Source organism: Pleurodeles waltl, chromosome 3_1 (genome assembly GCF_031143425.1).
Source record: "Pleurodeles waltl isolate 20211129_DDA chromosome 3_1, aPleWal1.hap1.20221129, whole genome shotgun sequence".
NCBI classification, from domain to species: domain Eukaryota; kingdom Metazoa; phylum Chordata; class Amphibia; order Caudata; family Salamandridae; genus Pleurodeles; species Pleurodeles waltl.
Window position 1 is genome coordinate 652,051,987 of NC_090440.1, and position 288,358 is coordinate 652,340,344.

Here is a 288,358-nt window from a genome sequence, read left to right on the forward strand (position 1 = left end):
GAGGTTTCAGATGGAGAAGTATGCAAATTGGAAATCATATCCAGATGCATTTCAACACAGTTAGAAAGGATTAAGAGCTTATGCATTTCCACAGTTTGCCATGATACAGAGAATTTTGTTGAAGGTGTGCAAAGAGAAATCGTATCTGGTATTAGTGACTCCCTTTTGGATATCTCAGGTGTGGTTCCCAGTTCTGCTGGAGTTGGAATGCAGAGAGGGAAGAACATCCTTTGGTACATCGCAAAGTGTTGAACCTTCTTGTTTGGAAGCTATCAGGAGATCTGAATGTGTCAAAGGAGTACTGAACAAAGCTTCTGAGTTACTCATAGAATCTTGGGCACCAGGAACTATGCACTGGTACAGAGGAACTTGGAGGCTATGGGTACGTTGGTGCTTAGAAAGGGATTTGGATCTCGTGGAGGCTTCTGTAGTATATGTGGTGAACTTTTTGGTGGAGCAATTTGAGAAAGGTCTCAGTTACAGAACATTAAATAGTTATAGATCTGAAATTTCATCAGGACATTCACACATTAATGGGAAGCCAGTGGGTCAAGACATTATGGTCTGAGGAATTATGAATAGTATGAGCCTGATGAGACCATTTAGAGCAAAATAAGTGTTTATGGGATGTTAAAGTCATTTTAATTGTATTTGTATCATGGCCAGAAAATGCGTTTTTGGATTCACAAGGATATCTGTGAAATTATTCACTTTGTTATGCCTAATATCCTGCAGAAGGGTATCAGATCTTAAAGCATTAGAGGTAAACAGACTATATGGACCAGATATAGTATATTTTTAAGTTTGCAAAAGAACAAAAACTATCCTTGTTTTGAAGAGTGTAAAAAGTTATGTGTGGTGGATTGTTTGATAAATTATGAGAAAGATATTGGAACACAGAAGGGATGGAGAAAATCAATTATTTTGGTCTTATGTTAAGCCATTTGGAACAGTAAGTACAACATCTACTGCAAGATGGATTAAATGGGTCATGGGACAAGCAGGTATAGGTGTGGAAAGGTTTAAAGTACATTCTGTGAGGAGTGCTTTGGCAAGCAAAGTGTTTTTAACTGGTAGAAGGTTGGAAGAAATTTTAAAGCTTCCGATTGGTCTAATGAAAATACTTTTGCAAATGATTATTTCATTACAGCATATGTCAAATGTAGTGCTGACAAGCTTTCAACATGCATATTGGTAGCCTTCGGTCTTTGCAATTGTGATTCTCCAAATCAAATGAAACGAGAATTTAGATTTAATTTAAGACACAGAGGCTAACACTATCCCACCCTTCCACGCCCTAGACTAGTGAATTTTAAGAGTGGAAGGGAGGAATCGGTGGATTAATAAACACTAACATATTGTACATCTGGTAGTTGTTTTGAAAAATATTTGTTTGCTTGATGATACTTAATTGGTGTAACAAATGTTTTTTTCTGACTATTTTGTTTTTTAGATGTGAATTAGGAGTACTATGGAGAAGATGTTTTTTTGGGAGTTCCAGATATGACATGGTTAATTTGGACATATGGTAGTATGAAGTAGTGGATACACATTTAGTAGATCTATAACTTTTTTTTTTATTGTTTACTTGTGAATACCCTTCTCTTTGTAGCTCCACCAGAAAGTTCATCACTTATGAGTAAAGTTAAGAAAAGGAAAGGAAGTTGCCTTGCTAACGATATGTACCAAAAGGTAAGAATATGGTAGCAATGGTCCCCACGCTGTGTGGTTCTGCTACACTAGAATTTATGAAGGAATACCTATCATTGTGCCAACCAGAGGGTTGAGTCATAGATTCACCAAAACAGTCACAAGGACACTCCAGCTGTAAAGTGGTTCCATGTTGTTACCATCGGATCCGTGAAGAAACCTCTCCTGTTAATCTTCAACATCTCCCAAAACAAATTTGTATGGTTTGAAATCACAAAACGTGCTAATGGTCGTCAACCAACCCCTGATTCTCAAAGCACGTTTGATTCCTACCTCTTCTACATGTATGCACCCGATACACTTGACTGTCTACAGGTCATGTCTCTCAATGTTTCTCTGAGATCGTACAAATTCCACTCGTTGCATTTCATCATCATTGTTGCCGACCTCTCACCAAAGTACATGGCATGATCAGACTCCCTAACTATGTCTGATCTATAACGCTGAGATACTTTGGTTCAATGTTTAGGTTTGCTATGTGAGAAGGGAGTGTTTAACTCTGTGTGCATTTGTTTCATTTGTGGCATGAAATACTTGCCCCAAGCAACTCACTGCTTCGTGAAATACAGACTCTTTGACCGCTGAAAGTTCATGTCCCGGGAGAATGAAACGTGCAGGTTCTATTAACTTTTTCTCTGTGCAAATGAAGTGTTGTCACACCCCAGTATCCGTTGCTGTAAAAATGAGGCAAGCTGGATCCCTGCTGGTGACTTCTCCATGAGAAGGTAATGCTATGCTAAAACACCATCTTTTTCTCCAAAATGATTAGTTCCCTATGAGTGCCAAGTATCTTTGAGAATGAAGTTCATGGGTACACCGAATATATGTTTCTGCTATGGAAGATACTGTGTGTATGGCCTCCAAGTGTCAAAGGGGGGAAGTCACGTGTATCTTAAGAATTTTAGGCACTCGCTCTGTAAAAGTGTATGAGGCTGCCCTATCTCAACAAGGAATTCAGGATGTCTTTGTGAAGGACACTCAGGATTTCCTAGATACTTTGAGGAAATGCATCTAAAGGTCCAACAAAGGATGGGTTAGGTTTAACTCTTCCCAAATTATTAGGTTTATTATGTCTGCCCAGAAAAATCACACATCTAGTCGCTCTTCAGAAATTTTCTGAACACATAAAAACATAGCCGGTGGCCACGATAGTCCGAGGTTCACATACAACTTGAGCACTTATTTTTAGTTAGAAGTAGCGTTTTGATTAAGTGAACAAATGTGCAAAGAAAATATATTTTAATACAGTCTATCTTTATTGCCAGTCTTTCTTCTTCCATCGTTCCATGGTCCTGCTGGTCAAACCAGCCACCCACTCTGCTCACACTGTTCGAGAACTAGAAGAGTGCTAAGACCACAGCACACGTCAACCTGCTGTGAACATTGCTTCTGCTGCAAGAAAGGATATTTGGTGGATCACTCGTCGACTGGTAAATAGCAGTTACATTTTCTGGTCCCCATCTGAGTTTGCACCTCTCTCCGCTTAGTCCATTATGTAGAAATAATAAAAATCAAAACAACTGCAATAATAATAATAATATTACTAAGTACAGTCAAAGGCCTCATTTCTGCACAAGTTTAAAGATATCCTTGAACATGTATAACAAACACTAACCCTTTTGTACACAGGCCAAATGGAGCCACATCCGATACCTAAGCCAATACCGCACTCGGGCAGCAGAACTCACACTGCACACAAACCAAAAACTTCCAGACACCAACCTTCCCTGCTCTGCAAAAACAAACTTTTTTTCTGCTGGCACCAGACCTTAATCGATACATTGGTTCTAGCTCTGTTGGCTGAGATTGGCATACTTGAGACATGAATAATCCAAACGAAAAGGGTCCTCTATGCCATGACTAGCCTGATGGCCTCTCGAAAAAGAGCAGAACTACTTTCACCCTCAAAGAACTCTACTGTCACTCCCCCACCCCTTTCCTAACGCACCCTGTTCCAGCACCACTGTACTAATCATGGAAGAAAAGAACAACCACAGAAACATCACCAGCCTTAAAGCCAAGATGTCATGCATCGCACTTTAACTTGCAGTGATGCACGTGCATGTCTGTTGCCCCCTTAGCCCCCATCTATAGACTATCACAGCTTCCTAATCAGCATAAACCCTCTGCTGAAGAGGACTCGACTTCTTTGTGGTATAATTTTCTCTAGATCAGTTGCGTACATATAGTGTCACTGCTGTACCAGGGTATGTCTGCGCACCTGAAGAAGGGCTGGCCGCTTAAATGATGGTCAAAACGTAGCCAGGACTGAAATGTGGTACCCCTGCGTCACACCACGGATAGTTTTAATACTTGACATTTATTTCCATCTTTATCAGGGATAGCCTACACACAAGGCCTTAAGTGAGCTTATCGTGGACACAGACACAAGGGAAGAGTAGGCCTCATAGATTTTATTATAATTATTATTTGACAGATGAACTAAAGTAATCCAACAGTATTATGTTCAACCCAGTCATCTCTTCTAGTACATACAGGTGGCGAACCAGCGCTACAGCCCCTTCTCCTTTCCCAAATATCCATTTAGCTCCACAATATCACCCAACAAACCTTCAGTCGCAAGTGTCCCCGACATGAAGGAGTGAAGGGAGCAGAAACATGCTTTGTTTCATGGGAGGGTGCATTACATGTTCAGTGTTGACCATTTCAAGCACTAAAGTGCGAAGGATGGAAGAACAGTCACGATTCCACCTTTGCCGCCTACCACCTCAGCACTAAGCCATTGCACTTCATGGCAAACCAGTGTGGTTGGAAGAGAAGTGAAGCTGGGCAAAACCAAAAAACATGTGAAAAGAAAACTGGGGCGATAAATATAAGCTTTTCTCCCCCCACCCAACAAAAACAAAGAAAAATAAACCCTTTCTTTTTTTCCATTTCAGTCACTTCAAAGTAAAATAAAAGCCACTCTTTATGCCAAAATACATTAAAATACAAATAAAACCCGGCAGTAGGATGATGATGATGCACGTGAGAATGGTGAGGAGTGGGGCTGGGACGATTGCAGCCTTCCTGCTTGACAAGCAAATGCAAGAGAGGGGCTTGGGATCAAGCCACTGACACGCTCCTTCCATCTTTCTGTCCCATCGCAAAAAATCGCAATAATAAAAACCTCTAGGGAGATAGGAAGGGAAAACTGCTTCCACATAATCCAGTTGGCAGTAAAGCAACAGGGGGGAAAAAAAAACAGACGATAACAAAATAAAAAAGCCAGATGCACCATCGGCAGCTGTGGCCAAAAAGCCACATACCCCTGGTCCGCTGCCCCACCACCCCCCGAGAAAAGGGCTTCCTTCCGTCCTGCAGGAGCGGCGGCGACAGCATCCTCCCTGAATCGCTGGCCAGTGCGTGTGTCTGCGTATGTGGGCCGCACACAGACAGACACAGAGCCGGTGACATGGTTCTTAAAGATTTTACGCTTAGTGTTTGTCTGCTCCTGGCACGAGGAGGAGCTCATCTCTCCTTCACGTGGTTCTGTGCTGCGGCCCCGCCGCCATTCTCAGTCCCTCCGCTGCTGCCGCTGGCGCTGCTACTGTTGCCGGAGTTGGAGCACAGCACCTCCGTCAGGTCGTCCATAATGGCAGTCTCCTTAGGGTCTACCAGATTGAACTCCCGAATGAACAAGAGGAAATGAGTGTAGAGTGTGTTTAGGTGTCCATGAAGTTCGAGCGCCACAGTCTCCTTGAAGTGGGCTGAGTAGATATGGGCCAGCACGTGGAAGAGATACCGGAATATCTTCTTCACCAGAGACTCAAACGAGTTTGGAAATTCCTTGCCTGGAGAACAGACAAAGTAAACAGTCAGTCATGCTTTGTCACTTGTTTTACTTATATAACAAATGTAGAAATGAATACATCCTTCAGAGACCTGGTCTCTCAACTTGGTGCATCTGCAGTAGGGAAAGAGTATCACACAATTAGAACTTTTATGGTAACTTTGCAATAATAGATTCACTTTTTTTTTTTTTTTTTTTTAAACAAAACCCACCCACTATACAAAATCCATATCGTGAGTTTGTTTAAAGCTTGGCTTAAATTATTGACTGTGGACATCACATGTCAAATGTAGCCCCCAGACCTAGACCCAATGTTACTCTGCAAATCAAACGGGAAATTAAGTCAAGAGATCAATTAGTTTAGATTAAGGCCAAATAAGCATTATGACCAACAGACATTGCTCTGCTCTCTCCGTTCTGTCTCACCCAAAAGGTTTATTTCCCTGACCTAAAATACTAAGAAAATAGAAAGTGGCTGGCTCCGAAGAAGTTAAAGATTTTAAGTGACAGATATTACTTCTTAAAGGGGACATTTCTGAACTCATTTGCTTCCTTGGCAGGGAAGAATAAACAGAGCAAAATATTTCACAAGGGAGTAATGCAGATCTTTTGTATATCTCGCATACATCTTTCATTACATTTATCCTTGATGACCTCTCAACAGGCTCACAGACAGTGGACCACAAATTATTATTATTAAGACTAAAAATGACTAAAATGAGACAGAATTCATGGCATGTCCCTACAGTGAGTTTTCACACCTCAAAGAGATAGCACAAATTGTGATTTTGCATCACGTCAGCTAAGAACCAGAACCGTTCCCTCAGAAGGCAAATGTCTCCTTCCCAAACTCCGTAATCACGCAGTTTCTCTTCAACGTACTACCATCCACAATGCCAAAGTCAATTCTTTCAAGCTTCCTGCTACAACTAATTAGACGCTACCCATATTTAAAAACTCAGAGAGCCTTCAGGTGTAGAAACACACCTGGACTCTCTCAAATCCTACATGCAGTAGACAACTGGATGATACATAATAACATGAAACTCAATCCCTCAGAAAGAAGCTCTCCTTAGACAGCCCTGATGAAAGTAAAAAAATGTTGGTGTAATTATAGGCTCTTGCTTCAAAGTCAGGTTAACAATGTGATCAACAATGCTTTAGTTATGGGAATATTCTAGGGCGTTAATTTCCTTACCCGGGTGTCCCCCACAGAGGAGTGCTGTCATGCCTTAGCTACACCAATATATTCTAGACCTAGCTCATGAAATGCATAATCAACAGCATCCAATGAATAGTTAATGGCACTACAGGGCAGGTTTTAAGCTTGAACCAATGTGACCATACCACTCCTGCCCTTAAAGCACTGCACTGGCTAGCAGTCGCAAAAAGAACCCCCTTTAAAGTTCTCTGCATCACTCATTGGGCAATTGTAAAAAAGTTCATCTTTCGACATGGTCACCCCCTACAATTTCTGCCTGGTTTCTATTGCAATTTCGACTGGATCCCTGCTAAACAGGTCCCCAGTGCCAGAGCTCTTTCCCCCAAAACAGCACAGGTGTTTTTCCTTTAGTTACCCTTATAAATCCCTAGTAAATAGTACCCCTGGTACCTAGTGCATGGGGTACTAAAGGAAGGCCCCCAAGGGCTGCAGCATGAATTGAGCCATCCTCAGTGACCCTCTCACCAAGTGCACACAGTGCTGCTTTCGCAGGCTGCGTGTCTTGGTGCAAAACTAAAATGAAAACATGACATGGCACACAACCTGTATGCCCTGTCCCCTTTACACTGCATGCAATATATGCAAGTCACTTTTTCTAGCAGGCCTTCCAGTCCTAAAAGCAGGGTGCTTTATATTACATGTGAGGACATACCAGCATGAGCAGATATTCCCCTGCTACACCTTTGTCGATTATCAGACATAGTAAGTGAACAGGGAAGTCCACTTAAGTACATGTACCGGGCACTGGTCATTAGGAGTTCCCCAGCTACATGATGGCTTGAATGAACATGGGGATGTTTGGTATCAAAAATCTAATTTTAATAAACCCTCAATGAATACAGTGATGGATTTATTAATACATGCACTCAGAAGGCACCTTAGAGGTGCCCCCTGAAAACCTACCAACTCCTAGTGTGGACACTGGCTGGTCAAAACCAGTGCATCCACCTTAGAGATCTGGGCCCCTGAGGTGAGAGCCATTGCTCTCGAAGGCTGCTCTGGGTAGAGGTGAGACCTCCTCTCCCAGACAAGATGGACATTCCAGGGCAAGGATCTTCAAACACCTTGCCGCCTTTGTAATGCAACTGGTGGACTCCATACAATACTCTCCTTGGGTTGGGGTCACCCTTGCTCTTTGGTTGATTTTTTTTCACAATACCTCTAAGTGGTGAGGGTTTGTGTATCATTAAGAGGCAGAATTTATGTAGTGGAAGGCCTTTTGTTGGCTACTGGGTGGAATCCATATACTATATACCCGATGAGTAACACTGATGCTCACCAACAGCACTATATGTACGACTGATACAGTCCACCCTAAAAATAGCATGTACTTGGATGGACAAATGCACCATTTATTTTACACTGTCCTCAGCACCCACAATTGTGAGAAGTTAATTTGCTGCTCAATGCACATATCGCACATTCAAACCTCGCACCGCTCACTGAGCTATTCACACACAGGTCGCAGTACAACCAACACCATTTCAACCATGCACCAAAAGGGCAAACAGGAGACAGATGCACATTAGAGTGCTTTCCAGACTTTATTTTCATTATGAAACGCCATATAAATGTTAGTCTATGTACTCTTTATCTGAGCTAGGAAGACAAAGTACTTACATATCTCCGTTAAGCTCTCCCAAAAAAAAAAAAAAAAAAAAAAATTGCTGTGTTATGCTAGCAACACAACAATCCACATGGGTTTACTTCACTGAGATTAGCGACACCAATAAAAAAAAAAATTACAGTCGCAGCACTTTCTAATAAGTTTCTAAAAAGAGCGGGCAAAGCTTTACACTCCAAGAACTCGCCTGTGGGAGAAAATAAATAAATAAAAATAAAAATAAATCAATCACACTAAGCAGGTGTATTTCCGTTACAATAGATCTTCAAGATTTAGGTTGCAAGCCATCATAATTTTTTCTTAAAAAATAAAAACCTTGCGATTGGGAAAGTTACACTTGAGAATGAAATGTCGCCTATGTAAAGGTGACACAGTAACACGAAAGAAGCAGCGGGAACATGTTCATCCAATAATATTTCATAAAAATAGGCTGGTCTCCAGAAAGGACTCTGGAACTTTTGGACAGTTTGGGAAACGTTTGGGTTTCTGCAGAGATCATACTATGAGCTATTTGGGACCGCTCCAGGAAAAAGGGCTTGCTTTGCATCATTCACCGAGATAAAAAAGGGGACATAAAAAACGTAAATACGTAGCAAAGCCTTAAAAGCGGCCTCATTTTTAATTTTAAATAAAATGCAGACCGAAAAGGCGCTGAAGGGGAACTGCAGCTATGGTCTCTTGACAGTCAAGTAATTACGATTTATCAACAAGTCTCGCTATTTCATTTGTAGGTCGACAGAAAACCTTTGCATTTGCAAGTCCTCAAATTATAATCTTCCCTGGATTCATCTATTTTAAGCAGAGAAGATCTGTCATCATTTCAGGACGTTCAAGAGAAATGTGCTGCACCTATGGGAACACTAACTTTAAACAACTAAATAACTCTGAAGGGAGGGAGCTTTTGTCTACTTCACACTCTTAGGGCGGTGAATGCTCTAGTTATTTCCATATCCACTATGAGAAAACAGAAGATTGTGCCCAGGCTTTGGAAGAGGCAGCCAGGATGGCGAATTCTTCTCATATTTAAGCTTTCACTCTGTAATGTTTGGCTGCAGGCTCTGGTTTTATTTCAGATTACAGGCAGCTCTGAGGGCCGGGAAAGCGTTGGTCGTCTAGCACGTATCCACTCCTTCCATAAGAATAATATTCATGAAGGACAACTGCCCATCATATTGCTAACTTGAAGAATCTCCTCATCGCCTGAAGAAATATGAGACACTGGAGCTCTTGTTGTATCAATTCAATCTAAAATAGCGGGCAGTGATGGCAAATTGATGTGAAATTTGCTCGTGCTTATTTTTTTTGCTACTAAATGCTTTACTTTTTCCCCTTGCTTCGAGTTTAATACGCATACTTTGTCTAGAAAACCGCCGGATTCTGCTATGTCGGAGATGTGCATTCATGGGCCTGACAGAATTGGGCCTTCCTGCAGCAGTCTCACCTGCCTCACCGGCATGGCTTACCGTATTTTGTGGGAAAGATGTCTTCATCCGTCACCAGCTTCTGAACTGAGCTCATGACGAAGTCTACGTACTGGGGGGCCGTGCACTTGATCTTCTTCCCTCGCTCGTCATACCAGTAGTATTGTCTGTGGAAACAAGCAGCAACTGTCTATTCAGAAAGACAACACCAACAAAATATGGAGCAGCACCAGAAGCCTAAGGCAGAAACGCTCGCCTCGGCAATGTCGCCTGTTAGGGGTGTTCAATCATTGACAACTGTAGCCAAGACCTTTGCAAGTTATCATCCGCAGAAAAAAAGACAATAATTTCCTATGCTTCTGCAGGACCTCTCTAGGACACACAAAATCATATTAAATTCGAACCAAGGGCTGCGCAAAATCACCTATAGAGTGCATAAATCCTGTGGCAATACAATGTTGTACTGGGATAAGATCTCTCTAAGGAGCAAAAAAGCTACACTAAAATACCACTAGGCCAACATAAGCATCTACAGCCCTGATCTCCGCAAGTTACTTGTGGCAGACAAATAACCTATGCCAAGATACTCTTAGGCTTCTAATATATACCTGGGGGAACATAATCTAACCTGATAGAATACTAGGCTTTTGCAGGATAACTGTACGGTACATACAATATATCCCAACAAAGCCTCGTCTCTGTAAAACCCATGTAGGGGCTTACAGTCTGGAGCATTACAACCCAAGGCCACTACACGTTTCTTGTGGTAGACAATTTATGCCAAAACTCTTTTAGGCAACAGCTAAATCCCTAGAGGGTCATACTATTTATGCAGATCCAGCCCATGGTATCAAGAAAATCACCTGTAGGAGGGGCACAGAATATATGGCAATACTATTTAGTAGTCTGTGCAAAACCTTTAGAGGACATTCAAATCTAAGCCAAAACACCTTTATGCCCCTGCAAGGGGCCTATGTATATGGTTGTGTAAAGTCTATGCTAATCTGACCTTGGTCTCAGCAACTTAACTGCAGTATACACACAATCTAGGCCAATATAAACTGTAAAATTCCTGAATGGCATGGTTATGTAGGTGAATATTCTCTGCAGGAAACATTTATAAGAGTAGCATAAACCTGCAGCTCTACGGATCAGCAGATGTTGGAAACTGGGGCAAGATTGTACTTAATACCTATTCAGTTGCCGGCCTCTAAGTATCTGATCTAAGAGGCAAAACGGTCCCTATGCACCTTCCATCTTTTCTTTTGAGTGTTACAGCTCCCGGAAAAAACACACTGGTGCGGGGTGGACTAGTTTCCATTTCTTTTCTTGCAGGGAAGGGCATTCTCTCTAGATATAAGGAGTGGCGAGAGGTCTGCCTTCATGGCCTGAACCATTCTGTTCCCATGCAGTCGGTAGACTCCAGTGACTGGGAGATGCTTGAACAGACATTAAATGTTCCACAACCCATCTATATTTTGCACCCTGAACACTGCCTGTTTACCTTTTTTTGTGCAAAACTTGGTGTACGCTGCAGGCCTGCTTTCATGTATGCATTGGGGTGTATAAAAAGAGAACTTATACAGAAAGCAAGGGGTTACTATACAAAGGTTGTGGAGTACAGAAGACAACAGGCTTGTCTAACACCAGTACTGTAATTCGCAGCCATGAGCAGGACTGTAGGATGCAGACAGCCCTAGGGATACCCGTGCTCCCAGAATGGAAACCTTTGTTCAGCTGAATCTCTAGTTACAGTCAACGGAACAGAACCTGGCTAAAAATAGCGTGTTTGTCCCAACTCCTGCATCAGCCTTTCAGCTGATGTTTAACCACTTGCCTTTCCAGGATCTGACGAAGCGCATGGAATAACTGTGACGTCTTCTCCTTACCCTTGAGTAGTTGGTAGCCCACACAAGGGGGGGGGGGGCGGGTGGTCCGTGCAATGTATGTTGAGCATGGCTGCCAGAGTTCTGTGTTTAGCACAGCTAGCGATGCCTGTCAGCTTGTCGCCTGCTGTAGCACAGTATGCATGTGTTCAGCACAACTACGAATATCAGCCCTAGGCACAGGTCTGTGTACTGCTTGTCTGCTTATTACTGCTAGGGAAATCTATGTCCACTGCAGCGACTGCCCCATAAACTGCATTCAACAGAGCAGCTGTTATGTTCCTAGGGAACAGGTCTGAACCGAGCACAGATGCAGACATCTGCGTATCAGACTAGCCTCCGGTATCTGCATATGGAGCCAATCACTGTCCAGGGTAGATGACTATTTCTGCTTATGGCAATTCTGGGTTCAGCACTGCACCACAGTGTGTTTTCTGTAGGTCTAGATCATTCGCGGAACGAGGTCTGCATTTCTTCTTGCTTAGAGTGCCTGCTAAGATTTTTAGGTAAAATTCAACAGTACTGATTAACTTCAGTCGAGGCCTGCATCAACCAACCTCAGCTATCAGAAGCACTGATAGACCAGGCAGCTCCCAAGCGCCATTTAAAGTTTGGTCATACTCCTGGCTTTCCTGAACGTTTTTTTTCCCTCCTGGTACTTTTTCTACCCAAGCTGCTCTGCGCATTGCATTGTTCACCATCTATTCAGTCACATAATGGGCTAATTTCACATAATAAACAGAAGCATACATGCAGCGCAAAGACCTTACTTACGTGCTTCCTACGGCCATGGTCTGACAGGTGTCTGCTGTGCAGAATTCTGAGATTGTGCTGTACTGAAGGTTGATGTGGTTGAAAAAAGTAGTCGCTGAAGAAGGAAAAGGGGGACACAAAATTAACCTGTGTAGGTGTAATATGTTCTCTGTAATATTCACTCGCCAGAGAAAACACATAGCTGTGCCTACAAGAAGCGGCACTTCAAACAGACAAACAGCAAGTGAACCACTGATAACTTAGGACAACTCTCCCATAACCCTTCTTACACAGTTTATTTGTTTATGCCTGCCCAGAGCTACCGTGCAGTGCACCAGGGAGTGGGGCAGCCCAGCCTCAAAGGAGGCCCAGGCTATCGGTGCTGCACAAAAGATGTGCATGCACATGGAGAAAGTTGAAGTATTGTCTCATTTCAGATGAGGCCTATGTGGTTTTGGGACACCTGCCAAACCCTCCCAAAGGTTAGTCCCTATCTGATACTTGCTTGGTGTCTGTTTCTTATTTGCAGGACAAGTATTTTGAGCTGTCAGTCGTAGTGAATAGCTCTAACGGAATTACAGCGAACGATTACTTGATAATTATGTCAACCATAATGACTAGGTGAGCATATTTATAATACAAAGACTGTCTCCAAGTGCTCCTCTATGAAGATACATTTAAATTAAATCTTTCATGGAACACATGGGAAGCCTGCAAAGGAAGAAAAGGAGTAGTCTCCATGTACGAAAACACCAGATTCAAAATGAACCGCAAAATTAAAACGTACTTAACTATTTCCCTACAACGGGTTCATGTGTGTAGTTTAAAAGCAGCCCGATACCTTCGCAGGAGGACTGAACAGCAAAGAAAACTTGCAGAGGTCTGTTTAGCACAGGCACTTAAATGAATGGGAATTCTACGGAGTTGACCACTTTTGGGGTATACAGCACAGGCATCTCTTGATAGCCAACTAACCACCGGGTTTTCCAGCTCAAGATCACAATGCTCAATATCAGTCTCGTGGAAGGCTGAGAATTTAGCAGGATTTCAATGCCCTGTACAGCAGAATGAATCCAAGTAGGTCTCCTGAATAGAGACTTATACTTACTGTTGCTTGCTAACCACTCGTTGAGGTCGATTTCACGTGGAAGAGTCACTAGCTCCTTGAATTCGAAATCAGTGGCTCTGGACTTTGTGTACTCAGGCTCCAGATAAAGCTTCTTCTCCTCTGGCACCGGCTTCTTCCCGTTGGGCTTTGCTTTGGATTTCCTGAATAGACAAGGGAAAGCAGATAATGATATAGAGATCACACGCCTATTCATTCAATGTAGAGCTCTCTCAACGTATTTTAGACGCATTTCTCTAGATGTCACTTTTTTTTCAGCTTGCCAGCAATTTTAGGTACAGGTGTCACTGAATGTTGTATACCGGTATCTAAAGAGTGGGCCTTGTTGCTATCTGGTCAAGGGAACATCACAGATGCTTATCAAGTACCCTCTTCAGGTGGAGAAAGTCACAAAAGCCTTTTGAAGTTCCACTTAAAAAAGCCACTGCGCCATTAAATTACAACGAAGGACACTACTGCAACGAGGTGCATGGTGTAGCAGTTTAGAGTCTGGGGGTGGATGGGGATGGTGCAGGGTAAAGAAGTGAAAAACAGGGAGCAAAAAGAGGAAGGGAACTGGGGAAGGAACCAAGGGGGGGAGAAAGTAGGAATCTTGTGAAAAAACAGCGAATACACAGATGGGAAAGGTGACATTGGAGATAGGAGTGGTAAACTTGTGAGTAGTGAAGACAAAAGAGAAGGGGCTGCAGGGAGGAGTCTGTGAAAGACCATACAAGGCAAATCTGACAAGGAATAAGACGTGATTATGTGGAGGGATGAGGGAGGAAGGAAGGAAGGAAGCCTCATAAGCAGGACTGAGGAAATACTGAAAGAGTAAACAATTTTTGAAGAAGAAAGTGAAACACGAGGTGCAAGAGGACAACGTACGGAGATGAAGAATAAACGTGACTGAAAGGAAAAGGAGAAAGCACAGATCTTAAATCACTTCTAAACTAGACAAACTGATAGCTCGCCACTACTATTCATAAAAAGTGGTGTTGGAAACGCATTTCTACGAGTGAATAAAGAGAATTCACTTTTGCAACCACAATCACCCGAGAAGGCTCAGATAAGAGCATACCCTTTCGTTTTGTGAGGAGATATGCACTATCCATTCAGGAAAGGGACCATGGAGAGGGCACATGTTTATTAAAAGCTAGTGGAGTGGAATCACTGTGCTGAATCAAGCTTTTGTGGGGTGCCAAGCAACAGAGGAAAATGGGTGTTGCTCACGTTATCCAGGCTTTTGGGGGTAGGCTGGACAGCTCCACCATCTTACGGTCCCTAAAATAAGACAGAATGCGAGAACGTGAGTGCTTGGCCAAGGTGAGGTAGAACTAAGATGTGTCTTCGATCAGTGTCGGGAACGTGGCTCCGGTGTGGCGAACTAAACTCCAACTATGCAATCATTTTCAATTAAATGAATCATACTGGTGTGGGCATCAGATGCCCAGGTACAAGAATGCTGGCTTTCAACCTTCAGAAACGAACTAACCCTTACGTCTCCACTGCAGAGAAAAAACAGCGGACTTGAAGGAAGGCTTTGACATACATGAAAACCAGAGGCTCTTACAGCTGGCACGCTCTTGCGAAGGGCAGATTTGAGCTATGGGGGCACAGCCAATATAATGATCAGTGACAAGGGTAGACTTCGATCTCGAACCACTCCACATGGAGGAAAAGAGGTGCAGAGGCCATCTGCAAAGGGGAACGAGAAGGCCAGTCGGAAATACGGGCTAGAGGCTGGGCCACAGCTCTACTCCTAAATAGGCACTAATATAGGCACTAATATAGGCTGCAATTGATACAGGGAAATATATCATTGCAGCAAACGGGAACACACAGGCCATAGAGGTGAACTAGAACCCTCTGAAGAACGGCGAATGTTCTTGGCTCCATACCATGTAGTAGCAGTACCTGGGCGAAGATCCCAACTGCCTGATGACTACAGGTGTGTCATCACCCAAATGTTATCCTTAAGATCCCCTACACCTGACAATACTCCAGTCCATTCCTAACAGTGGAGACGTTTATATGCCTACTGAGACACTCCCCCGTTAGCCGCTTTACTGCAGACAACAGATCAGCCTAATTTTCAAGTCAAAAAGTACCCTAAGTCAAAGCTCCTTGAACATTTATGGTCATGGCCTCAGACAAACATAAAACCCAGAGAGCCACGAACTTCAAAGAGATGCTTTCTAGATGAGAGAAGAATCAGTCAGCCAAACACATCAGGATACAAAAGACGCTGCACCCAAAACGGACTTCCAGGCACCATCAACAAAGGGTGATATTCACCTTCTAATCTTAGCATTCAAAAATGGCATGGAAGCAACTAGACAGGATTTTGCTATAAATCTTGTGGCCCTTGACCATTCTCTTTAGAAAGTGGAAATCAGTTATTGGCCATGTAGCATCCATTGGTTGATCCTCCTGCCTCACAGGAGGGCCCTTACTGAAAGAAGTAAAACTTAGGAACACCACAAAAAAGTCTATTTAAACAGTTCGAGGACAGCGAAAATCCGATCTTTGCACACTGACATCAGAGATAAGTACGGAAGTCTCAGACTCTGCCTTGACAAAGAACTCAAGCTCTCTTTTTCATCAATACTGGAAAATATGTGAGGTCTATGAGTTGGTTGCACCCATGGAGTATTCTCAGTTTCAAATCAGTAAAAAATGAATTAGAGATATACTCACCGAAGTCCACTTCTTCCAAGACAATGAAAAAAATATGTCTGCAGCACATCTACATTTTTTACATTTCCTTCAGAGGGAGTCTCCTCTTTCAGAACATTGCAGCATCAAACTTTGTCAGATGGAGAAAGCTCATAGTTAACGCTAAAATCCACCAAAGGAAGACATCACTGACATCCTCCGAAGGGCGAGAGCCCACAAAGATGAGGTTGGGGAGGTCCTTCCCATCTCTTTTACCTATTACGAGAAACTGCAGTCACCTCTCGGGACAAAGCAGAGACGTATTCTTCAGAACTCAAATGCCAAGTCACAGGTTATAATGACACTAAACGAGGGGGAGGGAGGATGTCCTTATTAGAAGTGAAAACCGGACTAGGAGAGAATGGCGTGCACAAAGGAGACTGCATCAAAGACAGGAAAAATAACTAAGAAATGTTAAAATAGCAACAGATATGTGCTGACACTCATGACTATACCCTTAACCTAAAGGGATTCTCATGCTATCGATACATCTACCCAGGTTACTTCACTCTCCACAGAGATAGGTACATATTTTTCAACTATTTGCCTAGCTATGTTCCATTCACATTTACAGAATACCAAATCCGCTTTCACAGGTTTCGAGAAAGCAAATTGGGAAGCATCTCCCTTTACACTCTATGCAGGCTCACACTATACAGCTATCACCAAGAGGGAGCGCTGTGGTACGACTCACTCAGTGGTCAATATTAGTATATTAGTAAATGCACTCTACCAGTTAGCCAGGAGCATAGCGAGGATGGCATTAGCACTGGTGCCAGTAAGGAAATTAGCTTCTGACTGCTGTTAGGGCACTAAAAAACAACATTATCAGGGATCAGTGAACCCCCGGTGCCACTGGCCCTGCTGCACCAATGGTAACTACACCTCTGCCTTTAGGATTAACATCTTTTGAACGAGATCTATCTTGGTAAAATACTTAAACAGAATCTTAACAGAAAAGCATTACAGAACTGGATACACCGATAAAGTAAATAAACATAGCAATATTGCAAGGGACACATTTGAAGAGAGAATCCAGTGCAGTCCCACTCAAACAATATCATCAAAATGAGGCCATCATGAGGGGGTGGCCATCCTAATGAAACAAGGAATTCCATTCACACGGAAAGAGACATGTGATCTTGCCTTATTTTCTTGTTTTTATTATAAGTCAAGTCATTCTGGAAGACAGGCTCGTAACAGTTTTTTTCCCCAACCTACAACCTAACCCCAATAAGGAAAAAGAACAAAATGCAGAGCGTTTTGTTCTCATTGGTAGCTTCCTTTGCAGTAAGGGCGGTGGTATTGGTGTCGATTACCAATGATGGATGCTTAAGTCTATCAGTCATAAGACAATCTCAACACACCTACAATGAAGATTAGGTGTTTCAACGAAATGTTAATCAATCACACCCTTGAAATTAGAGCTTAGAACTGTCCTCTATTGCACGGTCACAAGTCCGATCAAACCCCTCAATAGTTATCATCACTATTGCATTAATGGTCTCCGCAGTTCCTTCTTGGCCGTCTTCAGAGATTTAACTCTGTGAGAGAGTGCAAGAATCACTTGAATGATTTTTCTAAGAAAAGGACACATAAGAAACAACGTGGGATGCTGCCAAAACAGTATTAAGCGGTGAACCGATTGTTCCACACAGCTACATTCCTAAATCCATCATATGACACGGAGGACAAAAAGCAGCATAATTAGATCAGCTTGTTGCATCAGCACAAATTGGATTGTTTGACGTTCACCTCTAAAGAGCTGTGCAAGGCGAGAGGAGAGCTTTATTGTTAAGGGACTCGGTGCACAAAACGTTATACACAGATCGACTTCATGTTAAAGGGAAAAAAAAGCTGACAGACGTTTTGCTTATAAAATAAAATTCAATCTCGTAATAACGGTAGAGAAGTAGTAGGCATTAAGAAGAAACAGCTAATGCTCTGAGCGATTTCCAGTGATATTACTCCACTCCGTAGGTACCCAAAGAGCCAGCAACAGAGAAATAGCATAATACTTCAAGGACTTCAGTTTTTCTAACATCAATATAGAGAACACCGACCACTTGATTAGAAGTAGAAAGGGAATTAAAGGCTTAGTTAAGAATAAATCTCCAGTATCACAACTTTACTGCTGCTTTTCAGAATGAAGACCTTTTGTTAGAACTATCAAAAGTCTTAAATTACTTCCTTATTTTTTTAAGTAGCGATTTTGTAACTAAAACCTTGAAAGCACCCCAAGGTATGTACATGTCGTATAGCCTTATTAAATAAAGATGCTGATTTCCTAAGGAAATCTTACACACGAATGTTAGCAGCTTGGCCACAATAAAAGGTCATTGGCTTTATAAAAGATCTCCACACACAGCATTATCAGCATGGCAGTCTACCTCTCTCACACAGCCAAACTCACAGAAGAATTACTTCTCTTGATGCCGAAAAAGCGTTGGATAAAATAAAATGGCATAGTTTAACACAAATTTCACAAAAAACATATTTAGGACCTACAGTAAATTTGAAATGATCTCCAATTTCGTAAGCGCTCAAGTGAAAAATAAAGTAAATGAAAGAAAACTGAGTACTTTCTGAACCAAGAATTTTGTCAAGAGGGACCCAGAAGTGAATACCGTTATCTGCCTCTGTGTTTGCACTCACCCTAGAACCATTAATTCGTAAAATTAATGTCAACCACGATATTGCGGCCATCTGGAAAGAAATACAATTCAACCTGGTCCTATACCTTGATGATATTTTGTGTTTCCTCACAGATCTCAAATGATCGGTCCCAGCTTTATTCTCAAAGCTCAGTATATTATCCAGGGTATGTGGGTTCAAAATTAACCTTAATGTATCAGTGGGTATGGCAATAGCTATCTCGACAACTGAAAAGTCAGGTTAAGCAATCGTGGCTTGAATTGCTCCCTCTGCCGTCTTAGATATTTAGGAGTCAACATCAGAAACAACACTAAAAATATCTATTCTGCTAATATTCCCTCTGCTGCATGTGTTGTAAAAAGGTTTATAAACTTGGCGTAGACAGCTATACCCTGGTAATGCAGACTAATTGTCTGTATCGAGATCATTTTCTTCTCCATATAGTTGTATGTAGCCCAATCCCTTCCAACCAACTTCCACAGATGAACATTTGAAAATAACCATAAACAAATATTAGTCTTCAGATGGAACAAGAGCAGCCCAAGATCAGCAAAAAAATCTATCATACAAACTAAGGTATGAGGGGGAATTAGGGTTTCCTAACATATGCAGAAACATCCAAGCAGAACAACTAGGTCAGGCTTGTGCCTGGTCTGTCGTTCCCTAAGCCAAGCCTTGATTGTTACCTGAACTAGCCAACTCTATTTTCTTAAGATGCTAACGAAGGAAAACACCACGAGGATAATCTGAGATGGCAGACTGCAGTGATTTTGAAACTGATCTGCTATAAGAGGTTAGTCTTTCTAGCCCATAATCTTTAGATTTTTTTATTCGTGTTGGTTGTTGCATAACACCAATGTGTCCTTGTCAGGATAATTTTTATATTGAGTAGAATATAATGGCAAACCAACGCTGCTTGTAAATAAATTAATAAATACGACACATATTTTGACAAATATTATGGAGTTGGGTGTATTATTATTGGCATAACAGGAAGCTTTTATTTCACTGGTTCACACTTTAAATAATAACGAAAAGTACACTGTTCCTAACTCTAGGGTGAACAATTAAAGTTTAGGAGCTAGAACCCTCACACACCCGAAAGGGTGTCATGCTTCATCATCGGGAAGCTCCTCGTCAGACCGGCTGGTGCAATGTCTGACGGGCTCCCCTTTCGGGGGCTCTTTGCCGGAGATCTTTTTGATATGAGGTGGCTGCCGTTAAATTATGAAGGTCAGACACTCTGAATGGCAGGAGAGTGATAAAATTAAGATTGATTAGAAACCCCTGATCAAGTTTTAATTTAATATCTATCCAGAGGGGTTACGATCAAGATTAAAAACATAATTAAGTGGGGAATGAGAATGATGCTCAACCACTTTAGAAAGCCTGGAGTACTGGGAAATTGTCACCTGCCCCCTAGGGTCTGGTCAACATGTTTCGCGTAATATTGGTCGTGAAAGATCCTCTAACGCTTCATCAGGACCTATAACTAACTAGACTTCTCCTGGCTGTATACACAAGAAAACACTATCTAATTACATGTATGAGAGGTAAATTGCAGTCACTTACAGCATTTACGTGAACTGTCTCGTCAATAGTCTGAAACAAAAAAAGGTCGCCCCGCCCTCTGCGTTTGGGGGGCCCCTTAGGGAGTAGCACGATCCAGCCTATAGCTTTTTTCTATAGGCGTCCTCAATTCGAGACACCTACCCACGGTCGTGCTCGCCCTGTGATGATCACACTTTAAATATTCAGGCAGCTGGGGGGGGGGGGGGGAAAAAAAAAAAAAAAAGAAGATTCAGGCAGCACACCAAGCCTAGAGCTCAAAGGCAAAAACCACAGGCTGTAAAAGTCCAGTCTGACCAACAAATAAACCAATATAAAATGGCCTGCACTACTGATGATGAAGAAAGTGCAAAACCGGGTCAATCTGCACTGTGCGAATGTCTGTGAATAAGTTAAAATTCAGTTTTTGATGTGGCGTTCCGATGTGTTCGATGGCGGACTGACCCCGCTAGTAAATAATGCACTCTATCTAAACTTCACAGGGTCGAAGAGATTGGACAGTCAAACTTGCTGTCTCCTTTTAAAGGGAACCCTCAGGGTCTCAAACGAGTCTCACTATTACTGTACTTCCAGCACACTTGGGACGTCAGGGTCTGAAACCATTCCCATGAACTGTAGTGCTCTCTAGCTAACTGGGAACTCTGAGGGCCTGACCCAGAGTCAGGATTCAATGTGCAACCTCCACATCTTGTAAATCAGAAGGCCGCAATATAGCGTCTGAATCTGCTCTACTGATGCCTGAATATGTTCCAAGTCTAGCCAGTGTCTTAGGTTTTAGTGTTCCTATAGTTTAGAGCGCCAAGTGTCTGAACTTAGGCTTATGTCTGCAGTAATAGCTCCACTTACAAAATGCAGAGCACATATAGTGGGAACAGATGTCCATCCCATATCTTACTTCTCAATAGCAATCTCAGGGGAACAAACCATTCCTCAACAACGTTTAGTAATACTGGAGAGTATTGGAAATAGGTCTTCTGTTAAATACTTCACCTTCTAGTCACTAACTAGAAGCTATCCAGGAGAAAAAAACGGGTTTCGACCCACTCATACATAATGCATCAATGCCACCGTTAGTTTCAAAGGCATGATACGTCTAGGAAGAGATGTAGCCACTGTGTGGCACTACTTGCCATGTTAAGAAAGCAGTCTTCACTCTCTCCACACATCTTGCATTGCTTAGCCCCGGCCCATGTCTGGACAAGTTTTTGAAACAGCACAGCTGCCAAACGTCTGTGCTTGGTTGGGGAAGGAACAATATTGTTTTTGAGAACAGAAGAATACAGAACTTCCTGAAGCACTGCCTGCCATAGATGTTGGGCAGCTTTCCAAGGTCATACATTGGCGCCATCGCGGCACAGCTCAGTCCGTAATCCATTGTGTATGGTCTACCCTGTCTGCGCTGCCCATCTCATTCACAGAAACAGGTGTGGCTCTAGGAAAAGCTACACGTCATGTGTTCTTACCTACTGGAAAGGACAGAGGGTGAAACCGGCATCTGGACATTCTGTGCCTTCTGCTAAAAGAGGTGCAAACCACACCACCCTAGCTACTCTACTGTGCAATGGATGAGCCAAAAAGGTCAGAGTCAGGCTCTTCCCCTGGGATTTTTTGGCAGGTGAAGAGCACCGGGGCAGTATCTGTATTTGTTTGTTTTTCTTCCTGAGAGTCCCAAACCACGGTTACCTTTTTACGCAATAGTTAGCAAGACTGTTCGTTTCCTAGATTTTCCAGTGGTAACTGTGGTCCAGCTTCAAAGGGGGTTGTGCACAAACGCAATATAACACAATAGCTGTAACAAATAACTATGAAGAGTGAATGACCAGACAAGTTTACTATTTTACTGGCGAATAAATCTTTAATATGACAGCGGAAAAGTAGATCAGATAAAGCAGAACACAAAACCCAGAAGGGGAACTAACATGAAATGGCTTCGTGTTAGAAGGTTACTCTAAGAGTTTAAAGTCAAATACAACTCCATCCAGGTCTAAGAGGATGGGCCTGGTCATCTGAATTACAACAGCATTCGCACTTTAGAGTGCTATACACAGATAGAAGGTAGCACTCCATGTATAGAACAACCATCCTGGGGTACTTTCGTTCAACGTAGCTCAGCCGATGTGGCTTCTATCACTCAGCAAGGAGAAAACATCAAGTAAGATCTATAGATAAAGGAAGGTGGTGGGAGGACTGAGCTATGGCACAGAGTTTCCAAGTAAATGTTTTCAGACTGCCTCTTGGTGTCAGAAAGCCTTTCACTGGTCTTATTAATGGTTGGTGGTACAAAGAACACAAAAAGGGAAGAATATATTGGAATTAGCCAATCGTGAATGGCTTTCTGGCACCAATAGAATTGAAAGGCCTTCTTTATAGAAATAGGCAGGTTACAGAAGAGACAGATTTGAGTTGGGGCTCCAGGACTTACTCTAAGGAAGAAAGGATGCTAAGGTCAACAAGGTCGATTCAAGGCCCAATATCTTGGTAATCAGCTGAAAAATCATTTTGCTGGTAGGTCCCTACAGACTTCAGTGGCTTTTTGGAATGCTATGAGCAGCACTGGGGTATAAGCATCTTAAAGTACAATAAGGTGCCCAGGAAACTAAAGTTTGGCCCAGTCGACAAGTAGAGTTCCCAGGGAGCAATGAATATCTAAGTAATAGGACTCTGGCAAGAACAGGTACAGGTAGGGAGGAAACAAAAGTCATTTTAGCAGAGCATGGAAGTAAGATTACCAGGCAATCACAGATCCTGTGCAAGTGAGTAGACCTGGAGCAATTTATGGACCATTTGTTTAGCTAGCCTTTCACTAAGGTGATGTACAAAGTCTGTGGAGGGTAAACAGGTGGTCCAATACTGATTAGCCTTTGGACAATAAGACAAGAAGGTGTGCAGACATAACAATCTCAGCAGGTTCCTAGCTGCAGGAAGAAATACTACACAAAGTTCCATGACTTGAGGAGAAGCCTGTGTCCTGAACGGCAAGTCTGAAGCCAAAAACATGCTGGTGTGTGCTAACCCTTGCATCCAGCATATGTCTGTTTTTCGGGAGCAACTCAACTGAGATGTAGCACCAACTAGGGCCTCTGCTTCCTCACGGGCAAGCCTGAATTGCAAGCTTTTATCAGAGTTGATCACACCAAAAACAGTTGGAACCGAAGCTAAACATTGATTTAAGCCGCAACTAAAACAGTTAAACAATGGCTTCAACAAGCGGAGGGTACTAGGGAACAGCACAAGGATCAAAATAGCCCCTTTTGGATGTGAAGAGGATGGGTTACACATACCACAGACAACACCACCAGGAGGGGAGCGGTGGTGTGACAGCACAGGAAACAGTGCATCTTAGGTCAACGTTGAGGTGAACACACTAAATTAACTAAGGAGTGGACATTTAAGTCATCACTATGGCACAGAATAAGATTGCACACCACTACGCCAATAACACTACCACTCATACCCCCTAGGGAGATTAACCATCTGCAGTATTTAAAAGAGGAGAATTGTGGGAGTGTGAACTCCCTCCTCCTTTTCATCCACCAGGAGGTAGAGTCCACCCTGGTGGCATTGTTCTACCAGGGTGGGGAAAGGTTGCCAAAGATGAAGCATGGCATGAGTAGTGCATGAGGCTTCTTCACCCAAAAGGAATGGCTTTCGCATGCAACCCGACAGGTTTACTAGGTTGCCCAGGTATTGCTAAGACTTATACCCTCCAAGTAGGGGGTAAAGTTGGAGTCCTGTATGCGACCTTAGCCTTTTGTGATCATGCAATTAGTCTAGGGAGGCCGTATGGTGGCATTTTACCCCCCCCCCCCTCAGTTTGAGTGATTCTAGAAGAGAATTCTGAGTGACCGCGGACAAGGTACAGTCTCTGTCGGACAGCACACTGACACTAGGTTGCACCTGGATCAGAGAAAACCTGGTAAAAACCACTACACACATGGTAACATCTAGAGGGAAAGGCAAAATGTCGCATGTAAGTAGATCTGTGACAAAGATACTGGCCTTTAGGGCCTAAATATGCAAAAGTTGTACACATAAGGGATCTATCTGCTGTGCGAGGCCAAAACCCTTAAAATCAGCATAACCTATGGCATCCATCTCCCCTGTGTAATCCCGAAACATGTTTGATCTATATAATGTATGCATCAGCTTTAATGTCTTATGCCAGAGCTTGTACAATCTGCTAACTTGATCCCTGCTTTTGGAGGTTAACCTTAAAATGTATTACCCAGGCAGCACACCCACGGTCTGAAATGGTTCGATCTGTGTAACTCTGAAGATGAGGTCTGATGTCAAAGCACACAGAACGTAGATGTGCATGAACAGGTGTTCAGATATACTGTCTCTACCTCTGTGTTAGGCTAGTTTTGCAAAGTAGGGACTGATCCTGCTATGTCCTGACCTACCGTGTTGCGATGCAGCCTAGTAACAAGTAGTGCAGAACCAGTTCTGGGGAAGTGAATAACAGTAAAGCAACTATGGGATGGCTACTTGAGGCACAATCAAGTTAATCATACCCAAAGTGTGAAATACGGAGTCTTCTGCAGATATGGCATCATAAGCACATTCTACAGTGAGGAAAAAAGAAAGATTCTCATCTATCTACACGGCGACACAAACCAGTGGGTTCAAGAAGCAGTCTGGCTGTTTGGAACCTGGATACGATCCCAGAAGAAACAGAACAGCTTAGGATATTTGGGCTCAGCAACAGGGAAACCGCTCCACTATTTTGGGCCTAACATCTGGAACAGTGTGGCGGACTTTTTTGGCGTTAACATCATGGAAAGTCGTTAGGGTTTCATTGCCAAGGAGCTGCTGCAAAGAAGAGTGGGAGCTGGGTCAAATGTGCAGATTAAGTACCAAGGGGAAAAAGCATTGAAGATTTAACACCAGTAACCAGGAATCGGGCCCACTGAAAAGAAACCACAGGATGTGGGTGTGAGACACTTCTGGTCATTGGTTAGTCATGTGTGCAGGGAAATTCTTAGATAAGCACTAAATCAAATTCCTTACCAAACTGGGCAGAGCCTGACACAAAAGTGGACAATGGGGGTCCTATTCTGTAGAAGTGGAGGATAACCCTTCACATCATAAAGGGTTGCAAGAATTGAGAACAAATGTGTTACTATCCAAAACAGAAATAAAATAACCACTCTTCCAACAGTTAAACTTCATATAAAGTATTCCGTAAAATAGCACAACCATATAACGTAAATAAATATAAATTACACAACCTGTGTCAAATGAAATAGGACGCCATCTAGAACAGTCCTCCTACACTAAAGAGAACTGGGTCATGCAAGTGCAGTGGTGAGTGAACCATTCAAGTGTACCATGGAAAATAAGTACTACAGAACGCAAGTGGCCAGTCCAGGCGCAAGAGGTACGGCCAGAAGTAAGAGGAAGTGTCCATCCAGAACAACAGAGTAGATGGAGCGGACTGGTGAGGGGTACAGAAATCTACCACACACTTGAGAGAAGAAATTTTATAGATTTGCTGACAAATGAAAAAATATTTTTCCAAGGAACTCTGTAGACTATGATTGCAGAGCTCTGCTATACAGCAGATATATTTAATTAACAGTGGGTAGTCTCCTGGGGCTTCCTTCCAGCATGGAGATGCAAAGAACAGGAGAGGGCAGAGTGGCTACTGCTAAAACAGACACCCACACTCCTGGAGGGGCTCTAAAAGGATGTAAGGCCCGGGACAGCAACATTAATTTTAAGTTTACCGGAAAGTTTTGGATTATGTTACATGGTTTTTATATAGAGCAGGATCGGGAATTCATTGGTTGGTTTGTTTCTACCCACTACGTCTCAAGGTCCGTGTTTCTTAAAGAGCTACAGACACTGGCAGGATGGCAAGGAAACACCCAAAGTGTCCCTTTATTTAAATTCAGAAATGCGCATCTGATCAAAGTTATGAGAAGACAGCCTGATTGGTAGCATTTGCAAGAGATGGGATACAGTCTCTTTTCTGTAATTCTGTGGACCGAGCAGGGAGTGGGGGTCTGTGTGCGGGCCCTTTTTTTATTAATGAATGCCATATTACAGGCATGTCCTACTGTAGCATGAGATTTCCCCAATAAAGTACCACCTCTGTGTTTGTACTCATTGTAGCCGTTCAGTGTGAGCAAACTAAGATGGTTTAAAATGGAGTGGATTAGGATCTTAAATGAACGTCAGTCCATAAAAAAGGTTCCTGTAAAGAAGCCCAAGAAAATAGCCTCCGAGTGACAGACTGCCTGAATAGCGGGGATGTACCCTCAGTAAGGGTAGAGAGGCCCCACCTTCCACCCCCAACCCTTTTGCAAAGCATTAAGTGTGTCTTTCAGGCTGAGCTAAGGTCAGCCTGACACACTCATGTTCTGGTCATGTAGCCAGGAGCTCGACATCTGCGAAAGGTACAGGTGCCAGTTAGCCTGGGCCAAACTTTGCTGGACCAAAGATTTCACAGCCCTGAAGGCCTGAGTTACTCAGTCTGGCAGAGCCCTGTGAGGTCCTCCCCCTGATAAGGGGGCACATCAATGATTAACTCTGACCTGAGCGCTGCAGTTTTAAGCCCTGAAATGCACTGGGCTGTCAATCAGTGACAACTCAACACAGAGTGGGGTGGAGGTCATCAACTCTCACTGACCCCACACCATTCAAATAAGTCTGGGACAGTCCTCCTATCATTGGTTGACCCATGATGTCAGCCAATGAGAGGAGGTGTTGGGATCATGTGGTTTTCCCTGACCAAAGTGTTCATCAGCTTCTGACGCTTCCTGCTTCCCGTCCTGCTGGAACTACCAGCACAGCTGCAGATCGTTAAGTACTTTTGTTTAATATTTGGGTGCTAGCACGCATGTATGAATGTAAGTGTATTTGTGAGAGTGTGCTGTAAATGCTGTGGATATGTGCTTGTGAATGGTGGATGAATGTATGGGTGTGGAAGTGAATGGATGGGTGTGAGTGAGTATGTGGATGGGTGAATGTAAGTAAGTGTACACGCATGGGGCCCGTCCCACTGCTCAGCCATACCACGAGCCACCACTGCTACACAGTGAAACAAACTCCCACCCAATTGGGATCAAGACCCCTTGTCCAGATTCCATGAACTGTACAAACAGTGGATACCTGCAGCAAGAACTTGCTAGACCAGTATGCTCATGGCCTGAAAAGGTTCCTCAAGTATAAAGCATTGTTCTGCCAATATTCCTGAACCTGTTACCAAGCAGGAAGACGTTGTGCCTGGAACCTAACTTGGGTATCAGCCTGCTAAAATATCAGAGGACCAAAACCCTTCACCAGCATGAGTAGACCTTTAGTCACCAGCTCAAGGCAGAGTTCTGATCTATAGAATGTCGTAAGAAGAACCAGTAAATCCACAGCGGAGGAGCCTATCCAGTGGGCAGGATGATGAGCAGCTTGGAGAAGGGAAAGCTTGGAGTGCATGATTTACAGCTCACTCAAGCAACCTTTCAGACTCCCCTGACCAGAAACCTGCAACCACCCAACTCTGCTGAGGGATGCAGGCAAAGGATGCGCAATGGATGCTCCAGTTGTGGTGCTGTCAGCAGGGGTGTCTTTGTGGGTGCTCCTTGGGCCACGGGTGAAGTGGGACGAACTTGGCCACAGAGATCGGGTCCTTCAAAGTTCTCTATATTTCAGCAGCAGGACAGCTGATGCTGGGTACTGGTCTGTCTGCACCGCAATTGGAGCGAAATCCTTAGGTGGGGACAAGTGTACCTTGGGTGTAACAAATCCAAACTTGGATAGCACTCCTTCTTAGGCAGACTCCGATGCAACTTTTGGCTATCTCGGATTTGTCCTCATGGGTGCCGGCAACAGGTAGCAGCAAAGCTTCTGCAGTGGCTACCAACTTATTGGTTTGGACTACTTCAGGTCTTTTGTCCCTGGAGCTGGTTCCAGGAGATCAGTCAACTAATCCTTGGATTCACTGCTGTAGGTTGGGGTGGGAATCAACTCTCCCCCTCTCCTCCAACAACCTCCACCACCCCCTTCCCCCGATACGGGCTAGCAAAGTTTGGGCTGTGCCTGCGGCTCCTAAGGGCAGATGGGCAGTCCTCCTGTGGTCTCCTCTCAGGTTCCAGCGTGATCAGAGGGTCAAGGTGCCAGGCAAGCCATATTTATCCCAGGAAAGTACCCTGAGGGGACCAGGCGGTCACCAGCCAAAGGGCTACTGAATCCCCTACTACTTGGTGAGGAGGTTCCTGTGATGTGAGACATCTGGCTATCCCAGAGTGTCACATTCTTGCACCTTTCAAGATGGCACAACCTTTCATCAGTCGTCAGAAGCTTGGTAGTCCACCCTGGAGGTGTGGCTACAAGAGGTCTACATGCCAACAGTAAAACCGGTCTAGGGGAGCATTTTCCATCCTTGACCCGGTCTCTATGTTGTCTGCAGGAACAAAAGTCATTTTGCTCAGGGAGGTTGGTACTACTTCCCTCACAAAGACAGCGTCATTGTTGAAGCTCGCCTTTTGGGCGAACACCAAAGTGGCCTTTCTGGGAGAGGAGGAGACACCTCACTCTGCGGCAACTGCCTTTGCTCATGGCTGGGGGAGTCATTCACACATCTCCCCAGACATTCAGAAAGCTGTGTGTGCAAGGGCCTTTGCGAGGCCGCTAGTCTAGCTGGAGTAGAGTGGCAACTTTTTAAAAGTTGCTAAACTTTAATTGTGGTATTACATTTTGACCTGGAGCATTAGGTCCAGTTTAATGCCACGATTAATTTGATCGTTTTTTTTTATTTTTTATTTTTAAACATCTTGAAGTCTGTTGGTGAGCTTGGTGGAGATGCCTATATACAAAGAGTTGCTGTAGTTTAGTCTGGTGGTGATGAATGCTCATCTAACTGTTCTACAAGGGTCCAGTGGGAGACATTTGAAAAGTTTTCCAAGCATCTTGAGGGTAGAGAAGCACCTTTCAGCTAAAGTGTTGACTTGGCTGACTATGGGGATTTGGCTGTCGATCAGGATACCCAGGCTCTGGTGGAGCTGGTGGGTATGGGTGTGAATTCTAGGGTATTAGGCACTCAGACGGGGGTTCACATAGATGTGTGCTTGCCAAATAATACAACTTCTGTTTTTGTTTCCAGTTGAGCTTGAGGTAGCACCTGTTCATCCAGTCTGATATGTCAGACATGGCCCTTAAGAGGATGGCTTGCGCAGTAGGAATTTTCTGAGAGGGGTAGTACGACTTTCATGCAGTGAACCCTGACCACATTAAGTGTGTGCCAGGAAGAGTTTCAACCTGATAGAGGCTTGCTGGGTTTTGGAGGTTCTTTCTACCCAGTGCTAGAGAGCCACAGTCCAAATGTATCATACACAACTGCATTCATATCGTCCAAACTGTGTCCTGTCTTACACCTAGAGAGTTGCTTGATGCAAAGCCCTGTACTCATTGCGTTAAGGAATTGTCAACAATCTTTATAAGTAAAAAAAAAGTGTCCGTTTGTGACCAATAAAGAAAGGCATAGCAGTTTTACTAAGCAGGAGGCACAGGGAGATGCAGACATGCATTAATTACAGGTTAAAATTGTGAACGCCAGCAAAGAAGCCTTGGCCTTCCATTCTTCTGGGATCTGTAAAGGGAGAACCAATTCATTGTGTAATTTCACCAGTAACAGGAGTGGTGCCCTGTGAAGCACTAAATAAGCATTGTTATTCTTACTATGTATACTAGACATTTTTTGTGGCAGAGCTCTTTAAAATAACGCAGATGGTTTAACTATTAGATAACCAAGAATTCCTACACCTACAGAGCCCCAGAAATTCCTAACCCGCGGTATTAATCGCACACCGCACTTAATCAGACACTTACGGACACACCCTCCTTTCTGGAAAGCGACAAAATGGGCAAGTGTACGAACAAATCAACTGCAATCTGTAGCTGCAGACACAGTGGTCAAATCTGCCGTTCGGGTAATGCCAAGTCTAACAATGTTCCAAGCAGAGGTCAGGTACACAGATTAATGTTTTCTAACTTAAAATAGTTTCCAAGAGCAGGTACTTTGACTCTGAAATACTGAAATCCAACGGCTTGTAGTCCAAGTTGGTGTTATACTGTGCAAGAAACTGTGTCACCTCTTGCTACTACTGTACTTCATCCCATGGAAACGCTGGTCCTTTGGTTACCATTAGCAAATAGCTGTAGTGATTTATTTTAAGGCTTCGAACGTCATAGACTTTTAGTGCCAGGGAGACTGTGTCTTTGTAAGTCCTGTACTATAGGTTAACTTACACCTTTAATATAATAGCAAATAGCCATCTTGGTAAGGTTACCTATTATTTATGTTAATTAGTACCTCTATAGCAAACAATCTGGCATTTCGTTTTGGGGCAGTACGCAGTCAGTATGGGAAGTATCAGAGATTTAAAGAGCTGCACTTTTTTTGATGGTTGAACCAAATTTCGTACTTAGTTCCTTCCTCAGTTTGCATGGAAGTCCACTGCCCAAATGTTGGTTAACACCGATTCCCCTGGCCAAGTACAGACCTCACCATTGTGGAGTTTCTCCTTTGTTCAGTGCGTAGTAAATTTCCGACAGTATCAAGTGTTTTTGGATGACTTAGCTAGTTAGCTGCATATTCGTACTGTTGTCACATTTTTTTAAATCTTTGTGTGCGCCATTGCACGGTTGTGTGGGGTAGGTTTTGCTAGGAAGTGCTTTTGTGAGCAAGTCAATATCCAACTATATTTTTAAGAATACCTATGGTTCTCAAACATCTCTCCAAACACAGGGACACACAACTTACGTAGGTTAATACGGCTGAAATTGGTACCACACAGTTCACTCCACAAGGCACGGTATTTTAAGAGTAAATTGGCAGAACAGTTTTATTAAACGGCATATGGAAAACAACACATTAAATAAACGCAAATGAAAAAATAATCATTTCATGCTGTGTTTGTCAGAATATCCCGAATTAAGAGTGGTTTTGTAGGAATAGAAAGGCTTTTTCAGAACAGTGCGTCTTGTGAGGGAGATACAAGCTGTGTGGACTCTCAGAGAGCTCAAAGAAGAACAGCTTGTGCACTTGATGACAGCACCTACAGACCCCGCAAGGTCAGTCCAGAAGAAGGAGTTGTGCATGGATGCTAGGCTACTGTGCCATCTCTTCAGAGATGAGCTTGGTATATTAAAAATAAATTACCCTCTTGATCCAGATACAAAGTGGTCAATTCACAGGAGGGGTAAGCTGTGGTCAAAGTCAAGGAAACAGAAGGCTAGCACCATTTTAAGGCACTGAGGGTAAGTACCTGATGAAAAAAATTACACTTCACTGTTGGCGCTAGGCAACCTGGGCTCCTACAGGAGGACCACATAGGAAGAGACCATCTCTGAATAAAGGCCTCTAAAAGAAACAAGGCCAAAGGGGGAAAAGCTCACAAGTTTTAAAACGTGTTTGTGTACCATAAGTCAACGCAAGAATCAAAGCTAATGCACTTAGTCTCTGGTGTGGAATGGGTGAATTTACAAATGTAAATAACCACTGTAGTATCTAACCCCTTTATGACTAGACTTATTGAGATAGAGAGAGACAGATTTCACCTTTTTCAGATTTTAGTTGAGGCACGATTTCAGGGCCCACACTGGTAAATGGGACAGTGACTGGTTGAATCTACTTGGCTCTGATCATTGAATAGCATCAAGGGGATTTGCTTTACAGTGAAAGACACCGCTGACCGTAACGTGGAACTGGCAGGAAATACGTAGATGTGTCCCTAGTGTGACATTAGGGATGCACCAGTAGACAGGCCAAGGAGGCTGCTTATATCACTTACACGTGCACAAGAAGGCTGTGCAGATCCCGTTGGTTGTGTCGCCTATGCACATGGGTGAAGCTCCCTTGGATCATAAGTAGACACAGCTTTATATCTGGGAGGTGCACTAGAACCAAAGGCGAGACGTCCCTAGGAATTACGGGGATGATACACAGGCACCAGAACAGGCTTTCTACAGAAATGTGGCATTTTCAAAGCATTCACGATATCTTGCAACTAAGGCAACTGGCAACTGTTGAAGTGTGACATCAACCCCTAGCTTTCATTCGAGAACATTACCAGGTTTGACTTTCTAAGATGTGAGCGTGCTTCAGACACTTGTTTTTAAAGCTTATTTCACTCTTAAGGTGTGCACCGGGTGCTCTCCCATGAGCTGATAACCTGCTCAGACACCAGGGACCGAGGGGATTGTGTGACAAGAAGCCAGCGCCTATAATGGAGCAAGAACTCTTCGACCGCAGTATAAAAAACCTCAGTTGGCAGCACCTGACCTCCATCTTTCCCTCCTTGAAGTGGCTTTGTGCGCACTGGTTGTACTGTAAACGCCGCCGTAATTTGCCACACTACCTGCCAGTGAGTGTACTTGAAACCGCACCTGTCCCGCTGTTCTTCACCCACTGGGTCGACTCTTGCTTCCCAACCGGAGGAGACGGGAGAGCTACTTTAAACTGTGTCCTTCGTGCGAAAATGGGGGAAGCCCGTATTTATTATCTCTCCACAGTGTGCTCACGGTTTAATTTTGGGGGTAAGGGTGACCCCCCCGCCACCTTGTCCCAGGGAACAAGGGGCGGATTCCACTCTCACGGAGCTGCTTTTCCTTAAAAGGAGATCTTCGGTTGGACGCGAGAAAGCCGTGCCAAGGCATGCCAAGTATGTCAGGGATGACGAGCTAAAGACCCGGAGCTGTCGAAACACTACCACGTGCAGCCAGAACCGAGGACGAGCCCTCGGCAGGAGCGGGTCTATGTGCGAGATGCGCTCCGGAGCTTGGGGCAGATGTGCAAGGGGGGGGGGGGAGAGAGGGGGGGGGCTCCACAGGTCTGACCGGACCACAGGTTTCTGCTGTGGGATGTGCTCCAGAGGCCCGACTAGAGCATGGGTACAGGTACAAAAGTGAGGTGCACAGGCATGACTGGAGCACGTTGTAAATGTGTGAGCGCATCATGTGCCCCATAGCACTGGCTGAGCACGGGTTGATGGTTTAAGCGAGAGCTCCAAGGTCTTAGGGGAAAGAGGTCCGAGGTACAGTGCTCAATGGCCTGGCCAGAGAGGCACGCGTCAGAGCCAGATGTGCTCCAGTGAACTGAGCAGAACATGGGGGGAAACAGGTAAAGGTGTCCGCTGCACAGGTCTGGCCGGTGCACAGGGTAGTGGTGCGAGATGTGATCCAGGGCCCGCAGTGGAGCACGGGGTTCAGGTGCGAGCTCCACAGGTCCAACCAGAGGATGGGGTGCAGATGTGCGCTTGACAGGTCTTACCAGTTCAAGGGCATAGGTACACAGGCGAGGTCTACGGGCCTGACAGGTGCAGCGGGCACTGTGTGAGATGAGCTCTGGGGCCGTGGCCCTAGCATGGGCTTTACTTACACGTGTGAGCTCCAAAGGCCTGACTGGAGCATAGAGTACTGTTGTGAGTTATGCTCCAGAGCCCTATAGGCCGTGTGGGGTACAGTGGGTAAAGGGTACAGGTGTGAGCTCCACTGTCCGATCAGGACCGCCGAGTACAGGAGTAATGTGTGCTCCAGAGGCCTGCACAGAGCATGGGGAAGGATACAGGCGTGATCTCCTCCGGCCTGACCAAAGCATGAGACAGGTGAGTGCATCAGAGGTCTGTCTGCCTGGGGCAAGTGTGATGCAAATCTGAGTTCCACTGCGCTAATCAAGCGCAATGTACAGTTGAGACTTTACAGACTGGTTTGCGAGCGGAACGGAACTGCTTACTGCTGGCTTAAATGGCTACTTTGAGAGTGAACGAATCAGGAGCTCTGCAGGCAAGATAGGAGAGCTTGGTAAGGGCGAGAGCACCGTTGTACCGACACAAGACTGCGAGTTGTGTCATCCTACCAGCATGAAAAGAAGAGCAGCCCGGACAGGAGTACGACTCATCAATGCGAGCTGTGCAGACCTCACCGTGGACACAATTGTGCGACAATGATCTGCTAGATATATCACTACAAGCAAAGAGCACGACCTCAAGACCAGCTTTCACTGAAGAACGGAGCACTAGTGTTCAATATTCTGGTGTCACACACTACAGAACCAAAGGGAACAAACACGACCAGAAAGCCTGGGATGTAAGTGGGGGCTACACTACTTGAAAGAGTTGTCTATCAAGACAGCTGGGGATACCACAAGTCAAAACTGAGGAGCACAGGCGGACCCATGTGTGGATATGGCAGTAATTGGAACTGGTGGTACTAAACGAGTCTGAGTTGCCTTGGCAGGGCTCACATCCGCGTCAGTACACGCCAGTCAATAATAACTCATGTAACTCCAATGTTCTACTTAGTTGAATTATGATAACACATACTGTCCGCCACGACTTGCATCAAATAGATCGGGGGCGTGTCTTCGGGGTGGGGTGAATGGGCGTAACACCAAGGACGTGTGTGTGATTGTGGGTCAATACACGCCAGCAACAGAAACTGGAGGTGGAAGCAAGGTGCACTGGCGACCCGCAGTCCTTTACAGCTGAGAGCACTGGCCAGAGGGGGGGCCTTCAGAATCCCAGCCGCAGCACCGGTCGCACTGCCAGCTCCGGCGATCTTCCGCCTCAAACACACAAAAAAAAAAAAAAAAAAAAAAAAAAAAAAACCACGGAATCCCCAGCACCTCTAATGCATAGGCCGCCCCGCAGGGGGCATTGAGGGCCGGCGCCTTAACGGTCGCCTTGGCCCGGAAGGGACCGGTTAAACCGGTTTGGGGGGGCGGGCACCAAATAGGTCTCGGGGGGGGGGGGGGGGGGGGGGGGGTTTGGCCATCCTGTGGCCACCAATTGGGGGGGTTTGCTATTTACAAACCCCCCAATAGAATCAAAGTAGAGGGGGGGACAGGGGACAGGTAAAGGGATTTAAGCAGCGCTGCCGGCATGAAGGTCTAATCAAGACCAGGACAACGCACCCCGGCAGCGTCTGCAGAAGAGAAGCAGCGACGGAGAAGCTACGGAGACCAGCGACTACAGAAACCAGCGAGTATCCACCGCTTGCACCAACGCTCGACCAAGAGACCTAACCCCCCCCCCCACCCCCCCCCAACGAGGCGCACACTACTACACTCTGTGGGCACATCGAAGCAGGCCAGCCTTACCTCAAGAAACATCGAAGACGGGGTGACCTCTCTCTTCCAACGACGCATCCTCACCGAGGGCGAGCCAGCTCGAGCGTCAGGTCCGTTGGTCAGCTGCGGCGTCGAACCGCACACACTCCGCCCGGCCCGAAAAAAACAGATCCCAGCTGCTGTGGGGAACCACCTGCAGGCGACGCGATCCCGCAGCACAACAAGGCCCACGATCATCAGCTACCCTTCGGCAGTCCGGTAGGGGGAATCACTGCCCGCTGGGGGACCGCCAGGCAGGCGACGCGACCCCGCAGTGATCCAGCGGGAAACGAGTTCCGCACTGCCGTGAAGGCACTGCCGCTGCGGGGGACCGCCAAACAAGTAACGCGACTCCGCAGCAAGCACCGTGTGGCTGAGAGCCCCACGCCGAAGAAGCCCAGATCTGGGGACCCCAGCCACTTCGGGGGACCGCCAAACAGGCGACGCGACCCCGCGGTGAGCCCAACCAGCGGCTGGGAATTCCAGCGCCAAAGCGCTGCCGCTACGGGGGACCGCCTCACAGGCGACGCGACCCCGCGTCAAGCACCATGTGGTTAGGACCGTTGCGCTAGTGCGAGCGCAAAGCAGAGGCACAATCAACAAGCGCCTTGACTGCGGGGGACCGCTCTCACAAGCGACGCGACCCCGCAGGCGCCCCAGTGAGACAACGCCTGCACGCACGTCTCCGCGGCAACCCACACGCCGCTCCAAACGTCCTTTCCTCTAAAAGGAAAGCAACAACGTCCGAGGCAACGGGCGAGCACAATCAGCAGGAGATACCGAATAGCCGGATTTCCAGGAGCAATTTGAGCAGAGTTGGCCTGCGATCCCTGCTTCAGGCAAATCACAGCCGGGACAAGACTAGCAGGATATCAAACACCTGCATTTAAAGGAACCCTCCTCACCCGCAACAGGCCGGAGCACCCCCACCAGCAACATCCCAAAGGGGTACGGCAGGCATGGAGGAAGATCAAGTGGTCGAACAGCAGGATGACTTGGAGAGAATGATCGCGCACATGAGGGCAGAGGCGCTAAAACGCGGCAAGGATTGGCTGCGGGCTAAGATAGAGGACAAGGGGGGAGAAGCACAGGAACGCGTGTCTGATCAACCAGCCCCCCAGAACGAGTCAAACACCCCAACGGCAACGGAGGACACTTCTCCCACAAGGCAGAAGGCAGTCAAAAGACAGAGGGCGGAGAAGAAACCAACAGGGAAACCGTCCAGGAGAGCCAAAGCCATGGCACAGGACACCGACGACGGCGCACCAGCGATGCCGGAGAGCAGCAGACCACAAATACTAGCAGAGGGTGAGCATATAAGCACAATAATTAAAGAATGCTTTAAATTGCTTGCGCCGCTACTGCTGAGAGGCGAGGGGGCTGGGCCAGTACCAGAGGGGAGCTGTAATTCCAACAAACAAACAGTCCTAGCAGCAGGGCACAGAGACCGCCTTTCCCCGGGGGACCCATTACCTGCTTGGGGCGCGACCTCCAAGCCAACCGACACAGGCACAGGCACAGGGAACCCCCTCCCCCCCCGAGTCTTACACTCGACCGTCCCTAGGCCCCCCCTCCATGACCACCAGGGCCGCAGGCCTAGCAACAAACATCCCATTGACAGTAAAAGAAAGAATTTGGAGAAAGGAGTTTATAGACATTTTCACACTGTTAGAAATCCAACTGGAGGGCCTGGACCTCACCGTGTGTGATAAAAAAGATGAAGATAGAAGGGAGAGGAAGAGAGCGAGGAAAGAGAGGAACTTTGAAAATTGGTTAGATGCATTTAGAATCCTGGCCTGTGTTATAGTGGAGAAATTTCCCCACTGCGCCGCCGACCTCTGGCTGTACGAGGCCAAAATACACGAAGCGCATCGCCAATTCCCAGGGGATGCATGGTTAGAATATGACAAAAGCTTTAGGCTAAAAATGCAAGGTCATCCAGAGATGGAATGGAACCAATAGGATGTGTCTAATTACATTCATAAAATTATGGTAGCGAAAGAATTTGGCGCTTGGGCTGGGAAGGGGGAGCAGTCCTTTCGGACAGCCCATCATAAGGGGAGGCAAGAAAAATATCAAACACCATTCAGACACACGCCCTGGCACAGTAGCAAAGCACAAGGGGACAATGGATCCCAGGCTATATGCTGGAAGTTCGAGTCGGATGAATGCACCTGGGGACAGAAGTGTAAATTCAGACACTCTTGCTCAGCGTGCGGGGGAGTCCACCCAGCATCAACATGTAGAAAGCACAAGCATAAGTCGGAGAGAAAGGACAAAAAGAAAAAACAATAGATCCTCCCCTGCTAGACCCCCCACGACCAACCAATTGAACTTGACGCTGGCCAGGTCCCCCATCAACACAAAAAGGTTGAGAAAATTAGCAAACGAATACCAGAACAAACAAGACGCGTGCACATTAATAAAGGGTTTTGAGGAGGGATTCATCATCCCTTTAAAAAGGCAGTTAACAGGCGGAACCCACAAGAACTTAAAATCAGCAATGCAACAACCAGAGGTAGTCCAGCAAAAAATTGAGAAAGAACTGAAGCTGGGCCGCATTGAGGGCCCCCTCTAACTCCCACTGCCAGCAGACCTAATCATCTCTCCATTGGGAGTGGTACCCAAGAAAGAACCAGGGCAATACAGACCAATACACCACCTATCATACCCCGAGGGTACATCGGTAAACGACAGCATTCCAGAGGAGGCGTGCGCGGTAGGGTACGCCACACTGGATGATGCAATAGACATGATTAAAACAGCAGGTAGAAAGGCGCTGCTGGCAAAGAGACAGAGTCAGCATTCCGCCTACTGCCGGTCCACCAGGACAGTCACCATCTGTTGGGTTTCCAACACAATGAGCAGGTGTTCATAGACAGGGCCATGCCAATGGGTTGCGCCATAGCCTGCGCCTACTTTGAGCAATTCAGCACATTTCTGGAATGGGCTCTACATAAACATCCGGGAGGGGGGAAGATGCATTACCTGGACGATTTCCTATTCATAGGGGGGCCCGACGATGGCACCTGCGCCAGCCTACTAGCCGCGTTTCAAACATTGACAAGCGAGTTGGGGGTTCCCCTAGCGCACGAGAAAACAGTGGGCCCTGCCACCTCCCTGATATTCCTAGGCATAGAGCTAGATTCAGTGGCCGGTACCTCCAGTTTACCTGCCGATAAAGTAGCAGACCTGAGAACAGACATTGAGTACCTGTTAGGCAAACAAAAGGCAACCCTGGGGGAAATACAGAGCATGATGGGAAAACTCAATTTTGCCACGAGGGTCATACCAGCAGGCAAAGTATTTGCCAGACGCCTAAGCAGGCTAACAGCAGGGTTACGAGAAAAACATCACCACGTAAGACTATGCCGGGGTAAAAAGAGACCTCGCCATGTGGCATACTTTTCTAAAAGATTTCAACGGCCGACTCATTTTGAGGGATGGCTGGCTATCCGCCAGCGAGATCTCACTCTACACAGACGCCGCAGGGGGATGCGGTTTTGGGGCCATTTTAGGCCGGGAATGGTGCGCAGGCAAATGGCCACCAAATTGGCATGAGTCAGGGATCACCAAAAACATTACATTTCTAGAGCTATTCCCCATCGTGGTGGCTCTGTCGATCTGGACGGCACAGTTGAAGGATCTAAAAATAACATTATGGTCTGACAATCTAGGGGTACTCATGGCCATCAACAGAGGGTCCGCGTCATGCCCCAACACATTGAGGCTTTTAAGGCGCCTGGTCCTCATACAGCTAAAAAGCAATCTGGACATCAGGGCCAGACATGTACAGGGCACAAAGAACTCACGGGCGGACGCCCTTTCTCGTTTCCAGATGGAAAGATTCAGGAGGCTCGCGCCAGAAGCAAGCAGCAAGATGACCCCTTTCCCTCCAGAGCTGTGGGACCTGGCAGACCAGACCTGTCCTTTCTAATCCAGAACGCATTTACAACTGAAACACAACGTAGATATGCCAAGCACGCCAAAGCACTCATGGACATTGGGGGGCTCGAGTCTCTTAACGATCCAGCTGCAACCCGAGCAGCAGCAGAACAATTCATTCTATGGGCATTCAAGCAGGGAAAATCAAAGTCCTGGGCCCAAGCACACTTGGCGGCAGTGGCACATTATTCAAAACTCCAAACAGGGTCAGACCCCACGGCCTCCCACTACATCAAGACAGCAATGAAAGGGTGGAGACGCATTGAGGGCCCCAGAAAAGATACCAGACACCCCATAGATTTTAGCAAACTGACACAGGTAATAGACACGCTGCAAATGATCACGGTTGATCAGTACGAGCTAGTACTGTTCCGCGCAGCATTCATCACAGCCTTCTTTGGGGCGTTCAGAGTGAGTGAAATAGTTGCGGCAGCTAAGAACACAGGGGGCAGGGTGTGCCTTCAAATGGAGGACTGCCGGCTAGAGCCCGACCAGGTGTGCCTCACATTAAGGCGATCCAAAACAGACCAGCAGGGCAAGGGCACCGACATTATACTAAAATGCATTAAGCAAACAAGGTACTGCCCAGTGTGCAGCATAAGGGAGTTCGTAGAAGTACGCCCTGCGGGGCCCGGTCCCCTTTTCAAACACACCAACGGGGACCATCTGAGCAAATACCAATTCACGGCAGTTATGCGAAAAGCCATAGGCAAAGGGGGCTTGCGCCCATCAGATTTTAGTGCTCACTCTTTTCGCATTGGGGCAGCCACCACAGCCGCCGGTTTGGGGCTAGAAGCAGACGCAGTCAAAGCAGTTGGCAGGTGGCGTTCCAAAGCATATAGAGGATACATTCGCCCAAATTTACTATAATGAGATTTTATCATTTCTGCGGCAGGTGCGACCAACAAGCTTGTATGGATCATAGGCCACTCATTCATAACCAGGCTAGAAGCCTGGTGGAAGCAGAACCAGATACCCACCACAAGAGACAGACCAACAGTTGGCATCAGATGGTGGGGAGTCCCAGGGATGAAATGGGATCAACTCCAGGTGACAATGCAAAACATAGCCAAAAACGCCCATAGCCAACCAGATGCCATCATCATACACCTGGGCGGGAACGACTTAACAACACTAGGGCGAAAAATACTCCTGAACTACATCAGGGAAGGGCTCTGGAGTTTCACTAGGCTGTTCGACAAAACCACCATTATATGGTCCGAAATAATCCCCAGAATCACATGGCGCGGGGCAACTTCAGACAGAGCAATAGATAATTCCAGGGGGAAGCTGAACATTGCCGTCGCAAATTCAAAGGGCTGGAAAGCATTCGCCACGGGCTGATTCATCCCAGGCAACCAGAGCTGTATGCGCCAGACGGCGTTCATTTGTCAAAGGAGGGGATGGGCATTTTTTGGGTCAACCTGGCAGCAGCAATGGTTTAAAAAAAAAAAAAAAAAAAAAAAAAAAAAAAAGAAGCAGCAGCAGGGGAGCAGCCAGGAGACGTAAGCCTCTCTGTCTGCGTGGCGGAAGGTAACAAGGTTTTACCAAAAAGCAATTGGAAGACACACCCAGTAAGGGGGTGTGCGAGCAAAACCACGCACCTGGGGATGCCTTAACGGCAGGGTGTAAAGTGGCCAAGCAAGGGGAGTAAGCAGAACACGGCACTCGCAGCCCAGACCCGCCACGTCGGATGGCAGGGCATAAGATACGCCAGGTAGCGAGTTGGGCCTAATACAAAGAACTGGAAGCTACCCCCTGAAACAACGCAAGCATGGTAAAACAAACTATAATGGAGTGAGCCCCTCCAAAATCAAAGGTGGGACTGCCAATATGCGAAGGCCAAAAGGAGGCAAGAAAAATGGAGGCCAGGACTTGAAGTCCCTCCATTTAATCACTGTAATATTTGGAAAAGATAATGTGATGTATCAAATGAGTAATATGAATGCATTTGCCTCAGGCCCGTATATCTCACAGCGCAGGGCAGTCACGATTGCCCACAATAATAAAGCGGCCAGTTATTATCCACTCTAGAAAATGTGTGTACGTCTAATTCATGCATGAGGTTGGCTATAATGCATATATTGTGAGTGGTAAATTGTCAATCAGGACCGGCTCTGCAGTGTGACAAGTGCGGGAGTTAAGCTGCAGGGCCGCGCCTGGGGTGGAAGAAGGTGTGACAATCGTGCCACAGGGGAGAGGCTTAAATAATTAGTGCTGAAAAGGGCAGCGGACGCCCGGTGTCTGCGCCATTCTCACGTGAGAGACAGAAAGTGGTCAGGTGAGGCCACTGCAGGAGGATGGCCACCCCGCGTCCACACCAAAAGCAGTTGTAGCTGACTAAGATGGGTGTACGTGGAGAGCTGGGCGCGCGGACGCCCGGCTGTCATTTCAAGGCTGCCAGCTGCGCACAGTTGAGTCTCGAGGAAGTTGGCACGGGCGCAAAGGGGGTCAAGTGGCAGGCCTGCAGCCGGCTCCCGCCAACGTAATGCAAGTCCCCTGCCATGTCGCTGCAAAGCTTCCCTGGCCGGAGAAAACGAGAGCAGCTTTTGGAGCTGCTACCTTATTTCTCTCGGAGACTGGAACGTTTCCAGCCTGTTCTGAGCGGAGTTTACTGTTTTGCACGAGTATTTCACTCACCGGAAATTGTTTGTTGGCCATGCTCACAGTATCGCGCCGAGTCCGCCTAGGTCCCTAGGACGAAAAATACAGGTTGTGCTAACACAGGAGAACGCCGGAGGGTGGTGAGAGGACTGTTACGGCATATTTCGGTGCCCAGTGTCGTACTGCGTAATTTGGGGGAGGGGGCTGCATGGGAATAAGTGGTTCGGCGCTGGGCGGGGTACCCCCTTCAGTTGATACATCTTACCACCTCTACCCACCTCAGACACATGAATCCTCAGGGGGAGTGGGCTGCTTACCAAGTGATCCTTTGGTCGAGGGAGATACGACTGTGCGAGATTTGTACAGCCGAACGCGGTGAAACGAATACGTGTACTCGATTGTGGCTCGTTTTATTTTGTACACGCTGCCCTAGGGTGCAGACGGTTTCTAAGTGCTCCTAATTTTGCAAGATACGGGAAATGTACAGCAGTCAGATTAAAGAAAGGCCATGACCATAGTATTTTGGTGGCTAATCAAATAATGGTTAAAGCGAAGGCCTCCTTTCTTTTTAGATTTCAGCTACATACCAAAGTGTGGCACACTTTCGCACTACCCATCTGCATACAATCACAACTACAAAGATGTAGTACATTGCCGCAAGGCTACCGTATCTCAATTCAGCTACATTCAGACTACGTACTTGAAACGAACAACTTTTTCATAGATTCTGCTTGTTTCACTATATTTGCATCTTTACCGCTTTTACGAAGTATCGATCGAAAGGACGAATACACAGCATCATTTATTGCCACTCTAGTCCCCAACAATTTTTTGCTTCCCCAAAAATGTTCAACAGTTTTTTAGGTTTCGCCTGCAGGCAGTGCGCACGCGCTGTCACTATGACGACGATCTCGTGTTAAAAAAGAAAAAAAAAAAAAAAAAAACTCTAAAAACGGAGAGCGTTTATCCCACCCATCACTTATCATTCGTTGCCATATTTATCATTCTTATTTGCTGACTACTAGTTCGGCAGAATAAGCGTGGCGCCACTTATGTTTGCCAGCGTATGGACCAAGTACAGATTAATTTTTTTTATCCATCCCTGCTCCTGAGATTAAGGTACTATTTCTTCTTTTTTGGCATTTTGTAATAACAGGAATTCGACCTGAAGCACATTACATGAGCACCAATTACATTCAACAACTTCATATTATTTATTTTTCAAAGGACAAGGAGATTAAACGATTTTCCCAGAATCGCAGGAATATTACGCCAACATGAAGAGTCGAACCTGGTTCCCCAGTTCGGAGGACGGTAGCTCTACCTAGAATGTCACATCCTTCTTCCCCCTGCCATCCAGTAGCCTGCTTCCCCTCAATGCTTTTAGAACAGGCAAGACCTACTGGCTTTACCAATCCTCCTTTGAAATTGTGTTTTCTGAACCTCAGGATCACTCCCTACATGGCGGCAGTAAATTGCTACCAGCCAGAGGTCTATGCCTGGCCGAAAAAAAGTGTGCTCCTTTCACCCACAGCCTGTAACCTACCCACAGCCTGTAACCAGCAGTTCATTTCGTAGTACAACCTTTCGGATATTCCCTGGTGGAAAACCACTGTTAAAATCCAACAGATACAAAGCCCTTTCTTTCACCAGAGTACGTGTAGTGAGAGACATTTGTAGCAAATATGTGACGCCTATTTGATGGGTGGACGGTTGGGGAGTCAAATTTTATCTACTGTAGGGCAAGCACGCCGGTTACCCAGCTTTAACCAGAAGTAAGTCTATGAATCAGTACTAATTGCTGGGTTTACTGGTTGCAAAAATGCAAAAGTGCGGGTGGCCAATCTGAGGAAACCCCTTTGCCTCAAAAGTTTACTTATCTGCACCAACCGGGGTTCGTTTTCAGAAACTCATCAGTAATCGCCATTAAACCGCACACTTCGCCCACCTTACTGGTCTTCAGCTGGGGACTGTGAATCCCTTATTTTGTAGTGTTTAAAAATGTCTTCCTCCCCCATATGACCCTCCAACTTGTGCAGCACCAAGGCAACGTGACTGGTGGTCAATTACCGGACCAAATCTATGGACACCTTTAATACACTTAAGTGGCTCCAACGTCCCCTACACCTGGAACCCCCAGAAATTGCCATTAGGGTGGTAGCTCGCCACAGGAGAAAGAACGTTCTAATATGACTGGTGGACCCAGAGATCTAACTATCTGAGGTTCCCGTGTAGTTATGTAACAGTGCTACTGCAACTATGACACCAGAGTGCAAAATCTCACAGGCGACAGATCTATTGCTTGTCAAGCTTACCGAGGATAAAACAAAACAAAAACATCAATCTCCACATATACCTAGAACAGTTCAACCAGTATCAAAGACAAGGGAGTCTCTGTGCACAGGTGAATAAACATGTCAAATCCAACAGTCCAAGTCAAACAAACATCACAGCAGAAGCAAAGTTCACTGAGTGGCGAGGTCATCCCTGCCAGACAATACGAGGCTAGGGTCTAGATGTGCCTGGCATTTCAAGAGACACTGTAGACCCCAAATGACTGCCTGGATTATTGTAAACAGCAGTGATACTCAGACCACAGTGCTTCGGACAGGTACAAGGACCAGCCTCATATAGTAGCAATGGCCCCAGCAAAGTAGATATGTAACCACCTCTTTCTTTTACATTGTGCTTTGCGATTTACATTTGGGGGCATACCCCTGGAGGTGTAGGTGCAAGGTACTTCTGACTTCATTGCATATTCATATTTGCTACTCTATAGTTCACACTGCAGGTTAGCAATGTACTCTTCTTCAAAGAAATCCATGTGACTAAATATTAACTACTATAAAGTGCAATTACGTGTTACATTGACACCAAAACAAGCCTTCTCACCACCTTGGTATCCTGCAACTAGAGGTGTCCATTCTGCAGGAGACCAGTCTGTGTGTTTGTGTGCTGGAGCTGGAGCAGGTTGACAGCTCAGCTCAGCTCTACTCCACTCCATCGAGCCCGAACTATAGAGCAGTGAGAGGATGACTCCTGGAGGAGAAGAATAATTTCCACAAAGAAGCAGCAAAGGGGGTAAGCGGTTAAGTCATGTCTACACAGTGGTGCAATGAGAAGAAATTAAAGCAACTGAAGTGACATAAATGTGCAATACTTACACAAAATGATACAATGCACAATTCAGTGTAGCCAGTAGTAATGATTATTTACTAAGTAGAACAGCAAACACACATTCCTCACATGCTAAAGTGTGTCCATGACCTTCCTGAGGCGTCAGTAACAAAGCCCATGTTATTAAGTACCTTGAGTGTGTATGTTAAATGTTAGTTCATTATCTTTATGTCCATAATACCATAAGAGTGACAAGCATGTTCTATCAGGTAACAGTAATAGGGTTCGGTGCTGGACAACCGAGCAGCATGGGGAAATCCACCCCTGAACACAAGAGCAGGCAACGGATCTTTTCTTCCCCAGCTCTCCTTGCTAGGAGTAGAGTCTAAGGCCCTTGCTTGAGTGGCCCGATTCAGTGGAGTCAGTGAGAAGAGATGTGAGACTGTACCAAAAGGGAATTGCAGCAGTCTTGGAGCGCTTGCTCTTTTAAAAAACAACGTTTGTGAACAGAAAGGAAGTGTGTGAAAGGCTAAGGAGGAGCCATATCCTTAAGATAACCAGCGCGATTTTTTTATTTATTTTTTATTTTTAACTATTTTGTGATGTAGCAGAACGGCGGTTCCTTATAGGAAGCCTTTAATTAAGTATTGCGAGACCTGATGTCCTCTGCAGCGATTGCCCACTGCTCTGTTTTTGACATTCATTTCAGAACCGAGCTCGGCACTCAAGATTTCTCTATTGTATATGCTTCACGCGCTCCCATACTGCTGAACTAGAAAGTACTGATGCCAAATAAAATTAAACTGTTACATGGCGCTCTTTCACACTTGCCCATAATCTAACGTAACAGTACTTAAGGTGGTCCCCACACTACAGTACCGGGTCTTTTCGTCTTGTTTTGTGAACTGTGACACGAACAATGTCACGCAACTCAATACAATGACAAACGTGGATGAAGGGGCCACTAAAATCTCAGACATTACACAATCTAGCATGCACTGTTCTAGACTCCACATGCACACCTTAACCTCCCATGAACCTTCTACAATAAAACCCTCATAAAACAGATGTCTGGCAGCACCGGCCCACCCCACCAGCTCCAAGTCTCCCTTCCAGAGCCTCCGATGGCGGAGGTGTCAGCTGAGGCCCAAACACCCACTGCAGACAAAGGACCCTCTCCTGCATTCCTTGCAAGTTGTCACTTGCCTGGTTATGATGGGTTAGGTAGGTGTGCACAGAGGCTACAACAAGAATGTCTTGGCAAAAAACACAGAACACGACATGGCACTGTTTACCAGGCTATCATCCACCATAGTTTGCTACTTGAGCACGTATTCTATTTAATGGATTTATTCCTAATTCTCTACTTGTATTGTAATTATATTTATATAGTGCTAACTTCCCCTGACAAGGCATTGAAGCATTTTTCAGTGAGTAGCACACCATTCCGGAACCCAAGAGGAATTAGTGGTAGATTAGTATAGGGAAATATGAGTACAGTATTGGTACGAGTTGATTTGAGCAGAGAGTATGTGAGTTTGTTAGTTGGAAGTACTAGAGAGTAATGGAGGGTTAGAGGAGGGAAGAATCCAGAAGTGTTAATTAGGAGTTTATAGTAATAGGATGAGGCTTGGGATGAGTAAAAGAGATGGAAGAGGGACTAGTCTGTAGGGAGATCATGGTAGTAGAAGGGGTTTTGGATGAGTTAAAGGTGAGATAAATGAGGGAGAATTTAGTAGGGTTGTTTATGAGATCAAAGTAGTAAACTGAGGTTTGGGGTAAGCTAGATGCAGTCGACTATGCTTTTAAGATCATCCCAGATTGCTATGAGTGCAGATTCAGTGCCTCTTCCTGAACGTAATCCAGTTTGGTACTCTGAAAGTATGGAGTGGTCATCAATGAACTGCTGCTCTTTCTATCAGTTTGCCAAGTAAAGGTCCATTTGTAATCGGTCTGTAGTTGTTGGGTCATGCGGTTCCAGGATTGTTTTAATAACAAGCATATGTATGCCTTTTTCAAGTCTTCAGGAAAACTTCCCAAAGAGTTATTGATGATTCTTCTTACAGGAGTTGCAGTAGAAGCAGATAAAATAATGTTCTTTGAGATGTGGCTGGAAGGCCTACTTGCTTTGACCAAATCCATAAATTCACTTTGTGATGTTTGTTTGAAGGAGTGCAGAGGCTGGGTTTGTTTACTCTTAGAGGGGATTTTAGGGAAACGGGTTGGTGCCGATGGCTTTCTTTTGTTTTAAATAGGAGTCCAATGTGTCTGCCCTGTACATTCCATGGCTCACTTCCGCCGCCTGGGGTTTTATTCCTAACTTCCCCCCGTACTTGCCGCTTTCTTGATTCCATTCCTCTAACTGATGCCCTGATTCTTCTTTCTCCAGCCTACTCCATGTCTCTATACGACTTACAGATGTGCTCAAGGATGTTTCATGGCCCTATATCTCACTGTGGCACGTGTGGTATGAGTTCTCTTACCCGATTCCTTAATCTTTTCCAACATTTGAAGCTATTATTTCTGGTTCTATCACCTTCTTGGCTATATTCTTCCCTTGGCAACTCTGGTTCGTAGTTCTCTCATCTCTTCCCCAATTCAGCCACTATCTGATGAGTATATTCCTTCTTGTCCAGTCTACTCCTGCCCCCCTCAAAGATAAGTCGAACTCTGTGCTTTTCGTTATACAATAATCCAACTTTCCTTATAAAATAGATCAACTATGTGCTTCCAGTCAAAGTAATCCGGCTTCATGTTTCTCCTCTGGCCCCATTCCAAAATATACCACTTCTCTTGACAAAGCAAGAACAAATGTGCAAAACTACTGGGTAATATCAGTGATGAACAGTTACAGAAAGCCGTGGAGTTTGGCTAAATGGCTGGGAAACGTCGAAATGTGGAGACCCTCTGTGAGCGATTTAAGAAATGGAAAGAGAGAATAAGGGGGAATCTCTGAAACTCACATTTGAGGAGCAGGTGCAGATTTGGAGATTCTGGCGAGATATCTGAACATAATTTACATATAGTTGGAGAATCATGAAGGGGCAACCACGGGAATATTCGTGTATTTGTTAAGCTTGTCGTGCAACCGGAAGCTGCATCAGCATAAAATGGACAAGGAATAATTAATACAGGCGAGAGGGGCGGAGCGGATATGGCGTGCCGCAGGTGATTAAAAACTCCAACATCGACATCCCTGAAATGAAGTGTTTCAAAGAGGACTCGGGGTCCAATACCGAAGAGGTAATCCCGTTTTATGCATCTGACCACACTGCAGGGAGAATAAGAGTCCATAAACTGACGGAAAGGTACCCATATGCTGAACGGAAAAGACCTGCACTTCGGAGACTTGACATCAATGAAGGACAAATGCGGAGTCTGGAGATATGTTGGAGAGTAACAAGTACAGATGTTTAAAATGCTTACATATCTTAAGCTCTGCATATACCAAACTGTTTACTATATAACGTGCTTCCTTGTGTAATTCCAGACCTTATGTAATTACATTTGGTAACAGTAACTCTTGAACCCTCTGTAACTATCCACGTATTAACGTATCCATTGTAAAACACTCAGGTAATGTTCGGTATTTAAAAATACATAAATGAGGATTCGGTTAATGCACAGGTGGGGAGGGCGAAGGTCCCTGCGCCGCACCTTGCGCCAATCCCCCCTCCCTTCCAGCAGGAGCCCACTCCACCCTCGTCGTCTGGGCGGACTCTCCCTTTCTCGCACTGACAAAAGGCTGACCTGCCTGAATTTTCACAGCAGATGCCAATCAATTAACCTCCGCTGTCACTTTTATGTTGGGTCTTTTAGGGCTTGGGTGAGAGGTCACAGGGACTGGGGCGCAGCGGATGCGCGTCACGCGCTCTGACACTGCACTAGGTCTCGGTCACTAACCGGCTACGAGCAGAACCACTGGGCTCCTGTGCTGCTCGAGGGCCAGAGTACGCAGGGGATGGCAGTCAGGCGGCATAATGCTGCACAGGCCGTAGCAGTGACCTGTTTTGTCATTTTGCCATTTTAACAACTATTAACACGGAATGGAAATATGTATACCTCACTGGTAACCTGTTTAATACTGCTACAAAGGGGAAACGCCCTGAAGGCCGACTCCGGAACAACGAAGTTGTGGGCAACAACTTCTTTGTTTTGTGTCTTAACCACACATATGCTATACAACGCACATGAGTGGTTAAGGCACAAACAAGGGAGTCGGCTGAGGAGGACGACGCAACGTGGGCAGGGGGTTGGGTTTTAGGGGCGGGGGTATGGGGTCGGAGTATTTTTCATTTTAGGGGCAGGAGTGGGGGGTCAGGGTATTTTTCGTTTTAGGGGCGTGGTGGGTTTTAGTTTTAGGGGCAGGAGTGGGGGGTCGGGTCAGGGTATTTTTAGTTTTGGGGCGGGGGTGTCTTGGGGTATTTTTTGTTTTGGGGCGGGTGTGTTGGGGTGGTTTTAGGGGTGGGGGTTGCAGTAAGTTTAGGGACGAGGTGGGAGGTTGGTGTGGTTTTAGGGGAAGGGTGGGAGGTTGGTGTGGTTTTAGGGGAGGGGGTGGGGGATGCGGTAATTTTTAGGGGTGGGGTGCCAGGGTGGACGCATGCTGGAACAATGCATGCCTATCACTAATGCCTTTATTAGGAATGCCTTTACAACGAAAAATCGTTGTTAAGGCATTTGTGGTAAAGGCATTAGTGGTAACAACGCGGTCGGTGTTCCGACCTCGTTGTTCCGGCATGCGTTGTTCCGGCATACATTTGCTACAAGGCCACCAGCAACTGAGAGGTGACCCGTTAACCCCCGCAAAGAACCCGTTGCTGCGCAGAACCGCGCCTGACACTTTTTGCTTAGTAGCGCTTGGTACTTATTAGGTAGAAAATATTTTTGGTGGTGAAAACTGCAACTTATTCAGAGGATGATTACCTGTGTGGCAAGTGCCATCTAACCCATAATTATGAGTAAAACGCTGCAGCATCGCATAATGCTGGAGACCCTAAGTGACAGCCAAAATGTCAGTGATCCATCCACTTGCTAAATCTCCCTGAAAAAGGAGCTGCTTTCCAGGTAACGATGAACAAAGTGTGTATACAAAAAGAGCTAAAAGAACTTGCTGCAGATATGCCGCATCCTATCTTCAAGATAGGCAAGTAAAATAGCATGGCCCCTGAATGCACAACACATGTATATATGCTAAATATAGAGAAACAATTATACTAATAGATCTGTATAAAACACAGAAACCTAACATGGTCTTTAAAATAGGTGTCCCAGCACAATGGAACTTCCCTCATTGCCACTAGAAGAACAAACGTTATATTTAGATAGCCCTTCAATAACTCAAATTTATAACATATGCAATATGTGCAGGCCTTTGCCGAATGTGCATAAGCCACAGAGCCATCATGCCACGAGACCTGCATGATATTACTGAAATGGAACCTGCAGCTTACACGCTGCACTAGAGCAAACACAAAAACACGCGTTTTACCAGTATTAAAAGCGGCGACTTGCTAAATGCACTGAGAACCCTGCAGCAGGTGCCTTAACACACACCGATATCTTACCGGCTGGTACACTTGGCCAACAGATGTAAACATTACAGAGTACTGTTGATTAATGTTCCCGGTGTGGAAATATATAGCCAATAAGAAGTTAACGCGTTTAGATCGTATGGTTGCCAACACAAGGTTGATAAAATAAGTATCACCAATTTGGTTAATAATATCACTTATAAAAAGTGTCACTTAACTGTACGAGCAGTTTTGTAGCTTGATTAATTTTATGGACTTACACACTAAGCATAATTCTGTTGCGGGAGGGGGGTCTCCTGTAGTCTCCATCCCCTCCTTTGTTGCCTCTGGGCTGTGTCAAGCCTCTAGTGTTATGGCTGTCCCCTTATGATGTCAGATGCAGGTCCTGGAATCCGACAAGTAAATCCAAGAAGTTTTTCATTGCAAAACTACTTTTATGATTCACAGTAAGACCATGATAATGGTTCCACGGTGAACAAGCACCGGCAAAGCCAATATGCCTGTGTTTAATATGCAAACACATGCGACAGTTGCACATTAGGAGTCAGGCACACTGGAGGGAAACCAGCAGAAGTGGCCAGAAAGGGAAAGTGTTGTAAAATAACCCATCATGGAAAACGAATGGGGTTGGACAAGGCTGCAGTATTACGGCAGTGATACAGTGTGACGCTGTCCGACGCTTAGCTGCACTTCTTCAATTTCCTTGTTTTTTAAATGGATTTTTCTGTGCTTACCACATTTGTACTTGCATTTCAGGCCACCATGGCTCTTTGTTTTGCATTCGAGGGATTTAATCTGGTGACGGTGTGATTTTCACCCAATTTCATAACTGGGCAGGAGGCTGAGTAGGAGTACATCAGTGGGTGGGTGGCTGATGGACGGTTCCGCTGAAGCCAGGGCAGGTGTGCCATCAAGCCGTTCGCCCTGGCAGCCACACTGCCCTAAAACTGCCCTACACCTGCTCTTAGCAGGTGCTGCACGGATAAGGCAGGGTCCTAAGCTCAGGCCTGGCACTGTGCCTCGCGGAGACGGGAAGAGACACGCCACAACAGGCTGGCCGCGAGGCTCGGTGCAGGATGTCACCAGAAGCCTACAGGATGATGAACATACGCAGGGCTCCTGGGGGCTGCGCCTATGAGTCCTATCACTGCGTAGGGATGATGAGCGGAAGTGGTTTACTTATGAGCCAATGCCCCAGGGCCAGGAAATGTGCAGTGGCAGCGGCCTAAGAGCAGAACCAAAAATCAGATTGGGTGCTTGCATCAGGGAATGAAAGTCTTCTGATGAGTCAGGCTTTCCTCATTATTGCCATCGCTTCCTGTCTTCGCCAGCCCGGGGAACGCAGCCAGTGGCCCCCTCTAACATCACTGTCTATATCTCCCGATCACTTGTGAGCCAAAACAAATGGGTGGCGAAAGGTTACCTACCACAGAGATTACCATGATTAGCCATGTTTCGAAGTACTACTCACCAACCACTGTCTTGTGGCCATAAATATACTCACCCTCAATTCTCGATTTGTTTATGTACTGCTAGTTTCATAAATCACAGATAAGACCCAACGGGCGAAAAAGTAGGATGTCCCTGAAAGAGGCGGGCCTCTGTAATTAAGAGTGTAGTTTAAACATACACTAAAAACTCCATAGAGTGCTAACCTACTCATACAATTGCAATGAAGCAGATCTGCAACTGGCATTCATGACCCATTGCTCTGTGCGCTTTACTAAGAGGTCAAGGATTGGATGACCACTTACTCTGAACACCCTTTTGCCCTATTGACAGGCACTGTGAGTAACTCAAAGAAAGGAAGAAAAAAAAACACCACTCTGGAAAAAGTAACACGGATAGGGGATGCAACCCTAAGTACAGCACGTAAAATATAATCAGGAACCTCATAGATTACCTTAATGCTTTCTACACAAATTTTTCAGAAATCAAGCAGTGTTTTGCATGAAAATGTAAGGACATCAATACAAGGCGCAAAAGGGACCCGCCTCAATGTCCTTTTTAAATTACTACTGGCTCTGAGACCGGGGTGACCCGGTACACTTAAAGCCCTGCCTAAGTTTTATATCATGTTGTACATCATTTTAATGCTACTGCAGAGTGCTGATGGGTTCTTGATCACAAAGACAGAGTATGGGGAAGTTTGAGCTCAATCGGATGAGGTGGAGAGTACGCAGAGGAAGGTGTCCTAAACACTTTCCACGTGTTTCTGGAAGTGCTTGCCGTTGGAGTCTGCTTTCAAGGAAGGGTTTAAGGCATTCCACATGCAGTGCACGGGATGGCAGCTTTTGCTCGATTTAGTTTACAGACCAAGGTTTGGGACAGGCCCTAGCAGAAGCCAGCTAGTTTAACTGTAGAATGGCAAAGTCTGACCCCCGAGGAGCCGTCCAAACTGACACCTGCTCCACAAGAACACTTCTATTCACCAATACCTACCCCCGCCCATCCTCCATCTGCTTCCGGTCTCTTCCCCGCCAGCCCTAATCCAATGCTGCCTGACCAGGCACGTCCTTGGCCATACGCAGGCTGGAGCGGGGGCCCGGCAGCAGAGCAGCTGCTCGAGCAGGCCCGCAAAACGCCACGTGCGCCCACAAAGAGTACAAAAGAAATCCGGGCGGGCGGATTCAGCTCTTTCTTTGCCTTCACTCTGGACAGACGCGTGTTTGCTCTGCTGCAGCTGTGTCAAGGGCTGCCAGAGAACAAATTGTGTTTGAGGGGGGCTGAGAAGACCCGCCCACCGCTTCCCTACCCATGGCTACCCCGCGGGGACCCCTTATCGAAGTTGTCGACGTAATAGGGCTTGTTAACAGTAGCGGGGTTTACAACAGTTAGCAAAGAATACCCGACGGAGATCGAGTACGTGGGGACCCAAAGAAAGCCATAACATCACTGACAAAGGCAACTGGTCTTGACTTTTTGCCTTGCCCCATCCAGCGGCCGTGGGCCAATGCCTTTTGCCGTTACTATACAGCATTAGAAAAAAAGTGGAAAGAGAAAAACAGGGCCCTAGCTTGTAGGTCATGGCTAACGCAAGTGGCATAATGCAGTGGCTGTCTAGCATGATGATGTAACACATGCATTCAACACCCACATGCGCGGGCATACGGCATGGTACGTCAGCAACTTAAATTTTTGTTTTTATTATTTAGTTACAGGATAGTGGAGGCCAATCTTGGAGTGCTAAATGCATTTAAAAAAATGTAAACGTGCAAAAAAAAAAAAAGAGCCAGGTAGGGGAAGCAATGGACGACGCAAAGGTGGAGGGCGTTGGGAGAAACACACAGCGCTTGGTGGTGGGGTAGGTATTTAAGTGGAGAAGCAGCTCAAAAGGGATACAGCATTAACACATGCATTCTCACGGCGTACTGAAACAAGGAAAAAAAAGTAGTTCACTGAAGGTGAACAGGGGATGGACACAAGCCATCCGATCAGAAGGATGATATAGAAGTTATGCTGCAGGGGAGTGACAAGCAATAGAAGATGAAGTAAAGTTAAAAAAAAATAAAAAATAAAAAATAAAAAAAAAAAGCAAGCAAAGACAGTGACAAGAAAGCCAATCAATGGCAAGCAATCACTAGTTCAAAGTTTTGTTATGGTCCACAACAAGACCTTAGACAACAGACAGCTAAAAGAGGTCTGTTTAAAACACCTAATACAAACACATTCAACCTTTGACAATGTTGTAAATCAGGGTGGAGATTTTAGAGCCAAATTACTGTTTGAATTTTCCATCACAATAATTTAATTAAAACCAGTACAGTGACTGACCACACAGTGATAATCCTGCTGGCGCTGTATTGCTTCACGATTTGGGTCTCGCAGTCATTTAAATGCTCTACACATGTGATGCATTCCACTGCTTGTCAAATGACACGTATGTGATGCAATCCACTGCTTGTCAAATGACAACTTGACCTTTATTATTAAAAATAGCAGAGTAGAATGTCCCGCTCATACGACCTTAAACATGAAGAGCTTGGGTTTTCCATGACCCCTTCACAGTCCTCAAGAGTCCAAGAATGATGCTGCCACAGAAACAGAACACCTAGAAGAGAGGACAAAGCCAGGCGGCGACATCCTGCCACCAGGTGTGACAACTGTAGCGAAAAAAGGGGTCATTCATAAAACAACAGCACTGCTGCAGTAACTGTCAGCTTCACCTGCAAAAGGCCGCTAGGGTAAGAATTACCTGTGTGAGATGACTGTAGCGCTACAGAAAGGTGAGCCCTATAACCAGCTCACTTCTGAAAGGATGGCATAGCTAGGGTACAGTAATCCCCGTCAAGCTCACCTCAGAGGAGTGTAGTGCTGGAATATATTGCGCTATATGTCTAGTACACACTTGAAAGGGTGTACGACTGGGTTAGAGAGCATATTTTGGGCTCATCTCTAAGTTCCGTACTAAACAGGGTTAACATGACAATCGGCCCTCCGACAGCAAGACTGGGTAAGGGATGGGTAAGAAGTACCACATGCAAGCCCAAACCTAAAGGAAACAAAGCAGCTCTTCCACTAAGAGGCGTGTTGGGAAATAAAGAAAGATTGGGTGCAACAAAAGTCGGGATTTATAGTGTTAAACTAAACACTGCATTTAACATACTGAGGTGGAGGGATATTAATTAACTTGCCCAGAATAATGCACTTCTCAGTCTATGGATGAGGAATGGACTAGAACCCAGGACGACAGATTCCAAATTCAGCAGTTTAGACACTAGATCACTTCTCATTTCTGAAAGGCACAGCGTGCGGGGTTTTCTCATTGCAAGAGCACCTTAGATTAGCTTTGCAAGGCTGTAGTAGAAAAGTCTGCTATGTCAGTCATACTCACCATAGGCAAAGGATAATGGGGCTGTGGCAGAATGAGGAAATGATAACTTCTTTATCAACCTCCTATCTGACTTTCAGGGGACACCACTGAAAAGAGGGTGCTGGCTCTGGAAGAGTGGTTAACATCAAGATCTCTAACGAAGGACTATAGGACTAAGGTAGAGTAAACCATATCCAGCTCACCACTAGAAGGATTGAAGGACTATGAAAGAGTCAGCAATATCAGTGAAAGAATATTACAGCCAGTGTAAACTGAGTCATGTCAAACTCAACATTCAAACCATTATAGGCAAGAGCTGATTATAGTGTTTTGTCAGTATCCCCAGGTTCCAAAACTAAAGTTTACCTACTAAACTATCCCTCATCCCCTCTAACAGACACAAACGAAGGGGTACACTTATTGCAAGTGCACCTCTGAAGGCTTGTAGGACTTCGAGAGAGGACCATCTGTCTCAACTGACCCACATGCCAAGTTCACCTATGACAGCATGGTAGGGCTGGGTGTTAGTAAGCTAAGTCAAAGTTACCAATGAAAGAATGATAGAGCTGTGGGAGAGAGAACAATGCCAACTTAAGCTCTGATAGGATGGCTGAGATGTGTAGAGCAGTGGTTCCCAACCTGTGAGCCACTGACCCCGGGAGGTCTGCCAAGCCTCATCAGGGGGTCAGAGACTGCTTAGAAAATTCAATAATGTCAGATTAATAAAGTGTACATAACTAGGCTAAATGTACAACTGAACATTTTAAAACATACTGTAAGTGTCAAAGAATTTGAAATTGGGGGCTAAAAATTAAATTAGTGACCTCAGATTGATTTGTGGGAGCAGTGCAGGTACATCAAACAGAATATAGTATGGACGATGTGTCACTTCAATTGTATTTGGAACGGTCCAAGCTTCCTAATAAAACTACATTCTGTATTTTATTTATATTTGTTTGTATATTAAATAAAATGTGTTATAGTTTTTAAATGTGTTTGATAAGTGAGTGTTTCTGTATTTTTTGCGGATTGTTTTGCATTTCAAATCATCTACAATGTTTAGGCCGGACCCCCGGCTTTCACTAATGTCTCAGTGGGGGGTCCCTGTGTTCCAGTAATGATAAAGTAGGAGTCCACAGCAGTCAAGTTTGGGGACCACTGGTGTAGAGTAAGCCATGTCACCTATGACAGGATGGTAGGGTTGGGGTCCAGCAAGTTAAATCAGTCAACAATGAAAGGATGGGAGGAGAGAACAATGCGAAGCTTGCCTCTAATAGGATGACAGGACTGGAGTAGAGTTAGATAAGACAAGTTCATCTCTGAAAAGATGGTAGGCCTGGAGTAGGAACCGTAATACCAAGCCATTTTAGACAGTGGCCTATTGTGACATCTTTACATTCCCCGACAGTTCTGTCCCTTGTGTGTCAGACTTGTGTATTAGTACCTGTGAAGGAGCCATGTGCTTGTCCTGACAAGCCCCTCTTTCCAGCCGTGATGGGAAGTCCCGCCCACTGCTCAGGGCTCGGGCACCTGGCAGAGGGCAGCAGGAAGCGGCAGGCGACTGGGTGTTTTAGAAACCAGGAAGCTCCTGGCTCCAAATACGCACGCAGGAGCTAGGAGGCCACGGACGGGGCCGAGGCCTAGGCCCTCAGAGCTCCCGGATGAAACAAGGAACCTAACAAAAGGCACGCTGAACTGGAAGCACATCAAAGGGCCATGTTATTTTAAGCTCACAGACTTGGCAAAATGTTAAGCATACTGTGCAGACAAAGGCTTCCCAGGGTAACCAGTAGGAGCAGAAGCATACAGCGGAGCCTGGGTGTAAAACAAACCTTCCCAAGCCACCAGCCAGTCCTCCATATAGAGCTACGTCCGTCAGAAAACACTTTCTGGAAGAACTACTCTCCGCAGTCTCTGCCTGGAACGGACAGTCTTCCACAACCCTAACCTACTTTAAACATCTTATCGCCTGATTGCGCCCCACGAAACACTACTGTACTTAACAGCCATGCGCTAGTACCCAGTGGGTACCTGCCCGCAGGCCGAGTATCCCAAAAAACACCCCACAGCAAAGCCCGGTAATTCCACTCTGATAATTTTGTTTGTTGTGATAAGGAAAAAACATCCTTTTACGAAGGTAAATTCCCCACAGCTCCTGTGTGGCCCCTCGATACAACTAATTTTTACAGGACCATTTTGGTACCCGAAACATCCTCCCACGGCTTCTGGTGAAATATGCTACGAGCATCTCTCCACTGCCACTGAAATAAGAACATTCACAACCTTAGCTAATCCCATTAACATCACTCCACCAATCATGCATGTCGCAAGATCAACTCCTCACATGCTTAGTGTGTTCCACTAGCATTTGTTTAAAGGCCTTTTTGGTCTCATGACCATCTTTCACGCAATTAATATATCCCCATAGACCCAGCACATCCATGAACACCCGCCACACTGAGTTCCATTAATATCCCCCAACAACCCAACATAGCCCACTAAGGAAGTAATCCGGACATAGTATTTCTCGTATTAGAACATCTTTTAAAAGTCCAGTAACTCCCACAAGCACCACTACGTTCCTAGTATTTTTCAATAAGATCTATTCAATGCTTTGAGAAATCCCACAAGCATATCCTCACATGCATACTCTTCCATCTCTATCAAGTACTACCCACGAACACCTCTTCCCAGCACTTCCCCTTGACAAGTTGTTAACAGTGCTTACATTTCCCTCTGAAAGATTTCACAAGTCATTTCCCATAGCAGAAAACAACCCCGTGCAACTCCGGCATTTCTAAGGGGTATGCACCAATTTACAGACCAAGGTGCATTTACCAGTAAATAAGTGCGGCTCCGCCAACGGTCATAAGAGAGGCACCCCCCATGTGCACTGCAAACTAGACGCTAAGTTTCTTGGCGTGGTTTGGGGTTGTAACACCCCTTAGAGAGGCAGACAGAGACCATCAAAAGAGCAGGGCTCCAACATGCAACTGGAGCGAGCTTTACTTTTTCTTCGTAGGTGCTATTCTGGTTTCTGCCTCGTCTTGCAAAGTAAAGCCATCTATTGTGTTTAACGTACAACAAATACACCAATATGGGAAGATCACATCAACAGCGCCAGAGAAGGCGGTGGATGGGGGCAGGTGGTGGTGGTGGTGGTGCTGAAAGAACATAGGAAGGGGACTCCCATGCTTAGGTGTCTGGTATGGAGCTTGGGCACGGCTGCAGATAAAAGGCGTGAAAGATCTAACTGTGCATGTCGATCACATGGTGGAAGAATGTGTGAATTGCCACCAATCAAATCCCTACAACAGCGAGGGCTGATTGTAAACAGAGTTTTACCACTTGGACTAACTCCGTCAACAAGACACTGGACCTAGCAGAGACCCACTGCGAGGGACTGGAGTCAGCAGAGGTAAAGCCCCAGAAAGAGCTGCCCAGCAGAGACTGAAATCAACACTATCGAGGAAATATCTAGTTAGTACTCACCCAGACTGAGGCACTTCCTCCTCCTCTTTCGGTCTGTCGTGGAAGAGACTCCAGACACAGAGAGGGAGGATTTAAGCTCCCAACACAGACCTCGACGAGGGACTAAACTTTGGACACAGACTGAGAACCAAGGACCACCTCTCAGCACACAGAGGGAATATCCTAATAACACTAAAACAAGAGGTTAAACTCTCATGACAGTGAGGGAGTAAACGGATGTCCCCAGCAGAGACCAGTGGTAAGACTCTAAACTCCGAACAAAAGTCCAGACCACGGCTTAAACTTCCAAAGGAGACTTACCGAGTAAATAAAGTCTTTGCACAGAGCTGGAACCGGAAAATAAACTCTCAGATGAGAGTTAAAGAGTGGGGCTGAAGTCCCAGGAAAGCCCGAAGTGAGGGACTAACATCCTAGCACTGCTGTGGTATATTAAACTTTAACGGAGAATAATGGCTCGCGGGGGATGAACTGCACATCACGGCCAAACCATCCATTGCACAGATTGGCTTAAGATAGTCCAAAAGGTCCGCCTAGGTGCCCAAGTGTCCTCTCTGTTGTCTCCAATAGTACCCATGGGAAAGCCGCCAAATCACAAAATAATAGAACGCAATTAGCACGGTACAACAGTTGATCATGCCTCATGGCTGACGGGTGAGCTTTAGACGCTCTGGCGCCCTGAAGACCTTTCTGTGGCGCTTCATAATACTGCCCAACAGATCGCTAGTTCGCACGGAGAGAATAAAACATTCACGCAGACGAGGTGGCTTCTTACCTCAAGACCTTCCCCACGGCTTGAAGGACCATTTTGCAACTTAACCCGGTCTTGGAGCTGGGAGAGAGTCCGGGACGGTCCCCGCTGAAGCTGCTGTGATCGCCGACCATGATAGGGAAACGGAGCAGGAAGGGGGCTGTGGGAGGGAAGGGAACGGGGGGAAACCAAAGCCGAGGGGGGACCAGAAGGGCTCTTGGTGGCTCGGAGTCTCAACTAAGAGCACGGAACCCAGCAACCCGCTCGCTTCCCAGAACTCGCCCGACTACCTTCGCATCGGAGCAGCAAGCCACAGGAGCCCTGGCCCGGCCCACCGCCCGCAGCCAATGGAGGGAGGAGGAAGAGCAGGGAACGGGAAGAAGGTGGGGGAAGAAGGTGGCAAAGGCAAACAACGGCCCTTATAGGGATTCTGGCAGCCGCAGAGTCTGTGCAAACACGGGGGCTCAATTGCCTCTTTCACGGGGGGCACACAGCACAAAGGTGGTTCTGTGGTGGAGGGTAGCGGACCCATACCACGCAGCTCGAGCACGGCGCGCAGTCCCTCACGAACCGGAAGATGAAAAGTTAATGTGCAGTTCTCAAACAGAGATCACCACTTACCAAACCTATCTGCAGATGTCATACGATCATGCTTTGCAAAGCACCTTCTACCATCAGTACGGCACCGAAGCGCTTGTTTAATTAGGGTGACGTGTACGGTTCTGGGATTTTCATAGGTTAGGCGCGTACTGTTCTCTAGCTGGGTATAGGTTGTAAAAACCTGAAATATATTCATTAGCATTGGTTTGCGCTGGCTAAAAAGTAGATGAAGTGTATATAACCGCGAAGAAGTTCGGTTCAGTGTTATTCGTAAGGTTTTAAAACATACTAAAAGAGTAAAAAAAGAAAGACTCTGCTATAGAACTGGAGGGCCCGCTGTCCACAGCTTGGCGTGTGCGGGTTGTTTTCTAGACAGAAACGCTACCTAGGTAGTCGGGTTGGTATGAGCTGTTGTGCATACGAGAGCATACCTTGTGTGTGCTCATTTTATTTGTTGTAGGATGCGTGTTGAGCTGGTGGAGAGGGAGTGGTGTTCTGTGGAGAGTGCTTTGCCAATTAGATGGCTTTTCTTCCCTGCAGTATAGAGGAGTCAGATGAGGACAAGATAAACAACGACTATTTCTTTATAATTTATTTCCTATAAGGAGGAGAACGCTGCCACAGTAAGGGACTCATTCACATAAATCATCCAAGAGCCGCATCACCTCGTGAATTCGCCTCCACCTGGCCCGTATGTCATTTGCAATTTAGCAACAATAAGCCCACCACACAACCCAAGTTTTGTAATATTTTCGTCGAATGACATACACTTTGTAAACACTTTTTTCCGCTGCAGAGTAAAGGTCCATTCCCGGATACGTTCTTCAATTGTAGAGGGATCAGTGCCCGGCAACATCTCACTTTGCAACCATAAAACTAGTAGCCACCAGGTCCTGGGGGGTATACGCTCCCTCCCCCTTCAATACCCAAAATAACCTGTTTGAGGCTAGATTTCAAAGCATACCCTTTTGTGTGGTTTATTGTTTTTATACAACTTAGACCAATAATCTGTGATAACTGGGCATGCCCCGAAGAAAATAAATCAGCTCCAGTCCCACAACATCACAGACAGTGAGTTATAGTCCCTTCTCCCCGTGCAAAAAAAAGTTTGGTAGGGTTAAAACATCTTCTATACACATATTTTAACAGTATTAGCCTCAATGTGGCATAGGTGACCAGGAATCTCACAGCCATCCTTGCTTCCAACCACTCATCAGCCTAATGGAGGCCTAAATCCTCCTGGTGAGGTTTGTAAGCGAGGTAAGGGCATTCACTACTCAAGATATGTATGCGCGGGACATGCCTTTTTTGTCAAACGACTCCAACGATTGTTACAATAATGCCTTTTTGAGTATGAATTGTGTTCTACAGCTTTGACCAGAGTTGAACATTTCTCTAGAATATATTCCAATTTTGCTACAGAAATAAATAAACACCAGCATTAATGAACAGTGTAAGAGTTGCATCTACACACAAAAACTAAGCTGATTAAAAGAGTGAAGCCTCCATGATCAGGCATTTAAGAAATAAGGTGCACCATGGTGCACCATTTCCAGAAATAGGAGTAGCTATAATTGAATATTTTACTATTTGCGCCACTACCCTTAACTGTATGTAAATAAGCCCTAGTCCTGTCCCATTAGGAACAGTTCATCACAAACAGGCCTGAAAAGGTGGGTGGTTACAATCCATGCCTTGCTCTGGTGCTCCTCTACGTTAAGGTGACCCCTTGACCTCCCTAGAAACATACACTGGAATCTGGTGAACGAAGTATAATAAGATGACATGTCTGGCATCTCACAGGGCATCAGTGGAGCTCAGGGGCTCGGAGCGCAGCCCTTCCACATATAAAACAAGGACGTGGGCCTACCTATCACACCATTAAATTTAGCTTTAATTCTGCTACTTAGTAGGTAGGTCGAGGTGCAACAGAGGTCTAAAGAGGGTGAAGCCTTCCAAGAAAAAAAATCACCTGAAGGGGTGGCTAAAGAAATCGGAAAAGCCAACACACTATCTCCATGTGACAGAATCATTGCCCACATGAAGAGCAATCCCTTGGGGAGGGGCAGGGATTGTGAGCAAAACGTGAGATGTGATAACATGAGGTGCATGGATCCTACTGGGAGGCAGGAAACTCCTGTTGACCTTAACAAGTCATTTGGAGAGATAACTTCTACAACGATAGCTGTGCTAGTTGGGGGTTTAAAGTGCTTGTAAACTGAAACCCCTGCAATTGGGAGCCAAACATTAAACCTATGGTGGTGCCTGTTGCCAGTGACTGTTTAAGTGCTACTGAAGTAGCAGTGTCTGGGAGACAGACTAGTGATGTTCGTAAGGTGCCACCTGCTGGTAAGCTATGGTAATGCGGAAGATGTCACCAACACAGGCTGAAACCCAAGCACCGATTTCACAGTGACGCCAGCTGGCTATACCTGGAAGTGCTGCAAAAATAACAGCCTTCGATCAGGCAAAGGAACATACTGTATTTACAGTGACACCTGCTGGCTGATAAGTCTGGGTCTCCTTGGCAGTAATATCACACTCCATCTCATAACTGATGCCAGAAAGCCTGCTAAATCATGTAGCTGTCTAGAGGAGTTACACTCTTGCTGAAGGAGAAGGGTAAGGGCTCCGAATGTAGGACACCAACAACCCATTTTCTCCAGCGAAGGGCTGCACTACTTCCATGTGTCAAAGCAAACCCTGCACTGGCCCTCTGTATGCGTGCTCACACTGCCGTAACAAACATCCCCTTATAGATGAAGTTTTACAAGACCTCTTCTGTTCTTTCAAGCTGAAGTCAACAGAGACCTCAACAAGAAGCCAAAAAAGTAGATCCTGTGTCAGCTATGAAAAGGTTAGCAAAAGCAAAAACTGCAGAGAGGAGGCTCCACGACCTAGACCTCCCATTGGTAGAAAGGGAGACCATGGCTACACAGAGCTGTCACCCTAAGCCTGACCCGCAAGGGAGGACAATGTCTTAGCACTCACGGAAAAATCTAGAGTCTTATGCTGCAGGATCCATGGATACTATTACAGGCATCTCCTATATAAAAACATCAGACTGCTAGAGATTTAACAACTGCAGGAAAAGGGTCCATACGGTGTGGGCAATGATAGGACAGTTTGACAGTGGCACCAGCTGCAGATGTCATGGTCTTCTACAGGATAACTTGCCAAATACTTGCAAGGTGGTGAAGTAGAATAGCCAGCTGTCCTGTTTTTTGCGGGTCTGTCCCTCAAGTTGGGTGATATATGTCACATTACCTGCACTCAGGTGGCATGCCAAATGTCTCCTATTTCTCTCTTGCTAACAGCTAACTCATCTGCCAAACAGAGCACCTCAAACAGTCTGGAAGGTTGTCTATCTCTCACTATTTCAGACATCTATGAGCTGTGACAAGAGTTTCTGTGGCTGGGAAGGAGAAGCTGCAGCTCGAGAAGGGTCCCGCACAATGCAGCATCAGGGACACCCTCGCATTTCCAGTTGCTAATAAGGCATATGGACATCTGAAGCTAGATTACCCTGAAGGCAGGAATAAAAATCAAGCTGGGGCCTTTCCTGGAAACATGCCCTGGACATTTCCATTATGCTTCCTTTAAAGCGTATACTTTTTGTCAGATTATGGTACACAGAGAATATGATTTGCCCAAGATCAAACGATTTGTTATGGTTAGAAACTATAGACTGAAGTGCAATACTCCTTGTTCCAAAGTTTGTTACAACTTTACCACCATATTACATTTTGGTGAATACACTAGTAGAGTGGGTGCTTTCTCCTCTCCATTCATCCAGGGGGGCATCCAATTTAGTCACAACTGTAGCACCTTGAACTTAATGCTTGAACAATCCCCGTTCTGCAATTACCTTTGGTACTCTGAATATCATGCCAAACAATGCGGGTTGTGTCCAGCGAAATCACATGTCCTGACTAGCTTGCATGGGGCTCTCAAATCGACACATCAGACCTCTCCAGGGCACGAGTAAGCTTGTGAAAGTGAAAACAGCCAGACTGGCTGATGCCCAAACTGGGAGGATTGAAATTGTTCTGGGTGGCAGTGCCTGTGTGGAGTGCTTGTACATCCTAGTCTGAATGCTGCCTGTGTCCTCAGTGGAAGCACCATGCCAGAGAAAGGCCTTGCCGCTCACTTATGTACTTGCAACATCAACCCAAGATGAGACCTCAATCACAACGAGACCAGTGAAGAGTGCACAGAAGCCGGCCGTCCCCTCTTCCCCCACCAGCCCCCCTGGAGATGTCGCACCAGAGATGGTGGATAGCAGAAAACAATGAACAAATGCAGGTGAACTAATGGGGACCAGAAACTCTGCCTAAAATGATTGCTCCACCCGGACTACGATTACCGCTGTGACTGTGGAAATGTTCCCCTACAAGATCCAGCAGTATCCCCAGTTACCAGTTAGCCTCTGCCCAGAGTTGTGAAGAGTTACAACAATCAGCTGGCCCTCCTGGCCCTAGATGCTGAGTTAAATGGAAAGATCCATAAGTTCTCTTGTGTGACTCGTGGGTTGCATGCATAGCACTATCTAGGCTGAAAAGATCCGTTCAAACCATATCCCATATTCTATTTTACCCATAATCACTGGAAATCTGTGAGCTTCTTCATGTGTGGTTAAGGCTTTGAGTGTGCTCTCGAGGTATTTAGAGAGTGGGTACCTCACAGTTTGGCCCTTCTAACCCTACCACAAGTAAACAAGACCTCAATTTTTAGGTTGAGCATAGCAGCACGCTAGCGCTGCTTTTCAACGTGTTGGTATGTATCTCTGCTTTTAACCACACCCACCTCACGCCCATCACTACTGCTTGTTCATGGGCTTGCCCTTCAAAACCCCTTTGTCATCACTGGTAAAAGCTTTACATTTGTCCTCCCTTGGGGTGGTTTGGTTACCGCCTTGGACATAGACCCTGCTGCACTTTTCCCGACACGTTTGACTGCGAGCAAACATTTTTTTTCATTTTGTGATTCTCCTTCACACTCATGGCAGCAGTTGGCTCGCATGTGTGAAACTGTTTTACTTTTAATTTTCAATTTATGTGGCAAGAAAAGTCTGGTTAGGAGTTTACAACGCTAATCGCTCCAAGTCGAGCAAATGCGAGACCCATTGCAGCGCAATTGCTTGTTACTGATTGCAACAGTTTTCCAAGTGCCACAAGAGTGGAACAGGACTTCAGCCACAAACGGAACTAGGTGTAATTGGAGTATAAACAGCCTGTATCGATAAGAAATACGCTTCCATGTCAAGCACACCAACGATTTGTCCTCGGGGACAGGAGTCCTGGAAGACAGCATGTAGGCTCTGCACCAGAGAGGTCGAGTTTTTCCTAGCTAATACGAATCTCAGCTGCAGTATCACATGCTCAGTCATCAACAAGGCATATTATTGGGGCGGTACTCTTCCATGTATGGACTGGAGAAAATCACACCAAGTAACAAACAATGCATTGCTCAATTTTCAAATGTCCTTTTATTTCTGTTGGCTCTTTCCCACGCAAATCGACTGGAGGAAACGTATTCCAAGCCAGACATCAGAAAAAAACAACCAGAGGAAGCAGCCTGGCACAGGGAAGGCGATCAAGAAAAAAAGTTAAGCCATGCATCTCCCAAAGAGAGTTTCCAGTAATTTATCACAGGACACTTACAACACACACACTAGTCTTGAAACTGCTCAGTGTTAAGGGAACTGCATTTATTTTACATGGAAAGGAACAGCGGGACTCAGTACATGGTATGGAAAAGGGAATGTACCCGCAGACAGCCACCAACCCGTAAGGAGCCAATAGAGTTTACTCTCTTAAAGACCAATCAAAGGGGGCTTTTGTTATCCTCAACCTAGATTTAACAATGGAGCTTGTCGGGGGAACACGTAAAAGTTAGCTTGCTGATGGCCTCTTGGTGTTTGGACCCCTGTTATTGATTAGAAGTTGTAGGACACCCTGAGCAGTGTGCAGTGCCAGCTTCATAATAGGATTGTGTCCAGACAGTTGTATCAAAGGTGGCTTGAGAGGCAGGGCATTCTAGACAAGTGCAGGACCTCCCCTAGGTCGCACAAGCGTTACTCCCTGCCAGCAGCAGCTGCAAGCCTTTTACTACAAAAAGATAATATATACAGTAAAAGGGGCGGGCCATGGGGTGTGGCGAGCACTGAAGGGGAGTGCACAGCACTCCCCCCTCAGTGGGCATGTATGCTTGACCTGCCATCTCAGGCAGGCCGCTCCTGATTCTAGATGCCACAAAGACTGCCCATTTAGGAATTTGAGCTCTTGCCTGCATGATCATCAACAAACTAGCTACTTTGGGTGAGAGTGGGAGAAATCCAGAATGCAGGTCACTTAGTTTATGTGGTAGATTATCTAGGGAAAGCATTTTGCCAAGGAGTGCTTGCGATTCTGAATCAGCTCATTCTTGTAATTTCACAGCCTTTTGCCATAACGTGGGAAGCCCTGGTCTGATGGAAGTACCACACAATATGAATATTATTTAAAATTATCAAACATACTACTGTAACCAATAAAAGGAACACCAATTAAAATGGTACAGCACTGGAGTTCAACAGATGTTTATAGGACACAGGCCGACATTCAGCCCTGCTAACCACCAAAAGGTTACACAACCGACCTCACTAGCAGCTTCACATGTCTGATGCACATGGACTCTGCACTTCAGAAACCACAAGCATTACTGCATTTTCACCCATGCCTAGCTAGACTTCTGACTCCTTAGGTCTGCATGAACACTTCCACCACATTGGCCTATCTGACTCACTGATAACAGGCTTATTTGATGCTAGAAAAGTCAGAACGTCAGGCTTAATCTCAAACTGTTGTACATATTCTCCATCTTCTCTGTCATTACTATGTAAGTAGGACCAGATAAGGCCTTTCTGACGAGTGACACAAGGACATGAAAATCCCTCTTTAAGACCAGGGCTCACTACTTGCTTGCCAAACTGGTCAAAAAGAGCATAGATTCTCCCATTTTATCTTGAAAATTCTAGATCAAGATTATGCTGAAAAAGCACTGCTGTGATCAATTAGAACAAGTGAGCGGATCTACAGAACGCCATACAACAGTTGCTGGGCAAACCTACTGAAAAAGGTACTCTCTACTCTGCATTCATGAACTTAACCTGAACCCTTATAACAACATAATCCCACCCTGGAAGAGACAACTAATCTGTATTTTTGTCAAAGGCGACCTCAAGAACTCAGTCAATTCTAATGGGGTGGATACACTCATGATATTTGATCTATCGTCCAACAGTCCAACCTAAAAATCCATGTAGGTAAGTGACTGCCCTCCTCCAATTTGTGCTGCTGCCAGAGAAAAACACCATCAATCTTATTAAAGAAAGACAATTTAACAGCACAACAATGCCATCTGGGTGCCCTGAAAACTCAACCTCTGGCAATTGGATAAATAAAATGATCACTGCCATGTGAAGGGCAAGCACTTTTTTTTTTGTAGAAGCGCACAACTTCAGCCCACTCAAAACATGCACTCCTGACTCCCAACGTGGGGCAGAACCAAAGTCCCTCTTTAGTGATAGTCACATAATTGTGTGCAGACAGCTATGCTGTCAAGCCAGACCATAAACACAGAACATAGAAATCTTGAGTCCTTAAATGAGTAACGTTTACCACAGAGTGGTACACTTCTTCCTCCTTTCTGCTAATCACCATTCATCCTTTTAATAGAAAACACCAAAGCTCGACAGTTGCCCCTCTTCATGTGTATCTACGCCTATAGCTGACATTTTCAAATTCTTTGAAGCCTCTTTTCCAACTATACGGAAGATAACCAGAACATCCTAAAAGTAGAAACGCCCATGGACCTGGACAACTCGGCATACACCGATGCCTTCTGGCAGCAGAACAATCAGAGCCACAACTTCTTTAAACTGGAGATCTTCACCTGTGGTCCATGGCTTAAATATGACATATACAAACACACATGCAAGCTCTGGAATTTCTTCTGGAATGGGACAAGGATAATCAGCAGACACCTAGGTTTCAGCTAAGTAATGGTTCCCTGAAACACGATTCAACTATTACTGGTGTCATGTGTGTATACACAAATTGTGATCCTCTCACACCTCACTTAACCCCCAAGGAAGTGCTGCAACTGAAATGTATCAGGATGAAGAAAGCACATACCACACTATGTATGGAAGTGTGGCCACACTTTAGGGTCGCAGGGTGGGACACATGACTAAGCAGTACGTAATAGCCTCTGAACCTTTATGCATTGTGTGCTCAAACAGTAGTCATCCTTGTATGTCAGACAAGGGTGGAGCTGCACTGAATGGATAATTCCTAGCAATGGCCTCCACGTCACTCATCTGTATTTCCCGACTTGCCTTTTTGAGTGGCCTTTAATTTGGGATTCAGTAAAGACTTGCCTTGCCCTATGAAAAGATGATGGCATCCTCTTACCAGTGAGGCTTTTTCAATGAAGAGGGCTTTACTTTGGATTTTTTCCGCCCTTTATTTCTTGATTACCACAAGTCAACAACTAAATGGGTGGAACGCAGACAGAAGTTGTGGATATCCTTAAAAACCTTGGCCTGCAGAGCACTTAGAAGTCCTTGGTGGGCATGCATCACACCTCCTCCACCAGGTCGAGTTTGGCGTCTGCTGAATTCTTAGAGTGTACATCTACACAGAATAGTAACTGGGGGCGTCAAATACTTTAAATCAAGGCACCTATAGCACATTACACAAAAGGCATTTTCAATTAATACAACACACTCAGACTACCTAGGCATTAATCCTCCACAAACCACTAGGGACGGCCATCCAAAGCCTGCAAACAATGGCACACAGTGCCCATCTTAGCAGGAAACACCAGCATGCCCACTCTTAAGTCTTACCAACTTAGTTCCTCTGAGTAACTATCACAAGCTATTCCAGCTATTGTGGTCCTAATCAACATTCTCTGCATACAGAAAATCTTAGTGCACACTGATCGCATAAAATATCAATTGCACACGGTTTCCCGAAAACATAGACTCCTAAATGGTGGCAAATAACATCCACTGAACCTTGATTACCCCCCACGCCCCCAGAAAAAAAACACCCATCACATACTGCTTCCAAAAAATGCCCATTGCTTAATTTATCCACATATAGCACACCACTGGTTTTAAAATATTCTTACATCACAAGTTACATCTAAAAACACAAAAAGGTAGAACCGTACAAGTCTACGGGCTTAGGATCTCATAGTTTACTTGAGCAACTGGCTACTACTACAGATCTATACGGATGGCAGATTTCAGGGATGAACGAAACGTCAAAAACACTAGGGATAAAAGTAATATGCTGACTTCAGCAGGTTAATGCTCTCTTTTGTTGATAATACGAATTGCAAGTGCTCCTAAAAGGATGATACCTTCATGATAAAGATACGTATTTGTGTTACCAAGTATCGTTGTAATAGAAGCTCTTTTATAAGGGCAGAACATCTCAGGAAGGGAGGGGGCTACCAGTCTTTCGAAAATGTAAATCAATAACACACACGCAAAGAACTGGGAGAAGCGTGAACATACATGCGTGGAGCAACTACAGCGATTTCACGAGGCTCCTGGAGACAACGCGCGCTGTTCACCGAGCCCCAGGCAGCTTTCAATGGCCACTTCATGAAGTTCGTATGGGTGACCAATACACCTCAAGGAAAATGGGGGCAGGGGAATTCCACTCCCACACACCGAACAACAATGCCCGCTTCACGGCACTTACAGGGTTAAAAGAAAGCAGTTTCGTGGCACTGATCGCGGTTTCACAGCCCTCGTGGAGGTGAACTGCGGCTGTTCACTAGCACTCGTATGTGGGAGCAGGAGGACACTCTGGCGACGAGTGTCCCTTCAGGGAGAATGATGGCAGTTCACTCGCACAAAGCTCTGCTGTCAGAGTTCATTATGTAGAACATGGGTTTGGAGTTAAAGCCTGTCTGGAACAGATTATGCACTTTACAGGGGGACACCCGCATTCGTTGCCCCCAGGGAATTCCCACGCTGGAAGCATGTGCCCAAGAATGTGTTTTAGGCGTGCTCTGGCACCGGAGAGCCAGCTAACCTCAAGCTCGTTTGTCAGCCATACACCGAAAGCACCGGCACAAGGCTGGGATGGGCAAGGGACTGCAACTTGACGGAATGGGCAGGCAAAGAGGGGCGAGGGAGGGAGAAGAGCAATCCAAAAAATACAAGTACAAATAAGTGAAACTGGTTCCTGTCTCGTCAGTCGTTTCCACTTAGAGCACAGGCCACTTCTGCCCCGCAGCCCCTTCTACAAGCAAGAGGACAGAGGCAGAAGGGAACAAGAAAGGGGTGCCAATGAACGCGGAACATCCACCCGAATAAAACCACGACACCCCTTCAGCTATGCATGCCTAACTCGGTGCATACCTTCACCAGATGTCCTCACAAGAACCCAATCATCCTGATTAACACTACTTCGCCCTCAAACTTTCCTAAACCTTCTAGCACATCATACCTTTAAACTACTGTGAGAGACAAACACGGATAACTCTACAAATTCAGCCTCTCCAGAGGATGAAGCTTACTAAGTTTAACAAAGGATCAGTGTGCCATAGTGCTGTGGCTGTCATAAAATGCATGAGACTCATACTCACGAGAAGGATCACTAACATGCAACCTTAAAGGATATAGGACAGCAGTTTTCAATATAACTGCATTTTCAACCTAAAGCGCAGCCTTTACCGAGACAGTCTTGTGCCCCTTTCAAACAATGTTGAACTGAGGCCTCTCAAACAACAACAAACACCCTGTTACCCTGTGTGTACGGAATACTATGCAGGAAGAGAGAATCAAGGACTTGCAACATGAATAAAACTCACTCTCCTTCAGGTACTAATTAGCCATGTACTTATCAGGAAGAACCAACATGTATTACACTACACACTTATCAACCAGAAGGAAAAATCTACTTTTATTAATGTAACAAAATTACCAACCAATTTCTACCTCCACTACAGCAAAAATTAATTGATGTTTTTAATCCTCATTGGAATAATGAAACGGACAATGCCTCATCGCGTCAGAATACTTCTAGAGGATAACTTCTGTGCACGAGACTTAATGAAGCAAATAAATCCTAAAAAAAGCTCTTTGGTATTCTCAAACAATGATCCTCTACACCCAGATATAAGCTCAATAACTCAAAATGCACTGAATGTGCCCATCCACCCATTTCCCATCCCCCCCAAAAAAACATACCATCAGAAACGAAACATACAGCTCTATCTTAAGATAGAGACAGAAAAATACAGTACCTCTGTCCTCATATTACAACATACCAACAAGAGGGTGGTCTTCGACATGAGGTGCGCATTCCTCTGCGGACCCCATCAATCTCTGGCTCAATTTCATTAACTCCTGTCTCCAACAAAATATTGTTCCTGATCCTCTCAAAATTACACATCTGTATTAAAAAATAATAAGAAAGAAAGAGGATTCCAGACAATTTTCCTGAAATAAAAGTGTTTAAAAAAAAAAAAAAAAAAAAAAAAATTAATAATAAGTCACCGAATTTCTGCTCCTTGCTGATATTTTTTGAGAAATACAAAGCAAGCCAACTCAACGTCTACATCCTCATTCAGCCTCACCAAGGCCGTTTTAACCCGGCTTCATCTTCTGCAGTGGTTTAGAAACGAGCCTCCTACATCCAGGTGTTGCCTCTCTCCAGCAGTGTGAGAGGGAAGCGCCTGCTTGCTAATATGTCTGATCTCTTCAGGCTCTGACATAATTACATTCTCACCTGCCAACTACAAGAAAGCATGGGTTCCAACTACACTACTGGTACCTGGCTCAGGCCACATCTATATAAAAACAGATTTCAATGTGTTGGAATTACCAAATCCAGGTCTAATTTTATGCTACCCCCTCCACCCCTCTGACCCCACCTTCGTACCACCTCAGATCTTAATCCTGGTTTCCTTTCTTTTCAACTTAAATGTCTAGATGTGTAACCAATTGGAAAAAGATTTCATGCTTACGCAGAAGCTCAATGTCAGTATGGGGATGACACGCAGCTATACTTGAGAAAAGATTACAGAAATAGCCTGCCCTAGATAAAATTACCTCCTGCATCTCTGATGTACAGACTTGGATGAAGACGAAACACTGAAGCTAAATGTGTAAAAAAAAAACAAAAAAAAAAAGAAGAAAAAACAAAACAAAAAGGAAAACAAAATTCACAATTCCTCATCCTCTCTCCCAAGCAAAGCTCTAAGCTTCCCATCAACTGCACCAACCAACCTGAATAGCACGGTCTACCCAGGTCGTCGCCATAGTTAAGTAAGCTATAGCAAAACCCCTATGCCTTACCCAGGATTCAAAACAAATAAGCTACTTCCTTCTGTAATGCTCTTTAAGGTGGATAGTTTAAAGTGAGGAATCTGTGGCTACAGTACTCTTTAGGAGCAAGACTGCATCTGGAAAAAACTTCTCCAGCAATGCTCCACCACGCTCCTAGGTGGTGCTGTGCAGCTCTACATTAACCGTGTATCGCCTTGCAGATGACAAAGCAGAGCTGCATATAAGCACCAGCCCAGCATGCTAATGTTAATTTCTTGCTTGTCTCTTTTCATGTCCTTGTACATGGGACAGAACATTTGGTAGTACCAGCTTGCAGATTCTTAACCTGGCACTTATTCAGATGCTAAAAGGGGATCATTCCACAGATTGAGGAGGTGAGAGGGCAGTGAGGAATCTGCAGATAAACTTTCCACCACAAAGAGTTACCAAAGGTCAGTAACTTATTTGTCTGATGAATACTGCAGATTCCTCACCTTAGAGTAGATAAAGCAGTACTCCCCCAAGGGGCAGGTCTGATGAGTGGACTCACACCAAAAGGTCTTGCATAAGCGAGCAGTCAAAATTGTGACCATATGCATGGACTCCACATAATGGCCTGGAAGATGTCAAGGACAGACACTCCAAGTGCCAACGCAGTGTTCACAGCCTTAGCCCCTGGTGGAATGGGCTTCCAAATTTTCTGGTGGCTGCTTCTTGGCCAAGGTGTAGCAGATCTTCACACAGTGGACTAATGTGATAGATAGTTATCTACGTCATGGGTCTGCTACGCAATGGCCAAGTGAAGCTTATTCATGCGACGAGTTGAAGTCATCGCAATAAGCAAGGTAATCTTCAAGTCAAGAGAAGTAGCGAGCAGCTATGTATCACCTTGAAAGGTGTGCACATTAGAAATGTGGAGACCAAATGAAGGTGCCATAAACTGTTTTGTAGGAAACGTGCCTAACCTCATCACAACAGGTGATTTAGATAAGGACTATGAGTCCATGAAATCTAAACGCTCCCCTCCCCCACAACGTAGAGGAACATCCTACAGCTTTGGTTATAAAGGGTCAATTTTGTGTTAACCACATCAAGTCACAAACTTGTCCCATCGCTAGCAAAAATGGACTTTGTTGAACAGTGTTTGGCTGCGAGGAGGTGCAAGTTGCATAGATGCACGTGGAGGACCCCATCATTTTGCTGATACAGAAGGTCTTTCCAAAGGGGCAGCCTTATCGAAGGACAGGTGCCGATGCCCAGAAGCTATGGGTATCACACTCTCCAGGCCCATTCTGAAGCCACTAGAATGACTTGGTCCTGGTCATTCCTGATCGTTTTCAGAATTTGAGGCAATCACAGGAAGGTTTACAGGAGTCCAGAGTTGCATTCCAGCAGGAACACAACTCCTAGTGTGTGCTCTTGCTGAAACTCCAATATACAAAACTCTTAACACTGCATTTTCAATGGTGATGAAAAGATCTAGCCAGGCTTCTACCCACAGCTGGAAGATGCCCTGAACCACCTTGGGATGAAGCTGCCATATGCAGCCCACCAGACGCCATCTTCTGAGCTTGCCCGCTCTAGCATTCAAAGACTCTGCCTGATGGTTCCTGATCAGGAAGATGCTCTGACCAATTTTCAGAGACTAAGAGGCTCCTAGTACAGGTGCCCACTCTGTCCCATTTGTTGCAATACCACTTGGGAGTAGTGGTGCCTGTGAGAACCTGCATTAACCTCCATTTGATGGATGGTACAAAGTCCTCCAAGGCCAAGCAAATGACTTGTAACTTCAAGTCAGGCTACCATTGGAGACCTGAGTCCTCTGATCTTTACCACAATCTGATGACCTTGTTAATCCTGCAGTGATGCATCTGTATCCACAGTCAGCTCTGGCTGGGGATAGAAGAGGAATCTGCCACTGGTCCATCTGCACTCACGTTGTCACCACTGCAGATCATGAACAGTCTCCTTCAAAATCTGAATGGTATCGAATAGGTTTCCTCATATTCCACTGCAGAGCTTGCATGTGCCACCTGGCAATCAACAAGGAAAACACAGGACGCTAAAAGGCCAAGAAGCCTCAGGAGGTGCCCTCCTTGAGATCCAGGACCAGGGCCAAACTATCAAAATCACAGCGTGAATGTCCTTGTATTGTTGAAATGTAGAGAAGGCCTTTAATTGCCTGCATCCAGGACTGCTCTAATGTAAGGAAGCTTCTGCGAAAGAGTCGGGTAAAACATCAGCTCATTGACCGCTAATGCCACCCAGGTCAGAAGGTTCTCTACTGTCTGGCAATGGTCTACAACTGCTTGTGGAGACCCAGATTTCAACAGCCAGTCATCGAGGTAAGGGGAAAACAGGTATCCTGACCTCTGGAGATGGCGTGCAACCACCACTGTCACTTTTGTAAACACCAGAGGACATTGTTGAGGCTGGAGGGCATGGCAAACTGAAAATGCTCCTGCCCTACCTTTAGCTGCAGGTAATATCTGTAGGGCTGCTGGACGGGTATATATAAATATCAAGGTATAGGAACACCACTCAGGTGCTCGGACCCATGGCAGACAGGACCTGGGTCAACATCAAAACAGATGCTGTATAGCATGAAGAAAGAGGAAAAAAGGATAAAAACCTAAGCACAATGACACAGTCACTCGACCATGTCATTTTGTAGGGACGTGCATGTGTTAAACGTGTGTATTCCTATAAAATGACGCACCACAGTGCACATCATGGCACTTAAAAAAAAATGTTTAATGACGTCCTTGTAGCGGTTCAGGGAGGTTAGGTGGCAGCACCGCCTGGGGAGGGTGGAGAAGCACACAAATGAAGGATATAAGCACAGAGGAGAGCCAGGGGCAAAGAAGCAAATGGATGAACAGGACCACCATGGGAGGTGAGGGGGGGGGGGGGGGGGGGGGCCACAGAAGCACATGGGCAAGAGAAGGCAAAATGAGTCCACAGGGCAACATGAGCGTAGAAGCACATAGGTGCCAGAGCAACACAGATCGCAGCAGTAGGAGCGAGCTTTGAGAAGCATGTGAGAGACAACTCAAAAACACATGCACTCGCATGGAGTGCTTCAACAAAAAGAAAATAGCTCCCAAAACTTGAATAGTGGAGGGACACAAGTGTTTCAGCCATACTCCAGTGGAGGAGCAAACACAAGAAGAGGAAGTGAAGCCAGCATAACGAACAAATAAGAAACAAGCAAATGAGAGCAACAGTGAAGCGAACCAATAGAGCACAAAAAAACAGGCTCTATATCTTACAATGTGGACACATTGGATTAATGTACTTATTACAGGTTTAACTATTTAATGCGAGTATCACCGATTTCAATTTCTGTGGGGTAGTTTAGTTGGTTAATATACCACCAACATTAGTCTGCGGGTACCCTACAGGTCTAGTTCTTTTCAGAAAGCTCGAGGGTACATACACTTAAAATAGATTCATATTTCTTCCACAGGTCACGGATTGCTATAAAAACAACATGTTACTAGGTTACATTCCATCTGCTGCACAGGTGCGAGTGCACCGCAGTCAGCCACAAATTCAAATCATAGTGAACAATCACAGATTATTGTATCTGCTGCAGACGTATGCATTTAACCAGTATTTACGCGTCCCTGTCGGTGAATTAGCTACCTCGCAACATTGGAAACTAGGTCAACAAATACTACGGTTACAGAGAGGAAACAGACACAAAATATACAGCTTTCACTTTCAAACTGCGCTAATGTCGCACCTAAGAGCGAATGTGATTTCGCTCCGCCCCCGCAGGCCATCTGCACCAGGGGCCCCTGAATATAGTGCCCAAGTGCCCTACAATCTGTAAATAACCCCCAGGACCCCGTGTGAAAGCATGCAAAACGCCACTTGAGCAAAACCGTCAAAAGGCGCACACCAAGGAGCGTCCATCAGGTTAACACTACACTAATTTCAAGTACGGGATGTAGTGCAAAGCGCACGGAGGTTAAGCTACTGCGATTACTAACACCTGCAGGCTGCAAGTGTGTCAGCAACATCGGACTTCCCTCACGGAGAAGGACGATTTATCATCGTATTCTAGCAAAAAAGTAATCGATTCATTTTAACTCATAAATGCGTTGCTTAGAAAAAGAGGGATATGTTAATGTCCCCATTCGCGCTGAAAGAGAGGCTATTTTAGGCGTGAAAAGTCAAAATAAAGCCATATTTGACTTTAAAAGGTAGAGGCCGCCGCTCATATTTAACGTGTATGCCAGAGGTGTTTCATCGAGCACGCATGGGTCTGTGGAAGGCTCACCACACACCAGACCACAGGACAGAATTTCCTTCTACCCGAAAGACCCGCCCTCCAGAGGAGTAGCTACCAGTGGTGCAGCCGCACCAGACCGAGAGACCTGAGAGACACATATACCCCTGTTTAATTCTGTGTTTCACTACGTAACAAAAATTTAGAGGCGTTTTCATTGCTTGCACTGGGGCCCATGGTACCCTATCTATACCACTGCCCCCCCACCACCTTTTTGTTACTACGCCATGACACTTCCAGGGCTCGCGGTGATATAGGGCAACGAGGTAGGAACATAAACAGCTGTGACATTCTGTGGAGGCCGCAGCGTGCTTCCCTAAACCTCACCCTTAGCCTCCAAAAACAGGTTTGCGCAGACTGGGACGAAACCAAACACAGGTCTGAGCCCACAAACAACGCCGGTGCCACACAGAATACCGAGGTGTCCACTCTTACCTGTGTAGTGAGTAGGCACCTTTCCTCCTAAACCTCATGCCTACACTCAACAGGCGAAGCAAGACCTGCAGAAGAAAGCGTCGGCCTGGCAGCCTCATTGGAAGGCGCAGAGAAGCCCTGGTGTGATCTAGAACCTCCTCCGAAGCGTGCTCTCCCTTTCTCACTCACCCGACCCCCTCCCTCCCTGCTCTCATCACTAGGTCGAGGAGGTGGGAACTAGCATCACGGACCCACCCATGGTTAATGGGCGGAAGAGGTGACCACCTGCTCAGAGGAACAACGTAGGTGGAAGGAATTTAAACTTTAAAATGTAAACCTTAATTACCACGATGCGTTTAAAACAACGTATAAAAACACTGCTTCATCTCCTAGGCGTAGTGAGTAACAATAAGTGTTCAATTTAAAGATATGCGAAGGCTAAATGACGGAATTTGTCTTTGCCTGTCACGCTCGCATCACAAAAATGTTAGGAGAAAGATAACTAAAATATCTTGTCAGTGTCAGCAATGCATATCCTTCCTGAACACCCTATTGTCTATTGTGAAGGAACCCTAAACTACTGCCAGGATATCACACTGGAACCACTTGCGCAGCGTTAAAGGCAAACGCACGGGTCCCAGAATGCAACGTAATGTCGGTTGAAAGGCGGCAGTATCACACGTGACCTTGATAACCTCGAGGCTAAGTACTAATGCCTGTGTTACATCTGTTCTCTCCCGTCAGAAGCTCGCACTTCCGCCGGGCGCGTTACCCAAGCTATGCTCTCCGGGGTGCGGGACACATGCGCGTGTCTTGCGATGGCGCGCTGTAACCACATTCAGCCGAGGAACGCTTGGACTACAAGAGCGACGCTGTGCACGCTGGCGACTGTAGTTTATGTGCCTATGAGACCAGAAGCCCAGAGCACGCGAGACGTTGGTGGCTAGCAAAAGACATGGGTGCGAGTGTTTCTGATAAGGGCCCGGTCAGCACTCCCGCTCGATAATGACCAGACACTTCTGTCTCTGAATCAGAACCTGTTTTGGCTTCATAAAAGTGTCTGTGCTGAGCTCAGAATTTAATTTCATGTACAGTCTTTTGACAGTGGGCTATAACGGCTACTACCCCTGAATACAGATAGTGGCCCACCCCCCGGCAGGTTTGCAATACATTTAAAACAAAAACCGCAATGTGTCCAACCCCCAACGTATCGATACATGACCAACCTATTAGTTTCCAGGTCTCCTTTTGCCCAACCAAGGCACGACGCTGGGCAAGGGATGATTTCCGTAAAATGAACCATACGGAAATGTAGTAAATATTTTAACCTCTGGTCCGGGGGGGGCATGGATCTCACTCAGCAGCCACCTTAATTCCTACCAATAAGTCAGTAAATCAGGCCCACGGACAAAAATTAAGCTTCTCAGAAGTTACCATAAACCGGCGACCGAGGAAATTCGTACGTTTGAAATAGCGTGTCATCAACCAACTTCCTTGAGTCTGGAGTGAGCCCACATTGCAGTAAATGGGAATGATCACTTTAGGTAAGTCCAGTGCCTCAAAGACTCGAAATATTCAACAATAAGATAGTAATTTCGCTATATAAGTGGCAAGTTAATGACTCAAACATGTACAACCACGAGGCTACTTTGCTTCCTTATGGGAGTTATTCTCGTTGAAGAATATGTACCTTCTGGACCATGACCTTTCCATTCTTCCACAGTGCCACAAACCCAGAACAGCTTGCACTGACACATCATACCTCACAGAGGTGAAATCTCGAACTGACACGCCATATCTCACTCAGGAGGATAGGAAGCTGTAGGAACCCCGAAAAAATATACCGTTCACAGTATATATGCACTACCGTTTCAGACTATGCCAGTGTGATGCAGAGGTTCTGGCTAGTTTGGGTTCATAAGTGCCAATTTGCCTCAGATCAGGGCTTGTACGCTTGGAAGTCGATACAAAATCACCTGCAGAGAAAATAACCCTTAACAAAAATAGAAAATTATATTTAAAAATAGAAAAGACATTTTTTTTTTGTTGAGACTGAACAGGATCAAACAGCACCACTGCTGAACTTGATTATCAACGTCTCATCGCCTGCCTTACCCTGTTCATAGCGTTTGCAGGAATGCTAGATATTGAGCTCCTGGGTGGACACTGTTCCAGTATCTCTTCTCAGAACTCTACCTGGTGACACCAGGAGACATTTGTTAGGCGGCAAGGGAGAGACTGAGACGCTGACCACACTGAGGTTTAATTCCATAACCCCTTCTTTAAACCAGGCTATTTTAAAAGACATAACTGACAGATGTTGCTTATCGAGTCAGATTAATATGTCATACTCTAAGTAGACCTGGGAGTAATTTTAATTATGACAGAGTAATCAGATTAATTTTGCTAATTCTGTTACTCTTTGATGCGGAATTAAAGACAATAACTCAATTATGTCCGCTTGCATTGTTAAAACCAGCTTGGGGTGGTGGTGGGGATCTACAGCAAGAGCACATTTAGCGAGAGGGTGCTTGTGATTCTGTTGATGTTCTTTTGCATTAATAGCTAATTTCTTTCAGCAAAATGCTTCCTCACATCTATTTTGGACGCAAGGGTGAATTTTACGATGTTACAAAACTAGCGCTAAATGCTGGGAGTAAATTGGGGGAAAAACCTACCCCAAGTGCAGATGTAGCAGGCATGATCAGCTGCTTGCTCTCATTCATGTTTTGTTGCATTTAGCACTAGTTCTTAATGCAAAATGCATCCTCGCGTCCATTTTTGTGCTAAGAAAATAGCGGCAAATGAAGAATTAGCCTTCTTGTGGAATTTTTAGGTACTTCAATGAGATTACACAACACAGCATTCCATAAATTACATCCACCCATAACTCCAAGCATAAAGTTCCAACCTCTATTCCCACCTCCTGGAGTATGTATTAACTGCTTGCTATTGATCCCTTTAAAGAGGGACGTTTTCAGAATGGATAACAGTCATCCACATTGAATGAAACAGTCTTACAAGATAAAACACCAATGGTAAACAACAGTATCCATCACGGATACTGGCTGGTAACCACCTACTGATGCAGGACCTTTTTTCCGATACATAAAATACTGGGGGGAGGGTGCTTTGAAATAGCATAATGTTGTTACCTAGTACTATAAGAAACACCTTGGCAGGACCCCTTACAATGTGGGGAATTCACCGAGGTGGGTAGAAACCACAACTAAACCCTATTCATTTAAGCCTGACTTTATTACTATACCGAAATATGCTGGAAATGAACAGTTCATTATAAATCTGGGCATCACCCACAATACACTGGCATTTCACCTAGAACAATAACAAACGGGCCTATTAGAAACGGCCACCATCAATGTGGTCCACGGTGTATGTTGTAAACTGTGGAACCAGAAGACATGGTTTTAACACCAGCCTTGTGTGCTCTTGTGCAATCACCTTCTGAACTTATTCCTCTGCTCACATTTCCGTTCAACTTTGGTAATATTTAGAATTAGTCTAAAAGCTATGAGTATGTTGTGGTGAAAAAAAAAACACAACAATAACAATTTGGCTTTTACAAGGGGAGCGCAGTTAGCACCAACCTCACTGGCCATTCACCAAAATGTAAACGATAGTAAAGTAATAGCTTTTGCTGAGACGGATGTGTTCTTTAATAGAGCTTAACAGAATAATAAAACACCGAGAGTATATTTACAGGAAACGCGGCCAGCTTGGTTTTTATTCACACATTCGGGGTTAACTGTATAAGTCCACACTCTCTATTAGTGCCTCTGAGGGTTAAGGTGTCCATGAAGATGCACTGTGTAGAATCGCTCTAGTGCCACAGCTCCTGCGTAACAGCCACAGACCGGCACCACTTTCACAGCTCACAGAAGGCTGAAATAGTGAGAGGTGGACATACTGACAGCCTGCTCCAGGTGTCCAGTGAGGCAGCTCAGCTAGCTGTCTACAGCAGTGCAGTGGTCCCAACCTGTGGTCCGGGGACCCCTGGGGGTCCGCGAAGCCTCCTCAGGGGGACCGCGGCTGCTTAGAAACTTAAATAATATTAACAGGTTAGGTCCCCAGCATTCAGTAATGACTCTGTGGGGGGGGGTCCCTGGATTCCAATAATTATTCAGCGGGGGTCCCGGGGTTCCAGTAATGATATAGTGGGGGGGTCCATAGAAGTCAAAAGGTTGGGAACCACTGGTCAACAGCAAAAAGCAGACTTTTGGTGTCCCACACCAGCTGAGTGCAGCTAACAGGACAACCCAACTGTGGGACAAACCTACAAAAAGCAGGACGGTGTGCCACTCTCCTCGCCTAGAGGCCTGTGCACCACTGGACTGGAGTGCTGCACCATAGAGGAAGGAGACCTTGATGTAGAACGTGGAGCACCTAAAGTGGATTGTCCAATCAGTAGATTATGCACCACCCACAGCTCCGGTGTTATGTAAACCCCGGAGTGCAGGAGAGGCCCTCTAAATATACAGCACACTTCACACATCGCACAAAAGCTTTCCAGACGTCACCCAGTGCTTGGGGTCTGCAGGTCCAGACATGCCCTAGCAACTGCTGTGCGAAAGGGGCATGGTGCCAGCTGGAGTCAGGCGTAGGCAGACGGGGAGGAACATACACCCCTAAAACAAAGTGTTATGGGAAAGACACGAGGCAGCCACGAAAAAGTCTCTTACGTCCCTACACAAGACCCTAGTCTCGCAGCAATTACAATATGCATTCCATTTTAGGCATCATGCGCGAGCACGGATACTTTTGGCCTTGAAAATGTTTAAGGAGGGACCAGCAAAATAGAAGAGAGGCTGCTATTGAATTTTACTACCGTGTAGCAGTCTGCAATAATCGCACTAGAAGTTAGGGACGAAACCGCCGAACAGAGAGAAGATATGCCAATAAAGCGGGGCTGGAAGGAAGGGGAATTCATTCATTGGCAGGGAACGCCATATTTTTTTTACTGGGAAAACAGTTGTGATGCTTTTGTGTAGTAGTTGGATATACCTCGAGAGGAGTTCGTTTTCATGTAGCTTTGTTTACAGGAGATGCGCTACCAGTGTGCTGTCTACTCCGCCTATGGACGGCACTGGGGTGGTGTGGGGCGGCGTGGGCTCTGGCTCAGAGTGGACAGTAGCTTTGCTCTTGGTTGCTTGGTGCAAAATGCGTTCTAAATTGCTAGGTTTGTGCTAGCCTGGAAGGGGCGTGATGGGGCGTGCGGCTGTGAAAAGCAGCAGACTAGTTAGTCACTGGTGCACCCCACGCTGGCGGCCATCCCTAAGGGAGTTGCATCTCTCATTTATTAACTAATTTACTGGCACTTTTAAGTAGAGCCAGCCAAACATATCGACTGACTGAACTGGTTACAAGCGTTAATAATTAGCGAGCATCAAAGTGATAATACACGCATTTAAATATATTTACTTATTGTCCTACAAGGTACCTCGGTTCTCTCAATATTTCCATACTACTTTGGCTAAACACAAACCTGTACCTACTCTAGAGTATTCAGGAACCCCACGTGGCCTTTTGTTTTTTCTAAATTGTTGCTACACGCGCACGGTGTAAAAAAAAAAAAAAAAAAAAAAACACAGCAGACGCACTAACATTTGCTTCTTTGATAAGCCTTTGCCCCTGTCTGGTAAATCCAACGTCACTGTTGTTGCTGCATGTGGAAGACAGAGCTAAGGGGTGCACAAGTACAGGGCCCTCCATGCTGCTCGCCGAGTACAGGTTGTGTCCATTCCCGTGATCGCGCGGTCGTTACCGCTTGGATTTCGCATTCACTCAAGACTGGAGTCCCTGGTCTAGGAACCACCTCTGGTCTGCCTGCTAGTGGCACACGTGTACCCAAGAGCAAGGCACCACTGTGCCTTGACGTCCAGACGAAGCCAGATCTTCCCGATGCCTGTGCGGCTGCGGGCCTTCTTTTCTTGGATTAGGTCCTTCAAGGATTGTTTCACAGGAGGACATATTCGGAAAATACGCAGTTTGTGAAATGTGTTTCGATTTGTGAGGATGAACCGAAGTAAGGAGGGGGAGAACAGGGAAGTACTTAATTTGTGAGGGGCGAATGTTTTTTGGGCAGGCAGGGTTTTCAGTTGTGGGCAGAGTTTTAAGGTTTTACATTTTAAACTTTATAGCACGTCTTGCTTGGATTATATATATATATATATATATATATATATATATATATATATATAATCAGTTAAATAAAGCACAACATGAGACACAAGGCAATGTCGAGGATTAATAAAAAATATAAATAATGGCTGTGTTTCGTAGCACGTTTTGTGAAATATATTAGGAAGACTGCTAACAGAGAGATCCAATCTTGAGATCTGAGGACACCAAGGTACAGCTTTCGTTTAGCACAAGATCGGCAGAGCTTACATCTATATCGTTTATTTTCAGCACCAATATGTACTTTCCAAGTGTATTATAATTAAAAGAATAGAGATAGAAGAGCGGTCTTCTTTCAGCTTTTAGACGTACCTGAATGAATGCTCACAGGTCCTCACCAGGATTCACAGTGGCCGAATACATGCGAACACAGATCAGCCACCAAATGAAGGCTGGCACATACCTGTCAACTCACACAGTACCCGCTACTGGCCCCCTTCACACGACGACTGGACGAGGCACTGCACAGAGTGGATTCACAGCTCGACTTTGAAGGCCTTAAACAATCGATGTTTATTAAGTAGCGTGAAAACACCCAGGGCATGGACACCTGCCTCAGCAAGATTTTTTTTTTTTTTTTTTTTGGAGGGAGCGTTTGTGGGGTGAGGGCGGAGAAGTGCCTCCTAGGTACCTTTTGACACGAGGCCCGGCATAAATGTATAACGAAAACACATACACACTCACCCACAGACACAACCACAGACTCCACACATTGCAAATGTGCACCTCACAGACAGCCGCTATAGACAATAATTGCACATAAAGGCAGCACACATACGAATTGCACAAACAAATGGGGCCTGTTATCAAAAAACGAATGTACACGTACAGTAACCGCAAGTCCATACACAACCTGGATGCATGCACTTACTCAGAAACATATCCTTTAGTCCCAGTGGGGAGTCCCAGGCAGCAGCCAGTAATGTTGAGCAAGGAGGGAAAGTGTACCTGCAATCTGTCCATTCGTCAGTCCCCTTGACAACTCCGCTACCATGCACAGCCAGCTTATGTCTGGTCGTGCAGCACCATAGTGTTCCACCTTTATGTCTATCAGGAATTAACATCCACGGCTGGCTATGTCTGACTGGTAGGTGGTAGCGTAATTTAGACAAGCTTCGACAAATTATGTCTCGTGTTTTTGGCTAAAGGTAAAATAAAAATGTTCGATACAGTCACCACGGCCAACGGGGGGGGGGAGGTAGGGGGGTAGACGGGTGCATGAGACCATGTTTCTTCCGCTGCTGGGTTTCCCTTCCCCTATGCGTATGTACCTGTGCTGTAGGTTAGTTATCATGGTCACTCCTGGGATGGTCATTCCTGTAAATGATCCTCTTTACATCAGTGCTCTACTTGTTCTATAGGAGAGACCGTTGTGCATTATTCCAGCTAAGAACTGGAGTCAACATCCAGCTCTTGGTAAAACCAGTTATGGTGTGCCAGCTGAGGGAAACGTCTGGCAATCCACCCGTCTCTAGTTGGCTGCCACCAGAATTGTGGAATCCAACACAGTCTGTGACTGCAGCTGGGCCCCTGCTCAGCCCTGCAAGATACAGAACATACAATTTACAGTGAGGAACATGCTTTCCCTACATGTCAGGTGGAACTTTTGTGTTGGAGCTCTTCAAGAAGAAGAAATCTGTGGCCCAAGCAGGTATGAAGTTCTGCCTGGCAGATTGTTCACAAGCCCACAGAGATAGAAACAGCCAGTGGAGAATCCACCACTGCATTCTACACCCCCCATCCCCCAAGAGACAGCCAATGCTGCTCAGGAGTACTGTGTAGTGGCTGCACTCCTAAATAACCTGGTACACACAAGGCAGTCACTACTCTCACACCAGCAAGGGTACTCTGAAATGGTGCTCCTGAGTGAGGCAGACTCTAGCACTTCACCTAAACTCCTGGAGCTGGCACCTTGGTAGTCCCTGGGATCAGAGACCATCAGGTGAAAAACTGCAGAGGGTTGGGTTGGTTGGGTGGGAATAAAAAATGCCATGTGGGGCACCAGCAACAAATTAATCTAAACGTTTGTCATTAGAAATGATATCTACAGTCCTATTTTAATCTGTTTAAGACATTCTAGGAGAACAGAATTGATAACTCAGCAATTGATTGATTATGTGTGAGAATGACAGACTAATGAACTAAACAGTTAAGCAACTGTAAGCAGCCAGGACGGCATCCCCTCAAGCCATGCTGGCTAGTATCAGAGAAGTAAAAAATAGAAAACTAGGAGCCCAAAAATGGCTATGCATTGACAGTTTTACATCTAAAATATTAACAACACTAATAAAAACAATGGTCATCTGGTCCCCTGTCCCTAAGACTACTGACAATAGTGGTCACTGTTAGATTTTATAAACAAACTTCTTCTTTCCACAAATGCAGTTGGTGAAAACTTCGAATCTCTAACAGCCAAAAGTCTACTTCAAGCGCTTAGCTCATTTAATTAGATAGTACTAAATCACAATGTGCAAGGAACCCACGTGGTCCACTGCACAGCAGTGTAGCAGAAGAAAGCTCCCTGGAGGACTATGGTTATCGAAGACCCTGAAAATGCACGTTTAGTTGTTCTCAACTTCTTATACTACTGCCTGGTAGACGGTGCACCCATTACAAGGTGCCTTATGTCATCCCAGATGATATTAGCAACCAAAGAACCAAAGATCCACCATAATAGTTACACCAACTAAACTTTCAAGGTCCAATGAAAGCAACATTTAATCTATGGTGCCGCTTCCCATCGACGCTTCTCACCATCCACAATGCAAGGTGTGGTTTCACAAAACGAGCTGGGCTGTGCTTGCGAAGTAAACCCCGAGCAGTCCATGGGAGTGCTTGGGCAAAGCCTTGCTGTGCGTGGGCATCGAATCTGCTAGGGCTGTTAATTAGTACAAGGTACCTTACACCCGGTGGAGGGAGGGAGGGGGGGGGGAGGGGGAGGACAACAACAATTAAAAAAAAAATGTATAACACTAAGATTTCAGAGACAGGAAACGTCACCAGCCCATGGGCTGTACCAAGTGCAGAAGGGCTCAGGGCCTCCTTGCTCATTCAAGTGTGACCGTCCACGGAAGGGGCGGGAGCGGCAGGACTGCAAAAGGCTCGTGTAAACAGGGCCGTGGACGAGGTCCAGGCTTGGCAGAGGAATGTTGGCTAGGTCATACACCACCGCAGCCGCCCCACCCAGGCTGGTATAAAACCAGCAGATGCAATATTTAGCAAGCAGACACAGGCGGAGAGGAAACGGACAGTCTGCCACTGCGAGCAGCGGGGCACAGGCGGCAGCGGGAGGGAAATGAACGTGGAGAGCGCAAAAGAGAGCGGGGAAGTGGAAAAGGAGGGCAGAGAAAGAGGGAGGGTGAAAGGGTAGGGGGAAGGATGCAAAGAAAGCCAATCAGAAAGTTAACCGTGTGGAGAAAGAAATGGATCTAGAGCGATTAAGGAGGCAGAGAGGAGGCCGAGAGAAAAGCGAAGAAAAAAAGATGAAAAGAACACAAGACACAACGACAGATATATGGAAAACAGGAGGAAATGATCCAAATATAAAAGTAGGAGGAGGGAGAGGGAGGACGATAAAGAGAAAGAAACTGAAAAAGTAAACTGAAAGAACTTGGTCATTGTAAGATCATGTCACTATAAGAATCAAAGAAGAGTGCCAAGAAGCTTATGCGGTTTATTGGAGCTTCAAGATCACACTCAGTCCACCTAATTGCAAAGGGAAGTGAGCCAAATGGGCCTTGAGACTATCCTTGGCACTCTCTTGGGCGTAAGGGCTTTCCTAAAGGCAAGTCATTCCTGAGAGCACTGGAAATGCGGCAATGAAAAAGTGCAGGCAAAAGAGCCAGGAGATTACTAATTTACGGTACAGATAAAGGGTGGCACCTTCACAATAATACTATGTTAGTCAATTGCAACTGAAAGGTCAATGGTGGAAATAGTTACAATAAAAAAATAAAAAAGACTTGGTCATTCATTACAATCTGATAAAAATCGAAAGTACAAACACCATAAAATTGTGAGAAAACCCCTCACCACTTTATTAAACGGTAGAAAAATTGACAAATAGGAACAGTCAGTAAAAAAATCTAGGCATCTATGAAAAGACATCTGCAAGTCAGGGAATTCAATTTAATAGGATTACTTCAGATCTGAACACTGCTGACTGGCTTGTGTCTCTGATCTCACTGCCAAATAACTTGATGGAAACACGAACATTATGGAGATGTTTTTGTGCCCCAAGGATGCAACAAGTTACAACTTATGAAGTCGCAAAACACGTGCTGGCAGAATAGTAAAGAAGCATCTTGTTAAAAAAAAGAAAAAAAAAGTACCACTGTTGATGAACTCGGGAAACTCATTTTAAATGAACTAAACGAAGTTAAGATCAAATATATTAAATACATAATTTTAAAATTCATTCTAAAATGCAAATGTGCCTCATAATAAATAGACGCATGCACATTCTCACTACATTTAGAAGGGAAATGCCATGATGTATCACGGCCCAGTCTTCAATGGCAGTTTTCCTTATAGGAGACTTATCCCTCGGTCTGGGTGTTCTGAATTATTTATTGTAGCAAATGGATTCCATCCATTTAGTCCAATAAGATTTTTCTCTTTTGACTACCCGTTTTTAGGGCCTTTACTGTGGGTTGGTCTCACGTCCTGGGGCTCACTCACAGCAATTTCACTGTAACTGGACTGAGCTTGTTTATCACTAGTGTTCACCTTTTACCATAAAGGAGCTGCGGCACAGCTAGTATGAGGGGCAATAGGCTGGTTACACATGCAAAAGTGTCCTGGCTGCGTGTGTGAGTCTACCATCATGCGCAGCCCTATAACTACTCACAGGGAGCATTGCGCAGAAGGGACTGTGCAAGGATAGGCGGTGACCTGTGGTAGGCCTTATAATATTAACGGGCATTCATAGATAGGTCAGTAGGGTCTACTTGAAAATCTGTAGTGCTTTCACTGTATTACATGGGTGAAATCGGACTTAAATTGCAGTTTTGTTCCATTTAGGCTTACACAGGCCAACAAGGTGACAAACTGGGGTAAAACATGCATGTCGAGTTTGATTTTGCAGTCTCCAATAGTACACGTATCAGGCCTCAAGAAACCTACTCGTCCACTTGCTATGGAGAGTTAGATTTTATCAGGGCAAGCTATTTTCAGGGACTACTGGCTCTTCCTTGCAAGATGATGAAGACCAGGCGTTCTATTCCCTTAGAAAGGGGATGAGCAATAAAGATGCCTTTAAGTCTTGTTTTTATCTTGTTATATTTGCTATGTGTTCGGAGACAGAGGTCAAACGTCAGCTTATATCTTACAATTTGCAGTGGAGAAAGAAAAGTTAACACAACCTCAAGGAAAAAATAAGCAGGAAAGTGAGAGGATTTTGTAAAGCAACTGTTTGACAATCGTGCTGTACAGTGTGTGAAATGAAAGGATGTAGGATATGAAGTTTTTTTTCAAACACACAATTTAAACAGCTTGTAAATGAACTGTACAAACATTTCAAAATGTATTTCAGTAGTTATAAAAGCAATTTCTTGTAATTTTGTGTGATGAAAAAAGTTTTTAATAGGATGAAAACAAATCAGAACACTTTACGTGGTGATGTGCAAATGGGGTGAATGTTTGACAATGTTCAGCATTCTGTCCATTATCCTTTTGCGTTGAATTTTCGCCCTAGGTGCCAAGGGTATGCCCAGAGGTGGGTCCCGTGCTTGCTACACCACCAGTTTCAAGCTAGCCCGGCTGAATAGGGGCGATACCTAGAAACCCGTCACAAGGTGCTTGTTTTCGTGTCCAGTGAGGACCTGTCCCGGCAGTTCGGGCTGGACTGTTCCCATGGGGAGCAGGGTCAAGGCTGATTTGCATATGGCTGGGTCCAAACTGGAACAGCATGGCAAGCAAAATAATGATGGATTAAACCAAACTCTGTGATGGGCGTGAATGTTTGACAATATTCTGCATTCCGTCTATCATCTTTTTGTGTCAACTTTTTTTTGATGTGTAAATGCTAAACATTTTTGCTGAAACCCTATTCCCAAAGATTATTCTTTAATACACTATATAGTTTTATCAGTAAAACTGCATGTAAATGAGAGAGTCTGTTGTATGCTGGTTGTAAATGACAGTGCATAACCAAATCATGTTTTAGTGGTACATTTATTAAAAGTGACTTTCAAAAAATGAACTGAGAAATGTTCCTGCCCCCACTCTGATGGCAATGCCATTAGTGAAGTAAGAGGCAGGTCAGAGATTATGTGTACTGTATATGTGGGCTAGATTCTTATTATACATGGAGCACAAGTTTAGTCAATTAAATCAAACAAAATAGTTTTTCGTTCAGCAGAAATCCTGAACTTACATATTTGGAAATGCTCTCATATGTGATAATGAAAAAAAAGGCGTCTCTGTAAAACAAAATATTTGCTAGGACCACACAATTTGACACCAGGTTATGGGTCAAGTATATTAGTTATGTCAAGTAGATTATTCAAGTCACTAGACCCAAAAGTCTAGTAAAATGTTTATGATTTTTTGAGGCCTGTGTATACATCTCACAGGACATCAACAATGGTCATATTTCTCTGGCTCAGCTAATAATCAGATTCCAGGCCTTTTCCCCTTCTGTTGGCCCAAATTAATTGCTCTGCTTCCCAGCAGAGGTAACAAAGGCAAAAAGGAGCAATTATCAGTGAATGACGTAGTTCCTGGAAGAGGAAAGAGTTGTGGGGGAAATCTGCATCTGATACTCATCTATCACACACTGCATGCAAGCAAGGTGAGCCGCAGGATAACTGAACAAACTTATTAGTCCAGCCTTCTGTGGACATCACACAGGGGCTTGCTTTTGAAGTTTGGGTGGAAATAGATTAAACAGTGATGTCAGCCAGGGGAGCTAGGATCCTTAGTGGAGCATTTTACTGAGAAAAGTTGACAGCGAATTTGACGGCACTTGTCCCAGAATGATGTGCAGGAAGGTTGGGGCAGGGGTGGAGGGATGATTTGGCATCCTAGGATTGGCCAGCGATGTCTAGCATCTAGAACAGTCCACACCATTTAAAAACCCTTGCACAGGGAGAGAGAGAGGGAAGACGATTTTGGACCTGGACAGTGACAAAAGTGGAAGGATGGCTAGCTGAAAGGAGAAGCCTCCTGATTCCCTGCCAGATGGACTAAGGATTTTGTCACCAGCTGACCCCCAGGACTAGATGGATCCCTCCAGAGGCAATAGCTTTGGTCCCACTTATGCTCTCCTGAGGATCAGTTGGGGAAGCCCCAGACTCCAATGCCCTCCCTGTGTGCCCTTCCAGACAGCCTTGAGGCCATGGGGCCTGTGGAGTGGAAGCGGAAGGGTCTTTTGATTGTTGGTTGCAGAGGGGCTGCACAAGATGTCGCTACCTGCAGGAGAGGAGCACAAGGGGCCAGTCAAAGAAGGCTGGTGCATGGAGCCAGAAGACCAGCCTCCCTGCAATTTAGAGACCATTTAGAGACCAGGAGGTTAAAAATGTCCCTAGTGGCTGGAGCCTGCCACCAGGAAAAACGAGCCAAAGATTTAAAAAAAAAATCAGCCCTTTGAAAGATTTGGCCTTGAAAACAGAAAATGGAGCACATGGAGCTCTGCTGCTATCCTAAGAATGCTTCTCCATGGTGGGCTATGGTCCAGTGCCATGTTATTTTAGTGATTATCAGGATAGAGGGACATGCGTGGGACCCATCTCCCAAGCCAAACTTCAGCTCCTGACATCCCAGTGCCCGACACAAGAAAGCCCAGTGGGTCAAAAAAAGGAGGTGGAAGCATAGATGGCATGTGGCTTACAGTGGCTTGGGATCCCATCCCTGGGCCTAAGTCCTGAGGAGGGTGTCTCTGCCTACTGTTGCAGTAGTGATAGCAGGGAAAAGAAAAACTCCACAGGTTCTCCTGTGCTGTGGGAGTGGATAATCCTATGCTGACTTCCGCATGCTGGAGTACTGTAGGGCGGGAAGACGGTAGGGTTGTGACGGGCTTTGGGGCTTCCCAAGAGAATCAAACAAGCCCTGGAGTCTGTGGTTATCTCAGTGGAACCGGGGCTCACAAAAGAGAAGTAAAACCTGCTGCACGAGACTGCAGCCAAACCTTGAAGAGGGGAAGTAACCGCTTATAGACTATGCACTTACTCGGACGAGAAGCATCCCATAATGTCCAGCGCAGGCCCATATACATGCTGATCTTAGCTTGTGGTGCCTCCTGGATGGCAGGGGCACCACCAACAATTGGCATACGTGTTATGGTAGGGCAGGGGCTGCAGTGAGCGTTGGAGTTGGGGCTTTTACTGTACAACTCAGGAATGCAAGGGCTCATAATGGTTGGTTCTATAGCTACATGTTATGGCCTGCAGAGGTGAAAGAAAGATCAATACATGCTTATCGCTGAAACAAAATGCTTTATTGACAATGGCTAGTAAGCTTATATTAACTTTGAATGGATTTACATATGGATATTGATTCCATTGGTTGTAAATCGTAAACATTAACATATGGTTGCTGTTTTATTAATGTTGTGACCTCTTGACAAAGCCAACAAGCCTGCCTCATTAATAATAGTAGTAGGATGTTACATCTAGTATAGGTTGATAGAGGTGAGCAGGTGGGGGTGGAAGGGAGGTTTATTGTGATTATGCGGTTCAGGATCCACTAATGGGCAAATGTTATCTAAGGGTGCAACAAATATATTTTAATCAACCTGATGTAAAATATTAGTAATTTAATGGTTCGTATTTAATAAAGAAAGAGAGAGAGAGGAAAAAAAAAAAGAGATGAAGTGTGTGTGTGTGTTTACTTTTTCTTTTTGAAAGAAAAAGCACTGAGTGGATAATAATTTATTGAGTTTTTTGTCATGGCAGGATCTGGAGGGTACTAGCCTACACCACCCCTCCTTAGTAAGACCTGACCTGATCTGTTTACTATCTTGAGAAAATAGAGTGCTACATTGGTGTACTTGGTTTCCAGTAATAAGACAATTATGGACCTGTGAAGGACTAGCATCATTAACAACTAATAACCCAATTTCCTACTGCATTAGATGCAGATAGGAGTGTTTGAAAGAAGGAATGTGAGAATGTATGAAAGTATGTGTCGAAGGTCTAAAATGAAGGCTTAGTGGGCTATTCTGGGTAGTGTCAGAAAGGAGAGAGGCCGAGACAGGCATAGGGGTGTTTAAAGCAAGAGTGTGTGCTGGGCTGATCATGGTGGAGGGCGGAGGCTGGGCTAGAGAATATGAGAAATAAAGGATGGCCGAGAAATAAAAAAATAAAAAAAATACAGTAAACCTAGGAACAATGCCTTCCCTATAACTATTAAAGCTTTAATCCACCTGCTCTCCCGATCATTTAATCTTTAACCTATATGGTTTTGGTTTTTAAGTTGCTTTCACTGTTTTATGTGAAGCACACTTACACCGGATTGGTACATTTAAGTTACTTCTAAGTCCCTCGTATATGGTACCACAGGTATTTAAGGCCTGTAAATGCTGCTAGCGGTCAGTGGCGTTCAACCTGCAGTGCAGTTTTAAACTGCCAATTCCACCTGGCAAAATACAACTTTGCCAGGCTTAAATTGTCCTTTCTAATACATACAAGCCACCTCTAAGGTAGGCCCTACACAGCCTCTAGGTCAGGGTGCATTTTATTTAAAATGTAGGGCATGTGTCCTCAAGTTGTACATGTCCTTGTATTGAAACACTCCTGAATTTGTTTTTTTTACTACTGTAAGGCCCATCTCTCCCAAAGGATAACCTTATTACATTCAGTAAGTGCTAAATGTTGATTGGGAGCAAGTAGAAATGTCCTGCTTGGACTTCAATTAAATCTCAAAGCTTTGAACTCCCCATGCCGGACATTTAGAAGGTAACTTTTTCAGCGGGACTAAACTGCTCCCTTTACCTGGCCCTCACTCCATGAACTTGGGACTTTGTCCTGGTCTAGTGCAATCAGGTATCCACACTTAGCACTTTCTGCTTCTTGATGCTATTTTTACTTAAACCTTTAAAACTGCACATCTCCAGGTCTACGGATTGGATTTTTGTTATTTTGGTCTCATTTTATTTTTTAAGATTTACTTCATTGTTTAAATTACTTTGGGATGTTTCTTGTGTTTTCACTTTGTTACAGTTTGTGTTCTAAATGAATACTTGACAGTGCTCTAAGTAAGACCTGAATGTTTTTATGCCAAGATACCAGAGGATTAGGCCAAGGTTAATTTAGTGACAGTGGCTTTTGCTGGAGAAGCAAAAGCTCCCTCAATTAAAAAAAACATTTCTTACATCCCCTTAATGACAATGACATTGTTAAGGGGGCAGAGAAGGGAGGTAAGCAAAGTGTAAGCATTGCAAGACGGAGAGAGGCTGGTAACAGACAGCAAAAAAGGCTGTGATAGAGAATGAAGAGAGAAGGGCTGGCGGGGGGAGCATAGATCAGTAGAAGATATGAAGGAGCAGACACATAGAAGTGTAGAGAAAGCAACAGAGATATTGGCAATGGGTGAGAATGAGACAAGGGGTATGGGTTGAAAATGGGATGGTCAAGATATTCACATGACTCAATAGAAAAAAAAGTTCTGTTACTGAAGGTAAATGCCTCAGAACTAAAACGGTCAATATGCTTCTGGGAGGACCCCAGGACTAGCATCACAACAGTTTTCTACACTTACTAAAACAAAGGAATGTTGACAGCACTAATGAAAAAAAAAAATGGAGTGACACAGGGTGACATAAGGCTAGACTTTCTACTGAAACATTCAAAGGCTTGTCTTTGTGTTTCTTCCAGTTTCATTTAGAACATTCGACAGGGACCTGGAATGTTCTAATAGCACTTTAGCCCTTCTGCCTCTGGCTCCAACACCTGTTCCCCATTATAGGCGCCTGCTTATAAGTCGAATAGAAGGCCTTTCATGAAAAGTATAACCCTCGGTAGCAGGCTATAATGCTATATTAATGAGATCCAACAGCTTCCAGAATGGTGAAGACACTGTCAAAGAATGTAACACACATGTGGCAGAAACAGTACAGAATAAGAAGGAATGTATCCGGAAACCTTGTAAGGTTTGTTTTCCAAGTGGAGGCTGCAAAATGAAATGACAGTAAGGCTGTGCATCGTACACATCCAACCCCTCCCTCCACCCCAAGTGGTGCTTCTGCACACAACGCTAGCCACAAGACTCTGGCTCACCTCTTTCTAAACACTGATACAACCACTCTGGAAATAACATGTCTCCTCTTGATGATTCTGCTGCTTCTCTTTTAAAGCCATCTACTACTTAGCTTTGCACTCCTTACGAGCCATCTATGGTCTTGCCTGTCTCGTGATCCTAATGCTATTACATTCTCACAAGTAACTCCAAGGTTGATGCTCATTCAAAGAGCTGCTGCCAGGACAATCTACCCTGTGCTGCCCCCTTTCACATCACCCAGTATTGCTCCTTCTGATGCCGCTAGTACTGTGTGACTATACTGCCTACCCCTGGTGCTGACACCTCACCTCACTCAAACGCTATATACTTCTCATCCCTCCCACTGACTGCAGTCACATCTGGCCCACGAGTTTAAATAAATCAGGGCAAGGAACAGCAGTAAAACAGGCTTAGGTCTGACAGGACAAATGCTGATAAGTGGCCGAGTCTGAAAACTTAAGTCAACAGCTGATGATCCGGTTTGTTGATGTGTTGCTTTAAGGGTTCCTACGGTGCTGTTACAGCCATGTTAATATAAGCTGGCAGTTACATGACAGCCACAGCTGAAGTTGGTTGGTGACCACGTGTGAAGAAAGAAACGCAGGTGAGGTGAAAGATATGGAGCTTGGGAGTCGTCAAGTAGCAGGGGAGCTTAAAACTAAATTATCTTGGCATTCACACAAGATATCTCATATATAGTGATCTCTAATTTAGGGAGCTCTGTAAGTCAATGTTTTCACAGAGGCTTGCATGGCCAGATTAACTCTATCCAGCTGCCATGGATGGAACTGGCTCTGGGCTTTGTCAAGATGAAAAAGAAACAATTCTTCATCTGTGTGCATACAAATGTAGAATGGTGATGTCCTTAGTCAGTTATACACTTCTCTGCGGGAAGTACTTCCAGAGACGTTTTAAGGCATGGGCAAAGTGAGAAATTGCCTAGTGTCCGTAGAGAAACTACATTTTCTCGCTAACCTCTGTCTATTTCCATATCTCAGCCTCTCTCAGCTCTGCCTTCCTCTGAGTCTCTCTTTATTTGCCCAGTGGCATCTTAAGGAATTTTGGGGCCCTGGAGAGACGTATTTTTTATTGTTTTTGTGTGAACTCAATTTCCAAAAGTCTGTTTAGTATCATGCGGGCTTCAATTATCAGAAAATAGACAGTAAAACTACAAACAAAGCTCTTCGGTCCACTGCCTCCCGTTTGCAACTCCGTCCCTGCTCCCCTTCCCATTTTGGTCCAGTGAAAATCCCAATGAATCCCCAGGCTCTTTTGAGCTACACATAAAACCAGTATATGGCCTCAATTCTTCTTACTTAAAAAGTACACGCTCTGAATCTTTAAGGAAAGTTGGAAATCATCTCTTACTTAGTAATCACTCCCTCTATTGTATTTATGGATTATTCAATCATCCCTGGGCCTTAGTACCCTTGTCCCATTAAATGTTTTCATTAATTTGTCACCTCGAAATACTTTTCAGCAGGTTACTTATCTTTGAAAGCCCGTTTTGGCCTAGTTAGTCTCCTCCAATGGTATTATGAAGATTTGATTTTCATTTGACATGACACAAACCTGGAATTAAAATGGAGAGCAGTAAGCTAGAGGGACGTGGGGAGAGAGATTCGTAAAAAGCCGGAGACTAGAAATAGAAAAGGAATGACAGCAGGCTGGCCTCTTAAAGGCCTGGCTTTGGGACGGACGTTTTTGTGTTCAGGCTAAAATGATGTACTTTATAGCACTACTTGGAATCTACTCTGTCCAATGCACTCAAAGTACGCTTGCACTTTTGTTGAAAGCAGTGGTTCCCAACCTGGGTTCTGCAAAGCCAACTCCAGGGTCTGCAACTGCTTAGAAAAGTAAGCAATATTAACATACTAATAAAGACTAAATAAAAAAAAGAAGCAAAATTGAAAACTGAAACTTAAATTGTTCTGTAAATGTGAAGTAATTTGAAACTGGATGCCAAAAAGGAAGTTGATATTCTCCGAATGACTACAGGGAGAGTGCATATGCATCAAACAGAAAACAGTATGGACCATGGCTTTCATTCATTGAAGTTAGAAAATTTTCAACCTTGCCATTAAAATTAAAACTGTGATTTAAAAATTTTTTTTTTTAGTGAATTAAATACAATATTGCATCATATGTGTAGTTATGTGCTCCAGATCATTAAAATTGCTTAGACTCAGGTCCCTGGCTTCCAGTAATGGCTCAGTACGTGTCCCCGGATTCCAATAATTATTCAGTGGGGACCCCAGGGTCCAGTAATGATTAAGTGGGGGGGTCCACAGAAGCCAAAAAGTTAAAAACCATTGGTTTAGAGAGTAGGGTGGGCAAGAATGAAAGACAGAGGAAAGAAATTGCAGTGGGACAGGAAAATGGGAGTAAGTCAAGGGATTGTCAAGAGGACAGGCGAAGGCCTAGAGAAGATAAATAAATGAGGCAGTAGGTGGTAGATCCATGAGCTCTGAAGAGTACATTGACTGTTCTTTAAACGTCCTACTCAGTTGGATCCATATACAAGTAATTAAAAAATGAAACCAATACCACACCTCCATTTTAACCATAAAAATCCGCCCACAGCATATCGATCCATGTCAAGGGTCGCAAGCAGCACTGCTTCTTGGTTTTGCCGCCACATCAACATTACAGTAAGCAACAGAAGGAACCTGCATGGTGGGTGATGGGATAGTAGAATGATAAGAATAAGAGAACTTAAAGGTCCAAGTAGCATTCACCCCTTCTCCACCTTGAATTACTCCCACAACAGTGCTACAGGATCTGTGGGTTGGATGGAGTGCAAGCCAAATACAGCATAAGCCCAGACATCAAAATCCACAGAAAGCATAAACTTACTGGTCTCCAGAAAAGTAAACAGCCTGACTAAAAGTAGTGAAAGCAGCTGGCAGACTGTAGTCTGAACCCTCCGGCCTTCAGTCAACAGACTTCCAAAACCATGCACTCCACTTGCACTTGGATCCCACAGCACAGGATGATGTTTTATCTAAACAAAACAAATGAAGACTGCCCGCAATCATGCAACGTCTTAGTTATGTGAGGTCGACATGTGTGTTCTTGTGTTTATTCACAGGTCCACGGATAAAGTGGGCCAACTCTGGCCAGAGGGGTCGTTGTCCCTCGAAGTCCTCTTTGAGCCAGTAGAAGGCAAGCTGCAGTTGGGTTACTGCTCTCCATACACAGTGGTATCCTTTGGTAAAGGATGGTGTCCCTATTTGGAGATTAATCTGGACTTAGATGACACTCCCAGGTCGAGCAGACTCGGGTGCAAATTCTGGCTGTCGAGGATAGTCTCCTGGGTCGCCCCCGACTTGCTGGCGTGGGCTTTTTCAGGTTTGATGGTCCTCGTGCTTGTTCCAGGTGGGTCAATCGACTGACCTGTAGAGATTTTTTTGTCTGGGGCTCGGCAGTGACTTTTCCACCAACCAGGAGCCACAGGCACAGTCCTCTCTTTGCTAGCCCAAGGTGCAGCAGGTGCAGTCCTGCAGACGGTGCAGCCTCTCTTGCCAGGCCCAGGGGTCAGCAAGGCTGTCCTTCTTTGGTCCTTTCTCCAGTTCCGTCATGATATAAGGTTCAGGGTGCAGAATGATGTGGTCACTAGCCAGTGGGATACCAGAGCCCTGTAACACCCCCCACACCTCCCCATCCCCCTTCCACCCACCCACCATGTGACAACTTCCGGATATGTGTGGCATCCAGCAATCCCACAGTGCAAGTGGCATAAAGGTCTGTGTGAGTCGCATGGATTGTGTGTCACATATGAAGTAGCGCCGCAAGCACCCAGCAAGGGAGATCCTTGGAAGGAGTGCAAAAAGGTGCATGTAGTCACATTAGGATTCCCCAGCGGCAAGGTGACCTGACACTGTTTGATGAAGGTAGAACAAGGCTCAATGGAGGAAACCAATTTTGTAAACACTTTACAAAACTCTTCATCGTGAGAATGTAGAGAAGTGATCACACACTTTCCAGTTCTGTGGGCAATGAATGCAAAATAGTTAACCCTGAGAGGAGGTACTCTAGCCCTATGACTATACATCAACAATACCACAAAATGACATTCAGTTATCTTGAAAAGGGCCCAAAAGAGGAACTTCTCAGACCACATTGAAAACTATGTTTTCCCACATCAATGTGCCCTAATGTGGGGAACCACCTGTGAAGAATCACCCCCACAATCATACTGATATTATTTTCAGGCTTTTTTCTTTAACAAAAGGGTTTCGCACCTGCTTAAGGCAACTGCAGAGCAATCATCATAACAACACTACTGATTCTGAAAATAATTTGTTGTACATTTGAACACTTTACCCTCATGTACAACTGTCGGAATCGTGTTTATGGCAGCAAGAGTGACTAAGGAATGTTTAATGGACACTGTCTAGAAGAGAGGTGTTCTTCTAAGAAATGAAATCAGAGTACATAAAAACTGCATGCAAGGCAGCATAGAAACCTTCTTAGTTGGCATGAAAGTACCCTTTTGGCCCCACTAGAATCAATAGTGAGATGTGTTCCTTGGTCTTTCCCTTACTCAAATTTCATAATGAGCACTTGTGAAGACATCCATGCCACTTGGTGAACACGACTTTCAAATTTCAGTAACAAAGTGGGGAAGATTTATATACAATCTCAAAATATGGAACTATCCCAAGCCCAAAAACAAGCTAGACTAATGTAAACAAACTAGAGGGCTTCTGACCTGTCCCCCAGAACAAGATTGATTGTGGCATCTGGTATATCAGTAAATACGTATGGCACAAGAAGCCAGATCTCATGGAGCAAAAGGTTTATCATTTGATATGCCTTTGTGAGAAAGCAGATCAGGATAGAACCACAATGGTGTTCGTCTCCATCACAGGCATTCATCACAAGCTTTTCAGACGACAGAGCTAACCTCCTCCTATTGCGCCAGCTGATAAAATTCTTGCAATATGAGCTTTGGATAAGGACGACTCAGATAAAGCCTATTGAAGAGAGAATCCGTGGTCTGTGTGCATAGGTTGGACTGGCCTCCCAAACAGCCTCAACACTTCAAAAAACTACACGGTGCCACTTTGTGCCAACTGCCATTATTGAGCTTGTTCGCCCAGTCTCCCTGAAAGTCCTGGGTCAGTAAAACTTTCCTCTTAATAAACATGTGGCCAAATCTTAGTGACCATCATCATTATAACACTGCCTATCCACATACATACATACATGTCATCCAATGTGAGTGAAGGCCTTCGGGTTGTGACCCTTCTCCTCTGACCGAGCATCACAGCTTTATGAAGCAAACAAGCACAGGGAGGATGTTGTTTTATGCAACATGCCCAAATAATCTGGGGCAACAGAACCATTTCAGGTAGGGGGTCAATTCAGAGAATCGGTGGTATCTTCTTCCAGCAAGAACAACAGAATTAACGTTCAACCATTGTCCAAACCTGCTTCTCCTTTGGGCTTGCTCTCGTACTGCTGAAACTATTACTGAAATACTTGGGCTCTCTCTGCATTGCCAGAACTGTCAATTGATGAAGGTCCCTCTTCGTCAGAGCCTACATGCGAGTCCTAACAATCTGATTTCTTCCTCACCAGCTAAAAGAATCAAACTAAAACCAAAAAGGTCGGGTTTAATGTGGCAGCACATGTAAACAAGGGTATTCACAAGCTCTGTCTTCCACATTAAAGCCTGCTCTAATGGCTTTGCCAAAGCTGAGAAAATTTTAAGAAAAAAGTATTGCTTTCCTCAGTAGAATGCCTATAGTAAAATAAATGACTGAATCTGGCAGCATGATACTCGAGTGGACTTTTCCCTTGTAAAATAGTCCCTCAAGCTTTTCAATGGAAGCACTTCCTGAAAGGTGAAATAAGCCAATACTGTGATGTGAGATAATAATACTCCTTTGTGTCAATCTAAAGCGAGTTCTATGTATATCTGAAAGAACTGGTAGTAATACACATTTAAACATCCACACTGTCAAGCCTAATTGAAAAAGAACCTCTAAATCGAATTTTGTGCAATACCATGCAGCCTCCATTCTTCTCATTAATGGATAACGCCTACGTACGATACACAGACTTTCTGATGCTGATATTTTTAACGATAGTCACATTTATAAACATTCAGCACCTGTTACCAAATTCTTTATTTTCATTTTTAGGTCTGGAACTAGCCATGGCAATGCGTACTTTATGAGAACCAGAACATGTTTTTCTTTTAGGCAATGTTGTTTTACTTTTTAAGATTGATGAGGTCCCAGAAATTTCCCAAGAATAGCGTTATTCCAAAAAGCATGACAAAAGTAAACAATCATTGACAAAACCAAAAGGCTGGCAGCCAGCACCAGACCTACTGGCTTTGCTAGTGCTTATTTGTTCTGTCAAGTGGGTTACAATATCAGTATTCCTGGCAATACACTGATACTCTTTTTCCTTTTTGGTGTAGTAGAATATCAGAATAACCCAGCTGTGATCCTGAAATCCAACGTTCTTTCGATCAAAGGACCCCGGGTTTCACTTTTGCTAGTAACTAGTCTGTAGCTAATAAATCAATTATGCTATTGTGTTTCTTTCTGCCCTAGCCCAGCCCTTCTCACAAGGTGCCTAATGTTTCTGGGTATTGTAGCTGAAACGAACTGATTAACTGGGAGTATTCACCGTGTTAATGAATAAAAAAAACAATGTATGTTACATCATTTATTTTTAATCGTTGAGTTTAAACGTTACACTGTCTCATCCCTCTTGCTAAGGTCCAGGGCTGAGTTTCATCACATTTCAGAGGTAAGACTATAAAGCGCCTTTAGGGACCTCAAGACTACAAACTGCAGTATATGGGCTCTTTGGGGAGTCAAGTTTGGGAGCCTTTGACTAGTCCCTTCTGTCCCAGCTGGTCAACACCTCAACTTCCGTGTATGCTGGACAGCCCTTCATCCTTCAAATGCCTGGGTTAATGGTTGACTCACTCTGTGTGTGTATTCTGCCTGGTCAGTCACTGACCCTTTCGGAGTCCAGCTAAGCACCTAGTCATTGTCTTCACCGATCCCTACTGGGCTCTGAACAGTCAGTGACCCTTCTTGGGCCTTGGCTAGTCTCCTACCTTCTATGAGCTGGAGGCGGTTTAAACCCCTCCCTACGTGGTGCTCAGACTCTGACCACTCTGATGACCAGGACATGTTTTGATCCCTACGGTGCATACACATCAGACTCTGGTGCCCTACTGTGCTGCTATTTGGCTCACCTAATGCGAGCTCTGCCCTCCTCGGCTTTCTTCTCTGTAAAGAAGGTAAGCTCTACATGTCCCTCAAGAAAGTACAAAATGTAATACTTGAAAGGCGTTTGCATAAAGTTCAGTAGACACGGTGCGTGGCCTGTCTGCACCTCCTGCAGGGACCATCACAATCAGCTAGGAAGCACAGGGGCAGCAGGGAAGGAAACATGCTAAACAACCCCAGACTGGATTCCAGAGACAAAGGCAGAAAAGGGAGCCCACCCTGGGCTAAGGCCTTTAAGTTTTGCTATTTAGAGCTTATGAGGAGGTATACAGTACGGAAGTGGAAAAGGTCCTTTCCCCCTCCTGCAGACATGGACCTGAAGAAAAAAATTCAGTTCGACAAAGTGCAGCTCGGCTTGGGTTTCAACGGCTCAGTGATAGCGTGCCAAGGTCATATGATGTATAAATGCGCAGCGCAGGCGCCAGCTTACAGGGGCTTGGGCACCACCACTAATCTATGATAAGTGCCCAAGGGTTGGGCCAGAAACTTCCTCACTGTTGACTGGCTGAACATGAACGGGGGCATGTATTACTAGGCACCTCCTTTCTGAAAGACAAGGGGTGGAAGAGTGACAAGCATTTATAAAGGAGACTGAAGTGGGGTGCCGGAGACATAAGGCTGCAACTCAAAGCCATCTCTCACACCACCATCTAAGCATTAGAGCAGTGGTTCCCAACCTGTGTCCGGGGACCCCTGGGGGTCCTCAAAGCCTCCTCAGGGGGGCCGTGACTGCTTAGAAAATTTAATAATATTAATAGATTAGGTCCCCAGCTTTCAGTAAGGACTTAATGGGGGATCCCCGAATTCAAATATTGATTCAGTGGGGCTACCCGGGTCACAGTAATGATAAAGTGGGGGTCCACAGAAGTCAAAAGGTTGGGAACCACTGCATTAGAGAAGTCAAGGCAGAACATTTACTTACTGACTGCTCTTTTTAAATGCACTAAACACGCGTAATCCGCGTTTCATAATGTCATTTTGATTCAATCACAATTGCACAGCTTCTCAAAACGCTGAAAATATGCATGCGATTTCCTTAAATATACTTTTCACATTTCCATTTGGGGATAATACCTACTTTATTTTTATAGTGGTCAAAGAGGAAGCCTCTTTAGGACACAGATAAAAACAAAACATGATCGTAGTACTCTTATACCAGATTTATATAAGAAAGTGTGCACTTTAAATCGTATTTACATGCAGATATACTTATTACTGTAATAGGGGACATAGTAAGGTTGTGGCAGTCCCCCTTATGATGGGCAGGCTTTGATGCACATTGCCTATGCTAATTTTTCCCTTATTTATTTTAATTAGGACTTGGTCCCTGCTTTTGGGGTTCAAGTGATGGCAAGCTTGGGTGTCCAGCACTGGTTGGCTGGCACAAAATAAAATTAATAAAGGCATTATTTATTTTATTGATCTTACTTTAGACGCTTTCTTTCATTCCAGGGGCTTTTCAAAGGACCATCACGCTTGCAAATAGAGACACTGTGCAGGGCACTCTTGTCAATTCGTCTCTACATGGAACTGCTCATACTAACTGGGCCCCACAAAGAATATGGTGAACCTGGCTACTGTGTAGCACAGAAAACATCCTGAACAAAGATCAGCTACATTCACTGAATATAGAAGGTCTTGATGAAATAATCTAGACACAGAAGACCGGCTGTGACCTTCAATGTATTGGCACACCAAGCTGTGCCCAAAGGCTGAGATCACAGGAGCTCGTGATGAACAACAACTTTCCCAAGTACAAAGAAGTTCCAAAGGAATAATCTTTCCCGGGAGTTGAGACAGACACCCACAAAAACATGCTGCACACAGCAGGTCCACAAACATGAATAACTCCCCCTACGTTAGGTATGGACTGGCACAGAGGGTACCCAAAGAGCAACCTACTCCAAAGCACACCGGCTGAATTCATATTCACCTTTCCACACAGGAGATCCTCAAAGAATAATAAAAACACGAGTAAGCTGGATGAGATCCAAAACATTTTCCTAAAAGTGTACCCTGAATAGAAATCTGTTCCTTGGAAACAGAGTGAAAATCACAAAACTTATTACAATAAACAGGACTCCAAGTCTGAATATTCCAAGGAGTTAGGATGAACTCCAACCACAGCTCGTTAGAAAGAGGAGGACCACAATAATTAAGGTTTACTTGTCAAATCAGGCTAAGACCTACAAGTATAAGGCACACACACGAGGCCATACCAAAAGACAATCTGTTACGAGAATACATTCATAATCTCCCAACAACTCATTCCAGAAAACATGTTCCCAAAGAAGGCTGTATGAGCAAAAGACAGGAGGGGAAACACAACCTGTACCACAGCCACTCAGTCCAAACAGGAAGTCCCTACTAAAGATTATACTCAAGAGCCCAGCGGAGAGGTACACCTCTATGCACACACAAGAAGGAATGCAGCCCCAGGAGAAAGGCTCATTCCCACAGTAGTTGATTCAACAAAACAGGACCCCAAATGGGATTAAAGTTCTCTGGTTAGACTGAGGTACACAACTACTTGCTACACACAGAAGGTCGCCAAAGAGAAACCCTTCTGTCTGAGAACCACAACAATGTAATGCATGCAACAGGTGAGAAAAGAGGAATATAGCCTTTAAGAGGCAGAGAGCCTACAGGAACATCTCTATACCAAGAGGATGTCCCAGTAAAAGTATATTTGTCGAAAAAAGACTGAACAGTACCAACCTAATTCATTAGAACCCATTAAATGAAACTATCACAAGGAGTCAGGAAGACAGTTAAGAACCACAACATCTCATTCTTTACAACCCATGAACACAAGGAATGTTGAGAACCTAATGTCTCACAGGGTTGCCTCTACCCAACCGAAAAGAAGGTTCTAACAATCTCTAAGTTTGGGCATCTTCCTCATACAGTTGACATGGCTACGTGCCATCTTGCCTTTGCCAACTCGCTGTGATGGACCAAAGCTGAAGTGACAAAGGTAAACCTATCACTACTTCCACTAAGATAGGTCCCCACCAAAGAGGAGGTTCTTGTGCAGGAAAAAAAGGGTGGGAGAGTACTAACTGCTTTACCAATTCAGTATTTCTAGTTGGTAAGGAACTAGAATTTTGGATGGCATTACAGTGTGTCTGCACATGTTCATTCAGTGGCAACACTTGCTGTGTAAGGGTGGGAACACGTGGCACTACTGGGGGTAGGACCGGTCCCCTTCAATTTGGTGGTACTAAGAGGGCGGTTCTAAGACAGGTGCCCATTTGAGTGGTGGCCTGGGCTCACCTCTCCTTGATGTGGGTGGTTTCACTAACTTGTATGTAATGGAAGTGTGGAAACTGACTAAGGCTATGAAGTCAACCCCTCAAAAAATGTGCAAATATTGTAACGAATTCTATTGTGATTAAAATTGATGATTTTGTTAGAATAGTGAGAAAGGTAGTTTGCAGTGTCTTTGTATTAACATATGTTCTTATTAACCACGTGTTTGAGAGGTATGATGTTTTGAAGTGTTAAATATCCTTGTGTTGTATGTTTAATTAATATGACCTGTATGCAAGAACAAAAAAAGAACGTTTCAAGATATTTTGTCAATGTCTAATTGTCATGGGATGGGTGTAAGCACTTCCTAGCCTAAAGAGGGATCTAATGATCTCCAAGCTTGGACATATTCACCCTGGTAGGCCAGCATCTTACCTCTGTCACCTACCTTCGAGGAACTAACGCTAAAAAAACAAAGGTAGTAGGAACACTAACCCCCATCAAAACAGGTCTTCATCAAAGAGGGGGCCCTGGTGCAGGGAAAAAGCAATTTAGCAGTGAGCCTGCAGCTGAGAGAATTGCTGTTGTGTAGACACTTAGGAAAACTATAACTTCACATTGATCATATAGGGCCCAGGCTAAGAGATCCTACAGCTTACACCATATAGTGTTTAAGAGGTAGAAATCCATCCACAAAGAGCCCGATTGACTGGAGGCATCCTGGAGTAGACAGAATATCCGGCGCGAAAGAGCTCTTCTTCCTCCCAGACATATAAGCACATTCCTGTAGCACCGGGGGCAGTGCCCTCCTCCAGCTGTCTGCATTCCTGTGTACTCTCAAACCTGGAGCTCTTCGTGCAGCACCACAGCAGTCGGTGCCTCAGCAGACAGGAATCTGCTGACACCGGGGCCAGGTTAGAACAGCTCTTAATCTCCTCAATCCATATCTCAAGATGAAAGGTGAGGTCTGGAAATGCAGGAGGTTCAAACATTCCAAGCACATCTCCAGCAAACTGGACCAGTGACAAGGAGTCCATCCAGTCCACTCTGAGACTACAGGAGTGCAGAGCAAGAGACTACAAGGATATGTGCCAGGATGAACTACTGAGATCTCAGAAAAGGGTGTGTAAGAAGACCAGTGCTCCCAAAAAAATCGCAGTAAGTGAATTACCTACTGAGAGGTGGCAGATACAGGAAAGATGAGAGCAAAGTCTACTAGGGCCGAGTTTTTTAAAGACAAGGTGCATAACTGGTAAGAGAGCAAAGAGAAGGGAAAGTCTGGGAACAGAAAAACTGCTATCAAAGGGGGTAGAAGGGAGAAACAGATGCAGAGCACCAACTGCTAACAAAGAAACACGTGGGAGTGATGGAGACGACCTGAGGGCTGTCACGGGAAGCAGAATGAGCGTTTTAACTGCTATGTGAAACGGCAGACAGTGTCAAGGCAGGGAGTATAAAAAGGTGCCATGAAAGAGGACAGACAGTAGAAACACACGGACAGCAAGAATAGAGAGCATGGCATCTAGCAATAATTACTGGTAGAGAGAGCAGGCAAGGTAGAAAGGCGCACAAAACAGTCGAGCGGCGATATGGCAGATGGATGGGAAACACACGGATCGCAAAACTGCAAAAAGAGGGCAGAAACAAAGCTAGGACAGTAACTGCTACGAGAGAGGACAGCCACAGGGATACAGGGAGAGCAAAACCTCCCAAGAGGGAGGGCAACATAGTAAACATGAGTCTAACTACTGTTAAAAGAGGACAAATGAAGCTGGGGATGTAAACACTGCTCAGAGAGGAAAGGCAAAAAGTGCAAAACTGATAGAAGAGAGGTAAGACACAAATGTAATGAGAGCAAAACAAAAGAAAGGCAACAGAGGGGCAAACCAAAGCTGTATAACCATTGCTAACATGGAGAGTAGACAACAGCAACACACGAAGCACAAAAAAGTCTATGAGAGGACAAATGGAGAAAAATATGGGAGGGCAAAACCTGCTATCAAGGAGAAGAGGAACACAAGGGGTCATATTTGTAACAGGGGCCGAAAAGTGAAACAGAGGGAATGCAAAAATAGATAAGAAAAGAAATGGCAGAAAGGGGAAATGGAGAACGAGCTCAAATGCTATGGCAGACATGGAAAAACAGACAACGCAATGTCACACGATTCTCCGACCATGGCGATACACTTGATTCTTGATGATAGAATCTGACATCCTTTAACAGTGGCACTCCGCAATACATTTATGATAGTGAACAAAGGGGGTTGGTAGCAGCTCTTATTTTGGGGACTAGCACTTATATTCATATTGACTTTAAACCAGAGCAAAGGGGGGAAAGTCACAAAAGGGAGGAAAAGAAATATAGGTAAACAAAGACAAAGGCGGCATTTGGGAATGAAAAGAAACTTGTGAAAGTGGAGACAGGTAGTGTTGAGTGGTGGAAGAAAGAGGCACGAGGTGGAATCTAAACTCAGCAATATTGGTATTTGACAGTACCAGCAGCAGGCAGCTGAGAAACTCTGCAGGCCCCGGTGCTCGTTTTATTTATTTATTTATTTATTTTCAATTTTACAAATTAAGCCAGATAGAGCGCTAGGCAGTTATATGGTGTTGCTTGTCCCTTGAACAGACTATGGGTACACACAAAGCTCTCCGCGAGCTTTGGTTAGTCACTGAATGTACCCAGAAAAATATACTATCTATTTCAAGGAACCAGTGCAGTTGTACACTGTAAGCTCTCAATGTTCAATGGTGCGGATATTTAATAATCTTTCCCGAGATAACGTGCGTCCTAGATCAAGGTACTACAGGGGGTTGAACTAGGCAGTACTCAGGTGGCGACTGAGGTATTAACTGATCGACCCTGAGAGTCCACAGGTCCTGTTATGTATAATATGAGCGATAACCATGCATTACTCGGGAGGTCTCACTCTGAGAGGATACACAGGCTATTTCCATCCAGGAGGGGTAACCAAGCATATCTCGGTGGATACCTTCCTCTAGCAGCACAACTAGGTCTGCCTGGTGCGACACAACAGGTGAACATACACATTTGTTTGGGTGTGACATTTGCTCAAGTAAAAATAGGAAAATGAGTTTGTGACAGAATCATTCTAGGGCAGATTTTCATGACATTAGGCGACGTTTTAAACACTTGTACAAAAGTACAAGCAAACATTTCAATAACAATGTTTGACTTAAATGGCTTATACTTGTCTGTATGTGATGCTGACATTGCACATTGTATGTTCTACTACGAACCGTACATGACGGGTGTCTAGAAGAAAGTCCAACGCCCCTCACGGAGATGGGCCAGGTACCTTGCATCTCTCAAGAGCCACGCACACGCTGGACTGACAGCTCCAGAAGGGACGCTAAAGGTGCATCTTACCCAGGGTGAGTTCCCCAGGACGGATCTAAGGATAGCTCGTGAGTGGCGCAACATACACTCACGGCCTCCAGCTCCCTTCATTGTGTGCGCTACGAGCTGCTGAAATATTAATAACCTTCCGTGTGAAGGCACTGAGACAGCCAGGAGCGATACAAAGAAAGGCGGATGCCGCAGTATCCAGAACAGGGGCGGCAGGCCCCGCAATCTGTATAACACATGACAGCAGGTGATGCAGCTCCGGGAAGATGGGATGCCAAGAGGTGCAGGCTCAGGACCATGGGACAGCAGGTACTGCTGCCTCAGAAGAAGCAGGGGTGTGGAATTTTTAAAATATCTACTTGTCCAGGGGACAGGTTGCTTCTCAAATCTACTTGTCCTGTAAAAAGATCTACTTGTCCCTTTGGTGCCATGTAGTGTGGCGCCAAATTATGGCAGCAATCTCATTATGTAAGAGCTCTGATAATAGCCTTTCTGATTATGCCAGGGCTACTACCACAGTACCTTTCTGCAGAACTGCATACTGGGGCTGGAGGAAGCAGTAAGCAATAGTTCCAGGGCTGGAATGCCTTTGAGTCTGCAAACCTACTAACCTGCATGTTTTAAAGATTTTCACCAGCTTCTCTCTAATATTTTCCCATAATAAGAAACGTTAGACATTTACTCCTGACAATGGCAGAATTAGAACTTCTTCCAGGGTTGGGAAGAAAGTGGCTGGAGGGAAAATGAACTTGCAAATGCTCAATAGATTTTCACATGAGCAAATCTACACATGCGTATTTACACATGCTAAAATACAGTTCACAAATATTTTATAGGGGTACGACATATATCATGGGTGCACTTTTGTGACTTTCTTTAAGATTTTGGGGCCACATGTAGGTAGGTTCAGATTTGCGACCCACAAATTGCGAGTCAGAGCGACTCGCAATTTGCAAGTCGCAAATCCGAATGTAGGATGGTGTCCCTAACACCATCTTGGATTCGCAAGGGCATCGCAAATGCCCACCTCATGAATAATCATGAGGTGGGTCCCAATTTACGACCCCCTTGCGAATGGCGGCCCTCACAGGGATTGTGGCCTGCTGGAGACAGCACACCACCATGTCTGTGACTGCTTTTCAATAAAGCAGTTTTTTTTTTTGTAATGCAGCCCGTTTTCCTTAAAGGAAAACGAGATGCATTACAAAAATGAAAAATGAAAAGTTTTTGTTTCATTTTTTCAGAGCAGGCAGTGGTCCGCAGGACCACTGCCTGCTCTGACATTTTTTTTTACAGTGACATTCACAATGGGGAAGGGGTCCCATGGGGACCCCTTCCCTTCTGCGAAAGTGTTAGCACCCATTTGAAATGGGTGCAAACTGCGATTGGTTTGTGCCCACATTCGCAAAACAATCCTACATTGCACTGCGAGTCGCAATTAGGAAGGGAACACCCCTTCCTAATTGCGAGTCACAAACCTGTTTTGCGATTCGGTAACCAGGTTACTGAATCGCAAAACTGGGTTTGTGCATCGCAATGTGCTTTTTGCATGTCGCAAACAGCGAAAGTTGCTGTTTGCGACATGCAAAAAGCTACCTACATGTGGGTCTTGGTCCCTAATTAGGTCTGGTGTTAACAAAGACATTTTGTTTTTATTAAACTTCTATTTCTCTCTCTTTCGGCTGGCTTTACTGTGAGTAATCGCATTCTGCTCTTCCACAAGGAGCATATTGGCACACAAAGTAGTTTTGTTCAGTGTCAGGAACTACAGTGGCAATCAGTGACGTAACGAAACTGGAGGGTGCCCCTTTGCAAAGAACATGGAGGACCCCTCTCCAGACTCACTCAGGGCAGGTGCTGTGCTGAAGGGGCCCCCTGGAGGGCGGCTGCAGGGCCTTTGTTATGCCACTGGTGACAACGTGTGCTTTTAGAGTTCAAAAAAGTTTTGGTTTTTTTTTGCCAGGGTTTGTTACAATGTTGAGGGCCTGGTAGCTCCCACAACAATATAGTGTTACAAAAGCCATGTCAAAACAAGACACGCATTGATGAAACTAAAAGACTTATAAAAATATGTCAGATCAGTTGGCTTTATCAGTGTTTGTTTATTTTCATGCTTCCCATAATCGTGTTGAAAATGGTTACACTGATTTTCCATTAGAAATATTTTTGGGAAATACTAGCATGCATCAAAACATTTTACTAAATGACACTTCATTTGCATCTAATCAGAGAGCATTCTGGGAGCATTATACTTAGCATCATAGCCTAAACTTTTCAAACAAGTGTATACACGTTTTTTTTTTTTTTGTACTGGAACCAAGTCAGTAGTGAAGTGTGACCTTAAAACATTTATTTACAGCTCTCACCCTAATAATGAAGGCTTTCAAATAATGAACCATAAATACAAGTTCGAACAGCATTATCTTTTGGAAACACATTACCTCAACTGCAGAGAGTTTCACTCTCTGTAAACAGGCAGCCAAAGGGTTTGTGCTGCAGAGGGTTGGGCCTACTTGTCCCAAGGACAAAGTAAACATAAAAACTTGTTGCCCTTGACCCCAAACACGGGACAAGTACTGCCGCCTCAGAAGAAGGGGACAGCAGCTACTACAGACTGAACAACAGAGGATACAGCAGCTACAGCTGATACTGCTACCCCGGGAACTCAGGAGAGCAAGTACTGCTGCCTCAGAAGAAGAGGACAGCAGCTACTACAGACTGAACAACAGAGGACAGCAGGAACTCCTGCCTCAAACACGCAGCAGCAGATACTGCTACTTCAGGAACGCCGACTCAAACATGGGGCAGTAGGTACTACTGATGCTGCTTCAGAAACATGGGACAGCAGATACTGCTGCCTCAGAAGAAGAGGACAGCAGGTACTGCATCCCGAAACAACACAGGACAGCAGGTACTGCTGCCTCAAACACGGGGGAGCAGGTCAGTGGCGGCCAGCAGCTTTGGGAGGGGGGCGGGTGGGGCACGGGCACACAAACACACACACACACACATTCTTTCACACACAGACACGCACGCTCATCCATTAACAACACTCATTCCATTCAAGCACGCACGCACCAAACATTCATTTTACAAGATCACACACATTCATTCTTTACACACGCACGCACATCCATTAACACTCATTCCATTCAAACATGCACGCACCAAACATTAATTTTACAAGATCACACATTCATTCTTTACAAACGCACATCCATTAACACTCATTCCATTCAAACATGCACCACCAAACATTAATTTTACAAGATCACACACATTCATTCTTTACACATGCACGCACATCCATTAACACTCATTCCATTCAAACATGCACGCACCAAACATTAATTTTACAAGATCACACATTCATTCTCACACACACACGCACATCCATTAACAACACTCATTCCATTCAAACACGCACGCACCAAACATTAATTTTACAAGATCACACATTCATTCTTTCACACACACGCACATCCATTAACAACACTCGTTCCATTCAAACACGCACGCACAAAACATTAATTTTACAAGATCACACACATTCATTCTTTCACACACACGCACGCACATCCATTAACAACACTCATAACACTCAAACATGCATGCGCGCACCAAACATTCAATGTAAAACATAACACACATACATACACACACACACACACACACTTACCTTTAGCCTCCAGGTCCCAGGAGGGTTGGGACTGCTGCCTTCCTTCATTGGCTGACCCGAGGTCAGCCAATGAGGGAAGGCAGCAGTCCCAGCCTCGTCACAGAGTGGTCTGGGGTCAGTGAGACTGCTGACCCCACCCCACTCTGTGACGAAGTGTCACTGATTGACACTCGCCCTGGGTGCTTCAGGGCTTAAACTGAAGCGCCTAGGGAGAGTGTCAATTGGTGACGCTTTCCTCGTCACCCAGGGGAGGGCCTCGAGGCACCTTTGCTGGGCCGAGGAGGTCCTGCCCATAGGAGCTGTGATCTCCTCAGCCCAGCAAATTTCAGCTCAGGCAGCCAGGAGTCTGCGCAAATCGCGCATGTCTGCTCCTGGCTGCCCGACCTGAACATGGAGAGTGTCTGTCAGGCTGACCTTTGTTCAGCCTGACAGACACTCTTCATGGGGTGGGGGGTGTGGCCCCTCCACCCTAAAGGACGGGCCGCCACTGGAGCAGGTACTGCTGCTTCAGAAATGTTGACTCAGAAACAAGGGACAGCAGGTACTGCTGCTGCCTCAGAAACCCAGGATAGCAAGTACTGGTCAAACACGGGACAGCAGGCACATCTGCCTCAGAAACACAAGGCAACAGGTACTGCTGCCTCAGAAACACAGGGCAGCAGGTACTGCTGCCTCAGAAACATGGAGCAGCAGGGTCTGTAGGATGAACAACATAGGACACAGCAGGTACTGCTGCCTCGGAAACAAAGAGCAGGGGTTACTGTTCCTTCTGAAACAAAGGGCACTAGTTGCTGCAGAATGAACAACATAGGACAGCAGATACTGCTGCCTCAAACACGGAGAATCAGGTGCTGCTTCTTCAGAAACACTGTCCAGAAACATGTGACAGCAGGTACTGCTACCTTAAACATAGGACAGCCGGTACTGCTGCCTCAGGAACACGGGGCAGAAGGTACTACCTCCTCAAACATGGGCCAGAAGCTACTGCTGCCTCAGAAAAACGAGGCAGTAGGAACTGACGCCTCAGAAACATGACAGTAGGTACTGAAGACTGAACAACAGAACAGCAGCTACTGCTGCCTCTGAAATACGAGGCAGTAGGTGGTACTGCCTCAGAAACACGGAGCAGCATGTCCCACTGCCTTAGAAACATGAGAAGCAGGTACTGAAGCCTAAGGGACTTTGAATAACCAATACTACAACTTTGGTAATATGAGATAATAGGTACTGCAACCTCAACAACAAGGGATAGTAGACAATAGAGCCGCAGAAACAGGTGATGGCAAATACACCATCATAGGAAACTATGACTAACAGGGATTGCAACCAACATTGCAGGGAACAGAGGCACTGTATCCTTAGGAGCACGGGATTACAACTACTCCATCTGCAGTAACATGGAATAATAGGTGTTGCAACCTGAATAGCAGGCAGTGCAGCCTCAGGAAATTGGCATGACATATACTGCAGCCTCAGCAAAATGAAATAGAAGAAAGTGCACCTCAACAGCAACGAATAACATGTTTAGCAACCTGAATAACAAGGGGTAGCAAGTACAAAGTTTCAGGAACGTGGGTCAGCAGGTAGCACATCCCGGGAAGCATGGATTAGTGGGTATCAGAGAGTCAAACATGGGACAGCAGCTATCATAGTCTCAGGAATATATGACAGCACACAATGCAGCCTCAGACACAATGGATAACAAGTACTGCAACCTCAATAACATGGGATGCCAGGTTCCCCAACCTCAGGACCATGGCACACAAAGTACTGTAGCCACAATGAACAAGTTTCTTCCTTTGGTACCACTGTTTCTGGTGGATATTTTATCTAAGTGCAGATTACTCATCTTAAAGTACTTGCTGTCAGGTGAGGAAATGTTTCTTTGGAGTTCTTGTGCAACACTAGGTAGTGATGTATGGCTCCACAACAACCTAGAAGTCCTGGAGTAAATCTTCATAAAAGCACCAGTCCTGCACGCAGATATCAGTTTCTTATTTCCCTTTCCGTGCCCTCTGACAAAGAAGGTGAACAATTATTGCTGACAGTGTGCTGATCTCTCACTTAACACGTTTTTAAATGGGAAAGAGAGGCCACTTTCCATAATGTTGAGATGGGTGCGTGGTAAGGAATCAGCAGTTAGATAGTATTAACCAGAAAGAGCATTACCAAAGGTAAATAACTTGTTCTTCTGATGGATACTTCTGGTGTCTGATGACAGGCACTCCGCAAGACAATGCAGGGTAGCAGCCTTAGCTGGTAGAGTGTACTTTCACAAATTCCAGAGGCTACTTCTTGGCCAGTGCGTAGTAGATCTTGATGCAAGGGGTTATCCACCTCAACAGGGTCCTCTTCTCAAACAGTGTTCCTTAGAACCACCAATATAAAAGCTTAAAGCTCTTTTTGAATCCAGCTGATGGAGCCTCTCTTTCAAGAGGTGAGATGGAACAAAGAACGCAGCTACTATGATGGTTTGCCCTATATGAATGGGAGTCAGGACTTTTGGCAAGAATGCTGCTAGTCTACAGCACCAGCTTGACAAATGTAAATGTCAAGTTAAAATCCCACTGTGACATCACAAATGGCTTGGAAGGGAAAAATACATAAATGAATAAATCTCATCACAACTGGTAATTTACATAAGGACTGTTCATATGGTAAAGAAAAAGACCAAAAGGGTAGACAAATCATCTTTAACAGTGCTCAGTGCAAGGCCTTGTTGGGCTAAATATAAAACAAACAAAGTAACATCCGATAGCTTTGCCTGTAATGGATGAATCTTATGAGCATAGCAGCGCACCCCAAATTTGTCCCAATACCCAGCATAAATTGATTTTGTGAAAGGGTGCCTGTTGGCAAGGATACATCCACCATCTGAGGTGGCAGATGCAATGCTGTCAGGTGCCACCACTCAATCTCCATGCAGATAGGTGTAGATTGTGCAGATTCAGGTGGAGGACCCTACCCCGTTGCTCTGACAGAAGATCCAGATTGTAGTACGATTAGAAGGGAGAAGCTCATGCATAGAAGTAACAGGTATCACACTCTCCTGGTTCAGTTCAGAGCCACCAGGATGATTTGGTTCAGCCATCCTAGATCTTTTTCTGAACTCAGAGCAGAAGTCACAGGGGCAGGAAGGCCTATAGGATTCCCATGTTCCATTTCAGTCTCAATGCATTTTCTAATGATGGTTATTGTGGAAACTAATACAAACCTTTCCCACTGTCTGAAGAGGTCCTGCACCACTTCAGGATCTGCCACTCGTGATCTGTCAGACGCCGCCAGCTCCACTCATCCACTCTCCCATTCAGAGACCACCCCCAGGTGGGTCACAAACAAGGAAAAGCGCTGGTGCTCCAACAAACTTGAGAGGCACAGATCCTCCTAGCATAGGGCCCATGGCTCCACTCCACTCTTTCATGCAATGCCACATGGCAGTGGTGTTGTTCATGAGAACCTGCACCAACATACCCTTGAAGGGTAGCATTAAGGCCTTTAAAGCAAGAAAAATGGCCTGTAGCCCCAACAAATGGATCCAAAATCTTGGTGACATGCAACAGATTTCTATGATGCTGGGCCCTCTGCAACTTCAAATTCCATTGCAGACCTGATGTATGCCTCCTGTTGTTGCTGACAAGGAGGATGAAGAAGGCCAAGAGGTCAAGAAGTCTCAGAGCTGCTCTCTTTGTGATCCATACCTGAAACACCAGGATCACAGCTTCTATATCGTGGACTCACTGCACTGTAGATAACGGAAGACCCAGAACAGCAATGTGTCCAAGACCCCATATAAACAGAAGCCTCTGTGAAGGAGGAGTCTGGTGCAACTTCTGATATCACTGGGATTCACTTTCCATGAGCTGGAGGTTCACCATCGTCAGGAAGTGGCCTCCAACTTAGTGTGGCGAGCCCGCCTTCAACAGCCAGTTGTCAAGGAAGGGGAAGCTGATTTTCCTGACCTCTGAAGATATGCTGCACCACTATGACTTTCGTAAACACCTGAGATGCGCTGGGGATACCGAAAAGAATTACACCAAACTGAAAATGCTCCGGGTCTTCCTTGAATCGCATCTGAAAACACGCGTCCTGCATGTCTAAAGACAACATCCAGTCACAGGGGTCCAACGCAGGCAAGATCTGGGTCAGCGTGAGCATTTTCAATTTGTCATTCTGCAAGAAGGCATTCAGATGTCAAAAGGTTGATAATAGGCTAGAGAATCCCATCTATTTTTGGCACAAAGAAATAACAACAGAAACAACCCTCTCCTTTTTCCAAATTTAGTATCCTCTTGAGAGCACCCTTGCAGAGTAACTAACACCTCCTGCAAAAGAATGGACAGGTGCTCTTCTGAAACGCTCTTTGATGAGGGAGAATGCTTGGTGGCCAAAAAGAAATGGAAGGCACATTCATGTTGAATTATTTGTAAGACCACTCTTTCGGATGTGATAGATGCCTCCTTGGGAAAAAGTGCTGGATCCGGACACTCTCACTGGCTAGGCTTGCACCAATAAGGGCAATCTAAAGCAGTTTTGTGGTGGTTATTGAAGGGAAGAGGGAAAAAAAGGATTGATGGCCCTCTTGGCCTGCATGCTGTGTGCCATACCCACATCCACAGCCTCAAAAGGACTGGGGTCACTGCTATAATGGTTGGGAAGACTGTCTTAGCCTGTACACCAACCCTCAGAAATAGCCTTTAAACTATTTGAATTGGGGAAGACACTGCTTGGCAGGAGGCAACAGACCAAGGGAGCATGTTGTGGCTCTACTTTCCTTAAAGGGTTACAACAGAATCTGCCATTTCACTGAAAAAGTGTGAGCCTTCAGAAGGCATATACAAGAAGGAGGCATGTACATCACTGGAAAATCCTCTCAAGCGCTTCCGCTTGTGTCGGCGGAGCACAACACGGATGCCAGCTGCCCATTCCAGCCAATCATCAGTTTTTAGGTCAGTGTGGATATCTGGCTGCAACTAGTCCATCATGAACTGTCTGAGCCATGTAAGTCTTAAGGTCTTCCTGGATCCCCAGCAAGATCTCGCTGGCCATGTCCCACACTTCAAGCATGGAGCGACCCGGTAGGAAGACAGTATTAACTGACTGCAAAGCTAGACTTGCAGAGAAAAACATATGCTTGCCAGAAGCCTCAATTCTCTCCATTAAGTTATCAGTGAGGGACTCGTTAAAAGGGAGCAAAGACTCAGAAATGTCTGTCCCATGGTACAAAATTCCCATAAGGAAGTTTGTTTTAGTCTCAACTGAAGGCAGCTGTAAATCTAGGGCCACAACTGCCCTCGCGACCACCACTGCACAGGAGGCAGTTTCTTCCATTGGTGGCCAAAGGCATGAGATAAACTCTGCATCAGGTGAAGTGCTAAGCCTACTGGCATTTTGTAAATCCATGTAAAGGTTTTCATCTGTGTAATGGAGGGCGGGTGGGGAGAGAAAGACAACTTCTGTCCCCACCACCATCATCGACCCCATCCTGGGGTGCCACTTACTCCGAGTCAGAGCCAAAAAGATAATAGAACCTCTGCTGCACATCCACCCTGGTAGGGGCACCAGGACAGAGTCAGAATGTATGATGACTGGTTGAGCTTTTGTAATCTCGTAGTGCATCACTGGCAGAGATTGAGCCTAAATTGGTTCAGTGTCTGACATCAGAACTGGATCCTCTTCTGGTGCCAGTGGCCTTGGCATCAACGTGGAATGGCCTGGCACAGGTCTTGGAGCCAGAGTGGAAGCTTGTACTGGAGTCATGGCCCGAGGTGGGTTCCATGGGGTCAGAGATTGCCAAGCAAGGATCTGTCTATGGTAACCCAAATAGGGGCAGCTTTGGTTCCATGGGCCCTAAGGCACACCAGAAGGAGCCAACAGCATAACGAAAATAGCAGCATCGCCTCATTAAATACTTCAATCTGCTGTGGTGTCACCGATCGCCTGAAATACTAGGAAGGCACCAGGATCAGCTGAGGAATATACTACGCAACAGCTGACCTCAAAGGTAAACGACTCACATCATGATACCCTAATTTATTTTATTTATGTTCAGGGTGACAGGAGTGTTGGGCAGAAGTAGCAGGGTGTGGGGGGGAGGGGGGTCAGGTGAGTTCTGTTTTGCTTTTTTACGTTTACCCTTCGACATATCAGAAGAGTGAGCGCAGTTGATCACTTGTGGGAATGGCCCGGGAGTGTGACCAAATCTGTACCAGCGCCTTTCAGGGGGAGTGGGACTAACATGAAGGCCGCAGCTTCTTGTGTTCTGTGACATACTGCTTTTGCTTCCCGGTCCAGGAACGCATTTAATGGATTGTTTGGAGTCGTGGCCCAAGCACAGATACCAGAGATAAACCAAGTGCAGGTCCATTACCAGCATTTTGTTTTCTACAGTCACTGCAAGGTATGAAGCCAGTAGTGTTATGTGTGGCTCTTGTTTCCAGGCACACCGACAATCAAATTAGAATTTATCAGAAGACTGACAAAATTGGGAAAGGAAGTCCAGATACACATCGGAAGGTGCAGAAAGAAAACAACAGACATTAACACGCATGGGGGACATTTTTATGCAGCTCTCCTCCATCACCTCCAGGGTAGTATGAAGTTAACATGGAGCCACAAGGTGCCACCTAGCTGTGTGTGGAAGCACTGCTGAAGGAACGTTTTCGGATCCAGTCTGGTATCTGGAGAGTATTCCAAGGTTAGGAATCTTCAATTATAAGTATTCATCAGAAATCATGGACCAGTGGTTGCTGCAGCCTCAGGAAATTGGGACATCACATATACTCTCAGAAGCAAAGGCTTGAAAGACACCACAGCTGCAGCAACATGACAGAGAAGGCATTACCATCGCAAAACAAGAGAAAGCAAGTACTGAAGTCTCAGTAATTGGACACAAAAGATTCAGCTAAGTTATTAATGGTGGAAAAAGTGTACAGCACCTTCAGGACCGGGAGACAGCAAGTGCTGCAGGATTAGAGACCAAAGATAGGAAATCCTACAGCCAGAGCAACGCAGGTATCAGGATCTGAGGGAAAGGGAGAGTGGTACCATAACGTAAATGACAAGTCACAACAGGGGCAGAAGCTGCAGACCCATGGCGCAGCAACTACCAGGGCCTAGAATAAGTAGACTGCAGACACACACAGCTAGAGGTCAAATAAATCGCATAGTAACAGGACAGGAGGAACTAAGCATTGCAGCCTTGGTAATGAGGGGCTATGGGGCCCTGCGGTGAGGGAGAGGAAAAAGAGGAGCTTGCTTGCTCTTTGCAATCTGAACGTGGTATTTATGCATCACCTAACTGAAAATTCACCAGTAACCTCTTGTGGTCACTCACACTTAAGTGTGTGATGATTTCACTAAGTGAACAATCACGTAGAAGTGATGATGAAATGCTCACGGATAACTCTAGCGCAAAAAAAATCTGCTTTGTCCACCATTCTAAAACATATTAAGATGTGGGTAAGTGAGAAAAAGAAAAACGAGAGAGAGTGAACAATCACTGACGAGAGGTCTCAGTCCTGCTTTCCAGGTGTCATGAACCAGAAGAATGATGTGCAAGCGTCGTAGATGGAGAATTGCCTGGTTCAAAACATTTTTTTGGGGGGGGGGGGGGGGGGAGGGTGCTTGACATATCCGCTCTGAGTAGGATGCTCACAGCTACGGTCAGGAAGCATGAACCAAATGCACCTCCTTCTCAAGCGCATCCTCCCCCCGCCCCTCTAGAGGCTTACCTTCTGAACTCAACCCTGAAACTCTGATGCCAAGAAAAGAAATCACCGGTCACCTCTACCTACCCCTCCCTCCCTCACCCCTGTCTCCACTGAAAGACCGCTCACTGATTCAGTGGGACTGAAGGGAAGTCTCGTCAAGTCTGTGTGAAGATTCTCACAGACCCCGCGGCTCGTCAGGAGAGTACTGACACGGCGGCCCTCTATCTTCCTGAGTCGATAGGGCCTCTGGGAATCTCATTCACCGATTAGTGCCCGTTCTGACGGCAGTTCACCTACTATCAGGGTGTTGTATGGTGTGGCGCAGGGCTCCCACGCCAGCGTCAATATCTCCATCGTAGCTCGTAGCTCCCACACTTCTCGGCTGCAACCTAGAAAAACCCAAGCCACTCTTTTTTTAATATTATAACACATGTGAAACAAACCCCCGTTGTCCACAAACTTGACCCATACCACCAAGGGTGCAAATCCGTTCTGGAAAATGCGAAGGTTCAGTGAACTTAGTGACAACTATCTGAGAAGTCCTACATGCTGCTACAAACTTATTCTTTCGCCCGTGGGTGGGCTACAGGCTGAGAAAGTTCCGACGTCTCCTGCCTGAAAATTTATCTACGTCAGACTAAATCTCATCCCCGATTACAGAGCGACACCTAGTGGACACGGAGAAGAAACGCTCATGCGTGAAGTAGGTATGATGAAATTAAGTCACAGGCCTAAACCCTTTTCCATACCGAGAGCTACTTCTGCTCAAGGAAAATACGTCCAACAGATCTTAACACTGTAAAACATGGCCACCTGTGTTAAAGTTACACTATCACAATTGTAAGCAGGATTTTGGGTAGACTGCACAAGCACTACAAGGTTACCTGAAGAAATGTCAAGAAAAAAAACGTATCAATATTCAGTGTCTGCACCTGACTGATTACGTAACATTCAAAGCCTTCCATGCCAGCTGGCACAAAAGACATAACCACAGCAAAAGGTTTCACTAACTGCTTGAATTATCATTCAACTATCAAACTTAAACGTGTTTTGGAATTGCAATCTTTTGTCTTCATCAGCATATCGGTTTCTAATAATCATATTTGCTTACCGTTTTCAATTCTCTGCAAACAAACTCAATTTCCCAGAAGAAAAACATTTTCTGAAAAAAACATGTTTGCCTTTAATGTTGCAGTTTTCCTTTTTTAGAACACCCCCCCCCAAACATTAGCTTTTAATTTTCAAGTTCTCATAGGTACAAATGCCTCACAGAGACAGATTCTGCTTCAAATGCCCAAGTAATTCAGTCACAGCCCATAAATGCTTATCAATGGTCCATTCAGGGATGTGGAATTCCTATCGCCCGACGCCCGGGACATCTTGTTTGGGGTCAAGGGCAACAAGTTTTTATGTTTACTTTGTCCTTGGGACAAGTAGGCCCAACCCTCTGCAGCACAAACCCTTTGGCTGCCTGTTTACAGAGAGTGGAACTCTCTGCAGTTGAGGTAATGTGTTTCCAAAAGATAATGCTGTTCGAACTTGTATTTATGGTTCATTATTTGAAAACCTTCATTATTAGGGTGAGTGCTGTAAATAAATGTTTTAAGGTCACACTTCACTACTGACGTTGGTTCCAGTACAAAAAAAAAAAAACGTGTATACACATGTTTGAAAAGTTTAGGCTATGAGGCTAAGTATAATGCTCCCAGAATGCTCTCTGATTAGATGCAAATGAAGTGTCATTTAGTAAAATGTTTTGATGCATGCTAGTATTTCCCAAAAATATTTCTAATGGAAAATCAGTGTAACCATTTTCAACACGATTATGGGAAGCATGAAAATAAACAAACACTGACAAAGCCAAATGATCTGACATATTTTTATAAGTCTTTTAGTTTCATCAATGCGTGTCTTGTTTTGACATGGCTTTTGTAACACTTTATTGTTGTGGGAGCTACCAGGCCCTCAACATTGTAACAAACACTGGCAAAAAAAAAAAAAAAATGTTTTTGAACTCTAAAAGCACACGTTCCCACCAGTGGCATAACAAAAGCCCCGCAGCCGCCCTCCAGGGGGCCCCTTCAGCACAGCACCTGTCCTGAGTGAGTCTGGAGAGGGGGCTCCTCCATGTTCTTTGCAAAGGGGCACCCTTCAGTTTCGTTACGTCACTGATTGCCACTGTCGTTCCTGACAATATGCTCCTTGTGGAAGAGAAGAATGCGATCACTCACAGTAAAGCCAGCCGAAAGAGAGAGAAATAGAAGTTTAATAAAAACAAAATGTCTTTGTTAACACAAGACCTAATTAGGGACCAAGACCCACATGTAGGTAGCTTTTTGCATGTCGCAAACAGCGACTTTCGCTGTTTGCGACGTGCAAAAAGCACATTGCTATGCACAAACCCAGTTTTGCGATTCGGTAACCTGGTTACCGAATCGCAAAACGGGTTTGCGACTCGCAATTAGGAAGGGGTATTCCCTTCCTAATTGCGACTTGCAGTGCAATGTAGGATTGTTTTGCGAACGCGGGCGCAAACCAATCGCAGTTTGCACCCATTTCAAATGGGTGCTAACACTTTCACAAAAGGGAAGGGGTCCCCCTGGAATCCCTTCCCCATTGTGAATGTCACTGTAAACATTTTTTCAGAGCAGGCAGTGGTCCTGCGGACCACTGCCTGCTCTGAAAAAATGAAACGAAAACGTTTCATTTTTTGTTTTTGTAATGCATCTCGTTTTCCTTTAAGGAAAACGGGCTGCATTACAAAAAAAAAACTGCTTTATTGAATAGCAGTCACAGACATGGTGGTCTGCTGTCTCCAGCAGGCCACCATCCCTGTGAGGCCGCCATTCGCAAGGGGGTCGCAAATTGCGACCCACCTCATGATTATTCATGAGGTGTGCATTTGCGAAGCCCTTGCGAATCACAGATGGTGTCAGGGACACCATCCTACATTCGGATTTGCGACTCGCAATTTGCGGGTCGCAAATCTGAACCTACCTACATGTGGCCCCAAATTCTTAAAGAAAGTCACAAAAGTGCACCCATGGTATATGTCGTACCCCTATAAAATATTTGTGAAATGTATTTTAGCATGGGTAAATATGCATGTGTAGATTTGCTCATGTGAACATCTATTGAGCATTTGCAAGTTCATTTTTTTCCCTCCAGCCACTTTCTTCCCAACCCTGGAAGAAGTTCTAATTCTGCCATTGTCAGGAGTAAATGTCCAACCTTTCTTATTATGGGAAAATATTAGAGGGAAGCTGGTGAAAATCTTTGAAACATGCAGGTTAGTAGGTTTGCAGACTCAAAGGCATTCCAGCCCTGAAACTATTGCTCACTGCTTCCTCCAGCCCCAGTATGCAGATCTGCAGAAAGGTGGAAAAATAAGGAAATTGCTACAGTAGGGATTGAAACTGCAAGTATTCAAGCCCTACTATGGTAGTAGCCCTGGCATAATCAGAGAGGCTATTATTAGAGCTCTTACATAATGAGATTGCTGCCATAATCTGGCGCCACACTACATGGCACCAAAGGGACAAGTAGATCATTTTACAGGACAAGTAGATTTGAGAAGCAACCTGTCCCGTGGACAAGTAGATATTTTAATAAATTCCACACCCCTGATCATAAACACCAAGGATACCTATATTATTCCAAATAAGGCCTGCCATTTTACCAGGGCCACCACTGGTGCAAGGTTGTACACCATAACGGCTAGGACGCCCACCATATATCAGTCATAACCATAATAAGAGAGTGGCAGCCACCATCATTTTTGCAGGGATGTCTTAAAGTAAGCCAGTCTTACTCTTAATATAAGGCTCTTGCTTATCTCCACTTTGAATCTATAACATGTTCTCCTTAGCTCGTGGGCTGATCAGGCACCCAACTTACATCTTTTTTCTCTGGCTCTTGCAGACCCGGACTTCGGTGTGTCAGTACTGGTTAGTGTTCAGGCTCCACGGTTCAATGTTCATATGCATGATGCAACTGACAGAGCATGCCCTAAAACATGGTTCATTTTCTTGTGACTGAGCTAGATTGAGAGTGGATGCAGATGGTCATGTGCAGACCCCATAGGCCGACACAGTGTGTTTTTGAGTGCTATCATGAGGTCCAGCCATTGGGTTGGGTGGCTGTCACCCTAAGGGTGCTGAAATGAGCAGTGCTGCCTTCTTTAATAGCACAGATTAACAAGCTACTGGGCCTGACCACCTCTGAGAGCTCCTCTGAGTGTGCTGGCGAGCTACCAGTAGCCCCCCAGCTACTCATTGGAGACCCTTGAATATGGTCAATCATTCGGTCCATTGAAAAAGGCCTTTGGCACTTTCTTTCACACATACCTAACCACTGCAGCTTTTCTTAACTACCATTTGAGGTTTCAACTTTTCCTGGCCATTTGATGTTTTGTTACATCGGGTACTCCCAGTTTTAACCTAATCTATGCACCAACCTCAGCTTTGTTTACTTCACTGCAACATACCTGCATATTACTTTTTAATTAAAGTACAGTGCCGGGTATACATCCCTCTGCTTCCTCTCAGCAGTGTCCTTTATTTCTCCCCATGCCAACTATTTCCCTCCACTCGTCTGACAAAATTTGCAACAGAGTTCTCTACTGAGCCCATGGCTGACCTTCAACCGGGTCTTTACAGCTCTTTTCTGGATATCTGTGCATGACCTTGGTACTCCTTGAATTTAAGGGAGTGGAGGGAAAAGGGGAGAAAAGATGGCCTGATGGTGCCATGTCTCCATTATTGAACTCTTCCATTGCACTGTCCATCTTTCCACTCGCGGTCTTTCCCGCCTGTACTTTTATTCTCCCCCTTCCTCAGGTCTTAAACAAAATAATCATGTGTTAACATAAAAAAATTAATGAAATGCATGAACATGCCTTGTGGTTTGCACAAATAAAAGGTCATGTATTACTTCCTTAATTTGGACTACTTGGACTTGGCTTCTCAAGCCAGTGGTCTCGGTGCATGTAAATAAAATATCTATCTTTTATACTTGGAGGGCTGGTTGGTCTTTGGCTTTTGTTCCCGGATCTAAAAGGCTTCAGCAACTCAAACCCCAGACATAGCCAAAAACAAGTATAGTTATAGCCTGTGGTATAGTTTTTAAAATAAAGTATCTTTAATATAGGCTTCTATTAAAAAAGCAGCTAAAATGAAGACCAATAGTGGCGGGCACATCTCCTTTTCAAATCCCCTTTCAAGTAGCCTCTAGCCTGTGGGGTTCTCTTACTCATCTGAACTTGGACAGATCATTATCCCTTGGCCCACCTCCAACTCAGTGGCAGGAAGCGGCAAACAAAACAGTGTGCAGCAGCAAACAAAACAGGTGGGGCGACGGAGATTATGTAACCCACTGACAGGCACTAACAAAAACCAGCAGTGCCCTTAGGCTCAAAGCCCAAGCTCTCAATCGTGATACGTAGGCAGTGAGTTACTCACAGTGCCTGTCAATGAGTTTAAAAAGTTTAAAAAAATATACATATTGACTTACCTACTGCCTCGTGCTCGGTGCTTCTCTTCATCTCAACAGCACAGGTTCCCAGAGCTCCAGCCAGCAACTCCCCTCTACCAATCCAGATGCTTCCCTTGTGCTGCTCAAGCAGCAGGAGAGAAGCACCAGGATTGGCATTGGTGTGCAACACTTCTTAAAGCACTGGGGGTTTGCGTTTGCTCTCCACCAAGCTAAAACAGCTTGGGTTGGAGTGTTTAAAGTGCGCATGTCAAGCTGACCATCGCAAGCTAAAGAGAACTGTGCACTTTAAACTGAAGTACACAGTATTCCACCCTGCTTCTGCCCAGCCATCAGACTTAGCTGCTGCCAGCACAGAAAATAAAATGGTAATAAATGTTTTATTTCCATTTTATTTTTCATGTTTCCTGCTCTCCAGCGGAGCGACGATGCTCTGCCGCTCCCATGGAGGCACTGCCACTGCTCCAATTAGGCATCTGCGCTCTACCAAGGCTAGTGACCCTTGCCCCTCGGTCAGTGCACTTGCTTCCTGTGGTGATAAAGTGTGGGGGGAAATCACTGGTAAATTACAATAACCTTTAGGTGGAAGAGCTATATTGTGCGTTGGTAATAAACCAACACACTCTATGCTAATAAAAAGGGCAAACTCATCTAGGATAGAGAACTTAACTGCTACAACAGCAACAATGTATCAGCAGGGTCACTGGAATTGCGTGACTCTGTGGCTACTGCGTTTTTCACATAAATATAGATTTGCCGCATTTGCCACATAAACCATCATCTGCTGCATAATCATCAGATTGAAAAAAATGTTTCTAAAAATGCAGTGACGTGTTTCCGCGCAGAGGAAGGCCCTTTGCTGGTCACCTTTCTATTGTTTATTGCTATATTTTTGTGTTAAACTGGTACTAATGAGGTGCAACCCATACTAAAGAAGTGTTAACAAGTGTAAAAATGAAGAAATAATGCAGTGATACTATCATAAAATGTGCCAAATTAAGATGCATAGTTTGGTTTTCTTGCCATATAATTTACTTAAAGCTGCAATGGTCCTTCAGACAAAAAATGAAAGATCTTCTGAAAATGACAGACCCAACATTTTGCCAGATTCACAAATAGATACTGCATAGGTAAATGTGATGAATGAAAATGGCTGACGTCATAATCAGGAACCAATCATCAGACCTTCCTGAGGAAAGGTATTTGTCTCAGAGAAGGCCTGTGTGAATACCACAAACTGGCATCGGCACAGAATGGCTGATTGGTGGTAATTTGGGAGATTCAGAGGTCTTGTCATGTGTACGCGTGACTTGGGCTGATGAATGAAGTTTTATTCGTTACAGAGGCGTTTGTTCGAATGAGAAAATTAAGACTGTGATTATCATGTCTTCTGGATGAGAAGAACATTTGGATACTATATTCTGAAATTGTAGTATACTGGTAATAATCTAGAGCCCATAGATGCTCAAAAATAAATTATTGTGAAGAACTAATTAAATAGTACGAGGGACTTAGTATATTTAGTGACTCTGCATAAATAAGTTTACAATTGTTTGAGGCTAGTTTTTGTTGGTGGTTAAAAGTGCAATAGCATAAGAGCACTCAATGTGCTGAGCCATGTTTCTTGCTGAACCCTCTAAATAATTTTTAAGGTCAACTTGCTGCCATAGACTAACATCAACTGGCCTTCCTAATCCTTTTTTAAAGTACTTGATGGGTTGACCTTCAAGTGGGTCAGAGTCTCTTATCGATAAAGCAAAACCAGTAGAATGGATTTGGCACTGCAGAGTTGGACATTAAAGTGACTACATGATGGGATCCCTTTTCGGTCATAAGTTGTTCAAAAGCTGCAACATTTTCGGGCCATCATTAGTTCCGTATGTATGCTTTTGTTTGTCAAAACCCTTTTTAACCGTTAATGGGAGTGGAGAATATAAATGGGCAGTGCTAAAACGGACGAACCACAATCTCAAGAAAACCCCTCTCGTTTTGCAGTTGAGCGAGTACGACCCTTTAACATTCCTATGACTAGACTACAGCCAGACCATGAAAGACTACAGAGCTCCCAAGGGTATATAATAGTAAAGGTTTCTATCGGGAGTCCAGGCTGCTGACCACCACATTTTCGCTCTGAAGTGACCTGTCAGACTGGACGAGGCACGTTGCATCAGAAGCTTGCCTGTGTCTCCAATCTGTGTGTGGTAACTGGCACCCGAGGCCATGGATCTAAATTCTTAGGTGCACCCAGAAGCCACTTTCCTGATATTTGTGATCGCGCTAACAACTATTTCGTAGCCTCGTAGTGCATTCCCAAAATGTGTAGCCTTTTTATGTGGCGCAGGGAAGACCATCAATTGATTATGTCTGAAGTTTATTGTTGGTTGCTTATGTGAGATTAATAGAGAATGTGTTCAATGTTTGGTTTAGAAGTAATTTGTGCTAATAAGCGTAAATGTACATTATATTTGATCTTAAGAGGTCTTTGAAGAGGCTTATGTTTATGGGTAGGAGTGCTGAAGGATTCTCAGTTTTTTCTCGTTTTGGAGTTCGGATGCCCATTGCTTTGCCAGATTAATGTGTCCTCACTCTGTGTACCACAGTCCTACTAGATAATTATGATGCAGTATTGTGCTTATGAGGCGATCTTTCTTTATAACATTTTTTTCAAAGTAGTTAACACGGTTTATATTTCTGTGGTATGTGACAGTGCTATTAGCTTGATAGTGTTCTGCTTACTGTGTGGTTTAGGTGTTGTGAGTGTGTTTATAGTAATCTGCAGGTTTGGTATGTGTGCTGTCATGGGATGGCCATTGAAGGTGTTTTCAACTTGTGATTAGTTCCTGCCTACTGTGTTATATATAGAGTTGTTTGTTTCCTCTATGAAACAAAGAACTCTACAGCTGGTCCTACAGGCTGCTCTGTTCCTGTGACAGCAACGCAACGTCAAGGCACTGTTTGCGTCTCTACAGCCCTGTACTTGCATATACATCCTAGTCTGGTGCTTGCTGTGTTCCATGGGTGTATAGGGGTACTGTGTAACATGTTTTATTAAATGTTTGTATTTTGTTGCCTGAAGCACAATTGTGGTGGGATTTAAAAAAAATATCTTTATTAAATTTTACAGCAAATAAAAAACGTAATATATACCAGTCAGGTTATATGCCACAGCAGAAGTATGTCACACTTCAGAGAATGTTAATTATTGATGCAATACAGGTACATTCTCGGTCCCACGGTCACTTATTAGCATATGATCACACTTATTTGTCGTACATTTTCTATTGTTGCCTCCTGGGATCAGATGGTACCTCAGCCTCTTGGGCCTGTAAGTGTTGTTGGAGTGGTTCCCATATGTCCCTTCGTTTGAATTTAAGGGGCAGCAGTGTTGAGTGTGTCTCCTATGCTTGTTGCTAGATCTGAAAACAGTTCAGCATTAGTAGATATGCCCTCCCTCACCCCTCGTGGCAATTCTTTTCTTGCCCAATAACAGTGCTAGTGCTACAAATGTCCTATGGATTTTCTCTATATATAAAGCAAAACACAACGCTGTGGGATAGCGGAATGCGGAACCAATCAAATATTCACCCCCAGTCACAGATCTGGGTTTAATCCATCCATTATTTTGCTCACCATGCCACCCCAGTTTGAACCCAGCCATGTGCAAATCAGGGAGGACCTGGCCTGGCAGTTCGGGCTGGACTGTTCCCATGGGGGACAGGGTCAAGACTGATTTGCATATGACTGGGTCCAAACTGGAATGGCATGGTGAGCAAAAAAACTGCAGGCTCTTCAATGTCATAATTGAAAAGGATGGGAATTTATGTTTTTTTTCAGAGGCTACCAAAATATTCGAGGTTGGGCTTGTAGCAAACTAGTTTTGGTAGGAACTGTGCATGTTTTGGGCTTCTTTTTAAGGGGCATTGGGTCCTCTGTCCTTCATAGCCTGTGAATCTGTTCATATTGTTGAAGTGATATTTAGCCTGTTATTAACGAATAGACTCCATACTGTGTTGTGATGCAGTCACTTATTTTACATTTCAGTTTATTTCTGTTTATTCCCAATCTTGTGCTTGCTTTTGGATTGCTCCACAAAAGCCGCTAAATTGTGCATTTTCTGGCATTATGTACAACATCCCCTTTTATTGCACTTTGGCGGGTTTTTTCTTTTGTGTAATATGGAGACAATTTGTAGCCAGAGGATAACATCAGAGGCGTTAACGTGCGAATGGGTGACGCAGGAGCGCTTCACACTGATGCACCATTATGGTTAGGGTGGTCCAGTTTGCACTAAGTGTGTCTGGTCTTCTATAGGTCTCCGAAAGCAGGTATTTTATTTTGGTGTACCCAGTTTCCTTCCACACACTTGCTTAAGTTCAGATTCTTTCATGTTCGTTTTTTGTAAGACTGGTATAGCCGTTCTCATACTTTTGTTTTTTATATCTAACTGGTGGCTGGCTTTGGGATGTGCTGTTATTCAATCCTTGTAGAGTTCCAAATCTGAGTCCAGTATAAATGCCTTATATCTGCTGCTCCATTTGTGAGTAGACTTTCTGCACATTCTTGTCTTGACTTAGGGAAGCAATGACTGACTCTCCCAAAAGCTACCAACTGTTGACCATGGGCAACGAGCGCCAGACAGCTGTGTAGTATCCATTCTCTGGTTGCTGTAATAGTTGATGTTTGAGATTTGGTGCATATCGCATACTTGTGAATGTATGTGTATTGTGTGCCAGAGTGTGGTGGTATCACTGTGAGTTTGTGTGACATGGCTTTTGGGTCTATGTATATGTGTGTTTGAGACTATGTGCATATTGCTGTGTTTGTGCTGTGTGCAATATGCATGCCTATTTGCCTGCCTGTGTGCTCTCTGAGATTTTATTTCAAGCACTACAGAAGAGGAGCTAGGGGTGCCATCTGTTTTAACTATTCTAGCTCTGTCACACTCCACTCTGCCCCACTCAATCCAAAACAATCTGCCCCACCAAATCCAATTTACCCCACTCCAATCTGCCCCGCTCCTGAACTATCTGCCCTGTATATTTAAATGTAAATAAAATGGTTTGCTAACAAAAATTTAGACCATAAAAAAATAAAACTACAAGGAAAAATAGAAAACTCAACACCAGAAAAAAGTCTTCCTTAGCTGCATCAATTAATTCTTAAACAATACGCACTACACCACCACCAATCAAGCTTATAATTACATATGCAAGCAGGCATATCATTGCACTTTACTTTTTCCTACTAATGCACAACAATAACAACAACAAAATAACAAAAATAGTAAACATACACCTGCATCCAAAAGGAAATACCTACTGGCTATGCCAATGCATTTTTCACTTGCTACCTCAGTTAGTGCAGGGACACCTTTTTCTGGGTAGCGCTCTGAGCTTTATAAATGTGCATTCATCCATGTGCTTTAACCCATTTAATAGTAAAAATAAACCTATTTTGGCAATTTATTTATAACGTGGATTGAAATGTCGAAAATGCTGGTCACTTTGAAAGCAAGAAAAGGTATTTACTGCTCAAAAAAACTCCGGAAAAAAAAGAAGATAGTTTAAAGGTATACGAGTCGCTGAGCCAACATTGGCGACCAAACGTTTATTCAGAAATATTTCATGTAATTCAAGAACAGAAAAGACAGATCATACTTCATATTCTTGTGCAAACAGGGGCAACTGAATGCACAGAGCTTATGAGCTTTACAGAAACAGTTGTGTTCAACGTGTTCAAGCTCCAGCGCTCTTCTGAATTACATGTAAATAATACAAATAGGAGTAGCATATATCATGACCAGGCATGAACAGAATTTCAAATAGACCGGAGTAATCTGAGCATTTTGATAATTCTGCATGACTATTGATAGCGATAACTATGCAATTACTCCTTCGACCATAGTTAAGAATAATTTGGGGGTGAGTAAATCCTACTGGTAAAGCATATTTAGTGAGCGGCTGCTCGCTATTCGTGTTCTGCGGCATTTACCTCTGTTTCTTAGTACAATATACATCAGCACATCCATTTTGGACGCAAGGGTGAATTTTGCAATAAGAAAATAGTGCTAAATTCTACCCAAAGATCACATTCAGCAAGATGTTGCTCACAAGCTATTTGTGTTCTGGTGCATTTAGAGCTATTTCTTAGCTATTTTGGGCAGAGGAGGTGTTTTTGCCTTAGAATACACCTAAATGCAGAATAACTCTTCTTGCGTAATTCAAGTGTAATCTTGCGGAACTCTTAGATAATTCTGTATGATTACCCTACACAGAATTACTCGAGTTATGTCCACCCCTAATCATGACCCAAACCACAACTAAACCGGGGTGATATATTCTCTGTGGTCCGAGAAACCCATTTTGGGAATCGATTTCTAAATTATATTTGTTTTACAGTAAGAAGTTGGTCTGTCAGTGTTAACATTGGGTATTAGCTATACAATGTGGCAAGCGTGGAAGTTCAGTGCTGGTGCCCATTTTGGTGCCAGCATCAAACACCCTGTCCAGAGTGCCCACGACTTGCCTTTGACATCGGAGCCTCAAATATTCTGAGTTTTAGCCTAGGAGTATGCTCTCTATGAGACCTCACCTTGCCCTGGAGTCCACACATCATGTATTGCTCACCAGCGTACTTACTGGAGCAACGGCTGTGCTGTGAGGGAGGCGCTATCAGTCACTAACATTAACTCAGACAATAATATTGCACAAACAGGGCATTGCTGATACCACTGATTTCTGTGGGCAAAAGTCTTCAGCTTTTGCCCTTCAAGATAGACACTACTGCTTTTGTTCTTTCTATTTATATCTTTTACAGTGGGGGAGTTAAGCATTTATTTATAGAAAGAGATAATATCTTTATAAAGCAAATACCTATGAGCTGGACATTAATACTTAATGGCTTTGGTTATAACAATGTTAGACTATAAAATTGCTACAGTCAACACAACCTAGATCGGTACTAACCCTCAATTCATGAGCTGAGGCCTCCAGTGCTAAACCTTGTCACAGTAAGCCAAGGAAGCTGTGTGCAGCTGTACGGTAAAGCACTGGTTTTCATCTTGTGATAACTTTGCAGGTCTTAAGCTAGGCATTCGTAGTCTCCAGTATCTACGTCTGCTGGTAGTGCGCACTGTGCCACCTTTAGGACTTGTAGATGCTGCCTTGACGCTGCGCAGCTCTGGCAAACGGTGAGACATGGTCTCGAAGGATCGAGTTGCTGGAAGGGGTCGTGGAGTTTTCCCTTACCCGTATGACGAAAGCCAGGTTTTCCTATTAGCTCTTCGGACCAGTGAACTCTATTCCGCATGTAACTTTGTAACCTCTTCTACCTAGAACACTGCAGAGCACTCGCCCTACCCAGGCGCCTGTGCAGCAATCCCTTGGAGGGTTCTGCCCGTCGTCGTCGTGCTTCTGTAAGGGCTGCATGACTTGCACACCCGCTGTACCTTCGCGCCGGTTTGCCTTGTGTACTGGTAATTTCTGAAGGCACCGGAGCTCCCTGTTGAACTTAAACTGATGTGATTTGGGTCAGCCCAACATTAGTCAGCCGCAGACCTTTGCCGACCAAGTATGTATAAAGAAGAATGCCGGGAGCTGCAGGCCAAACACGGTAACAGCTGCTGGCACTAGACCGAGAAATGTGTAGAACATCCCCTTCTCCTTCAGCGTCCAGCGGTCAGGAGGACATTTACATCACAGAGCAGACCCCCAGCGCGGAAGCAAAAACGTGTAGTCAACTGTCCCCCATCAACCCTGACGTCCCGCGGGAGGCTGCAGAGGTGCACTACCACCAGCGTACAGCAGAGAGCGCTGGCGCAGCGCTCTGAAGGGCTCAGAAAAACACACTCTTCAGGCCAGGTTCCGTATCCGAGCACAGCCCGTCGGGAATGCATCAACTCCGTGCCCTGCAAAGAACTGTCATCCGGCCCCACACGTTGAAGATGGGTCCTCCATCCTCACACACAAACAGGGGTTCCACCAGAACATGCGGAAGAAGGGTCCTCCACCCTCACATGTTGAAGACGAGTCTCCCGTCCTCCAAAGTTAAAGGATCCCTCCCTTTTAACAGGTTGAAGGGGGCCTTCACCCTAACAAGGTAAACAGGGCCCTTCACCACAACACCCAGAAGGGGGGTCTTCCACCCTCACATGCTAAAGAGGAGTCCTCCACCCTAGCACGTTTAAAAGAGATCCTTCAGTTTCATAGGTTGGATTGGGACTGGTCTACCAAAGAAAGGCTAAGTTAAGAACGGAGTACTGACTATAAAGCACTCATACTATGAGCGAGGCTTGGACTGAGGGATGATGCATGGCCCTTGATGGTCCAGGTACAATGACCACAGACTGAAGACAAGTGCCAGATGCAGCAGATAAGCAATCTGCTCACCATGTGATTGAAATGGGAGGAACCAACCACGTCTGCACTGCTGTAACTCTTATTACCTCCCATCTACTTCCCCCTTACCAGGACATATGTGACAAAGTGCATCCACCCTTCTGTCTCTTATCTAAACAGGATTTGGCAGGGGCAATATGTCAGGCACCGGCGGTCAGCCTTTTCGCTTTGTCAATGCTTGTTTTGACATGGTTTTGATAACACTTTATTGTTTCAACGGTCCAAATACCTCAAAAATTTAACCTCTTCTTGCCAAACTCCAGCATCTTTTTAAATGCTTATTTCTTGAAAACTACTGAACAGATTTACACCAAACCAAGCAAGGGCGCTTCTACCTTCAAGCTAAATTTGTAGCAATTCAGTTCAGCAGTTTTTCTGTATTACTGATCAAAGAAGCCTACAGAAGTTAAAAAAGGAAATGGCACTTTTGGCATCCTCTTTTTTAGCCCTCGGCTTAACTAATCTGCACGAAACGTGCTACAAAGGAGCCAAACTGAATCCACATTTGTTTGGAATGCTTCCAGCAGATTTGTCAAACAGTGTCAAAGTTATAGAAGAAAAACACATGCCTTTATATGGAAATTCTGACCTTACTATAGCCATCACCGTCGGTGCAATGTATGGATATATACGTGCACATATAGATACAGTCAGATGTATATAGATATATACCAGTCAAGTGACTTACATTTAGCTTAACTTCAGATGAACAGTGAATGAGTTATAATGGCCAAATACAGTTTGCAGGCAACAAATATTTTCTTCCACGTGCATACAAATACCACCTGAGGTGCGTGGTAGGGGATCCGGTGGACTCGACGTGTAATGCAGAGCTTTACGAACTGGCAGCTCAATCGAGAGGCTCAAGGTAATCCAATAAAGCAGACACCCTCACAGTCCTAACCAATGAAAAAGTTGGCAGCACACAGGGGTTTTGGTAGCCGCGTACAATACAAGTAGACACGCCCACCGTATGAGTGGTTGACCACGGATTACCAGAAGCAGCCATCACTGAAAAGGTTATATTCACGAGCACAGCTTTACAAAGAAAATGTTTAACCCCTTTCCCGCCAAGGATGTAGTGGTTATGTCCAGTGGCACAGCGCTGACGCGCCACAGACGGAACCACTATGTCCTAATATAGGCCTTCGGGGGGAGCGCTGGCGCTCCCCCTGACCTCCCCCCAGTGCATAGCAGGTCTGGAAGGGGAATCGCTTCCCCTACCACCCTGCCCCTACCCCCCCAGTGACGTCAGTACGCAATCGCGTGCTGACCTCATCAGAGGTCACCTCCCATCGCGCTGGAAGCATGCAGAAGAGAAATGCTCAGCATTTCTCTTCCGCTCGGGAAAAGGGGGCAGGCAGAGGCATGAAAGGAAAGGCCTTTCCTTTCAAGTCTCTGAAAGCATTTCTGCTGCCCAATGCCCACTAGACACCAGGGAGTTTTTTGTTTTGATACTTACGCATAAGGGAAGCGGCCCCTTGGGCAAGGGCTGCTCCCCAGGGGGCCAAATTATTTTTAGGCCATTTCTGCATAATATAAGGGCTAATAATTTTTTTGTGTTTTTTTTTTTTTTATGTGGGGAGCGACCCGTTAGGCAAGGGTCACTCCCCAGGGGGCTAAGTTATTTTTAGGCCCCCAAATTAGACCGATCTGTCCCCAGGGGGGGCAGAAGCCACTAGACACTAGGGATTTTTTTTTTTTTTATAATACTTACACATAAGGGCAAGGGCCGCTCCCCAGGTGGGCAAATATTTTTAGGTCTTTTCTGCTCCCGCCCTCGCCCTGGAGGGGGGAGAAACCTCTAGACACCAGGGATATATATATTTTTTATTTACTTTATGTTTTTATGTATGGGGGCAACCCCGTTAGGCAAGGGTTGCTCCCCTGGGGGGCAAATTGTATTTAGGCCATTTCTGCCCACCTTGGGGGCAGATCGGCCTATTTTTATTAGGCCGATCTGCCCACAAGGGTGGCAGAAACCACTAGGCACCGGGAATTTATTTTTTGCGCCAATTTCACGCAACGGGGAGCGACCACTTAGGCAAGGGTTGCTCCCCTGAGGGCGGGGGTATTTATTTTAGGACATTTCTGCTCCCCTTGAGGGCAGATCGGCCTATTTCTATTAGGACAATCTGCCCACGAGGGGTGCAGAAACCACTTAGGCACCAGGGATTGGTGTGTGTGTGTTTTGTTTGGGTGGGCAGCCCCTTGGGCAAGGGTCGCTCCCCATGGGGGGCACATTACTGTTGGCCATATCTGCCCCCACTTTGGGGGCAGATCGGCCTATTTTTGAAGGCCCATCTGCCCCCAAGGGGGCAGAAAGCCCACCAGAGACCGAGAAGATTTTCTTTAAAAATAAGAGGGTGCGGATATGGCCATAGCCCCACCCCAAATAAATGGGGCCAAAGTTGTTCTACCCACCAGTGGGTAGATGGAGCAATTACCCCAGATCCACACCCGTGGGAGGGGGGGGTGGCAAAAAGTCTACTAGATGCCAGGGAATTAAAAAAAAATAGTGGGGTGGTGGCAACCAAACAGTATGGGCCTGGTTATGCCCCCACCCCAACAGAAGGGGGGTACCAGTCTTTCAGCTCTCCCCCCACACACTAAAACATCTTATCCCACGGCAAGCAAGAGGACATTTGATTATTTTTGGTTTTGGTTTTACATTTGGGCCATGAGAGCTGGCTAACTCTCAAAATCGTCCCACTTGGAATGGTGAGGGCTGCACATTGGCAGGCTGCCATGTAGAAAAATCCACAAGACCTAGACACATCTGAAAACTAAACATCTGGGTGATTCCAGGGTGGTGTGCTTCACATGCACCCCACACAATTTTCTTACCCACAATGCCCTGCAAACCTCCAACTTTGCTGGAAATCACACATTTTTCCCAAATATTTGTGATGGAACCTTCCGGAATCTGCAGGAATCCACAAAATTCCTACCACCCAGCATTATCCCATCTATACCAATACAAATTCGGCTGCACTTGTCAGCCAAAAAATGTTTTTTTCAAACTGCCCTTTTGGACCTGTTTTGGTTCCCCCTCAATTTCGACATGTTTTTGGCTCTTCCCTGTCACAGGCACTTGGCCCATCTACACAGGTGAGGTATCATTTTTACCAGGAGACTGAGGGGAAAGTTGAGTGGTAGGAAATGTGTCCCGGTGCGGTGACCTCATAGAGAAATGTGGGGAAAAAATTATTTTTAGCTATATTTGAGGTTTGCTGAGGATTCTGGATGAGAAAACATTGGGGGATCCATGCAAGTCACACCTCCCTGGAATTCCTTGGGTGTCTAGTTTTCAGAAATGTCTGGGTTTGGTAGGTTTCCCTAGATGGCTGATGAGCCCAGGACCAAAGTTTTGTATTTGATAATTTTGAAGTGTCCACATAGTGTTTTGGAGCATTTCCTGTTGCAAGCACTAGGCCTACCTACATCAGTGAGGTACCATTTTTATCAGGAGTCTTGGGGGACGCTGGGTGGAAGGAAATGTGTGGCTCCTCTCAGATTCCAGAACTTTCTGTCACCGAAATAAGAGGAAAAAGTGTTTTTTGGCCAAATGTTGAGGTTTGCAAAGGATTCTGGGTAACAGAACCTGGTGAGAGCCCCACGAGTCACCCCATCTTGGATTCCCCTAGGTGTCTAGTTTTTAAAACTGCGCAGGTTTGGTAGGTTTCCCTAGGTGACGGATGAGCTAGAGGCCAAAATCTACAATTAGGCACTTTGCAAAAAACACATCAGATTTCAATGTAAAAACGTGATGTGTCCATGTTGTGTTTCATGTTGCGAGCATTAGGTGCTACCCACGCAAGTGAAGGTACCATCTTTATCGGGAGACTTGGGGGAACACAGAATAGCAAAACAATTGTTATTGCCCCTGTCTTTCTCTGCATTTTTTTCCTTCCAAATGTAAGACAGTGTGTACAAAAGACATCTATTTGTGAAATGCCCTCTAATTCACATGCTAGTATGGGCACCCTAGAATTCAGAGATGTGCAACTAACCACTACTTCTCAACACCTTATCTTGTGCCCATTTTGGAAATACAAAGGTTTTCTTGATACCCATTTTTCACTCTTTATATTTCAGCAAATGAATTGCTGTATACCCGGTATAGAATGAAAACCCACTGCAAGGTGCAGCTCATTTATTGGCTCTGGGTACCTAGAGTTCTTGATGAACCTACAAGCCCTATATATCCCCGCAACCAGGAGAGTCCAGCAAACGTAACAGTATATTGCTTTCAAAAATCTGACATCGCAGGAAAAGTTACAGAGTAAAACATGGAGAAAAATGGCTGTTTGTTTACCTCAATTTCAGTTTTTTTTTTATTTCAGCTGTAATTTTCTGTAGGAAACCCTTACCCCTTGCTGAATTCAGAATTTGGTCTACTTTTCAGAAATGTTTAGCTTTCTGGGATCCAGCATTGGTGTCACACCCATTTCTGTCACTACCTGGAAGGAGGCTGAAAGCACAAAAAAATAGTAAAAAGCATTTGGAGTGCAATGGGTCTCCGGTTTGCTTGAGCTAGAGCAATTAGCATTGTAAACTCCTAACCAGACGTTTCTTGCCACATAAATTGAAAATGAAAATAAAACAGTTTCACATAACTAACTGGACTTTTCTTGCCATTTAAACTGAAAAGTAAAAGTTTCACATAAGCGAGCTGACGGCCACCGTCAGTGCAAAGCAGACACACAAAGGGAAATAAAAGTTCACTCGTAGTGAAACCTATCGGCAAAAGTGCAATTATTCATGTAACTGGCAAAAGTGCAATTATCTATGTAACCGCCAAAAGTGCAACTAACTATGTAATAGGTCGATGTCATGCAAAGTGCTCAACTTCTGCCCAGCGAGATTGCTCTGCAAAAAAAAAAAGAGAAAAAAAATAGTCCAGAAACCGGACGGAAAACACAGAGCCTCGTATGTTTACAGTATTTGGTTGCTGCGCTCAAGGAGGGCAAAACACCAGAGAAGGTATGACTTATGCATGCCTTTCACTAATGAAAGCACGAAGATTTTAAAAGGCAGGCCCACGAACCAACTAAAGGGACTGACATGACATGGGTGTGGTTTGAAGCCCAAAGAGAGATTACAACACTGGACGGAGCGCTTTGAGCTCGCTCCTAAAAATGGGTCTGTCCAAGTAAAATGCCAAAATTGTGTTGAAAAATATGGTTTTCTGATTCAAGTCTGCCTGTTCCTGAAAGCTGGGAAGATGGTGATTTTAGCACCGCAAACTCGTTGTTGATGCTATTTTCAGGGGGAAAAAAAATCACAAGCCTTCTGCTGCAGCCCTTTTCTCCCATTTGGCTAATTTCTTGTTCTCCTTCAGTGAAACCCACAAAGTCTGGGTACCTCTAGAATCCCTAGGATGTTGGAAAAAAAGGATGCACGTTTGGCGTGAGTAGCTTATGTGGACATAAAGTTATGAGGGCCTAAGCGCGAACTGCCCCAAACAGCCAAAAAAAGGCTTGGCACCTGAGGGGGAAAAGGCCTGGCAGCAAAGGCGTTAAAACGATTTAACAATGTCTTGCTGCAAAGTTGCGTTTTCGGTACTTATGACCTCTCAAGCTTCCTGGTCCATGCTCGAACACCTCACCTAGGGCCAGATGTAGAAAGATTCCAAATTGCGATTTGCAATTTGCGAGTCCCTGCGACTCGCAAATTGCAAGTCGCAATTTGGAATGCAGAAAGGTGTCTCAGACACCTTCTGCAACTCGCTATGGGGTCGCAAAGACCCACCTCATAAATATTTATGAGGTGGGTCGCAGTTTGCGACCCCATAGCGAGTCTAGGCACTCACGGGGATGGTGGCCTGCTGGAGACAGCAGACCACCATCTCCGTGATTGCTTTTAAATAAAGCAGTTTTTTTTTTCTCTTTGCAGCCCGTTTTCCTTAAAGGAAAACGAGCTGCAAATAGAAAAAAATACCGAAACCTTTTGTTTCGGTTTTTTTCAGAGTAGGCAGTGGTCCATAGGACCACTGCCTGCTCTGAAAAAATAATTTTGTGAGCATTCACAAAGGGGAAGGGGTCCCGTGGGGAACCCTTCCCCTTTGCGAATGAGTTACCATCCACTTCAAGTGGATGGTAACTGCGAGTTGATTTGCGACCGCTTTCGCAGTCACAAATCAACTTAAATCGCGGTGCGAGTCGCAAATAGGAAGGGAACACCCCTTCCTATTTGCGAGTCGGAAACACATTTTGCGAGTCGGTTCCGACTCGCAAAATGTGTTTCTGCATCGCTTGAGGGCTTTTGCACCTCGCAAACGGTGTTTTTCGCCGTTTGCGAGGTGCAAAAGCCTACCTACATCTGGCCCCTAGTTCTTTTTTTTTTTTTTTTGCATCTCGGACTTTTAGTTCTGATTTTATAATGGGATGAAAAAGACGACTACAAATCCCAAAATGCAAAGAAAAAACTTGACTGGGTGGGCTGCTCACGCTTATAACTGGAAAATCTCAGAACTTTGGTATTTTAGACGTTCCTAGCTTGGCAGTGCACATCAATTACGAATACGTCACCTCTTACTACCTAGTGCATTTTATCGCAAATGGCTCTGCCAATCGACGCTAATCCTGATCTGAAAGATGCACGTTAATCATGTACCTAGATGCACCTCAATTCTAGCATGAAACACCACCTGCAGGTCCTGGACTGAGAACCGGACCGACCCAGCTTAACCTAAAATGCAAGCCTGAGCTCTAACAAACTCGACGAATTCCATGACGGGTCCACATTAAGCACGACGCTCGTCTAGTGGCCCTGGCATCACTGTATGCATCCATTGGATATTATAGTGTCCGAAGCTGGCAGGCCAGTAGTGCGTCACCGTGCCACGCACGGACCTTCGGCGCGTGCTGTTACCGCGCAGACGAATGCTAGAGCTCTTCTCTTCACGTGCAGCGACAAGACGAGGGCTCAGCCCTGCCTGCGGAACACCATGCGCACGTCTACAGAGAACTGGGTGTGCAGCCAGTGCTTCTGTGCTTAGAGGGCGAGGGAGGTGCCCGGCAGCAGCTGCTGTCCATATCATGCGCCCTGAGGCGGTTAATTTTATATCCTGACATCACTCTTCTGGGCCGCAGCCCAGGCCGCACAGTGTTCTTCCTTTGTACAGCCCTCGTGCGCCCAGACAGCCGCGACACTGGAGCAGGGTGTGCCCCTATCCGACCAACACCTCCTTGAGCTCACACGCAATGGTACAAGGTACGGTTGTCCTAGTACGGATCCACATCATCGCTGCACCGTGAGAACCACGGGCACAAGGACTGGGTGGTTCTAGCACTGACTCACAACGACCACCTCCATCTCTTCACAACCCAAGCCACTGCAGTGTTCAAAGAGACAATAAGATCTGTGTCCCTTAGGTCCCAGAACCGACCCACAAATTACAGCGCCACCCTTTACCATCTCGGTGTAGGCTAATCCACTCCTATGCAAACGTGTGTCAGCAGTGTACTAGCCAACGTCATTCCAGCACACTGAGCCAATGCAAATCTTTCCGACACGGACACAAGCGGAATGTGGGGCCTTGCACTGACCCAGCCATTCCTGCATTGTACAGCAGGCCACAACACATACCTGGCCTTCCACCAACCCATGCCACCCAGGGTAGGGTAGGCTGGGCTATGCATCTCCCCCATCTCCCCTCCGACACACACACACACCATTCTTGCATCGAGGACTCCCATACCTGCACCAGTCCTACACCACAGACACCGGTCCAGTGAGGAATCTGCGCTGTTTAAGTACAATTACAAATGCACTTGAACAAAGCAGCGGCAAAGAGGGCGCAGACAGGTACAGAACAGAGGCTTGATTAAATGCTTGTAATACAACCTGCCCAATTAGTCATCGAAATATACTAAAACACAGTCCATGATTAACATTACCATGGGCATAGATGGCACTTCCATCCATTACATGACAGTAAATGGGCTGCTCACACATATATTTCCGCGGTGGTTTATTTACTTATTAAAGAGTTTTAGCTCGAGTCGTGACGCCGTCCGGTTACTCCAGAGAGCTAGATACAGAGAGAAGGTATACAATGGGGCAGTGCAACTCTTTCAGGAAACCCTTCAAGTCTTGATATAAGACTCTTATATGGTAGCTATGGTCAGTTCTGGAAAGGAGACACAAAGGAGTGGGGCAGAGAGTGTGAGTGAGAACTGGGTGGTAGGAACGGGGGTATATCTTTATCCTACCTGGTAGGTAGAATGTGGACTGAAACGGAAGTGGTTGTTCCGTGTATCCTTCCTCCCTCGCGGTTATGGGGAAAACGTTGGTGTGCATTGTAAGGGAATGCTATAGGCGGGATGAAAAAAGAGGGCTGGGGGAGGAGGTCTAAAAAGTTCAAGTTCAAAGAAGCATATCCAGGAATACTTTCCAAGAGGCATAATGAAGGCGTGGAAACATTTTTTAAATTAAATTCCTCTGCTTCACAAAGCGTGCCTGCCACCTCACCAGTATTTAGGTACCTGTTAGTGTTTGGTTATTGCAACCAAACTCCTAAAACAAGTCAGGCCTATTGAAAGTGTCAATGCTTGTTTACAACAGCAAACACACCACTAACAACATTGTTTTTGTTGCTATTTAAAATGTAAAAAGTTTCATCTATGGAAAAAAATAACTGAAGTAAACATTGTTAAATTCTATGGAGGGGTAATGTATTTAGAGTGTCTCAAGTACTCCTGTACCCGCTCGTCACACCACTTTGCTGCCTCTCACTCCAAGACGCTTACGCAACATTTTCTCCCTACATCACTCTGATCTTCCTACATCTGCATATCCCACCTCGTCGCTTCCTCTGCAGATGCGCACAGTCTTTTCTCTCTCACCTGCATGTACTTCCCTTCATCTCCTTCATCTCATTATCCACCCCCACCACACAACCTATCCCCCAACTTGTAGACACTGCATTTTCTTAACCTAGAAGACGACAGTGTTTCTTAATTTGCTGCCCCAGCAGACACATGCAGGTGTTGAACAATAATGGAGAAAATGAGTCCTGTTGAACGCCATATGTCACCTTGTGTGTGGGTGATTCTTAAGAGCTAGTCCAAATTCGTCACATGCTTTTAGAAGGTTAAGTTAAATTAGAGCCAGACCGTCTTCATGTCAAGAGAGCAGATCATCTCTTACCTTGGCCAAAACAGATTGGAAGCCTGATTGTCAGCCATGTATAAGGTTCTGACTTTACATATGTTCCTGGATTTGCCTAGTCAATTCCCTTTACATGAACTTGCTCGACTCCTTTTCCTTCCTATTTTAATACCTCATTCCCCACATAATGCCCAGGAGCGCAGAGCGTGGAGGATGAAGGGGGTTTGTATTTGAGCACAATTATACACCTTTATGGGAGCTGCGCACTGGAGAACCATCTAACATCACACAGGTCACTCACTATCAGTGATCAAAAGACATCAGGATGAGATCTCATACAGCCATGGCTGAATAATGTAATCCCATAGTTAAGAGAAAAGGTACTTGTAATATATACTTGAACATCAAGAGCAGCTTCAATGAATTCTTAAACATGACATTATTGTCACCTCTTTGTGGTGTCTAGGACACGTTTACACATGTTTTTATAAAGACATATAGCAGTGCCTATCTGGACTGTAAAGAAGTAAATGAGTTAAAACTAGAGTGCACAGCAGTGTAATTTTAAACTCTTCCCAAACTGATATCAAGGAAAAAAAGCAACAGCCAAGAAGTAACAGGTAGGTAGTATAAGGCATGGAAACTAGACTGTTTCAATGTAAGGGAGTCAAGCGGCTACAGAGTCTCACAAAAAGGACAGTAAAAGTTAGCATCAGTGGATTTATATAGCTAACTGCGAGTATGGATTGTATCTGTAACTCCTATTTCAGTATGAACACCGTGGCTGAATTGTTCATGAGGGGTAAATATGAAGATTATAACTATGTTCCTTTCTCTCCATTATGGGATCAAGTCTCAAAGTCAATCTTAGTGGAAGAAGCTCACTCGCAAGTTGATGGGAAAATGAAGATGAAAGAGAAAACAACCAGAGAATATGATCTAAAATTAAAAAAACAGACTCTGCAAGGAGGCTGGGTCGAATCATAGTCTAGAAGTAGTGTCAGCAAAATGTATGGCCTGGTCTTCAACTAGTCACACAGCAAAGCAGCAGCTGCTCAACTGTAGTTGAACTGGCACAGAGTTCTACTGTAACATTACCTGAATGTCTTGTGATAACATAGCGATGTATGAAACTACTCATCTGGCAATGGATTGTTTCGATGTTGCCAAGCCAATGTGTAAAACATACATAAAACCACTGGTATTATGATGTGGTGTTGAGTAAATTATGTGGCACGAAAAGACAAATTATGCGGCGTAATGTAGCACATTTTGTGATAGCATTAGTTTGACGTTTTTACACCTGTTAACACTGTCTGGCCATTGGTTTCACTTCACTAGTAGCAGTTTAACAACTAAATATAGCAATAAGTAACAGAAAATTGTCCAGTCAACGTTTGCAAAGTGCCTTCTACTGCGCCGTAACATGTGTCGCTATGTTTTTAGAAACTTTTGAACCGTTTGAGCTAAAAACATTTTTTTTTGTTAATTTTCCGATTATGCAGCAGCTGATGGATTACGTGACAAATGCGGTAAACCTATAACTATGTGAAAAACACAGCGGACGCACAATCATTATTTTTTTTTATGCTCCTGGACATACATAACAAAGTTAAGTGCATTTCCTAATCACTGTGGTCTAGTCAAAGAAATCTCAAAGGACTCTTTTCACATTGAAGAATTTAAACATAAAAGGAAAAACTGTTGAGCTTACATGAAAAATGGATTAAACTTTCAGAGGGGAAAACAAAATGTATTTTTTCAGGCTCTTCTGTTGTAAGCTATTCCACCTCTTGAAGAATAGCATAGAACAGTGCTTCTCAAGTGTTTTAGAACCATGTTCCAATTTATGGAATGACAAGCATTTGCAATCCACATCGTTTTTAATGGACACGAGGAGGGGCACATTTTTTAAATGTATAAGATATGCTTTGAACTTGCTGTGAATTACCAAAATAACATACTCTACAAATTTTTGGGTTCCTCTCGAACAGCAATTGTTTGTAAACGTCACAACCTTGACCACACGTTTCAATGTGTCTTTATCAAACTGTGGCCAAGCTACCAATCTACTCGTAAAAGTGGCTTTGCAACTTTTATGAACAGATCCTTAGTCTCTACAATGGAGGACCTTGTGAGGACAAGCTAGCCTCGGTCTTTCACACACCAGCATATGCAGGAAAAGAAGTGCATATACAGGAAGAGACGTCTTACCTCAACATCTATACACCGAAAGTGGACGTGAAGATCAACACTAAGAAATCTGAAGTCATACTACTCAACATCCTAAACCCTTCGCTAATCAAGGTGAATGGAGAGGACTTAGCCATGACTGGAGAGTTCACTTATTAGTTTTATATGCTATGAACATGGCCCAAGAGCATTACTTTACAAGAGGACTAGATTACATTACACAAGGTCAGATTCATTTTATTTTAAGTATGTGATTTACCCATAATCACAGGATTTTGAACCAACGTCGGGACTCAAACCTGGTTCCCCAGATCCAAAGTCTGCAGCTCTAGCCATTAGGCCACATACATATTTCTCAATTTATGCATGAAAGTCATATACTAGTGGGATGAATGTGTGTGAGCATATCCTATGTTGAAATGGCTTTGTGAAGTGAAAAACAGCAGCAACAAATACTGCAAGGTTCACCCCAGGCATTACTTGGCAATACTTGCTCTTGCAAGGGTTTGTTTTAAAACTGGACTTAGAGACATTTTTCAGCACCAGTGGTGCTGGAACAATTTTCAGAGTGGGGGTGCGGACATCAGAGATAGCGAAAAGTCCTAGCTTCACATAAATAACAGTTGAAGTAAATATATTCAGCAGGAGAGTGGTGAGGGTGTATTTTGTACCAGGTGTGCATTTTGGAGCACACTGTGAATTAATGAATGAATGAAACCAACTTATAGAGCCCACCTCTATTTCAACGCTGTGTGCCGGTGCTACTTTTATTTTTTATTTTATTTTTTTTTAAATCAAAAGTAGCCTCTAATGGTAAGTTCATCTACAAAAGATGAGTTTTTAAATCTTTCCTAAAAACGAGCCTAACACTGAATAGAGGGCAAACTGAGTGGAAGCTCGTTCCATGCCTTGCTTGCCAACAACAAAAAGAAGCGCCCTCCCAATCACACCTGATGAGCCATAAAAATCATAAGAAACAGAGCTGTGGTCGATCGAAGAGCTAAAGAGGAAATAAATGGAGAATTCTCCTGATAAGGTAGATGAGCCCCAATTGTAGAAGCCATGTTGTATAAAGATTACGGATTTCAATAAAATCCTTTTCTTAATAGGAAGCCAGTGCAATTCTTGCAAATGAGAGGAAGAAGAGCCTTCTCTAGGTAGGCCTACAATAAGCCTGGCCACAGCGTTTTGGACTGTCTGAAGTTTCCTGATCTTATATTCATTCACCCAGATATAGAGACAATTACAGTAGTCCATCCTAGGTGTAATCAAAGGATGGACTACTGTTCTATGGGACTCAACTGGGGAAAAAAGGCAAAAAGAAAATCCAGATAAAATGCAGCAGACCAAAACAGGTCCGGTCACTGAGCCTATCTGGGTGTCCATGGATAGCTTTAAATCTCTTCTTATTTCCAAAGTCATAGCTGTCAAGGTTCTGGAGGGAGAAAAGGAATGCCCAGTAGCCAAATAAATTTGATCCAGAGATATGTCACAAATATATAAATGTATTACTAAAGCATCATGTGGTATCACACAGTCAATTACAGACAGTGCATTTTCCATTGAAATGGCCACTAAAATTGCAATGACATACAGTTTTAATGCTAAAACTATGTAGCACTCAAACGCTAAGGTGTGGAAATAAGGTTTCAGTAAATATTCTTAATTTGTGGCTCACCAAGTAAATTGTCTTGATTTGTTTCAATCATATTAAAATTGCGGTTTCCATCACACTTCAGATTGATTAATTTTAGCTTTTCTAACTGCTGATATATTCTGAAATGTGTACAGTTCATTTACATCTATTCACATTTTGTTGTGTGTTACAAAAATCAATTACATTAGACAGCCTTTCCTTTCACACTCATTGTCCCCTGCAAGTTTGCCACATATTTCACTTTAAAAACTCCTCTCACTTTGCAGTCAGAGAAAGAAAGTAAACGTCAATCCTCATATTAAAAGCGATAGCAGCAATTTTTCTAAAGACATAGCCTGATATTTGCACTATGAAGTACAGCAAATGTGACAACGTAAGTGCAAAATTTAGAGGCATTCTTATTTATTGTTCTTTCACTTTCTGATGACCAGTTTGGGAAACGCTGGCGTACAGTGTTCACAAGACCACACAACCTCCATTATAGTAATCATTTTTATCCGTGTAGCAGGCAACCAAGAATGATGTTTTTTTTAAGGGAGATGCTGCAATTCAGAGTTATGCATTGAAAAGACAGCTGGACAATTTAGGAAGGACTGTCTAACGACCATGCAGAAGACAAATATCTTAAAGATATTTTTAATTCCCGCTAACTTTATAGTCTTATAGTCTCATGGGAACAGTGAAAAATATGTTTGAGGATATTTCCTTTAGGTTAGAAGTGCTGCTAGATGGATGAACTGTATGTCAGACCCCGTTAGTCTAAAACATTACAGCATTTCAGTCTCTCCTCTCCATGTGCATGTTAATGTCAAACAAGTTACTTACCTTCAGTAATACTCTTTCTGGTAGAAGGTTATTCTAGTCACAGATTCCTCACCTACTGAATATTCTCCAGACGCCATACTGGATCCTGAATCTTTTTCAAAGGAGTACTGCTGTGCACCGGTAGGTGGCATCATGCAGCTCCACACTGACATCTTTCCACTCCTGAAGTGATGTCTGGGACCATACATACGCACCACACTGACATCAGTTGCTTTCTATGCTATCCATGTCACCAGATGCAGAGCACATTGGTAAATATATATTAGATCAGTGTGCAAATCTCTATACTTGGGACCTTGTTGGGTGGAAAAGATCCCAGTTCACATAACAGGGAGGAGGGGATGGTCAGTGAGAGTAACTACCAGAAAGAGCGTTAGGTTAAGTACTTTGCTCTTCTGATAGATACTTAAAACTGCAGATTCCTCTGCTTTTAAATAGATACCAAACGTGGTGGGTCTGTGAACTGTCTCAAACCAAGAAGTCCTGCAAGACCAAGCAGGCAAAATGCCCATCTCAATGGACCTGGCTGGCCAAACAGCAGAGCTTCATGAATGTGTGAAGTGACTTCAATGTAGCAGCCTTACAAATGTCTAGAATTGGCACTAAGCATTCCATAGCAGAGGTAGCAGCTGTGGCTCTGGTGGAATGAACAAACCTTCCAATGGTTGCTTCTTGGCTAATTAGCAGCAAATTGTGATGCAGAGCAGGATCCACCTAGAGAAGGTCCTTTTGTGCACTGCCTCACCCCTCTTTGCTCTAACCAATCCGACAAACAGTTGATCGTACACACAGTGGTCCCTGGTACGATCAATGTAAAAGCTTGAGACCTTTTCAGATCCAGCTGATGGAGTCTCACCTCCTCCAAAGAGTGAGGTGGAGCGAAGAACATCAGTAGGGTGATGCTTTTCACAATGTGAAAATGAGTCACCACTTTTGGAAGAAAGGAAGCTTGGTTCTCAGAGCCAACTTCTCTGTGAAGAAAGTAGTGTATTATGGGTTGACAGAGAGGACTTCAAGTTCATTCATCCATCACACCGATGTTATGGCAATGAGGTACGCTGTCTTGAGGTTCAGAAGTCCTAGTGGACAGCTGTGCAGTGGTTCAAAGGGAGTACACATCAGGAATGTGAGGAACAAGTTAAGGTCCCACTAAGGCATAATACAGGAAGTAGGATGAAACAAATGTTGCAGCCCTTTCAAAAATAAATCACAACACATGGCTTCAACAAAGAAGACCAATTAACTAACTGCAAAAAGGCTGAAAGAGCTGACAGATACACCCTTTAACTGTTTCCTTGCTAGGTTAAAGACAACACAAAAAACAATACTTTGGACTACACTGCTTGAAGTGGCCGGGATGACATCTACTACTTCAGGAGGAGGATCAAAGGCAGTCATCTGTCACCAATCGGTCCCCAAATATGGAGGTAAACACTGTGCAGGCCCCTGCCCTGCTGCTGTGTCAGAAGATACTCTTGAGGTAGCAGCTTGATCGGAGGATAGATGCTGGTTTCCAGGAGTTCTGGATAACCCACTCTCTGTGCCCAATCCAGTGCTACTAGGATGAGTCCTGATCTTCCTTTGAACTCTGGGCAGGAGATGTATCATCTGAAAGGTGTACAGCAGTCTCGGGTTCCACTTTGGGCGGAACACCTCTTGGTGCGAGAGAAGCCTTGGAAACTCCAATGTGCAAAAGTGCTGACACTGGACTGATCTTTTCTTCAGTTCCAAGATTGTGCAAAGTTCTCCCTATTAGCGGAAAAGACCTTGCGCCATCTCAGGGTGCAACCGCCAATTGTGCATTGCTATTCAACAACGGCCATGTTTGTTCACCCTGACATTTAGAGATCCCACCAGGAGAATTCCCTGGTGTGTCAGTCACTTTTAAAAATGTAGTGCCTCCTTGGCACAGGGTTCAGGAAGCCACCCACTGTGCTTATTTTAATATCACAAGGCAGTGGTGTTGTCCATGAACATTTGCACCAGCCTCCCTTTGATTGACAACAGGACGGCCTTCAATTCAAAGAGGATGGCCTGCAGCTCCAGAAGGTTGATGTAGAGCCGGAACTCCGTTGGAGACCAGATTACATCTGACCTCCACCTCTCCCAAGGTGTTTGGCCCAACCCAGAATGGATGCATTGGTCACCATTATTAGGTCTGGGTAGGGGTCTGTCCCTGACACAATTGTAGTTAAGCAACTACTGCTGCATTTCTTTTGCAGTTTCCTCTGAAAAAAGGGTGTGAATGGAGAAGTCCTTCTGATGCTCTGACCACTGGGACTTCAGATCCCACTTCAGAGTCCCCATATGCCACATGGCCCACTTGACCAGCATGATGCAGGAGGCCATCAGTCACAGTAGCCTCAAACGCATCCTCACTAAGATTCAGGACACAGGCCGACGCATCAGGATTATAACCGGAATGCCCTTGACTCTACATTATGGGGGAAGGCACAAAATTATACTGTGTCCACAATGGCTCTAATGCAGGCTGGCATCCGTGAAGAAGTTAGATGTGATTTCAGCATGTTAATAGTGAACTCCAACAATGTTCGGAGGTTCGCCGTAGTCTACAGGTGGGTGACGATTGCCTGGGATTAGCCCACCTCCAGCAGCCTGTTGTTAAGGTAGGGAAAAACTGGAACCCCAGAACTTCAATGATGTGACACTGTCACTTTTGTGAACAGCTGAGGCATTGCAGAGGACAAAAGGGTGCACAGCAAACTAAAAATGCTCCTCTTCCACTGTGAACTGTAGATTTCATCTGTGGGCCGGTAGGACAGGGATGTGGAGATAGACATCCTGCAAGTCCAATGCTACTATCCAGTGTCCACGTGGTCTGTGGGTGCTACAGCTCATGCCACAAAAAGGTTGAAGGGTTTGCTGGGCAGGCTGAACTTTCTGGCATGTTGAAAGCTCCTAGCATGGCCACGGAATGGGCAACACTGTTGGGATAGCTGATGTGGTGGAACAGACCATCAAGGTCAAGGAGCATATCATGGCCCTACTATCTATATAGTGCTCAAGGGCAGAGTAGGCCTTCCCACCAAAAAGGCAAAAGCAATTGAAAGGCATGTACATTAACATGGACTAGATGTCGCTGAAGAAGCTCATCCGACATATCTCCCGAGATCTACAGTGCTGCCAATTGCCATGCCTAGGCAATGACTGGTGGTCACCTACAACGGAAGGTCAATTTTGCCACATTACTGCATAGACTGCGTAAAGTTTGGTCATAAGTCATAAGGGTCACCAGACAAGACCTAAGCGACTGAGTCCTAAAGGACAAAGGCAGGATACCTTACCATACAGGTGGTGTCTGCCCAAAGCTGCAGTGCCAAAAGTTCTCTAGCCAGCAGCCGAGGAATCAATGTTTTTAAGGTCTCACCTACAGACAGCTTTTAGCTGTTTGTTGTTAAAGACCCATTGTGGACATTACCTATATTTTAGGTATGTTCATTAACTACCATTGGATGGCTTTCTTGTCTATTTAATTTGCTTTCTTCTTATTCAATGGCTTTCCTTCCTCGGTTTGTGCTTGTTCCATGCCTGGATCATAGCTCCTTTCCTATCCTTCTGAATGCATGACTTGTATGCATACATTCAGGAGACTATTTTTAGGTTTCACCTACAAGCACACTTGTATGGATGCTTGCAAAATCTTTTGTTGGTAAAGAAAAAAGAAGAAGCGTAAAAAGGTGCTTGGAACCAGCCCCTTACTTACCGGAAGTTATCATCATTGACTTATTCCAACGTCGCTCTAACTTACCTGCTTTGGATTGGCCAGCGTGTCGTCTTCACTTCATGTCGTCGTCTCCTTAGCTTATCATGCAGTTGACTTGCCTGTGGACCTAGTACTCCTTCCTGTCACTTCTTATTGCCAGTGTTCTTCCAGCTGGCTGTGACGCTAAAGGTACTTCTTTTTTTCTTCTCATTTTTTCCTGGTGGCATTTAAGATCAACTGGGTTTTGATGTGTGTGTATTCAGACCATGCAGCTTCCTAGCACCTGGAACTCAACGATAGATCTGATACAGGATGCGAGGTCGAGGCGCTATGAAATATTGGCGATGTAACTTGCTTACGAGTGATGCGGGCCCATAATTTCTGATGTTGCCTCTAAATTGTGGTTTTAGCATGGCACATGTATACGGGCTGCATCCCATCTATAGTTATCAGCGGTATTTGAATATATTGGGGGTAAAAACATGTTGGCATTTAATTATGCAAAATATTATTTGATACACTGCTGGCAACAATGACATGTATGTCATGGTGAGATTGTGCACTAACATTTTTGGCTGACCCGTTAAAGCGCAGATGACTTTACACCTAATATCCAAATACTGCCAGCATGCTACCGGTGCTCTAACAATACCGCCATAACACTATTAACGTGACGCCTCCCTTTCTCCTGAAGTTCAGCATACTCGCCTGTGTCCGGTTTCACTGGTATAGTGCTTAAAATCAGCAAGAAGGCAGGCGCTTGACATCTGAACGAAGGCAGGCCCAATGCTGTTTGGCCTTCGATTGTGACATGTTTGGTCAAACCAAATGGCACTAGAACAGTGACTGAGGTGGTGGTTAAAGGGTACCGAAGAATATTGGGGAGGGTTCTTCGTGAACTCTATACTGAATGGCGTTAATGGAGCAGAGGCACTCACAGGGTCCTGTAGCGGAGAAGTCATTTTGTGTATAAATCCTTCTAGCGCCAAAAGCCAAACCCATAAACATGTATTGAAACCCTATTTCCTAGCTGAGTGATCTTGGGAACATATAGAAATGTACTTTGATTTAAAGAAATCAACACCTCCCAGCGTAGGGTCACTGTATTTACAGAAACTGGAGTGCTTTGAAAACGGTTACTCCGGATAGTAGGCGCTAAAAGGGGACGATGGCGAGTGAAGTCTGATTAGCAGCAGATATGGACGATATTAACTGAAAAATATTCGTGCCAGTGCTTATTGGGAAGCGCTTTTACCTGTTTACTGTACTTTTCATTGAATACATACTCCTGGCAATCAGTTTTCCCCCATTATGCGTGCTGTCACAATTGTGGTTTCTCGGCGCCCTACAGGTTTTGCCAGCTTGGCGACGGGTTTGTAGTCTGACGCCAATAAATGCCTTTGCACCCCTTTTCCTGTATCTAGCTGCACCCTTTTACATGAAGTACAGTTTTATGGAATATGCAATTTTTTTATTGATAGTTTTAAGTAGTTCAACAGCAGCCAGGATAGCGATGCAAAATTAAGAGCATGGAAAATTGAGACACGTCAGAGCAGGTAAAAGCGGGAGGAACTTATGCCCTTCAATAAATTACTTATTCAGCAGGGTTTGGCGAAGTATGCAAGTGCCGCGCTTGGGTAAAGCACACTGCACAAGGAAGCAGCTCAATCGGTAAAGTTTTATCCTGCAGAATTCTTCCTTAACAGAAAATGAATTGTGGTCCTAGGAAAGTTCCTGGCCCGCCCCCATTTCCCTTAGCTGCGAAAACCGGAAGCTGATAGAGGCAGAGCTCCAGATTAAAGCACTATATTAAAGTTGCAAGTTTGAACACGACTGGGTTAGCTCAATGAATACAGAAAGATTTCCCAAAAAAAAATGTTTTGTTTTTAGGAATTGGGCCACATGTAATGGAGTATCCACCCCCACCCCCACACACACAGGTTTTAAAGAAGTGACTAAATTGGATTATAGGATTTTCCCCTGAGGGCAAATAGTGCAGCCCCAAGCAGGTGCAGTGTGACTGGGGCCAAAAGTTGTCAGAACTTCTCTAAACACCAAATATTGCTATATTTTGCCACTAAACAGGCAGTCACAATTGTGGTTGCCTTACAGTTAAAAAGGGCATGATTTAAATGGTGCAGCAGGTGCAGTGACCCTCTACTAATTACACATTACTAAATTCTAATACAATTTCATATTAAGTAAGGTATAAATTAAAAGTATGGAACCCTGGGATATTAATTCAACATACATCACAACATAAACAACAATTGACCGTTTATCAAATTTAAAACAAACATTATTATAACCTTTTTCAAATATATACAATACAGTTAGTAAGACAGAATGCAAAATAAAAAAAAAGTGCTTGTTTTCTTTTTTTTTCATCCTTCCACTGCTTACATTCAGGGAACTTGTTTTCTTTTTAGTTTAGCAATGCGTGAAAGTGCATGTGTATTCTTGCTGTCTCTGCCACTCCTTATGTGCAGTTATCCCTTTCACACGTCACACCCCACACCCTGTGTTGCTCTCCCAAACACCAGCTCATCATGTTGCTTCCACCAACCTTACCTTTTTTTTTTTTTTTTTTAAATCAATGCCCCCTTTTTCAGTGCCCTCCCTGCTCACTGCTGCCATAACCTGCATGTACTTGCCCTTAATATTCCCTCCCCCTCCTCGGATGCCCCTTTCCCAGTCTTATGTATGTTTTTTTAAATGTATTTATGTAAGTTTTTAGCCAGGTCTGCCAGCTGCAATTCGCCACATGACACTTCTTTCTGTAAACGTGTTTTTAGAATTATGGTTCCAAGAATGGCATTCACCATCTTCGAGCAATAAATAAAAAAAAAAGCAAAAATGGCTGCTATATCATGATGTAGGTGGGTACGTGCATGCTGACAAATGACCCTGTGTAGGTCATCACACTATGACAATAAAGTATCAAGACAGGTCCACAGCCTTGATGACACAAGCACCTGAATACATTATCTGTATTTTTGTTTTTTGCAGCAGTGCAGTTGATCATCAGCAATAATGTTTTTCTTTTTTTTACAGATGCTGACTGCACCAGCAAAAAGCACTGACACACCCAAAAGGTGGCACCTACTAGCTTTGTCAGAGTTTGTTTCTGTACTAGTAACTAGTCAGAATAGCCGGGATTTCGTTTTTTCATAGTGGTACAAAATCCATCCTTTTCCACTTAATCTGCAGATACCAGAAAAAAGCAGGTCAGCATTACATGATTATATAATTAATAGTTGTGTTTTGAGTGTCCTTCCAAAAAGTCACTGGAGTTTTCAGAGGCCTATGGAAAATATGAAACGGCTGCAGAGCCCCAGTAACAGGAGAAAAATGCTGCCTGATCCACTTCTAGTCCTGATTGTTGAAGTCAGTTTAAAAACGGAGCAATGTTAACCTTCTAGGCCCGTAGTTCGAATCGCCTCTGAGCAGAGAAGTGCTGAGAAATCCTACTTTTGCATCTCAGTTTCCCCTGAGCGTTGATGAGGTGTGCCCAGGCCAGACATAGCTAATTCTAGCAGCAACTGTTCTTTGCGGCGCTATTACAAATCTGGCTGGCATCCGAACTTGTGGAAACACAGCTAAATTATGCAAAGCACTAGGTCATCGTAAGCAGGACACATTTACTATGCCTATGAAATCTGATTACAACATTGAACATTATTTATTCAGTCAAAGCTTTCACTCGGCCATGCATATATTTAATTGTTATTCTTTCCCACACATTGACGAGGTTTGCAAGGCCCTTTGAAAATCCCCAGCGTGGATAGGTTGTTTGGATGACTGTATCTGCAAAGCCATACTCAAATGAATGTTCGGTTTCTCTTTCAAATAACGTGCCAACCACACAATTAAGCATACTGTTGCGTATGCCTGTAAATGTGTAGGATATTACTGTATTACCCGTGCTTTTTAGTTTTTGCTTTTCACACCGCACAAGCATTATGGCTGCAAAATACCTGTTGTGGGCTTACCAAGAATTTACATTGAGCTAACAGCCCGGCCAATGCTTACTAGCAATTGAATTTAGTGTCGCTCTCCTCTGCTTGCTTCTCATTCAATAGTTCGCCCTCCTCTTCTCGTGTTTGGCCCTCCACTGCAGCTAAGCCTCTCTACCCGTCATTTCGCTGCTCACTTATAGGGAACTTGCCAACTGCCCTGCCAGCTCGACAGATTAGACTAGATAGATACAGGGAGTGCAGAATTATTAGGCAAGTTGTATTTTTGAGGATTAATTTTATTATTGAACAACAACCATGTTCTCAATGAACCCAAAAAACTCATTAATATCAAAGCTGAATATTTTTAGAAGTAGTTTTTAGTTTGTTTTTAGTTTTAGCTATGTTAGGGGGATATCTGTGTGTGCAGGTGACTATTACTGTGCATAATTATTAGGCAACTTAACAAAAAACAAATATATACCCATTTCAATTATTTATTATTACCAGTGAAACCAATATAACATCTCAACATTCACAAATATACATGTCTGACATTCAAAAACAAAACAAAAACAAATCAGTGACCAATATAGCCACCTTTCTTTGCAAGGACACTCAAAAGCCTGCCATCCATGGATTCTGTCAGTGTTTTGATCTGTTCACCATCAACATTGCGTGCAGCAGCAACCACAGCCTCCCAGACACTGTTCAGAGAGGTGTACTGTTTTCCCTCCTTGTAAATCTCACATTTGATGATGGACCACAGGTTCTCAATGGGGTTCAGATCAGGTGAACAAGGAGGCCATGTCATTAGATTTCCTTCTTTTATACCCTTTCTTGCCAGCCACGCTGTGGAGTACTTGGACGCGTGTGATGGAGCATTGTCCTGCATGAAAATCAGGTTTTTCTTGAAGGATGCAGACTTCTTCCTGTACCACTGCTTGAAGAAGGTGTCTACCAGGAACTGGCAGTAGGACTGGGAGTTGAGCTTGACTCCATCCTCAACCCGAAAAGGCCCCACAAGCTCATCTTTGATGATACCAGCCCAAACCAGTACTCCACCTCCACCTTGCTGGCGTCTGAGTCGGACTGGAGCTCTCTGCCCTTTACCAATCCAGCCATGGGCCCATCCATCTGGCCCATCAAGACTCACTCTCATTTCATCAGTCCATAAAACCTTAGAAAATCAGTCTTGAGATATTTCTTGGCCCAGTCTTGACGTTTCAGCTTGTGTGTCTTGTTCAGTGGTGGTCGTCTTTCAGCCTTTCTTACCTTGGCCATGTCTCTGAGTATTGCACACCTTGTGCTTTTGGGCACTGCAGTGATGTTGCAGCTCTGAAATATGGCCAAACTGGTGGCAAGTGGCATCGTGGCAGCTGCACGCTTGACTTTTCTCAGTTCATGGGCAGTTATTTTGCGCCTTGGTTTTTCCACACGCTTCTTGCGACCCTGTTGACTATTTTGAATGAAACGCTTGATTGTTAGATGATCACGCTTCAGAAGCTTTGCAATTTTAAGAGTGCTGCATCCCTCTGCAAGATATCTCACTATTTTTTACTTTTCTGAGCCTGTCAAGTCCTTCTTTTGACCCATTTTGCCAAAGGAAAGGAAGTTGCCTAATAATTATGCACACCTGATATAGGGTGGTGATGTCATTAGACCACACCCCTTCTCATTACAGAGATGCACATCACCTAATATGCTTAATTGGTAGTAGGCTTTCGAGCTTATACAGCTTGGAGTAAGACAACATGCATAAAGAGGATGATGTGGTCAAAATACTCATTTGCCTAATAATTCTGCACTCCCTGTAGATTCGACAGATCAGCTACATGGATAGGATAGATAGATCGATCAGATCAGATAGACGGATCGGATAGATAGGATATATCAGATAGACATTAATATATTTTGTATTTACTGATCCACCTCTAACAGTAAATAAAAAATGGCACTTGTCATTTCATAAGTGCAATGATACATATTGTGCCTTATTTTTCTGTCTGATATTTTGTACACTTCTGCAAAGCTTCACAGCACAAAAAAACGGCACTGCCAAGGTCAACAGGTCCAAACGTTAGAACTTGCATACCTCTCTTGCTCAACTAATGATTACATCTAAATCTTGTTAATTAAATCTATTACAATGAAACTGGGGTTAGTGTACGGAACGATTTGCTTGGAAGCCCAAGACTTATCCCAATAACAAACACCATGAATCAGTCACCTGTACACTACCAAAAATGAAACTGGGGAGTCAAGTGACAAGAGGGCTGCTGGAGTTAAAAGTGCATGTTTCACTCATTATGCAGACTTTTTTTCTGACATACATGAGGAAGGTATTTGAGAACATACAGAAAATGTGTTCTCATTCTAGCTAAATGACAAGTCATAATTTCTATGACGAAAAGCCCTCATTTTGAACAGTTACCTCTGTCTCCCAAAAAGGAAATTTGTTTAATTTTTGCAACTCTACGTGGCATTCATGCATGGCATTCATGCGTGCTTCACATGGTCATGAACAGAGAAGGTTAGCTCTCTAGCTGTTCATTAGAACTCTGTGGTGAAACAGCAGTAGAGTGCTGTAGACTAAAGTGACAGGCTGCTGCTTTTGGATGCACATGTGCCCAGCTTATCAGGTCTATTTTCACATGATTGAGGAACATACTCGTGAACTTATGTTAAAATTGTGTTTTAGCTTCTGGAGCATTTTCTATAATTTCTAGGGAAAAAAATCATAACAGAAAATGGTTTTCCCAAAAAATGGCTCATCGGATCCCAGCAGAACATCATTTCAGAGGTTACAATTATATTGGCACTCACCACGACTTCTAAAATTAGTACACCACCACCAACAAATAATTTAGATTGAGACTACAATCTGCTATCTCGTTTTCTACAAGCTCCTGTGCCCTCAAGAATCAGGTAGCTTCTTGTTACTGTCCACCTAAAAAAATCCATCAGGTAGCTTCTTGTTACTGTCCACCTATATAGTCCTATGAAAAACATCCCATATTAAAAAAAACATTGCTGGATTTGATCTCAAATTTTAAGAGTCTGAGTTACAATATGGATATTATCCAAAGAGAGTGTGCTTCTAGGTACTTAGGGCCTTGGGTGGAGTACAGCCCTCGGTTTTGCCTCCAGAACTCTGACTCCACCCACACCCAGGTCAGTAACTACCTAGGAGTACCCTCCCCCTTGGGTAAAACTGTTTAAACAGCCAATAAACAACATATCAACAATAACAAATAAAAAGTCGATCCAGTTGTAGTCTGTAAGCTTAGGGCGAAGAATGCAGCCTTTAAGCTATGGTATGCAGTGTGTGGCTGACTGCTGGCTTAAACTACCTGTGCCCCAGGTTATTCTTCGACTACTGACAAAGACACTGCCCTGTGAGCTTACTATATGTCTCCAAAAACATCAAGGGACATTTTCGTATGGTCCTGCTATAGGTCCTATCACCAAGATTCAGAATGTTGTAAATGAGGTCTTAAGCATTAGCACAATATTAAAAACAAGTTAAAATATATTTTTTTAAAAACCCTAGGGTGATGACTAAGGACCCGATTTAGAGTTTAGCTGACAGGTTACTCAGTCACAAACGTGACAGATATCCGATCCGCCGTATTACGATTCCGGTAGGTCAGTGGTCTCCAAACTTTTTACTGGGGTGCCTCCCCCAGTTGAAAAATAAAAATCATTGGGCCCCCCTCGGAATTTTTCACAAATATTTTATAAAGATGGCAATGTTTAAATATGTTTAGGCATATTTAAACAATACAGTTAAGTACTGTTACCTTTTACAAAATGCAATAACATGTTTCTGTTTAAAACAAAACATTGTCATATGTGTAATACCTCTTTTGGCCAGAGCCTGGTGCCCCCCCGGGATCACTTGAGGCCCCCCTAGGGGGGCCCGCCCCCCAGTTTGAAGACCCCTGCCGTAGGTTATAATGGGATCATAATACGGTGGACAGGATATCCTTCACATTTGTGACTGAGTAACCCCATCCACCGATCTCTAAATCATGCCCCAAGTTTGGATTCTTCAGCATGTCTGCAGTCTTCAATGCTGGCCAGACTAAGATTTAAGAATGGTGGCTTAGAGAAAAAGTCTCTGAAATATTCAGCCGGCCTTCAATTCCACATTAGAAAGAGCACCACTTCTAAGACCATTACTGCACACTCCAACAAGGAGCTTTTTCCAGTCATTATGTCACCAGCCTTGAAAAAACATCTCCTCTATCTGCTGGGCACTTCAACTCATTTCAAAACATGGCCGTGTACTTATCAGGGCTCTCATGTTGTTGGTCATCCACCACAGAGTTGAGAGCTTGTGAAAGGTGGTGGAGGGAGTAAAAGGGTGTGTAGCCAGTGACTATCTTTTGTCATTCCGAGAGGAACTTTGACTGAACCTAACAAACAGGCTGTCACTGTCTTCTTCGCTATGTTAAAAACACAAAAAACCTAGTGGGATGAACATAGGGGAAATCCCTGCACTCCACTTCATGAAGTTGGTTTGGAAGTCATGCATGCTAAACACTCAGAATCAAATGTCACTATTGGTAATGTTGGGGAGGGTGGGGGCGGGAGTTCTGTCGGTGGTTGCCGAGATGTCTGCTTCCTGCAAATGCATCCGAATAGGACAGTGTGTTGCTCCTTTAAGTTTTTTGTGTTCTGTACCGCTCTCAATAAAATGATTCATTACAAAAAACACCTACACAAAACCTGGAGGTGTGACCGTGAATGCCGTCTGCATTTCTGATAGACGCTTCTGCCCCCTGTCCCAGCCACTTTTAGGAGTACTTAGAAGGACTTGTGTTCAGCTCTTACAAGCTGGGATTTAGATCCCTTCAGGCTGACTCAGGTCAAAGCTTATACACGGATTAGGCCACTGCCAGTCTCCCTTTCTCCCCAACCCCCACCCAGTCATGTCTACATGACTTGCTCTGGGGAAGACGCTAAATAAATTCAGTGCTTTCAAACTTTTTAGAACCAAAACCCACTTTTTAACATAAATTTCATTACCTACCTAGTTTTAATGGACATGAGGTGGGTGGATTATTTTTTAATGTAACTAAGGCATTGTATGGTAGTGCACTGCCATTTATAGACAACACGTCTTCCATTGAAGCAGCCTCTAAATTTGCACACAGACCTTTTTACTGGAAAAACTATAATGCACACAAATGCTAATGTGTGGAGATCGGGTTCAGTTAATATTTATAATTTGGGCATCACCAAAAAAAAAAAGTGCTTCATTTTTGCTTTTCGTACTGCTGAATGTGTACAGTTCATTTACAGGTATTTACATATTGTTGTGTGTTAAAAATGTCATCCTACAGCCTTTCCTTTCACACTGCCTGTACACCAGCAAGATTGTCACATAATTTACTTTACTTTTCTTTCTGGGACTGCAAAGTGAGAGAAGTTTGTAAACACCAATTCCTGTGTTAAAAAACAAGCAGCAATTTGTAAGAAGACGTAGTCTGACATTTGACCTCAGTCACTAAAGGGCAGCAAATGTGACAACATAAATACAGAACTTAAAGGCACCTCTATTTATTGCTTTGGCTTTATTTAGTTGTTTGGACTTTCAGGACCCACCAAAAATCGGCAGTTGGGGAAACTGCTGTAGATAAAAAGATGTCTTTACTGGTCGCATCTACACCTTAATGGGATTTCAAGTTGGAAAAAGAGATATATGAGGTTTTCCCTTATCTAAAATCGGAGAACAAGAGATTAAAAAACATGTATCTCACAAAACTGCTGTTCATCACGTCAATATTTTACTGATGAAACAAAAAAGGGAAATGGAGTGCCATTTTATGATTCACCATCAAGGGTACATAGGCAGCTCATTCAATCACAAAAAGGAAACGGGTTGACACATCATCTAAATGCACTGGGGTAGCTGAACCATTCTTAGTTTGTAAACATTTAATTAGGAGTTTAACATTATGCCCAGCGGTGTAGCTTTGGGGGATGTTTGGGATGTTACACCCCCTCAATAAATGTATTTTCTGTAAATAGTTGGGTACAGGTGCTTTCAGTGGGGTACGGTGAGGCGTCCGTGTATGTAAAAATTCCTGGGGAAATACAACAGAGACAGAAAACGCACACACACACTCTGCCTCGCTGTTTTGAAAGTCTTCAAAAATGTATGTTTTACAAAAAATTTAGTTTTCTCTCACTGCCAATTCACATTCACCTTCCTTTCAACTTCCCCTGTAGCCCCTCTCACGCACCCTGCTTGGCGTATAACGTATTCTAACATTACATGCCAGCGTCATCGTTGAAAAATGTGAAGCTCATCCCCAATTTTACTGACCAAGCTACGCCCCTGATTATGCCAAGTATAACCTTTTAGCTACTTCAGGGGGTGAAAAAGGTAAAGACATTGTGAGCCTGATGAAAGTTCACTATAGGGAGAAAACATTAGGTAGGGTTGGTACCCAAAGCGCCAAATGTAGAGCAAGCCCTGTGTGCAAACTGTGAGAGAAAACACAACAGGTGCATAAGTAGTGGGAGAAGACACGGTCCGTTCAGTGTACACGCCCTTGATAAAACTGGAGTGCAGGCAGGCCTCAACCCCAACCTGCCTGGGCCGTCACAGCCGAGACACTAATGCCAAGAAGAGGGCCGTGATGTGCAGCCGGTCGGCGGGGAGGGCCCCGAGAGGCTGCAGACGGTGTCGGTCACAGTCTAAGGACAAAGCTCACCAGGCTTTACTTTCTAGTGCGGTGAGGAGTGCTGCGTTCCAGCCAGAATGAAAAGGCGGAGGATTACAGTCATCACGAACAATGCTGTGGCACCACACCCAGGCTGCCAAAGATAATATTACCGAAGACGATGCATGCCCCAACCGTGCCTGCTGGGCACTGTTCTTCCGGAAACAATACATAATGACCAACCAGATGCAAGGGCCCTCCGAAAACCATTATGGTCTCCTCTGAATCTATCCACTCAACCAACGAGGAATGGCTGAAGCAAATGCCCCTATATTTTCACAACGAGAGTGAGCTTAATAGTTTCCGTAATCTTAAACAAAAAAAACGTATGAAAACAAGAAATGCACTGGGTGAAAGAAAACTCCTCATTTTCTACAACACACAAAGGTTATCCTGGCCTGGTATGGTTGGTGTAATGTGACGTCTAAAAGCTGCCGGGTCTAGAACTATCGGTGTAAAAAGATGACTAGTGTCGCAGTAGGCAAATATGAACGGTGTGCTCCAGGCCCGTCTAATCCTTGTTATCAGTAATATCTACGCCCTCCAGAGTTTACATGGTCTTGTAATTCAAGCGATAGTGCAGTTGTCCTTGGTTTGTATGATCCATGTAATTTCTCGGGTAGCCCAGTTACACATGATCTATATAAGCAGCGTGAAGTCTTACACAAGGAGTTGTATTTTTGGGGGTCCAAATGGAGTCATTTAAGATTTAGTTTTGCCAATGAAAAGTTTGTGTTTATTCCTGGAGTTCAAATAAAGATACGTGGTCCTTCATATTTTCCTGGTATATCAGAAAATTTGGTTCCAGGTGGCTCGGAGCAGGAGGGAGGAGGACATAAAAAAAGGTTTCTATATGGTTCTTCAGCGTATATCATGTCAATATTTTTTTCTAAACTTTATTGTGACCATTGTCACACATAAGCTTCCCCCTCTTTCTCCTGCTACATCAGCGTCAAGAGGGTAGAGAATGCATGTCAGGCTTAGCTCTGTGGAGGTCCCATAGAGGTTAGAGCAGAGGTTGTCTCTGCTTTTTAAAGTTTCTGGTCTTAACATCAATTCAAGCATACCACATGGTCAGCTCTAAGTCTAACGATTTCAGCCTCTTGAATCTTTAAAACCTGAGCTAAGAGCTCACCAAAATGCCATACTTCATGACAGATTGTGACCAAACAGTGCTGATGTCTATCAAGCCCAAGTAATATACTTGCAACTTTCAGAAACATAGTGCTGAGCGGACTTGGTTGACAAAAAAGTGATAATTAGCCTCAAATGAAGCGCAGTATGCAGCATTGCACGTGAACTGCTAACAGAGCACAACCTGAGACATCTACACTGGCTTCTCATCTCCATATATCTGAAATAGAAAGCCTTTGGCACCGTTGTCCAAGACTATCAATTCCAAAACCGGTAGAACCTTGCAAAAAAACTTCTATCTCTAGTCAGCAGCAACACATCAATCTGGCAAGGCTGGATTTGTTTTTTAATTCACGTGGAAACTAATGAGAAAACAAATCTTTTCAATGAAATAAAGTTCAGTCATCCCTCAAACTCAGCCCCTCTCTGAGACAGTTCTAACTACCAACTTCCTCACTCAGTCCCATGAGTCGACAAAATCATCTTTCAGCACACATCACCTCCAAAAGGTTACAGGCCTACTGTTCAAATAACGCTGACCTAAGGTACAGCCCTTGCATCCTACAGTACATGTTAGGCATTTCAGTGTTTTGAATTAATAAATGTGCCACCACCTTATATAAATACCCCACTATAATTATAATTATTACAAGTTAATTAAAAATAAAAAAATGCAAAAAAGGGTCAGGAAGCAGCCTAAGGAAGGAAGCAGCCCAAAGAAGAAAGGAGACATGCTGTATCCAGGAGAAGTTGTTTAATACCAAACTGCTAGCAACAACCAGGGGACTTAGATAAAATGGGTAAACACTAGACGTGCCAGCACAAACTAAGTAATGCACAGAAACTGATCGAACACTCGGAGAGAACTAATCAGATCCCAGAGAATGCTCCCAAGAGGCTGAACACTGGGGGTGGGGCCCAGTCGGCAGCCAAGATGGCCACACGACTCTGAAGCTCTGGCGGAGCGGATCCAGTTATTTACATTAGAATGGTCCTCCAGTGTTGCATCGGTGAGATCCAGGCCGCCCCACGCTTGGTGATGTGCTGTGCCTAACAGGGCTGCCTTTAAATGACTGAACAAGGTTGCAGAGCGAACCCTCCCACCACAATGTTATCCAGTGGTCCGGCCTGCCTCGGAGGCCCCGTGGCGACAGGCCGTGAGTGAGCTTGAGGCCTAAGGCCGCTGGGCCTTGCCAAACCACTGCTGATACAGTGCATCACCTGCAGTCTCACACCCAGATCCCTGCTGCCAGTGGCTCAGCATAACGCTGTGCTCGCTGGACTCTGCGCGAGACCGCCTCAGGAGAGGAGCGTGCTGTGAGTGATCTGCCCGATCAGCCTACTGTGCTCTATGAACCCGACATTTTAGGACTGGAGGACTAGGTGACTGAACCTATCTCAAGGCCCTTCATACCAGTGACCCATTGGGCTCTCCAGTGTGGCTGTACTGGCAGGGAAGACTACTGATTATACCGCCTCCCTAGACCTGGACACCTGGCAGAGGTGTGAGTCACTCTTCCTGGTGTCAACACCACCTCCACTGCCCCAGTCCCCAGCATAATTGAGACTACATACACTCATACTTCATCAGCTTCGTGGGGCCCCACTTGTTATGACCAGGGCCCTTGCATCCCGGATTTGGCTTACCACAACCTCCGCAGACTGCCTGTGGCACCCCTGCACCCACCGACACTCCCGCTGCAGTGCTGTGATTCCTTGTGGGAGCTCTACTGCGTGCTGGGTTTTGCTTCAGTCGCTCCCGGAGTCTCTGCCTGCTGCTTCTACACTCCACGGCGCAGCCCTCCTCTGACTCCATTGCTACAAAGTGTGCTCCCTGCTATTTTAGCACACAACTGCCTGCTACCCCTCAGGGGGGCCTAATTTCCTCTCACCTTACAATCATTGTCAGGGGCAACTACCGACAACGCAAGGATCCGTTTACTACCACTAAAGCCGCAGAGACACCGTCTGTTGCCTCCACAATGGACCTGGGATCCACTGCTGAAACGGGGTCCCTCCCCCGCTGACTGGACCAGACGCCATCATGGCGGAGCAGCGGGGTTCCGAGCTATAGATGACCGACTCGATACCTTGGTCGGACGTTTCGACCAGATGGGGGAGAGACTGGACAGGCACCATACCAGGTTAGGAAGGGCAGAGGAACGTATTTCAAAAGCAGTGGATAGCTCTGCCACAGTGGTGAAACAAATCGACAAGATTGAAAGACTCCTCAAAACAGTGCCTTTTAAAAATGAAGACCTGGCGGCCCGTAGGACACAATAATATCCCTATATTAAGAGTAGCAGAATCCACGGACACTGGCGACTCAACATCTTTGTGGAAAGCCTGCTCACAGACTTAGTTGACCGTCAAAACCTTACCCCCATCTTTGTGGCTGAGCGTGCACACCGGCCCTCACCCTCCCCTCCGGGGCCACAAAGAGACCAATTATAGAAAGGCTGTTGAACTTTTGAGACTGAGACACTGTCCTTCGCCTCACACGTAAGCATGGTCCGTTGAAGTGGCAGGACTCCGCTCTCTCGATATTCCCAGACTTCACCCTGGCAGTGCAGGAGGCCTCTCGCTAATTTGCTGAGGCAAAAGTAGCGTTAAGGAAAATGGGACATCGTTTTGGCATATTGTACGCAGCACGCCTACGGGTTGATAACCACGGAAAAACGTTTTTTTTAACACACCAAAGGATGCCCTGAACTTCTGCAAGCACTATGCGCACCTGCACTCTTCACAGAGGCGTATTTCTCCAGTCCCTGCCTCGCAGGACCCTGGTCCTACTTCCAGCGCTGAACTATTTCCTTCAGACTAGAATAACACTTACCCTGTTATGTAGCTCTTTCTTGTGGCCATGATTTGTGGCCAGATAAGTTTACACCCTGGCTATCAGCTGTTCTCTACACTCCTGCAGATCTCATGCATACGGTTTCAAGATGGTCCATTTAGGTACTTTCACCATTGACTTGTGTCTGGGCCCGCCACGCTGAGGTGTTGCCGCCTCTCTGTGGTTCACACCCTTACTTGGATTGTTTTGTTTACTGTTGTGTTGGGGTATTGCACGTTCGGAGTTGCTGGGCTACCTATTGCCTAATTTGGGTGGGGGCTAGGAGGTTGGGGATTTTGTTTTTGTTTTTCTACTACCAGTTACTGTTCATCAGCTGCTACCTGCGTTACCCTCATAGTGCACACCTCACACTCCTTTATTCCGTACCAAACCACACATGATCACGCAACAAGATCATAGCACCCCATTCCTGGATATCACACTCCTCTCTTGGAACATACATGGCCTTAATAACCAGCGCAAAAGTAGACAAGTACTCCATTATCTCACTAGGCACAAAATCACAACAGCACTTCTACTGGAGAACCATCTGCCGCCGGGTAAAGCCCAATCCTGTGCATCCACTTGGAGTCCAGACCACTATTTCTCCTGTTCCAGTTCCTACTCTTGAGGGGTCAGTATCCCTATGCACAAGAGCCTTCCCTTCCACTTGTTGCCCACCCTCATAGACGAGGACGGCAGATATGTTCAGATAACGGGATATTGGCGGGTTACCCAGTTCTATCATTCAACATATATGCCCCAATTGTTGATACTCATGATTTTTTCTGCACCCTCATGGCCCACTTTGGCCGCTTGGACTTCAATCACATTATACTGGGGAGTGACTTTAATCTTTTTTAGATTCACACTTGCACTTCACCTCCGTCTCGCCTGGCAAACAAACCAAAATCGGTGCAAACAGTCCATGACATCTGTCACACTTTCTTGTTCCAAGACCCATGGCATTTGCTCCAATCCATAGCCCGCCAACACCAATTACTCCACACCACATGATACATGGTCTCACCTCGACTATTGGTTGCTGTCCACCATGATCGTCCCTTGGCTAAGAGATATTACCCATCTAGCACGCACACCATCAGATCATGCACCGGTGATTCTCTCAGGCTACCATACACAAATGGCATTGAACAGCAATGGCAATTATCTGTCATGGCCCTGCATTATGGCCTTTTAAAGTCAGAACTCAGGTCGGCAACTACAGACTATTTTGAACTAAATGCCAACTCTGTACCTGCCTACGCCACCCTGTGGGAATCCTTGAAGGCGTATATTTGCGGTATCTGTATTTCAACGTGTACAGGTGATCTCCGCTCCCACTTGGCACGACTGGAGTCACAATTGATGGCACTGGACCACTCCACTCCACTGCCCTGTCCTGAGACGACATATGATCTGCACAGCGCGCCTCCCTCTTGGCAGAGTATCGCAACCTGGCAGAACACGAGGCCCTCTTCCTGGGGAAATATGCAAAAGCCCGCCGCTGTGGAGAGGGTATACACCAACCAGAGTGCACACTAGCCAGACTCTTTTGAGCCCCCAGAGGTTACTCATATAGTCCTGAATTGCTGTTGCCAGATGGCACACACACATCACGAATAGCGAGGACGTAATGGCTACCTTATTGCACTACTATTCTAAGTTATACACCACCAAGATCGCAGGCGACACTGCCTCTCTATCCTCATATCTTGAGGAAGTGGCCATGATACGGACCCCTAGAGCCTATTAGCTGTTCCTGGCCGAACCCATCTCATACGATGAAATCATCCAAGCCATGGACTCATTAGACAGCTCCAAGGTCCCTAGCCTAGACAGTCTCACTGTCATCTTTTATAAACAATTAAAACACCTCCTTGTACTACAAGGGGGGATGTCTCATCTGTCTGCTAGGTTCGACTCCTGGGACTCTGCAAGCTTCCTTGTTGCAATACATAGGAAATCAATGAATTCAAACTTGAGCTGATGCGTAATGACTTCTCAATGATGGGAGTTTTGCTCAGCTCTGACCACAATCAAAGGTTATGATAATCTCAGTCTGAGTGGAAAAAAGTTCACATGATGGACCTTCAAGTCCACAATCGTGAGAACAGGACTGCAAGACTTCTAGACCTTAGCTCAAGGTGGTAGGAGGAACCCCAACTGTGACTTTTAGACACGTTTTGTGCACACAAGTATAAGGCCCAAGGAGAATCTTGCTTACTTCACTGGAGACAGAGAGCATTAAGCGCCATGGATGAAATAAGGCATGCCTGTCCAACGTGCAACCTGAGGGCCAACAGTCAGCACAGTGATGTTTTTAGGTCGAGCATGCAAGCTCCTTGACCTGCTGTAAGCACTGTGGGCGTTTAACCACGCCCACCACACGCCCATCACTTTCACTCGTTAATGGGCTTGCCTTTCAAAAATCCTTTATCATCATTGGTAAATGCTTTCTGTTTGTTACCACCTTGCAGATTGCCCCAGTTACATGGATAATTGCACGATTGCCGATACATTTGACTGCGAGCGAGCTTTTTTTTTTTTTTTACATTTGATGTGTCTCCTTCACGCTCATGGCAGCCATGGCACTTTGAATCGTCTCGCTTATGTCAACTGTTTTACTTTATATTAACAATTTAAGTGGCAAGAAAATCCAGTTAGGAATTTATAATGCTAATAGCTCTAACTAGAACAAACGCAAGCTCCACTGCATTGCAAATGCTTGATTTATCTAGCCAGACACAGACACTGTTGTCACAGTTCAAACAGGGTTAGCCAATTACAACCCGCATGGATGAGAGAAGGAGCAATGCTGTTCAATAGGGCTGCCCTGCTTAGAGCTAAGGAGGGTGGAAGACTTCCACAAAATGGAGACTCATGCAGAGGAGAGGCAGCAGTGGCAAGAACTCCATCCAGCCCAAGATAATCGACTTGATATTTGTATATTACTTATGATATGTGTGTTCACAATATTAAAACAAATTCGGGATATTTACGTTTCACAGGACAGAGAAACAGAGGGGAGAGATTTTACACAGCGATGCACATGTTCAAGCAGGGAACGTATTTGTTAGTGTGCACACATTTAAAGCACAGAACATTTCTGTAAAGTCTATGCATTTCAAATAGAAAAAGAAGTGTCCCTGGGTACAGGAACGCTCGTAAGAAGGAGAACGGCTTACAAAGAGCTGGCCCAGGCAGAGAAAAGAACGGAAGGGTGGATGAAGGAGAGGAGGGTAACAGACTGATAGAGCTTGAGAGAGATGGCTTAAGAGAAAGGAAGAGAGTCGTGGGGGGGTCGAAGAGAGGAAGAGCAAGTAGGGGGAGAAACAAAAGGTTAAAGAGGAGAAAAGAGCAATGAAACGAAGGGAGGAGAAGGAGGTGGAAGAGGGAGAAATGTCAGGAATGGAAGAGAGAGTAGGAGAGAAGAAAGAGACCGTGAGAAGTGGGAGAGAGAAATGGAAAGAGAAAGGGTAGGAGAGGGAGAAAGGGGTGGGTGAGTGGTGAAAGGGGTGGGAGAGAGAGGAGAAAGTGGTGGGCGAAAGAGGGGAAGGGGCGGGCGAGAGAGAGGGAAGTAGTGGGTGAGTGAGGGAGAAGGGGTGAGTGAGAGTAAAGGAAGGGTTGAGAATAGGCGGTGAGAAAGATGACTGAGGTTCAAGTGTGGGAAGTGTGAGGGGACGGGATGAAAAGAGGAAAAGAGAGACAAGCATCCATGTAGCTACTTACATACAAAGGGGATTTGGAGTTGCCGTTTGTAACTTTAGTTTTGGCATTGTGCAATACATGCTAATTTCTGAATATCAGTTGCTGTTATTGATCCTGGAGCCATATTTTATTCAACAAACACTACCCAACGTTACAGCAGACCCTGATTTTATTTATTTTCCCAACAGGGCAGAATGTGTGGACTCTCCGCTGGGTACATTTAAAGTAATGCCCAACCCCCTCATCCATCAAAGTAAAACAAAGGCAGGCTACAATGTGGGATACACATTCAAGGGTCAGTGATGCACACTGCCTAAACATCTCTGGCTATATTTATGAAATTAACATTGCATTACATATGTGCTAATGAATGTCATCGATACCAACTGACGGTGTGGATGGCATTCATCAATATATATTTTTTTAACTGTACTCCAATCCCAAATCGATCAGGGTAGCAGTGGCACAGAAGTCACTTGTCCAGCTGTGTTGCAGAATTCAGGGGAAAAACAAAGGTCACTTTAAATCACTTCAGCTATGGCATAACTCAATGTGATGTGTTTTCTGGCCCACTAGATGCCGAAAGAAATTAAACTTGAAACCCAGTTTGAAAAAAAAGTTTTTAAAGAGAATAATTCAATAGTGCAGTAGTGTAGGTGAGCGCGTTCGGCGGGTAAAATCGCCTCCCTTGAGAAAGTTCTTTACACTTTTCAGAGTTACTTTCACTCTTCATCAACTTTGGTGAAGGTTCTCTACAGAACTTTCAACTCACTGAAGCAAGTCCTGCAGTCTGTTTAGGCTAGCTGTGGTTTCATACTTTAGCAGCACCCGAGTCACCAGGAACCAGAGAGAAGCAAAGCCTCTTGCAAGCATACTGGCTTGGTGCAGGCATCAAGGAGGCCGCTAGCACACAGCTCCAATTCCTTAAGTACCGCCAGTCCCCGAAGATCCAGATTAGTTTAGCTTTTTAACTTGCAGGGCTGAGAGCTTTTGTCAATCAGCATAATCAGGTTTGAAAAATTGCTGCCGTGTCTGAGGTGAAGCACACATTACAAAGAGACAGTCCAATCATTGTGAGCGTGTCTATTGCTGGTCAGAACGAGGGTTCCTCTGCTCCCAGCATGTGGTTCACTTTTACACAGATATGTTTTGCTAGGCAGGTTTTGTATGCTTCAAGAGAGTTCTGGGTGAGGAAAGCGTGTGTATTCCCCTGAAACAATAAGTAGGAGAAAGAAACAATTTGTAGGTTGCCCAGTTGCCGAGTTGTCATGCACACAGTCTCTATCTCAGCACATCTCTAAAGACACATCCTAACCTCTTAATCCCTACTTTCTGGAGTACCGTCCAAAGCTAAGGGATGCAGTTGGTGTGTCCTCAACAACAATCCTTCTGGGGACCCCCCTTGCCCAAGAGAAGCCTATGGCTCTATAGGTAAGCAACGGAGCACTGTCTGTGTGGTCCCTTAGATTTAGCGCTACCCGACTTAAAAATATAGGTGAGCATCCAGGGAAAAATCAGATCACTCTAGATGTGGCAGCTGAAACAAACAGCAGTGGGCTTTCATCCTTAATAGGGGCATGTCAAAAAGACTGTCTTCATATATTATTATTAAGTGCAAACTCTGCACACAATAGCAGGCAATCGTTTAAAAAAAAAAAAAAAAAAAAAAAAAAATACAAAACATATGGTATGAATTTGCCTACGTTTCCCAAATGCTCCAAAATCAAACGTAAATATGTGAAAAATCCACGCAAGCTTCAATCTTTTGAGGGTAATCATGCTTAGTCCAGGAGATGAAAGCACTCTGCCTGTTATAAAGACTGGCAAAAAAACACTAAGGCTTACAGTGAGCAAACGGTAATGTACCAAACCACTAACAATGCAACCAGCGCATCCCAAGTACGTTCAGTACCGCTAGCTGCGGAGTATACGGTTACAAGAGACATTGGAAATGGACTGGCAGAGGATGTAAGAGCGTATTTTTACCAGAAAAGGGGCACTGTAAAAAGGTAGACATCTTAAATAAGGAGCTACAGAATTTTGCACAGCTAGTGTAAGCACAGTAAACTTAGGGCATCCTTCTCAATGGGATGTAGGTGTGCACGCATAGAGGTAGTGTAATCATCAGCCATATATGATCTTAAAAATAGCCTTGATTGGTCCAGTCATAGTCACATGACCATTACTAGTGCTGCGCTACTGTCAAGAGAGATACAGCCAACTGAATGAGCATATCTGAATAAAGGTGTCAAACACTCACACTGACTAACAATAAAATCAACATTACAAAACACAGCACAATAGTACAGCACCGCGACACAGCACTATGCAAAATACCACAAAAGAACACAAACACAACACAGTAGAAAAAGCACAACCCACCACAATGCTAACAAAAGAACATCATTTCAATGCAAAACAACAGTACAACACATCCACAAAACTGAACATCACAATGTGAGACAAAAAGGCAAACACCACAACAAAACCACACACTAACTGATATAAAATAAAATCACAACACTACTTAACAACATAACTATATAAAGAAAAAGTGCACAATAGATCAGAACAAAAACAGCTTGACAGTACATTAACAAAAACGAAAACACAATACCAAGAACATACTACATCACAACAAAACAATACACCAAAAAGCACAAAAGACCACACAGTCTAACAGCACATCACAAGAAAAATAAGAAAACACCAACTCAACAGCACAAAACAAACAACAAACTGCATCCAGCACTCATCCACCTTTGCCACCAGTTTACTTGCATAAAGTCGACATTCACCCTTCTATAATCTATATACCCAGAAGGGTATACATTTTGACTTGCAAAATATGCATTGTGGATTTAAATATACGAACTAAGAGCTGCATTGGTTTAGGAAACAGTATACGTCTGTGGAGCCTTTTGGTGGTCCCATTGTTTATATTGCCCTCAGCTGACAACATTACACAGCCAATGCAACATACTCCTGCAAACAACGGGGCAAGAAAAATAATAAAGATTTCAAAATGATGCTCCCCAAGAGAAACACACCAACCACATGTCAAAAGGAAACTAAGTAGGCCGTTCCACACACTTTTACAACGTAAATAGCATGAAATAGCTATGTAAATAAATAGTTAACATTCTCCAACAGAACTAGCTCTACACACACAGTGCAACGACAAACCGCTTCCAAAAGGCTATCCTGGAATCCTCAATTTGGCGGACATCTTAAGAACTGTCAAGAATCTACACAGGCAAACAACACAGCACCTATGCTGCAGACCGGGGCCTACTTTCCCTACCCACAGAATTAAACAAACTTACACAACCTGCAAATCAACACAGACATACATTAGGTACACCAAGTGGACCTACAAGCAACCAGCTTCAACACCCTAAAACATAACCCATACTGTATACGGTCAAACCCTACTTGCCAGGTAAGTGACAACTGCCTCTTCATGGAATAGGTCAATGTCATTTAGCTAATCATTCAACCACAGTGACAGAAACTACACCACTAGGGCTAACCACTTTGGTCAAACTAAGGCACACTATTGAACCATGAGGGCTTTCTAATCCTAATGAGCAGTGCACACTTTGCACTCTGTGCACATTCCTGAACTCATTGTTCATTATACCCAGACACCACACTAAGTATACACACTGCCAGCAATGTAGAGGCAGGTTTGCCGGAAGGACCAGTACTGTCGGGTTATCCCACTCTGGACAGCATAACTGGTCTACACTGAATGGTTGCCCACTATATAAATGATTGCTATATAAACGCAACAATGTTTGCCCAGAACTCAGTCGGAAGCTCTAAACTAAGTAGGAAACTAAGTAAAATGCTGCAGCCAATCTTTCCTTGATGCAATTTTCCTGGGAACACATAACCTGATCTTATAAATACTGGACCACCTACAGTTCATCTGCAATGTGTGAGAGGTTCAAGTGCCCTGTGATAATTCAGAAACATTTGCTTGGCTTGCATATGTTTAACTTTGGCTGACTGCATGGACTCTGCCCAGATCGTGAAACATTTGTGAGGACGTGTGATGCTGTGAAGACTACCTAACAACTTCACATTATCCTTGGTCTGCAATAAGGTAAAGGCTTTTATCTTTTAAAAAATAGTAATATAAACAGGGAAGGATTTCAGTCACTCTCCTTTAGGCATTAGTTTTTTTAGCTGTAGGCCTTTCAGCCACTGACCTTAGACACTGGCAATAATATCTTGGAGCAGGAGTAGCTTAGTCTCGCCATCTTTCTATTGACGATTTGGATATATCTTTCTACATCATTGGGCTGTGCTAGTAGCCTATTTCATATCTCCAGAGTATGATCATTCATCACACATTCAATAGCTTGTTTTATGTTTATGCTATTAAAAAAAACAATTATTTTTTCTACATTAGGGTAGTTTTCTAAATCTTTTAATCAGTACTAGACTGCAAGCCTGACACTTTTGGAATATGTTGTCAGTGCTTGAGTGCAAGCCTGACACTAAGATAGCTGTCTTCTCCACGGTCGCGAAATGACCATCAGTTTCAGGCTTGCCCTGAAGCACTGACAAAATATTTTAAAAAATGAAACAGTAATAAAAAAAGATTTGAGAACAGTCTAAACCTAGGACAAAAATATTGACTATACCAAGGGTTTCAGTGTTTTGACAGAGCTAAGATTGCTGCCTCTGCAGCTGCACTACCGCAACCTACCAGCATGCACTGCGGCTTTGCTGTGACTCTGCCACCAGGCAGCTGATGCTCTCAGTGGCTCCCTGCTACTGCTAAACATTGGCAGAACTAAATCGGCATGGCCTGTACATCACAATGCTTGGTAAACTCTGCAACCTTCTTAATTGAGTAGAGCAAAAAAGATATGTTTTGTGGCCTTCCACTGTAGCGGTAAAGCGTTCCAGTTGATGCTCAGGGCTACAAAGGGCAGCTGGCTTTTGATGCCACTGTCGTTATGCACAATTTCCCACCACCAGATCTTTATACTCCATCTCTAACAGGAGGGACGTATTGCTGCAGGGAATATGTGGTGCGTGTTTGCCAAGCAACAGCTGTTTCCCCTGATTCTGGCTCTACTCAGTAGTGAATAAATTGCCACAGCTTAGAAGCTAGAACGTCCTCACAGTACACAAGTATAACTATACAGAACATCAGGCTTTGGTGATTCATGTGATAGTCTGGGCGGCTAAAGCCAAGCAGTAAATGGACCTGCAGCAGACTGGGCAAACAGAAACCATGCCTAGGGTAAAGTCAGGGAACGCATCCCATCTTGGTGAAATGCTTCTTTTCTCATCTTTGCAAGCAAGGTTTAAACTTGTCCCATATTCAATGTGCAGGAATATTAATAAAGCACAATCTCTGACATGCCCCTATACATTGCAATGATGTACTAGGTGTGGTATAGTGGCACATTACATGCCCATACTTCAACAGAACCAAAAGGTCCAGTGTCTTATAACTGCTAAAAGCTGGTCACACTGAACAAAAAGGTGGCACAGTGCTGTTTTAATTGCAAAGTTCATAAAGCAAAGTTGCTCTGCTCTACTAGGGTGCCCACCTCATAAGTAAAGGAGGATAAGTTGATGACTACAATTTGATGTGGCTAAATTATTTGTCTCCATCTGCATGATGGATTTTCAAACACCAAGCACACACTGTTGATTTTTTTTTTCCAGGATTTTTTGAGCTTCCAAGAATCTTTCAGAACAATCCATTGCTATTCCCACAAGGACGGGCGTCCCTCCTGAAGATGTGGGATTAGTATTTACTGTGGGGAGCTCAGGAGGTTAGTTCCACAGCCGTTTTGCCTATTAAAAGGCCAGTAAAGAAACAGTGGAGTACCTGTGTGGGCTAAGGCCTTCTGATATTAGCGCTGCTCCTATTTAGCAAGGATGGAGTGTTTTAAAAAAAAGTAATAATAAATAAAATAAAAAAGATAGGAAAAATATCACAGAAGTCATCTTGAATTGCAGAGTAAATCGTTAGTAAGGGTTTCAAGTGCCATCAACCTGCTCACTCTTGAGACTGGGGTATTGTAGTGTTTTTTTTTGCTACCCATGCCTTCCAATTTGGACCCAGCTATATGCAAATCAGTCTTGACCGTGCCCCCCCCATGGGAACAGTTGACCCCGAACTGCCAAGCCAGGTACTCCCTGAGCTGGAAACAAGCATTTTGCTGGGTCCAAACTGGGGTGGTATGGTGAGCAGAAGAACAATGGATTAAACCCAGATCTGTAACTGGGGGTGAGTGGTTGAAAAGTTTCAGCACTCTGTCTACCATCCTTCTGTGTTGCTAAAGTCGCCCTAAGTGGGAAGGGTATGCCCAGACGGGAGTCCCTTCCTCACTGTGCCACTGAATTCAAGCTAGCCTGGCTGATGAAGGGTGATACCATGAAACCAGTCCCAGGATGCTGGTTTCCGGTCCAGGGAGGACACGAAGTCCTGAACAGATGAAGGACTGGCTTATTATCAACTTTGTCTTTTGTGATAATAAGATTTTCTTGGATTGCAGGGTCTGACACATCAGAGACCAAACAATACTTGGTGGATAGTATCAGGTGGGCTTAGATTGGGACTTCGCTGACTGCCCTGGACCACCTTTCATATAACAAACATTTTTTATTTACAAATACATTTTTGTGACATTTTCAGGTATTCAAGTTACATATAATTAGCAACAAAGAACTATGATACAGCAACACTATGCCAGACTTATTATTATTATTTTTACACAGTGACAGCACTGGTAATGGTCAACTGAACAATAATGTAATGTAACCAAAGTATGTATTGATTAATGAAACAGTAACTGCGTTACAAAGAAATGTGAGCAGACAAAGGAACAGATCAGGTTAAACAGATTCTACACTATGCAAATATGTTACACTTTGCCCCCACTTAAGCAAACAGCAAACAGGTTCTTCCAGGCTAAACTAATAGCAAAGGCTGCCCTTCTGGTCCATGGGATTCGGCAAAAAGACTTCTTGAACATGAATCACTCTTACATACTGCATCAAATATGCAACAGAAAAAAATATTACATTTAATACAAAGACACATTCTGACACCATAAAGATGATACAGTGTATACTGCCCCCTAAAAACGACAGTCCACACTTACATCACACACATCAACTGCACTGCTAACACGAGTAACCATATGCTCCAGTTTGTTTACAGATGGCTTTGCTAGTGACATTTGTTTTAAAAAAAAAGGCAAACCCTAAATATGCCACAAAACGCACAGTATATTAAGAAATCATATTCTGTTGCGTTTTCCACTGCTCTCAAAGGTCAACAGGCATTGAAAACCCCAATAGGTCTAGCCTTGGCAACCTGGTGTGTTTTCTTCTTATTGTAAGTATATGCCATAAAAAGAAAGCAAACAAAATGTGCTGCGGCCTAAACGTGATGGCCACATGACTGCAATAACAATTCTAAATTAGAAACAAGAACCATTGGACATAACTGAAAATAATACTGGTGTTTCCTAAAAAGATGGTGTACTTATAACTGTTTTTAGTTTAATGTGCATCATAGGAAAACATGGTTCTTACTAGCGCACAAAAAACACTATCAGCTTTAAATTGCAAGGCATACTTTAAATCCTCAATGGTGACAAAAAAAATATAAAAAAATGATAAAGAATTGAAAGAAAAAACATTGGCAAAGAACGGCATTGGTCACTAGCCTTTGCACTATGTGCACTACATGTTTATGAGGTGGGTGTGAACACGTAAACAAGTCAAAATGGCTTAAAACTCAGTGCAAGACAGACTGAGACTATGGTGAGCTGATACATTATCCCATGCTCTATGCTATGAGGGGGCGAGTGGAACATATGAATAGTAGCTTCAGAGACCAAAAGCTGTGAGGTGTTGACGCTAAGGTCTCTGTGTACATACATGTATGTATTTTTTAGTTTATTATTATTATTCTTAATAACACGAAGCTTACAAAACTAATGGGGTTTCTAGGCAGACCGAAACAAATTATAATCTGTAAATAATATGCTGGGAGCATCTCCGTGAACTAGTGCTTTTACAAGCACCGATGCACATGATAAGTAACTCAGGTACTCATGCAATACAGAGTGCCATTTTCGGGCATGCAGGAGTGGCATTTAATAATTATAGTTCCATGTGTCTGCAACAGCGTGTTCTTTATCTTACAATGCTCTGCCGAGCGAGCATCCGGTTCTCTGCAGCTCATTTGCCTCCCACACACAGCAACACCCACAAACAGCAGCACGAGATATGAGGTAAGATAGTAACATAGAAACTGAAACGACCTATTGTCCCCAAGCCTTCGCACGCACAGACATGCGCCCCAGCCCACATAAGCACACTGCCACAAAGAGAAATGACTCTTAGCGCTTTATGTCAGTGGACACGCTGTGTAGATGTCGTCTTTATTTCAGGATATTTCCTTCCTCCTATGCTGTTTTGCTGTGGTTAAGCGTGCAATCCCCAAAGTCACATACTTTGCAACCGAAACTGTGCTTTGAAATCCGTAGAAGCTACTAAGCAAGTAGGAAAAGAGTTATTGACTCGCACAGAAACATGTTCAACCCTTTCCGAATCGTAAATAGGAGGGGGCATTAAAGGGGGCCCTCCTCCTATTCATGGATTGGAATTTTATGTACCAATTGTTTGTGATCACTGTTCCGACTGCAAACTAATGATCAGTTACCAACTCCCAAGTTGGATGGTAACTGATTGGCAAAAGCGATGTTTTTTTTTTTTTTTAAATACAAAAATAAGTTTACCTGAACGCAAACGCAGGGATGGTGGCATGCTATCCTTCCCTCAGAGGCCTCTACGCCTGTGTTCCCGGGAGGTACAGGTATGCCCCCTGACTAACCAATATTATTTAGGCAGGAGGTTTGTGACCTCTGCGAATCCACATATTGCCACCTAGTATATCAGTGGCATCGTAAAAAAGAAGCCCAGGACACAAACGAGTACATTCTTCACATGAAGGTTTGAGAAGAGGGCTTCACACTTCAGTCTTTAATTTTATACTAAACGCACACTGGGAACCTCGCTCCTCGAGAATAAAGGTGTTACTAAGGGCCTGCTACGTAAAGGTCAGATGTGAACGATGGGAAGCTGCTCATATGTGACCGAATGAGCAAGGTTTACGGAGTGAGGCTGCATCAGAGCATTGTACAAGAAGGCATAGGAGCTTTCCCTAAAAAAGCTGTAAATCTTCACGCATAGTACTCCTTTGAACAAGTGCAGATTTATCATTTTTTTCAATTTATGCACCCGACCAGTAGTAAGCAAGGAAAGTGGCACCAGTCAAAGGAATGTTGTGTGAATTTTTTTTCAGGTTGTTATTTCACTAATGCTGAATTGCACACAAAGTACAATTCAGCATTGTGGCAAGCCATCCTCACTGTACGATTCTACATTTTTAGGCCCCGCCTGCTACAGCACGTGCATACACTCTCACATGCAAGAGATTTTGTATACAAGAGGCTTCCAGCCCGCCCATTGCTGAACAATCGTTGGCTTCATTGTCACTCTTCTATACTGTCCTCTAATTAGCCATTGCCTGCTGGATTCACATCCTCTTCTTTTGGCTGGCACATGGACCAAGTACTGATTGCAGCGACTTGATTGCGGTCCTTCCTCTGATCACACTGTGAGTGAGGTATTACTTTTATTTTTTTCTTCATCCCTGTTGTCCTCGTTGAACCTCTAGCCATTTGTAGCTATTTTCTTTTTTTACTATGCCTCACACACTTCAAGGAAGCCCCTTTCTCCTTTAAAATGGATGTTTATTATGAAAACAGATGCTGTCTGCTTTTATTGTGACAATAGATGTTATCTGCTTCCAAATGTATTTTCACTAAGACATTGGTGCAACTGCTTTCCATATTTGAATGGATTTTTTTGCCAAATATCTTTTTTTTCTAATTTTCACTGATTAACTGATTTGTTCAGAATCACCGGGTGTTGTGCCGAGACCTATGAGGCATTGGCAAAGTCAACAGATCTCACCCTTGAGACTACTGGCTCTGCCACTGCCTTTGTTCATGCTGTGCATCACTGGCATTGCTGACTTCGACAATGATTTGTAGCCATGCTTTACAGCAGGGTGGCTAAAGATAATAATAAACAGGCATTTGCAATGCAATGGGTCTAGCGTTTGCTCGAGTTAAAGTTATTAGCATTGTAAACTCCTAACCAGACTTTTCTTGCCACATAAAATGAAAAGTAAAACAGTTTCACATAAGCGAGCTGACAGCCACCATAAGCGCAAAGCAGACACACAAAAAGAAACGGAAGCTTGCTTGCAGTGAAACATAACAGCAAAAGTGCAATTATCCATGTAAGCTGCGAAAGTGCAATTATCTATGTAACCGGCAAAAGTGCAAATATCCATGTAACAGGGTCGATGTCAAGCAAAGCGCTTGACTAGTGCCCAACGAGATCGCGCTGCCTACGAAATAAAAAGAAAAAAATAGTCCAGAAACCATACCAAACACATGGAGCCTCGTATGTTTTCAGTAGTTGGCCGGTGCGCTCGAGGAGAGTTAAACACCGAAAAAGGCATGACGTGTGCATGCCTTACACTAATGAAATCAAGCAAATTTTAAAAAGCAAGCCCACAAACGAACCTGACACGGGTGTGCTAAAAGCCCACAGAGAGATTACACCAGGGACAAAGCGCTTTGCGCGGGACCCTAAAAAGGACTATGATGCAGCCAGTGCTAATGCACTTAAAAAAAAAAACATTAGCCTTGGCACATTAGCCCATTATGCTTTTTGGAATTCATTTTAGCCACATTGTCAAAGTATCCAAGCCGATGTACAGCATGGTTACAAAACATTGCAGAAGCCAATAACTCTCATAGGTAAGACCTACTGGCTTTCCCAATGTTTGTTCTCTTTTTGCATCCTATCTGAGCACACGTACTTCCTCGTGTGGTTTTCAGCAGCTGTTTTAAGATGATTCACAAAAGGTTTCTCAACAGAGGCATTGTGAACCACACCTCTCCCTCACTTAAGCAGCTTAAGAGGGAGCTGGGCACTAGAGGGTAGCTTTGTGTAAAATGAAACATTTAAAAAGGTGTTTACGGCTCCTCTAACTTTGTTCAAAATCTCGTAAATACCAGCTCTTGCAGTTGAATTGGGTGTAGGAGCGGAGAGATGGGTGGCTGGGTGGGGAGAAGGGGTGCGTTGGGAAGAATTCAGAAAGGATGAATGGATGGACAGATTGAAAGATAGATGCACTGGTGCAGAGACGGACAAATAAATAAAGAGAGGAATGTGGGCTGTTAGACCTGGCAGCTTTTTGGCGTGTCTCCCCTGTCTTTTTGCCTTCTGACCTCCTGGTTTTGGACTCTGTTTTTGCTGGTTTATTGTCTCTGTGCACTTTACCACTGCTAGACTGTGCTAAAGTGCAAGTGCTCCCTATATAAATTGTACTGTGGATTGGTTTATCCATAATTGGCATATTTGATTTACTAATAAGTTCCTAGTAACGTGCCCTAGAGGTGCCCAGGGCCTGTGAATCAAATGCTACTAGTGGGCCTGCAGCACTGGTTGTGCCACCCACATTAGTAGCCCTGTAAACATGACTCAGACCTGCCATTGCAGTGTCTGTGTGTGCAGTTTTAAACGGTCAGTTCGACTTGGCAAGTGTACCCACTTGCCAGGCCTCAACCTTCCCTTTTACTAAACGTAAGGCACCCCTAAGTTAGGCCCTAGGTAGCCCAAGGGCAGGGTGCAGTGTATGTTTAAGGCAGGACATATACTAGTGTGTTTTATATGTCCTATCAGTAAAATACTGCCAAATTCGATTTTCACTGTGCTAGGCCTATCTCTCTCATAGGTTAACATGGAGGCTGCCTTTAAATATCCTTAAAGCGCAGATTACCTTTGAGAGTAGATAAAAATGTGGAGTTTAGGGTCTCTGAACTCACAATTCAAAAATACATCTTTAGTGAAGTCGTTTTTTAAATTGTCTGTTTGAAAATACCACTTTTAGAAAGTAGGCATTTTCTTGCTTATACCATTCTGTGACTCTGCCGGTTTGTGGATTCCCCGTCTGGGTCAGTTTGACAGTTGGGCTGTTCACACCTCTCCTCTAGACAGTGACACAAAGGGGGCTGGGGTGTAGCCTGCATGCCTTGATTAGCCATCTGTGCTGGAGGGGAAGGGAGGAGTGGTTGTTCACACCTAAAAGACTGTACCTGCCCTCACACATTGCAGTCTCCAACCCCCTGGTGTGCGTCTGGGGCCTGGCCTGGACAAGAAGGGATCTTGCAAACACTTGAGACTTTGCTTTGAAGTTTGCCAACTTCAAAGGCAGAACAGGGCATAAGAAAAAGACCCAAAACCCCCGACTTTAAGAATCTTTCTGGAATCAAGAGGAACCTCTGCCCAGGAGAAGAGCTGAAGGAGGAGTACTGTCCCTTTGCTGTGTTGCTTTGCTGGACTGGCCTGCAGTTGCTGCTTCTGCCTGAAAAGAGTGCAAAGGGTGAACTTTGCTGTGTGTCCTGCTTGAGAAAATTCTCCAAGGGCTTGGAGTAGAGCTTGCCTCCTGTTGGAAGTCTCAGGGACACCAAAGACTTCAGTTTCCTCGACCTGCAGCACTGGGAACTGTGTGTTTTGTGCTGTTCAAGAGGAGAAACCACTGCGACGCCGCCAACGATACCGCTTGCCTGCACTATGACCTGCTGACGCCACAAGGAGCCGCATTGCCCCGCGACCCTGGTCTCACCGACGGTATCATCGGACGACTTCACAGAGCCGCTGCTCGCACCGCGATCTGTGGGCCCCGCACTCTGGCATCGCCTGCACACACCGCAGCCTGGCCATCCCCGCCGACGACGCTCCTGCTGACACCGGCGCCGCTGCCTGCATCGTGGCCTGTGGACACTGCTCGGGAGGGTCACGAAGCACCGTCCCGCCCCACACCGCTGGCTTGGGCCTACCGACGACAGCGCTTCAGCAACGATGCCGCCACTGCCTGCACCGTGACCTGTGGACACCGCACGTCGCACCTCCCCGCTTCACACCGCAGCCCTGGTCTGACCGACGCCAATGGACGCCGTCACCGAGCCGCTGCCTGCACCGTGACCTGAGGGCACCGCACGTCGCAACATCCCGCTTCGCACCACAGCCCCGACGCCATCCACGCCAGCGCACCGGACTTCATCAGCCTGGAGTTCGATTCGCAACGCGTGTGACCTCAAGGGCCCGACGACTCCTGCACCAAATCCGGAAACGACACCGCAACGTCAGTTACACCGCTCTCCGGAGCTCACCTCAAGGATAACGACAACCTGCAAATCCAAGGTACTGTTTGCGGGTCTTCCCGACACCGTAGCTGGCCCGCAACGCTGCGGCCAGACAGAACTGTTGGATTTGTTGATCACGATGCTGTGATAGCCCCAGGTGGAGCTATCGACTTCAAGGAACTGTATTTTTGAGTAAATCTTGCAGAATTCATATTTTTATTACTGTATGTTGGATTTTTATCGTAATTGGTCTTGTTTTATAAAGATAAATATTGGCAATTTTTCTAAAACTGATGTGGTGTCCTTTTGTAGTGTTTTCACTTATTACTGTGTGTTATGTGGAAATGCTTTACACATTGCTTCTGAGATAAGCCTGACTGCTCGTGCCAAGCTACCAATGGGGTGAGCAGAGGTTATCTGAGCGGGTATCTCCCTTATCCTAACTAGAGTGAGGGTCCCTACTTGGACAGGGTGCAAACCGTCTGCCAACTAGAGACCCCATTTCTAACAGGGACAGTGATGTATTAGGAAGAGGATGGATGGAGAGATAAACGAAAAGAAGAGTGGAAGGATGAATGGAGTGAAGAACGGAAAGAAAGAAGGTAGGGAGGGACGCCTGGATGGATGGGAGAAGTATGGATATATAGATTAATGGTGCAAAGCAGTGTGGATGGATGAAGGAAGAAAGATACAAGAATGGAAAGAGGGTAGATGGAAGAAAGAAAGAAGGAAGGGGAGAAGGATAGATGTAAAGACAAGAAGACGGATGGAGGATAATGACTGGGAAAAAGTACAGAAAGTAAGGAAAGAAGGACAAAAAAGCAAGGTGGAAAACAATCTGAAAGAAAGATGAAGAGTTGGAAGGAAAGACAAAAGACTGAAAGAAGGATGGAAGGAATTTTCAAAAATAAGAATTCCCTCACGGGGACGTCATGCCCAAATGACCGCTTTTGCTTGCCTCACCCATTTGCTCGTACCGTTTTGACAGGGTTCAAAGTGGGTGGTATTATACTTTTCAGACTAAACCTTGTTTTGCAATCACATTCTCCGATTATTCCCTCCACTCTCGATCATCTACCTTTCTTCCTTTTTTCCAGTAGTCGGTTCACTCTTGCTTCCTCGGCTTAAATCTCTCAACCACTGAAAAGGATGAGGACTGGATACAAACAGGGAAATCAAGACAAAAAAACTTCACCGCCATTATCAATTACTCAAATAGATTCAATTGCATTTTGTGACACGAATACTATCGGCACAACCCGTTATTTGACAAGTATAACCAATTAAATAACATTATTATAATCAAAGCTGCCAACAATTTATTTCAGTGCATTGTAAAATATTCCATACCAGCATATTGTATCAGAAATACCGCTTATCAGTGCATTCATATAATAGAGTACCACCCCAGAAGACACCTTTACAACAACTCAATCACACAAACTTATATGCTATAATAAAACCTATCCTTGGCCTAGTAAAGATCACAACAAAGGTAATATGCACTTTTGGATAGTGTTTTGCAAATAGTATTAGTGAGTGCATGTTTTTCTTCTGGTTAAGTTATTTGCCTCAACTAGCAGTTCTCTTATTTTAGTGTTTTTGCATTTTCATTTTCCCATTCTTCTTCCCGTCTCCGCAACGAACTTGTTCTCCCGTGACTCCTGTAGTTTTCAGTTTTTAGGTCGAAAACTGTCTAGTTTGCTAACGACATATGAGGAACATTCAGAAAGTTTCCCTGGGAATGCAGTCCACCTATTGCCTACCATCGGCTTTGTGGTTTGTAACTCACATTTTCTTGCTTTCTACTTGCTGACTTTATTTGCTATAGGCTGACCTGCTTGAGTCCGTCCCCTTGCCAAAACCCCAGTTACTGTATACATCCACCAGTACTGAATTCCGGTAACTAGGCTTTATATCCTGTTCTTATCTTGTCACATTTGTTGTGCATTCAAAGACCGAGGTCAAATGTAAGGCTTGGTCTACAAGGGAGCTAGTGTTTCCTTTTCTTTCTCTGACTTCAAAGTGAGAGGATTTATGTGACAATCATGCTGGCTACTCAGTGGTGTGCTGCACAATGTTATTTTTTTTCTACCACAAAAAAAATAACTAAATGAACTGTGCAGATATTTCAGAATATGGAAAGCACAATGAAGCACATTTTTGGTAATTCTGAAAAATGCAGTGTAAACAAATATTTTAATATGATTTTTTTTTTTAAATCAATACACCAAGTGTTGACATTTCAACACATTATTGTTTGTGCGATGTATACTTGTATCAGTAAAACTGTACTTCTGTGCAAATGTAATGGTCATTTCAATTGAAGATGTATTGTCCGTATTGCACCACTCCACACTTTGCCACTCAACATCACTCCCAATTGTGTCACTGCACTCTACTCTGCACCTGCTCTGTTCTTGCTCCTCTACTTTGGAATGTTCTCACTCTTCACATCTGCCATTGCCTTACTCTTTTATTCTTCCTTATGAAATTAAAAAGCAACCAATTTCCAACTTCTTAACAACCTCGGTTTGCTCAAGCTTTCAAGGTGTTCAAAAAGCAGTAAATTTATAATTGTACTGGCGCTCAGTGCAGACTTAAACAATTTAAAATGTGTATCTTGCTCCAATGGGCCGTGGCTCGGCTCTAGTCCTATTGGTCACATACCATGGTTTCCTTGAAGATGGATCAGATTCTTTGAATCATACACTTCTCTTACCCTAAAAGATCTGCATCAAAAGCTATAGTTCTGTAGCCATTGGCCAGTGCAAAAAACAAGAACTCAGTTGCAGAAACGAACAGACCCGAAGACACCTTTGTTTTTCAGCTATAATGTTTTAGGATAACCCAAATAGCACTCTAGTCTCATCAACACAGACTTCAAAGAAGACACCCAGGTTCAACAACAGGGGATACAAAGGCAGGGAATTGATGTTAAAAAGTAGACTAGACAGGCATGAACCTCATAGTACCCTGAAAAAAAGATTCATATTTTTAGCTGATTTCAGCACCCCATACAATAGCAGTTTTAAGATTAGACGGGATGGAATCAAACCAGTTTAGCAACACCACTGAGACACCAGTCACCTTCACGAGTTGTTCTACCAGGTGTGGTGGCCAAGGATGTCAAATGCTGCTGACAAAGACATCCCAGATCTGTAACTGGGGTGAATATTTGATTTGTTCCCCATTCCGTCCATCATCTGTTCTTTTTGCATTTGTCACTCTAAGTGGGAAGGGTATGCCCAGTCGTGGGTCCCATGCTTGTTATGCCACCAGAATCATACTAACCTTGCTGACTGGGGGTGATACCACGAAACCGGTCTTAGGATGCTGGTTTCTGGTCAAGGGAAGATATGGCCTAGCAGTTCGGGCTGGACGCTTCCTATGGGGAGCAGGATCAAGACTGATTTGCACGTGGCTGGGTCCAAACTGGGATGGCATGGTGAGCAAAACAAATGATGGATTAAACCCAGATCCGTGACTGGTGGTGAATATTTGATTTGTTCCGCATTCCGTCCATCATCTGTTCTTTTTTCAGCCAAGTCCAATAGCATTAGGTTCACCGGGTCCGCTGATCCAAAATGTTCAAAGTGAACAACAATAAAGGAATCTCAGGTGCTCTATGGTGATAAAATCACAAAAGTGCCATCAACTATATGATACCATCCAGCTCGACATTACTCCTGAAAATGCATTGTAGCTGTCTTCTCCAAAATCTTAAGGAGCCATGAGATGTTTAGATAGGACCTCAATTTTTCAGGTCTATCACCTTGATGTCAGATTTCTTCAATATGGGGTACCACACATGGCTGTTTCAAATTAGTAGAACTCCATCCCAAATTCTCTGCTCTATGGGGCCAGCTGCTTCTGATATTCCTTAATCACTCATGAAGGACAAGTATCTCCATTACAAAAAGGTGGCTTTAGAGATAACAAAACAGACTGCTTCATCTCGGCAACCTCTTGAATAACATATGCAATACTCCCAGTCAGCTTTTTATCTTATCCTCAAGACATGCAAGATAACTTTAATTTGTTTTCTTTTATCTTGAAAATGTTGCCTGATCGTATTACACCAATTACATGGAGGTCCAAGTGCAATCAACAGAAATGTAGAACTGACCACTTATTTCACAGCTTAAAAGAGCATCTTCGAAAAAGTGACAGTTTTCTTTAGTGTGGTTTGTAAAGCTTTTTTTTTTTTTTTTTTTTTGCTTTTGCTTAGCACTCTCAATTACCAGTGTAGAGGAGCTCCTAATGGCCTGTAGCTTTAGTCTATGAGCGTCACTGAGATATTTCTTCCAGACATGCTTCATTTTCACATATTGAACTCTGTAGTGTCTTAAGTTCATCAGTAAAGCATTTCAAAGTCTTATCATCCCTACTATGACTGATATATTTAATTGGGCAAACTTCTCAATGAAGGTGGTAAGTAGGTGGTTATACCAACCCACCAACAGATGAGAGTTGTCAGAGCTGCCAGAGTAAGGCCATATGAACCGTTTCCCATTAGTATTTTGTGCCTGATTTGCTCCCCATAATTCTCTGTAATTGGAAACTAAATTATATAAGGTTTACTCTGTTTCTTGATCACACTGCACGCTAAAATTTGAAATGTAATTAGATGATGATCTGAGAAATCCACAGGCATAATTTCCCAATACTAAACCCTAACCAAAGTACCTATTACAGAGTATGGCCTTCACCATAAGTGGGCGACCGCAAATTATGTTGAAATAGCAGCCCCTGAAGGGTGGGCGTTAAGTTCCAAACTGCTTTATCCAGGCGTCTCTAAACTACTAGTGAAAACCACATTGAACAAGCAGGTTTGATCTCCAATACAGCTCTTTGAAATTCTTCATTGGACTGTGGAGGCTACACACAAAATGTATTGCAGAGGTACAACTATATAATTATATCTTACGTGAATTATATTTGAGGGGGAACTAAACACAGAATTTAAGTTTCTGGTAAAAAAATAAGTATCACACTCCCTATTGTGGCCTGCCCGTCAAACCAGCCTGATTGTGGGGCTTATTATTTGGCCTGCACTATAAGCAAAAGATCCGGGCCATATAAAAGGCCTAACTAAGTTTTGGTAATCATTAAAACGTCAGGTTCATAATTGCTAAAGATATCATGGATTCATCAGAAAACATTTAACGTTAAATTAATCCTTCTCCTTCTTTGCTAAATTATTCTAGGACATGCCAACCAGCTTGCTCCCTTCTTACAATCCTTCCAAGACACATGATTGTTACACTCTGATCTGTGCAATGTAACAACACTACAGGTAACTAACTAACTGCCTCGGAGTAGGTATCTCCTCGAGTGTTCGTTGGATTTCGTCATTCTGTGATCTTATTATCTCAGCTGCAGTAATACAGTTACATCACGATTCAAACAACGTTAAAGGATTAGGCACTTCCAGGATTAGCGAGAAAAAGATACCTGATGCGTGCAAGAACCCAATAGTCGGGGCTAAGAGTTTAGTAATGAAATAGGTGAAATAATAAAGGCCGGACCGTGAGTACTGTGCCAGGATGCTAAAGACCGTCGAGAACAAATGTTTTTGAGGATATGGAGAGAAAAGGTGTCTGACTGATCCTTTACCATCCAAGACTGGCAACTTGAGCTACATGCACGCATCGGATGTAGAGAGGAGTTTGGTGGAAAACAGAACAATGGGGTCGAATTGGAGCCTACACAAAAGCGAACAGCTAAGCAGAACGAGCAGGGGAAGGTCACCCTCCAGCCGAATGCATTCAACAGTACAGAAGGGAGAGGAGTGTTTAATGGTGCATTATATAGAAAGTTATTGATAATGTAACGTCACTTAAAACTCCGGTTAGGCCACGGAAGGATTAGGAATAGATGTGCTTCTCATTTTCACGAGAAACATCTTGCTAGGAATACAGACAGGAAAGTCCCTCATAAAGGAACAAAAAAATGCAATATCAGATGCAGGGGACTCTTATTTCACCACTATCATCCCCATCCAAAACCTAGAGAGGAACGAGATTGATAAAAATGCAATAACACAACACTTAAAATCATATATATTTATTGTGTCAGGCAGTGAAGGCAACACTACCGTAACTCTGGTCCTCATGAATACAGACACCGTGTACTTGCAGGAGCGATAATCCCGCATGGCAAATAAAAGCAGTGTACAGTCCGAGTGTGGCATCAAAGGAAAAGCAGGCGTCGCTGATCAGATGCAAGACAGCAAGCACAATGTATCGCAGTTATGCCATGCAGGACGCCAGAAATGACGGTGCTTAGCAAGTGTGTAAGGCAGCAATCATTTCACACTCACAGTTGTGTCAAGTAGTACGCCCCCGCCACCCAACTACAACATATAGTATGACAAGTTAGATACAAGTACAGCGAATCAGTTATATCAGAGAACGTCGTTAAACTGTAACACTGGGTGCAGAGTCACAACTGTGTTAGGCGGGAGGCACCGTATACTTTTAAATATACCAGACACGGTATGTTACAATTATGCCAGTTTATAACAAACGTGTTACATGTCACTGCCAGCTGTCAATGTATGTGCCACAGCTATGACAAGCAGCAAGCACAACTTATGACATTCTATCAGGAGGCTGGCGCAATACGTTAAACGGGTATGCCCAGCAGTAATGACAGCGCTTAACAGGTGTGTACGGCACTAAACACATCATTTTTCACAGCGGCATCAGGCAGCAAGAACGGTACGTGACAGGTCAGACACATGTACAGTGAATAACAATGACTTCAGACCGGAAAACATTAAACTGTAACAGCGTGGACCCCGTTTTGCCGGTGACAAGGTACAGTGATTGTCAAATGTATCAGTCAGCTCGCACAATGTGTGACACAGCTATGTACTACTGCATGCACAGTATCTGTTGTCGTTGTGTCCGATTACATGCACGGTATTGAGCTCGCAATATCTAAGTGAGAAGCATTTTGCATCAAAGGCATGCCTGAATTTTTAGTAAAACCATCAAGTGTCTCATTTGTGTCCAGATGGAGAATTGCAGCATGATCAAAATAAGACATCAAATGTTCGCAGTAGCTATATGAGCTGAATATGCTACATCCATGTCAGGCAACTGTACTAAAAGGAATAGGTTTTACGATAGCAATGCTTTCTAACAGTTGTTGATAACATCGTTCATTGTCTGAGGTATACCAGGCTGCAGACTAGTTATGTGTATTAGTTACGTCAAGGCTACGGAAGAAATGTAAAGAACCCAACAAATGATTTAATACAGTATTCCAATGTCATCTCAATCTCATAAAAACCATCAAGATCAACAGTACCTTGTACCTTTTTTATCCTCAGGTTCTCCTAGCTTCGAAACACAAAGCATTTTTCCTTTTCAGACTCTCTCGCCCTTCGCAACCCCTTACTTTCGCCAGTGTCTACGATCTTTGTCACCAGCCCCTAATCTTTTCAATTCCCTGAATTATAACTCACACTAACTCTGCCCCAGCAATCAACTACGCTCACCATTCTCCTTTTGCTGCTTCTTTGAAGCTGTCCTGCCCCCCTCTCTTTCACCAAGCAAATTCACCTGTCTTGCACACTTCTCGCCTCTTCCCCTCCTCATCCATGTGCCTCCCATATATTTTGCTATAGCTCCGCTCAAGCTCTCCTCGGCCTCTAATGTCGCTGATGTCGTATGAACTCTGGCTTCCCAACACCTGTACCCATGCATCTTTTTCACCCCTTAAGAACTCCACCGTCTAAGCCGATTGTCAACCTGTCTTTAAAACTTAACTCAGTCTCAACACTTCTCTCTGCCCACCTCAGCATTCCCCACTCTTCAGCCTCAGTATATCCCATCTCAGCATCGACTCTGACATTACTTCTCGCAGCCTCTCTTCCTTGTCATGATCTCTTTCCTCTGCACACGCCCCCCAAATCGTTGCCCATTCCCTTTCTCGGCCACTTCCATTCCAAACCTTCTTCATCTCTCCACTCACCCCATCAGCCAGTCCATGGCGGCTCCTCTGCTTCAGTCTCAGCTCCGGACCGGCCGGAAGTAAACACAGTACAGCAAAACCCTCTTCGTGGACCCCGCCCCTCACCATCTGCTTCCGTCCTTCTAACGTCACGAACTACTCACTGGAGGCTGCCAACAAAAAAGAAGGACTGAGCTCACCCCCTGTCAAAGAAGAAACACTGTCGCAACAATGTAATTATGTTCATGGCGACATCATGCGACTACTGGTGGTAAACGTCAGTAGAACCAATCGCGTTTTATATCTTCAAAATTCGATCACATTTCATAGTTCTCAAGTGTAGCCCTATTTTAAAATCCTAGCCTACTCATACTATCTAAAATAGATAGTACATTTTTAGGATGTCCTAGAACAAAAATGTTAAACATGATTCAGAGACCCACTTTGTATTTATCATTGTAATGTTGTGCTTTTGCGACTGCATACCTAAAAATATAGCGTTTTTCGATTCCAATATGGCGGATTTTGTCCTTGATAAGCCGTGGTTGAGCCGTTCTTGTCCGTCTTCCATGTCCATGAACAAACTGCTACTTAGCTTATTTTCGGTGGTAATTAATACTCTTCTGGGCGTCTTTTGCAACCGGGGCATGCCGGAAATTGTAGTTTCTCTATTTTTTTTTTCCTATCACGCCCCTTTACCACAAAACTACAGGGGCGTGCATCAGCATCTAACCACGAGCAGCACCGTAAGCGAAGACGGAGTGTAACCTGCTCGACCCCAGGGCGATGTATGCTGTAGGTTACACACTGTCGTCTCAGAAGAGAGACCTGTCACTCCCATGCTATCCAGCCGCATGCAACTATGTAGGCAAATGATTAGACAGTTTCTTCTCTAAAGGTGAACCTGCCACTTCGCATGGCCCTCTGGGAAATGTATGCCGGGCATTGGACCTCGTTGCTAGTGTGAAGGTGAACATTTTTGAACGCGAAATATGATCTATTGCTATCTATGGTCTGTAGACACAAGTGTTGTAGACACCGTCTTCGGCGACGGTTAAAGTGCTCACTGTGTGTAAAAGTAAGCAGAGAAAGAGGAAAGAATATTGCTTTCCCTTCCCTGAAGGTTAACTTGTACCATTTGTAATAACGTGGGAAACGTAGTCCACAGTATCATTGCAATCCGATTGGGAGATGAGGACCAGACCTGGGAGGGCGCCTTTCTTTAAAATGAATTCCTCACACTGCCCAAAACAAGGACGCTCATTTGCTGAAAGCGTAGTTCTGACAGCGCCTGCAAATTGAATGTATGAGTTCGTAATTAGAATGAAAAAAAATCCTAGTTGTATGACGGACACGGAGGCGAGGAGTATGCATTACTTTCTTCACTTTTGATTATATAGCAGTCACTTTGAAAGAACATCTTCAATAAAAAAATAACACAACTAGAACTGCAACTCCCATCAACCAATGGGTCGTGAGTGTCCGTAACAACAGTTCTCCAAATATATATATATATATATATATATATCCCTTTCCTGTTCATTTTCCTTACGAACTGGCCCTATTCGTTCTTTTGATCATTACCCATGGTATAGAAACATCCACATTATCAGATTCCCTCTAGAAACCCCTTACTGCGAGATACATGGCATGTACAATGTTAACTTAAGGCAGAAACTTGCAGTCAAACATAATATACCATTCACCAAGACTGTAAACCACCATAAGCAATAATGTACCATATATTATCAAGGTATACCTATCCTTAGACCCATTAAATCCTGGTGGGAACAAGGTCTGTGAATTACAGATATCTGGGAGGGTCAATCCTTGCCTCTGTGTCCTTAATAGAATTGAAAATTTCCGTTATGCAATTAGAAATTTTTCATTCTATGTCAGGCACAGAGACGAGGATTATGCATGTTCAAAGTTTACTTATCACCAAACCCACTGCGTCCAAAATTGTTTTGAAATAGAATTTCTTAAAATTAGACTCCAATGACCAGTCTGCAGCATTCATAAGCTCTTCCAATCTGCCACCTACCTGAATGTCTTTAGATGTCATCCTCCGCCTCCACCCCCCCCCCCCCCCCGGAGTGGGTGCCAAACTTTCTGTCCTCTGTGCCTTCCTCCATCATGATCCATCTTACCCACCTGGCAATAGACGGTTATGATACTTTCTTAAGTGCGATGAGGAGCGGTCTCTCTCTGGCCGGCCTTGCCTCTGTCATCCCTTCTTCATATGCATTAATACATCTGCCACACAAGGTTTGGTTGTGTCGGGAAAAGCAGGAAAGGATACCGACCTGGTACTCATCTTCGTCCTTCACAAGACGGTAAAGGTCACTCCTCCAGAGTAAAAACTATAGTTGAGACATCCAGTGCCCTCACATCTGAGACCCATTTACAGGAAATCCGGTACAAAAGCATCACCAGCTTGGCAGATAATTCGTTTTGAGAGATGTTCTCCTTACCCTCTCAGCCCATAAGAAAATATTAACATCCCATAGTCCTGAATATCTTGGTTCCTGGGGTTTCGATAAACTGTTCCCTTTCATCAATTTGCACATCCGGGGTTGTTTCCCTACCGGAACATCATTGAGAGAGCGGTGACCTGCCAAAATGGCTGATCTGAAAGAATTCACTATGCAGTAAGACAGCACCACCTGAGCCTGTTCTGCCAAAAAATTCAAGATATCTATAACTTCTGCCAACATAGAATCCACATGTTTCTCCAAACACCAACCATTACATCTGTCCATGGGGAATGGTACCTCTTTACGGTTCCTTAGGCCCATGCTTGTTGGATGAATTCAACAGCATCTGCTGAAAGCTGGATCTTTTGCCAACGTCACTGGAAATCCTCTGTGCCATGAGTTTGAGGTGACCCTGCAGGACCAGAGGGTGTGGGTAGTCTAGGTATTCCTACAACATCGCATGGAAGAATGACAGTGCTATTGGCAGGTCCCACGCTAGCTCCATGAACGTTGGAAACCAATTAGGTGATCTCCAGATCGGAGTCACCAGTACCAAGAACGCTTTCTGACTTGTGCTGCCACTCTGGGAATCATCTGAAATGGGGAAAAGGCGTACATCTGTCCTGATGACCAATTCTGCATGAAAGCATCCACTGCTGTCGCTCCTGGATCCAGCCTCCAACTGACGGATCTGGGCACTTGATAGGTCAGTCTAGACTCAAAGAGGTCGATGTGACATGGTCCCCATCTGTCCATGATTGCTGCGAAAATGCTGTGATACAGTCTCCAAGCGCTGTCCTGTGATATACCTGGAGTTCCATTCTGCTACTTCGTTCTGCATGCCCAGGAGGTATTCCACTGTCACAGAGATCTTGTGTTGGAGGCAATAATGCCAGAAGTCCTTCACCAGGTGTTCAAGGGCCTTCAACCTCATGCCGGGCCATGTATTGCACCGCCATCATATTTTCCATCCTCAAGAGGATGCAGCAGGAGACTTTGTCCCTGGTCAGGGACTTGATGGCAAAGGACCTCACCAGGATTTCCAGGAAATTAATATGGAGCGTAAATTCCTTTTCCATCCATCTGCCCCCATAGATATGTTGCCGCATCTGGCCCTCCATCATCGAAGGCTGGCGTCGAAGTCTGACGAGATCCAGGGTGGATCTAAAAATTGCCCAGCTATTCCAGGCTTCCATGTGTTCTATCTATCACTGCAGCTTTGTCTTGGCTTCGTGGTTGAGGGGAACCAGCTGCAAGTATATTAGCCCCTTCCTAAGGTGTGCTATTTTGAGGCGTTGCAGGGTCCTTTAATGCTGACTCTCTGGGAAGGTAGCCTTGATTGAAGAAGACAGTTGTCCCACAATCCTGGCTAGCTGTCTCAATAAAATTCTCTCTCTTCTCAAGACTTTCTTCAGTTCCTTCTTTATTTTGGAAATCTTTGTCTCCAAGAGGCTCAGGGTAGCCAGACTCAAGTCTATTACGAACCCTAAAAAAGAGCATAGTTTGAGCCCGAATCAAGTCCAATTTCTTGTTGTTGATCACCAACCCCAGGTCTTGGAGAAGTGCAGTAGTCTTGTTCAGGTATTTGACTAATTGGGTCAGAGACTGGTCAATCAAGAGAATGTCATCCAGATAAATGATCATCCTCACTCCTCCCGTCCTCAGAAATTCGACCACAGTGCTTAGGAGAGATGATCAAAATGGAGGGCTTGGAACTCGTACACTTGATCTCTCCAAGCAAGCTGAAGGAAGCGCGTTTGACAAGGGAAAATTGGGGCGCAGCAGTGTATCCATCCTTTAGGTGCAGCCTTACCATCCAATCCCCTGCCAGGAGGATATCCCTCAGGAGATGAATGCCCTCCATTTTGAAGTGGCAGTAGATCAGGCACTCGTTGAACTCCTTCAGGTTGATGACTGGTCGGAAGTCCTAGTCTTTTTTTTTCTCCACCATGTTGCTTAAAAGCCCTCTTGAGTATAATACCGATCTGCAAATTGTGCCTTTGACCAGGAGGTCATCGACCTCTCTGTCTATAAGACTCGCTTCTTGAGCTGAGAACGTCAAGCATCTTGGGCGTACTACCTCCTGAGGGGAGCTCTGGAATTCTACGTGAAACCTATGTACTGTTTCTAGATCCCAAGGATCCAGGGTAATCTCCCTCAGTTTCTGTACAAAACACCAAAGTCTCCCCCACCCAGATCATGAGGTAAAGAAGGGGTAATCCTTACCCGATAAGCCACCTGGGGCGTTGGCTGTACCTCTGTTCGCCCTGTTGCCTCTGCCGGTGCCTTTATTGGAGAAGAAGGTCTCTTACTGTCTTCCATCCTGCCAGTCAGTTTCTCTTATTATGCCCTCAAAAGGAGCTTTATTGAAGGGAATGGCAGGAGGAGCGGCCTCCCGGCAAAAACCTTCCCTGGGAAGACTTTTTGATGGACAATTGCGTCTTCTCCAGGGCAGAGAACGTTGCCACCGATTTTCCAAGTTCCTTTACAAAGGGTTTTCCGAAGAGGTTCCCCTAAGCAATGGCCCATGCCTCCCAAGAATCCAACTCCCAAGTTTGGAGTCAATTTTTGACAGAAGTGATCTACGTCATTCAGGTGACAGTGCGCAGTTGGCATTCCCAAAAAGGCACATGGCCCTCTGTGCCCAGCCAGCCACAATGTCGGTGGGGGTGGTGTGACAGAACCACGCATGCAAAACAACACATGGCTTAACAATACGGTAAGAAACACGACTGCGTCTTTACCACGCATGCCTTTTCAACAAATTTCATCGTAAAAGCATGCTGAGTAAAGGTATATGTGCTAATGCCATGCATGTTTGTGTGACACAACCACCCCCCTCCGGACCCTTTCGCCCTATACCTAAACCCTAAAACCTACCCTGTTCTAAAAACTACCCAAACCCAAACCCTCACCCTAAAACCTGCCCTGTCCAAGAAACTACCCTAACCTAAACCCTAAAAGCTACTCCACCCTGTCCTAAAACCTACCCTGCCCTGTCCTAAAAACTACCCGACCCACCGCCATAAACCCTAAAACCTACCCTGTCCTAAAAACTACCCCGACCCTCTGTCCTAAACACTGCAGCGTCCTAAAAACTACCCCATCCTGTCCTAAAAACTACCTGACCCCATGTCCTAAACCCTAAAACCTACCCTGTCCTAAAAACTACCCCGACCCTCTGTCCTAAACACTGCAGCGTTCTAAAAACGACCCCATCCTGTCCTAAAAACTACCCGACCCCATGTCGTAAACCCTAAAACCTACCCTATCCTAAAAATTACCCCACCGTGTACTAAAAACTACTGAGCCCCCGCACTAAACCATAAAATCTACGTTGTCCTAAAAACTACCCCACCCTGTCCTGAAATCTACCCTGACCCTCCACCCAGCCCTAAATCTTACCTTGTCCTAAAAACTACCCCACTCTGTCCTAAAAACGACCCCATCCTGTCCTAAAAACTACCCCGACCCCTCAACCCCAACCCTAACCCTTAAAACCTACCCTGCTCTGTCCTAAAAACTACCCTGCCCCACCCTAAACCCTAAAATCTACCCGGTCCTGTCCTAAAACCTACCCCACCCTGTCCTAAAAACTACCCGACCCCGCCTCTGCCCTAAACCCTAAAACCTACCCTGCCCTTTCCTAAAAACTATCCTGACCCCACCCTAAAACCCTTTCTGTCCTAAAAACTACCCCACCCTCTCCTAAAACGTACCTTGACCCCTGCCATAAAACCTACCCTGCCCTCTCCTAAAAACTACCCCAACCCCCACCCTAAAACCTACACCGCCCTGTCCTAAAAACTACCCCACCCTGTCCTAAAAATGACCCGGGCCTGCCCTGAACCCTAAAACCTACCCTCCCTGTGCTAAAAACTACCCTGCCCTGTCCTAAAAACTATTCTCACTCCCGCCCCTGCCCTGAACCCTAAAACCTACCTCTCCCTGTCCTAAAAACTACCATGACACCCGCCCTAAAACCTACCCTGTCCTAAAAACTATGCTGCCCTGTCCTAAAATATATCCTACCCCCACCCTTAACCCTAAAACCTACTTTCCGCTGTCCTAAAACTTACCCTGACCCCCTGCCCTGAACTCTAAAACTTACCCTGCCCTGTCCTAAAAACTGGCCTGAATCCCCGACCTAATCCCTATCCTGTCCTAAAAACGACCCCATCCTGGCCTAAAACTACCCCGACCCCATGCCCTAAAACCTACCCGCCCTGCTCTAAAAACTACACCGACCCCCTGCCCTGAACCCTAAAATCTACCCGCCCTGTCCTAAAAACTACTCCGCCCTCTCCTAAACCCTTAAACCTACCCTGTCCTAAAAACCACCCCATCCTGTCCTGCCCTCTCCCTAAACCACAAAATTTACCCTGTCCTAAAAACTACCCACCCCCAAACTCTAAAACCTACCCTGTCCTAAAACCTACCCCACTGTATCCTAAAAACTGCCCCAACACCCCACCTTGAACCCTAAAATCTACCCAACCTGTCATAGAAACTACCCTGCGCTGTTCTAAAAACAACCTGACCCTTTGCCCTGAACCCTAAACCCTACCCCACCCTGTCCTAAAAGCTACCCTGATCCTCCACCCTGAAGTCTAAAACCTACCGACTCTGTCCTAAAAATTAACCTGACCCCACTGCCCTGAACTCTAAAACCCACCCAGGGGTGTGGAATTTATTAAAATATCTACTTGTCCACGGGACAGGTTGCTTCTCAAATCTACTTGTCCTGTAAAATGATCTACTTGTCCCTTTGGTGCCATGTAGTGTGGCGCCAGATTATGGCAGCAATCTCATTATGTAAGAGCTCTAATAATAGCCTCTCTGATTATGCCAGGGCTACTACCATAGTAGGGCTTGAATACTTGCAGTTTCAATCCCTACTGTAGCAATTTCCTTATTTTTCCACCTTTCTGCAGATCTGCATACTGGGGCTGGAGGAAGCAGTGAGCAATAGTTTCAGGGCTGGAATGCCTTTGAGTCTGCAAACCTACTAACCTGCATGTTTCAAAGATTTTCACCAGCTTCCCTCTAATATTTTCCCATAATAAGAAAGGTTGGACATTTACTCCTGACAATGGCAGAATTAGAACTTCTTCCAGGGTTGGGAAGAAAGTGGCTGGAGGGAAAAAAATGAACTTGCAAATGCTCAATAGATGTTCACATGAGCAAATCTACACATGCATATTTACCCATGCTAAAATACATTTCACAAATATTTTATAGGGGTACGACATATACCATGGGTGCACTTTTGTGACTTTCTTTAAGAATTTGGGGCCACATGTAGGTAGGTTCAGATTTGCGACCCGCAAATTGCGAGTCGCAAATCCGAATGTAGGATGGTGTCCCTGACACCATCTGTGATTCGCAAGGGCTTCGCAAATGCACACCTCATGAATAATCATGAGGTGGGTCGCAATTTGCGACCCCCTTGCGAATGGCGGCCTCACAGGGATGGTGGCCTGCTGGAGACAGCAGACCACCATGTCTGTGACTGCTATTCAATAAAGCAGTTTTTTTTTTGTAATGCAGCCCGTTTTCCTTAAAGGAAAACGAGATGCATTACAAAAACAAAAAATGAAACGTTTTCGTTTCATTTTTTCAGAGCAGGCAGTGGTCCGCAGGACCACTGCCTGCTCTGAAAAAATGTTTACAGTGACATTCACAATGGGGAAGGGATTCCAGGGGGACCCCTTCCCTTTTGTGAAAGTGTTAGCACCCATTTGAAATGGGTGCAAACTGCGATTGGTTTGCGCCCGCGTTCGCAAAACAATCCTACATTGCACTGCAAGTCGCAATTAGGAAGGGAATACCCCTTCCTAATTGCGAGTCGCAAACCCGTTTTGCGATTCGGTAACCAGGTTACCGAATCGCAAAACTGGGTTTGTGCATAGCAATGTGCTTTTTGCACGTCGCAAACAGCGAAAGTCGCTGTTTGCGACATGCAAAAAGCTACCTACATGTGGGTCTTGGTCCCTAATTAGGTCTTGTGTTAACAAAGACATTTTGTTTTTATTAAACTTCTATTTCTCTCTCTTTCGGCTGGCTTTACTGTGAGTGATCGCATTCTTCTCTTCCACAAGGAGCATATTGTCAGGAACGACAGTGGCAATCAGTGACGTAACGAAACTGAAGGGTGCCCCTTTGCAAAGAACATGGAGGAGCCCCCTCTCCAGACTCACTCAGGACAGGTGCTGTGCTGAAGGGGCCCCCTGGAGGGCGGCTGCGGGGCTTTTGTTATGCCACTGGTGGGAACGTGTGCTTTTAGAGTTCAAAAACATTTTTTTTTTTTTTTTGCCAGTGTTTGTTACAATGTTGAGGGCCTGGTAGCTCCCACAACAATAAAGTGTTACAAAAGCCATGTCAAAACAAGACACGCATTGATGAAACTAAAAGACTTATAAAAATATGTCAGATCATTTGGCTTTGTCAGTGTTTGTTTATTTTCATGCTTCCCATAATCGTGTTGAAAATGGTTACACTGATTTTCCATTAGAAATATTTTTGGGAAATACTAGCATGCATCAAAACATTTTACTAAATGACACTTCATTTGCATCTAATCAGAGAGCATTCTGGGAGCATTATACTTAGCCTCATAGCCTAAACTTTTCAAACATGTGTATACACGTTTTTTTTTTTTTGTACTGGAACCAACGTCAGTAGTGAAGTGTGACCTTAAAACATTTATTTACAGCACTCACCCTAATAATGAAGGTTTTCAAATAATGAACCATAAATACAAGTTCGAACAGCATTATCTTTTGGAAACACATTACCTCAACTGCAGAGAGTTCCACTCTCTGTAAACAGGCAGCCAAAGGGTTTGTGCTGCAGAGGGTTGGGCCTACTTGTCCCAAGGACAAAGTAAACATAAAAACTTGTTGCCCTTGACCCCAAACAAGATGTCCCGGGCGTCGGGCGATAGGAATTCCACATCCCTGCCACCTCAGCCCCACTTATTCATCCGCCACGTTCCTCTTCCAGCTGTTCCTGCTGTGTGGCTGAACCACACATATGCATGGTGCCTTAACCACACATGCCTGGTTCAGGCAAGAGTGGTAATGCTTGCGTGGCGACACTACGTGTTGCTCTGGCTGCGTAGAAAAGGCTGTTTCCCCTTCTGTGGACATTGGCGACCTGTTTGTTTTGGTCTGATAGACCAGTTTTATAATTTTCATTAGAGGGCCTACGACACCCAGGACCTTATCCTGGCACGCTCGCCACTATCAATCGATGCACGTCTTAGGATCCTTCATGTGTTTCCCAAAGAACTTCCACATCTTGCTGTCGACCTCTGGGGTCAGGGCCACTTTCCTGCTGAGAGGGGGCCTGGGACACTCCGCCCAAAGCTGGGCCCTAACTTCCTTCTCTAAGTGTTGTCAAATCCTTTTAGCAACATAGTCTGCCACCTTCTGTTCCGGGATCCCTTTTGATGAGCGGAGATGGTAGATACCCTCACGCTCAAACATGTCTGTCTGACAAGGATCCCCATCCTGAGAGTCAAATGCGCTGTAGCCAGGCTCTCAAGGCGTACTGCAGCCAGGTTCGTCCACTGATGAGTCATCATCATCTGAATCACCCTCCCCTTTACCAAGGAGCCCAGTATCGGGTTCATCATTGGGGGCGACAAAGTCGTTGGATTCCCCAGACAAAGCATCTCCCAGGCCCTTATGAAGGGGCTTGTGTAATCTGTTAAACCGTTCCAGGTGCCCCGCGTTATGCTTGTGGGCCTTTTTGGCCATGGAGGATGTGAGTCCACTGGGCCCACCACCGGTAGTCTGGGTTCATCAAACACCTTGGGGATCTGCTCTGTAATCTTATTAATTTGATCCTGGAGGGGAGTCAACACCCTAGATATAGTCTGAGAAAGGGCTCTGTCCGCCTCCGCAGGAAAACAACATCCCTCAGGTGGCCATTCCTCTTCCCCTTCATAGAGAGAGTACTAATGATTTCTAAAAGTTTCCATGTTGTCAGGGTGAAAACACACAATTTGACCATTTACCAGGTCACACAAACTCCCACTGCTATTAATTTAGGCAGCTGCCTCACTGGTGCTCCAAATGCTTTGGCTGCACTACGAGTACTTGCCCCAGGTGGCATCCACAGCCTACCATGAGCTAGGGCCTGCTCGTATCGACCCAAGATCTTACCGCAGGGATGCAGCGTCAAGCGAGGGTTGGTAAGGTTGGACAACCTAAAAGGAATCCTCACCAGGGAATATCCAGTGTGTGACACACGTGTGAGGGAGCTTCTGCAGGGCTTCCCTGACATGCTGCATCACACCAAACTGGTCCATTATCAGTGCGAGTACCACCGACCACACACAGAGAAGAGCGCTCAGGCAAGGAGCCTACCACGCTCGAGTATAATACAAGGATATCAATAACAAATCAGTAATACAGCACATGTATGTCAAATTAAATGTGAGTAAAAACTGACATAGCAGTTAAGAAGGAGGAACAGGAAAGGATGTCATGGCATATGGATGGGCATGGATTGTAATGTGATTGGAGGACTGTTGTTATGGACACTTATGACCCATTAGTTGATGGGAGTTGTGTTTCTGGTTGTGTTCATTTTTATTGAAGTTATTCTTTGAAAGTGACTGCTATGTAAAAACAAGCATTTGCAATTCAATGGGTCTCGCATTTGCTTGAGTTTGTGATGTTAGCGTTGTAAACTCCTAACCAGACTTTTCTTGCCACATAAACTGAAAATGAAAAGTAATACAATTTCACAAAAGGGAGCTGATTTAAAGCGCCACGCCATGAGCGTGAAGGAAACTAATCAGAACAAAATGACCAGTCCGGTCCTTTGCTGGCCACCCTTCATTAGCTGCAGCTGTAATCAGGGCACCACCGTGAATAGATTGCCACGAGCATAGTAATAAAAGAAAAATGAGTGTGATCGCGCTGTGTAAAACCTTGAATTTGTGAAGGAGCGGGGGTTAAACAATAGATTTAAACTAGTAGTCATGAAAAGCGCTTGATTACTGCCCAGCGAGATCACACTGCCTACAAAAAAAAAGAAAAAGTAGTCCAGGAAGCATACGGAACACATAGAGCCTTGTATGTTTTTAGTAGTTGGCCGGTGCTCTCTAAGAAGGCTAAACACCGGATAAGGCATGACATATGCATGCCTTTCTCTAATGAAATCATGCGAATTTTAAAAGGGAAGCCCATGAACAAATGAAACTGATGGGTGTGATTAGAAGCCCACAGAGAGATTACAACAGGGACCAGAGAGAGTGCACGCTCGACCATAAAAAGTGAAGAAAGTCATGCATAATCCTTGCCCCCAGTCCTGAATTAGAATTTTATTTCCCCTCTCCAAGCCTCAATCATTGGCTATGATGGGTTGCTGCCAAGCATGCCAATGCCATGTGTAACAGGTTCAAAACACCCTGGTATTTTAAGTAACAGCTTTGCACATTCTGGGTCTGGTAGTTTGCCTTCAGCCTTTTAAACATGAACCCCAAAATACGAGAATGCGTAATACTTCTGTAAAAAAAAAAAAAAGGTGTGGACTGTTACAAGGAGGTTGGGGAGCCAGCTGGACTGCAGAGAGAGCAAACCTTGAGGGTGTTCTGATGAAAGACTACCCACGCTTGACAGCAGCAGGAAGAGAAGTGCAACAATTCCCAGTGGATTTACAGAGGGGAAGTAGTTAGGGGTTCCAAGCCAACACACAGTGGTTCCAAGGGTACTGCAGATATCTGAGCAGATAGTTCACCCAGTAAGCTTACCATGATCCAAAACGGAGGCACCTCAGGGTAAAAATGACAAAGGCCCAGTCACTGAAATGGGTGGTGTTGTGTTGGGTGAGTGTGTACGATGGAACCCTTTTAGCTCCCGAAAGACTCCGTAGAGTAATGATGCAAGTGCTAGAACATGGTGAAGTGAATGCAGATTTAGAATGTTGAGTTTGCGGTTGCAGGCAGATGAATAAAGATGTGTAATACATAGCTCGATGTGTGGAGTATTCATTGGCGGGTATCCATGCTGGGGAGAACGCTACAACCGGCAACAAGACAGAAGATAAATAACCTGAAGATCAACAGTGCTCTTCCAGAGAGTTTGCTGTGGTCCAAGCAAACCGCTAGTGCATGCCACATGTGACTTCCTCAGAGTGCCGAAGATCGACGTTTGGCGTTATGTGGAGTCAAAGTGCAACTCCAGCCTTTGTGAAGCATTTGAAGATAAAGAAATCTTTACTGAGAAGTCAAGAAACTACTAGCAAGGCCATACAGAAAGGTACGGCGCAACTACGCAATATAAAGCTTTACAGTGCATGAAGTAATAATGATAAAGGCGACCAAAAACAGATACAGAAAAGAGTGCTAGCTGATAGAATAATTGATAACCAAGCATACAGTCGTCACAATTACTAGCGCCTCGAGCAGAAGAGTTCTACGACTTCAGCAGTGGGTGAGGACACCGAACAAGAAGCATAGGGGTAGTGCTTAGTGAGCTGAAGTGGCACACCATCAAAGATGCCGGCTGGCAGCTCAGCACAACTCAGAAGTCTCCAGAAAGTGAAGGGCTGCAATGCAGACCAAGAAAGAGGTTACAGTTCCACAGACTGTTCAAGACAATCCAGAGGGGTCAGCATGTCACAAGGCCTGAGATGGTGCGCATGAACCAAATCACCACGACCACAGGGTGGAGCTAGAGAGAGCTCCAGTCGCAGTGTCAGCCAATCCAGTGAAGTTATAATGCTGTCGACTTCCTGAAACCACCACCACCAATCAAAATTGACAAGCAAAATATTGGCAAAATATTGGCAATAGATGGACTGCTATGATAGAGACATTTGATGATTTCATTGATGCACTAGAAGAGACAGATAACAATAAGATTATCAAGTACCTCAAGAATCTTGCTGGTGATAGTGTAAAAGAAGTCTAATGAAGTTTTGCACTGTCAAATTAAAGAAGCCTTGAATCTCAAATTCAATCCAATGCCGAATGTAGATTACAAAAGATACGTTTTCAGTCAAGAGATCGACAAAGAGTTGGTGAAACAATAAATACATTTGTATAGAGACTGGATGCACTGATAAAACACTGCAGATTCAATGAATCTGATGATGAAGAAGCAATACGCCTTGGAGTTGTTGACAGATGCCTGTCAGATTCATTCAGACCAAGGATGCAGAGAAAATCATTTAGTCTGGAGCGAGTTCTCATGTTTGCCAGAGCTGAGGAGCATGCTGATCAACAACCTGCTGACATGAAGGCCAGGGGTGCCCAAAGTCAGTCCATCATGAACATGAAAAGCAAGCACAAGCACAAACACAATGCTGAATGACAGAAGGTGATGTCTCCACAGAAAAAGAAGCACTGTTTCAAATGTGTATTGTCATTGCACACAAAGGTAAATGTCCCGCCATTGGACAGATATGCTAAGGCTGTGGTGAAAAGAACCATTTTGTGACAGTTTGCAAGATGAAGGAAAAAGTAAGTGTTAATAGCGACGCTCAGCGCACGCTCACAAGGCCAAGTGACAACATAATTTGAGACAAATCAACACCAAATGAAGTTGATTGTCATCTAAATCATTGTCAAAAAACTCTTGCTCCCCTTTGGAACGGTGACGGAATCTCTGCCAGGAGGACAGCTGGACTCCATAAAGGACTCATCTGGACTGGCCTTCTTTTCTTGCCCTGCTGCTTGGTGTCTGCTGGGTAGCCCAAGGAGCTCATCTGGATTGCTTTTCTGTATGTTGCCCTGCAGCCAACCTGTTCCCTGACTCTGGACTGCCAAGGTTCTTGTGTGCTGGCTGGACCTTTTGCCCTGTGTCCCCTCCCACCACAAGAAGCCCGGCTCAGTGGAAGCGCAGTATCCTGCTTCTGGGTTGGTTTATAACTACCAGGTGAAGAGCACTTCAACTTGTGGTTATGCTTCCTTATTGTGCTGCTAGAACCTAGTGTGCACTTCACCAAATACCTCTGCCTAGGGCACTGGTGCGTGAGGATTGCTTCTTCTGGGCCTGCCTGTGAGCATGTGGAGGGTGACCTACGTTGTGACCAGGATGCCTTAATTTTTCTGAGTGAGCCGGCCTTGCCGCTCTGAGAAGCTTGTAACCTGCAGAACCAGAGAGCTGAGGCGCACACCGCCTGGTGCCCCTGGGGCACAAGCAAGCATCTACTATGCAGTACGACACGACAGAGGTCGAAACAAGAGGAGGAGCTGGCCCGCAGCTGAAGACACCGGGAGGCTCCCCAGGCTGGGCTGCCTTGCAAAGAAGAAGGTAGCAGTCCGGGAGGCCCTGGAGGACTCCAGACCTGCTACTTGTGTAAGGCGACCTTCCAAGAACTGGTAGAAGGCAGCTGCACCATGTGGACGCGAGCGGCTGACTTGTGGTTTTTCATGGGGAAAGATGTCGACAGGAGCCATCTGTCCCTGAGCCACTGCATAGAATACTTGTGGGCAGCCACATCTTTGACAGCCTCATCTTTGGAAATCCTTGCCAGGTGGGGCCCAGGGAGGGTTCCCTTCCTCCATTATTACCGCGGGGAGGCCCCCCTCCCTTCTGGTGGCATTTTCTTGGGAGGCATTTTCAATATGGCACCCAGGACTGGGAGGAGACCCTCAACGGCGGTCCCGTCCCCGCTGAGTCATTCAGGGCACATTTTATATAGTAGAAGCAGAGAGACTTATACATGGATCGTAGTGAGTCTGCCTCTAACGTATTACCATAACTAAAAGGGCAGGTGAGCCTGCAACTATTTCTGCTTTCTGAAAGTTGGACATTTTACTTCTACACTTCCTGCATTATGGGTTGGAATTTACAATGTTGGGATGTAGATGACATCAGCATAATGGGGATGATCGCAGTACTGGCAGGATGTGCACAATCGTAATACCTCATTTGTTTATGATAATCTGTGGATTTATGGTGCTTCATGTGTTCTGACCTTCATACCAGGCTAGCTATGTTACTCGCACTAAGGTGAAGATTCTTTTGACTTTATCTTACAATATGTATAATTCATGCCCTGGAGCGCTAATATATGTCAGTATGCCATGCCTTGTCAGAATAATGAGTATAATCTCCCAATTTGCATAGTATGTGCAGTATTTATAATCTCTGTCTTGCTGGTCTATGTTCTATGCACAATAAATACTACATTTTAAAAAAAATCCTGTGTGAAGTCTCTTCTATTTTATTGTGTCAGTGGTGTTTGTATCATGCAAACGCTTTACACATCATCTCTGAGAATAATTTAAACCTGACTGCTGTGTGCCAAGCTACCGGGGGAGAGCACAAGTTATTATTGGCATGTAACTTACTCGTCCTGAGTGGTGGGTTCTTCCTGGCTAAGGTGAATACCCGAGCCAACCAGAAACCCAATTTCTAACAATGGTGATCAGCGCTGAGGATAGGACTTGGGTTTGCGCAATACCACAGTGACTCAATTTTGCACTACAACTCTGCACTTAGACCATTACGTGTTTTATTTTGTAAATCTCCTGTTCTCTCAGATCAGTCATTTCTATTTATTATCCCTACTTTGTATTCTTGCACTTGGGGCTCTTCTTGTTTTACACTTGTGTTTTACCTTGCCAAAATGGAATCTATCACTGTGACAAACTGTTGTGTTACAATGTTGGGGAGTTAAAGGGATTCTGCAGGGAGAGGTGGCTGCCAGAAAGTGGGGACCTCGTGAAAAACATGTACTATTTTGAAAGGGACCGGAACAAAGTGTCAACAGAGAACTTTTTGAGGAAGACCCCGAAGAGCACCCTGAGGTTAGTAAGGACTCTTGAGTGGGAGGGTTCCCAGCCCACACTCCAGGGGGACAGTGACCAGAAGAGTTTGAAGCAAAGGGAGAAGATGACTGGGACGGGGATACCAGTAGAGAGGGAGGACCCCATAGATAGGGAGTCTCTTACTGGGTCCAGTGTCAGTATCAGTGTCACCTCCCATACCTTGTCTCCTCAGGAACTCAAGGATAGACAGGCTGAGAGGGACTTGAGGTTGCAGTTGGCGCAGCTGTCTGTAGAGGAGAGAAGGCTAGCAGCTGAAAGTCTTAGTACAGAAGAGGATGGCGAGGCTGAAAGGGCTTTTGCCAGAGAAGAGCTTGCTTTCAAGAGCAAGTAACTGACCCCTGAGCATACCTTTGGAGTGTTGAACTCACCCGTGCTGCAGGTGGAGTCCAGTGGTGGCAGCAATACTGAATCTAGTGTGGACGATTTTAGCAAAACACTAGATGGATGGGTGAAGGGTAGCACAGCAAACAATTATGAAGGGCTGTACAATCTGATTATCAGAGAGCACATGTTCTGTTATTTTTCCAGGGTTATGCCAACACCTGTTGGAGTGCAAGTTCTCTGACCCCAGGGAACTTGCAAAGGAGGCAGCCCTCTGGGTGAGTACCAGAGGGTCTGAAGGGGAACTTTGTGACTGAGCCTAAAGAGAGTGGCTCAGGTTCCCCCCACCAAGGGCAAGGGAGGTTCAGAGTAGCCCAGACAGGTCCCCTTGAAGCGAGAAGGTGCAGGCTCCCATGTCCCTTCTCTGAGGAGGAGGACAGGTGGAGGTGGTAGACGTCCCAGGGAGCCCTGTGCCCATCCCCAGACCCTGGAGAGTATCCAGAGGGGGTCCCAGGAAGGGAACTTAGGGGGTGATTCTAACCCTGGCGGTCGGTGTTAAAGCGGCGGCCAACCCGCCAACAGGCTGGCGGTAAAAAATATGGAATTCTGACCTTGGCGGGAACCGCCAACACAGACAGCCACTTTAACACTCCGCCCGCCACGGCGGTACAAACAAACAGCGCGGCGGTCACCGCCAACAGCCAGGCGGCAGACAATGTACCGCCCACACTATCACAACTCACCAATCTGCCACCTTTTCCGGGGCGGGAGCACCGCCGATAAAAACACGGCGGAAACAGACTACGAACGGGAAAACGCTCACCACTACGCACTCCAGGAGGAAGGAGGACAGCATGGAACCCGAATTAAAAATCCTACCTGCTCTCGTCTACCTTCTCATCTACCACGAGTACGAAGTCCGGCGCAGACGACAACGGTGAGTACTGCACCTACGACACACGGGAGGGGGGAGGACGAAAGGTTACGGGCACACACATATGCGACCCCCCCCCCCCAACTATGTACACACCAATGCAGAGCAACAAGTCACAGTGACACCACCCAAACACCCCAGAAAAATGCTAGGACATAATCAAATTTGGAATAAATATTTATGTACCAAAAAGCTCCTGAAAAATATCGTACAACCATGAAAGATATTCACAAGAAAACAAATGACATACACATCAGTGTATAACTGAAGTAACAAGTCCTGCACATCCTACGAATTCATCATGTCCGTGGGCCAAAGTTTTGAGAAACAAGGGCAAAGCCCACACAGGAGACCTGAGTCCTTTGGAGAGAACACTGCAGGGGCATCAGATGTAAAAACTACAGGCACCTCAGGGGGAAGGGAAGGGGGGGGGCACCACAGCCACATGAGTCCACGACGCCAGATCCACGAGGAGCCACCATGCCCACTGGACCATCCTGGGGAGTGCAAAGCCACAGTCTCTCAATGTCTCTACAGTGGGTGGGCTGCCCACTGGACCATCCTGGGGAGTGCAAAGCCACAGTCTCTCAATGTCTCTACAGTGGGTGGGCTGCCCACTGGACCATCCTGGGGAGTGCAAAGCCACAGTCTCTCAATGTCTCTACAGTGGGTGGGCTGCCCACTGGACCATCCTGGGGAGTGCAAAGCCACAGTCCATCAGGTGGATGACAGTCTCCACTGGTCAAGGAGGAGGCATGGTGGGCACAGTGAACCATAAACAGTGATTGAGACGGCGGTGCCCAGCGGAGCGGTGCTTGAGAAGAAGGGCCCAGCGGAGCGGTGCTTGAGACGGCTGAGCCCAGCGGAGCGGTGCTTGAGACGGCGGGGCCCAGCGGAGCGGTGCTTGAGAAGAAGGGCCCAGCGGAGCGGTGCTTGACAGGAAGGGCCCAGCGGAGAGGTGGAGAGACAGCGGGGTCCAGCGGAGCGGTGCTTGAGAAGAAGGGCCCAGCGGAGCGGTGCTTGAGACGGCGGTGCCCAGCGGAGTGGTGCTTGAGAAGAAGGGCCCAGCGGAGCGGTGCTTGAGACGGCTGGGCCCAGCGGAGCGGTGCTTGAGACGGCGGGGCCCAGCGGAGCGGTGCTTGAGAAGAAGGGCCCAGCGGAGCGGTGCTTGACAGGAAGGGCCCAGCGGAGAGGTGGAGAGACAGCGGGGTCCAGCGGAGCGGTGCTTGAGAAGAAGGGCCCAGCGGAGCGGTGCTTGAGAAGAAGGGCCCAGCGGAGCGGTGCTTGAGAAGAAGGGCCCAGCGGAGCGGTGCTTGAGAAGAAGGGTCCAGCGGAGCGGTGCTTGAGAAGAAGGGCCCAGCGGAGCGGTGCTTGAGAAGAAGGGCCCAGCGGAGCGGTGCTTGAGATGAAGGGCCCAGCGGAGCTATGCTTGAGACGGCGGGGCCCAGCGGAGCGGTGCTTGAGACGGCGGGGCCCAGCGGAGCGGTGCTTGAGAAGAAGGGCCCAGCGGAGCGGTGCTTGAGAAGAAGGGCCCAGCGGAGCGGTGCTTGACAGGAAGGGCCCAGCGGAGAGGTGGAGAGACAGCGGGGTCCAGCGGAGCGGTGCTTGAGAAGAAGGGCCCAGCGGAGCGGTGCTTGAGAAGAAAGGTCCAGCGGAGCGGTGCTTGAGAAGAAGGGCCCAGCGGAGCGGTGCTTGACAGGAAGGGCCCAGCGGAGCGGTGCTTGAGATGAAGGGCCCAGCGGAGCGGTGCTTGAGATGAAGGGCCCAGCGGAGCGGTGCTTGAGACGGCGGGGCCCTGTTCAGCGGTGCCTATCTTCACCGCGGGCCCTGTTCAGCGGTGCCTATCTTCACTGCGGGCCCTGTTCAGCGGTGCCTATCTTCACGGCGGGCCCTGTTCAGCGGTGCTGTTCTGCACGGCGGGCCCTGTTCAGCGGTGCTCTTCTGCACGGCGGGCCCTGTTCAGCGGTGCTCTTCTGCACGGCGGGCCCTGTTCAGCGGTGCTCTTCTGCACGGCGGGCCCTGTTCAGCGGTGCTCTTCTCCACGGCGGGCCATGTTCAGCGGTGCTCTTCTGCACGGCGGGCCCTGTTCAGCGGTGCTCTTCTCCGCGGCGGGCCCTGTTCAGCGGTGCTCTTCTCCGCGGCGGGCCCTGTTCAGCGGTGCTCTTCTGCACGGCGGGCCCTGTTCAGCGGTGCTCTTCTTCACCGCGGGCCCTGTTCAGCGGTGCTCTTCTCCACGGCGGGCCCTTTTCAGCGGTGCTCATCCAGCAGGTCAAGGGAGCCAGACCTGGCCTGGACTCCCTGCTCAGTCGCCCTCGGACCGTGACGTTTCTGGACCCTTCGGGGACGGACTCCTGGCCTCCTTAGTGTCCTCCTTCCCAGCTGGGATGTGGCATGTGGGGTCCACCTTCTCCGCGCTCCTGCTGCCCTTCCGCTCCTTTGATGGGGCTCTCGGGCCCTTGCCTCCCCTAGATGGTGTGGGTGGTGAAGTGGCCGCACATTGCTCCTTGGGGGCAGCCCTGTCGGTCCTCGCACGGCGGCCCTTGTTTTTGCGGGTCCTCTTGCCGGGGGGGGGGCTGGACGTGTCCTTGCTGCTGATCGATGTGTCACTGCTGGCAAAGGGTGGGCTCCAGTACCCATGCACAACAGTGACACCCGAAGCTGGGCTGGTGGTGGCTGCGGTGCTCTTGGGACTCTTTGAAGATGGATGGGGGAGCTCATCGGGGGGAAAGAGGTCAAGGTTAGCCATGAAAAGTTTTTTAGGTCCAAGGTAAAGGGTAGGAGAAGTGGAGATGGAAGTGGAGGTAGAGGAGGTGGTTGTAGGAGAGTCAGGTGTGCTGTCATTGGGTGAAGGTGCTGGTGCTGTAGGCTGTCGTGAGGTGGATGGCTGTTGGGTGGGTGGCTGCCTGCGTTTGTGTGTCTTGGAAGAGGGGGTGACAGACACAGTGGGAGAGGACACAGGGGACGTGTAAATGGCAGTGGGGGTGGTGACTGCACGAGTGTGGACTGTACTGGAGGGTGAGGTGGTGATGGAAGCACTGGCTGATGTTGGGGTGCATGCAGGTGTGAGTGTAGACGTCACAGGGAGGGAGGAGGGAGACGAGGAGGAGGGGGACACAGGGGTGGCAGTGGCTGTTGGCATGTCTGCATCTGGGTGTTGCTTGGGTGAGTGTTTGTGGGATCTGTGGTGCTTGTGTTTGGATGAGCTGCTCTTGGGTGTTGAGGTGTGTGCAGGCTGGTCTGATGGTGTGGATGGGATAGGCTGAGGAACAGGAGACAGAGAAAGGCTGGAGGCAGTAAGAAGAGGGAGGCTGGAAACAGGGACAATGGCTGCCGTCAGTGCTGAGGCCAGAGCAGTGAACGCTCGTTGATGGGCAGCCTGACCCGAATGAATGCCCTCCAGGTACGCATTGCTCTGTTGCACCTCCCTTTGCACACCCTGGATGGCATTCAAAAGGGTAGTCTGCCCAACAATGAGCGTCCTTACCAGGTCAATGAGCTCCGCACTGAGGGCAGCAGGGGCAACAGGGGCAGGGGCTGAGGTGCCTGGGGCGAAGGAGACGCGCGCCTTCCTGGGCGAACGGGCACGGAGCGAAGACTGAGGGGCTGCTGGGAGGGCGGGCCTGGTGCGCTCCCATCCGAGGACGTGTCGCTTTCGCTGCTCTCACCAGCGGTCCCCGTCGTGGTGCTCCCCTCGCCCTCCGGATCACTGGTGCCCTCGGTGTCTGTTCCTGGGCCCACCGGGGCCTTGTGTCCTGCAGCTCCCTTGTGCTCCGATGCCAAATCTCCTCCGCCTGATGATGCTAATGCACACATGCACAAGAAGATGAAGAGGAAGGGTGGGGGGAGAAAAAAGAAGACCAGGTTGAGTGCATGCAATGTCAACACCGTTGGCGGAGAGGACAGACACAGGTGCCTAATGCACTAAGCCGCGCATTCGGGGTACACTACTCAGTACTACTGACTAAGACAACAGGCCAAGAGACGTCAAACGCGCACATGGGAGATGCTGGACCTTCAATGGCTGTACTTGTCACCCTACCGAGGTGGGGGCCGGGGGCACAGGGCCATGCCTAAGGGAGAGGACTACACTACAGAAAGCGCCCTGGCCTAATGTCACCCACAGCCCTCCTCCCCCACCCAGACGCCTCCACTGCGCAGAAAGATAGGAGAATGTGCTGATACTCACCCCCTTGTGTCTGCTGTGATGTCTTAAAGCGCCCATCCAATTCAGGGTAGGCCACCGCCAGGATCCGGGACATCAGGGGGGTCATGGTGCGACTGGCACCCCTCCTAGGTTGGGAGGCCATCCCCAGCAGTGTTTCTGCGGTCTTCCTTGTTCCGTGGCGGATGTCCTCCCACCTCTTGCGGCAGTGGGTGACCCGTCTGTTGTGGACCCCCAAGTTCCGGACTTCCTTGGCGATGGCACGCCAAATCTCGATCTTCTGATGGGCGCTGACCTATTTGACATGTACAGGGTGGAAAGGAGGAAATCATCAATGACCTGCATGTTAGATGTAATTGGCCCCCCCCACCAACTTTGCCATATGGCACATGCTCTCATCTGTCGGGCGTTGCACTCCTCATTCGCCCCCCACCCCACCAACTTACATCCACCCCAATCCACACAGGCATAGCCCATTCCATGTGCACCCGGTGTACTCACTTGTTGGTCTGGAGGACTGTAGAGTAGCGCATACTGGGGGAGGACCCCATCCACGAGCTTCTCCAACTCTTCAGACGTGAAGGCAGGGGCCCTTTCCCCAGTCGCAGCAGCCATTGTATCTTCCAGACCGAGGTCACAGCAGCACTTGCAGTATAGGTCCTCTCCTGTGGATGATCAGGTCTCGAGTGATTAAGCAGATAGAAAATGGCGGTCACGCCCGCGGCGGTGCGTACCGCGACCGCCGGCGCACTTCGTCATTGGCTCCTGAAACCCATAGGCTTCAATGTTAACCAATGCGGCTTTGCGCCGCGGTCTTCGACCGCCTACCGCCACGGTGTGCCCCGCCAGCGCATTGACCTCACATCCCATTGTCCCACTTCACAGGTCAGGCAGCCGCCATTTCAAGGGCCTACATGGCTTAATTTTGACTGCGACACACAGGCCTAGGCCTTGCATTGCCACACATACACGCCTTTCAACCCATTGCCATTCTTTAACTGTGCAAGCTGTCTGTACGTACCTGTGGTTTGGCTGACTCTGTGCTCCATGTTGTCCTTCCTAGGCACCGTCTGCTGGGACTTGCGATGAGAAGGAGGAATTCTCGCGTGTACCGACCGCTGGTGGACCTGTCGACAATGGAAGAACGCCATATAATACTTCGATACAGACTTGACCGTGCCACTATCCATGAACTGTGTGCCCAGCTGGAGCCAGCCCTGATGTCCCCCATCCGCCAACCCACAGGGATTCCCCCTCTGGTGCAGGTTTTGTCAGTCCTCCATTTTTTGGCAAGTGGGTCATTCCAGACCACAGTGGCCATGTCATCTGGAATGTCTCAGCCTATGTTTTCTAAGATTTTGAGCAGAGTGTTGTCTGCCCTGATGAAACTCATGCGGAGCTACATCATTTTCCCAGAGGAGGGTGACTTGCCTACAGTGAAGGGTGATTTCTATGCCCTTGGACATATCCCCAACATCATTGGTGCCATAGATGGGACCCATGTGGCTTTGGTACCCCCAAAAGACGATGAGCAGGTGTACCGAAACAGAAAAAGTTATCATTCGATGAATGTCCAGGTGGTCTGTTTGGCTGACCAGTACATCTCCCATGTAAATGCCAAGTCCCAGGGTCAGTGCATGACGCGTATGTGATGCGAAATAGCAGCATCCCCTATGTGATGGAGCAGCTACAGAGACAACGTGTGTGGCTAATAGGTGACTCTGGTTACCCCAACCTGCCGTGGCTACTGACCCCAGTGAGGAATCCCCGGACAAGGGCAGAGGAACGCTACAATGAGGCCCATGGGCGTACTAGGAGGGTGATTGAGCGAACCTTTGGCCTCCTGAAGGCCAGGTTTAGGTGCCTGCATATGACCGGTGGATCCCTAATGTACTCACCAAAGAAGGTGTGCCATATCATCGTGGCGTGCTGTATGCTTCACAACCTGGCTTTGCGACGCCAGGTGCCTTTCCTGCAGGAGGATGGTCCAGATGGTGGTGTTGTAGAAGCCGTGGAGCCTGTGGAGAGTGAAGAGGAGGAAGACTCAGAGGACGACACAGACAATAGGGACAGAGTGATACAACAGTATTTCCAGTAACACCCAGGTAAGAATCACCCACGCCATTTCACAATTGCTTATAGCCTCCTGCATCTGTACTTTCTGTAGTTCCCACCAGATCTATTTGGGTAATTTTTGTTTTTCCCTTCCCTTCTCAGTGCTGTATGACTCAGTGCCTGACTTCTGCTTGGTTTGCCCATGAACTACAGCGTATTGACATTGGTATGTTGTCATCACTAATTGACAGAACAGATATTGAACAGTAATATGTAATACATTTGCTAATAATACAGCATGACTCCAAACTGATTTGTGTGCAATATGTGAGTTATTTACAGTGCTAGATATTGGTACATGTGATTATAAGGGTGATGGGTGGGGGTGGAGTATTGTCCATGGCAGAGTCCAGTTCTCAGTCTCACAGGTGCATTGTCCTTTTGCCTGTGGAAGGATGGAGCAGAGGCAGTTCATGGTTGGACAGGGTGGCAATGTGGGACAGTGGGAAGAGTTCAGGGGGTATGTCCTGCTGGCGGGGGTCTTGACATCCTACTCTGTCTTTTTTTTGGATCTCAGGCTCCTCTTACGGGGTGGTTGTTCTTCAGCAGGAGGTGGGGTTCTGGTGGCCTGTCGTGGTGTTGGGGCCTCCTGTCCACTAGCGCCGGCGGAGGTGGTAGGCTGTTCCTGGTCCGGGCTAGTGACAGGGGCCCTGTGTGGTGCCACATGGTCCCGCAACGCGTCTTCTATCCTGTTGAGGGCCAGGACGATGGTCCCCATTGCGGTCCCGATGATTCTCAGCTCCTCCCTGAACCCCATGTAGCGTTCCTCCTGCTGTGCCTGGATCTCCGTGAACCTGGACAGTACCGTCGCCATCGTCTCTTGGGAGTGGTGGTAGGCCCCCATGATGGTGGTGAGGGCCTCTTGGAGAGTGGGTTCCCTGGGCCTCTCCTCCCCCCCCTGTCGCACAGCAGCCCTCCGAGCTGCCCGGTTTCCCCCGGCCTCTGTCTCCTGGACGGTGTGCCCGCTCCCACTGCCCCCAGGTCCCTGTTGTTGTTGGGGTGTTGGGTTAGCCTGGGTGCCCTGTAGTGGCAGACACACCGCTGATTGACGTGTCCTAGAGACAGAGGCATGGGCCCGCTGGGTGGGAGCTGTGCTGGTGTTGGCAGAGGGGGTCGGGTCTGGTGTGGCCTGTGGCTGCCTGAGGTGAACCGACTGCCCAGAGGTCCCCGATGGTCCGGGCTGGTCATCAGGTTCAGTGTCGACAGAGCTGCTGTCCTCACTGTGGGCCTGTTCCGGGGGTGGGATGGACATTTCTGGACCCTCCTGGCTGGTGTGTTGGCGTTCGGGTCCTGCATGGGGTAAGAGAGTTTGGTTATTGTTTCTGTGTGTGCAATGGCGTGCGTGTTATGGGTGCCCTCGTCCCCCAGTGCAGGCATTCCCTTGAGGGAGGTGTTGTGAGGGTAGTTAGTGGGGGGGGGGGTAAGTGCAGTGGTCATGCTTGGGTGATGGGTGTCCATGGATTGTGTTGGAATGCAGGAGTTGGTGTTGGGATGGGTGGGTTGTGCTGGTGAGACATTGTCAGGGAGGATGTGTGCTGGGGGGTTGGGGGTGAGGGTGGGGGTGTGGGTTGGCATGCTGGTGGGGTGGGGGGGATATAGTAGTTGAGATTGGACTTACCAGAGTCCATTCCTCCGGCTACTCCTGCGAGGCCCTGAGGATGCAGGATGTTGAAGACCTCTTGCTCCCATGATGTAAATTCGGGAGGGGTGGGTGGGGGTCCGCCGCCAGTCTTCTGGACCGCGATGTTGTGCCTGGAGACCATCGATCGGACCTTCCCCCGTAGGTCTTTCCATCGTGTGCAGATGTCCTCCCTATTCCTGGGATGCTGTCCCACCGCGTTGACCCTGTCCACGATCCGCTGCCATAGCTCCGCCTTCCTAGCTATACTGGTGTGCTGCACCTGTGAGCCGAAGAGCTGGGGTTCCACTCTTAGGATTTCCTCCAGCATGACCCGGAGTTCTTGGTACGAAAAGCGTGGGTGCCTTTGGGGTGCCATGGGGTGGTGTGGGTGAGGTGTGGGGTGGTGTATGTGATGATGAGTATGTTGGTGTGTGGTCCTTTGTGCTACTATGTGGTGTGTGTGATGGTGTAGTGTGCCTCAGTGTGTATTGCTATGGATTGACTGCTGTGTCTCTCTCTCCTTCTCTCAGTAATTGTGGTCGTAGGGGTTTGTGGGTGATGTGGGGGGGTGTTTTATAGTTGATTGATTGTGTGGGAGTGGGTTGTGTATGTGTATCAGGTGTGTGTATTTGTAATTGTCCAATGTGCCTGTGTTTTGGTGCTGTGTGTGTATTTTGACCGCGGCGGTGTGTACCGCCAATGGAATACCGCGTTGGAAAGCCCGCCGCGTTGATTCGTGGGTCGAAATGGCATGGGCGTATTTCTGTTGGCGTGACGGTGGAGGTTTGGTCATCTCCAGTTTATCGCTGCCCGCTGATGTGGCGGCCTGCAGTGGAGGTCGGATTTTTGGAGGTTTGGCCGTTGTGGGTCAGAATGACCGTGGCGGCTTTCCGCGGCCGCGGCGGTGTTATGGCGGTCTTCTGACCGGCGGTAAGCGCCTTTTACCGCCGAGGTCAGAATGACCCCCTTAGTCTGTACTGGGAGACTATCTGCTGTTGGGGAGCCCATAGTGATAGGAGAACTTGGGGGAGCAACTAAAACCAGTGTCCAACTAGTTCTGGTATCTGGCAGTACCACTCTGCAGAGGTGGGTGCAGAAGCCCAGATGGAGCGGTTTGAGGGGGGTGGAGAGGACTCTCCCCTAACTCCCGTTCAGCCCAAGGGTACAGACCCTGGGTTGGAGATCCAAGTCAAGGGTATCCCCTAACCTGGGTGGAGGGGCAGCTGCCACAAGCGGCCCTACCATTTAGTCTTCTAGGGGTACCACTCCAGGTGAGAGGGTGTGGAACTCTAGAAGGAGGGGGCAGAGGAGGAAGGACTCACCTCTGACTCTAGACCTGCCTAAGGGTACAGACCGTGGGTTGGAGGGTCAGGTTCCAGGTATCACCCCTGACCTGGAGGGAGGGGAGGTTGTCACAAATATCCCTTCAGTTTTGTCTTCTTGGGGTACCACTCATGGTGGTAGTGTGTGGACCTCTAGAAGGCAGGGCAGAGGGAGAAAGGACTCTCCCCTGACCCCCCATTCAGCCCAATGCATACCTTCGGTTGGGAGACCAGTTGCAGGTAGCTCCCCTGAATTGGTGGGAGAGCTGAGCTGGACGGCAGACACAAGGGCCTGACAGTTCTGGAATCTGGGGATACCACTCCCAAAAGGAGGGTATGGAACCCCAGAAGGAGGGGCAGGGTGAGGAAATCATCGCCCCTGGCCCCTATCCATCCTAAGGGTATTATCCCTGGGCTGGAGAGCCTGTCTCATGATACCACCTTTGAACTGGCGGGAGGTGTAGAAAGGATGAAATGCACCTGGGGCTACCTCCCCTGCACTGAGAAACAACAGAAACCCCGGGATGGTCTCGGACCTGGCTCTTGACACTGATCAATCAATCAATCAATCACTGCATTTGTAAAGCGCGCTACATACCCGCGAGGGTCTCAAGGTGCTGGGGAGGGGGGGTGCTACTGGTCGAAGAGCCAGGTCTTGAGGAGTCTTCTGAAGGCCAGCAGGTCCTGGGTCTGTCGTAGGATGGTGGGGAGAGTGTTCCAGGTCTTGGCGGCGAGGTAGGAGAAGGATCTGCCGCCGGCGGTGGTTTTCCGGATGCGGGGGACTGTGGCGAGGGCGAGGTTGGCTGAGCGGAGGCTTCGGTGGGGGTGTGGAAGCTGAGTCAGTTGTTGAGGTAGGTGGGTCCGGTGTTGTGCACTGCTTTGTGTGCGTGGATCAGGAGCTCGAAGGTGATCCTTTTGTTGACGGGGAGCCAGTGCAGGCCTCTCAGGTGGAGTGTGATGTGGCTGCCGCGCGAGGATGAGTCGGGCCGAGGCGTTCTGGATGCGTTGGAGTCGTCTCAGGAGCTTGTTTGTAGTTCCTGAGTAGAGGGCGTTCCCGTAGTCGAGTCTGTTGGTGATGAGGTCCTGGATAACTGTTTTTCTCGTGTCGAGGGGGATCCATTTGAAGATCCTGTGGAGCATACGGAGGGTGTTGAAGCAGGACGCGGAGACGGCGTTGAGAGAGTGGAGTCGAGGATGACCCCCAGGTTGCGTGCGTGGTCCGTGGGTTCCGGGGCTGTGCCTAGTGACGTGGGCCACCAAGAGTCGTCCCAGCTGATGGGGTGGGTCCGAGAATGAGGACCTCCGTCTTGTCTGAGTTCAGCTTCAGTCTGCTGTCCTTCATCCTGTCGGCTACGGCCTTCATTCCTCGGTGGAGGTTAGCTTTGGCGGTGTGGGGATCTTCGGTGAGGGATATGATCAGCTGGGTGTCGTCGGCGTAGGAGATGATGTTGAGGTTGTGTTGTCGTGCGACGTGGGCGAGGGGGGCCATGTAGATATTGAACAGTGTCGGGCTGAGGGAGGATCCCTGTGGGACGCCGCAGATGATCTCAGTGGTTTTGGAGCGGAAGGGTGGGAGGCGTACGCTCTGGGTTCTGCCAGAGAGGAAGGATGTGGTCCAGGCCAGGGCCTTCTCTTGGATACCGGCGTCATGGAGGCGTGCTGATAGGGTGCGGTGGCAGACCGTGTCAAAGGCTGCTGATAGGTCCAGGAGGATGAGGGCGGCTGTTTATCCTTTGTCCATCAGGGTCCGGATGTCGTCAGTGGTGGCGATGAGGGCGGTCTCGGTGCTGTGGTTACTGCGAAAACCGGATTGGGAAGGGTCCAGGATGTTGTTAACTTCGAGGTAGCGGGTCAGCTGTTTGTTGACAATCTTCTCGGTCACTTTTGCCGGGAAAGGGAGCAGGGAGATGGGCCGGAAGTTCTTGAGGTCCTTGGGGTCTGCCTTGGGCTTCTTCAGAAGGGCGTTGATCTCGGCGTGCTTCCAGCTTTCTGGGAAGGTTGCTGTCTCGAAGGAACAGTTGATTGTTTTCCGGAGGTGGGGCGCGATGGTTGCGCTGGCTTTGTTGAAGACGTGGTGAGGGCAGGGGTCCGATGGGGATCCGGAGTGGATGGAGTTCATGGTTTTGATGGTGTCTTCGTCGCTGACGCTGGACCAGACGGTCAGGCGACTGGTGCAAGTGGTAGTCGCAGGGGTGGTGGACTCGGTGGTGGGTGCGGGGGGGTCGGAGTGGAAGCTGTTGTGGATGTCGGTGATCTTGCGGTGGGAGAAGGTGGCCAGGGAGTCGCACAGGTCTTGAGATGGCGGGATGTCGTTGGTGTTGGAGCTGGGGTTGGAGAGTTCTTTCACGATGCTGAAGAGCTCTTTGGTGTTGTGTGCGTTGTTGTCTTGGCGGTCCTTGAAGGCGGTCTTCTTGGCAGTCCTGATGAGTTGGTGGTGACTGCGGGTGGCGCTCTTGAGGGCTGTGTGGTTGTCTGGTGTTCGGTCGTGGAGCCATTTCTTCTCCAGCTTCCGACAGGTGTGCTTGGAGATCCGGAGGTCCTCGGTGAACCAGGCGGCTTTCTTGTTGGTGTGGTTGGTTGTAGAGGTCTTGAGAGGGGCCAGGGTGTTGGCGCAGTCGTTGATCCACTGTGTGAGGTTGGTTGCGGCGGTGTCTGGGTCGGTGGGTGGTCTAAGGGCGAGGGCGGTAGTCAGTTGGTCCTTGGTGACCTTGCCCCAGCAGCGGCGTGGTAGCTGTTGAGTGCGGTGGTGTGTGGTGGGTTTTCTGAAGGTGAAGTGGACGCATCTGTGGTCTGTCCAGTGTGGTTCGGTGGTGTGGTTGAAGGAGACGTGGGGGCTTGCGGAGAAGATGGGGTCGAGCGTGTGTCCAGCGGCGTGAGTAGGTGTCGTTACGAGATCTTTGAGTCCGAGGTTGTCGATCAGGGCGGTGGAGTTGGCGTCGTTGTTGTTCTCGAGGTGGAAGTTCAGGTCCCCGAGGAGGATGTAGTCCGTGGAAGCGAGGGCGTGGGTGCTGATGAGGTCGGCGATGGTGTCACTGAACTGTGGGTGGGGTCCGGGAGGTCTGTAGATGAGAGTTCCTCTGAGGGTGGTGTTGAGGTCGGTGTGGATCTGGAAGTGCATGTGCTCGGCGGTGGTGAGGGTGTCATCGGTGTTCGTTGACATTTTGATGGAGTCTTTGTGGATGATGGCGACTCCTCCTCCCACTCCGTTGGTGCGGTCTCTGCGTGAGATCTTGTAGCCCTGTGGGATGGCTATGGCGATGTCTGGTGCTGAGGTGGCGTTCAGCCAGGTCTCCGTCAGGAAGGCGACGTCGGGGGCGGTGGAGTCTAGGAGGTCCCAGAGTTCGATGGCGTGCTTGCGAGCGGAGCGGGTGTTGAGGAGGATGCAGCGGAGGTGGTTAGGTTCTCTGGCTGGTGGTGTGGAGGGTTGGATGCTGGTGAATCTGCAGTTCCGGCAGGTGAAAGGCCCCTGGGTGCGTTTCGGGGTGGCCCGGTAGCAGGGGTGGTCTCATCTGGTGTTGAGTGCGTGGAGGGTGCCTGCGTCGTAGTGCAGTCTGGCGTTGCGGGGGTGCGGGTTCCAGGGGTTCTGTTGCTGGGTGCCGTCCGGGCGCGGACGGGCACAAACGGGCTTGCCTTAGGCGCGCCTTCGGCGCTCCGTCTTCGCGGCCTCCATATGAGGCCAGAGGGAGGGAGGAGCAGCTGGGAGGTGGGAGCAGGGCGGCCAATGGGAGTGAAGGGGGCGGGGCAGCAGGGGCTCAGCGACGAGGGAAAAACACGGGGGAAAAACGGTGGGAAAAGACGGCGGGAGAGGGACAACAGAGCACAGGGGTACAGAAAGCAAAACACAGGGGCACAGAATGAAAAAACAAAGTGGCACAGAAGCCAAGCGCAGGGGTACAGAATAAAAAAGGGAGCGAGTAGTCAGGCGGCAAAAGCGGCAACAGAGGTTCAACCCACAGGGGGCTGCATGGCAGATGGGGGGAGAGACATGCCTGGTGACAGGGTCCAAGGTCGCTCTCTACCACCGCTTCGCGGCCTCCATATGAGGGCAGAGGGAGGGAGGAGCAGCTGGGAGGGAGGAGCGGGGCGGCCAATGGGAGTTAAGGGGGCGGGGCAGCAGGGGCTCAGCGGCGAGGGAAAAACCCGGGGAAAAAACGGTGGGAAAAGACGGCGGGAGAGGGACAACAGAGCACAAGGGTACAGAAAGCAAAACACAGGGGCACAGAATGAAAAAACAAAGTGGGACAGAAGCCAAGCGCAGGGGTACAGAATAAAAAAGGGAGCGAGTAGTCAGGCGGCAAAAGCGGCAACGGAGGTTCAACCCACAGGGGGCTGCGTGGCAGATGGGGGGAGCGACCTGCCTGGTGACAGGGTCAAAGGTCGCTCTCTACCACCGCTTCGCGGCCTCTATATGAGGGCAGAGGGAGGAGCAGCTGGGAGGTGGGAGCGGGGCGGCCAATGGGAGTGAAGGGGGCGGGCAGCAGGGGCTCAGCGGCGAGGGAAAAACCCGGGGAAAAAACGGCGGGAAAAGACGGCGGGAGAGGGACAACAGAGCACAGGGGTACAGAAAGCAAAACACAGGGGCACAGAATGAAAAAACAAAGTGGCACAGAAGCCAAGCGCAGGGGTACAGAATAAAAAAGGGAGCGAGTAGTCAGGTGGCAAAAGCGGCAACGGAAGTTCAACCCACAAGGGGGCTGCGTGGCAGATGGGGGGAGCGACCTGCCTGGTGACAGGGTCAAAGGTCGCTCTCTACCACCGCTTCGCGGCCTCCATATGAGGGCAGAGGGAGGGAGGAGCAGCTGGGAGGTGGGAGCGGGCGGCCAATGGGAGTGAAGTGGGCGGGGCAGCAGGGGCTCAGCGGCGAGGGAAAAACCCGGGAAAAAACGGCGGGAAAAGACGGCGGGAGAGGGACAACAGAGCACAGGGGTACAGAAAGCAAAACACAGGGGCATAGAATGAAAAAACAAAGTGGCACAGAAGCCAAGCGCAGGGGTACAGAATAAAAAAGGGAGCGAGTAGTCAGGCGGCAAAAGCGCCAACGGGGGTTCAACCCACAGGGGGCTGCATGGCAGATGGGGGGAGCGACCTGCCTGTTAGTGCCCTCTGGTGGCTGCTGTCCTTATGGACAGAGTTGTCCTTGGGTTGGGGATAGAAGTCAGACCCAAGGGGTCGCATGGGCCATATCGGTTTGTAAGCCATGGTGGTACTGTCTTCCTACTCGGATGTATCTGTGAGCAGGTTAAAGTTAGGTGCTTCACAGATAGGCTCCACAGATGAGGAGAAGGGTTCCCAATGGGCTAGTGTAGTGGGTTCTGAGAGCGTGGACAGAAGGATCCAACTGGGTATAGAGTGGCATAACACTGGCAAGTGTTGTCCCCGCAGTTGCGGCCCACTGCCCACGTTCTGTCGTCCTCAGCAGGGAAGCCCATCAAGGTATTGATTGGTCTACCCTGGCTTTAGACTGGGGGTGGTTATGTTGGAAATGGCCCTTTCTGCAGGGTTATCCCCAAACGTTTTGCCTTTCTCTTCCTTTTTTGCTGACTCTTTTTGTTGGCTTTAGAAATCTGAGCACCTGATCACTGCTAATCAGTGCTAAAATGCATGTGCCCTCTCCCCTACAACTCGATATAATTGGTTTACACCTGTTTGGCTTATTTAATTTACCTGTAAGTCCCTTGTAAAGTGGTATACCATATACTCAGGGCCTGTAAATTAAATGCTATTAGTGGGACTGCAGCGCAGCTTGCGCCACCCACAGAAGTAGCCTTTCAAACCTGTCTAAGGCCTGCCACCACAGGGCCTGTGTGCTCAGTTTACTGCCACCGTGGCCTGGCATCTACATTTACTTGCCAGGCCTGGAACCTACCTTTTACTACATATATGTCACCCCTAAGGTAGGCCCTAGGTAGCCCTATGGGCAGGGTGCTGTGTAGGTAAAAGGTAGGGCATGTGTCTTATTGTGTGGAATATGCTGGTAGTGGCAACCCAGTCTATTTGGTTTCTCACTGCTGTGAGTACTGCCTCTCTCATAGGGTTGCATGAGGAATGCCCTTGCATATGGCTGAGTGGTATTTTCTGAGCTATGAGGAGCAGCGTGGGCATGTTTAATATGGTTGGAATGGTAGTAAGAAATGCTGCTTATTGGTGTAAGTGGATTTTTGATTACCATTGTAGAAATGCCACTTTTAGAAAGTGGGTATTTCTCTGTGCTTATGGCTTGTGCTTTGCAGCCTGATTCAAATCAACATCTGGGGCAGAGTGACAGCTCCATTTGGTGCATACTTTGCAGACAGCCATAACACAGGAAGGGCTGAGTGTGACAGAAGAGGCATCTGTATATTGATAGTCTTCCTGGGCTGGAGAGAGGGAGAGTCGCTCACACCTTACGTGTGAATAGGCTGTGTCCTGCCCTCACACGATGACCTGATTTCCCCCCTACTGGTATCTGGAGACCGTGGTGGATTGAAAGGGTGTTGTGCTTCAGTAGAAAGGACTCCTTTATAGTTACATCCTGAACAAAGGCATTTTGGGTATAAGTAGAAGGGTTCTTGCCCCCTAATTACTTTTGGAACGGGGACCAAATCTCTGCCAGAGGGACTACTGGATTTCATAAAGGACTCATCTGGACTGATCTTCTTTTGTTGCCCTGCTGCCTGGTGTCTGCTGGGTGGCCCAAGCGTATCATCTGGATTGTTTTTCTGTATGTTGCTGTAGCCTGTTCCTGACTCTGGACTGCCATGGTTCTATGGGACACTAGGAGGAACCACCACTTAAACCTCTACTTGTGTGCTGGCCTGCCCCTTTGCCCTGTGTCCCCTCCAATTGCTCCACCCCCACAAGAATCCCAGCACAGGCGGAGAGCAGTGTCCTGCTCCTGGGTTGGTTTAAAACTGCCGCTTGAAGAGCATTTCAACTTGCGGTTACACTACCTTATTATGCTGCTAGAGCTCAGTGTGCACTTCACCCAATACCTCTGCCTAGAGCACTGGTGTGTGAGGATTGCTTCTTCTGGCTTGACTGTGAGTGTGTGGAGGGTGGTCTACGTTGTGGACAGGATGCCGTGATTTTTCCAAGTGAGCCGGCCTGGCTGCTCTGAGCAGCTTGTGACCTGCAGGACCGGAGAGCCAAGACGTGCGCTGCCTGGTGCCCCCATGGCACAACCAGGCATCTACTTTGGCAATATACCACCACAACAGGGGCTGAAACAAAAGGAGGAGCTGGCTTGCGGCTTCTCAGGCTGGGCTGCCTCGCAAAGTTGAAGGTGGAGGTCCGCGAGGCCCTGGAGGGCTCCAAACCCGCTACTTGTGTAAGGCGCCCTTCCAAGAACTGGTGGATTAATGTCCAGAAGTCATTCCATGGTCAATGAGATGCATGGTTTAAGTGTTACCCTCTCGCTAAGGGAAGTGGCCAGTCACTTCTGACAGTATTTACCATTTCGAGTCAAAGCAGTTGTGATTAGCATTTAGAAGTATGCATGTAAATAGAAATGTGGCCAAAGAGTGATGTTGTTGTACAGTATTGCATTGTTTTATTGTGATGTATATGATTTAACATATGACTGAGAAGACAAATTGACAGATTTCCTGTTTGTAAAGAAAAGTGTAAAAATTTAAAAGGAAGAAATATTGAGAACATAGTTAAAAGTTAAATTGCAAAAGTTGTTAGAAGTACATGGGGATTATGGAGACTCCCTTAGAGCACATGCAGATGACCTTTCCAGGTGATCAGAAAAAATTACAAAACTATTGTCAGGAGTGATTTAAGGCTATGCAGAAGCATACATATCTCTGGCCAAACAAAGGGATATTTGATTGCAAAATATTGGAGCACATTGTTACACAACTTGTGAGTAAATATGTAGGAACTAAATTGCAGAAGCGAGAAACCATCCTGGCCTTATGGTGAGTTTTTATGTGATAAGTCTAAGGATTCCTCAAATGCTGATACCCCTAGTGCCCCGTCCGCTCCCCACCTCCCTATGATTCAATGAGTACTTCCCCGAAGGTACCTCAATCAATCATTAGTTTTATGAAGTGTGGCTTGCCACCCTGGGGGGTATCCAGGCACTAGGGTTTGTTGCTGCAGCTCCTTGAAGAGCCATGTTTTGAACTTTTTCCTGAATTCGATGAGGGTGTGTGCTGCTTGCAGGTGGGTGGGGAGGTTGTTCTAAATGTTGGTGGCAAGATGGAAGAAGGCACGTCCTCTGCTGTGGATGCAACAAATTCTTGGGATTTGGACGACGGATGTCGATCGGAGCTCCCTTGCGGGCTGGTGGAAGGAGAGTAGAAGGTGGATAAGACTGGGTCTGATGTTGTAGAGGGCTTTCTATGCAATGGTGAGTACCCTGTATTTGCATCTCTTGTGCACGGGCAGGCAGTAGAGATTCCTGAGGTGTAGGGTGATGTGGGTCCGCCTGGAAAGGTCTAGGATGAGTCTTGCAGCTGCATTCTGAATGGTTTGGAGGCAGTGGAGGAGTTGGACTTTGAGGGCGTTTCCATAGTCTATCCTGCTGGCGATGATGGCTTGGGTTACAGTTTTTCTGATTTTGATGGGGAACCATATGAAAATCTTCTGTAGCATGCATAGTTTGTGGAAGCTGGTAGTGGCCACTGCGTTTATCTGTCATTTTAAGAGATTGCGGGCTTGGTTGGTTGGGGTCAGGGGTTGACAGCGAGTGGAGGGTCACCAGGAGTCGTCCCAGGGGTAGGGGCTGTTTCTGAAGATGATCACCTTTGTCTTGTCTGTGTTCAGTTTAAGGCAATTGGGTTCCATCTATTCGGCAACATGAGTCATGGTGTTGCAGAAGTTGTCTCTAGAGGAGGCATTGTTTTCAGAGCAGGAGAGAATAAGTTGGGTGTCATCGGCGTGTGAGATGATGCGGAGACTGTGGGAGCGGACGATCTCGGTTAGGGGCATCACTTAAGTTTTAAAAAGGGTGGGACTGATTGAGGATCCCTGGGGAACGCCCCATATGGTGCTCTTTGGTTCTGATGTACAAGGAGGGAGGCAGACTCTCTGGGTGCATCACAGTGTTCGTAGATCCATTTGAGGACGTTGTTTTGGATCACTGTGTGAAGTCTTGAGGTGAGGGTGTAGTGGGAGATGCTGTGGAATGCAGCAGAGAGGTTGACGAGGATCAAGGCCAATTTCTCTCCGTGGTTGATAAGGGACGTGATGTTATCAGTCGCAGCGATGAGGGCGGTCTCAGTGCTTTAGTTAATGTGGAAGCTGCATTGGGAGGGATGCAGTAGGTTGTGTTTTTCCAGGTGTTCGGACAGCTGTTTGTTGATGGCTTTTTCAAGGACTTTAGCTGGGACATTAGCTGGGAAGGGGAGCACAGAGAGGGAGACAATAATTTTTTAGTTTGTTGGTGTCCACTGATGTTTTTTTGAGAAGCAGCTTGACCTCCGCTTGCTTCCAGGTTTTGGGAATGGTGGCGGCCCTGATGAAGGTATTGAGGATGAGAGTGAGGATGTGGCTGATTTCCTTCTGGCCCAGGTTTAAGATGGAGTGGCAGCATGGGTCATTGGGTGAGCCGGAGCGGGTAGAGCTCATGAGGGCTAATGTTTCCTGGGTTGATAGGCTTCCAGTTTGTCATCAAATGGCTAGAAGAGTCTTCTGTTGGGGCTAGTAGGTGTTCAGTGCTGTTTGGTTGTGTATGAAAGTTACTGTAAATGGCTGTGATCTTGTTGTGGAAGTGGTTTGCTAGAGAGTGTTAGAGGGGTTGGTGGTTTGGATAGTGTTCTTGGTACCTGCTGGGTAGGAGTACTGTTTGATGATCTTGAAAAGTTCCTTCTGGCATTTGTGCTTTCTTTGATGTGGCTGAGTAGGGCCACCTTTTTTGCTTCTTTGATAGGAAGATATTTATAGAGTGCATCTTTGAAGTTAATGATGTCTGTTTGGTCTCTGCTGCAGTGCCACCATCTTTTTTACCTTATGCAGTTGTCAGAGAGGTTAAGTTTGCTGACGTGAGTAGCGGTGGTCCATTGGGTCTCTGTGACTTTTCCCAATCTTTGTAGGAGATGAGGTCGAGGAATAGGTGCCGGCCCCAGGCTTGTTTGAGCTCCGTTGTGTGGGAGAACTTGATTTTATCACTGGCAGAGAAGATGGGGTTCAAGGTGTGTCCCATGGCGTGAGTTGAGCTGGTGACAATTTGCTTGAGTCCAATGTTGTTTGGGCTATCCAGGAGGCCGGTAGAGTTGCGGTTGTGGGTATCGCTTAGGTGGAAATTGAGGTCTTCTAGGAACATGTAGTCTGTTGAGTCGATAGCACAGGGGCGATGAAGTCTGCAATGCTCTTGTAAAAGGTGGGTGAGGTCCTGGGGTTCTGTAAGCCAGAGTTCTCCAGATGGTGGTCTTGGCGTAGATGCGGATGAAGAAGTTGAGGAGGATGGCCTGACCATGGTCCTAGGGGAGGTGAGGCAGCAGTTATTGTCCCGGTTCCTGAGGGCCAGGGCCCAGAGCTCCGCAGGGGAATATCAGCGGGTAGTGGGAGAGCCAGGGTTCCTGGTGCTGGGTGCAGTCCAGGTGTAAATGGGCACAGAAGCGCTGGCAGCGCAATTGCTGTGTGGTCACACTGCGACCATCATTACGTAGGTCCAGCACCTACTCAGTAGAGTGGGAAGGCAGAGGCATTGGCAACGGGCGGAGCTGGCAAGGATTTACTCAGTGGGGTCACGCTGCGATCACCATTAAGTAGGTTTTGGAGTGGGAGGAGAGAGGGAGGGGTGAAAAATGGTGGAAGGGTAAGGGGGCAAGCAAAGTCAAGCAAAAGGCCTGAAGGGCAGAAGCACTAAAAGCACAAGGAGCCTGAAGGGCGGAAGCTTTAGATGCACAAGGAGATGGCCTAAAATTGGCCTGGTGGCACCCTGCATCCTGCACCTACTAAGTAGAGTTGGCAGGCAGATGCACTGGCAATGGGGGGAGCTGGCAAGGACCTGCTCAGTGGGGTCACACTGCGACCGCCATTATGTCAATCAATCAATCAATCAATCGCATTTATAAAGCGCGCTACTCACCCATCAAGGGTCTCAAGGCGCTGGGGGGGGGGGGGGGTCAGTGCTCGAAGAGCCAGGTCTTGAGCTGCCTTCTGAAGGAGAGGTGGTCAGGTATGGCGCGAAGGTGGCTGGGCAGAGAGTTCCAGGTCTTCGCTGCCAGGAAAGAGAAGGATCTTCCTCCGGCGGTGGCTTTGCGGATGCGGGGTACGGCTGCCAGGGCCTGTCCGGTGGAGCGCGGAGGGGTGTAGAAGGAGACGCGGTTGTTGATGAGTTTGGGTCCAAGGTTGTGAAGGGCTTTGTGTGCGTGGGTGAGTAGTCGGAAGGTGATCCGCTTGTTGACGGGTAGCCAATGGAGTTTTTTCAGGTGTCCGGAAATGTGGTGGTGGCGAGGGATGTCCAGGATGAGTCTTGCGGCAGCGTTCTGGATCCGTTGGAGTTTCCTCTGCAGCTTGGTTGCGATGCCGGCGTACAGGGTGTTCCCGTAGTCCAAGCGGCTGGTGACGAGGGCGTGGGTGACGGTCTTCCTGGTGTCGGTGGGGATCCAGCGGAAGATCTTGCGGAGCATGCGGAGGGTGTTGAAGCATGCCGAGGTCACCGAGTTCACCTGTCTGGTCATGGTGAGGGAGGAGTCCAGGATGAAGCCGAGGTTGCGCGCGTGGTCGGTTGGTTGGGGAGTGCTGCCTAGGGCGGGGGGGCACCAGGAGTCGTCCCATGCGGTGGGAGTGGGGCCGAGGATGAGGACCTCCGTCTTGTCTGTGTTCAGTTTCAGACGGCTGTCTGTCATCCAGTTCGCCACTTCCTTCATTCCTTTATGTAGTTTGGTCCTGGCTGATGTGGGGTTGTTAGTGAGGGATAAGATGAGCTGGGTGTCGTCGGCGTATGAAATAAGGTTGAGTCCGTGTTTGCGTGCGATGTTCGCCAGGGGGGTCATGTAGACGTTGAAGAGAGTGGGGCTGAGGGAGGATCCTTGAGGTATGCCGCAGATGATCTCCGTGGCTGTGGATCTGAAGGGGGGCAGGCGGACTCTCTGAGTCCTTCCGGAGAGGAAGGAGATGATCCATTCCAGGGCCTTGCCTCTGATGCCGGCGTTACTGAGGCGGCGTATCAGGGTGCGGTGGCAGACCGTGTCGAAGGCTGCAGAGAGGTCCAGGAGTATGAGGGCCACGGTCTCTCCCTTGTCGGTCAGGGCTCTGATGTCATCCGGGGCTGCGATGAGGGCGGTTTCGGTGCTGTGGTTGGCCCTGAAACCGAACTGTGTGGGGTCGAGGGAGTCGTTGTTTTCCAGGGCGTTGGTGAGTTGAGCGTTGACGATTTTCTCAATCACTTTGGCGGGGAACGGCAGGAGAGAGATGGGCCGGAAGTTCTTGAGTTCGGTGGGGTCTGCTGTAGGTTTCTTTAAGAGGGCGTTGAGCTCTGCGTGTTTCCAGCTTTCCGGGAAGGTGGCGGCGGTGAGGGAGGCGTTGATGACGTCTCGGAGGTGCGGTGCGATGATGTCGTCGGCCTTGTTGTAGATGTGGTGCGGGCAGGGGTCCGATGGGGATCCGGAGTGGATCGAGTTCATTACGCGGGTGGTCTCCTCGGTGGTGGTAGGGTTCCAGGTGAGGATGGTGGTGGTGTCAGTGGCGGGTTCCGGGGGGGGGGCTCGTGTCGACGGTCGGGAAGCTGTTGTATATGTCGGTGATCTTGTGGTGGAAGAAGGTTGCGAGGGAGTCGCAGAGGTCCTGTGAGGGAGGGATGGAGTTGTTTTCTGCTTCCGGGTTGGAGAGCTCTTTGACGATGCCAAATAGTTCCTTGCTGTTGTGGGCGTTGTTGTCAAGTCTGCTCCGGTAGACTGTTTTTCGTGCGGCGCGGAGGTGTTGGTGGTGTTGGCGGGTGGCGTCCTTGAGAGCTGACATGTTCTCTTCGGTCTGGTTAAGGCGCCACGTCTTCTCGCGGGCGCAGCATTCTTTCTTGGAGTTCTTGAGGTCGGGGGTGAACCAGGAGTTTTTCTTGTGGTTGTTGGTGCTGGCTTGAGTCTTCAGGGGGGCCAGGAGGTTGGCGCAGTCGGAGATCCAGTTTGTGAGGTTGTTGGCGGCTACGTTGGGGTCGGTGGTGCTGGTGGGTTGGTTCTGGGAGAGGGTTGATGCGAGCTGTTCCGTGGTGATACGATTCCAGTGTCTTCTTGGTGGTTGCTGGGTGTGGTGGAGCACGGTGGTCTTCTTGAAGATGAAGTGGACGCAGCTGTGGTCCGACCAGGTGAGTTCGGTGGTGTGGCTGAAGGTGATGTGTTTGCTGGAGGAGAAGATGGGGTCGAGCGTGTGTCCGGCGTAGTGGGTGGGGGTGTTGACTAGCTGATTCAGTCCCAGGTTGGCGAGGTTGTCCAGTAAGGCGGTGGTGTTGTTGTCGGTGAGGTTCTCCAGGTGAAAGTTGAGGTCTCCTAGGAGGATGTAGTTGGTGGATGAGAGTGCGTGAGGGTTGACGAAGTCTGCAATGTCTTCGCTGAACTTGGTGCGAGGTCCTGGTGGTCTGTACATGAGGGTGCCTCTGAGGGTGGTTTTGGGGTCGCTGTGGATCGTGAAGTGGAGGTGTTCGGCGTCGGGGAGTTAGTTGTCGGTGTCGGTCGAGATGCGGATGGAGTTTTTGTGTGCGATGGCGATGCCTCCTCCGATGCGGTTGGTGCGGTCTTTCCGGATGATTTTGTAGCCGTTGGGGATGGCTATGGCGATGTCGGGTGCCGAGGTGGGGTTCATCCAGGTCTCGGTGAGGAAGGCGATGTCCGGGTTCGTAGAGTTGATGAGGTTCCACAGTTCGATGGCGTGCCTGTGGATGGATCGGGTGTTGACCAGGATGCAGTGGAGGTTATTTCCGGGGGAGTAGTTCTTGGCGGGAGCGGAGTGGGTCCGGAGGCAGGTGAGGCGGCAGTTGCTGCAGGTGAAGGGTCCGAGGGCACGTTTCGGGGTGGCGCGGTAGCAGCCCGGCGTGCAGCTGGGGTTGAGGTTGGCGAGGAAGGCGGAGTCGTAGGTCAGACGGGGGGGCGGGGGCCAGGGGTTCGGGCGCTGGGCGCGGTCCAGGCGCGGACGGGCGCAGACGGGCTTGCCTTAGGCGCGCCAGCGGCACGGCCGCTGCGCGGCCTCGCAGCGGCCGCCATATAAGGGGTAGCCGGGGAGGCGGGGACAGCTGGGAGGCGGGAGGAGGGCGGGTAGGGGGGAAAAAAGAGCGGGAAAAGCGGCGAAGGGCCTCGGGGAGGCGAGGAGGCCCAAAAAAGCAGAAAAGTACCTAGAAGGGGTACAAAAAAGCCGGAGAAGCGAGAGAAGAACGACAAAAAGCGGCAGAAGGACGGGGGGGGGGACGGCGGGGGCACGAGGGGCAGCAGGCAGACAGGGATACAAAAGGCAAGGGGAGCGCGATCACAACGGGGAAAGCAGGCACTCAGGGATACAGAAGGCAAGGGGAGCGCGGTCACACGGGGAAAGCAGGCACTCTGGGATACAAAAAAGCAAAAGGGGACGCGATCACACACAGGGGAAAAAGGCAGACACTCTGGGGGACAGTCAGCACAACAACAGAGCAGAGGGCAGGCACAGAGGATCTGGTGGCGCCGCGAGGGCAGGGGAGCGACCTACCCTGGGGTCAAGGGTCGCTACCACTGCCTCGCAGCGGCCGCCATATAAGGGGTAGCCGGGGAGGCGGGGACAGCTGGGAGGCGGGAGGAGGGCGGGTAGGGGGGAAAAAAGAGCGTGAAAAGCGGCGAAGGGCCTCGGGGAGGCGAGGAGGCCCAAAAAAGCGGAAAAGTACCTAGAAGGGGTACAAAAAAGCCAGAGAAGCGAGAGAAGAACGACAAAAAGCGGCGGAAGGACGGGGGGGGGGGCGGCGGGGGCACGAGGGGCAGCAGGCAGACAGGGATACAAAAAGCAAGGGGAGCGCGATCACAACGGGGAAAGCAGGCACTCAGGGATACAGAAGGCAAGGGGAGCGCAGTCACACGGGGAAAGCAGGCACTCTGGGATACAAAAAAGCAAAAGGGGACGCGATCACACACAGGGGAAAAAGGCAGACACTCTGGGGGACAGTCAGCACAACAACAGAGCAGAGGGCAGGCACAGAGGATCTGGTGGCGCCGCGAGGGCAGGGGAGCAACCTACCCTGGGGTCAAGGGTCGGTTGTAGGTCCTGGAGTGGGAGGAGGGCAGGAGGAGTAAAAAATTACGGGAAAACAGTGGGAGGGCAAGGGGGCAAGCAAAATGGCAGAAGCCCTAGAAGCACCAGGAGGCTGAAGGGCAGAAGCGCTAGATGCACAAGTAGATGGCCTGAAACAGGCCTTGTGGAACCCTGCAGCTTGAGCCTACTCAGTAGAGTGGCAGGAAGAGGCACTGGCAGTGGGGGGAGCTGGCAAGGTATTTATCCCCTGACATAGCTACAGGAAGCCGCAGTGGGATTTGAGAATCCTGAAGTTGAGACCACTTCACAATCCCTAAAGGCATTGCCTAATGTTGCCCCACAAATGTCACAGCCAAGACACACAAGTACTCCGAGACAACAAGTATTACAGAAGAGGGATGTAACTGGAAGGATAGGTAGGGAATGGATGTCCACTCCTCAATGGAGATATGCAGATGATTCTAGATGGAATGACTATGTAGCCAGGGCTTGTTAGTATGGTGCCATGGCCAGTATCCCAATAAAGAGGTGAGGATTTTAGGAGGACTGAAGATAATTTGCCAACCTGGCAGAAGGATAAGGGGAATGTACGAGTTTTGCCAGAAAGTATTTAAGAATAGTTATCTCGAAGTGAGGACAGACGGGGTGAGAGAGAAACAAGCAGAGAAGGATATTATGATAATTTTTCAGGGCAGATTCAGGGACGTTTTGGGTGGATGGCAAATATGGTAGAGTCAATACATAGGCGTGTAGATAACATGGGTGAAATACTTCAGTCTCCAGAGGCTGGGCACTGTACTTATGATATCAGTACTCAAGAAATGCCTCCTATTGATATTGACCATACAAAGGTAACAATGGGATTGTCTAATCACACTTACACTAGAGAAAGAGAGCAGGACATGTACTCTAGAGCTAGGAAACCCCGAGCAACTGAGCTTGATCAGTTGCCGTGTCAGGGAACACATGTCCAGCCAGACCCAGGATTGGATCTTGTGATGGAGGACTGACACCACATGATAAACTAATGCAGCAGATGAGTGTTAATCAGTTTTGCACAGCACTAATCTCACCCCTAGTGAGATAGTTGCTGAAGGACAAAATAGTGCAGTATTGTACCTTATATGGATAATTTAGCACGATGCACTGAAGGTTTAGCCCCACAGATGAGTCCATGGCCACGAGAAGGCTCCTTTGATCCACGTGATACGGCACATGCTGAAGATTGTCCCTACATGCGGAAAGGTTTGTGTTTGGGGCAAAAATATGCCCGACAAAACAACCCCAATATTCTGCCACTCCAATATATTAGTTGCCCCTGATACACAAGGGACCTAAGGCATCTCATTATGTTCCTTGGCCATAAATGGACAATGAGAATCTGAATAAGTTGTTACCACGACTTAGAGGCAGCAGGGAAATGGATTAGGCCATTTGAAAGACAAACTGCAGGTATCACCCTGGCAGTAGGTGGCATAAAGAGTTTGCATAGCTCTCTTATAGGAGATGAGATCGATACAGTTTTTCAGAAAGCTGGGGTGAGAAATGTTACCCTCACTGAGATTACATATGATGGTTCCTCATTCAGCTTAGTTCGGACAGTAGTTTGGGATCAGTTGAGGAAAATGTATCCTGACCGGCCAGATATTGGGTCCCTCATGGCCCATTCAATGCATCCAAATGAGGATCCTGCTCAGTTCTACTGCAGGATGAAAGACAAGAGGACTCAAGACGTAGGTCAGGGATGGGAAGTAACAGAGAGAATGCTGTGTTGTTCTACAATGTAGTGAAAAATAGTTTACCCTCTCATGTGCAAGACAACCTTGATAATATAGTGGCATTGGAAGCAAAGCCCTAGACAGAGAATGGGCATGTATAATCCATTTTTGTAAAAAGAAGCAGGAGAAAAAGAGAACCAAGCTTGAGGTGGTAGACAAAGCATCAGATAAGTTAGTGCAGCAAAAGTTAGCAAAGAAAGGAGCAGTGGAAGGAACTGTAGTAGCAGCCACCACTCAGATGACTGCACTGTCTGTGGGATCAGTCCCAGGGACCACCCAACAACAGTACCCATAACAGCAGGATAATGTAAGGGCCCAAGGAAGCAGCAGAAGAGGATGAGGAGGAATAGGAAGAAGCAGGATAGGTCCCCAATGTATAGATTAAACATGCTATTACTGTCACAGATATAGACATTTCATTAGCGATTGCAGAACGAAGACATTGGGCAAATAAAATGGAAGGACAAGTGTTTACAGTCAGCCAAGAAATACAGTAGTGCAGCCACAGTCAAACCTTCAAATGATGTATATATACCTCAGACGTCATCACAGAATGTGCAACAACCAGCAGTGCCTCAGGTGCAACAAATGACACTACACCAAAGCTACCAAGCACCCCCAATGGCAGCTCCACCTCAAAGTGGACAGGGAGGTGTGACTGTAAGAGGAGGAAATCCTTTCCAGACAAATTATGTGGGAGGATACACACAGTGAAGGTGCCCACAGTGTAGTTCCATGTGTCCAGTATTGTCAGTAATGCACAGGCCAGATGAGGAGCCCACTGTGACAGTAGCTTTCAATGACAAGTGGTATCCATTCCTCATAGATACGGGAGCAAGCCAATCTTGTAATAGAGGGCGACTTTTCAGAAATTGAAGACTGAGATAACAAATGCCCGAGGTTTGGGGACTCCTGACTATACCAAAGAGTTTTATCTCTTTTGTCATTCCAGTGGTGAAGTGATGACAGCTGTCCTTATGCGGAGGTATCCCTTAGGACACAAATCCATTGCTTATTTTAAAGAACAGTTGGATACAGTGATGAGAGGACAGTATTCTTGTAAGCAAGCTCTCTCCACTGCAGCCTTTTCAGTGCAGAAGGACACCCTCATTGTTACAGGGGCGCACCTTTGATGGTCTAGGCAGAACATGGAGTGTATATCATCATTCGGAATAGGATACAATACATAAATAATTGTTAGCAGACCACAAGTACAAGTCCAAATTCATGCAGCTTTCCTAGTATGCAAACTAGCCCATCCAGAAAGCATTGCACCACCAGGACTTCATAATAGTGCATAGCATACACTGTCAAAATAGTGCAAATTGCAAGAAGAGAAAGTGCAAGTGCCTGAGCAGAATCAAATGGTTCTTGGTAATAACTAAAAGATAGAGCAGAATAGTATAGTGATACTTATTAAAAAGGAAGGAAGAAACAGGAGCGAAACACAATACATAATTTATTGATAGCAAATCACAGGTACAGTACCAAGTTCATAAAACTTTCTTAATATACAGGCCCTACTATACGAAGTTAGTTACACCGCCTAACCTTCATGAAGTGCAATGCTTACAATATCTCCATAGTGCAAGTAATAGGAAAAAAAGTGTGAGTGCCTGGGGAGAATTAAAAGATCCATCTAATGATGGGAAAAAAAGAGCAGATTGTAATAGCAATTATCATACACAAAGCCAATACGTTGCTAAAGTGATATAAGTGACATATAAAAGTGAAAGTACATAATCATTGCAATGAGAAAAACAGGCAGAGTCAGTAAGTTACACTCTACATATCTCCATACAGTTCGATAGGTCGGTGAGCTTAAATGAACATGAATATAGTGATAGCCAAAACCATTACATTAATTCACACTCTCCAGCCACCTAGTAATGGGAGACCCGATCCATGCCCAATGTCTCTCAGCTTTCCGCCCCTTGCACTCGAACTGATTACTTTCCAGATTATAAATTGACAGCATTCTGGACCTCCATTCTCCAAATGTAGGAGGCTCTGAGTTTAGCCATCCAGAGACGAAACACAAATGCGCCACTAACATGGCGATAAATACAAAATAGGATTCTTCAGTCAAGGTGTTGGCGCTAAGAGAATCCTTGACCACCTTACATAGCACCATCGCAGAGGTGATTAGAGCATGTTCCCCAAATACCCAAACCAATAAAAGAGCCAATATCTTGTAAAAAGGGTCCAGAGCCAGACATGAAAAATACATATGCACAATTTCGGCTTGATCTGCCCCACAGCGGTGGCAGCTGCAATCAGACCTCCTACCCCATTTATGCATTTTAGCTGGGCTATTGTATGAATCAAATATGGTCTTGATGGGCTGGCTCTTTAGCCATGCTGTCATCAGAACTTTACTGTCAACATCTAATAACTCCTGGAGAAGCAATCCTTTTGTCCCAAGTCTACTTTTCCATTTAGCATTTTGAAGAGACTACTTTTCCATTTAACATTTTGAAACTCCAGGTCATCTGACAATTCCTGCACTAACAGGCGATAAATTGTCCCCGTTCTAGCCCCTTTATCAACAGCATCAACTAAGGGGACCCTCCTGGCTGGGAACTGGCCCTTATCCATTTTATTAAGAAAGTCACGAATCTGGAGAAACTAAAAATAAATCTGTCCTGGATAGCCTATTAATTTCTTGAAGCTCACTAAAAGGAAGCAGCTGCCCCCCCCCCAAAAAAAAAGGATAAGATTATTCTAATACACAGAGAGTGGCAGGCTATGAGGTGCTACTGTCACTACCATCTTTGAAGGTTGTGAAGTGTCATGCAGTGAACCCTGCAACATTCTTTGCTCATCCAATATTAGACTCTGAGGATGATGGCATGACTGTGCAACATATATCACTAATGAATCTAGTGAAGCAACAGAGGATCCTGTTCCAGGTAGGAATGTCTATTTTGTTGATGGTTCCTTTACTATTAACCAGGATACAGGAGTGAGAGACACAGGTGCATCAGTAGTCAGAGCACAACAGCATTATTCTTCAGACACATCCCACATATTATAGCAGTTAACACTACCAGCACATTATTCTGCACACGCACCATAGTTGATAGCATTATTCTGCACAAGCAGCAGAGTTGATAGCCTAGATAGTGGCTCTTAAGAAAGGATCAGGAAAAGTCATCACAATATATTCAGATTCTGCTTATGTAAATACCATTGTACATTCTAGCATTATGAAATTGAGCAGGAGAGTTTCCTCAAGTCAGACCAAAGTCCTGTTTTACATAGGAATCTTTTAGAGGCTTCACTAGAGGCACTTGTGTTACAATAGGCAGTGGCAGTTGTTAAGCATTCAGCACATACAAATGGACAGGATTCTGTGTCATGAGAAAATGCACTGGCAGATTGGGCAGTTAATGGTGCAGATAGGCTCACACCCTCGCCTGTTTCATCAGTTTTACAACATGTCCCTGTTTTGGTGGCCCAGACTGCCTCGCCATCTGAATGTGACACTACCACTGAAAATGACATGCCCCATTATGCTGAAACAGCGAGGTTATATCTTTGAGAGTTGCAGGAAGCTGCTCCACCACTTGAGAAACAGTCATTGGTGACTAGAGGATGCTTCTAGTCAGAGGGTAACTTAGTTTATAGGCAAATATCTTCATGTAAACCAGTGATGCCTCAGGCTTTACTTAAGGTAGCTCATGATCAACTACATTTACTAGCTCACATCTCAAGAGATAATTTGTCCTTGCAAATACAGCAAGACTGTTTTTTCCCAACTTACATGATATGCTTACCATGTACTTTCATAATTGCACTGTTTGTCAACAATTCTCTCCAAATCCCACATTGAAGGGATAAATTCTACCATTCCACTACCACAATGTCATTTTAAAGCCCTCTGTCTTAACTTTGTGGACATGTTAGAAACGTCCAACAACTATCGATATCTCATAGTTGTAGTTTGTCCTTTTTATCGATGGATTGAAGCAGGACCGTGCGTCCCTTGTGATGCTTAGTCAGCTGCTACTTTTTTGATTTGTGAGGTGATTTCCCTATTAGGGAGTTCAAGAAGGGATAGGATCTGACAGCAGCACACACTTTGTTGATGCAATCGTCACAAATCTCACAACAATGCTAAGGATAACATATGAACTATTTTCAGTTTATCATCTCGAGAGCAATGGCATTGTTGAACGCCTTAATGGCTGGCTGAAGAATATGACAAGCAAGCTATACACCACATTGCTTAAAAAGTGGTTGTATTGCTTACCATTGGCACTCTTCTCCTTTAGGAACACACCTAATTCTGATCATCACCTAACACCCCATCAGATAGTAACAGGGAGACCTAGGAATACACAAATACTTACCACCAGAAGTAACGTGCAGGGAGCGAGTACAGCTGAAATCTTGAATGATGAAATGCATGTTTATCTCTCTGAATTAACCAAAGTTTATTTCTAAACAGGTACCGAAGGCAAAGTAGAAGTGCACCACCTCCGAGGTCGACATCTCATTAGTGCACATAGGCAATACAAAGTCGCAAAGTTTATTTCTAAACAGGTACCGAAGGCAAAGGAGAAGTGCACCACCGCTGAGGTCAACCTCTCATTGGTGCACATAGGCAATACAGTTTTTGTCCGAAATATTGTCCGTAAATGGGAGGAGCCAAGATTTAATTGATCTTTCACCGTGACGTGGGTACTTCCATTGCCCTTAAGGTAGATGGCAGGAAACCTTGGATTCATTTATTGAATACTCAGCTGAATCCTTCATCACACCAAAAAAAAAAAAAGAAATTTAAATGGAACACGGGGGTGAGAAGATTGTGACTGTAACAATACCCCCCTCCATGTCTGCCTTTGGACAATTTTTTCGAATCAGCAAAACGAACATTATGCATTTTTGTATCCTTTTCCCTTTTTTGTCTCTTATTACTGTCACTCTTTCATAGTAATGTATATTCTAGCTATTATAGTTACATCATACACCGGCAAAGAGAAATCTCTACATATGATAATGTGTCCCATAGTATTCATATAAAATTATTAGGTAGCATATGGTATCAGCACATCAGATATAGGATCAGAAAAGTACTAACGAATCATGCTTAGTTTGCTCTTTAATTCTTTATGCTACATGATCATATAGGTTACATTCAACTAAGGAAGTTCCCCAAGCACCATGGGAGGGACTTTATGACCCCGGCGGTGAAAGTTCATGTGGCGGTAGTACCGCCAACAGGCTGGCGATACATACCACCACATTATGAGAATGGCGGTTTGGCTGCAGCCTACCTGCCACATCTCCACTCATGCCGCCATGGCGCTATCAGCAGCCAGGCCGGAGATATCAATCTCCAGCCCTGCGGCCGGCACAGTTCCGCCGGCGTCATTATGAGCCTGCCTGATTCCTTCCCTCTCACCGGTAGGCGGCCACCCACCCCTCCAACACACACCTGACACCCCCCACCCACCCATCCAAAGCCCCCACCACACCCTCATACACACACTAACCCCCACCCCTGACATTCAAATACACCCCCACCCCCATAAACACACTAACCCCCACCCCGACATTCAAATATACCCCCAACCCTGATCCAAACACACACAACCCACACCCCCTCCGATCATCACACACAACCCCCCATACAGGCACACACCTGCAGACACACACCACGCATACACCCAATCACTCACATTGGCATACACGCACTCATACACACATACTTCCAGACATGCTTGCACACATTCTTACACACAATCACACTGACATGCAGACACGCACTCACTTCGCCATTGTTACACGTATTCACTCGATCGCATACAACCACGCAAACAGCACAACACACAGACGCATTCACACACTCACTCACACATTCATCCACACACTCAGAGACACACACACAGACCTCCCCTGTCAGAAGCCTGACCTACCTTGAGCGAGGAGGTCTTCGGCAGGGAACGGGAAGGGGCACTGCTACTGCCAGCAGCGCCCTGCCAGCAGAACAACGCCAGGCCGTATTACTTGTCATAATACGCCTGGCGGCATTCTACTGGCGTGACGGTGCTGGTGGTATCAGTGTCACCTTACCACCGTCAGCCTCCATTAACACTGCCGGATTTCTGCCCTTCTTGTGTGCCCTCCAGCAGTGCTCATAATATGGCGGACGGATGGTAATCGCGGTGGTGGTATTTTGCCACCCGTCACCGCAGCGATAGGTGTTTTTTCCCGGCAATGTCAAAATGACCACCTATGTCTTTTCCATCACTATCTGTGTAGGATTAAGTCCAGAATGCAGCTACAGCATATAAGGGTAGTACAGTTTCTAGTTAATGCCACAAAATAGGATTTTTAGCAGACGTTTTATACTTCCTTATAGAGATACAGGACCTTAATAATTAAATAGCACAGATGAAGAAAACAGGTAGTCTGAACACTGTAGAATGGAAACAAATGGTCTTAGGTTTAGGGTTTGTAGGAGTAATACGCCCACCCAATGATTGTACTATTTATTAAGTAAATCCTTTCTCCCAGATTGTGTTCATAGGCCATGATTTAGATTTACTGGATCAGTTTACACCCATGATCAATGGCATCCTGATAATGAATTTTCCTGTAGGGTCATGTCTTTTTGGAACGGAACTGATATTAGTCAGGATGCAGTAAGAAAGTGTGCAAGTATTTGGGACAACAATGTTGCATGATACACTTGCTATTAATGTTGGCAGGAATATTAACTGCAGTGCCACAATAGATAACGTTGATATGTACGGGGGCACCTCCAGCTTCATGGACTATCATTGCCACAATGGAGAACTACTGTATGCTCAGCTACCTCTGAACTGGAATGGACTATATACCATGGTCACTTTGCATGCCCCTGTTTTGGAAATTCCTGGAGTCATTTTATCAATGCTTCACGAACACCCCAGGAGCCGTCCAACGACTTTGTCACATCATCACTAAAGGAGAAGAACTGCAGATTATTATGACACTATCACATGGAATTATGTTCCCCAAGATTACTAGTTGTTTAATGTTGCTTAATTGTTCTTTGGAAGTATTCTGCCATTTGTTCAGGTAAAGGCAACTGCTCGATGGCTACAGATAACTCAATGGTAATTTATGAAGACTATTAATACTACAAAAGAAGGATTTAATGCCATAAAAGAAAAGCTGCGTGCTATGAGTATGATAATGCATTGTAGGAAAGTACCCTCTTTTTGGCATTTTACCCCCAATTTCTGCCTGATGTCAGTGTGTTTGACTGTGTTCACTGGGATCCTGCTAACCAGGACCCTAGTGATTATGCTCTCTCTCCTCTACATTTTGTCACAGCATACTGGTAACCCAGTATTTCACCCAAAATTGGCATACTGGTCCCCCTTATAAGTCTCTAGTCTATGGTACCTAGGTGTGTAGGGCATTGGGGCTCAAGGGGGTCCCTATGGGCTGCAGCATTTTTTTTGCCACCCATAGGGAGCCCATGCAAAGACCTCTACAGGACTGCCATTGCAGCCTGTGTAATATGGTGCATGAACCCTTTCACTGCCATTTACACTGCATCAGGTCACTTATAAGTCACCCATATTGCAGGCCTTCCAGCCCTGAAGTCTGGGTGCAGAGCACCTGTGTGTGAGGGCACTCCTGCACTAGCAGAGGTGCCCCCACGACCTCCAGGGCCATTTTCTCGGACTTCATGAGTGCCATTTTACGTGTACACTGGACATAGGTCACTACCTCTGTACAACTTCACAGTGGTAACTCCAAATATGGCCATGTTTGGTATCAAACATGTTGGAATCATACCCCAAGGATTTTGCAAGCGTTGGTTGCATGATTCCATGCACTCTGGGGGCTCCTTAGAGGACCCCCAGTACTGCCATTACAGCCTTCTGAGATTTTCCAGGCAGCCTCAGCTGCTTTCCCTTCACAGACATGTTTCTGCCCTCCTGTTGCTTGAGCAGCTCAAGCCTATGAGGGAAGAAAAAGGATTTCCTTTGGGAGAGGGTTGTTACACCCTTTCCCCTTGGAAATAGGTGTTACAGACATGGGAGGGCTAGCCTCCCAGAGCCTCTGGAAATGCTTTGAAGTGCACAGATGGTGCCCTTCTTGCATAATCCAGTCTACACCAGTTCAGGGACCCCTAGTCCCTGCTCTGGCACGAAACTGGACAAAGGAAAGGGGAGTGACCACCTCCCTGTCCATCACCACCACTGTGGTGGTGCTCAGAGCTCCTTAAGAGGGTCCCTGGGTTTTGTCATTTCGGATTCCAAGTTGGCAGGGAACTTTGGGAGCATCTGAGTGGCCAGTGCCAGCAGGTGACGTCAGAACCCTCCCCTGATAGGTGCTTACCTGTGTAGCTGACCAATCCCCCTTTCAGGGCTATTTAGGGTCTCTCTCTTGTGTGGTCCTTCAAATTCGGATTACAAGACTCCAGCAGGAATCCTCTGCATCCTTTACTTCACCTTCTTACTGAAGAAACAGCATCTGGACCCTCCAGGATCTTTACAGACTGCAAAAAAGAAGCAAAGATTACTTCTGCAACGTTGTATCTTCAGCTCCCGCCAGCAACGACAACTGTTTCCAGGTCGTGCATCCTCAGAGGACAGCCAGTCTTCAGCATGCACCAGAAGAACAAAGGAATCTCCCTTGAAGAGAAGGAGTCACTTCCCTGCTTCAGCAGGCACTCCTCTGCAGTGATGACTGGTGGCTTGGGCCCCCTCTCCTGAAGAGGTGCATGGATCCAGCATCACGGGTGGTGGACTGAACTGGTCCTGACATCCAACTTTGGTTGAGGTAAGAGCTTGCCTCCCCACGCAAGGCAGTACCTCCTTGCTTTGCAGTTGCCAAGGCTTGTTGGCATCTTTCCACGAACTTCTTTGTGCACCGTGCAGCTCTTTCCCGCCCCTGGACTCCTTCTTGCAACACACAGCCTCCTGCATGGTTCTCTGGCGGCGTGGGATCCCTCTGTGTAGTGATGGATGGGCCTCCTTTTGCACCTTCTTTGTCCCCGTGCTGTGGGACTCCTGTGCACGCTGCCTGGTCTTCTGATGAATTGCCGAGAGCTCCCTCTCTCTCTCCCACTTCTGGGTAGAGTTCACCGGGTCCCTCCTGGTCCCGGGCAGCTCCATTTTCCACTAACTGCAAGCTTTGCTTGTGCCAAGGCTTGTTGGCGGTATCCAGCGACGCAAACTAGACTGCAGTCATCCATCAGGAGTGGGACATCTTCTGCACCAACTAGGAACCCCCATCTGTCTTTTTGGGTGCAGTACTGACTGTTGTTCTTCACCGGTGGTTCTTCTTTTGCACCTTCATCTGGGCTAGCAGGGGCTCCTGTTCTCTCTGGACTCTTCAGTGCTTCTTGGACTTAGTCCCCTTGTTCCACAGGTCTTCAGGTGCAGGAATCCATTGTTGGTGTCTTGCAGTCTCTTCTGGTTCTTGCACAATCTTCTTTCTCGTGTTCTAGTGTGTTCTAGGAAAGTTACTGTGATTTACTCCTGCCTTCCTGTGCTCTGGGGTTTGTTCTATTACTTACCTTTGGTGTTTTTTAATACTCACGGTAACCCTCTACACACTACACTTACCTAGGTGGGAAACCGACTTTCGTATAGAGTGGTATTGCATGAGTTTTGCATGTCTCCTAGTTAGACCTTGGTTTCTCATCCACACTACCCCTAGAGAGCCTGGCTTCTAGACACTGTCTGCATTTCCCTAATAAGGGATGACTGGACCTGGTATAAGATGTAAGTTCCTTAGGTACCCGCTACAAATCACACCAGCCTCCTACATGCAGCACCGTTATGTACTTCACCTTATGGCTGCCATGGAAAAAGGGATCTGTGCAAAGATTATAACAGCTTGTTGTACTTATGTCCCATCAAATTGTCCGGACAATGGAACTTTGTCAGAGGTTAAACAAACTTTGCATAAACTACAGAAGCAAACTGTAGATGAAGGAGGTGCCCCTGATAATTGGACTAGTGGGTGTTTTTTTTTACTACCATCCCAGATGTTGGGATTGTTGAGAGCCTTGCTGCCTACTCCTGTGGCCCTGTTATTGATAACTTATAGTATTCAATTAATTTTTGCATGTTGTAGAAGGATCAGTACAAAGACTGGAGGGATGTTTCCAGTTAGGACACCAACACAAGTATTAGATGATCAATCCTGTCCCTGAAAGAAGAGCCAGTCGCACTCCCAGAGTTGCAGTGATTTCATTTACTTATGATGACCAGCATCTGGCAGTTCCTCAATCTTAAAACTGACATAGGCAGCCTTGATGTGTTTAATTTCTCACTACCTTGTTTACAGGAGAGAGCTGCCAATTAGTCATTTCAGCTGAAAACAGTCTCACATTGTCTGTGGGGGTTCTGGCCCCCTAGTCGACCACATTGGCGATATTTTGAGCACAATATGTTTGTCTGTTATCAGTCACAAGCAGTCCTTGCCATACATAAATGAATTCATTTTCATTCAATCAGAAATAAAATGTTCACTAAAATTACCGGATCCCATGAGCTATTTGCAACAATAAATTGTTGGTCCCCTGTTGGAGCCCCTTTAATTAATTTCCAGTTCAATGTATTCTGGGGCTCGTGGTCCTAAACAACCATTTTTCAGTCCTCCAATAGGCAATATTGTTTGTGAACATTGTCCCTGATTCTTGCAAACTTCGTTTTGATGCAGTCCATTTTCAGGGCTGTTCAAATCCACTACCACAGAAATCCGTGGCGGCAGCCCATGCCTAAAAGCTTTACTCACACAGATTTGACAAACTGATCCTCTTGCTAGGCAAATGACACTCTATACTGGTGGTGGATTCTCTACAGTAGAACCAAGCCTCTTTTATATTCAAAATCCCCTCCTTAAAAGAAGAGCGAGTCGCACTCCAGAAATTGTAGTGATTCCATTTATTTATGTTGACAGCACCTGGCAATTCCTCAATCTTAAAATCGACATGGACAGTCATCACTTAGTGGCAAGCGCAGACCAAGGTTTAGACCCAATAGTTGAAATATAAACCAGAGGGGGGGAATGTTGGAGAGGAAATGAAATATGAAGAACTTACATTACATCAGACATCGGTAGAAAACAATATAAAATCATATGTGGTGAAAGAGCAATGTAGGCCTAAAATTCGTGCTGATACCAGAGAGGTGAAGAGTTCACTTGAAAAACGAATGCATTACTAGCAAGGTCTTAGTTAAAGGAAAACTGGTGTTTGCAAGCATGAAGTAATTTATGGTCTTAGCACACAGACACATATTCTGTAAAAAGCACAATTGAAGAATATGAGCAGGAGATTGAATTAGCCAAGGGTACGCAGAATCTGATAAGAGGTCTTGGGAGCGGAGAGATAAATTACGCACACAAATACACAGTTCAAGAGTGGTGAATACATAGTTTGTTAAGCATTGTTAGAATGGCAATAAAGAATGTGTAAGAAATAGCTTAAAGGTTTAGGTACACCGGTCATGTGATGTTTTGCAGCAAACATGTAACTGCTAAGTAACTTCTTATTCGACCTCTTGTAATAAGCATTGTTCACATTGCTATAAAAGTAGCTGCCTGTGAAGCAGCACATTAATTGAGACCAGCTGTTTACCTGTATGGATATAACTACTGTACCTGCTGCAAGAGTAAAAAGCTGTTTTTGTCTTGTATTTTTTTTAAATCTTAAGTGTCTCTGCAACACTATACAAATTTCAGTACCTCAAAAAGAAATGTCCCAGGACCCTGGTCCTCTATATACTCCCAAAATCTACAAGGATACCCAGAATCCAACTGGGAGACCTATACTTTCTTTTTTAATAACAATTTGTCCTGGATACCAACAACCCTTTTAGGTCACATATACATTCTTGAAAAAGGTATAGTAATTATATTTGTAAAATCTGCGAAGGTACTGAAAGGTCCCAGTTGGAATTCAAGGATTATCTCAATACTACCTGTGAGAGAACAAGGCTGATTGCAGAGGCCCCCTAACCTTTTGCCCCCTTTTTCCACTTGTTGCTGGTGTTTTCATGACTCTGATGGTGCCCTGGGTACTGCTAACCAGTCCAAGGGCCTGTGCTCTGTGTAAAATCAGTATGCAAATTAGACTAATTATAATTGGCTAAGTCAACCTACCTATAAGTCCCTAGTATATGGTAGGGCGTGTAGGTTTAAGGACCCCAGCATAGGTAGTGCACCAATAGGTGCACTGCTGAGGTGCCCAGTGTCATTTTAAAGGCAGGCCTGCCTTGGTGGCTGCTTTTAAATTAAAGCTACATGCAAATTCGACTTTGGAATTAAAAGTAGTTCCAAAGTCTTAACCTACCTTATTTTTACATATAAGTCACCCTAAGGTGTGCCCTATGTGTCCCTGGGGCTGGGTGCCATGTAACTATACGCAGGGACCTTATAAAAATAGTTTTATAAGCCCTGGTGAGGTAAAACAGCCAAATTAGTTTTTCCCTCATTGTAGTGAATGGCCTCCATAGGCTAGAATGGGGAGACTTTATTTTAATTTCAAAAGTCCCCTTAAGTAACAGATACAAGAAGTTTGGTATCAAATTAATTGTTATAATAAATCCCACAACTTCCAGTTGTTGGATTTAATATAACTTGTTCAGGTAAAGATTTTTAAACTTTACCTGAAAAGTTGCCAACTTCAGCCCTGCAGTGTTTTTGATGCTGTGCTCTGATTGGCCAGTCTCTGGCAGCCTGGCCAGGCTGCCTTGATGAGGTGTGAAGTGGCCTGGCTCCACACAAAGAGATGTGCCTGGGGAGGAGATCTCCCTCTCAGCAGATGGCGAAGCAGGAAGGGGGAGGGCTGCAAAAATGGTCTTCAAAGGTAGAGAAGGACATTTGGAGCAACCCAGCAACACCCTCACATCCTGCTAACCCAGATAATTAGGTGCCCCCTTGATTAGATTAGGAGAGGGGTGTGTTTAGGATTTTTAGCCACACCAGTGGGTGGGCTCAGCCAGATGTAACCTCCAAAAATCACTTTTAGCCATGATGGAGTTTTGAGGAATGTTGCTCCCTGGGATTGATTTTTGCCACACTTCCCAGGAAGTGGTCATCACATGGGGAAGGACCCTGCCCCTGATTGGAGAACCAGGACCCCCCTGTTTTTCACCCAGGAGCAAGGATAAAACTGTCAGACCTGCACCCACACCTCAGATCCCTATCAGATTCCAACAAGGAAGAACTACAGGAGAAGAAGGACTGCCCTGCTGGACCCCTGACCTGCACCTGGACACTGCACTCTGGAGGACTGCACCAGCTGCACACTTGGGCTTCACCACTAAAAGGACAGTACTTGTCTTCTACTGCTTCAAGAAGGGACTCCCTGTTTGCTACAGGTACAAAGGAGCTGCCCAGAGTCCCCTGCATCAATTCCTGCCAGCAGAGCCCAGCTGACCAGCGTCCAGTGGCCATTTGAGGGTTCTGACCAGGTGCATTCTGGGAATTGTAGTCCCAACTCCCAAGGAGCAACTCAGAGCTTCTGGAACCTTGGACGAAGTTGTGGACACTTCAAGGACACAAAAAAGGACCTCTGGAAGAAGATCCAGAGGTTTGGAGCAACTCCATAAGTTGAAGAGGTGCATTGTGGGAGTTGTAGTCCCAGACCCCAAGAGGCACACCAGAGCCTCTGAACCCTTGGCTGGTGCGGTGGACCACTTTCCTGAATCAAAGACTTCTGAAAGTAAGTGTGACAGTGTTACCTCGTGGGTGGCCTGAACTCTGGACTTTGTCCCTTTCCAGTGTGGTCTTTTTTAACCCTTTGAGCGCTAGATGCTTCCATGCGCTAAAAAGCATTAATTCCTTAAAAATTCATATCTCCGGTTCCCCTTATCCGATTTTATTCGTTTTGGGGTCATTTTAAAGATGAAAATATAATCTATTTTTATAAATTGATTTGGGATTTTTAAACAGTTTCCTGTGTTTTATTTAATTACTGTTTTGTGATATTTGAATGCTTTACACTTTGTCTCCTAAGTTAAGCCTTGTCGCTTGCTGCCAAGCTACCAAGTGTTGAGCTGGGTTTAATTTACTGAGACCTGATTGGACCTAAGTGGAGGTTAGTGGCCTATTTCTAAGTGTAGGTACTTACCTGCCCTTACCAATAACCCATTTTCCAACACTACCTAACCTAGCTTGAGATTTACCAGCAATTCTAACACAGAAAAGATCCCCTTCCTCGATCTCATTAGTTAAACACCAGGAAGGCACTATACAGGTCTTTATAAACAACCAACAGAGAGGCACACTCTCTTGAAATACCAACCTTTTCACCACAGGCCCTTAAGGACAGCCTACTATTTGTCCAATTTTTTAGACTTAGGCACAACTGTAGCAAGAACACAGATTATTTTCATGAAGCCAATATTCTAATGACTAAGTTACTTGAAAGAGGTTACCCTTGTAGACTAATCAAGGCAGCAATACAAGTGCCTGTCTCTCTCCAATGGAGGTACTCCATCAAAAAAACCATCAGAACCTGAATGAGATTGTTTGTGTTACCACCTTCTTGCATCATAGAACGCAGGTGGTGAAAACCACAAAAAAAACATTGGTCAATCTGCAACCCAACAACAACTCCCTCAATATGCCTTTCTTCTCTTACAGAAGAGGTAAAAATGTAAAGGACCATCTGGTCCATGCAGATAACAAACAAACACAATAAAGGTACCTAAGAGACCAATTAGGGTTTAACAGCAATAGTAGTCTATTTTCGATGTACATATTGCATAGCTTACATCTTCACTGTAAATACAAAGAAAGTTCTACATAGCACATTAAAGTGTGCCTTGAAATTATCTCAGGCACACACTACCGTTCCCCTTCTAAAGTCCCGCCTCCTCCCGAGCTATCCTGTATGCTTCTTACCTGAGTCACGCTTCCACGCTCACTATGGAACGCTGCCATATTGGCTTGTTCTCTCTGCAAACACTGGAAGAGAACTGATAGTGACAGTTTACCATTCTATTGACACCATACACCACATCGCTCCAGCTGACAATAGCCATGATTCCATCTTACCTTGCACCACACAGAATACTTCTTCAAGTGCTGACCACTGAATTGAACAATTGCTGGACTTCTCTGGCTGGCTTTCCACTTCTGTATCTCAAAGAAACATTTCTCAGATGCTCTTCCTAACCTTGACTCGATGAGCCTGGTTCTAATCTATTTTAGCCATGCAGAAAAAATGTTTGTTATGACTTCAGCACTAATGTACTTATGGCTTTTCATTTTCTGGGGACTTATCCGTACCAAGTGATTCATTCATTCTATTTTTCTCATCTTTTGGTGTTGTTTAGGGTATGTGATGAACATATTCTCATGCTCACTGCCTGAAGAGGGTCACTACTAGGTACCCCTCGCTTGAAGTATTATACTCCTTATGAACTGACTGGTCTCTGTATTTCAGGTAACAACCACATTACCTGTTCTGGCACTTGGCCAACACGTAATGTCTAGTAATTTCTTACTGTTCTTTCTCAAGTCCCATGTATCATACAGTCCCGAAGAAAACTCCATATTTTAAAAAGAGTTTGAAACGTCATTGATAACATAACATACTAATTGACGTGCAATAGCTTTATGAATTACTATTGCAGAAATTATTCAAATGTATGTTTAGAGATACATTTTTGAAAGTTGCCCACTTAATAAACAGTGTGACCCATTTACTCAGATGTTATTCCTTCTCACTTGGCACTTTTTTCTTAACCATTATTTGTATTTATATACCTTTGTTACCACTCTTGCAGGGATTTCACATATCCTCAGTAAAACTCTTTACCAAACATCAGAAGTGTCTTTTACATTTAATATGTGCCCTGAGTACAACTTCACTGATTTATAAGTGAATGCATAAGGTATGCCAAATCAACTGTTTCTGGGTGCTGTGCTAGGATTGGTGAATCATCAACAAGAGTTGCGCAGTTGTTGGTTGGTTGCTGCTGGAGCCATGCTGTGATTGGTTGACCTTTGCTGTAGCCATACTGGCATTAGTGGTCGCTTGTTTCTTTATTTTGAGAGTTTGTGAGTTTATTTTGAGTGATAACAATGGATGCCATATTGAAAAAGCCTAACGATCCTACTGTATCAGTTATGGAGGGTGAAAAGGTTCCTTCCAAAGGTTGTCCTGCCTTCAACATGCTGAATGGTGTTGAACTTTATAGGTGTTTATGGTTAAAAGACTGACATGAATATACCTCTGTTAACAAGGACAGGCAATTTCCTTGAGCGTGTACTTTTAATGCTAGAAATTTCCTGAGACATGCAGTGTGTGAGAGAAAGCTGCATCCTTTACCTACTCAATTTGAAGCACTAAATTAATAGAATCAGGTGGCTGTGAAGAAAGAAAAAATGAAGATGAGGAGGCAGTTTAAAAATGTAATGCATCATTGGTTAGAATCCCAATAGGGTACTGTGATTTAGAAAAAGGCATGGAGAGAGGATATAATGCATGGGGTGAGAGTTTTTCAAGTTTTCCAAAATTGAATGAGGAACCTGGTAAGGGGTATTAAAAAGGTCATAGGTTAGAAAATGTCAGTGGTTCTTTGAGTTTATTTGGGTTTGTTGTTTAAAGATGTAGTTCCTAAAGATTTGTGGGCAGAATGCAACGCTGCTGTCATTTGACCGACACAAGAACCAGCAAGGGTTCCACCTAAAAATGCTCCATCTGATTTGTTGTTGGAAAAATATAGGGAGGTGCCAGAGCATTTCAAAAAGGTAAATTAGGCAAGGATAATGAGAGACACACAAGAGCCAAATATGAGTTGGTACATGCTTACTATGAGATATTTATACAAATCAGTAATAAATATTGTAGAATCAAAGGACCAGAAAGAGAAAACATTAGCAGATTTATATTGGCTCTCATTTTAGCATTGCATCCTGAGCTTAATTTTCATATTCAGTAGAGTGTAATGGGTTGGCAAGCTAGGAGAATTAAAGAAATACTCAAGAAGTCAAGTACTGAAACGATTGGTTCAACAAAAAGCAGAAAAAGATCAAAGAGAAGTTGATGATTGCACAAACAAAGCAAATTCAGAGAGGCAATAAGAATCAGGTGATAACTTCACACACAGGTTTTGTGATCACTTCAGGTTCTGGTGCAAGTGTCAATCTGAATTGTGGAGCACAACTGATGCAAGAAGCTGGAACGTGCAGTGATATAATGCAAGTGTAAGCACAGGGCAGAGGTAGTGGGGTTGTGAATAATTCTGGAGTGAATGTGAATGTAATATGCTGACGAAGGGCACTGCTTGACACATCTGCTGGAATGACTTTGTTCCACAAATGCAGCAGAATGTAGATCAGATGCAGACACAGTTTGCTTCACCAGCTCAACAGATTCCTATGCAAAATGTGCAAACTCAGTGGCAGTTCCATACAAAATGTTTGTAGCTCCAGTGTTGCAGGAAAACATGAGAAACAAAATGCCATACAATCCAGGGTGCCATTGGAATCCATTTATTCTGAGTCCTCTTTCCCCCAATTTTCACGGAATGCGACAAATTTGCAATGATGGTTCCTGAAGGGGGCAGGAGGATTTCATGCTTGGTCCAGCCCTAGAGGTAGATCAGAGTGGGCAAATTTGTAGTTGTTGACTTGAATGCCCACCTTGTATCATTTCTAACCAATACTGGTTTTATCCACTCTATGCCTCGTTCCATGGAGGTTCCAGACCTACCTCTCCCCTCTTTTGGAAGAGAAGTTCAACTTGTAGAAATAAGTAATAAACAGATTGCTAACCAGGTTCTACTAATGTCCCAGTTAAAATAGGGTCATTGGAGAAAAATGACCAATTTATATTGTGTGATTAAAGTCCTGTTAATTTTTCTGGCAGAGACTTGCCTTGCAAGATGAATTGTGTGATTTCTTGCACATCAGATGGTGTTGCAATTTACACCAATATGAAGTTTCAGTCCTGTCCTGGTGAAAATGGCCATAAGGTTTCACCTACAAATGTGGAGTACTGACATCATATAGAAAAGGGGCAAGAACAGTGTCCAAAGAACACATTTCTGCAGTCCTGTAGATCAATCATCCAACTACCAAGGAGGAAGGGAGGGTGTTTTTGGAAATAGTTGGCTACTATTGCCAGTGGATTCCAAGCTTTTCTTATTGTGAAGCCTTTACTAAGCCTCAGTTGTAGTGAAATGAAGGATCCAGTGCCATTTGACAACAAATGCTTGAAAGCCTTCCAAGAGCTTAGAGAAAAAAAATGTAATGCACCCACTCTCTGTATGCCTGTTTATAACAAATAGTTCTATATGTTTTGTCATGAAAAAGAAGGGTGTTCACTGTCCATGTTTAGGTAAAGTGACCTGTTGCTTACTTCTCCCCTCCATTAGATCCAGTAGCCTTAGCTCTTACTGGTTGTTTGAAATTGGCTGTGGCTGTTTGCTTTTGTTATTGAACTAAGCGAGAGAATTGTCATGGGTCATTCCTTCATTGTGTATGTACCTCATTCAGTCAAGATTTTGCAGACTTGTACCCAGAATTGGAGCATTGGACAAACAGCTGTTTTACAAAGTATGAAAAAACATTTACTAGACTTCAGGCAGATTTCATCCAGATGCCTGTTTATATTGGGCTTCATTATGCTCTTGTGATTGCCTGTTTTCTAAACAGGTAGAGGCCTATCCAATCATGTAAAGCGACAGCAGAACTGTAGCCAAAGTCTTGTTGAGGAAGTTAATATTGTGTTTTCGCCTGCCTACTTCTATTGAGGCACAGTATGGAATTCATTTTAGAAATGAGCTCCTAAAATTATTGTGCATTGCTCTACCGATAGAATAGACAAGTGGTTCTTTTCTGGTGATCCGGGGATTCCTGGGGATCTGCGACACCTGCTCAGGGAGTCTGTGACTGCTTAGAAAATTCAATAAAATTAACATATAATTAAAGTGCTTTAAATAAAAAAGAAAGAAACATTGAACATTTTAAAATGTTCTGTAAATGTTACCGAATTTGAAATTGAAGACTAAAAGTTAAATAGGTATCTTCTGGTTGATTTGTGGGAGCAGTGTAAGTGTGTCAAAAAGAAAATAGTATGAATGACGGGTGGCATTGATTGGATTTAGAAAACCTATAACCATTCCATTAAAAATAACATTTGGATATTTTTTAATTTGCTTGTGAATTAAATAACATATTTCATCATTTGTGTATTTATTTTAATGAATAATTCTTTCTTTATGTTTGTGAATTGTTTTGTGGTTCAAATAATCAAAATTGCTTATCCCGGGGTTTCTGACTTCGAGTAATGACTCAGTGGGTAGTCCCTGTATTCCAGTAAAAATTAAGTGAGGGTCCACTTAAGTCTAAATGGTTAAGAACCACTGAACGAGACATTCCATTGCAGTTATTTTCCAGAAGCATCAGGTGTTGTCGAGAAATTGAACAGGACTATGAAATCTAAACTTTACAAAGTGTGTGTCTCAACAAACCTGAAGTGCCAGATGCTCTTCCTCAAGTTCCCTTCAGCATTAAAAATACTCTAACCATAAAAGACTGGTCTCTCGCCTTATGACATTGTCATGGGCAGAGCAATGAAATCTCATATGCCCTTCCAGAAGCACTTGTATCAATAACTGTGTGTTGGTTTACTGTAAATGTTTCTGGCTGATGTGGTGAAATCTGTCTCCCATGTTATGTTATGTTAATTTAATTTATAATGCACACAAATCACCCCGGAAGTGGTATCTTGGCACAGTGCAGCTCCAAAACCATTGTACATACAGGGTTAAGCCAAAAATAAGGAAGTTTTTAACAGTTTTCTAAATTTATAGTGGTCCATGCATTGGCGTAAATGAAGTGGGAATGAACACAAAAAGTGTGGAGGGGGCGTGAAACAGGACCAACTCTTGGTTGCAATCTCTTTTGTTGTGATCCCATTAGTATCCAACTCAGAGAGTCTGCCTCCCTCCATTCTGATCTCTAGCCCCCATAATCATCTGCAGTGTACCCCAGGGATCGTCCCTCAGCCTGACCCTCTTTAATGTCTACATGGCTCCGCAAACAAACATCGCCGATCTCACAACCTCAACATCGTCTCATACGCCGATGACACCTAGCTGATCCTCTCCCTCGCCAAGGACCCCGCCACCACCAAAACCAACCTCCATGAAGCAATGAAGGCCATCGCCGAATGGATGCAGAACAGCTGCCTGAAACTGAATTCTGACAAAACTGAGGCCCTCATCCTCGGTTCCACCACCTCCACATGGGACTCTTGGTGGCCTGCCACACTGGGAATCGCACCGACTCCCACCGACCACACACGCAACCTGGGATTCATCCTGGACTCATCTCTATCAATGACCCAGCAAATCAACGCCGTCTCTTCCTCCTGCTTCAACACCTTCCTCATGCTTCAGAAGATCTATAAATGGATCCCCACTGAAAGCAGAAGGATGGTCACCCAGGCCCTCGTAAGCAGCAAACTGGAATACGGCAATGCCCTCTGTGCAGGAATCACGGCCAAGCTCCAGAAAAGACTGCAACGCATACAGAACGCCTCCGCGCGCCTCATCCTGGACATCCCCAGCGACAGCCACATCACAGCCCACTTGAGAGACAGAATAAATTAATTTCAGGCACTCGTCCAGCTAGTAATGTTACAGTTCATAAATTCATAGTACATCATCAGTATTTATTGTAAGCCATCTCATAGTTCCATCCTCTCTGACAGTGTATATTATTAAACCACTATTTACAAAATGTCCTACTTTCAAAATTCGTTTCAAATAAATTTTATTGTAGATTTCCACAATCCATATAAATGCCCATATGGCAACCACCTTGATCCTTGTAATATATTTTCAAAATCCAGCATAAGTCCTTTGGGTATCCATTCAAATCAAATAAATTACGCGTTAAATCTCCATGTTACATCAGCCTCATGTTCATCAAAACAGCCAACATGTGTTTCGTCAGGGAAATCCCCCACTAGACTTCATCACGGCTGTGACAGTATATAACACAAAGTTAAATTAGTGTTTCCAATTTAGCATGTTACTCATTTTCCACTAACCAATCTAAGCAGCGGGTTGTAATAGAACTGAATCGCAGGATATTGAGCTCAAGTAGGTAAGCGGTTTCGAACGGTCGTTATGTCTATTTTCAAGTATTATAGCATGGGAACTGAGATGCTATGATACCGAATAGCCTAATTATTCGCATATCCCTAACTTGGGCATCTAAAGTGGCTCTAAACCTATATAAACACCATTAGGGGATTTGAGGGAACTATCAGTATAACTTTAGCAGCACAACCCCTTGAATTGATTTAGTATTAAATGAGTGGCTAAATATGAAAATACATTTCATTATGGCTATTCAAAACGGCCCTTTAAACACATGAGGGATAACATGGTGATGCCTACTAGACTAGCTTCATTTATGTTTACACTTAATGTTGACAGACTGTTATACATCTAATGCTTAGATTTATTAGCTAGGACTCTCAATAGACTATTAGATAATGTAATATACAAGATTGTCATTTGAACTATTGGTGTTTTAGATAAAGGGAGCACAATATATGGCCAATTATGGTCGTCAATCAACTATGAACTAAGAATTCATGAAAGTATAAGGATTATAATTTGGAAACAAGGGATCTAATGAATAATGAAGGTCAGTTTACGTTTTAAACATGACCATATTCACAGGTGTTTGCATGTACACAGGGTGAACACTAATTGGGAAACAGAATAATTCAGTACATGCAAACCAATATAAGCTTCACATATTTAATCAATCTAACAGGTATAAAATCGTTTTAGCACTTACATTCTCACAATTTAATATAGAGTCTACACAGGGGGTAATATTTCACAGATATATTTTTAACAAGGATATGATTGTCACCCGCTGAACACCGCATGGTAGTGCAAAATGAGTAACATGATAAATTGGAAACACTAATTGAACTTTGTGTTATATTTTGTCACAGCCCTGATGAAGTCTGATGGGAGATTTCCCCGCCGAAACACGTTTTGGCTGTTTTGATGAACATGAGGCTGATATAACATGGAGATTTAACATGTAATTTATTTTATTTGAATGGATTCCTAAAGGACTTATGTTGGATTTTTAAATTATATTACGAGGATCAAGGTGGTTGCCATGTGGGCATTTATATGGATTGTGGAAAACAACAATAAAATGTATTTGAAATGAATTTTGAAAGTAGGACACGATTTTGTAAATAGTGGTTTAATAATATACACTGTCAGAGAGGATGGAACTGTGAGATGGCTTACAATAAATACTGATGATGTACTATGAATTTATGAACTGTAACATTACTAGCTGGACGACTGCCTGAAATTAATTTATTGCAATTTATTAGTAACTTGTTGCTGAGACATATGGTCTTTTGGGGGGTATTCACCCTGCTCAGTACACCATTCAGACTAGTGAATAGTGAATCAAGGGCAGGAAGCGCCATATTACACTATGAAAACTTCCCTAATCAGACACCTGAGAGACCTCCACTGTCTCCCCGTCAACAAGAGAATCATGTTCAAACTCCTCACCCACGCTCACAAGGCACTGCACAACACCGGACCAGAATACCTCAACAGACGGCTCTCCTTCTACACCCCGATTCGACAGCTTTGCTCTGCTGACTTTGCCCTCACCACCGTCCCACACATACACAGGACGACCGTCGGTGGCAGATCGTTCTTCCACCTCGTCACCAAGACATGGAACACTCTTCCCACCCACCTACGACAGACAGGACCTATTTACCTTCAGGCGACACCTCAAGACTTTGCTGTTCAAGCAGTAGCAGCCCCCCCTCAGCGCCTTGAGCCCCTCATGGGTGAGTAGTGCGCTTTACAAATGCTTTGATTTGATTTGATTTGATTTAGGAATAGTTCATGAAGACCATTAATTTGGAACCAATGCTGTGGGTTCCTCCTTATGGAATAGGTAGTCTCACACACAATAGTGTCATGCCTCATCATTGGCCACCTATCCCCACCCAGGTAGGACAGTGCAACCTGGGCGGACTGAACCTCATGGTTAGATAAGCCCAGAGGGAGTTCTTAGATATAGTTTTTCTGGATAATACAAAGATCTAGTCATCTAAATAGAAGTACCTAGCACTATTACCAGTTTAAATCACACCTTTAATGGTGCTGTCTGTTGGTAAAAGTAAAAACAGGAAATTGACTCTTTTTGAGTATAATTACTCATTCCGTCACTATAATCATTAAGGCCAACATGTTTCTGCCCTCATGCTAAGCCATAACTGGTCAGGGGCATTCTTCAGGGCCAGAGATCCCTATCAATTCTGGTGTGAGGTGGAACCTATCCTGTGTTACTAGTGAGAGGCTCTATTTCATATACAACATAATCAAGACCTACCTGAGTATTATTCAAAACATGGAGTTACCTATGTGTAAAAAACAGGAACAGAACACATTAAGCCTGCTCCTACGTTGGGGTAGTTCTGTATATGGCATGCACTGATGACTATACATGTGAGCACTTCTGGTATTGTAACACAGCAAACCACTGCAAACAAGGTGCCAAATATCATGCTACATGTCTAATCACAAAACATGCATGTCTTTATTCTTGTGGATGTGGTACCTATCATTGTTACTTGTTACATCTACTTATTCTTATTGATTCATGAGGATGTTCATACTCTTACCCTAAACTTTAAGGGCTGCATGCCCCTGGTCTGGGGGGGGGCGATGCCCCTTGTAGTCACACACTGCGGAAAAGGAAAAGAAACACACTTGCTATGAGGTGGTACTAGGTGTCTGACACCTACACTGCATCTCTTATTGAGCCCAGGTATGACCTACTTGCCCGGTATTAGATTATATATGTGGAGTGACTCATATTAACAAGTGTAACTGTAGTGGTACTGAACACTAAGAGATAAACATTAAGAGATAAAACGGGTAATTTACCAAGCGAACCTCCGGTGATTCCTAGTAGGTATATATAGTGTTAAGCGGCATGTTTCAAACTTTATTGTTTAGCCAAAGAGGTATGCCAGCATTGGTGTCCCCATGCACTCCGCATGCCTTGCAGAGTAAGCACCTTCAAGTCACCATTGGAAACAAGTATGTCACAATTCGGACCCTGCCCTTCCAATGCCACATCCACAAATAAGTCTCTTTTCATATGGTGCAGTCTTGTAGTAGTAATTTTCCTCCCGCTCCTACTCGGGGTCACAGGCTGACAGAATCGGCCCCCCATTGTGTGGCCCGCACTACTTTATCACAGAGAGCATCAATGTGAGACACGTACTTAGTCCTCAACCAAGCTGCTTTTCTCTACGTGTGGTTCTAATGAACCCTATTTATAGCGAGTCAAGTGCATCTGTGGTGTTTTCCAGGGTGCCCGGCGAATATGTCATCCACGCATCCCTGGGAAAGAGGGCTCATGTGGAGCACATTCTTGCTATTACAATTGGTAAATGTCCTCAATTCCCAGGGAGTATGTAGGCCTAGGTCTAGGGTTGTTGTCTTTCTAGTGAATAGGCACATGCTATATTTTCCACATGGGTGGTGGCCTAATCGTGGTGGTAAATGCCATAATGTAGATAGCATGACTGTGGGTGCCTTGCCTCGAGGTTGTGTGTGGACTATCATGTCTTGGATAATTTTTGCTTTCTTAAAAGCATGTAGTGGTTGGTGGAAAGGGAGGCCTCCTGAAGTTAATATTTTCCAATCTTCCTTAACAATCTTTTGTACTTTGTTGGACAAAGGGTTGAAATTGTGACACAAGTTAATCTTTCTTCCTTGGGTTTTTGAAAAGATTCCAATAATTGCTCCCTGTGGTTATTACGTGCCCTCATATCAGCTCTCCTGACAAGGTAATCAGGGTAGTTCTTTTCGATCAGTTTATTGGTCAGTCTTTCGGCATGTTTGGTATAGTCTGTTAGGTTGGAACAGCTCTGTCTTAGTCGTAGGACTTGGCCAAGTGGCAAGTTCTCTATTAGGGCTCGTGGGTAGAAACTGTCAAATTGAAGTAGGTTTTTCCTATCGGTTGGTTAATAATATACTTGTGTTTCCAGATGCCCATTTTTCTCTTGAATCAGAAGATCAAGGTAGGGTAATTCCATGCCCCCTAAGGTCATAGTAAACCTCAGGTAGGGATTCAGTGCATTGAGCCACATCGCAAACACCAAAGCCTCATTAGCAGAGCTCATCCATATGAGTCGTATGTCATATATGTAACATTTCCATAGCCTGATCTGTTTTAGGAATTGGTTGAAAGGGTGGAACAAATACTATCTCTTAAATGAGTCGACGTAGAGACAGGCTAGGCTTAGGCAAATGTACTGCCCATTGCTGTCCCATGCACCTGCAGGTAATATGCCATCTCAACTTCAAAGAAATTCCTAGTCAGTGCCAAGTGGGCTAGATCTAGTGATCTCTACGGTAGCTTCCTGAGGTATATTAGTGTACAATGATTCTACATCCAAGGTAATCAGTAATTCTGTATTTTTATCAAAACACATCCCCTGTAGAAGTTTCAATACATCTTTAGTATCCTGTAGGTAAGTAGGTATCTTCTTAACAAGGGGTTGAAGAAAAACATCACAAAACTGTGATAGTGCTTCTAGCACAACATTATACCCGAGACAATTGGTATGCCCAGAGGAGGGTTTTTTCTTTGTGAATCTTAGGGAGGATGTAGAACTATGGTGTTTTAGGATTCGTTTGGCTAAGGAAAGCTGCTTCATGTTTAGTGATCCAGTCATTGTCGCGACCTTTTGGGACCAAAAACGAAATTTCTTCCTGAATCTCGGGGATATGATCACTAGCTAGTTTCTTCTAATGTTGCGAGTCTCTCAATAAGCATTGGCATTCAATCTTTATACATCATTTGCGGTATTATAACAGTAGCTCCACCTTTATCTGCCGGTTTGATAACAATGTCTTTGTCTTGTGTGAGGCACTGTAGGGCTGCCAATTCTTTTGTGCTAGTGTTATAAAATCTATTTGATTGTGCACTTTGCAAGTTGTCAATCTTACGACTCACAGATTTCTCAAAGGCCAATACTTCGGGTGGCATTTGGCTAGTTGAGGGAGAAAAAGTGAACTTTGGACGCAGGCCAGTATTCTTGCATTCCTCAGTACTGGCTATCAGATGTTCTCAGAAGGAAGTTTTAAGGCTGACCTTTTGAAAGAACTCAGAGATTTTGGTTCTTAAATGGAAGATATCTATTTTGGGCATTGGGACAAAGCCCAATACCTTATTTAATGCTTTTGTTTCTCCTTCATCTAGACTCCTATTACTCAAGTTAATAACAATGTTCTCTCTGGTGCTCATGTCTTGCTGGTGCCTTGAACGTTCTCTTTTGGCAGTTTGGCTTTGGATGTTTCCTCTCTTGGTTTCCAACTCAACCCTTTCTTTTTCCCTCTTCCCCTTCCCCTTCCTTGACCTCTTTCTAAAAAAGGAATGTTTGTATACGTCCACGAGGCAGCGGGGTACATAGGTGTATTGAAATGGGGAGGTGACCTATACTGTGGTGTCCACCCCCATAAAGATTATTCATTGGGGGAAATGACCCCATCACTGGTGGTTGATTCCAGCAGTTCCAATGGGAGCCCCACCACCCTCTACTTTGTCTGGTGGCCTGATAGGAATCACTGTCAGAAGGGACATAGGCCCTCATTACAACCCTGGCGGTCGGTGTTAAAGCGGCAGTAATACCGCCAAAAGGCCGGCGGTCAAAAAAATGGGATCACTACCACGGGGGAAACCGCCAACACAGACAGCCACTTTAACACTCAGACCGCCACGGCAGTAGCGACAAACACCTTGGCGATCACCGCCAACAGACAGGCGGAAGACAATGTACCTCCCATCCCATCACAACCTGCCAATCCGCCAGTTTTTCCGGGGTGGTACCAACGCCATCAAAAGCACGGCGGAAACAGAACACAGAAGGGAAACCACTCACCTCTCGACACTCAACGAAGAACCAGGACGCCGTGGAGCCCGAGTTGCAGGTCCTGCCCATACTGGTCTACCTCCTCATCTACCAGGAATACCAAAGGCGGCGGCGACAACCACGTGAGTACTGCACCTAGTACACAGGGGAGTGGGGGAGGAAAAAGAGAGTGACACACACACGCAACACCCCCACCCCCACCCCCACCCTCACCACCATACCCACAAACGCATGCAACAACATTACATTTACACCCCGTAACCCCCTGGAAGAACGCAAGGACAAAAGGAATTGAGTTAAATCAGTGATATATTAGAACTAGGCAGATATACGAAACGAATAGAAAAACAGTATTTACAAAAACATACAATATGTACATAAGGCCGTACATTGTCCTTTCCAAATGTCCGTGGGCCACTGGGCCAAAAATCAGGAGCCCAGCCCACACATGACTCCTGCCTCATTACGGAGAGAACACTGCAGGGGCATCAGGTTGAAAACACACAGGCACCGAAAGGGGATGGGGAAGAGGAGGGGCACCTCAGCCGGACGATGGGACAACGCCACTGCTCCTGGAGGGGTCTCCATGGCCACAGCGATGTCCTGGGGAGTGCAAGGCCACAGTCTCTCATGTGGGTGCTTTGCCCACTGCTTGGTCCTGGGGAGTGCTAAGCCACAGTCTCTCTAGTGGATGGCTTCTCCACTGGTTCTGGAGCGGGCCTTGTGCCCAGTGTGCTTCATCCTGGAAAGGAGGGGGCGAGTGGATGCCTTCTTTCACTGGTTCTGGAGGGGGCCTTGTGCCCAGTGTGCTTCATCCTGCTAAGGAGGGGGTGAGGGGATGCATATCTCCACTGGTTCTGGAGGGGGCCTTGTGCCCAGTGTGCTTCATCCTGGCAAGGAGGGGGTGAGTGGATGCCTTCTTCCACTGGTTCTGGTGGGGGCCTAGTGCCCAGTGTGCTTCATCCTGCCAAGGAGGGGGTGAGTAGATGCAAATCTCCACTGGTTCTGTAGGGGGCCTTGTGTCCAGTGTGCTTTATCCTGCCAAGGAGGGGGTGAGTGGATGCATATCTCCACTTGTTCTGGAGGGGCCTTGTACCCAGTGTGCTTCATCCTGCCAAGGAGGGGGTGAGTGGATGCCTTCTTCCACTGGTTCTGGTGGGGGCCTTGTGCCCAGTGTGCTTCATCCTGCCAAAGAGGGGGTGAGTGGATGCATATCGCCACTGGTTCTGGAGGGGGCCTTGTGCCCAGTGATGCAGCACTTGGGGTGTGGCAGTTCACATTCCCTCACCTGGGTGTCTGATTTGCAGGGACCAGGTTGCATGATAGTCCATGGAGGCAGGGCTAGACTCCATCCTGTGGCGGCTAAGGCTGCAAACTGGTGGTAGTGCCGGGGCTCGTGGAGGTGCTGCCAGTGGTGGTGGGAGGCTCCAGCCCATCTCCTGCAGCCTCGGACGGCTGCTCACTGGGGCTGCTGCTGCTGGTAGTGGTCCTACTGTCAGCGGTGCTTGCAGCACAGCTGCTGGTGATGCTGGCCGTGGTGCAGGTGCCGGTGCTGACACTGGTGGAGGGAGTCTCCAGCACTTCTCCTGCAGCCTCGAACGGATGCCCACTGGGGTTGCTGCTGCTGACCGTAGTGGTGCTAGTGGCGGTGCAGGTGGCGGTGCTTGCGGCGGGGCTACTGGCGGTGCTGCCTTCGGTGCAGGTGGCGGAGCTGGCGGTTGTGCTGGTGGGCACCAGGCCTTCACCTGCAGCCTCTGATGGCTGAAGTGCCTTGTCTTGAGTTTTCTGCCCCTTCCTCACCATGGCAGATGCTGTTGTTACTTTGGCTCTGTCAGCTGTAGTTTTGGAGGAGGCCTTGCTGGGTGGGTCGTGCTCCTTGCCCTTGCTGCATGCTGTCCCCTTCTTCACCTTGGCAGGTGGCGGAATGGTTTTGTCCTTTGCAAGGGTTGTTGGAACACTGGCTGGGCTGACGGGTGCCCCCTTTGAGCCTCTGTGAGTTGCAGGTACCACAGCGGACGCTGCCTTGGTGGCTGAGGTGCTGGCCTGTGTTCTGGACACTCTGGCCCGAGGGGTAGGTAAGAGGTCAATGTTTGCCTGGAAAAGCTTTTTAGACACACTGGGGCGGGAAGAGGGAGAGGGTTTGGGAGTGGAGGAAGAGGGAGTGGCTGTAGGAGGTGTCTGCTGAGTTTGGGTGAAGGTGGATGGGCTGGATGCTGTTGTGAGGTGGATGGCTGTTGGGTGGGTGGGTACTTGCGTTTCTGTACTTTGGGAGGAGGGGTCACAGACACACTGGAAGAGGACACAGGGGACGTGTGCATGGATGTGGGGGTGGTGACTGCCAGTGAGGGGTGAGCAGTGATGGGCGTGCTGGTGATGGAAGTAGTGGATGAGGATGTAGTGCATGCAGGTGTGAGTGGTGATGATACTGGGAGGGAGGTGGACGACGAGGAGGAGTACACAGTGGAGGTAGTAGATGTTGGTGTGTCTGCATGGGGATGGTGCTTGTGTGAGTGCCTGTGGGATGATGTGTGGTGCTTGTGTTTGCCTGAGCCACTTCTGTGTGTTGATTTGGGTGAATGCAGGTCTGAAGGTGTGCTTGGGATAGGCTGGGGTTGAGGGGATTGGGACTGGGCAGATGAAGTTGGAGGGGGGAGGCTAGAGACGGGGACAATGGCTGCCATCAGTGCAGAGGCCAGCATCTGAAATGCTCTCTGTTGGGCCGCCACGCCAGAGTGAATGCCCTCCAGGTATGCATTTGTTTGTTGCAAATGCCTCTCGACACCCTGGATGGCATTCAGAATGGTTGACTGCCCAACAGTGAGGGATCTCAGGAGGTCAATGGCCTCCTCACTGAGGGCAGGAGGGCTGACTGGGGCAGGTCCTGAGGTTCCTGGGGCGAAGGAGATGCCCATCCTTCTGGGTGAACGGGCACGGGAAACACACTGAGGGGCTGCTGGGAGGGCGGTGCTAGTAGGGGGGGTGGCGGCTGTACCTGTTGTTGGGGGTGGGCACAGAGGTGTCAGCCACTGCCAGGGAGCTTCCATCAGAGGAGTCGTCGCTGTCTGTGGTCTCCCCTTCTGTCCCCGTCGTGGTGCTCCCCTAACCCTCTTTCCCACTGGTGCCCTCACCATCGGTGGTTTCGGCCTCCTGGGATGCAGCTCCTTCCGTCGCTGGTGCCTCTGCTCCTCTGCCAGATGATGCTAATGCACACAAGGGCAGGGTGACAAAACAAAAAGGGGGGGGAGACAGAGGATACACTTGGTCAGTGCCAGCAACACCACTACGGTTGGCGTACACAACACACAGGGAGCAGTCCTATGCACTAGGCCATGCCCAACCATTTACTAAGATAGTCACCAGCCCATGGGGTACAATGCCTAATTCCATTAGCTGCACACCTGAAACCCACAGAACCCTGCCCAGTAGTAGATGCCCACTAACACTATTGGGGTAGGAGTGCTTCAGAGCCTGCCCAACAAGGGACCTAACCTGCCATCTTTGCCCTGGTCTAGGGGCACCTATAGCCCACATCCTCCACCCAGGTACCTCTTAACACATGCAAAGTCAGGATTCAGAATCTGTACTCATCCCCTTGTGGCTGCTGTGATGCCTTTCAAGCGCCCATCCAACTCCGGATAGGCCACCGCCAGGATGCGGAACATCAGGGGGGTCATGGTGCGACGGGCACTCCTTCCTCGTTGGGAGGCCAGCCCCAGCTGGGCCTCCACCGTCTTCCTTGCCCAGTGGCACAGGTCCTCCCACCTCTTGCGGCAGTGGGTGCTCCACCTGTCAAAGGCCCTCAGGGTCCACACCTCCTTGGCGATGGCACGCCAAATACCCATTTTCTTGTGGACGCTGACCTGCGTGGAAAAGATAGCAGAAAAGGCAATTATTCAACCGTCCGGACCGTCACAGTAATGGCCCACCATATCCCTCCCATCCCCTGACGCACTTACATTGACCACCTTACTTGCAGCACTCTGGCCAGGACGCCTCAGCCCCCCCACCCCCACATCTGGCTTACATACACAGCACTCCATACATTCATGGCCCACGAATCATGCTCACAGTGTTCTCACCTGTTTGTCTGGAGGACCGTAGAGTAACATGTACTGGGGTACGACCCCATGCACCAGTTTCTCCAACTCGTCCGCAGTGAAGGCAGGGGCCCTTTCCCCAGACACATGAGCCATTGTCACTTCCAGACACAGGTCACAGCAGCACTTGCAGTGTAGGTCCTCTCCTGTTGAAGGTCAGGTAGCAAGTAAGTGAATAGATAGAAAATGGTGGTGACGTCTGCGGCGGTGCTACCGTCACCGCCGGCGTACATCGCCATTGGCTCCTGGAAGCCATAGGGACCATGATAACCAATGCGAAGTTGCACGGTGTTCTTCGACCGCCTTCCGCGGCGTCGCACCAATGCCAGCACAATTACCTCATTTCCACTTGTCCCTCCTCACAGGTCAGGCAGCCACAATTTCAGGGGGCACAAGGAATGATACCTAACTGCGTCACAGCAGACATTGGCACAGCAACCGATTGTCGGATTCACATCTTGTTTCTGTAAAGTAAACAAATAATCATTAGTGCAATGGATGTGTGAATATGACCCTCTGCTCACCGTTTTCTTCCATAGGCTTCAACCGCTGAGGCTAAATATGAGATGGCAGCATCCTCCCGTGTACAGACCCTTTTGGTGGGCCTTGCGACAATTGAGGACTGACACATTATCATAACCTACAGATTTGGTCCTGCCACAGTCCTAGAACTGTGTGCCCAATTGGAGCCAGACCTGATGTCCGCTATCCGCCAGCCTACAGGTATCCCCCCTCTAGTGCAGGTCCTGTCGGTGCTCCATTTCCTGGCATGGGGTTCCTTCCAAACAACAGTGGCCATGGCATCAGGGATGTCCCAGCCAATGTTCTCCAACGTGTTGGCCAGAGTGTCGTCAGCCCTGCTGAAACACATGCACAGCTACATCGTGTTCCCCCAGGTGGAGGATTTGGCCACAGTGAAAGCTGACTTTTATGCCCTGGGACATATCCCCAACATCATTGGTGCCATTGATGGTACACATGTGCATTTGTCCCACCCCGGAGAAATGAACAAGTTTTCAGGAATAGAAAAAGCTATCACTCTATGAATGTGTATATGGTGTGTTTGGCGGACCAGTACATCTCCCATGTGAATGCCAAATATCCTGGCTCTGTGCATGATGCCTTTATCTTGAGGAATAGCAGCATCCCATATGTGATGGGCCAACTCCAGAGACATCGGGTGTGGCTAATAGGTGAGCCCAAGGTCCCCACACACTATGAGTAGGTGTGTGGGTAGGGGGTTGACCCTAAGGGTTAGTGTGTGTTTAACAGTTGTCTCTTGATATTTGCAGGTGACTCTGGTTACCCCAACCTCTCATGGCTACTAACCCCAGTGAGTAATGCCAGGACAAGGGCAAAGGAACGTTACAATGAGGCACATGAGCGTACAAGGAGGATTATTGAAAGGACCTTCGGCCTCCTGAAGGCCAGGTTCCGGTGCCTCCATCTGACAGGTGGCTCCTTGTACTACTCACCCAAGAAGGTGTGCCAGATCATCGTTGCATGTTGCACAACCTGGCCTTGAGACGCCAGGTGCCTTTTCTGCACCTTGTCTTGTGGCAGCGGTGGAGCCTGTGGACAGTGAGGAAGAGGAGGCAGAGGAAGAAGACGTTGACAACAGAAGCAATATAATTCAGCAGTACTTCCAGTGACACACAGGTAAGACACTGTAACTTCACTTTACATTTCAGTTTTCTGTTGGACATTGTACATGGCAGCCTGCTTCCCTATGTCTATGGCCACTGACTGTACCCTTTGGCATCTCTGTGCCCCACTCTGGCTCCTGCTATGTGTACTGCTGCCCACCAAAGGACATTCTAAAGTATATTTCACTGTACATTTGACTTGCAATGCTTTGATGATGTTGTACTAATACATATGTGAATCATTTAACAGACTCCAGATTAGTATTTGTTCAAAGGGTGTTTATTTAAGTGCTCATAAGTAGAGGGGTGTGTGCAATGGGCTGGGCTGATGGTGGAGGAAAGTCCAGGGTAGAGTCCAGTCTCTTGATATCACAGGTGCATTGTCCAAGGGGGCATAGGAAGGGGGGTAATGGCAGTTCAAGGTGGACAGGATGACAGAGTTTGCAGGGTGGTTCTCCTTCTGCAGGGGGTGGGGTGCTGGTGGCCTGTTGGTCTTGTTGCGGGGCCTCCTGTCCACTAGCACCGGCGGAGATGGAAGGCTGTTCATTGGTTTGGCTGGTGTCTGGAGCCCGTTGTTGTGCCACTGCCTCCCTCATGGTCTTGCCCATGTCAGCCAGCACCTCTGCAATGGTGACCAGGATGGTGTAGATGTTTTTTAGGTCATCCCTGGTCCCCAGGTACTGTCCCTCATGCAGCCGCTGGGTCTCCTGCAACTTGGCCAGTATCTGGCCCATCGTCTCCTGGGAATGGTGGTATGCTCCCAGGATGTTGGAGAGTGGCTCGTGGAGAGTGGGTTCGCTGGGCCTGTCCTCCCAGCTTCTCTGTTGTCCTGTGCCTCTGTCTCCTGAACCGTGCGCCCACTGCCACTGACCCTAGGTCCCTGATCGTCCTGGGTTTGTGGGGTTGCCTAGGGTCCCTGTAGTGGTGGACACACTGCTGATTGACGTGTCCTGGGGACAGTGGCATGGGCCCGCTGGTTGGGTGCTGTGCTGGTGTTTCCTGCGGGGGAGGCTCTGTGGTGGGTTGGCACTGTGGCGGGGGAACCGACAGTCCAGAGGTCCCGGATGGGCCAGGATGGTCATCCTGATCCAGGCGTGCAGAGCTGCTGTCGACACTGTGGGCCTCTTTGGGGGGGTGGGAGTGGGGGGGGTGGATGTAGCTGGCACTTCCGCTTTGGTGACATTGAAAATGGGTCCTGTGGGGATGCAAATGTAGTGTTATTGTATCTGCGTGTGCCATCTTGTACATGGGTGTGTTTCCCTGTATGATTGTGATTTCCCTGTCAGCTTGGCCTTGTGTGAGTGGTGATTTTGTGGGCTGGGGTGAGTCTCTCTACTGTGCATGCTGTGGAGGTGGGTGTCCATTCAGGCCTGTGTTGGGGGTCCATGCATTGGTGTTACATGCAGGGCTTGGTATTGGGATGGGTGTGTTGTGATGGTGGGGTATATTTGAGGTGGTGGAGTGTTGGTGGTGAGGGTAGGGGTAGGACTTTGTGATGGTATGCAGGTAGGGTGGGGGGAATAAATCAGTAAAGATTTGACTTACCAGAGTCCAGTCCTCCTGCTACTCCTGCGAGTCCCTCAGGATGCATTATTTTCAAGACTTGCTCCTTCCATGTTGTTAGTTGTGGGGGAGCAGGTGGGGGTCCACCGCCATTCTTCTGTACTGCTACTCAGTGTCTTGCAACCACGGAACGCACCTTCCCTATAGGTCGTTCCACCTCTTCCTGATGTTATCCCTGGTTCTGGGGTGCTGTCCCATGGCGTTGACCCTGTCCACGATTCTCCGCCATAGCTCCATCTTTCTAGCAATGGACGTCTGCTGCACCTGTGATCCGAATACCTGTGGCTCTACCAGGATGATTTCCTCCACCATGACCCTTAGCTCCTCCTCTGAAAACATGGGGTGTCTTTGGGGTGCCATGGTTGTGGTGTGAGTGGTATGTGTGAGGATGTGTGGGGTGATGTGTTGGGGTGTATGCTGTGATGTGTGTGGATGGTGTATGGGTGATGGTGTTCTGTGCCTCTGATTGAGTGGGTGCTCCTGGCTTGTGTCTCTCTGTGTTGGCAATCTTTTATTACATAGAAAGGGTTGTGAGTAATGTGGGTGTGTGTTTTATAGTGGTGTGGGTGTGGTGTGTGTCTATGTGTCAGGTGTGTGTAGTTTGAATAACCATTGTGATGTAGTTTTGTTAGTGTGTGTGTATTTTGAACGCGGCGGTGTGTGCCGCCAATGGCTTACCGCATTTGAAAGACCGCTGCAGTGATTCGTGGGTCATGATACTGGGGGCGTATTCCTTTGCTGACGCCAGTTTATCACTGACCTTTGGGCTGGCGGACTTGTGTGGGTGTCTGTATAGTGGTGAATTTCTCAGTGTGGTTCATAATATCTGTAGCGGAACACCGCTGCGGTCACGGTATGTGTGAGGTCCGTCAGCACGGCGGTAGGCGTTGTAATGAAGGCCATAGTCTTCCTTAGGATAGGGATAGACTTTCTCATGAGAAAATTTGTGAAGATCTTTCTGAAATGTAGAAATGTTTTCTGTGTTAAGTAGTCCATAAATTCATTTATAGTCCTGTTGGTTTCTTCTAATTTCTTTCTGTAAGATTGTGTGGTTAGTCCAGACTTTAAATTGTTTTCACTAGGTTTTATCTGGATCAAAAGGGCCTCAGACAATCTTTTTGCTGTTTTTATAATAAGGATCAGCCAGCCTTGTGTACATTTCCATGCTATCATTGATCATTCTTTTCTAAATTCAAAGTCATCTAGGAAATTACGAGGTTCTTTGGTGACAATAAGCCCGTTTGGAGCTACATTTTCTCATAGATATTCAGTTAGTACTGCCCGTGATAGACAGTTTTCACCTGTCATCTTTTTAATTCCACCAGGGTATCCCAATCTCCCAGCTGGGACATCGTTTTAGATAGTGTAGTGTCTCCCAGTAGTCAAGGTGCTGACAAGATGGCCAGAACCTCCTAGTCCTCATATGAAATCCCTTCCGCCATGATTAAGGTTAGGAACCGCTAACCTATATTTCAGCGTCTAAGTGTGAGCAACAGAAACTGGAAATTCCAAAGCAGGGGGGGCAAGGTAAGAAAAGGATTTACCTCTGAATGTTACTGGATGATCCGTGGTACTGTGAGCAAGGCTTTATCGCTGGACCTTAGGGATCTGCTTGGGCAATAATGGACAAGGTTTGCAGAAAGGTAACTCAGGCCTTTTCCTTGCAAGGACTTGTGAGCCAGGGAACATACCTTGAAAATGATTCTTTCACGAAACAGCAACCAATGGAATGCCTGCAGAAGAGGGGAAGATGTTTTCCTGGCTGGAAGATTGTTAGTAAGACAGGCTGCTTTGTTTTGAACAACTTGCAGTTTATGTAAATTAGTCTTGTTTATAGAATCCAATAAAGCATTGCATAGTCCAAGCAGCTGATGACCAAAGCTTGGACTAATGTTTTCCTCAGCCAGTTGAATTCGACAAAACCATTGGCAAAAAAAGTTTAGTGTAATGCACTGTAAGCAGGTGACTTGATCCTGATCAAAAAGCACATTTGAAAGAACTGTTTGGAGCCTAAATGGAAGGGACCAGATAAAGTTGTGCTTGTGACTAACACTCATGTGAAATGAGAAATTAGCAGGAATCCCACAGTGGATCCATGCAGCTCACATGAAGAGAGTAAAGGCAGCAGCTGAAGAAGTGGTGACAACAACCACTGATTCACAGAATCAAGCTCAGGTTTGCTGTGTGGATCCAGAAGAGAGAGGAGAGAAGAAGAAGAAAATCCTGGTAAAGGTAGGAATAGCCAGTTAAAAAAATCAGCAAATCGGAAATCAAGTAGAAACGTTGCAGAGTTACAAGCAACAAAAAGAAACTCATGCAGTTAGTAAAAAAGTCAATCTGAAAACCAGAGTCTCAAGAACCTCCAGGAGAAAGTGCTTCACAGTGAGCAAAGTTGCTTATGAAAGTACAAGTTTGGCCGAGAAAGGAGATAATTCAACAGTAGTCACAAGGAAAGACACAGAAATTGAGAGAGTGCACCAAGGAGATAAGTGGCCAGGAATCAGTAAAAAGAACTAGTAAAAGACTACACTAGAAGACTCAAGACCAAGGACAATCAGAAAAGAGCCAGAGAAAATCGAAATTGATTCTGAGAGTAGTGACTCCGAATTGTCTGTTGCCAAAAGACCAACAAGAAAGATAGTGCCAGGATCCTTACCCTCTGAGGGCTTCTGGCTGAGCAGATTCTAGGCCCGGGACAGGATAGGGATCTCTGGGATTGGGTATGTCTGCTCTTTGACCGTATGTTATCCCATGAGCAACTGATGGAAGAACATGGGCTACATAACTCACAATTCTTTCTCTAATTACAACTGTGGCATGCACTAGATGTTAAGAAGGAAAGGCTCACTGCTGTTCCAAACTTTTATCCATTAGAATCCAAGATCACCAGGCAACCCATAACTGAAAGGGGGATCTCATGCAGTTATAACATACTGGTAATAAATGTATCTGACACCTCCATAGGTCTAATAGCAAAATGGAAGCAAGACCTGAGGGCGCTGTTAGATGAAAAATGTGTTGTGGCAAAAATGACAGCCAGGAGCCTGGTTATCCCCACCAATTTGCGCCTCATCCAGTTGAAATATTTCCATAGGGTCTATTTGATGCAGAGAAATAGTGGGCCATGGGTTGGAACTCTGACCCCATGAGTTAGTGATGTAAGACGTACAAGGGCTCATACATACATGTAGTTTGGGAATGTGCTGTTATTCACAGATACTAGTCCTGTGTCCTTGGAACGTTACACACAGTTGTTGGTTTTTCCCTAGATAAAAACTCACACCTGGCACTAATAGGATAAACCTGGGATGGTATATCTAGATGGCCACTCAGGCCATAAATTACTTGGACTTGGATGTATGGTGGTATAGAGAAACACAGCAAGACATTCGCACTCAGTGAGGGCCCCTCATTCTCAGAATGGCTAGAGGGTGTAGATTACTGCACTGTTGCTGAGGAATTGGTCTACAGGGCCAGGGGTTGCCCTCAAAAGCACACCAAGTTCTGGAGGCCGTGGTGTGAACGTTTGAATACAGTCTGGCCAACATTAGACCCAACCTCATTGCCATTTAGTTCTGCCTAGGGAGCAAACTTTATGTTATTATTCAGACCATACAAGCTTGCCTTTGATATAATGGAAATGTGGGGCTGTAACGTAGTGCTCAATGAATACTGGAGTTGTGCACAGTTGTTTTGGTGAGAGGGGTATGCCTTCAGTTTGTTTAGTTTCCTTTTCTTTCTTGTACTGTACCTGGTAACCACAAATAGAAAAAAAATAAAAATGTGTTTGAATAAAAGAAAGAAGGTACCAAACAGAAAGTATGCATCAGCTGAATGGGCCTGTCTAGCATCTGTGTCAGAAGAAGAAGGATCTGATGTGGAAAGCTTTGGTCTACTACGCTGCTGCAAATTCATTTTTGAAAATGAACCAGGGGAAGAAGAGCCACCTTGAAATGTTTGCAGGTTATTAAGCAGTGCCCAGATTTATTGATTTTGTGTTAAATATTAAGAAGAAAACAACTGAGTTACTGAACTCTTTGAATTGAATTTTTGACAAAAACTAATCCTGAAGTCAGGTTTTGTTTAAGTCTAATTCCTGTGGTGTTTTTGTTATATCTAGGTGTAGAAGATGGTATACAGTAAATACTGTGAACGTTTTAGTATAGTTTCTTTGATAATAGAATTAATAATGTTAATTGGATTATTGTTATGCCTGATACCCCAGTTGAATATTTCTCATATTCACAGAGTGAGTACACAGGGATAATGAATGTTATGAATTGTTTTGTGTATACATATCTTCCCTTTTCAGCTGAATATGGAACCCACTTTCAGTTACCACTGCCTTGTAGCCTGTCATTTAATGTTTTTGTTATTGGTTTCCATACAAAAGAGTGTCTTTTGCCATGTCTTTTGGATGTCAATGCTTCACTGGAAGAACTTCCTGTTGCTGAAAATTCTGGCAATCAGATGACTATTTTTAAATATTTGACAATTGCAAAAAATATTTTGGAGACTAACAAGACTAAAACTGTGCATACATGTAGTTTGAGCAAAGAGCAAGAGTGTGTTAGGGAATATAATGAGAGAAGAGTGAAACTTTTCAAAATTTGAAAAGATGCCAGTGAGATCAGAGAACAAATTGAAAATGAAGAGAAATTTAGAAATTCAAATGTGCATCTGATATTGTAAATGGAGAATGAAAGGAAAGAGGAGCTGTATAAAGTGTGACAAGAGAACTAGTTTGTTGGAGAGAGTGAGTGTAAAACAAGTTATGTTTTAAGTGGAGAAGTTGGTGAAGAACCAATAATCAAAGGATTGTATTATTTGTATGGTAACACTGCTTATTTCAACCTGCCTAATAATTGGGTGTGGAGCTGTTGTCTTGCGTAGGCATTCCCAAAAGCTTACCATGTGAACGAGATGAATGATGCTGTTTGATTGAAAAGGGTAATACATGGATTTGGACATATTGTGTTAGGTGTGTTTTGTGCTATAAATCTATATATTGGAAAATTCTGTGAAGATCAGAAGTTTATCTAGGCTTGTAGATCACCATGCTTCTAATACTGCCAAAGCATTAACATAAATAAATAATGAAATAACTGCAATGTGAGCTATGATTATGCATAACCGCCTTGCGCTAGGAAGGAGGAGTCTGAAGGTTTCTGAGGGCAAGATAGTGCTGTACCTTCATCCTTGATAGCAGTAAGTTTATTAATGCCTATATTAATAATATTGTTAACGGTTCTTGTGACGTCAAACCTTTGGCAGAGTATGGCTTGTGGGAATCAGTCATTTCCTGGTTAAGTGAGATTAGAAAGGGCTTTAGAAAATGTGGTGAATGGGTTGATGGTTTTCAGAATAACATGCTGTGTACTATACTGCATACTATACTAACCGCTGCAATCACTGTGCTAGTTATTAGAGGGGTGATTGCTATAGTTCTTTTCTTTTTGGTTAAAATCTCTGAGGTGATCATTTTAAAGTTGGGTCTAAATTGTGGGTGCATGAAGGAGGAGTCAGCGATCTATAAAAGGGAGGGACAAGCGACAGCGTTGGAAGATGCCAAAGAGCAGTAATATGATCGACTTAAGATGTTGGAAGAATCAAGATGCAAGAGACTGAAAGTGGTGTGTACTATACTGTAAATAGTTTGGGGTTTAGTGATGCCAAATCATGGGAGGGTGGAAAGTGTAGAACCTTTTGTATGTTTATGCCAAAATGTGCATTAATATTAGTCACTGACTGACACATGTATATTGACATGGAAACCAATCATTACTATGCATTAAAGTGTGTTGTTCTGGCTTAGGCTAACTAGGACCCAGTTAGGCCTTGACGCAATCTTGCTCAAAATGGATGCCATATAATAGTGTTCATTTTGTGTTGACATTTCTTGTTTGACACAATGTGCAGCAAGATGTGGATTATTTATTCCCGATTGACAATAATCTGGAAAAGTCCATTAGAAGAAATCCTTTTGCAACATAAGTCAAGGTCCTTCTGCTTGCATGTGCTAATGAAGGTGTGTTACATCAATTCTAGAAGGAGAGACTAATTGATTTTGGCTGTGTGAAAATGAGTCCTGTCTGACTAAAAGATCAACAACAGACAATGTTCATTGCAGGGAATATGCTGACTTTCCGTGCTGATATCGCTCTTCCACAGCGAGAGAAGAACTGTGTGAAGAACTGGTTGGCTCCAGTCCTCACAGCAACAGAACTGTATAGCAGCACAGTCAACAAGATCCACAGCTAGTATAGAACTGCTTGGCACCTATCGTCACAACAGCAACACTGTACAGCAGCACATCCAACAAGACCCTGATATCACCCTTATACAGCGCGAGAAGGAAATCTTGGCGCCGAGTGGCGGAGTGCAGAAGGGAAGTCCCTGGGGTGCCCGTTCCTCCCCAAGTAGGCAGCTCAGTACAAGACGTTTAAGGGCCTACTGATTGACAGCTAACAGGAAGAATGCGGCTCCTGGACCCCAGCTGGTGGGGTCAGGGCAGCTCCCTCCATGTTGCCCTGACCCCACGAGCTGCAAGGAAAGGTCCTCAAACCCGATAATTTTGCCAGGAAGTGCAATCGACCAGCAGGGTAATATCAATGTGGTCAGGAAAAATGAGGGTGGGGGGGATCCAGGTTTGGGAAAGAAAAAGTAAACAAAGAGAACAAGGACAAGAACACCCAATCAGGACTCAGTATTATGTATGGAGGAGTCAGAAGTTATAGACTTGGACTCCTCACCCCTAAAACAGATTCCAAAAAAGGGCAAATCCACAACTGCATTTAAAAAAGTGGGGTACAAAATAACAGACTTTCTAACTCATAAAATCCAGGAAATCCAGGGAAAGTGAATAACGCAACATCTAGCCCTCACCTAGTTGCAGTTAACCCAGCAATGAAAGAAGAGTGAGAAAACACTCCTATATATAAAGAAGGCATTCAAGAGGTGCTTGTTGCAGTTATAAATCCATTAAGTCCAACTACGGCAAAGCATCATACAGCACTGGTGGAAGTTCACAAAATCAGCTCAACTGTGTCATTTTCAGCCTTGAACCTCTCCGTCCTTAGCAACTGGGGGTTGCTCAGTTCAGGGACCATCCCAGGCGCCAGATACGCAGGACCAAACTTTGATTGAAATCACATAAACTGCACTGACCATGCATGGGGCTACGTGACGCAAATTTCAAAACCTTTTGTGCCACTTCCAGCACCTTGGCATGGGGCAGGACAACAACTGGATATAATAACCGTTAGCTTGAGCCCGTTATGAAGTCTGAAGCAGTAGCTCACTGATAAAGGATAAGTTCATCTCTGAAGCCAAGACCCCCTCATGTCCAATTAAGAGACCTTGGCAAGAGGAGGACGTGGCCGCCAAAGACTTAGCTGCCACTTGGGGGGGGCTCTTCTGTCCACTATGGATGCAATGTCTTCAGCAATTCATCTTCAAGCAGATAAACAGGAACTTCAAGTGGACCTCCTTAACATCCTGGCTGTACATATAGTGGGCAGTGACAAGAAACTGCAAGCTCTTAATGAGCTGATACAGAGACCAAAGTCATATATATACTCAGCAAGTTACATGTTGGTACACTAATTTAGGAGATAAATTACAGGTCCTCCCATCTGTCCTCAATAAAGGTTTGCTGGAAGTATCCCTGTGAGTAAGACCACTTGAAAGGATGCAAGTATTAGAAGATCACGCAATAGACACATACACACTAACACCCCCAAGCAATAGTCACAGTGTTAATCTGCCAAGGCTCTCCAGTGACATAAGGCTCTTGCAGCAAGTCGCTGCAGACTTATGTAGGAAGTCTCCAGCGCACGAGGTTCTGAAATTAGCAGTGCCAGCAACTACATCTGAGGAAAGGGGGAAAAAGGAATCAGGTTTAACAAAAAGTGAAATGAAAAAGCAAAGTAAAGCCAGTAAGACAAGCAAAGCAACGATACAAAACAGCATTTTGCAGTTATTTGTTCAACAAAAAACCCCATATGACCCTAAAGCTGTGGATGCAAAAAATGAGCAATTGATATCCTCGTGGCCAACTCACCAGGGCTAGCAACAGCTCCAAGCACTACAAACTCGAAGCATAGAATAGCAAAAAAATCCAGCAACGTCCATAAATGGGCATGGCACAACTCAAAGCCTGACAGGCAGTCAGGTTGTATTAATAACACATCAGAAGGAAAATTATATTAGGCTCACATCCAAACTCCCAGACAACCTTGTGAAGCGTTCACCTCTCAGGATTATTGACAGTAAGCAGCAGCTAACCTTGCATGAGGGAACTGAAACCTCCAATAGGGGGATGGGGTGAAGAAGCATCCACTTACAGCAAGTCATGGTGCCACCACTGGCCCGAGAACATGGGCTACATTCAAATTAGGAGGAGAGCCAGCAAGCTCATGTATGGGTTCATGCAGAAATAAAATCCAACAAGTCACAAGCGTCTGAACGTCTGCTGACGCCTAATTATACATTGTTGGGGGTGTTTGATACTCTAAACAGAGGAGCTACTTTAAAGTTAATAAAGGAAATAAGGCAGCTAGTGCACATCACCTCCGGTGACCTCCTGTCAATAGAATTTAAACAGCACCCTCACAGAAGTGACAGAAAGACAACGGCAACATCTTAGTCCTCTCCTGATATAATCCAGCAATTACTGGGACAGCAAGAAATCTTCAAATCATGGAGGATTGAACTACAAATTATTGATCCCCCACAATATCCAGGACCACTGCTTCCCATGAAAACAAGAACCTTCAATCCATCTTTATCTACTGGAGGGGTGCATTGGGGGCAGGTTTTGAATCGACACACTTTAAAGAAGAATAGCTCAAAATCGAAACAAGGTTCTCCAGGTTCAGGACCAGCAGGTATATCATGACCTCTCAGCACTCACACGCTGGGACTTGCAACTGTCCCCAAATGGTGAGGATATGAACCGGTCCACGCAGTAATAGCATTCTCATGGTGTAGGACCCTGATTTCATATGCTCATGGAATACCCGTGGCTTTGACAACACGTTACAATATGGGGACTTGAATCATTTCTTCTGAATTTCGACATTATTCTAACACAGAAAACCTGGAGCTTAGAACCAACACCAATAGTTGGCTACGTTGAGCATCATGAACCAGTTGAAAATACATCAAAATTCAGGTATCCCAGGGGGGAGCCTAATAATGTTTTTCTCAACTAAATTTAATTGGATTATAGAACCATTTAATCCTGGGGTAAACTGGATTCAAGTAATCAAGCTAGCACTCAAACAGGATTGCCCTGGTCAAACGTTCCTGCTTATCTTAAACTTATACATTCATCCTAACAAAGCAAAGAAACTGGAACAAATGGCAACTCTGCTCAAACTAACAAAAACATTACAGAAATTACACAAGGAAGTAACCTTTATTATCTCTGGGGACTTCAACTTAGACCTAGGTTACTGCACTAAGAAAAGGGGCAGCCACCTTAGTGGCATTAGGCTACAAAATCAGCTGGAAAAACTAGCTTTAAGGCCCTTGAATGGCAACACAGAGGAGGGCACTCCAGCATCCATCACCTACTTGTGTGGTAGAACAAGTTCAACAATAGGCCAAACACTGTTAAGCATAGCAGTCTTGCCCTTGGTGCGCCAATTTCAAATTACACCTCGCACGGAAAGCAATATGTTTCCTCAAACCATCTGCATAGCTTGCAAGTTTAATCATCTGTGTCCAGCTAATGGTGTAATCTCCGCCCAAATTACACATAATCTAAAAAGATTAAATTGACATGCCCCGAGATAGAGAAGCTGATGGCAGAGGTCTACCACTGTGCGGGAACTTTAGAGGAGCTAAAAACAGCTTCTGACATTCGGACAAATCAAAAACTTCAGCAGGAGAACACGAAAAATCATAGACAACCCTAAACTCGACCCTTCTCAAAAAAATTGCAGTTAGAACACAGCCACTTAAGAAGTTGGAGAGAAAAAAACAAAAAAGGGGACTCAGGAAAGCAAAACTGGTGTAACTGCAGGCTTCACAAACTAAGAACAGAAATAGCAAGAGAAATGAGAAGAGCTGCAAAGGAGATACATTTTGGGAAGTGGGTCGACAAAGCAACACTTAAACTTTTAAGACTGCAATATCATAAGGAATGCTGGAAAGCCAAAAGAAGTTACCAAGAGGAAATGTGGAACAAGGTCTTATGGTCCAGTAAGCAGCCAAACAGTAAAAAACTCTGGCAAGTGATAAACGGGTTGCTATTTAAAGTCCAGACACCATAATGCTGGAATAGATGTGGTCTCCTGGGAAGCTTGCGCGATGTACGCAAAGCCAGTCATTGATGGCAAAGGCCACCAACCCAAAGCCGAAATTTGGCAGTCCCAAAATACCCAGCTAGTCTCTGCGTCCTTTGACAGCGGTTGAACCTAGACGAATTCAAGAGTTTCACTAAAGACTTCCAGGACAACGTGGCCTCAATGATGGACATTGAACAACTGGTAAAAATACTGAACGAACTGAAAGCCCAAAGGGCCTCACCAACGCCCTCTTCAAATGTGATATATCTTACTGGGCCTACTATCTAGCACCTCTTGTTAACCACTTTTACTGCTCCAATGTCATTCCAGACTCATGGAAAGGTAACATCTTCCAACCCATCTATAAGAACGGAAACCCAGCAAAAAACTGCAGTCTCATTGCCTTAATTAGCATAGAGGCAAAAATATTTGCTGTTTACTCTAGCACTTACAAGCATGGGCAAATGAAAACATCTGATACCACGAATACAGGGTTCAGACCAGACATGGTGGACACAAACGAACTTAAAAGCATTAAATATCCTAGTAGAGAAGTCCCAACAGTGGAAAACACAGTTGTTTGCATATTTTGTAGACAGTAATTCTGCCTTTGACAGGGTCCTTCGTGTTTTGCTTTGGATGACATTGGAAGAATTGGGCATTCCAAGAGACTTGTTGAGGGTAATTACAGCTCTGTACACAGAAACCTGGGCACAAGTTAAAATAGGCAGTAGTTTTGTCACACATAAAATCCGCACCATGAATGGCTTTAAACAGGGATGCGTACTCGCACCACGCCTACTTAACTTTTACCTAGCAGATCTTGTAGGAGCCCTCTCAAGACAACAGCCACCCTTCAATCTTGGCATCAGAAAAGTTAGGTCTCCTGCAGTATGCGGATGACATTGTACTCTTGAGCCAAACAATAGGCCTGCAACGAAGCATAAAACTACATGGACATCCAAGGGTTAGAGTTAAACTTAAACAAAACTAAAGTGGTTCACCTGGTCAATACGAAATTGAAAGCATTCATGTGGTTTATAGAAGGCAAAAAGGTTGAGGCTGGTACCACATATAAATATCTAGGCATCAACTTGGAGCAGCAAATTACCTTTAAACATCATCTAGCCTCCATGCAGGTAAAGGCACAGTCGCTGACCCTTGGGTTCAAATTACAGAAAAAGAAATTGACCTGTTCATCATTTGGCCATCTTCTTACCGTAATGTCAGCATAGCTAATGCCTACGGTGGCCTACAGCACTGAAATCATGCTCGGTCGGGAAATAGCTAAACTTGACAAGATTCAGGTGAACGTGTATAAAATAGTACCAAAAAGTGCAGTTACGATTACAGTTTGGCTGAAAAAATCAATCAGTATAAAGTAAGAATGCTTTTGTTAAACTGTGCTGGAGACTGCGATCTGCCAAGAGTGGTTCCATAAATAAGTTTTGCTGGTTGGAAATCGAGGAACAACAGTGCAGTAACCAAAAAGGTTCATGGGGAGAATATCAGCTTATCGTTGGAAGCACAATTCTGCTTATATATTATGGTATGTTTCAATAACCTGTATTATTTAACAATTTCTCTACAACTTTGTCCTCTGTCCATTACTAACTAGCACAAATATATAGTTTTCTGATGCTTATTTAGAATTCAGTGCCGGCACCTTCAAAGAGTTATAGATTAAACATCACCTAACCTACTTATCTCTTTCCCCTTCTCTTGGTTACAACCTCATCGTTTTCATGGTTTTCACATTACTTCTCACCTGGACAAGGTTATTGGATCACCTTTACTTTCTTCTCTTAGCTCTACAGTTCTTAGTCTGGAACGGATCCATGTCACTGTGTCTGCAATGCATGGACTTATGTCTCATTAACCATGCCTTACTCTCCTTACTTCTACGGATTATTTGTTTTTTGGGAACGTTTTCTCGGAGTCAAGGACTGAAACTAAGGTGCACGTTCCTCCTCACGAACCTTGGGTTCTCACCCCCTGGTGTTTTTCCTAACAACATTTTAGTCCTTTATGATTATAATCCTCATTCTTATTCTGCTTCCTTTTTACAGCCTTGAGAAAGCCCTGGCGTATACGCCTTTTGGGGCGAGACATGTGTTGGCTGAGCTTCTACTTCGCTCTGTTATTTATTGATTTGAAGTATAATTTGGAGTCACTTACCTTCCAGTAATAAACCTTGAATTGGATCACTCCTTTCAAAGCCCTTTCTTATGAACCTTACTGAACTTAAGGCAATTGGATGCCTTTAAATCATTGCTATTAGAAGTGGGACCTTACCATATACCTGCAAGGGTACTTCTCAAATGGAGGATTAGGGTCCATATCCTCCTGTTCAAGCTCCCACGCCTGCTGAATGAACTTGCATTTTATACAGGAAGTTTCCTATTTGGACCCCTTTTTGTGTAGCATCATGGGGAGAATACTTAACCCAGGCCAGGTATTCAGGATGTCTGGGCCACCAGTATGGGAAAAATATGTCTTAATCCGAGTAACTAACTCCTCAACTCGATCACTGTCTCTTGTAACGGATAAAAATGTCTTCACTAGAGGAAGTCATTCCTGGTCAGTGATAATCTAATACAAACCTTGACTCCTCAGCAGAATCTTTGAGTGCGTTTTTCTCAGGCATTAAAGCAGTAGTTTGTTACATCGAATTGGGTTCATATGTACTAAAGATCTCATTCCAGCTTGGAAAAAACAGTCGCAAGATCGAAGTTGCCGTTTCTGTGGTTATAAGCAGGAGTCTTTAGTTAACATCATCTGCCTATGCCCAGTGCCTTCTGCAGAAAGGAAACAGCTGCTGAAACCGATTTTTTTTGTAATCTGCAAATTCGCTCCTGCAGACAAACAGCAATCACATGGTTAAGGGGTAGCTTGTTTTTGCTTGTCTGTAAGGGGGTAACATTTTTAAAACCACTTTTTAAAAAAGCTGGAACACTGAAGAATGAAGGTCAAGAAGATCATTAAGATAACTCCTTTGGGGGTCATTGAAGGAGCACGGGCAGGTAACTTTTAATAATTGCTCTTTTGTATTAGATACAGGCACTTATAACCCAGTTTAAGGGTTACCCATTGCACTAATCAATCACACTTTGTCACAAAACAATGTTTTTTTGTAAGGGTAAAAGGAACCTCCTATTTCCTTACAGAATATGTCTAAATTGTGGGTACTTTTAAACCATTGATTTTATCGCCTATGATAATGTTTTTATGTTTTTTTGTTTTACATGATTGACGAATGCTGGAAATGTATTGTAATGGTTTTTATTAACTATACAAATAAACATGACTATGACTATGGCATGCACTAATGCTTTTATTCACAATGGTTCATGTAACTAGTTTATTCTAACACCTCCAGATGACACTCGCCTCTTCTGATGAATCAGTATTGATGTAGTGAGTTAGTGCTAACGTGATAGAGTTGTGTGATGTTTAAAATTGCAAAAATGTGATTTGTTAGAGCAATGGACATAATACTGACTTTGCAGATTTTAGTAACGTCTATGCAAGAAAATTGTATTAAAGCCTTGAATTTGGCGGTGAGCCAGATTAATATGTTGGCAGATGGCCTATTTCTCTGCCAGGGCGACAGAGTAAATTACTCTGTCCCCCTGACAGAGGTGCCACACCCCAAATTTAGAAATGCCTGCCAGCCCAGCAACATGACTGAATCATATGGCAAACTTACAACTTTTTCTATTTTCAAAAAGAAAATCCCAATTTTTGTGACAAAATAATACAGTTCCTCTCTCGCCATGGGAGTTTCTTCCCATGGCGAGGGGGGCATTGATCACGTTTCAGTGGCCCATACCGCCATGTTGTTCCTGGCAGGTGTTAGGCATACAAATCTGCCATATGTTTGCTCATCTATATTAGGTGGGCAGACATAGAGCCAAACCTCCAACCGCCCATATTCCCTCATACCATCGGAGGGGTTTGATCATGGCAGAGATAGAGTAGTCTCTGTCATCATTAAACCCATGTTTGAATCTAAATCAGTTGGGTGGGCCATAATGTTGGCAGGGGTGGAACGCCACAGCCCTTACAATGGAGCTCCCTCTCCACCACCCTTAAAACTGGGCCCAAGGTAAATGATTTCTATAATTTAATGAGTTTACTGCTGTACTTGCAACTTTGTATTTCTGTATTGTGCTTTTGAATTTTCACAATAAATCTTTGTTTTTTCTAAATTCTAATTTCAATCTCCTTTTTGTGTCAGTTCTTCCTTTTGATGATATTTTTGTAAAGCTATTTTGAAACTTATCTATAAGAACACATTGCCTCATAGAATTTGAGCTTAACACCATCTTTTATCCAACCCAAACTTTGGGCCCAGAACTCTAATGTGCATTTTCAACGGCCCTGCTTGCCAACTCTTCCATACCCACTCCCCTACTTGCTCCCATTTTCTAGGTAGCCTTGAAAGGGTGTTTATAAATTTGGTCTGGGAGTCCTAAATTCATGGGGGGCTGACATGAGAAGCCATAGTAGAGGTTCTCTCGAATGCAAGGTGAGGGGGAAGCAAGGCATATGACAATCATATGGCTGCCCGTAGTGCTAAATTTGCATTGCCTTTTCCAGGGTCTGATGGACTCCATTATATTTTCTGAGGCTCACAAATCCCCAAGGCTGAGCCATCCAGTCTCTAGGCTAGGCTATCTACCTGGCTCTCCAAAAAATGGACTGCATTATCTACATGATTTTTCTCAAGTACAGACATTTTGAGACAACAATGACTTATTCTGCTCTATCAGGAGTCAAGCAGCCTGTGCCAGGCCAGTCAGTCAGTCAGTGTAAATATTTCATGACAGATCACAAGATAAAAATGTTGTTGTTAATCTGCTCACCCTATATACTGAGCTGTAATTTGTGTACATTAAATCACAGGACAAAGGCTTGCCAGTCTGATTCTAATGGAGATAGAATGAAGAAGGTGTTGCTTATCCCAAATACCCAGGTACAGTAGCTCTGGTTCCTGCCCTCTGTAATAACCAATATCACACACAGGCACCATTATAGATAGGAAAGGGAGCACCTGCCAGGACCACAAAGCCATGAGACAGACCTCCCAACCTTGCAAAGATTTCTAGTATTTTGTCATATTTGCCATGTTTTACCAATGACTATTTAGATGCAAGATTAGACCAGATCATCACCCAATTCAAGCAATGCATCTTTGGCAACCTAAACATCTGGTTTGCCAAACCTCAAATGCATCAACCAGATGTCACGTTATCAAGCTTGGCCACTCGCAACCTCGTCCAGCTTATCCAGTTTATCACCTGGCTAACCCACATAGCAAACAATACAATAGACCTCGTATTCTGCAACCCTAACGCGATAACAATCCATGGAAGCTCTCCACTTGCTTGCTTCATTCAACAGCAACCTACAGACTCTGGAATGAGCTGGATATGGAAGACTTTGAAATCAATTTAACTATAAACACCCAACTCAAGACAATAAACTTTGTAAAGAAACTATGGTGGTCATTACAACCCTGGCGGACGGTGTTAAAGCGGCGGTAAAACCGCCAACAGGCTGGCGGTAAAAAAATTGCAATTACGACCCTGGCGGAAACCGCCAACAAAGACAGCCACTTTAACACTCTGACCGCCACGGCGGTACAAACAAACAGCGCGGCGGTCACCGCCAACAGACAGGCGGGAGACAATGAACCGCCCACAGAATTACAACCTACCAATCCGCCACCTTTTCCGGGGCGGATTTACTGTGGATAAAAACACGGCGGAAACAGGAATTTTGAAGGGAAAACGCTCACCTCTACACACTCCACGAGGACACCATTGAACCGGAACTCCAAATTCTACCTGCGATAGTCTTCCTGCTCCTCTACCAGGAGCACGAACGCCTGCGGCAAACACCATGGTGAGTACTGCACCTACGACACAGGGGAGTCAAAAAACAGGGACACACACGCAACACCCCACACCCACCCCCACCCTCACCCACTACAACACACACACTAATGCATATCAATACATCACAGTTACACCCCCCAAACTCCCTGGAAGAATGCAAAGACCAAAGAAAATGAGTGTAACCATCTGAATATATTACAAACAAGTAGTGAGAAATATATATATACACCATGTACAAAATATATACCAGGCATAGTAGTCCAGGTACTGCACAAAGAAAGTCCATGGAACACTGGGACCACACGGTATGGGCGAGGTCCACACAAGATCCCCGACCATGACGGAGAGAACACTGCAGGGGCATCAGACAGCAACTAAACAGGCACCTCAGGGGGGGCACCTCAGCCGCCTGAGTGCACGATGCCAAATCCACGAGAGGGCCACATGCCCACTGTCTCTCAAGTCTCTACAGTGGGTGGGTTGCCCACTGTTCCATCCTGGGGAGTGCAAAGCCACAGTCTCTCAAGTCTCTACAGTGGGTGGGTTGCCCACTGTTACATCCTGTGGAGTGCAAAGCCACAGTCTCTCAAGTCTCTACAGTGGGTGGGTTGCCCACTGTTCCATCCTGGGGAGTGCAAAGCCACAGTCTCTCAAGTCTCTACAGTGGGTGGTCTGCCCACTGTTCCGTCCTTGGGAGTGCAAAGCCACAGTCTCTCAAGTCTCTACAGTGGGTGGTTTGCCCACTGTTCCATCCTGGGGAGTGCAAAGCCACAGTCTCTCAAGTGGATAACAATCTTCACTGGTTCTGGAGGGGGACTGGTGCCCAGAGTGCTTCATCCTGTGAAGGATAGAGCTAGTGGATGGATGTCTCCACTGGTTCTGGAGGGGGACTGGTGCCCAGAGTGCTTCATCCTGTGAAGGACAGAGGTAGTGGATGGATGACTCCACTGGTTCTGGAGGGGGACTGCTGCCCAGAGTGCATCACTCACCCAGTGACGGACCCAGTTGCGTCAGTGCCCCTGCCGCTCATGGGCTAGCAGAGCTTGAGTTGGCGGTGCCCTGTTCAGCGGTGCGTGAGTTGGCGGTGCTCTGTTCAGCGGTGCTTGAGTTGGCGGTGCCCTGTTCAGCGGTGGCTTGAGTTGGCGGTGCCCTGGCCCAGCGGGGCTGGTGCTGGCGGTCCTTCATGGCCCAGCGGGGCTTGTGCTGACGGTCCTTCATGGCCCAGCGGGGCTTGTGCTGGTGGTCCTTCATGGCCCAGCGGGGCTGGTGCTGGTGGTCCTTCATGGATCAACGGGGCTGGAGCTGGCGGTGGCCTCCTGGGCAGCTGGGCTGCGGCTGGCGGTGGCCTCCTGGGCAGCTGGGCTGGGGCTGGCGGTGGCCTCCTGGGCAGCTGGGCTGGGGCTGGCGGTGGCCTCCTGGGCAGCTGGGCTGGGGCTGGCGGTGCCGTCCTGGGCAGTTGGGCTGGGGCTGGCGGTGGCCTCCTGGGCAGCTGGGCTGGGGCTGGCAGTGGCCTCCTGGGCAGCGGGGATGATGGCGGTCTTCTCCGCGGTGCAGCTCTTCCCAGACTTGCCGGGTTTCTTGTGGCCCTTCCCCACCTTGGAAGGTGTCACAGCTGACTCCACACTCCCACCGGGACCCCTGGGAGTGGCTTTGGTGGCTGGAGTCTTCCCCCTCTCCCGCCAGGCACTGGCCAACTTCTGATGCTTCACAGGTGGGGGACTGTCTGTGCTGTGGCTCCGTGCCACACTGGCTGTCCTGGTGGCCGGTGCACTCCACATACCGGTGACTACAGGCACCACTGGTCCCGGAGATGTTGTCGCTAGTTCGGACCTATGAGATGGACGGGGTGGGGGAGGTGTGGGAAAAAGGTCAACGCTGGACAAGAAAAGATTTTTGGACACACTGGGATGGGTAGCTGGAGGGGGTTTGGGAGTGGAGGAAGAGGTGGTGGTAGTAGGAGGTGTACGTTTGGTGACTTTGGGTGCAGGTGCATGTGCTGGAGGCTGTCGTGAGATGGATGGCTGTTGGGTGGGTGTGTGCCTGCGTTTGTGTATCTTGGGAGGGGGCGTCACAGACACAGTGGGAGAGGACACAGGGGACGTGTGAATGGTAGTGGGGGTGGTGACTGCACGTGAGCGGGGTGTGCTGGTGAGTGTGCTGGTGAGGGACGTAGTGGCTGTAGAGGTAGTGCATGCAGGTGTGAGTGTAGATGAGACTGGGAGGGAGGAGGGAGACGAGGAGGAGGGGGACACAGTGGGGGCAGTGGATGTTGGTGTGTCTGCATGTGTGTGTTGCTTGCGTGAGTGCCTGTGGGATGTGTGGTGCTTATGTTTGCCTGAGCTTCCCTTGTGTGTTGAGGTGTGTGCATGCTGGTCTGATGGTGTGCTTGGGATAGGCAGAGGTACAGGGGATTGGGTCTGGGTGGAGGAAGTTGGAGAGAGGAGGCTAGAGACGGGGAGAATGGGTGCCATCAGTGCTTTCTACACCCTGGATGGCATTCAAAATGGTAGACTACCCAACAGTGAGGGACCTGAGGAGGTCAATGGCCTCCTCACTGAGGGCAGCAGGGGTGACTGGGGCAGGGGCTGAGGTGCCTGGAGCGAAGGTGATGCCCACCCTCCTGGGTGAGCGGGCACGGGGAGAAGGCTGAGGGGCTGCTGGGAGGGTGGTGCTGGTAGGGGGGGGGGTGGCAGCTGTACCTGTAGATGCGGGGGGCACAGATATTGCTGCCACCACAAGGGGGCTCCCATCAGAGGACATGTCCGTGTCGCTGGTCTCAGCTCCTGTCCCCGCCGTGAAGCTTCCCTCTCCCTCCGTCCCACTGGTGAATTCCGAGTCCGTAGTCTCGCCCTCCAGGACCATGTGGGATGCAGCTCCCTCGTGCTCCGGTGCCACTGCTCCTCCGCCTGATGATGCTAATGCACACAAGAACAGGGAGACCACAAAAAGGGGGGGGGAACGACAGAAGAAAGACATGTTGAGTGCATGGATTACCGCTACTGTTTGCGGACAAGACAGACACAGAAGCCCCCTGTACTACGCCGCGCTCTTGGGCTCCACTGTTCAATTCCTGGGAAATGGACTACAAGGCTATGGA

General features: G+C 45.8%; 1 protein-coding gene across 3 annotated transcripts; it reads right to left on the reverse strand.

The window, feature by feature from the left end:
* Positions 1-4,104: 4,104 nt before the first annotated feature.
* Positions 4,105-191,303, reverse strand: MOB2 (MOB kinase activator 2). 3 transcript variants are annotated; one of them, XM_069223156.1, is made up of 5 exons: positions 191,181-191,303; positions 13,518-13,678; positions 12,431-12,524; positions 9,813-9,937; positions 4,105-5,504 (listed from the first exon to the last, which is right to left on the reverse strand). In XM_069223156.1, exons 1-5 carry the CDS (start codon positions 191,195-191,197, stop codon positions 5,182-5,184), a joined length of 720 nt encoding a protein of 239 aa, XP_069079257.1. In that variant the 5' UTR covers positions 191,198-191,303; the 3' UTR covers positions 4,105-5,181. The 3 variants fall into 3 exon arrangements, with proteins under 3 accessions (XP_069079257.1, XP_069079256.1, XP_069079255.1); XM_069223155.1 differs by lacking the exon at positions 191,181-191,303 and adding an exon at positions 77,479-77,655; XM_069223154.1 differs by lacking the exon at positions 191,181-191,303 and adding an exon at positions 59,834-60,120.
* Between the last annotated feature and the right edge of the window lie 97,055 nt (positions 191,304-288,358).

Bases quoted from the DNA above. Each gene is read 5' to 3' on its own strand.
- MOB2 (XM_069223154.1), bottom strand. From the start codon at position 59,943: ATGGTCGGCGATCACAGCAGCTTCAGCGGGGACCGTCCCGGACTCTCT. The intron at 13,679-59,833 runs GTAAGAAGCCAC...TTGTCTATTCAG, and splicing joins GCCGTGGGGAAGGTCTTGAG to GAAATCCAAAGCAAAGCCCA. The intron at 5,505-9,812 runs GTAAGCCATGCC...TCTGTTCTCCAG, and splicing joins CATCTTTCCCACAAAATACG to GCAAGGAATTTCCAAACTCG.